At 43.9% G+C, this 242,432-nt stretch overlaps 5 protein-coding genes and 1 pseudogene across 16 annotated transcripts; 4 read left to right on the forward strand and 2 right to left on the reverse strand.

Annotated features, from left to right (window-relative positions):
• The first annotated feature begins 729 nt into the window (after positions 1–729).
• On the forward strand, positions 730–28,224 carry LOC142557120 (uncharacterized). 12 transcript variants are annotated; one of them, XM_075668743.1, is made up of 5 exons: positions 730–1,975; positions 5,536–5,665; positions 5,748–5,925; positions 17,093–22,235; positions 27,138–28,224. In XM_075668743.1, exons 3-4 carry the CDS (start codon positions 5,754–5,756, stop codon positions 17,575–17,577), a joined length of 657 nt encoding a protein of 218 aa, XP_075524858.1. In that variant the 5' UTR covers positions 730–1,975; positions 5,536–5,665; positions 5,748–5,753; the 3' UTR covers positions 17,578–22,235; positions 27,138–28,224. The 12 variants fall into 12 exon arrangements, with proteins under 12 accessions (XP_075524858.1, XP_075524862.1, XP_075524866.1 ...); XM_075668747.1 differs by lacking the exon at positions 5,536–5,665 and adding an exon at positions 9,142–12,616 and having other exon boundaries at positions 730–1,504; positions 5,847–5,925; XM_075668751.1 differs by lacking the exon at positions 5,536–5,665 and adding an exon at positions 14,652–15,803 and having other exon boundaries at positions 730–1,455; positions 5,847–5,925.
• Positions 28,225–42,438: 14,214 nt separating this feature from the next.
• On the forward strand, positions 42,439–115,868 carry LOC142558439 (uncharacterized). The gene is made up of 11 exons (XM_075670574.1): positions 42,439–43,040; positions 53,417–53,570; positions 55,295–55,697; positions 57,322–57,493; positions 67,981–68,039; positions 82,103–82,237; positions 83,518–83,652; positions 83,768–83,836; positions 103,486–103,884; positions 110,782–111,271; positions 113,499–115,868. The coding sequence occupies exons 7-10, from the start codon at positions 83,625–83,627 to the stop codon at positions 111,267–111,269; spliced, it is 984 nt and encodes a 327-aa protein (XP_075526689.1). The 5' UTR covers positions 42,439–43,040; positions 53,417–53,570; positions 55,295–55,697; positions 57,322–57,493; positions 67,981–68,039; positions 82,103–82,237; positions 83,518–83,624; the 3' UTR covers positions 111,270–111,271; positions 113,499–115,868.
• Positions 115,869–117,437: 1,569 nt separating this feature from the next.
• On the reverse strand, positions 117,438–124,867 carry LOC142558440 (uncharacterized). The gene is made up of 4 exons (XM_075670575.1): positions 124,762–124,867; positions 122,449–122,639; positions 120,833–122,298; positions 117,438–117,522 (listed from the first exon to the last, which is right to left on the reverse strand). Exons 1-4 carry the CDS (start codon positions 124,865–124,867, stop codon positions 117,438–117,440), a joined length of 1,848 nt encoding a protein of 615 aa, XP_075526690.1.
• An 8,768-nt stretch (positions 124,868–133,635) lies between these two features.
• LOC142558441 (uncharacterized) lies at positions 133,636–199,603 on the forward strand (annotated as a pseudogene).
• LOC142558442 (uncharacterized) lies at positions 181,944–207,858 on the forward strand. Its single transcript, XM_075670576.1, has 6 exons — positions 181,944–182,137; positions 185,896–185,984; positions 186,850–186,853; positions 190,598–191,090; positions 199,500–199,916; positions 206,749–207,858. Exons 1-6 carry the CDS (start codon positions 181,944–181,946, stop codon positions 207,100–207,102), a joined length of 1,551 nt encoding a protein of 516 aa, XP_075526691.1. The 3' UTR covers positions 207,103–207,858.
• A 19,560-nt stretch (positions 207,859–227,418) lies between these two features.
• LOC142557123 (uncharacterized) lies at positions 227,419–235,123 on the reverse strand. Its single transcript, XM_075668757.1, has 2 exons — positions 233,974–235,123; positions 227,419–230,211 (listed from the first exon to the last, which is right to left on the reverse strand). Exons 1-2 carry the CDS (start codon positions 234,183–234,185, stop codon positions 229,908–229,910), a joined length of 516 nt encoding a protein of 171 aa, XP_075524872.1. The 5' UTR covers positions 234,186–235,123; the 3' UTR covers positions 227,419–229,907.
• Positions 235,124–242,432: the final 7,309 nt, after the last annotated feature.

A 242,432-nucleotide genomic window follows, 5' to 3' on the forward strand; every position in this document is an offset into this window, starting at 1 on the left:
TTCTGTAAAGGGCTTCACCCTACAGCTCAAAGCAACGGGACTGATTTTTTCAAAGCATTGGGGTTTAGAGACAGTGGAGGCAAAATAGACTTTAAGCAAGTAGAAACAACCAAACTATATATTAGGCACTATAACCAAACGGAGGTTATCTGATTGGTGGCTAAAATTAAGGCAATAGTGAAATTTCAACCTCCACTAAGTGCAAAATGTAGCGTTGCCACCGCCCGATTGAGAATGTTACGCGGAAAGTCAGAGAGGCTGAAATAATCTCACAGGTGGCGGCAGCATAACGGTGGTGCTTATAAGATACGTACGCAGTGGAGATATGTGCGTAATTCACTTTTTAAACTCGCGACGCATTCACGGACAACTTTTAAGAGTTAAGTGGTAATCGTTGTGTCGTCGAGCATTACGGTGGCTTCAGCTTTCTAAAGAGCGCAGAAACGAATTTTACAACGTAGACAATGAAACTGTTGTGTACTTTGCGAACTCTATAAGCAATGTGATTTATAATAATCTGCTTGAAAAAGGCAATAGGAGCGGCTATTTAATGCTATCTTAGAGAGCAGCGGACTACACACTCCGGCATTTTTTAGGTTTGGGCAGTCAATTTTCGGAGCCAAGTGACCGATCAAAGCCTTGTAACATCACTGTCACTGTGTTAGCAAAAATAATCAACTAGACAAACAGTTCGTCGCAACACAACAGCCGTCGTACTAATTACAACGCCGCACCAGTCAACCGTAGAGTAGCAGACGAACAGGTTATAAAAGCGACACCAACGTCCAATGGTTTAACGACAGTGGGCGCAAGTGGCTCCCATAGAGACCGGATATCTGTGCAGGTCTGGAGTTCTAGTAGGTCGTGGTCTGCGGCGGCGGCTGCTGTGAATCGCGCGCGTCCCCCACGCGCTGGCTCTCGCGATCTCCAGCAGATTAGCGAGTCGCGCCATACAACATACTTCGCTCCATTTGCAACGTGCCGCACAAGACAGATTGTCCACACCAGCAAAAATTAGGGTATCGTAATCGTCGGTGAATTTTTTGTACGCCGAGGACATGATCTCCAAAGTTAGCTACGAAGTAGAAGTAAGGAAAGAAAAGAAAGAGAAAGACGGAGTTCAACTTCAAGAAGCGCTCAGCACCGCTACTTTTCGACAACATCGAGAACGTTGAGCGACGACGAAGCCCCCAACTGCGGATTAAGCCTAGCCCCGTAAGCGCTCCCAACAGCGGCTGCGTTTCATCGGCGGTTCGGCATGACACTGCTATGCTGCAGCTAGAATATTTGCAGCGCGTTCACAAAGAACCCGAATAAGAACTTCAAGCCCCAGCTTGAACTCCTGCAATTGGGTGAAAGTCGGACCTTTTGATTCGCATAACTACGCTGCTGCCTGAACAAACGAGCTTGCCACGAACTTCATCATTGCGAGTTTGGACTCCGAATACATTGCTGGTATGTGTGAAGTGTACGATGTGTGGTGCTAGCGTCACAGTGCGAAAAGGTGAGCGGGATTATGGACTAGCTGTGAAGTAGTTTGTCGAGTGCGGAAATTGCCGTGATGCTGTGAAGTGGTGGAGTTCACTGCGTGTAAGCGGCGAACCGAAAGCATCGCCGTTCGTCGCCAACATTCTCGCTGTGCGGGCAATGCAGAGAACTGGCAATCGCCAAACCGCCCTGAACGATATTTTCGTGGTGATGAACGTCTCGCACCGAGGCATGCACAGCAAAACATAGTAGAGGCATCTAAAAAGAATTCACCGACGACTACGATACTCCCTAATTATCGCTACGGTCCGCCATAGAATAACGAACCAACTTGGTCCGCTCTGCTGCCAGTAGAGCGGCCGAGAGCGCTAACTTTGTACGGTTACTACAGCCGCCTCGCGGAGGACGCTTGCAACATAGCCGAGGCTTTGCCGCCGTGCCGCTGGTAAAACTCGAGCAGACGACGACCGCACGTTGTGATCTATGCGTAAGCACGCAAAATTAAATTAATGCCATTTCCCCGTTCCCTAAGCTTGCCACAGTACGTTTCGCTCAGTAATGTCACGAATGTATCATTGCTGCATGCCACAGTGCTTGTCTAGTCAGAAAAAAAAAGACCCAGGCGTGCCTGTCTACGAAATACCTTCTACTTTGTCGCCAACTGTCTGGTATTCGTCTATCTTTCAAAGCTTCTTCCACCGTTTTCACAAGAGCTTCCTTACGTTTTGGTCCTAGTTCCTTAATCAGTTTAACGGGAACCTTGTCTAGCGCTGTGGCAGTACGCTTAGGAATTTTCTCTTCAGCTTTCTTCCAGTTGAAATTTGTCAGCACCAGCTCCTTTTCCATCTGGTTCTTTCATTCTCTTTTTTTCAAGTGCAACCTCATCATTGCCTTGGAAAGATTTGGCTGTAATTTAATGCTGCGTCCTTTTCCAGTTTGTTTCCGTCTTCGTCCAGGATATGTTGTTGTATTCAAGACTTTTTGCCTAATAAGTTTGTGGTTCCAAAATATTCTAGGTGCGGCTTCCTTTTTCTCGTATTTCTGACAACTAACGTTCACTTTCACCTTTTATCTTTGCTTGAACCAGCACTTGAACCATAGATTTTTTCTCCTAGTATATGTCCCATTATCTGGCTACTTCATCCCGAGGCAACTGCACCTTTTTTTGCCTGCCTGTGCTCTCAGGATGCTTTCTATTGTTCGGGGATCGCTTCTCGTATCTCCCTGTTCCACCAGCTTTCCGTTTTTTTTTTCCTTTCCAACAAGCATGTTGCTTCTCTTTTTGTATTTCTGTCATTATTACACTTTAAAGCTCACTATATTCTCACTCTTTGCTTGCCCATTTGCCAAGTTTTTCCTCGACTCTTGTGACTACATTTGTTATTTGCTCAGCGTTCAAATTTGGATTGGTCATTTTGTGCTCCTTGTTCTTTCCTAACTAATATCCCATTTTCAGAATGGTGTGTTTATGGTCACTCCCTATATACCCTTCCTCGTCAATGACCATTTCTCTCAACTTATCATGAATTCCTTCTGTCATCAGACAGTAATCAGTGGTCGATTGCTGGTTTCCCACGTGGTCTGCCCGTCATAGTCAGGCCTTCTATTCATCATAACGAGGTTATATTACTCACAAAGATCTAGCATTGACTTCCCATTGTCGATATGGCCATCCAGATCCTGTATGTGGGCATTCATGTCACCTAATGGGATAATTTCGGCACCATTTCCGACACCCTTAATATTGGCACTTGGACATTCCACTAACTCGTGATTTGTCTCTCTGCAATTATTTCCGGTTCACAAATATGTTATGCCGAGCCAAATTTTTTTCCACTCATTGTACATGATAACCAAAGATGCTTTTGACATTTTGAATTTATTCTTTTCCATTTAGCTCCCTGATGGATGAGCATTCTGACTCCCGCTCCCTTTCTTTCTGATTTAGTTCTGTTGCACCCTTCCCAAACATAATTCTACATCACTGGCGGCTCTTCCGAGTTTCTTGTGATGTTCCGGCAAGGAAGAAGAAGACTGAAGAGACAAGAACAGGAAGGGGAAGAAGAGAAGAAAGTGGTCAAAATGGATCCCTGTACTCTGACGTGGACTGCAGAGTTCTTGCAGGGCAGGGAGTTTTACTGTGCACAAAGCGGAATTTCATCGGGAAAATTCAGACAAACACGCGGGGTTCCTCAAGGCGCATTTTTGTCCCCGCTGTTGTTTAACATCCTACTCAGCTCCATTCCTTATCATCAGAATGTATGCACGTACGTTTACGCTGATATAGCGTTTTTTGCATCAGCAAGTGATATTCAGTTACTGTACGAACACTTACAGGAATACTTATGCGAGCTAGAAGCATGGCTGGACAGTATTCGCTTGTCCCTTAATGTAAATAAGAGTGCCGTTCTTGTCTTTCCCCTACAAGACCCAGTTACTATATCCCTTTCATACCGTCATTCCACTATCCCACAAGTGGAAAAGGTCAAGTACCTTGGAATTATTTATGATGGAAATCTTGATTGGCGTCAGCATATTGAACATATAACTTCAAAAGCTTCTCGTGCAATGGGGATATTACGAAGGATAAGCAATTATCGATGGGGCATGCGCAGAGACACACTCATAATGATTTACCGCATGTATATTCGACCCATACTAGAGTTCGGCTGTGCGTTATTTTCCGGCGCCGCGACTTACAAGCTACGCCCACTAGTTTTGCTGGAACGGGAGGCGCTTCGCTCATGTCTGGGGCTACCAAAATTTGTAGCCAACACTGTGCTCTACAAGGAATCACGACTACCTTCCCTTGAAATGAGATTTAAAATACTTACCGTTCAAACATTTATAAGGCTCTATGAATCCCCACTTAGAAGATCCCAGTCCATCTTCATCAAACGAGTCCAATTTTTTTTTAGTCAGATGGCCACGGTTTCACACGCCACAAGTCATTGTATCGCAATCGTTATTGAATCCGTTAGACGTAAATATAAATGATATAATCACGGAAAACAGCATCTCAAATTCACTAGTTATTACTTATGATGACCTATACCCAAATAATGCAAAGCAGCTTCCCTCGCATATTCTTAACGGCTTACTCCAGGATCACTTGAATCAACTCCACACTAACATAATTATAGCAACGGATGCTTCGCAGAGTGAAGAAAAGGCATGAGTTGGAATTTTTTCATCATCATTGGACTGGTCTTTTTCTATTCGGCTTCCCGACTTCACTCCAATATACCTAGCGGAATTCCTAGCTGTTGTCCTAGCTTTACGAAAGCTACAATCTTCCAGGACAGACGCGGTAATAATCACTGATTCTTTGTTGTTGTGCACCTCACTTACTGCTCCCGGCGAGTCACACATATTGAAAACTTTGTACTCACTGGCTCCAAGTCATTTGAGAAGTTTACGATTAATGTGGGTACCTGGGCACAAAGGCATATTTATGAATGAGGTGGCAGACAGCTTGGCCAAGGCTTCTATCAGTGGCCCAGTGCTTCCCCTTCTTCCAACGATGGGTTTTATCACGTCCGCCAGGTTCAGAAGATACATCCTTTTAACATCATAATCAAACCTTAAATCATCCTTGGAACTACACCACTTACAATTCCCTTGGAACAGGAAGTTTTGTAAAACAAGACAAACGGAAGTTGCATTAACGAGACTGCGTTGTCGAGTCCCACCTCTAAATTTTTACATGCACCGATCTGGTCTGGCAATATCTCCATTGTGCCATTTTTGCAATGCATTAGAGACGATTGAGCACTACTTACTGGAATGCCGGCGTTTCTCCTCCATGAGGAAAATGACATTAGAAATTACAGTGCGACAGCTTGGCCTGCCATTGAACACTCCGGTACTACTGTCTTTCGGAGCGTCTGTGCTTGGGCACTCACACAGGAATGTGTGCTTCGTCTTAGAAAAATGTATTATTGAATCAAACCGATTTCAGTGATGATCGTATTATTCGGTTCATTCCTCCTCTATTGCCTCATTTATATATTATAGATAATTTTCTTTTTTTTTTCCTCTTCATAGCATGACAGCCTACTGAACCCTTTCGATTTTTCCTCGTCTAAATTCATGTAACAAAATTATAGATTTTTACCTCCATTTTCTGAACACATAAGCAAAGTCTGCCCGACTTTTGGCCAATCCCCGCGAGTGGGTAAGCGCCAAACTCATCAAGGACATCATCATCATCATCATCAAATGAGTGTATTCTAACTCGTACTTTATATTTGGCACAGCTGGCCATGTGGCTTGAAGTAACATTGGTAAAAAGAGCTTATGGGCAGGCGACCGTGAAGACCTACCAGCTTGATGGTAAAGACTCAATGCTTCTTCAGGAATCAGCGACTTCATCGGAACTGCTTCACATCATTACTGAGAAGAGTCAACTGAGTGAAGCGGCCCTCGTAGAGAAAGGTGCAGTACACATTGATGCTTCTGTGTCTGAATTTGAGATTATGTTTCCGTGACATTCAGGGATTCAAGAACGAGACTGCACACACAAATAACGCTTTGTTGCAAGCACTGTTGCAGCAGCAGACCATGCAGTATGAGCGATGGCGACTGATTCTCGAAGCAGTTTGCGACTCACTAAAAGCACAGAAACCACGTTGAGAAGAGATTAAGCTTGATAGTTTCGATGGGGCATCCAATGCAGCCAAGTTTTGGCTCAGATTTTATGTATACGTATGTGAGCAAAAATACTAGACGTCATTCGACAACAAAGTGTGTAACATGCATTGGTTTTTATCTTGCATTGGCAGAAAATGGTGTGGCATGTGAATCGCAAGCCAATGCTGTGATCCATGGCACAAATGGAAATATAGTTTTCTTTCTGCTTTTGAGCGAAATCCGGTTGACGGATTGGAAGAGGCAATCTTTTTTAGACACAGAGAAGGGACAGCCATGGTTTACTTTATTTTTAGAAGAGACGATTACTCTACATTGCCGACCCTCGTCCACCAGACTTTGCAATCCTTCCATTGATAATTCAAGGCATGACTAACAAATCGCAAAGAGAGGTTCGTGTACACCGTCTAACCTCCATGAATGACTTGCTTGCCTTACGTGTCCAGCCATAGTATGATTGACGGTCCCATCAAAAGGCATAGTACTTTATCGCTTAGCATTGGTGCACGTGGCGAAACGGTATATTTGAGTACCGAGTGCGACCATTGTGAAAACATGAAAAATATACCTTTTGAAATCATACCTTTTATTGGTAAAATGATGCTAAATGGAAAAAGTGTGGACTTCATGGTAGATACTAGAGCATCCGTAAGCCTTGTAAATCAGGAACTTGTCCAACAGAGCAAGGTACACGAAGGAAGGATAGTCAGTGTTCAAAGCTATGATGGAAAAACTAGAAGGTTGCAGCACTTTACAGAAGTAGAAGTTGGATTTGGTGGACGTCACCTGAAAGTAGATGCCCTTGTCATGCAGAGTGTTGACTTCGTGTTTATCTAGACCTGATGTGAAGCGATTGAAGATGAATATTTCTTGGAAAGACGAAGTGACCATTGACGGATCATTTAGCCTAATTTGTGTGGAATTGAAAATTCACATCGTAGAGTTAGAAATGCTGATGAGGTGCTAACAAATTTTCCTGAACATATTTGTGTTGAGACACCTGCAAAAGTTGTGGGATCGTTCCCCACCTGTGGCAAGTTGTTTTTTCATCCACTTTCATTTCCATTAACTTATTGTTTCATTATTTCATTTATTAAGCACAAGTAATTTCCCCTATGTTGTCCTTGGTGTCAGTGTTTGTTGGCTTCTTATGATATGACTAATAAAATTTGGGTCCCTCGGTTAACCCCTTTCTTCACGTTGACTTCAACAAGCCTTTCGAACTGTGCGTGGACGCTTTGCAATATGGTACAGGGCCGTTCTATATCCATGGGACACAAAGGAACACCAAGGACGGCAACTCAAAGTGATTGGCTATTATTCTACGTTCTCAAAAGCTCAAGAACCTTATACTACCACAGAAAGAGAGGCTCTGACTGTTGTGATGGCACTCTGGTATTTCAGAAGCTACATAGAGGTCTCCAATTCCGGCTTTTCACTGACAACCGAGCGTTAATCTACCTTTTGGGGTTAACACAGCCTAAAGGCAGGGTAGCGCATTGGTTCAGTGAAATACAACAGTTCACTTTCGATTTAAGCTACCGACCTAGTGATAAGCTCCCTGATGCAGATGCTCTTTCCAGGCTCCACATCACAGAAGTGAACACATCTGCTCATGGACACATTTACAGTTTTTGGAAGGCACCGAAGACTTGAGATATTGGCAAATTCTGTGTGCCAGGAAGTTTGGTGAAAAAGGTTTTGAAGCTGTACCATGACAGCCCAGAATCAGGAGAGCATGATGGGTGCTAGAAAACTTAGTGGAAGATAAAAAGTTGATTCCCTTGGAAAAATGTGAAGGAAGATATCAAGAAATACATGCAAACCTGTCACCAGTGCCAGATTAACAAGGCCACATATCTTCTAAGATGGAATCAAATGGCTATCGCTAATGATTCCCAAGTACCATTTGAAGTGATTCGTCTTGATTTTGCCGAAATAAAAAGGGAGGCGAGGGAGCCAGTAAGACTCAAGCGTTCCTTATTGCAATAGATGAATGCACATGCATGGCTGCTGCAAAGTCAGGAAAGGAAGACACCTATTCTCTTTTTACTTTACTGGAACAAAGTATGTCCAAGAACACCAAGGTGGTGGTGTCTGACAACGGGCCAGCTTTCCGCAGTAAGAAGCTTCAAGAATGGGCCCAGGAAAGAATAATTGCCCTTAGATTTGCTGCACCCTACTGTCCTGAAGGAAACAGCCTAGCTGAGAGGCTCCTTCGGGACTTGAAAACATTCATTGAAATTTACCATGATTTCCATGCTGGATGTAAGTGTGCCTTGGAAGGGCCAATCAGGCACCATAACCATTCTCATACCATGGGATTAAAATGCATGCTTAACTTTGCTGCATCAGGCGAAACAACTTGGCTGCCAGCAGACTACAACCTTGGAATCGAAAAAGTAGATCTACAGGAAAAGCGCAAGATGGAAAAGGAGCTTATATGCTACAGACCAACTATGGAGACACTATGATCTGCTACATAGCTCCAAGATGCCTGTCATAGAGCCTCGAGATACAGTTTTAGTCTGAAACAGTTTAGATGGACCGAAGTCAAGATTTTCTGGTGCCTATGCAGTGATAAAGACCATCAAGCAACTAGGAATTCTGAAATTGCTACACTATTCGGGACCAGAAGGAAAAACTGAAATAGCAACAATGGGAAATGTACCCTATCATCCCAGAAGGGATGAAAACTGAAGTCCAGGAGGATGTGATATTCTGGCAAAGAGGATGAGAACTGAAGAGACAAGAACAGAAAGGTAAGAAGAGAAGAAAGCGGTCAAGGTGGATCCCTGTAAATAAATGAGTGTATTTTAACTTGTACTTTATATCTCTAAGGTGTGTCTCTTTAACCGTGTACGCCCCTATTTGTTCTCTATTTAACTGCTCCTCAATGTCTACCCACTTTTACTTTCTTGTGCTGCTCTGCATTTATGTTGCCTATTGCATGGTGAGCTCACTCTCTTGCTTTCCTCCTTTCTCGCCTCTGCCATGATGCAGCGGAGTCAAGCACCATCTGGAGGTGTTGCAAGGAACCGTGTGCGCCGCTTTATGGCCTTTGAGATTTGCTGCAAATCTAGGAGGCCATGGCCACTCTATGAATGGTAGAAATGCTAGAAAAGGTGTCTGTGGTTTTTCTTTTTTGTTCTTACGTAACAAAGTTATGTTTTCTCATATATTAAAAAAAAACTGACCAACCTTCCACTTCTTTGAAGAGGGGTGCAAGCGAAGCTTAGGATCTGCAGCTTTTCGTTGTAGCACGCCTTGGCTTCACGCTCCCTTACAGCGAGGTCAGCACGTCGACGACAAGCCCTTTCTTGAGTGAGTTCCCGGCGGCGTTCATGAAACGCCGCCTGTTCTTCGGCCAAATGCACAGTACACGACCCGCTCCCACTGCCGTTCCTACAATGCGGCCTGCTCTTCGGCAGAACAAACCGAATGCGGCCTCCCCATCTGACTGTCCAGCCTAAACTGGCAGGAAACAGCAGACGCGTGGTGACCGAGCATGCGATCACGCCCTTTCCCTTTTTTTAGAGGAAGGGCACGCCTGTGATTGGCTCGTGCCTTGCGCTGCGTCTACTTCTTGCATATAAAACCACGTCTTAAGGGTCCCGTATGATGAACCGACAATGGCTGAATTGGTTAGCGTGGTGGTCTAGTACCTCGGAGGTTGATGGTTCAAATCCGCAGCCCGACAAGCAATCTTTATTTTTGTGCGGCTTGAGTTTTTTCATGCTGCAACGCCAATGCCAACAAGAGCGAGGCAATACAAGCTTCACTTGAATTAGAATCTGACGCTAGCATGTCTGTAGGTTGTGTGCAAGTCATACTTTTTGACTTTTCTACATATTTTACCTTGAGAAATTCAATTAGTTCAGCAATTTCCTTGCGCCACGTGGAGGGCCTGTGTGGTTGGGTGTGCATGGTTTGGTATTCTTTTTGCCAAAGTGACGTCCAATGCGGGACAAATTTGGCAGCATGTTACACTCCTGTAACATGTGAAGGCGAAAGCCTGCTGCACACTTGGTAAGGCGGCCTCTCACATCATCGCATTGCTGCTTTTGCAGTTCAGCTTCGGCTCAATTTCAAGGCTTAGCTGCGGCTTTGTGCACTTGTATAGCAAGGCCTTTATATACATTATTTGTCCATGAAGTAGCTAGACGTGCGCTTGTAATGCGTTACTGGTCCACTTTGTTGAGTGGAAAACAAAGCATTGACTTGGGGAACGCCATGTGATAGCCAGTAAGTTTGCACTCTGCATCCAATGCAATCCTCTGTGATGCCAATACGCTGCACAGCGCACACCAAATTTCGCAGCACGTCCTCTGACCTGTGGAGTTATCAAATCGGTCAGCACTTGCATCTTTCAGCAAATTTAAACCTTCGCCTATGCGAAATCGCTTTCATGGCTTGCACTGCGCAGACGAACATAAAGGCATGGTTGAAATGAATGGCATGGTCAAGAACATCTCACCTGGAGGCAGCCATCTTGGAAAGTATGAGGCAAGTGAGGTGCCTCAATGCACAAGCGAGAGCGAGCGCGCATCAACCACCCTTGCTAGTGAGAGATGGCAGTGACACTTCGCTTAGGCAGCTCGTAAGCAAACAGTATTACTCGCTTCGCTAGCCTGCTTGCAGCTAAGTGGACAGAGCATGCACATTTGCACGTCTGCTCTGCTCAGCTGCTAAGCAAAGAGTCAGAATGATGCGAAATTTGAGCGCAGCTCTGTATGTGTTTTCATTTTGGTATATATTGGCTGGCACAGACAATCTGACTCACACGGCACATTGCAAATGGAGTGAAGTATGGCGGACTGCCTCACTAATGGTGAGAGGCAGCGCATGGGTGACGTGTGGGCGCAATTCACATCAGCCGCCACAGACAGACCTCCAGTCATGCAGCAATTTTTTTCCATATATATTACCGGTGACGCACTCACTGTATGCCTTATCATTAGCGTCATCGGTGAACAGACAATGAATGGATTGATAAGGCTCTTTAAATAAAACTCTTTAAATCGGACGGCCGCTCATGCCGCCTAGCTGTTGCTAGTAATATATATTGTACTTGGTGAGGGATGAACTTTCACTCTTTCTTTGATTTTAGCCACCATTCAGATAACCTCCGTTCAGTTTTTTCTACCCACTTAAAGTCTATTTTGCCTCCACTGTCCCTAAACCCCAATGCTTTGAAAAAATCATCCCCATTGCTTTGAACTTAAGGCAAAGACTTTCACAGAACATTGTAAGGTGTTCAGCCGTTTCGTCCTCCTCTCCACATGCACTGCATAACAAGTCTATCCCTTGGTATTTGACTCAGTACGTCTTAGTCGGCAAAACTCCCGTTCTGGCTTCAAACAACAAAAAGCTTCCTCTGGAATTATTGTAGATGTTATCTTTCGCTATCTTCTGCTTGAAAGTTCTGTATGTCCCAGTGCCGATTTCATCTGCATCCCTATTTTGTCTGCACTCCTCTGTTTCTTTAACCTCTTTTTTTTAACCGATGATTCTTGGTTTGCCCCCCTCTCCACTGCTGTCCATATATTTGTTTGACAATTTTCTGCTTCGCTTCCTCCAATTTCCTCCACCTCCAACACACTTCCTCCTGTCAGGGGCGTATGTTATGTTATGGCAGTGTTGCAATTGATGCAAACTGCAGTGTATTGCCAGGAACTTCCTGTCATTTAAACACGTATACCTCATCACTTGCTAGTCTACAGGTATGTCCAACTGACTGGTCCAACTAGTGCGTGCTAGTCTGCCACCATCTCGTGCTAGTCTGCCACCATCATTGACGCAGAGCCTGTTTTGCGCGGGATTACACTTCTCTTGGTTTTGCCATACTCTCCTCCTCCACTTTCCTCCTTATGCTCCCTCGACTATCACCGTCTTTCATCCCCTGCAGTGCTCCTCGTACGCTCTTTCATTCTTCACTGTGCTGCTTGTTTGCTAAGTTACGCCGAGGACACCAACGCAGGAACAGGCTCCTAAGAGCCTGCACTCTAAAATGAAGCCCACACCCATGGCGACCAAAGCTGCCGAAAAGTTGATCGGGACATGTGCTTGATCAGTATGTGATTTATACGGTCAATGAAAGGTAAAAAATGCAGATAACATTGCCGCGTCATGCAACGACTCATGGATGACACGCGACCACTCATCCCGTATCGGTGGCTACATGGTGATGGAGCTGTTGACAGGTATCATCCTCGATATTGTGACGCTCAAAACATCTTGTGCTGGCTGCGAACAGCTACCAAAAGATGATGACCTGACCTACCAGGCTTGGAAGAAGGATTGTGTGGCAGAAGAACACTATTAAGAAAGCCACTGAGATGGAACTTGAAGCTTCAGTGATCCTTTTTCGAAGGGCACTGCAAAGGCGTAAGATGTGGTACAGGAATTAACTTTCGGATGGTGACAGCCGCACCTTCAAAGCAGAAGTGCTCTGGAACTGGCAGCCTTGGAGGCAACGGTAAGCTGACTGGTAACCTAATTACTGAGCTCGGTAACTACTACCATTGGGCCTTTAAATCGCACAAGGGTGATGCATAGGGTGGCCATGGCCACGTACCACCACACTAGTTCGAATGATGTGATGTCAAATCACTGTATCTGTCCAGAAGGCCCAGAATAATGGTGTCAACAAAATACCACAAAGCTCAAAGGGAAGCCTGCTCTGAAGCACCACCATAATCTGCCACCCCACGTATATGAGGCACTTCAGGTGTATAAGCGCTTGTTTGATGAAGCACTTCTTGAGCGATGCCAACGAGGAAAGACTCAAAACAACAATGAGAGTCTCCACTCTATGACAGGGGCGCTTGCACTGAAGGAGCAGCATGCATTACTGTTCACTGTGCAAGCAGCTGTGGCTGAAGATATAATGAAGTTTAATGCTGGGAATGAGAAAGCCTCAGCAGGCATACTCAAACAACTGTGCCCGAATCCTGGCCACACCAAGCGCATGGTGGAGAAAGACCGGCAAAAACAGGTGGCAGTTGAAAACATTTTAATATTGCGTAGTATGTATATTTTAAGGTTATTTTGTTATGCTTTTTTCATGTCCTCTCAAAATCCTTTTTTTTTTGTGCGTGTGTGTGAGTTCTTATAAATTTGCAGAAGTGATATTTTGGCCTTCAGGGCACATGAAGCCATTATTTTTGGAGTGGCATGTACCTACATGTGTGCAACTTGAAAGACTAGGAGCAGATTTTTTATATTTCGGCTCTGGAAATTTTCAATTTGGCCACTAATTGCACCATCTGATATTCAGTTCTACACATTGAACTTTAATGTGCTGTAATATTGCTAACACCTGCCACATAATAAAAGTACTCCAACATTTGTTTCCTTACAGTTTATGGTATCCAGCCATATGTCAAAATTAACTTTTTGGCTGGTAGTGGCCTTGCTGTTGTTCAGATAAACAATACATAAATAATTTTAGTTATCTCTGAAGCTATTTGCAATATGCAAAATCTAATCAAATTTTTGAAATCAGCATGAGAAGCTCAAGGTGAGAATTTTCATTAAACGTCATTTAAAAATAAAAAAAATTCGAAAATTCACTTTCCCCCTTAGGGGTCCCGTGTGCCAACTTCCAGGTAAAGTTTAGTGCGCATGGTAGAAAAATTCAGCACAGGCGTAAGAGTGATAGACTACTACAGTCTGGTCGACTGGAGACGGACAGCAGATGTGGCAGATACATTCATGTCGGGAGTGTGGCAATAAAGCATGCTATGGTAGTGCTGTAATTGATGCAAACTGCCGTGCGATGCCAGAAACTTCGTGCCGTTAAAATGTGTACCTCGTCACTTTCTAGCCTACAGGCATGTCCAATAGACTGGTGTTTTCGGCCAAGTGACAGCGACAGCCGTATACATTTGGATGTATTGTGGATCGCATTGCGTTATTCAGTAACCAAAAAAAAGTTCATGCATTACAACTTGCCAAGGTGTCTTTGTTGCTGTGAAGTTTTGTACAATCTAGAATGTCAAAGGAAATTGTAATTGAAATAAATGTGGGGAACAGTGATATTGATGAGCATTTATGACCTGGCTGCAAGCTAGGTAACTGTTGATTCTTGTTCATGAGCCATTTTTCTCCGAAGGTGTGAGAGATGGATTTAGTAGATGTCATATTCAGTTACAGCAAAACTGGCTCCACCAGTACTCGCCAGTCGCACTTTCGATGCACTGAGTGCTGGCAGAAGCACTGAGACATTGGTTGTTTAAAATAGGAGTCAGTGAGATTAAGACTGAGTGCTTAGTCAACTTGATGTCCAAAACATTGATTCTTTCGTACTGAAAAAAGTTATTTGTTTTATTCAGTAGGTTTGGCATAGTGAATAATTGTTTGTAATAGATATATGAGATTCTAATATATTGTGAAGGAAAGCATCGTGCCCCAACCTAAATACGTCTGTCAATACAAAGAAAAAATTCTTTATGTGGATGTAACTGTTAGTGTTTATGCTGGCTCTGACAGTAATCCTCGTGTTTTTACAGATGTTTCCATGCCGCCTGAAAAAAACATCGAACGAGTTGTATTGCTCGGGCTTCGACTGTAAACCAGCTCGTCAGATTCTTGAACGGCATCCATTTTTTTTTCTTTGCTACGTGACAAAGCAGTTTGATCTACAAGTTATTACCCTTGTGATGGTGATATGACTGTTTACTGATTGCCATCTATGCTTCTCTTGTCTTGAACGAGTCTAATGGCAAATTCACTTGCTGCCCCATCATTTTACTGAAATCATAAAAAAAAAAGGGCTTTGTTGCACTGACTGCTGTGTAATCATCTGGGTAAAATAAAGATACACTGCAATGTACAAACAGAGAATGTAATATAGTGTGGAATATTGGCTGTTTTCATACATTCATATGTTCATTACCATGTGTGTGTGTGTGTGTGTGAGTGAGGGGGAGGGGGCAGGCAGGCTAGGGAGGATTTGTCTCATATTGCTGTTGCTTAAGCAATGAAACAGGATAATGGAAAGTGTTTACGATGCACTATTAGAGCAAAAGAATCCCTCGTTTAGTGCTCAAAGATGTGACTGTTCTACCACCTGCAAATGTGGTGTCAGTGTAATCACAGTGCTGTGTTTATTCTTTCTTTTTTTTTAGTTTCGGATGTTTATCATTTGATTTCATATTTATTTCGTATATAGTAGTATTTCATTTCATATGATTTATGTTCGGAACCGTACACGGCTGATCTCGTGAAACAGCTTGAAAGAGTGCAGAATAGGGCAGCCAGGTTTATTCTTAATAATTATAGTAGAAAATTAAGTATGACAAAGTAAAATTAATTTATCTTGGCAAGCACTAAAAGAGCGGCCAAGAAAATATCAGATAGAAATTTTTTTTCGCTCTGTTTATTATTCTAAAACAGGAATTGAGAAATAAAGATATATTAAGTAGCCTACTAATTTGCGTTGCGACGATACCCTGTACTGAAAGTCAGTGAGTTTCCTTTCAGGGGTGACTTCTTTCAGTATTCTTTTTTTGTTCGATCTATAAGAGAATGGTATGCTCTTTTACCTGACATTGTTAACATTGAAAACAATGATGTGTTTTATCGTGCTTTATGTACGTGATCGCTTGTTCCTTCCTTTACAATGTAGCCTGCCTGCGGTAATGCCTGCATGAGTGATGCAGGTGAATAAATAAATAAATAAATACAAAATAAATAAATATATGTGTTCTAACATCAGCCGATGCTTTTGTTGTGCTGCATTGTACAAATCCTTCTGTAATACAGTGCTACATATAAAAGCAGTTTGACTATTTAACCCTTCTTTGAGCATTGCCTACAAGCAACATACCATAAAACTATTTTTCTTGCCGAGTTTTGGTATTAAGCACAAGCTTTCTAGCTAAATGGCCCTGGCCAATACTGAATAACATGCAGCAAGTATCATTTGTTAGTTTAGAGCTGGAGCACAGGTCAAGAAAGAAGTTTCAGACATGAGTAACTTTCTCTTAAAAGTATGCTGAGAGAGACATGCTGATGCAAGATTTCCAGCTGCAGTGATGTTGCACAAATGGTGTGTAGCAAATAAAACGTACACCTATAGTTCACACATGAATAGAACTGTCCGTGCAAATTCCAAATGTAGCCATAGGCTTGGGGTGATGCCCACTTCCAGTTTTCTGCCCTATATATAGTTTCCCATTTGCTGCTGAAAAAACTTCTGCAAATTATTTTTCTTATAATTAATTATGCTTATTCCTAATGTGCTTAGCACATTTAGATAGAAAATTAAAAAAAATTCTGGTATTTATATGTGCCGTCAATAAAGGGTTAACCGTAATATCAAAAGTGTAGGCCAAATACAGCCTCTATATTGGGAGTAGATGTTTGCATCTACCAAGACTAGTTATTTATTTTTGTAGTGGTAATGATGCTTTTTTTAATGCTCAGAAGTGGAGCTGTATTCTCCTCTACCAGCAATTGTGGTGTTAGTTTAACCTCTATAAATGCTGTGTTTATTCTTTTCTTCTTTTTTAGTAATATTACTTTAATTCATGTAGATATTTCATCTCATAGGCTTCGCTTGTTCAAATATATGTTATTTCTCTTGTAGCGCTGTATTGTGATGCGAAAAAAACGTGTAATATCTTGCTTTATAAGTGAGTGCATAAGTGATTGTTGAGGCATCATATCAAAAGTGGTTGCCAAACCCCACCTTTATGTTGCAAGCTATAATCTATGTATTAAAAATAATTGTGTACAGAGATGTATACAGAGATAGAAAATGGTGTGAGACGTATACTGTACCAGTGCACTGTTGCCATGAGAGTAATGTATGGGTTGTGAGGCCAAAGTTATTAAGTCTTTTGCCTTCAAGTGTGGCAACACATCTTAACGGCCAGATGTACTTTAGTTCCACGAAATATATGACACATTGCTACATTGACTTCCTGTGCTTCGTGTGACGTTGCAGGTTCCTTGCTATTGGAATCCCGTGAGCAGTACCTTTCACGCGTGTCTGTTTGTGGCCAGCTGCATTCCTGCCTGCAGTGCACTTACAAGACTAAGCACAGGAAGCACATGACCCAGCACCTGCGCATACACACAGGCGAGCGGCCCTTCAAGTGCCACCTGTGCCCAGAGGCGTTCACTCAGAAGTGGCACCTGAAAGAGCATGTGCGCACCCACGCAGGCGAGCGTCCCTACCAGTGCCACCTGTGCTCGGAAACGTTCACTCATTGTAACAGCTTCAAACGCCATGTGCGTGCCCACACGGGAGAGCGCCCCTACCAGTGCCACCTGTGCCCAGAAGCATTCACTCAGAATAGCAGCCTGACACGCCATATGCGTACCCACACTGGAGAGCGTGCTTTTCCCTGCATCCACTGTGGTGCATCCTTTTCACGGAAAGACAACCTCTTGCGCCACATGTCCTGTCACTCAGAGGAGAAGCCCTAAAGGCCAGGGACTTGAAGTTTTGTTGTTGATCAACCGACTGATCAAATTTTTTTTTTGCAAGAAATTATTTATAAATTACATTGAGAGTAACGTGGCTGTTTGGGCTTGTTCGTAAAACTCCTTGATTTATTGCAGCACCGATATAGACGATGGGAAACGAGGTGCTAGACGTGTTTTAACTTCCAACAAAAAGATTTATTTTCGGTGACCCGTGTTTATAGCCATCACTCATCACATTGCATATGCACAGTTCACACACTTAGGAAAGTTAACTCTTTGACAAATGTACAGATGGTGTGCTGACACACTCAGAGCCAAGTCGTGAGATCATTCCAGCCTCAATTATTTTACATGTTAGTTGATCACCGCTTACGCTGACAACAGTACATTGAGCAGAAAATGGTTCACAGCCACACAAACTGCAATGACATGCAAGCGAATCATTACCCATGCTTTTCTTGACATTGTATGAGATATTGTACGAGTGTTCTCTCAGCTGGTCATTGATAAGCATCCCGTTTACCCTATGTACTGTGTACCACAAGAGAGCAGGATACAATAAACCATGTTGCTAACCCAGGTGACAAACATATTCTTGTGCTTTTTGTCACAGATGGGGGGCACGCTGTAACATTTCCTTTGATTACACAACTTAATAAGCCTCTGAGCGGCAGAGATGATAACTTTAACTTTGGAATGATATGCAGTTTTCTTGATATTGTGAGACAGCTTATGAATGTAGGATGTAGCAGCCACTTTTTGTGTCTCTCAGATGCAGCGACCACATGACAACCACTCGGTACGCGCAATTTTCTGAGCAGAGATTCCGCGACTGAACACTGTACATGCAAAGAATACCCCGCTAGTGTCAACTACTTGGATTGGTAAAGAAAATAGCTTACAACTGATGAGGATATGATTTATTGAGTGCAATTAGAAAACTAAGATTAACGATCCCTCTCTTGACAAGTTTTCAACGTGTGGAAGTGTGCAAAAGAACTGGCTTACTGCTACGAAGTTTGTAACACCAACACGTATGCTCTGGGTGAAAGCTTAGCTCAATGTCAACAAACTTAAGCGTGCTATTAGTGGGTATTTCATACGTCATTTCAAGGGGCTTGAAGCAGTCCCTAAATGACCCAAGAATATTAAGAGCCTGCATCTGCACCGTACCTGAAACCTTGTCAAGAAAAATAACATAGTCATCGACGTACCTAAAGATTTCTTGACAAGGTTTCAGATGCGATGCAGATGGGGGGCTTAATGTTCTTGGTTCACTTAAGGACTGCTTCAAGCCTTAAAACTACTCATAATATAAGAACTCAGCAAAGGAAATGGAAACATACAATTGAGACGGGGCACAGTAGTATGTGCCAAATTTCTTGTCTTTCGCACATGTTTAACAACACATGATTGGTGGCATTCTCATGTGACATAATTGTGCTTCCTAGTTCAAATGCTTATGTTTTAGTAACAACCACTTATGTATTAGTACTACCTGGCTGCCATGGTACACACTGTTCTAATACAGACTAAACTACTGTGCCAGCTGAAATGCTCTCACGCTGTTCACAAGCTGAAGCGCATGCCTCGGCAGAGTTGGTTCTCAAGCTTTAAACGTCCAGTTTCATACTTATGGTTCAGCATTAGCAAACCCTGTCACTCTGGTTGGCATTCGCACAGCAAGGCAACGACAGGAGAAACTGAACGCTGCAATTTTTGAGAAGCCATCGTTGATGTTTAGTGGTGTCATGTCTGGAAACCGAGTAAAGCTTGTATGCTGTATTGAAATAGTGTAGTGGTTGTTGCATCTGGCCGGAATCAGCTGCTGAGATATCCAGACATGCAAACTGGTAAATTGTGCATGTTCACTCGTGCTAATAACTGGCATGGATTGATGACGGTATGATATTTCTCACAGGCCGACTGAAGATTACCCATAGGTTCTCGTGACGTAACATATCACAGCTGTCAGGCTGTAACTGTGAATTGCACAGTACTGTGAGATTAGCACTACACTGTGGCAGTTCTGTTATTGTTATGCAAGTAAATTACATAAATATTATTTTGCTATGCCGTATACCACAGAACCTCGTCAAGGAAAGAAATTTAACAAAAGCACCTAGAGCCAATTTCATTCATTTACTGTGAAATTCAGCTAAAATGATGTGCTAGCTAGCTCCTGTATGACTGTCACATACCATACTTATCACACAGACCTGCTCCGAAAACAGAAAATTCCTGCATTACCCATCTCTCAATAAATGTCAACACCAATGTGAATAGCATTAAAGTAGTGTAGCGACAAACTGTATTGCCACTGACAATATGCGGCATGTTTGAGGCATGAATGCAGCCAGGCTCTCTTCTCGCACATACCTCTATGCAAAAATTCACAATCTAGTGGCGCCGCAGTGAAGTTTGTGCATGACGCATGTCTGAATATATATAATGCGGGTTTGATTCTGCCCAGCATCAGAAAATTTCTAAAGAGAGAGAGAGAGTGAACATTAATGAGAACCAGCAGTTTAGTAGGCTGGGCCTAGGCCTCCCACGATGGGACGTCAAGCTCTTGCCTCTTCGCCGCTTCGTAGGCCTTTTGGTTAGCCCAGAGTTGGTCGTCGAGATGGGAGCTGCGCAGGGTGGCGCGCCATCTGGACGAGAGGGTCACAGGATTAAGGTCTGAGTATTGGTGTTTGCACTCCCATAGCATGTGGGGGAGTGTTGTTGATTGAGTTTTACAGATCTTGCACGTCTGGCTCGGATAGATGTCGGGGTATATGATGTGCTAACATGTGAGGGAGGGGTATGTATTGGTCTGTAACAGGCGAAGGGTGGTTGCCTGCGGTGAGGGGTGGGGAAGGTTCTTCTTTCGAGGTAAAATTACTTCACAAGGTTGTCGTATCTTGTAAGGCGGTCGCATCCTGCGGGTGCACCTGCACCGTCTTCGGCACGTTTGACTAGTCCTCGTGCTATGGAGTGTGTAACCTCATTGAGGTTAATGGGGTGCAGGTGGACATCGCCAGCGTGTGCTGGGATACAGACGAGGGTGATTTGATTTTCAGACGATAGCGGGGCTTGTTGTAAAGTTCTTTTGTTTTTTTTTTACATTGATGAGCACCACACATGCGCACTCGCACATACCCAATTACCAAAGTTGGCATAAAAGAGGTTCTTGAGAGAGCAGCAGATACCCAGTGTCACATAATCAAAGACCCAAGTTGCTCTAATGGTTGGTTTTGAGCTCAGATACAGCAGCACGGTGCTCAGCCCATTAGCCTAATGACTCAAGTTGGCTAGAAAATGGTTAGAGACAATGATAGCTACTGAAAAGAAAGTAACGTATCCTGAGATACTAATCGAATTCAAAGGTCGAGCAGTAGCTAGAAAAAGTTGGTGCTTTGTGGGGCACCTAAAGTTTCCGCTGGTGTTAAGGTTTTGGAATGTGTCAAGCATGTGCCAGCTGGACTCTTTACACAGATGCAGCCTGCACTATTGCAGCTTCAGAGTTGTCTGAGCAATCGAGCAATTTCAATGACTGCAAGTGCCTGCCTACCAAACCTGTAGAGCTGCATGCAGAAATTTAGTGAAGGAGACAGCCAAGACCATAGCCAGAACAGAAACAGCTAGCAGGGCGTGTCCTGCCTGACAACATGCGACTATAGGCATTCTCGTCATAGCCTGCCGAGCAGGAGTCTCCGCAGTTGCAGCCATTGTCACCACCACAGTCCTTTATTTCCATGTTGCCAGCATTGTTGGATTGTGTTTTGTTAGGAGCTAATGTCAGCGAGTCTAGGCAGCATGCACTATTGACTCATTACACCACATTCTCAAATCTGTTTCATGCAGTGATCTTCGTATTTGGAGATTTTTAAAGAGAAGTATGTTGGCTCAAATGCAAGTAAGTGTAGCAAGGGTGAGAACTTGGACGAGTTAGTCATTTGTACCAGAAGTAAGCACAATGCACATGACAGAGGTGTAAAGTTCTGCATTCTATATTGTCTTCCTTTATTTTACTTTTTATTCATTCATATTGATTTATGCACGCATTCATTCACATGCACGCACACACACACACTCTCTCTCTCTCTCCAGCCTGCCGGGGATATGGTAGAAGTGAAGAAAACGTTCACATATCAAATTTTTGTGAACTGTGCTTATTCTTGCCACATGCCCTCATTCTCAACTATACACCAAGTGTTTCTGTGAAAAATATTAGCAATTTTTTAAAATTGCTTGTTGCAGATAGTAGCAAAATTCTAGCAATGTACCAACTGGCCCAGATTTCAACCCTTCTGCTATGGTGTTGGGCTGCCAAGCACGAGGTCATGGGACTTAATCCCGGCCACGGCGGCCACACTTCGATGGGGGCGATATGCAAAAACACCCGTGTACTTAAATTTATGTGCACGTTTAAAGAACCCCAGGTGGTCCAAATTTCCGGAGTCCCCCACTATAGCATGCCTCATAGTCAGAAAGTGGTTTAGCACGTAGAACCCCATAACTTTTTTTTTTTGGCCTCCCGCACTATGTCACCAGAATCTGCGAACACCACAGGCTGGAGGTAGGACCACGTCCTGACCGCCACTGAGGTCTTGAAGCTCGGGCCCGCTGCCTGCCAGCTTCGCTTCTCTGCACAGCGCTCCTGATGTCTTGAGGTTTGGACTCACAGCTCGACAGCCTCGCTTCTTCCATGCCGCACACCGGGCTCCTTCTCGACAGAAAAAAAAATCTTCCATTTTCTTTCATCTCTGCTTCTCATCCCTCTTTTGGAACTCGTGTGCCTTCGTGTTTGACTGTTGACAGAGGTGCCGCGTCCTGCGAGCTCGCGCCGAATCCCACTGTTCTTTCTGTTCTTTTAGAGTCACTGGCCCTCCGCCGCACCAGACATGCGCACACTAGTCTTTACACATGACATGGTTATGTAGATAGAAAACAACTATGATGATACATCAACATATAACTGAATAATTATGCATAGAGAATATTACAGATCAAGGGCTTGTCCTACAGCGACACCCACTTTGAGTACAACTACAGTAGAATCTCGTTTATAGGTTCCTGTTACATATGTTTTCTCGGCGCCAACGCTTGCAATTAACAACACAAAAAAAGACCCAATGGAGCTGCGCTCATTTTTTACCGGCTCATACGTTCCTGGAACACATGATTTTTTGGCACCAACGTTCAGTACGTCGGGTCGGCAAACTGCGATTATATAATATGTTTTCTAGCCAATAGATCCCATGCAAACAAGAAAATGCGTGAGGTGCACGCGATCGAGTACTACCATGGCAGCTTCACCGCAATTCTTACCCGCCCGTCTCGCTTGAAAACGCTAGCACGCACCAGCAAATCTCCAGATTCACCGCACGTGGCATTATAATTAGATTAAAAGTGTCAATGAGAAGTAGAGTGACATGAAAAACTCCCGATACAGCTTTCCGTTGCTCAGTACATGCTACATAAAAGTGTTTTTCCGAGAATGAAAAAAGCCCACAAACGCACGGAAAACTGCATGCGACTGGCGACTCGAGGCACTTTGCGTGTATTTGATGGCTTAACCTTAACATTTTTGGAGCCTCAGTTGTCGTAAACAAGCGTTCCAAAAATGTGAGATAAGTCATTGCAGGGTTGCTGGTAGTAGTGAAACAAGAAAAATATAGAGATCCAACGTACATGTTGGAATTTATGTGAAGCGAAGCTTAACTGTTAATTAAATGCTTTACAATTAATGGTGATAGATACAATTTTGTTACTTTCATCCTTTGCAACATGTAATCGCATCAAGTGTTTGCTTGAAATGTAGGCTTCCACTACAAAACAGAAAACAAAGCTCGCACTGCCCATTTTTTTCAGCATTCTTTCAAAAACTTGTTTCAATTCTTATAATTTGTGATCCTTTGTTTACTAGGCAGAGAAGAGCAACCAAACTCTAACTGGCACTTGTTTCGAAATAATTAATTAGTTTGGAATAGTCAAATATACCGAATAGTTCCTTTTTGAATATGAATGGTTAGTGTGTACTGTTTGATTTGTATTCAGAACTTTAAATATTCACCCACCCTTAGTTTCCATAAAATTTAGTGTAAACTCTACACATAGCAGTTGAAAAAAAAATCATATAAGCAGGTGAGGGGCATTAATACATATGCCTCTGCTGTCTTTTCAACATACCTTTTTGTTTCATGAACTGCCCCATCTTGTAGGGTATGTTTACACCAGTGAGGTCATGCTGAAAGTTCCCAACTGCCTTCGAAGTTTCCAGGTAGCCTGTTCAAGTACTTCAGTGCTTTTCAAAGCCACCCCAAAGTGTTTTTTTAGCTCATTTTCAGTCACCACTGCTCCATTGCAGTTTGTAGCGAGAACTGGAATTTTTCATCTTTCGATTGAGGTTATAAACACGGGCCCCCTTATTGCTTTCACATGGCTTGGCCACTGTAAGAGCTCAGCATACTAATATGCATTGCAACTGCTTTCATAAACCTCTTCTGCAAGCTCATTTAATGGCTTTGAGACACATATTTGACTGCCCCAAATGCTACTCCAAAATGTGCCAGTCATTAATATCACTTGATATCGAATTTTAAGGTGTCAGAGAAAGTGAGGCAATCCTGATCATGTGTAATCTGACTTCAGGTATGGTAGCTTTTTGTATTGCATGTTATGTCACAATAGGTGAATTTTGTTCTTTGAACCACATTTGCTTTCATTTTGTGGATATTTATTAATTGTCATTAATGTAATACCACATGGTATACCTAGAATCACCTTTTTTTTCTAATTATTGTTTATATTTGAGAGATCGGTAATGTTTACATTATTTTAGCAAACATGTTTCATACACTATTGTTCTGTGAAGGAACCATCAGTGCATCATTCTCTTGCTGTGTTTGTAGCAACCATCATCGGCTTCATTCTAGCCTCTCTTGTACATCTTTGAAGCAGTACCAGAAAGGGGCCTTTCTTGTTTTTTTATTCTGCATACCTGGACTGCACTGTCCTTTAGTGCAGTTTAGGAAGCCTGTAGCTCTAAGTTACGAGTGTCTGTGCTGTGGGATTCAAATGCTCCAGTCGAAGCCACATGAATTATTGAATTGATTAAATTCTGGGATTTTACATGCCAAAGGCACAATTTCATTATGAGGCACGCAACATTAATTACTGCCTAAGGATACGACCTTCAAGTGCACAATTATGTATCCAATTTCTTGATTCAGACATCTTGAAGGCCAACAAGCTAAAAAAACTAAAGCAAAAGGAGGAGCTGCTGGTCAGAAGTGACACACCTGAATCAACTTATATCAAAAAGGACTGTCCAGTCTGGTTTAAAGCTTCCTTTACGCCCCATGTGATGTTTTAGACAGTGTTTCCAAATCTACTGATCACTTGTGGCATTTTAACATATGATGATATTGCTGATATTTTAAGATATTTGTCTTCGAAAAAATCTTTTTGTTTCTGGTCACCTTACAATCCCCCCACCAACGTTGAGCAGCTTGCACAGGCACAACAGCAAGTACAGTCACATTTAATATGAGCTGCAACACGGTTCCTCTGGTCAAACCTGCTCCAGGACTGCACACTGGTGGCAAAATGCAAAAGATTGGTTTAATAAATACCTGTAGTTGGCAGGGCGTTCAGTTTTCTCATTTTTCCTTGTGACAGTGCCACAGTGCCCTCTTCAAGCCCCTGCAAACACAAGCACTGTGTTGCAGCTAATATAGAATGCAACAGTGCTGCTGGGCTGTTGGGCCAGCTTCGCAATTATAGTTAATGTGTGCTTGAAATGTGGTGAACGCATGATGTCAGGCTGGCTATGAGAGGAGCATCCAAACCGGTTCATCTACTCATACCCTTCCATTGCAGCATATTTGCAGCTTCTATACTCCTGTGAGAAATTAGTACTTACAGGTGAGTTTGTTTTTGGGCTTCTTTGTGAAACCACACAAACAGTTTGGAAACTTATGTGTCCCATATGAAGAGGTGGAGTTGGGTTGAAAAGTGTTCTCATCCAGGAACCATCTTGGCTGCAAAGCATAGCCTGTTCTCTCTAGAAAAAAAAAAAAGATATTGCAGTTAGCAAAGTGCATTCAGCGAGAAGACATTTGTGTTACCTCCTAGCAAGGTTTGCCAAAGTTCTCATCCTAAGAGTGGAGCTTGATTTGCTGAAGAATATGCTCACATCTGTTGGTGGATGTGTTTTGCCCACACACGCAGAGAAAGCATTATGGAAAAGACTTGTGCAGGATAAAAAAAATTAGTAGTAGTAGTAGCAGCAGCAGTAAACTTTTCAAAAAAGTGTGTTCTGCCTTCCGCCATGTCAGTCAGCCCATTGATCGCCAACACAGCCAGGTACTTCATCCGTAGAAACTGGGAATGTTGAAATAGTGACATTTTCTAATGGAATCGAGTATGAACATTGAGAAAAACTACAGCTGAATATTAAATTGAGTATAATATGTTTCCTCGTTTCTAAAGCAACATGAAATAAGTTTGTGCCAGGTCTGCTCGGTAAAACAGTTAGGTACACTCTATTGGGGATGCACATGTGATGGGATACATGGTGCTTCTTGTGCATGCTGCTGAGAGTGTATAGGCTACTAGGGTACAAAAACGACATTAAAAATACAGAATTCATATTTATTCGCGTGTTACAAAGCTAACATGCTTAACATCATATGCAACTATGTAGTGGAGGTCCTTTAATTTGATTTTGCAATCATGCTTGCTCCCTATTCATAGTGGGCTCATCCTAGTCAAAGGTTTTAGGTGCAGATTGGCATCCCTGTCTTGCTGCCCGCATCTCTACATTCTATTTCTGGACATGTCCTACATGGAGACGCTAGCTGAGCAACCCTCAGATTTCTGCAATAAATTGCATACTTGTAAGCGTTATTGTTCCTAATGTGCGTCGGCTTGAGTTCAATGTATTATACGTACTAACGCAGAGTGAGCTCTCTCAAATGCAGCCACTCCTGCACGTATTGACACCTTTCGCACTATGGAATGAGAGGCTAAATTTATCTCCAATTGCATCATGCTGGGCTTGATTATCTGTGCACATGTGACTATCCATGACTATCTGTGTGACTATCTGTGACTATCTGTGTATAAATGAACGTCACATACACTTTTAGCAATGGGGATTTGAAAATGGGGACCATTTTTCTCTTAAGTGTGAAAGCTGGATTTAACAGATGTCATGCTCAGTGACTGTAAAAGAGCCTTCACCAATACTCTCCAATCACACTTTCAATGCACTGAGGAACATGGGGACATTTGTTTGAAAGAAGGGCCAATTTGATCGAGACGTAGGGTGTAGAAACATTAGTGCTCAAAACAATGCTGCTTTCTTATTGCAAAAATTGTATTTTAGTCTTATGAAGTTTCTTTGGAAGGAGCCAGTGGATAAATGTTTGTAATAGATATATGAGGTCATAATATCAGTGTAGTGCCCTGCTCCCAACCTAAATTTGTTTGTCGACTCAGAGGAAAAAGTTTGTGTGGGTGTGTTAGTGTTTGTGCTGGCTTTGACAGTGACCTCCTTTTCGTTACAGATGTATCCATGCCTCCTACAAAACACACAGGAAGTTCTATTGTTCGGACTTTAGAAGGAATCCATCTAACCAGCTTCTTCTCAGAAAGCAACCATTTGTTGGTTCTGTTACATGAAGTGGCAGTTTCATCTCGGATGGAATTGCCATTGTGGTGTTGATGTGACTGTTTACTGATTGTCACGTATGCTTCTCTAGTCTGGAACAAGTCTAATGGCAAGTTCGCCTGCTGCTTCATAACTGAATTGTAATCATGAAGAAAATGAAGTTTTATTGCACTGAGTGATAAGTTATCATAATGATAAAAGAAGACTGCAATATACTATTAGAGAACGTAACTTATAGTACATCGAATGTTGCCTATCTTCAGAGATCTGTTCAAAAATTTGTACATGTATGGTTGTGTCAGTGACAGAAGCACTAATTGGTGAATAATTTCATTACTCAGTAGTTTCATTTTGCTTTTCCTGAAGCAATGGAAAAATTATCTTGAAAAATTATTACAATGCACAAATAAAGAGTCAATCTCTTGTTTAATGCACGGAAATGTGGCTGTATATTCCTCTGCCAGCAAATGCGGTGCCATCCTGACCTCTGTAAATGCTGTGTTTATTCTTTTTCTCTTTCTCACTATCATGCATTTTTAAGTTTCTTGCTTATTACATTTTTTCATATTCGTGTTTCATTTCACATATGCTACATGTGTTCTTATATCAGTTCATGCATTTGTGCTAATGTTTCTTATTTAAAAAAAAAATACTTTGATGGGTGAGTACACAAAGAAGTGTTATGCATACAAAGTAATTTAACTATCAGTGCCTAATATCAAAATTGCATGGCGATTCCAACCGACGTGTACTGGCAGTAGGAGTTTGCACATATGAAGGATAGTTAAGTATATAGGAATAGAAACTTGTGTGAGACATGTAACGTGTTAGTGGATTTTTGCCATAACAGTAATATTTGTTTTTGGTAGTCCAAAGATACTGTAGCCTCTAAGGGCAGCACTTTTTTTCTCCAATTTTGGCAAGGTGTGGCCCTTGCATGGGATCGAACCTCTTGGTCAAAATTGTGCGGGCACTGCCTCGACTTGTGCGCACCCAGGATCCACGAATGTACTAATACATCAGAGGTCAATGCACAGCTCTCACCATCTAGACGCCGCACGCGGAAGTATGCTTTGCACGACAATGCACTTATACACATGCATGGCATCGGGACTCCAAACAATTGCTTCTGGGTTGGATTTTCCTTTATTTTTTTCAAATTTCGGGTTGCCAAGTTGCGGGTGCGGCCCTTACACAGGTGTGGCCTTTACGTGGGTCTAGACAGTAGATCACATACTTCATGTACAAATGTGGCAACCCTTTTTGATTGTCGGGTATAGCACTCCGGTTTCATAGAGTGTGACGCCATTGTTTGCATCACTTTTCTGTAACCGCTGTGGCTTTGCAGGTTCCTTCACATTGCGGTCTCTGGAGCAATACCAGTCACTTGTGTCTATACAAGGCCAACTGCATTCTTGTCGGCTGTGCGCCTACGCGACTGAGCACAAGAAGCACATGAAGTCACACCTACGCACGCACACAGGCGAGCGCCCCTACCAGTGCCATCTGTGCCCAGACGCGTTCACTGACAGTTCAACATTGAAGCGGCATGTGCGTTGCCACACAGGAGAGCGCCCCTTTTCCTGTGTACACTGTGGCACATCCTTTTCGCGGAAGGACCACCTTACAAGCCACATGTCCCGCCACAGAGGCAAGAAGCGCTAAAGGTTAGGGGTGTGCGGTTCTCTTGTGGATGAACGGATTGATGGATTTTTTCATGGCATTATGTGATTTCTAAACTGCATCAAGAGGTTTCCGGGTCCCTGAACCTTAGAGTTTCTTGTAATGTTATGTAGAAGGCCGTATATTGTCTGTGAAAATTTCTTTGAGCAAACAAGTAGTTTCTTCGCATGCACACGACTATTCAGAGAGTGTGAATGATCCCTGTACAACCTGTAAAGTATGGCTTCCTAAGTGATGTAGCCTGCTCCACTACACAAGTTATGTTTTATGTCTATACTATCCCTGCGTGGGTGAAAATTTACCATACTTTTGCTCCAATCTTATGATTAATTTGGCACCGTTGATGTTTTGAAAGTATTTTTAAAAAGATGCGCATTTACTAATAGTGATTGTTTGATTCGAAGAATGAATCGAATGAGCCACTATTCGATTTGCTATTTGAAAGTTTCGAGTATTCGGCGCCCCTACAAATTTGCAGTCCTTTCTGCGCATCTATCAATACATTTGTGGCATATTTTGCATTTGCCATAATTGTGCTTCCTAGTTAAAGTGTTTATGTTTTAATAAGTTTTTCTTTATTGATACAACAAGACTACAATGTTACACTCTGTGGAGGCGGCGAAAAATAAAGCCACCACAGCTGCAGTTTATTAATCGAAGCTGGCCTGCCATGGTGCTAGCTGATGGTTCCCGGGAGCGGTAGTTGGACGCCAACGCTTCAGACGGGCGCGCTTAGCATGTTCCTAATCTGACGCAACATATTCAGGAGCCATCGCCTTCATCACCAGTGCTAGCTGAAGGCTACAGTCATGCAGCAACAGTTCTTAACGTCCATTAGGGAGATTCTAACACGCCCCCAAATCAAACGCGCGCCTGCTTTCTGTCCGACCAGCATAGACAACTAAAGCAGAAATGGCATTAAGGCTCCGAAACGAAGTAGAACTATAGCGCGCACCCGAGTGATTGGTAAGAAAAGTCAAGTGCCTTTCAACTCTGTCAAGAAGGATGACCAGCGAAGAGTATGTGTATGTGGGCCCCTTAATGGCAAACTGCACCTCCGCCGCGGATTGGCCCGGCATGAGTGAGTGAGTGAAATAACTTTATTAGGTCAAGAGAAGACGTAGGGGAGACCCCGCGCCACCCGGCTAGTCCCACGTAAGGACCGCCAAGCCGAGCTTGACGGCCCTGTCGCGGGCACTCTGGACGGCCAGGGTTTGGTCACTGAGTTCGGGGCTGCCCAAGAGCGCAGCCCACCTATCCTCGATGAAGGAGGAGCCGATGGCTTCGCACTCCCACAACACATGGTCCAATGTTGCCCATAGTCCACAGGCAGGGCAGTCCGCACTGGGATATCTTTCAGGGTATATGGCATGAAGAACCGCGACGTTAGGGTACGCACGGGCTTGTAAAAGTCGAAGGGTAACCGCCTGCGCCCTGCATAAGGCGGGGTGCGGGAGGGGGAATACCTGTCTTGACAGATAGTAGTGTGTGGTGATTTCATTATACGTAAGCAAGGGTTCCCCACAGGGCAGGGGGACTGCTGAGGCGGCGCGGTCAGTGAGTCCTCGCGCGGCCTCGTGTGCGCCCTCGTTAGGGTTAGAGGGAGAACCCTCAATCGACCCCAAGTGAGCGGGAAACCAAATCAGAGAATGCGGAGAGATACTTTTGGCGCTTTGGAGAATGCGGAGGGCCTGTGGGGAGATCATACCGATTTGGTAGGCCTTAATGGCTGCCTTGGAATCACTATATATTGCCTCTCTGCGACCATCGAGCACAGCCAGCGCGATTGCAACCTGTTCGGCTACCACGGGCCTCGAAGTGCGTACCGTAGCGCAGCAAATGAGCCTTGAATTGGAGTCTATGATGGAGACGGCGAATGCCTTTTGTTGGACATATGCCGCGGCATCCACGAAGCTTGCCTCAATGTGGTTATTGCGGACACGCTCGAGTAGAGCTGTACCACTGGCTCGACGTCTGCCGACGTTGTTTGCGGGGTGGATATTGCGGGGAAGGGGCGTGATGTGCAGTTGAGACCTGATGTCGCTGGGAATCCGCATGGCGTCAGGGCACTGGTCGACAGGATTGAGGCCCATCTCGTCGATCGAGTATCTTTCGGCCCGTCGGGTTGCCGGATAGCCTAAGCAGCTGTGAGTGCTCTTGTGCCTCGATAATCTCTTCGAGCGTGTTGTGGACTCCGAGCTTCAACAGGTTTTCGGTGTGGGTGCTTGCAGGTAAGCCGAGAGCAAGCTTAAAGACTTTTCTGATGAGTGAATTGAGCTTGTTCCTCTCTGCAACACACCAATTATGCATGGCCGCCGAGTATGAAAGGTGGCAGAGAACAAAAGCATGTATAATGCGGATGAGATTGTCTTCCTTGATTCCCCGGTGCCTGTTGGCAATCCTCCGAATTCGGAGGATCGAGAGCACCCTCCGTCTTGGCGGCGATCTTTCTGAGTGCGGTTCCATTGGAACCGTTAGACTCGATATACGTCCCCAATATTCTGAGCGAGTCCACTCTGGGCACCGGAGACCCGTCACCAGTGAATAGCCGTATTTCGCTTTCGGACGCCGGTTTCCAATCACGATGGCCGCCGCCTCTGGGTCTTTTCTTGTAGAGAAGTAGCTCAGATTTTGATGGAGAACATCTGAGCCCAGTGGGGAGGAGGAAGCGCTCGGTCGCATCGATGGCGCTCTGCATGGCAGTTTCAACTTGGCCATCGCTCCCACCGACGCACCAGATGGTGATGTCATCTGCGTAGATGGTATGGTTGATTCCTTGAATCTTCGCGAGCTCCTTAGAAAGCCCGATCATTGCGATGTTAAATAATGTTGGCGAGATGACTGAGCCCTGAGGCGTGCCGCGTGAACCGAGGGTGATTTCTTGCGAAAGGTATCCTTCGATCTTGAGCTTGGCAGTTCTCTGGCTAAGGAAGGATCGGAAGAAGTCGTAGGCCCTCTTCCCGAGCCCGAGGCCGACAATAGACTGGAGAATGAACTCGTGTGAGATATTGTCGAACGCCTTCTGCAGGTCTAATCCAAGGATGGCTCTGGTATCTCCTGTGCTCCGGTCGATGATCTGATGCTTTATCAGCTTCATGGCGTCCTGTGTCGAGAGGCCGGCTCTGAAACCAATCATATTGTGGGTGTACATGCCATTGGCGTCGATGTGCACCTTGAGTCGGTTGAGCAGGGCATGCTCTGCCACCTTACCGACACAGGACGTCAGGGAAATTGGTCTTAGATTCTCTATTCCTGGTGCTTTACCGGGTTTGGGGATGAGAACCGTGCAGGCCGCCTTCCACCGTGTGGGGACCTGTCCACTGCGCCAGACTTCATTAATCCTTTAAGTGAGAAAGTTGATCGACTCATCATCGAGATTCCTCAGCATCCTGTTAGTGACGCCATCTGGGCCAGGGGCAGATTTGACATTGAGTGAGAAGAGGACATCTCGGATCTCGGCCGTGGTAAAGTCCTGGTCCAACACCCCGCGTAGTCCGGGAAGTGGGTAGGGGCAGGGCTATCCGCGACCGGCAGGTACCTGTCTATGAGCCTGTCGACAATCAACTCGTCCGGGGTAGAGTCCATAGCGAGGTGGATGGCTCGCGCGAGGGATCGTCTCTGGCTGGATGTGGTGCTGCCCTCATCGAGAAGGTGTTTGAGCAGACCCCAGCTCTTGCCTGATCTGAGCTGACCCTCGACGGATTCGCAGAGCTCATCCCATTGTTGCTTACACAGGTTCTTGCAGTGCTGCTCAATCTCCCTGTTAACCTCCGAAACCTTCTTGCGGAGCCTCCTGTTATGCTTCTGCCCCTCCAACTCGTGAGGAGGGCTTGCTTGGCTTCCAGCAAGTGCGCCAACCTGCTATCCATCTTGTCAACGTCGAGCTCAGTGACGACCTCCTTAGTTGCCGCCGCGGCATCATCCCTGATCCCTTTGCACCAACCTTCCAAATCTGTCTCGGCCATCGGTGTGCGCTCGGCTCTGATCTTGCGGAACACGTCCCAGTCGATCAGCTTGAATTTCCTCGTCTTATAGCGGGCAATCGGGAGGGAGACTTCGATCACGTAGTGGTCACTTCCGAGGTCTAGAGACTTGTTGACCCACTTGACCTCCCCTACGTTCTTGACAAAAGAGAGGTCTGGGGTAGTGTCCCGGCATGCGGAGTTGCCTCTCCTAGTGGGGAAGTCCTTATCGGTAATAAGGGTCAAATCCAGCTCCATCGCAGTCTGCCACAGTTCGCGTCCCTTGGGCGTGTCATGGGTGTACCCCCACACCCTATGTGGTGCGTTGAAATCCCCGACAACGACAAGGGGGTGCCCACCAGCCTGGCTGACGGCCCTCTTGAGGAGAGAGTTCGCCCTCGCCCTGCGGAAGCTGGGGCTGCAGTATACGTCGAGAATAAAGAGGCTGTTTCTTCTGAGGCCCTTTCTGGGTGGGTTCATGAGGATTTCAGTCATGACGTACTCGATGCCATCATCAAAAGCGCCGAGGTCGCGAGAGAGGCAATTGTACCTTTTGTTGACAAGGATAGCAACTCCCCTACCTCCTGAATGGGAGGATACTACCAGATAACCTGCGAGTTTGATAGGAGTACTAGTTGCAACTTCCTGAATAGCGATGATTTGGGGCTTAACCGTGAGAGTTCTTAAATATTGCTGCAGAAGCGGCTTCTTATTGGGAAACCCAGGTACTCCGCAGTACCATTGCCAGATACTAAAGTTCTCATCCGCACTATCCATGGCTAGGCTGAGAGGAAGCTTGAACGGCCCTGAGAATCGCGCCCTCCGTCGGTGGTGCTAGTACATGACGTCGTGCTGCGACCTGCGAAGGAGCGGGGCTGGGTTCTCTCCTGGCATCGACCTCCTCTAATTTGCTTCACTGAGTGCACCTACGCCCATTTTTGGGTGCGCTATAGCTTCCTCGACCTTTGCTAAACTAGCCTGCATGCTGGCGAAGGCATTCTTGAGTTCTGAGAGCAATTTTATTTTCTCGTCTTCCTCTCTGTTCTCTACCGCTCGACGCTTGGGCGCGCGAGCCGCGTGGGATGTCTCGGACGTATCCATGGCGACTGGGGCCAAAGCGTGTTGCGGCGAGGAGGGTGAAAGCTCGAGCTTCCTAATCTCCGCCATCTCCGCAGCTAGCCTGCGTATTTCTTGTTTAACCTGCGCGTTTTCTTTTCTCAACTGCTCGTTAACCCGTCGCAACTCCTCGAGCTCGTGTGCGTGGCGCGAATCGCGAGGCGGGTCGTCACCTCTTGGACCCTCACGTCCCCCTCGAACCTTGTCGGCCCAGGAGAGCGTGAACTTGCTTCTAAGGGCAGTGGGCGTGCGGGAGCGGGACCTGGTCCGCCTCGACGTGTCGCGCCCCGGCCTGGAGCTGGAGCGAGGCCGAGAACCGGAGCGGCCCCGGGAACAGGCCCGTCCTTTGGACCCACGGCGAGAGCCGGAACGTGCCCTGGAGGCGGAGTGGCCCCTGGATACGGAACGGACTCTCGAGCGGCCCCTGGAACGGGAGCGACGTCCTCTGCGCTGAGCACCCGGAGTGGACGAAGCCTGGACGAGTTCCGCAGTGTCCGAGCGCCGCTGAGGGGACGGTGACGCGGCACCGGCCATCTTGGCGCGCTCACTGCGACGACGACGCACGATGTATGGGATCTTGAACCTTTGAGCACAGTCCTTATTAGCCGTGAGATGCTGGCCACGACAGAGTTTACACTTGGGGGTACACTGATGCTGCTCATCGGGACTTGGGGCACCACAGCCACGGCAAATAGCGTCATCTGGATTGGGACACACGTCGGCGCGATGACGGAGGCGGCCGCACGTATAGCACACGTCGATTTGCTTGCGGTAGAGTGAGCACTGCATGAGTATAGCGGTCCATACCTGACAAAGTTCGGTACACGATGCCCGTCGAACGCGACGATGACCGTGCCGGTTTGAGCTATTCTCTTCGCTGCTAAGGCGAGTGGATTATTGGCGTTGACAATCTTGGCATCGATGACGTCAGGGCCGTCTTGAAGAGGGATGTTGCGGATCACCCCCTTGCACGCGGAGTGCGGGGCCGTCTCGTAGGCACTGAGCTCATATACCTTGCCCGAGATGAGCATCTGCCTCATCCGGACTTAGCGGTTCGAATTCTCGCGCTTGGCAGTACTGGCAACCATAATATTTTGCTGTAGATTCGGGCATAAGGTATCTTGGCATAGATCTTCCTGACTGATGCCAGTGGTGGCGAGTATTGCGTCAGCCACCGTAACAACGCCAATCTTAAAGATATTGAGTCCACATCGCGGCCTGATCACAATCTTGATGTCATCTCGAGGAAGTGAGGGCATTCGTCCCGCTCGTATAACTTTGGATTTTAGCGCAGCACCGCCTGATTTGCCACGGCGCGCTCCCGGCTGGGGCGATGGCGCATTAGTGTCAGCCGTGCGCGTTTTGGCGCTAACTCTTCTGGCCCCCGCAGACTGCCAGCCTTGATCTTGGGTAACCTCTTCCGGGGAGATATCCTCCCCCGCCACTTGATACTCCATCTTGGGTATGAAGCGTACCCCGCCTTCGAAGGGCCAGTACGCGGCGGGCAGATGCTTCACGAGGTGAAAAGCTCGGTCTCAAAGCTCGGGCTCGGGCACGGGCAGGAGGCTCGTGGCCGTGGCGCGAGGCGCGTGGCCTCGGGGAGCAAAGCTTGGCAATCCTCCGTAGGCTCAGCTTGGCGGGAGAGAGAGAGAGAATAAACATTTTTATTAGGTAAATGCAGCTTTGGAGAGGCGTCCTCATTCCAGAATGCCTTGAGCTCGGGCCGCGTCCTGGGCCCTCGCAATCAGCCGTTGCTGATCCTCGAGGTCGGAGCTGGCCAAGGCTCTCTCCCAAAGCTCGTTAGTGGCCGCCGCCTTGCTGCTGTCAAAGCGTGTAAATCTGTGAAAAATGAACTCACAGCGCTGCGGATGGTCTCTCTGAATGCCGCTTTTCGAGCTGCGTCGAATGATGCAGATGTTCTGGCGCTTCCAGGTTGCAGTCCGCAACCTACGTATAGGGAGTGCTTAACGCCTGCTTCAGCTCCGCCGTAAGTCGTCCCGGTATTGCATGCACTATCTTCGGGATCGGCCCACGTATGGGTTGTTTTGTGCCTACACACGCTCACGATCGTGGCGGAACATGCCCTTAACGGCTTCGCTGTAATGCGCTGTAAAATTCGTTACGTCTTTGTGTTTCTTAATTAATGACTAGGACGAACGCGGGAGCAGTGGCACTAACGCGTGCGCGCGGCAGCGCCGAGAGGCGCCAACGAGCCAGCTGTGGAAGACGATGACACTGAAGCCAACCTTGATGATGATAGTCTTGTGTTAACACACGGACACGATTCTGGGGTAAGTAGCCCTTAACAGCTTCGACGTCAAAGATGAGCCAGCGTGTAATTTGTTACACAATGGCGGCCGGTTTGCTAAAGCCATCTTCACCCCAATGCAGTCATGTCGTGTGTTAAAGCGTACAAATGCGCTTTTAGTTTTGAATTTGAGTTCACCATGCAGGGCAATTTTCGACCCAATTTTCTTGGGTAGGGGGTGGGGGGAGGCACGCGACAGAATCAGGTAAATACCATAACTGGAATCTAATGCAATTGTATCCTGCATACTATCTTGACAGAACTACATTTTCTGCTGCTGCATTGCGGTGTACATTTTATCCGTTTATCCCTATAATTACAACTCAGTCACTGCACTAAAACCATCTTTCTTGTTCTTTTGATTGGATTGCCTAACAGGGCAGCTAGAAAACACGCCATTTCACTTATTTCAGACAAGCATTGAAGCAGAGGTAACACTCCATAAACAGTCGCATCACTGTCAAAATGGTAAATCAATGGTAAATCAGTGGTAAACAGGACAAATAAAACAATTGCGTGCTTTCAGAGAACAGGCTTGTGAGCTCGGTTCCGATTATTGCAAACCCCGAGGCCCACAACTTTATGGCTGCTCTGTCTCAGATAACCATTTATGTTCCATAGATGTGCATAGAACATAATATGCTTTAGACATTGCAAATATCCTATAATTATATCCCAGTGAACCACCAATATCCTGTCAACATCCAGGTATGATTCGTCCACATCTCGTCATAACATCAAGGCCGTCCTGTTAACGTCTATTTTGTAAATATAAGTAGCCGATACCTTATTGACGTTTATAGACTCTTTATGAACATCACATATGCTGACGTCATAGAGATGTACGTGCTACGTCATATCTGTTGGCTGGATTTTAAGTTTTCTTGACGATTTATTTAAGATGCCCTAATTGGTTTGTGGATGCAATTAAAGTATTGTAGTTAATAGTTTGTGGCGATTAGATCTTCGAAAACGCTAAATTCCCCAGGCTTTATTGCACATCAAATGTCATTCACATTGAAAGTGATCCTTGAATTTTGGAGAAGTAAAATGTGGAAGCATAGGCTCGGGTTAGACATCTGTGAAGGCTTGTAGAAAATCTTCAGATAATTATTGTTGCTAAACGTGATAGTCCATGGCTATGACGTTGTGCTGCTGATCACGTGAGGTCTAATGTATGTTGTAATAACACGACAAAATACTTTATTCAGCCCACACATAGCTATCTAATAACCACGTAATTACCAATGTCACGCATGAAAAAAGAAACGTGAACAGATATCTCACTCGATGACTGCCGACACTCGATGTCACAAAAACGGTGGCGCGATGAAGAGCGGGAACTGATGGTAGCAAACTGTTTCTTCTGTCTCCGCCTTCAACGAGTCTCCGAGACGTGAGATTACGTGCGTGACCTCCAACACTAGGTAGGCGCGTGCGGAAGACACCATCCATCCTGGCTCGCACAATGTTTGAATCTGCCAGAGCTTAGATTACATCCAATGAGGGCGGTTCACGGCCGTGCTTGGATTACATCGACTTTGTCTTCTTTAGCATTCACACTTTGTTGACTCGATCCCCCTCCTCCCACAAGCGGCTTGTGGGGACATAGCGCAGTCTATCGTGCCATGATATTGGCGCTAATTAACCCCACATTGTTAATTTGACCTGTGGCTTCTTGTGGGCACAGCCGAAGCCACTTTCTAGGCATCATTGCCTCGCGCTATCTCTGCGTAATCCAAGCTGATTCTCTCCAGTTCCCAAAAGTGGGCCATACGGTGGCTTCGCCTCAACGTGTCTATATGTACGGCGGTGCACGCTTTACAGGGAGTATAGTGCAATGTATATTTCCGACAGCCGTATAATCTCGAGTAAGGGCCGCACATGTGTACGGGCAGCACTCTCATACTGGTAGCCCAAAAATTGGAAAAAAAAAACTAATTCCAGCCGAGAAACATCGCGTTCGGTGCGCTGACGCCGCGCGCGCGCATCAGCGAATTTTCGCGCGCCGCTACTCGATGGCGAGGGCGGTGCTTTAACCTGACGTCCGGGCTTAAGGTTGCCGCGGACGCCGAGGAGCGCGAGAAGCGAGCAGCCGGCCGCAGCTTATGTGGTCAATAGAAGACAAACAATGCACATTTAACTGCCGTGTCGTACGGAGGCTCGTGGATGACGTGCGGCCACTCGTCCCATATCGGCGTTGGCACGGTGACCGAGTTGTTGACACGCTTAGTCCTCGATCTTGTGGTGCTCTGCAATTTTTTCTGCCGGGTGCGAATGGGCGCCTAAAGGTGACGACCCGAACTACCAGGATGACGTGTGCCAGTCGCAATTAAGCTGGATGGAAGTTGAAGCAGCACTGATCCTTTTTCGAAGGGCACTGCAAAAGCATAAGACGAGGTACACAACTCCACTTTCGGAAGGCTACAGCTGGACCTTCCTTGCCTTACGAGAAGCCAGTGTGCATGGATATGTAACTGTAGGAAAAGAAGATTGCGTTAATCATGTTCACGAGAGAATGGGCACTGTGCAGCACACTCCCACTGAATCAAAGCGGAAGTGCTCTGGAACTGGCAGCCTTGGAGGCAAGGGTAAGCTGACTGGTGAGTTAATTACAAAGCTGAGTAATTATTACTGTTAATTGGTAATAATTAAAGGCCTTGAAAACGCGTGAGGGGAATGCAAAGGCCACGCCTAGGGCAATGATGGCCATGTACCACCATATTACTTTGAATGACGTTATATGCCAAATCACTCTCTGTCGAGAAGGCCTAGAATTATGGGGTCGACGAAATGCCACAAAAGCTTAAGGGGAGCCTGCTCCAAAGCACCACCACAATCTGCCACCCCGTGAATGTGAGGCGCTTGTTCCCGTGTATAAGCACTTATCTGATGAAGCACTTGAGCAATGTCAACGAGGAAAGACTCAAAACAACAACGAAAGTCTCCGATCTATGGTATGAGCGCTTGTGACAAAGGAGTTCAACATGCGTTACTGTTCACTGTGCAAGCAGCTAGCTGTGGCTGAAGCTATAATGAAGTTTAATGCCATGAATGAGAAAGCCTCAGCAGCCATACTCGGAGAACTATGGCTATATTTTGGCCACACCAAGCGCATATGGGGATCCTAGTAGCATTAATCTTATTACTTCTCTCCACTCGTTTCATTCTTTCTTATTATAACCGTACCACAAGTACCTCAATGAAAACTAACTTAGCACTTATTCCACTAGCTTACTGCCACAATGTTGCCAGTACTTCACTATTTGATAAATGTTTCTATCTCACCACACTTCACGACGACTTCATACTGCGACCTCAGTACATTTCAAACCATGTTAATCATTTCAGTAAGGTAGGAATTTAATCATGTTGCACGAAGTCTTTCAATCTTTCATCTTCCGTACATCTCAGGAATAGAACAACCTTCCCTCAAGTATGGCAGCCATCACCAACAGCAAACTTTTTTGCAAAACACTAACTAACATTAAGTGTATGCTCAGGAGAATCATTACGTTACCAGAGCTCACTGTACTTGTGTGTGTGTTTGCTCTACTCTACTACTTTGTAACTACTCCCCGTTTTAATGCCATCCCTGAGGGACTACTTTAAATAAAAGATAGAATAATAAACTGAAGAGTGACTGCCAGGGTTTCAGTCAACATGAAGTATAATTTCTTCAAAATTGCATTGAGCGTTTCTGAAGGTTTTAAAGCTATTTGCATTTTCATGTAACAAATTAATGTTGAGAGGGAGCATGCGATACTTGGAAGTAATGCCCGTCAAACTGATTTGCAAAGAGCAGATGACATAGTTTGTGAATTAGCAAGTAGCTAGAGCTTGCTAAATTGTTTCTCTTCTGGTCGTCATGGCTATGACTTGAAAAGAAACAAGTTGGCAGTCAACATCTTACTTCTCCCATTGTCATAAATTGCCCTTATATGCAAATAAGCTTGTATGTAAAATTTCGGCATTGCCGCTCAGTACGATGCAAAACTGTAGACTGCTGCTTTCCTGATGCTCACACCCCTCTATCTGGTAAACTTGCAAACATTTCATGGTGAGGCACATAGTTCAAGAGGACCTGTTGTCATTATGGTGACCGATGAGCTTCCTATGGCTTGGCGTGGGCAGCTTGCAGACCAATAATCTCTCTTTTGTCCATCTTCCTGAAAAGAAAAATGATGAAACCATGACAAACATGCAAGCAAAAATGGTGAAACAAAATTTAATCAAATAAATGAACAAATCATGGTTATAGGTGAAGTGTTCAGAAACATGCCCTGTGAGGATTCTGGCGCAGTGGTGACACATTCACTGTTGCCTTGTACGTCCAGAGACAAGAGACTCCAAAGGGGTGATCAAATATTAGCAGCATCTTGGAAACTGGAGTCAACATAAGAAAGAGCCTCAATTACTATAGTGGAAGCGTGGGTGAGTTTGTGATTCATGTATGACTAAGAACAGTCCACAAAACGCTCCATGACAGAAAAGCACACAAACGTACGTACACACAACGCTGTTTTGAGTGTGCATTTCTTTCACTGGTGTCCTTGCATGTGTCTACTAAATGCAAGTAGTCCAACTATCACCGGAATCACACTTGCACTAATGTGCAGTGAATTTATCGCAGCGTATCATTTATGTAGAAACATATCCAAAACTATTTATTTATGCTGTACTCCGTCTTGGGAATTTTAGCAACGTGGCAAAATAACAAGACCTTTGTTTAAATTTTCTTTGAAGAGCAACAACCTTATAATTATTATTTTCCATTTTTAAGAAATGACTACCGGAATCTGTTTTATCCGCCTCGCACACAAAGAAATTCAAAGTTTAAAATGCGAAGCAGTGCTTTTTTACTCGGCGGTGAACACACCTTTTATTGAGGCTGCAAGGTTAATCTATTTTCGTGGGTAGTTTCCAGACAGACTGTGCTAGGTTCCAGTGGAAAATTTTCACGCTAGCTAGCAAATTTTTAAAAGCAACACGTCATTACACGGCGCTAACGACGAAAGCCGTGCATGCAGCCGTTATAGCACTGAAACGCCGCAGCTGATAAAATTCACCGTCTTTAAACACGTTCGCTTGGTGGCCGCTATCGAATGTTGGACGCATAAACTGACTGAGATATTATTGTTATCTAATTAAACGAATCTGCGTGATGCTGCTTTAAAAAAAAACAAAAAAAAAAACGACCACCCCGTTCGCAAACATTACCGCCCACATGGACCGCCCATGTTACCGCCGTACGGCCGTACGATTTGAATCGATGAACGTCACGCACGGTTTCCTTCCTCCGTGAGGTCACGTATTGCAATCAATATCAGTGGGCTGCTGCATATCAAACGTAGGTGAGGTCTCAAAAACTTTATTCAAGTAATAAACACAAACTTTATTAACAAAAGTCCACTAGAAACAGCCGCCTACCTTTTTTAAACAATATGACATGTTAACTATGTTTGTTGGTTATTATATGTACATTTATAGATGGAATATGGATAAGTGGATGGATGTTATGAGCGCCTCCTTTGGAACGGGGTGGTGGGTTGCGCCACCACGCGCTTGCTACTATGCTATCTAATATCCTATACCTAGGTTAACCAATGAAAAAAAAAAGAGCCCTATGAACTGCCACGTCCCAATTTTCTGATCCCCTATTGCGAACTGTGCTTTTGTACGTCTTCGTCTTTTGTCGTTTCCCTACTTCCACCAATCCTCCAATCGCCTCTCTAATGTCTATTGCGGACCTGTTTGCTTTACCACTGCTCCCGCTGAACCCAAGGGCTTCAAGGAGACCAGTGGTGCTAAATCGACCGCTGGGTAGACGTCTTCACATTCTAATAAAATAGGGCTCCGTCGTTTCCCTAGCTTTACCGCAGCAAGCACATGCTTCTTCTTCCTTCTTATATCTCGCTTTATAGGTGCGTGTTCTAAGGCATCCCGATCTCGCTTAGAAAAGTAATGAGCTTCCCTTTGAGTTATCATAAATGGTTTCTTTCTTCATTTCGTTTTTTTCCTCTTAAGTAGTTACTCATATTTAGCCGCGTTGAGCGCCCCTAGCATAAAAAACACAAACTAAAGTGTCATATTACAGTAACTCCACTTACGCGCTTCATGCTGGAACGCTGAAATGCGCCGCGTGGCGCCGCGGTAGATTTTTCGCGCTCTGTGGCGATAACTTGAACTCAGCACCAGCGTGTGTGGTAACGTCGCCAACGCAGTTTGTATAGGTGTTCTGTGGCCAACGTTCGTTCTTTATTCTCGCACTGGCTCTCGCGTTCTCCAGCCGCACGTGCCGCGCGAGACAGGCATGAGACGTGAAATGAAAACACGTGTGGAGCTACGCTCAAAATTCGCTTTATCGTAATCGTCGGTGATATTTGTGTGCGCCGACGACATGACCTCATGACGACATGGAAGAAAAGGAAGAGAAAGACGGGGAGTTTTACTTGAAGAAGCACTCAGCACTGCTAATTTCCAACGACATCGAGAACGTCTCGCTCCCAGAGTCGACATGGTCGAGCGACGACGAAGCCTCCAACTACGGATTACGCCTAGCTCCCGTTAGCGCTCTCAACGAATTCACGAAGAACAAACTTCAAGCGCCAGCTTCAACTTCTGTAACTGAGTGGAAATCGTACCTTTTGGATGCGTTTACGTCGCTGCTGCTCGGAACAAACGAGCTTGCTACGAGCTTCATCATTGCGAATTTGAGAATGCGTTGCCGGTATGTGTGAAGTGTACGATGTGTGGTGCTAGCGTCACAGTGCGAAAATATGAGCGGGATTATAGACTTGCTGTGAAGTAGGCTGTCGAGTGCGGAAACTACGGTAATGTTGCGGAGGTGAAGTTCACCGCGTGTAAACAGCGAAACAAAAGTCAAGCCGCCCGTCGTGAACATTCTCGCTGTGCGGACAATGCAGAGCACTGGCAATCACCAAACCACCCTAAACGATATTTTCGCGGCAATGAACGTTTCTCACCAAGGCATGCACAGCAAAACCTGCAGTGTGTGTGTGTGTGTGTGTGTGTGTGTGTGTGTGTGTGTGTGTGTGTGTGTGTGTGTGTGTGTGTGTGTGTGTTTGAAAACTTTTATTGTAATGAGGTCCGGAGGCTCGACTTCTTAAGCCAAGGCGGGCCGCTCCCACGTTGGCACTGTCAGGCCAAGCCTTTCAGTGACATCACAGGCCCTCTGGACTGCCCTTCAATGGGCTTTGAATCCTTTTCTCCCAATGTGTCCATTCTTCAACCAGGTTGGGGAGAGTCGCGGGACACCCCGTCAGCATATGTCTGATTCCAATGATGCCATTACATTCGTTGCAGTCCATCTTAATCTCCCTCTCTGTATATATTGTATTAATGGTGTACGGTGTGGGATATGTAACCGTTTGCAATAAGCGCAGTGAGACTGCCTGAGCCCTGTTCAGTTTTGAATGTGGCAATGGGAATTGTCTGCGTCCAAAATAGTAATCTTTGGTGACGTCATTGTATGTTGTTAAATGATCTCTAGATTTCCTGGCTTGATGGTGAACAGCTCGGTTGTGACTGTCACGGCTAGCAAGTCCTCATGCCAAGTCATGAGAAACCTCATTGAGATTTACCAGAGTCTCGTCCACTTTCCCCAGATGCCCAGGAAACCATCGGATTTCAGTTCTCATAATCCCAATGTTTTCAAAAAGTTTAGCTGCAACTCCAGCTACGTAGCCTTTATCAAAACACTTTACAGCGGATTTCGAATCGCTGTAAATGCAGGCCCACTTATTACTCCTGATGGCTAGAGCAATTGCCACTTGTTCTGCCACCATGGGGTCCTTGATAAAAATAGTGAGAGCGTCTTGCACCTTCCCTTGATAATTTGATACAATGGCCGTATATGCTTCTTTACCTTTCACCCAGGCAGCATCAACTATAGCTGCCAGTTGGTTCTGCTGCCCTATTTCCTGCAAGAGTGTTTTAACTCTTGCCTTTCTCCTTTCTACATTATATTCTGGATGCATGTTTCTGGGGGTAGGGTTGGTTCTGATCTGTTCCTAACTTCAGTCCTTAATTCTACTTGAGCCTCTATTGGGCTACTTGATGTATTCAGTTCTGCACCTATTGACTGTAATATGTTCCTGCCAGCTCATGACTTTGTCAATCTTAAGTGTTGCGCTAGCTGTTGGATCTCCGCGATTTCTTCCATTGTGTTGTGCACCCCTAGACTCGTGAGTTTGTCGGTTGCAGCGTTACTGGTTATCCCTAGGGCTACTTTAGCGAGCTTCCTGAGCATCACATTAATGTTGAATTCCAATGGCGGAGTCGGAGCAGCCGACGGACTCCGCGAGCGAGCACTCGACTCTGGCGCAGAGCAACGCCTCCAGATCCGCAAGTGGAACACCACCTGCGACGCCGGAGCAAAGCGGAAGCGGGAGTTCTATCACAGAGTTGCCCAGGATACCTTGCGTGTTGTCATTTCCTTCCGCTGTTTGCTCCCAGCACCGCCGCACCGGTCACTTGTCTCTTCAGCGCCGTTCACCTGTTGTTTTTTTAAAAGTGCGGAATGGATATCTCGTCAAGCGTGCAGCAGCTTTTGCTTCCTCGCGAGTCGTGACCGGTCGCGCCTCCCAGCAGACAAACGTGGTAAAGGCAATACGTCACGCAGAGTTCTGGTCCACTCCGCCGATTTTGGCGGAGCATCTTTTTCTGCTCCACAGAGTGACTCCCGCTCTGAATCCCCTCCGACTCTCTCATTGGAACACCTTACTCCCGCCCTCACTCCGCCATTGGAATTCAACATAAGTTTGTTAAGTTCTGCCTGCTTCCAGTTGAATAATCCAGCCACATAGGTGAAGTGACAGAGAGCAAAGGCGGGTATTAGCCTCAAAGCGCTGTCTTCTCCTAAGCCTCTGTGTCTATTGGTAATTCTCCTTAGTAACCTAATGACTTCATCTCTTTTATTCGAGATATGTTGTATTGTTCTATAGTTAGCATTGTTTCCAGCTATGTGATACCATAGAACCTTGATTTTTTTCAACTAGCCTGATTGCGGATCCTTCATGAGTGTATAAGCACACTCTTGGCTCATCTTCCGGTATGTAACATCTTGGTTTACGCCCTTTTCTGCGATGTTTAATGACTAAGAGTTCTGATTTGGCTGCCGAGCATTTCAACCCCATGTCTTTCAGTGTGTTCTCTACAACATATAAACTTTCCTGTAATCTGGTCTCTGTCTGTCTTACATTCATGTCTGTCTGTCAACCTTGGCACTCCATATAGTTATGTCGTTGGCATATATCACATAATGTATACCCTAAATTTTCTCCAGATTTCTTGCAACCTTGGACATTGCTAAATTGAATAGCATGGGTGAGAGCACAGCCCCTTGTGGAGTGCCCCTATTTCTCAAATTCTTAGCTTCTGATTTAAGCTCACCCAGCATGAGTTGTGTACTTCTATTTCTAAGAAAGTCCTTAATCATGTTAAAAAGTCTCTTACCTAAACCCATCTCCGAGAGAACGTCAAGTATTGCCTTATGCTTTATACAATCAAAAGCTTTTTCCACATCCAATTCCAAAAGAGCTTTCGTATGCTCTGGGCTGACCTGTATAAGTTGGTGTTTGATCAGCAACATAGCATCCTGAGTTGACAGCCCGGGACGAAAGCCGATCAAGTTGTATGGGAGGATGTCGTTCTGCTTAACGTATTTCGTGAGTCGATTTAGGATGACATGTTCCATAACTTTGCCTAGACACGACATTAAGGAAATAGGATGGAGGTTGCCCAGAGTGCGTTGTTTGCCTGGCTTTGGTATGAGAATAGTATTGGCCACCCTCCATTCCTCTAAGTATACCCTTTTTCTCCAACATTCATTGAAGTGTTCAGTAAGATAAATTGATTCATCATCTAGATTTCTTAATATCTTGTTAGTTATTCCGTCAGCTCCAGCCACTGATCTACCATCAAGACTGTGAAGAGCCGCCCTCACTTCACTCTCGGTGAAGTCCCGGTCAAGTTCTTCACATATGCCTCCCGTATATTCTAGGCTCTCGTCTCATTCGTTTGGTTGTTTAAGTGGGAGATATTTGACTGCGAGACTATCCATGATATCCCTCTCTGTTTTATCTTGGCTTTCCTGATGAACCAACTTAGCTATAGCTCTTCTCTTGCTTGTCCTTGTTTCATTCTCGTTGAGAAAGTGCTTGAGGAGGTTCCAGCTACCTCCATGTTTGAGTCTACCATCAGCCGAATTACAGATCTCATCCCACTGTTGCTTCACGAGGATCTTCGAATGATCATCAATTTCTCTGTTTAATTGCGCAATTTTTTTCCTTAGCCTTCTGTTAAGTCTCTGAGTTTTCCATCTCTGTAATATAGCCTCTTTGGCCTCAATCAGATGCGCCAGCCTGCTGTCCATAGCTTCAATATTTTCCTCTGTCCTGATTTCTTTAGTGGCCTCTTTGATGTCCTCTCTCAGCTGGATGACCCATGTCTGAAAGGGCTCCTGCTCGGCATCTAGAGGCCCCACTTTCCTTCTGTTCGCCCTGATTTTTCTGAACTGATCCCAATCAGTGAATTTGAAGATTCTAGTTTCCTGTCTCGGTATGCGTATGGTTATGTGTATGATGTAATGATCACTGCCGAGATCCAAGTTTGAATTTTCCCAATGGGCTCCTCTTGAATTGTTTACAAAAATAAGATCTGGTGTGGAGTCCCTGCTTGTGGACGTGCCACAACGGGTGGGATACGTCGGATCAGTAAGCATAACCCCAGATCCATGGAAAAACTCCATAGCTCCTCTCCTTTCTTTGTGTTCCAAGTGTATCCCCATTAGTGATAGGGAGCATTAAAGTCCCCTCCAATAATGAGCGGGGAGTTTTTGGCAACCGAAAGCACCTTGTTGAAGAGTGCTCTAAACCTCTGTCTCATGTCGTTAGAACTGCTGTAAATATTCAAGCAGAAAATGCTTTGTGTCTTACCTCTGTTCCTTTTAAGTATTATCTCAACTAGAATAAATTCAAACCTGGAATGTCTAAGGTGAATATCATGCTCAATGTATGGCAACTTTTTGTCAATGAGGGTCGCCAACCCCCTCCCCATTTCTTTGTCTCTACATATAACTTTGTACCCAGTAAGCATAATTTCGTCTGCTAAGGTTTCCTGCACCATAATTACCTTTGGCCTGGCCTCAGATGACCTGATCACCTGTTGCAGTGCTGATTTTTTGTGTTGGAACCCACGACAATTGCATTGCCACACGTTTCATCCATGGTTACTGTCCATTGTTATTAGGTGAGGCTGCCTTTCTATTACCCCCTATTTTCCTTTCTGTGATGGCCTCCAACAATCCAGGAATGGACTTTATACTATCCGCCTCTGATGGCAGATACTCATCGTCATCCCCTCGCGCCTCCTCTTTCCTAAGTCTTTTCTCCGTCGTTAGCCTCCATTTCCACAATTTGTTCACTTTAAAGTTGGTCGTTTTCACTGTCTCTCTTATCGCTTTAATTGCCTCTTTTATTTCACTGAGGGCTGAGAAGACAATCATCCTCGGAACTCACCGCTCTCTTTTTAGGGGCAGGGGAGCTGGATTCCCCTGGATCGTAGGCTTTTGCTTACAGGTCTATCTATCTCTACTCTAGCAGGGCTTGACTGCTCTTTTTTACGAAGCTCTACTACCTGCCTGGTCAATTCTTCACTAGCTTTTCTTAAAGAAGTTACTTCTTTAATTAATTGCTCTATTCTGGCATCATTGTCATCACCCACAGCCACCGAGGCGCCCCCAGCAACCCTCGCCATACCTTTGACTTTGTCAGCCCAGGTGGTTCCTGGCGTCGTCTTCTCACCAGGTATTGAGTCCCTTTGCACGAAGCGCACCTGCGCTTCCCTTGACTTGGAGCGCCTTCTCTCCCTGGATAGTGAACGATGCCTGGATCTGGTGTGACTCCTGGAGCGTGAGTGCTCCCTGTCTTCGGGGCGATGGTTGGGCGCCAATTGTTGCGCCTCCGACTGCGCTCTTGTTGACGACCGAGTCCTGTTGCGCTCTCTTCGACCGAGTCGTACGACGTAAGGGACTTGAAATCTTTTCTTGCAAAACTTGTCGCCGGTAGGGTGATCGCCTTCACAAAATTTACACTTAGGTATACACACGTTAATCTCCTGGGTTGCGAGCCCCACATCCCCTGCACTGAACAAAGTCAGGTGTTGGACACACATCAGAGCGGTGCCCGACCCTTCCGCAGGTGAAGCAGACGTCGAATTGCTTCCTGTAAAGGTAGCATCTCACTAGTGTGGATCCATACCTGACAAAATTGGGCACTTTGAGTCCATCGAAAAAGTACAATGACCGGTCCCGACGTCTTGATGCACTTAGCAGCTAGTGCAAGCGGGTTCAAGTCATGCACAATATTTCTTGTTATCATAGCTTGGGAGTCTCTGATGTCCACTCTTTGGATGACGCCTTTGCATGTGGCATGTGGTGCCGCTTCGTATGCATTTACCTCGTATTCCGCTTCCATAATCTTGAAAGACTTGATTCTAACGTACTTCGCAGGATGTTTGGGCTTAGGTGTGCTGACTACGATGATATTTTGAGTGAAGTTTGGGCAGACATCTTCACGGGCCTCCTCTTCCGTTAGGCCGGACGCCTCAATGACTGCGGAACCAATCGGGGTGGTGCTCACCTTGTTCAAATTGAGCCCTCCTCGAGGCCGTATAATGATCTTTCTGTGCTCTTCAGGCAGTTGAGGCATCCCTGAAGCTTTGATAATCCAATTCTTCACAATTCCACCGACGGGGGTTTTCTTGACGCCATGCTCTCGCTGATTACGTGGCAATGTGCTCCCCTCATCCACAGCCTTTGTGCTAGCTCGTGATCTTCGGCCAGCCACTACTTGCCAGCCGAAGTCGTCCTGCACTGGCATAAAAAAAATTTCACCGACGATTACGATACTTCCTAAAGCGAAATTGGGGCGCAGTTTTCATTTCGCTAAATATTTGGCTAGCGCGGACAATGTCTCGTGTGGCACGTTGCAAATGGAGCGAAGTGTGGCGCGACTGCCTCGCTCATCGGGAGATCGCAAGAGGCAGCGGATGGGTGATGCTTGGGCACGATTAACAGCAGCTGCCGCCGCAGACAGACCTGCGCTCATGCAGCGCTTTCTTTCCATATATGGTATTGGTGACGCCCTCGCCGCATGCCTTATCGTTGGCGTCATCAGTAAACTGGTGATGGATGGATAAAGCTAAACTCCTTATATTGGGTGGCAGCTCACGCCACCTAGCCGTTACTAGTGATAACATTATACTTCGTGGGGAGTAAAATTTCACTCTTGCGCCACCAATCGGATGACCTCCGTTTGCTTATTTCTCCCTGCTTAAGGTCAATTTTGCCTAGACTGTCCCTAAACCCCAATGCTTTGAAAAAAATCAGCCCCATTCCTCTGTTGGGCAAAGCACTTTACAGAAAAGTATTCCTCTCCTCACGCACCGCATAATGTGTAATCCTTGGTATTTGACTCGATACATTTTAGTCCACGAAACACTTGTCCTAACTTCAAACAACAAAAAGCTTCCCCTAGAATTACCGTAGATGTTTTCTTTGGCAATCTCCTGCTTGGAAGTTCTGAATGTTCACAGTGCTGATTTCGTCTGCACTCCTGTCCATTTCTTTAACCTTTTTCTTAACCGATGGTTCTTGGTTTGCCCCCACCCCTCCACTGCTGTCCAAATATTTGCTTGACAATTTTATGGTGCGCTTTCTTCATTTTCCTCCACCCCTGACACGCTTCCTCGTATTGGGAGTGCAGCAGTGAAACATGCTGTAATTGCAATTGATACGAACTGCAGTGCAATGCCAGGAACTCCATGCCATTTAAACGCATGCCTTGTCACCTGATAGCCTACAGTTGTGTCCAACTGACTGATCCAACTGACGTGGGCCGCTCTGTCGCCATCTCATAGCCGTCGTCGCCACAGAGCCTGTCTTGCGCTGCATTATGTTTTTCTCATGCTTTCGCCATGCCCTCCTCCTCCATTTTCTGCCTCATGCTTCTGCTGTATGCTCCTTGCACTCTCTTAGCTGTTACCGTCTTTCATCCTCCGCTGCCTTTCGTGTTTGCTCTTGCATCCTTAGCTGTGCTCGTTCGCTCAGTTACCCTGAGCATGCTGACACTCATTGCAGGAACAGGCACCTAAGAGCTTCCCTCCAAAATGAAACCCGTTTATTGTCTTGAGGGTTGGTCAACGCGACGAAAGCACACACACTAATTTATTGTCTTGATCGGTGGCCATTATTTCACTTGCAACTGCAATCACATTCTTTGATAATGTCAACTCGATGCACGTACACTGCTGGGTGGTCAGTTGGGCTGGAATCGGTGTCGTATCGCAAGGGACACGTCTGCAACACAGAACGTGTAAGTAAACTGCTCCCTTTTTGGTACCGACACATCCACATTGAAATCACCGAAAACAAGAATAGCGTCATCGCAACTAATTCATGCAAAGTGAGTAGCCATGAACCTTACAGGATGAGTCATTGCATTTTTTGCTGGTGTACGGGGGTACGAGCCATTGATCACGGAGGTATGAGCCATTGATGATAACACTTCGACATGCTGTTCCGTATGTTGTATGCATTATTAGAAAGAATTTAAGCACTGTTCGCGTCATTTTGCTGAGTGCCTATAGCATCTGCCTTATGGGCACAGCGAAATGTATGAATGGGAGTATGAATGCTTACGGGGGCTGATAGTTTTTGTTCACGGAGAGCAAAAATGCACAGAACTCTAGCCATGCTTTGCTGTAAAAGCCGGTCAGATGGAAGTTGAAGGTGCACTCATACTTTTTTAAAGGGTACTGTAAAAGCATAAGATGCAGTACACAGCTACTTTTGAATGGTGACAACTGCACTTTTCTTAAGCCAGAATGTATGGATACATAGCGGTAGGAAAAGAAGACTGTGTTAATCATGTTGACAAGAGAATGAGCACTGTGCTGCGCACCCTCATTTAATCAAAGCAGAATTGCTCTGGAACTGGCAGCCTTGGAGGCAAGAGTAAGTTAACTGGTAGCCTAATTACTAAGCTGAGTAATTATTACTGTTGGGCCTTGAAATCGCACGTGGGTGATGCAAAGATGCCATGCAGTCACAGCCATGCACCACCACATTATTTCAAATGACGTGGCGTCAAATCGCTCTCTCTGTCCAGAAGGCCCATAATCATGGTGTCGACAAAATGCTGCAAAGGCCAAAGGGGAGCCTGCTCCAAAGCGCTGCCATAATCTTCCACCCCATGCATATGAGGCACTTCTTCCGATGTATAAGCGCTTGTCTGATGAAGCACATCTTGAGTGATACCAACGTGGAAAGGTTCAAAACAAAATGAAATTCTCCGAATGCTGGGAACGAGAAATCCTCAGCAGCTGTTCTGAAAAAACTGCGGCTGAATCCTGGCAACACCAAGCGCATGGTGGAGAAAGACCGGCAGGTAACAGGAGGACGTGCAAACAAGCACGCCTCTGCTGAAAACTTGCAGTGGGTGCTCGGAAGGCATCACCAGAATGACTGCAACCAGGCGGACTATATTTCCAGAGGCGATTGATGCAATGGCAGTTGTAAATATTTTGGTATTTTGTAGTGTTTTTTTTTTTGTGTGTGTTCTCTTAAAGGCTTGTTCTTGGTGTTTTTTAAACTTGTAGAAGCAATATACTGACCTTCAGGGCACATACAGCCATTATTTTTGCAGTGGCATGCAGCTACATTCGTTTAGCTTGAGATACTAGGAGCAGATTTTTAAATTCTGGCATAGGAAATTTGTATGTTGGCCACTCATTGCACCACATGAGAGCGATTTCTAAACGTTAAACTTTAATTTGCTATAAAATTGTTAATACCTGCCCTATAAAATGTAATCCTGGATTTGTTTTTCTTACAGTTTCTACTATCCAGCCACATGTCAAAACTAACTTTCCGGCTGGTAGTGTCCTTGCTATTGTACAGATAAACAATACCTAATTAAATTTATTTCTCTCTGGAACTATTGGCTATATACAAAATCTCATTACATTTTTGAAACCAGCGTGAGAAATCTGGTCCAAAAGAATTTGCATTAAATTTTCATCAAAAAATAAGCTGTTTTTAAAAAAACCACGTCCCCACATAAGGGAATATGTGAAACAAGCACTGACTCCAAGTAAAATTTATTGCGCAAGGGCAAAATATCTAGCACAGCTGTAAGAGTGCTAGGCTACTACAATATGGTCGACTGGAGACCAACGGCAGATGTGGCACATGCATTCATTTTGGGGTTGCAGCAACGAAGCTTGCTGCGGCAGTGTTTCAATTGACGCAAACTGCAGTGCGTTGCCAGGAAATTCATGCCATTTAAACATGTGTACCTCATCACTTGATAGCCTACAAACATGTCCAAAAGACAGGTACATGTCCTAAAGAAAGGTTTTCAAACAAGTGTCAAAGATAGCTGTAGACATTTGGACGTATTGTGGATTTTATTACGTTATTTTAATAACCAGAAAAGGCTCCATGCATTATAACATGCCAAGGTGTCTTTGTTGTTCTGAAGTTTTGTGCAATTTAGAAAGCGAACGAAATTGTAATTGAAATAGAGTTGGACAATTGTGACATTGATGAGCATTCATGTCCTGGCTGCAAGCTAGGCAACAGTTTATACTTGTTCAAAGGCCATTTTTCTCACAAGGTGGGAAAGATGAATTTCATAGATGTCATGTTCAGTTACAGCAAAAGAAGTGTCACCAGTATTTGCCAATCACACTTTTGATGCACTAACTGAGTGCTGGCAGGTGCATTGGGACATCATTTGTATGAAGTAGGAGCCATCATGATCAAGACTTAGTGCTTAGTGAACTTGATGTTCAAAACATTGATTATTTCCTACTGAAAAAAGTTTTATCGAGTAGCTTCGACATGAGTCAGTCAATCATTGTTTGTAATAGATATACGAGCAAAGTATTGGGCCTCTACCTCAATACGTCTGTCTCAATTTCCCTTTATTAACATCTGTCAGTACAAAGAAAAGAAACTTTATGTGAGCGCTACTGTTAGTGTTTATGTTGGCTCTGAAAGTAATCTTCATGCTTTTACAGATGTTTCCATTCTGCCTGGAAAAACGTCGAACAAGTTGTGTTCCTTGGGCTTCGACTGTAAACCAGCTTGCCAGATTCTCAAACAGCTTCTTTTTTTTTTCTCTTTGCTGTGCGACACGGCAGTTTGATCTACAATTGATTTACCATTGTGATGGTAATATGACTGTTTACTGATTGCCAACTATGCTTCTCTTGTCTGGAGCTAGTCTAATGGCAAATTCGCTTGCTGCCTTGTCATTTTGCTAAAGTCATGGAAAGAAATAAGTTTTATTGCACTGACTGACATGTAATCATCAGGCTAAAAAAAAAAGGAAAAACGTAACGTACAAGTAGAGAGTGTAATATATAGTGTGGCATATTGACTGTTTTCATATATATGTGCAATGCGTGTGTGTGTGGGTGGGGGTGTTGTTTCATATTGCAGTTGCTGAGACTGAAAAGGGATCATGTAAATTGCTTGCAATTCGCTACTACAGCGACAGAATCTCTTGTTTAATGCTCGAAGATGCAGCTGTTCCACCACCTGCAAATATGGTGTCAATGTGATCAACACTGTGTTTATTCTTTATTTAGCTACAAATATTTTATATTTCTTTCTTTCATTTATAATACTATTTCACTTTATATGCTGCATGTGTTATAACATCAGTCGACTCTTGTGATGCATTGTATAAATCCTTCTGTTGCACAGTGTTTGGTAAAAAAGTAATTTAACTATTTAACCCTCTTTTTTCGTATTGACTAGACACATAGTGCCAGAAAAACATTGTTTTTCTTGCAGAGTTTTGGTATTAAGTACAAAGTTTCTAGCTAAGTGTCTTAGGCAAACAGTGAATAATGGGCAGCAAGCGTCACTTGTTGGTTTAAAGCAAGAGCGCAGGCAGAAGAAGAAGTTTCGCTCGTAACCCACTTTCTCTTGAAAGTATGCTTAGAGAAGACACACTGATGCAAGATCTCTGGCTGCGGTGGTGTTGCACACATGGTATAAAGCAAATAAAATGTACTCATATAGTTCATACGTAAAGAGAACTGTCTAGAAATTCCAAATGCAGTCATATGTTTAGGGTGAAGCCCACTTCCAGTTTTCTGCCTTATGTTTCCCCCCTTACTGCTGAAAAAGTTTCTGCAAATTATTTTTCTTATAATTGGTTATGCTTATTCCTAATGTGTTTAGCACATTTAGGTAGAAAATGTAAAAAAAATTTCTGGTATTTATATATGTCGCCAATAAAGGGTTAACCGTAATATCAAAATTGCAGGCCAAATACAGCCTCTATATTGGGAGTAGAAGTTTGCATCTACCAAGGCTAGATATTTACTTTTGTAGTGGTAACAATGCTTTTTTTCATGCTCAGAAGTGGAGCTGTATTCTCCTCTACCAGCAGTTGTGGTGTCAATTTAACCTCTTATAAATGCTGTGTTGAGTCTTTCCTCCTTTTTTTAGTTTCACATACTTTTCATTTTATATTTATTTCATTCGTGTTAATAATTATATCATATGCTTCACGTGTTCAAATATGTATTGATGTTCTTATCGTTCTGTTTTGTGATGCGAAATAACATGTAATACTTAGTTTTATAGGTGGGTGCATTAGTGACTATTTAGGCATCGTATCGAAATTGGTAGCCAAATACCACCTCTGTGTTTGGAGCTGTAATGTATGTATTAAGAATAATTGTGTACAGAGATGTACAGAGATGTTCTGCGTCAGTGCACTGTTGCCTTGAGAGTAATCTTTGAGTTGCTAGGCCAACGTTATGAAGTGTTTTGCCTTCAAGTGTTGCAACACTCTTTGACAACTGGATGTAGCACTTTAGTTCCATGAAGTACATGACACATTGCTACATTGGCTTCCTTTGCTCCCTGTGACTTCGCAGTTTCCTTGCCATCGCCATCCCCAGAGCAGTACCTTACACTCGTGTCCGTATGTGACCAGCTGCATTCCTGCCGGCAGTGCACTTACAAGACTGAGCAGAAGAAGCACATGATCCAACACCTGCGCACCCACATGCCAGAGCGCCCCTACCAGTGCCATCTGTGCTCGGAAACGTTCACTCAGCGTAACAGTCTCACATGCCATGTGCGTGCCCACACGGGAGAGCGTCCCTACCATTGCCACCTGTGCCCAGAAACATTCACTCAGAATCACAGCCTGACACGTCATCTGCGCACCCATAGTGGAGAGCGTGCCTTTGCCTGCATCCACTGCGGTGCATCCTTCTCACGGAGAGACAACCTCTATCGCCACCTATTCTGTCACTCGGAGGTGAAGCCCTAAAGGTCAGGGGCTTGAAGTTTTGTTGTAGGTCAACTGATTGATTGAATATAACCAACCCTAATATATAGCTTTCATTGACTACGAGAAAGCGTTTCATTCTGTCGAAACCTCAGCAGTCATGGAGGCATTAGGGAATCGGGGTGTAGACGAGCCATATGTAAAAATACTGAAAGATATCTACAGCGGCTCCACAGCAACCGTAGTCCTCCATAAAGAAAGCAACAAAATCCCAATAAAGAAAAGCGTCAGGCAGGGAGATATGATCTCTCCAATGCTATTCACAGCGTGTTTACAGGAGGTATTCAGAGACCTGGATTGGGAAGAATTTGGGATAAGAGTTAATGGAGAATACCTTAGTAACTTGCGATTCGCTGATGATATGCCTTGCTTAGCAACTCAAGGGACCAATTGCAATGCATGCTCACTGACCTGGAGAGGCAAAGCAGAAGAGTGGGTCTAAACATTAATCTGCAGAAAACTAAAGTAAAGTTTAACAGTCTCAGAAGAGAACAGCGCTTTACAATAGGTAGCAGGGCACTGGAAGTGGTAAGGGAATACATCTACTTGGGGCAGGTAGTGACCGCGGATCTGGATCATGAGATGGAAATAATCAGAAGAATAAGAATGGGCTGGGGTGCATTTGGCAGACATTCTGAGATCATGAACAGCAGGTTGCCATTATCCCTCAAGAGAAAAGTGTATAATAGCTGTGTCTTACCAGTACTCACCTATGGGGCAGAAACCTGGAGGCTTACGAAAAGGGTTCTACTTAAATTGAGGACGACGCAACAAACTATGGAAAGAAGAATGATGGGTGTAATGTTAAGGGATAAGAAAAAAGTAGATTGGGTGAGGGAACAAACGCGAGTTAATGAGATCTTAGTTAAAATCAAGAAAAAGAAATGGGGGCATGGGCAGGACATGAAATGAGGAAGGAAGATAACCGGTGGTCATTAAGGGTTACGGACTGGATTCCAAGGGAAGGGAAGCGTAGCAGAGGGTGGCAGAAAGTTAGGTGGGCAGATGAGATTAAGAAGTTTGCAGGGACAACATGGCCACAATTAGTACATGACTGGGGTAGTTGGAGAAGTATGGGAGAGGCCTTTGCCCTGCAGTGGGCGTGACCAGGCTGCTGCTGATGATGATGATGATGAACTGATTGATCTACTATATATATTTTTTACACCAGGAAATGATTTATAAACTGTATTGAAAAATTTCTGGCTGTCTCAACCATAGGGTTTTTCTTGTAATATTGCCTAAAGTAAAGTTCACCATGACTTATGTGAGAATTTCTTGTAATTTCTTTAATGTTACTTCACCTGTTCCAACATATCGAAACTTTATTTTCAGTGTGGATTGGCTAAAATGTGTTTGTGACTGTGTAAATACATTTGTTGGAGTTAATCATAAGGTAAGAATTGAGTAATGAAAGCAAACATAACAATTGATACAGGGCACAGTAGTATGTGTCAAATTTCTCGTCTTTCAGACAAATTTAACAATGCATCAATGGTGAAGTTCACATTTGACATAATTGTGCTTCCTAGTTCAAATTTTTATGCTTTAGTAACAACTATTTATTATTACAATCTCACTAACATAGTACACACTGTTTTATTACAGACTAAACTATTGTGCCAGCTGGAGTGTTCCCAAGCTGGTCACAAGCTGAAATGCATGCCTCGGCAGAGTTGGTTCTCAAGCTTTAAACGTCCAGTGTCATACTTGTGGCTGAGCATTAGCAAACCCTGTCACTCTGGTCAGCATTCGCACAGCAAGGCAACGTCATGAGAAAGTGAGCGCTGCAATTTTTTAGAAGCCATCGCTGATGTTTAGTGATGTCATGTCTGGAAACTGAGTAAAGCTTGTATGCTGTATTGAAATGGTGTGGTGGGTGTTGCCTCTGGCCGGAATCAGCCACTGAGATATCTAGACATGCGGACTGGAAAAACGTTGTGCTCATACACTCGTCTCACATGTCTTGCATGAATTGATGACAGTATGATATTTCTCGTAGGTTTACTGAAGATTATCCATAGGTTCTCATGATATAACATATAACAGCTATTGTGCCTGAACTACTAATTTACCCGCCGTGGTTGCTCAGTGGCTATGGTGTTGGGCTGCTGAGCACGAGGTCGCGGGATCGAATCCCGGCCACGGCGGCCGCATTTCGATGGGGGCGAAATGCGAAAACACCCGTGTGCTTAGATTTAGGTGCACGTTAAAGAACCCCAGGTGGTCAAAATTTTCGGAGTCCTCCACTACGGCGTGCCTCATAATCAGAAAGTGGTTTTGGCACGTAAAACCCCAAATATTATTATTATTATTAACTACTAATTACACAGTACTGTGAGATTAACACTGCACTGTGGCTCCTCTATTATTGTTTTGAAAGTAAATAACATATATTTTTTTTCTGTGCCATATACCACAGAAACTTGTGAAAGAAAAATTTCACGAAAGCACCTAGAGCCAGATCCGTTCATTTAGTATGAAATTCAGCTAAAATGATATGCTGGCTAGCTCCTATATGCCTAGGTAACATGCTATGCTTATCACGCAGACCTACTCAGAAAATAGAAAATTCCAGCATCATCCATCGTGCAGTGAATGTCGGCACTAATGCGATTAGCATTAAAGTAGTGTAGCGAGAAACTGTATTGCCACTGCCATAATGCGTCATGTTTGGGACGTGAATGCTGCCAGGCCCTCTTCTCGCGCATCCCTCTGTACACTCTGCACAACCTAGCAATGCCACTGCGCACTTTATGCATGACGTTTGTATGAATATATGTGGTGCACGTTTGATTCTGCCCAACACCAGATAATTTGTAGAGGAGTTTAACACGATAGCGTTAAGGAGCTTGTGTCGCAGAAAATCTGGTGTCGGCGTCAGGCGTCATTCCGGCAAAAAGATAAAGATATGTACCACCCATACCTAGGTTTTTCATGTGACACAAGGAACTTACTAAACTAATTGAATTTCTCAAGCTAAAATATGTGGAAAAATCGTAAACTGTAACTTACACACAACCCACAGACATGATAGCTCTTGGATTGTAATTTGACTTTACGAGAAGACATAATTCTGTTGCACAAAAAGCTAAAAAAAAAACCTTTTGCAGCATTTCTACCATTCAAAAACCAGCTGAGGTGTCTGCCATTTGCGAGCGCCAGTGCACGGGTGTCTTGGGGGCCACGGAGCGGCGCATCCAGTTCCTTGCAATACCTTCAGCTGGCGCTCGTCCTTGCATAGCATTGACAGCCAGCGTTTCCCGGTAAACATTATGGTTACATACATTCCAGCTGCGAGGACGCGTGAGAAGCTGTCAGGAATCTTTGAATGCTGTGACATTCCACTTTTAAAGGCGAAGCTTAAGCATCCTCCAAATTTTTTTTTTTTTACGTTGGTGAGTGCTACTTGTACCCTCTTGCTTATATCCATTGACCCAAGTTGGCCTCAAAGAGGTTCATGGAAGAGCAGCAGACACCCAGTGTCACATAATCAATGACCCAAGTTGCTTGAACGGCTGGTTTCGAATCCAGACCCTTCAGCACAGTAGCACGGTGCTCAGCTCATTGAGCCAATGACTTAAGTTGACTAGAGAATGGTTAGAGACAGGGATAGCTGCCAAAAAGGGCGTAGAGTATCCTAAGAATGTTAATCAAGTTAAAAGGTCAGAGCAGCAACTTGAAAAACTTGTTTGTGCATTGTCTGGCGCCTAAAGTTTTTGATGGTGTTGAGGTTTTGAAATGTGTAAAGCACATGCCAACTGGGCTCTTTAACACAGGTGCAGCCAGTGGTTTTGCAGCTTCAGAGCCCCTATCTGAGCAATCTGGTAACTTCAAAGAGTACAAGTGCATGCCCACCAAGCCTCCAGAGCTGCATGCAAATATTTAGTGAAGGAGACAGCTGGAGACTATAGCCAGAAGAGCAACAGCTAGCAGGGTGTGTCCCGCCCGATAGAATGCGACCATAGGCATTCTTGCCATAGCCTGCTGAGCAGGAGTCTCCACAGTTGCAATCATGGTCACCGCCACACTCTTTTCTTTCTGTGTTGCCAGCATTGTGGCAGTTGGATAGTGTTTTTTTAAAGCTAATGTCAGCGAGTCTGGGCAGCATGCACTATTTGCTCTTTACACCACATTCCCAAATCTGTTTCATGCAGTGAGTTTTGCATTCAGAGATATTTAGAGAAGTATGCTGGCCCAAATGCAAATAGATATAGTAAGTGTGGGAACTTGGGCAAGTTTGTCATTTGCAGCAGAAATAAGCACGATGCAGATGACAGAGGTGTAATGTTCTACATTCTATATTGTCTTCCTTTGTTGTGTATTTTATTTATTTTTAAACGAGAAGAAAGGGGGTTAACCGAGGGACCCGATTTTTATTAGTCATATCCTGAGAAGCCAACAAACACTGACACCAAGGACAACATTGGGGGAGTTACTTGTGCTTAATAAATGGAATGAAGAAACGATAAATTAATGGAAATTAAAGTGGATGAAAAAACAACTTGCCGCAGGTGGGAACGAAGGTTGTGGGTTTGGTTCCCACCTGCAGCAAGTTGTTTTTTCATGCACTTTTAATTTCCATTAATTTATCGTTTCTTCATTCCATTTATTAAGCACAAGTAATTTCCCCTATGTTGTCCTTGGTGTCAGTGTTTGTTGGCTCCTCATGATATTATTTATTTTTAGTTATACATGCATGCATGCATGCATGCATGCAGTCATTCAGTTGCACCCACACACACACTCTCTCTCTCTCTCCAGCCCACTGAGGATACGGCAGAAGTGTAGAAAATGTTTACATATCAAATGTCTTGTTCACTATGCTTATCCTTGCTGCATACCCTTATTCTCACCCATATGCCAGGTTTTCTGTGACGAATATTAGCAATTTTTTAAAAATCTTCTGTCGCAAATAGCAAAATTCAAGTCCTTGAACTCATCTACTTGAAGAGGTGGACATTACTTGCACAAGAAATTAAGGGCGTGATCGACTAAAGAACAAAAATTTGCTCATAAGTTTTTAACCAATTACTTTATGGCAAATCTTGCAGTTTGCAAATTGTAGCCAGTGAAACTGCAAAGCATATCAACTTCAAAAAGAATTCTGTGGATGACACAATATTTGAGATATGCGTCAAACTTGCGGTAGAAATGCATTGGTGTTCTGCTAGCTCTTTTAACAAAACGCCATTTTATGCCTTGAAGCACAAAAGTATCTTGACTGTCAATGTATTTCTTCGTAATGTTCAGGAGATATCTCGAAATCGGTGTCATCGTGAGAAGTCGTTTCAAGTGAATCCGCCTTGTAAACTACCCGATTGCAATTTGTAAATTGCAATATGTGCTGCAAAATTTCCATTCTTTTATTGTTTATTGTTTATTTCAGTGCCAGCCAGCAGCTTTAAAGCCTTGGTGACAAGTCACTATTACATGCAGGAGGATGAACATAATAAATATTGGAGGATGCTTAAGCTTCGCCTTCAAGAGGGGAATGCGATAGCGTTATCGCACCCCCTTCGCACCACCCACTCATTCGCTCGGCATGCTCTTGAGTCACACAAAGGCGAAACATGCGCCTGAGCAAGCGGAATGAACGAAAGAACTCGGTGTCTCGGAGGGAGAAACGATCTACGCGAGCCAAACGTCGTGATTGGCACGGACAGCCGGGCCGCAACGCGCCATGAAGGCGGACGCGATCATGGGGCTGACGCCTCGATGGGATCGTCCTCTATCTCGCTTGAGAGCACCACGCAGGCCCATGACTCCTTGCCAGCAGCATGGCACACATCGCAGGGGATGTTTTCCCACCAGACGCGCTACGGTGCAGTGATCATGTCAGAGGCATCCCGCATCGGACGCTGCACCTAGGAATCGCACTGTGAGCGGAAAGAGGAGCCGCGTTGTGCGGGCGAGTGGTGCACCACCTGTTGGGGCAGCGCCGTACATTGTGAGGAGTGGGTCTTCTGCGTTTGCCGCAAGATGGCTCTGCGTGCGCACCAAGCGCAGAAGAAATGTAGCAGAAACGCACTTCGCTACGCGTTGAACTGCGACTTCTGTAATTTACATGCTCATAATTACCGATATACACCGCAGTATAACTTTCTATGGCACGTTTCTAAGGCCACACCGCATTCACTAGAGGCGCTTTTGTACCACTTTGAAGCATCGAACTCATGGCTGAGTGATAGCGTCTCCGTCTCACACTCCGAAGACCCTGGTTCGATTCTCGCCCAGCCCATCTTGCAAGTTGTTTTTATTTATGAATTGCCTTCTGGCATTTTTCGCTCACGGTTTTCTGCAACACGAGCTCCTTAACGCTGTCGTGTTAAAATATCAACACAGAACAGTATTTCCACCAATATCACATGCCACAGCACATATACGAGGCATCAGTTTGTACAAGAAAGCTAAGAAATAAATGTACTTGAGAGATAATTAGTTCAAAACTTGGAGAATTTTTGTTAATCAGCCGGATATGCATTTTGGTTTCTTGCACAAATAATGTCTGTCTGTTTAAGCTATGCAGCTAAAGGATTAGAATTGTGCTATCTGCCACCATCAATTTCTGAAAATTGATAAGCCTTTGGAGACACGCGGTATATTGGCCAGCTATTGTGTTGGGTGTCGTGGTGTCATTGCAGCATGTGCTCAAAGCTTACATTTAGAATCAATCCCTAAATGGCTATACTTTTTCAATGCGCATTTGTATAATGTGTCTTGTAAACCTTGTTTTCAGTGCTCTACAATAAATGTCATAGTTGTATAGACCTTAATGCTATGTTTCTCCTAAGCGAAACTGTAGATTCACTCTGTCGTTCTAGACCTATATTTGGCTATGGTCTCAGGTATATGTGTGCCCTCTATGTTTTGTCAACGTGTAATGGATGTAGCCATGCTTGAAATGTGAACATAGACTCTGATTGCGCCTTGTATACCGCTGGGCAGAGTTCTGACTGGTGTGGTAGAAGTCTGTTGCCAGCTTTGTGGGTCAATGTTGCCAGACTGCCTGCCAAATTTGACGAGGAAAAACACGTCAAATATAGCGAATGCAATGACGCCGTTTCTGAAGTGCACAGAGTTACCAGATCACATGCGTGCAGGCTCCCAGCTCCCGACAGTACTGGAAGGTTGCTGCATAACCTGTGCGCTTTCGTATCACTTGCTTGTTGCGAGCCCTGTTCTACGATGGTACGACGCGCTTTCTTTCGCTGCGCACGCTGTGGCTGGTCCGCGCGGGACGAGGCTTTCGCTGGATCTGAAACTTAGACGCGTCGCATAACACTCGGGGCACCATATACTGCTGCGCGCTCTCGCTATAATGGTAGAAAAGGGTTGCATCACCTTGCTTTGCACAGGCACTCTCCTGAGGCTTACGCTGCTAGCAATACACTTTTCGGAAACTGAGACGCGTCGCATAACACTCGGGGCGCTATATATCGCTGCGCGCTCTCGCTACAACGGTAGAAAAGGGTTGCATCGCCTTGCTTTGCACAGGCAGTCTCCTGAGGCTTACGCTGCTTGCAATACACTTTTCTGAAACTGCTGTGCATAACACTCGCGGTGCTTCATATCGCTGCGTGCTCTCGCTGAAACGGTATAAAAGGGTTGCATCGCCTTGATTCGCACAGGCAGTCTCCTGGGGCTTGCACTGATCACAATAAAGACTTTTCTGAAACTGAGACGCGTCGCATAGTATTCGGGGCGCTTTATATCGCTGCGCATGATCGCTGCAATGGGGCAAAGTGTTTGCTGTGCCTTTATCTGCGTAAAGAATTTTGCTGAAACGCAACGCAAAACTCTCGGGGCTTTTTTTTTCTGGCTACGCGCGCGGTTTCCGCTGCAAGTGCGTTGCGCGCCGGCGCGGATCTATCGCTACGTACCTGCAAGTTATGTTTACCTGCATGCTTCTGCTTCTTCCATGCAAGGGCTGCAGCCTTGGCGCTTTCAGAACTTTCAGTCATCACAGCTGCGTAATGTTTTTAAATATTCTGTGAATCCAGTGGAATGCTGCAGTGAATGCAAGTATTGCAGCTCGAAGTATTTCTCGGTTGGAGAGGGTCACGGCCGGAGCAGCGTGAGGTTTCTCAGCCCTGCCGATGCACCATTGGAGTGGCTCTGAAAAGAGCTGTTTGCGAAAAGAAAAACATTCAGACAAAGGAGGATTTGCGACAGCAAGGGCATCCAAGCAGCTACGCACGAGGTTGTCTTAGAAGGGGTAGCGGCAGGCGATTGCCTCCATCAGCTGAAGGAAGCATTCTGTGATCCCGGTCGCACATTCACCGACATCCACCAGGCCCAGGCAAGGTGCGAGCGCAGCCGAGCCGGCGAGGCTTTGTTACTGTTTCGAACGAGTCGGCGCTTCAACTTCTGCCACTAGCTCTCTATGCATTGCATGTTTGCCCCTGTTACAGGGTCCACAAACTTGACGCTGTGATTGACGGTGTGCCAGTCCAGGTTCAATGGCACTCCATTGGCGTCCGCAAGAGTGGGTATGCATTGATATGTGGTGGCCCATTCGTCGCTGTGAACTGTGGTGCCTGGGAGGACATTTTTGGCGATTAGGGGGCCGAGGGTAGCGGTGTCCCTCTTGTCAACTTCGAAAAGCCTCAGCTCCTTTGTCTGAATGCACAGCATTCCAAAAATCCATGGACCCCGGTCCGCTACACCACCGTAGTTGTTACGGCGCCTGGGAGGAACGTTGTCTCCAGCGATGAGGCGACCTCGGTTCGATTTACGTTTGCCTCTCATTAGGCACTCGTCGATCTGAACAACCTGGCCTACACCTCCCATCGGTGACTGTTCTAGAAGCTCAGCCAGCGCCACCTCCCTAACATAATTTCTCCAGTCTGTGCGGGTGCTATTGCTAATTTTAAACACATTCTGCACGAGCTTTTTAGTGCACCTGGAGGAGAGACCATTAGCCAAGGTGTACTTCAACCAGATTATTTCTCTTCATGAGTGTTTCACGTTGGGGCGTCCCAGTACATCAGTGCAATAAAAAAATTAGCCCTGCCCGTGCAATGCATCGGAACCACGGAGCTGTGAAACCTGCTTCCTGCAGCGGTTGCATTTGAAGCTAGGCTTGGTACCTTTTCTGCAGCAGCAATGGTATGCGACGACTTCTCCCTCGCTTCCCGGCTCACTGGGATTGAACCCTAGATCCTTGCAGATGCTCCAGTAGTCAGACATTGGTGGACGGCCTTGACGGGTTCCGGTCCTGTGAGGTCGAACTGTTGGTGTCGGCACCAGCCCGACTCCACGCAGAAAGGCCTCTTCCATGGCAGGGTCCCTGAGACGTCCGAAATCTCCAACACACTTGGGTCTATCCGTGGCATCTTCATGGCGAAATCAAATGAGGAAACGAAATCGTTGCGGTATTTATAATCCCCTACGTGGATGCGGGGATGAAATGACACCAAATAAGGAGATATCGAAGGCACCTGCTATGTTAACGAGAGTTAAAGTGGACGCGGGGGAGGGAGACTCCGATGAAACAACACCAAATAAGGAGATATCGAAAGCGGCCACTGCATTAACTAGAGCGAGGAGGGCTCGAGTTCAGTGGTCATGGTTCACATGGTCATGATCACGAGGTAGGCAGCTCAAAACAATACCATAAAACTCTGTGGTATATATAACTCTTTAATATACATAACTCTGTGCGCTTCAGAAGCGGTGTCGTTGCATTCGCTATATTTGATGGTGTTCTTCCCCGTCAAATTTGGCAGGTAGTCTGGCAATGTTGACCCGCAAAGCTGGCAACAGACTTCTACCACACCAGTCAGAACTCTGCCTACCGCTGTACCTTTAGTCCTCATGCTATCACATTTATGCATAACACACTTTAATAATGTCCTGCATAGTCTTATTGTTGCCCATCTGACATAATGTGCTTATGTCGATCCACAAGAATCAAATTGGATTTAAAATATGCTCATGCAAGTTTGCTAGCATAAACATACCATGAGTTGTGAAATTTAAGTTAGCAGCATTTTTATTAGAGGTGCACAAATTTCCACTCTTATGACTACGAATCGCATACACGTAACAAGTATCAAATATAAAAGCAAATATGAAATATTCAAATGTGAACACACATGTTTACAGCAAGAATACTTGTTTCACTGTATTCTGGTATGCATTTATTGTGAAGAGCAGGTAACACAGCTATCAGGTGCAAAAGATAGGTTTGAACGCAAAATCTATGATTGTCGCTGGAAAAGCTACATGAATGACCTTTCAACGTCTTTGTAACTGCTGTATGATTAGCTTTCCAAAAATGCAAAATAAATGGGTGCTGACTTTCTGTTAGTTGTGAAAAAAAGATGTGGAGATCCAACACACGTGTTGGAATTCATGTGAAGCAAAGCTTAACTAAAGTGGTTAAATAAATGCTTTACAAATAATGGCGATGCATACAATTTTGTTGCTTTCATCCTATGTAGCATGTAATCTCATGGAATGTTTGTTTGTCATGTAGCTTCTGCTGCGAAACAGATAACTAGGATTGCAGCGCCCATTTTGTTTCTGCATTGTTTAAAAAACTTGTTTCACTTCTTTTAATTTGCACTCCTTTGTTTGTTTAGCAGACAGAGAACAGTAGCCTGACTGTAACAGTCATATACTGTTGAAGAATCGACATTTTGGCAAGTTGGTACTGGTTGAGCATCTTGAAGGGGCAGGAACACACAGGACAGTGCTGAACTCACAATTAACTTTATTCGAAGGCCATACAAAAACTTGTGTACTACAACCCATAGCCACATGCTCTCCCATTAGATTTCCCCACATGCTCTCCCAGTGGCATTAGATTACAGGATTTTGCATTTTTGCCTGCGCACTGATAATGCAATCAATGGGAGACCACGTGGCTATGGGTTGTATTACATAAGTTCGTGTATGCCTTCGAATAAAGTTAGTTGTGAGTTCAGCGCTGTCCTGTGTGTTCTTGCCTTCTGTCTTCGTCATCTTGCACTGCCCCTTCAAGATGTTCTAACAGTCAGTTGTCTCAAAATAATTAATTAGTTTGGTATAGTCAAACGTACCAAATAGATCCTTTTTAAATATGAATAGTTACCGTATTTACTCGAATGTAATGCAACCACCATCATAACGCAAGGGTCAACTTTCCAGTCAAGCAAAATAAACAAAAAATAAAACTGGGAATGTAATGCGAGATGAAAGTAACAAGAAATCGTGCCCTTATTCAAGAAATCACAATTCAGAAACGAGTTCTTTTCACTTATCGTCATCGTCTGAGGTGGAGACAACTTCACTTGAGCGGTATTGATGGGCGATCGCTTTCAGAGGTAGTTTCACTTTCGCAAAATTTTGCGTGACTTGGCCCCAAAAGCATCCCTGACAGGTGTCTTAGGGTTGTGCCAAGCTTGCTACCAGTGGCATGAGCACTGTCAGCCGTATACTTCGAAGCGTTCGATACCAACACGAGCCAAGTCTCGCAAAAGCGAAACTATCTCCGAAAGTGATTGCCCGAGAATCGCATCATCTTCGAGCTTGTTCAAGATTAAGTGCTTCTTAAGAGGCTGCAAAACCATTTCATTCGGAGACGCTATGAGGCCAATACAAAGTCCACAGAGCCCTTCGGACTGGCCTCAGATTTAAAGAGGGCCTCATGTTGATCTTGCCATCCACGAACCATCGATGCGTTGACTTCGAGCCGCTGAGCTATGGTGGAGTTTCCCATCCTCTCGGCCATCAAAATTGCTTGTCTCTCAAAGTGGGCGTCATATCGAATGCGCTATGTTGCCATAACGTCATAAATAAATGGAGTCAAAGTGCGAAAGTCCTCGGGGTACTGCGGCACCCTAACCGCAACACCAGTGACAGGCGCAGTGAAAATGGGGTCAATTACAACAAAAACTTTGACTTTAATCGACTTGTTTATGGATTGGATCGAAGCGCACAGGTTGCCAGCATAATGCTAATAACTGTGAGATTTAGGATATTTGTTTTAAGATGATCAGTTTTCCTGTGTTCGAATGTAATGCGAGATTCGAATTCAAGCAACGAAAATCATGAAAAAAAAATCGTGTTACAATCGAGTAAATATGGTAGTGTGTACTGTCTGATTTGTATTCAAAACTTCAAATATTCACCACCACTAGTTTTTATGAAACTTAGTGTAAACTTTACACAAAAAAATCAAAAAAAGAAATCATAGAAAGAGGTGAGGGGCATTAGCACACATGACTCTGCTGTCTTTTCAACATACCTTTTTGTGTCATGGACTGCCCCATATTGCAGGATACGTTTATACCGGTGAGGTCATGCTGAAATTTCTTGACTGCCATCGAAGTTTCCAGGTAACCTGTCCAAGTGCTTCAGTGCTTTTCAATGCAACCTGAGTCTTTTTTCAGCTTATCTTCAGACACCACTGTTTCATTGCAATTCATAGAGAAAACTCGTATGAAGCGGTGCTCTGATTTTTAATGTTTCGATTAAGGTTATAAACAAAAAAAGAACACTTATTGCTTTCGCATGGCTTGGCCACTGTGAGAGCTCCGTATACTAATATGTATTGCGATTGCTTTCATAAACCTCCTCTGCAAACACATATTATGACTCTGAGACACATTTTTAGCTGTTGGCTGCTTTAAACGCTACTCCAAAAGGACATGGGCAAGTGATTGATGTCACTTGATATCGAATTTTAAGGTGTTCAGGGAAAATGATGCAATCCCAATTATGTGTAATATCTCTTCACATACAGTAGCTGTTTGCATTGTATATTATGTCAGTATAGGTGAGTTTCGATCTTTGAACCGTATTTGCTTTCAATTTGTGTACAAGCGATCTTCATTAATTGTCAATAATGTAGTACCACATATTGTACCTAGAATCACTCTCTTAATTTTTTTAATGTTTGAGAGGTCAGTAATGTTCGCATTATTTTAGCAGACATGTTTCATGCACTATTGTTATGTGAAGGTGCCATGAATGTATTCTCTTGCTGTGTTTGTAGCAGCCATCGTATGCTTCATTCTAGCCTCTTTTTCACACCTTTGAAGCAGTACCAAAAAGGGGCCTTTCTGGTTGGGTCTGATACCATACGCCCGGACTGTAATGTCCTTTAATGCGTTTTAGTGTGCTTACAGCTGTAATTTACAACTGTATTCAAATTACAAGCGTCCATGTGCAGTAATGGCACCACATTTAATACGTACCATCCTAGTAGCAGCAGATGAAGGACCTAGGTGGGAGATATGTGTATTCTCTACCAGTCCCTGTGCAACCAGAGTAAAGGTTATGGTGCTCCATAAACTGGGGTCAACTTTAAGAAAGTCTTGTTGATATTTCATTAAGCCCCCTATAGCTGTTGCACAATTTCTTGACAACATTTTACTGCAAATGAACTGTTTCTTGACTGTTGTTTCATATCACTTATCGACAATAAATTATTTAAAAAAACACATAACATACTTATTTTGAGTGCAATTATTTGTGGATTTTATTTTATCTGTGCATTGCTCCCTTGAACACAACTTTCCTGGTGATCATATCCTAGACACTAGGTAAAAGAAGAAAAGCTTTTGCCTTCATGCAATAAAATGTCACTGTTGCTGTCGGTCACTTAAGGAGAGAGAAAAGAAAGCTGTAACAGCTATAGTAGGAGCATGACTGGCAAAAGCAGTGTATCAATATGATTTTGGTTTATCAGACAACTAGAAAGCAACTGCAAATAAATGGCATGGCATCATCAAAAATATACCAATGCACGGAGGACATATTATCCGAAAAAAGTGTTAAATATCTAGTTTTGGTGGAGTAAAAAACAATTTTTATATTATTTGATAACTTTCATACACCTCTACTAAGCAGGCTTAAGTTGGTTGAAATATTGAAACGAGCCAGAATCCAGTCGTCAGTATTGACTTCATTTTGGTGATCTATCTCGACAGTGAAATCTGAGCTGCACTTCTGACTTCTGAAAAGTGTTAGGATCCTAATGGATCCTAATGCTCCAGTCCAAGCCACATTAATTAGTGCCTAATGATGCGACCTTCAACAGCACAATTATGTCTCCAATTTGTGGATTCAGACATCTTGAAAGCCAACAAGCTAAAAAAACGAAACCTGCAGCAGAACTTGGCAAGCTATTGATCAGAAGGGACACATCCGAATTAATTGATATCAAACAGAACTGTTCAGTCTGGTTTAAATGTTCCTTTATGTCCCAAATGCTGTTGTAAACTGTTTTCAAATCTACTAATCACTTACTGTGGCACCTTAACAACTTCTGCTAATTCTGAAATTTTAAGGTATTTTTGCTTCTGGTCACTTCCTAATCCGCCCCACTAACGTTGAGCAGCTTGCACATGCGCAGCAGGAAGTACAGTCGTATTCGATATAAGCTGCAACACGGTGGCCGTGGTCGAAACTGCTCCAGGACTGCACACTGGTGGCAAAATGCGAAAAGTTGGTTTAATAAATACCTGTAGTTAAAAGGGTGCTTAGTTTTCTATTTTTCCTGTGTCGGTGCGGCATTGCACTCTTCGAGCCATTGCAAACGCAAGCACACTGTTGCAGCTCATATTGAATGCAACTGTACTGCTGGGCTGTTAGGTCAGCTTTGCAATTATAGTTGATACGCGCTTGAAATATGGTGAAGAATTCATGATGTTGGGCTGGACATGAGAGGAGCATCAGAACATATTCGATTACTCATGCCCTCCCATTGCAGTGTATTTGCAGCTTCCATACACCTGTGAGAGAAGCAGCGCCTAATATGTGCGGGTGTGCCTATTTTTAGGCTTCTTTGTGAAACCACATGAACTGTTTTGAAAATTTATGTGTCCGATATGAAGAGGTGGAGTTGGATTGAAAGTTGTCATCCACGATCCTTCTATTGTGCAAAGCATAGCCTATTCTCTCTAGAAAAATATATTGCAGTTAGGAAAGCACATTCAGCTAAAAGATATTTGTGTTACCTCCTAGCAAGGTTGCCAAAGTTCTCATCCTAAGAGTGGAGCTTGATTTGCTGGAGAATATGCTTACATCTGTTGATGGATGTGTTTTGCCCACACACACAGAGAAAGCATTATGGAAAAGACTTGTGTGGGATAACAAAAATTATTATTAGTAGTAGTAGTAACAGTAGTAAACTTTAAAAAAGTGTGTTGTGCCTTCGGCCACATCAGTCAGCCCATTGATTGCCAAAACAACCAGATGCTTCAACCGTAGAAACTGGGAATGTTGAAATAGTGAAATTTTCTACTGGAATTGAGTGTGAACATTGAGAAAAAACAACAACTGAATATTAAATTGGGTATAAAATGTTTTCTCATTTCGAAAGCAACATAATATTAGAAACATGGTTCAGAACAACATTCATTTGGGCTAGATAGTGCATACCTGAACTAGGAAAAAACAGCGCCAACTAAGACAATCACGTGCGGTCTTGTGTCGTTCTTCCGCATCTGATTGTCTTAGTTGGTGCTGTTCTTTCCTAGTTCATGAAATTAGAAATTTGTACCCGGTCCGCTTGGTAAAAAATGAAATATACTGTATTGGGGGATGCAGCTGTGGTGGGATACGTGATGCATTGTGTGCACACTGCTGACGGTGTACGGGCCAATAGAGTACAAAAATGACATCATAAATACAGAATTGACGTCTATTTATGCATTACAAAACTTACATGCCTTACATGATATCCAGCTATATATATAAGTGGACATCCTATGATCTAATTTCGCAATCACGCGCACCCCCGATTTGTAGTAGGCCCACCGTGGTCAAAGGTAGCAGGCGGGGATTGCCACCCCTGTGTTCCTGGTCGTATCTCTTCATTCCATTTCTGTACATGCCCTACATGTCGAACACCATAGCCGAGCAATCATCAAATTTCTGCAACTAGATGTAAGTTTTAAGCCTTATTATTCCTAACTAGCACAGGGTTGAGTTAGATAGCTTATACCTACTATGGCAGAGTGTGCTGTCTCAAACTCAGCCACTCCCCCACATGTTGACAAATGTGGTGTCGAGCTCTGCCTCCCTCACCATTGAGGGAGAGGATAAATTTACCTTCGATTGCATCAAACGGATATAACCATAATGATAGCATGCTTAGTGTAGTATGGCTGCAAAAATATACCTAGCATTACATGTTTTATTTACATTTCCTTACATACGTAAACGTGACATACGCTTTTCACAAAGGGAATCCTCTATGCTCACCAAAATTAAAGGCATGTAACGTCAGTGTGTGTGTGTGTGTGTGTAACAAGAAGAAATGGGGTTAACAGAGGGGCCCAATTTTTATTAATCATATCATAAGAAGGCAACAAACAAGGACAACATAGGGGATATTACTTTTGCTTACTAATGGAATTAAGGAAATTATAAATTAATGGCAATTAAAGTGGATGAAAAAACAACTTGCCACAGGTGGGAAAACATCCCATCTCTTCGCATTACGCGAAGAGCATTGCACGCATAATGAATGTGATACTACACAGCTACACATTGTTTTAAAGGGATGCAAACATTGTGAGACTGGCTTAACTCTTTTAGGGTCGATTTGTTTCGACATATGCGACCGCCCAGGGTCGACTTTCTTTATTGCAGATTTCAACTCTTCTTAGAGACTTATTTTGAAACAAATTCACCGTAATTTTCCTAGGGTGACCGTAAAGTGAGAAAAAATATTTTGCGTTGGTATATATGTACTCTTCATTCATGAATAACAACAATAAAAAAGGAAATAGACTTATAAGAATAAAAAATTTCATGCATTTTTATACACATAGTTCAAGGCCTTGAAAATGCGCACACGAGAATATTTCGCAACACTCAAATGTTCCTGCTCTTAACTAATATCTAATATGCACATCCATAGCGTAATCGAACTGCGTAGGTGCACGCACTCAAGAAAAGTGTGTGGTTGTGTGCCCGTCAAAAAAGCAAAACGTGTGACAAACTTACGCTAATCTTCATCTTATCGCCAACCAGATGCAATTAGTTTTCGCAAGTGTAAAAAAAAGCACAGGAAACGCGTGCACGGTGGCATCCTTCCTATGCGCACCCCTGTGAGCACTGAACGAGCGAGAAAGAGGCGGTCGCCCTTTGAGCGATTAGTAACGAGATAGCCATCAGTTTTGCAAGCGCAAGAAGCCGAAACCACCCGCGAAATCAAAACCCGAACAACCACCCGGCCGCACGCGTGCCAATGCGCGGGCGGTACTATATAGACGCGCGGGCGCGAACTAGCGCTAAAACAAACCATGCAACGAAAACTGAAATAGGGAGGTGCGCAAAAAAAATTCCCTTTATTCCCACATAGTGGCAGCACATGACAGAGAAGGAAAAGTTAGGAAATCGGCGCCGTGAATATACGGCTTCGACCATTTACGGACTTGTTCATGGCGCCGTATATTTACGTCATTGACCCTCAAAGGGTCAAAGTTTGTTTACCAAATGTTTGTGTACCAGCCCCATAGCAAATTTTTTTTATATGCTGGAAGTTGCTATGTGTTCTCTAGGGAGCATTCTGTCGCAAAATATTTTCGTATCGGCTCATTGATATCCAAGATAAAATAATTTCAGTGTTGCGAACCCATGATTTCAGAAGGCGAGCTTCACCGCAGACATAGACTCTCTCTCCACTTCCCCGTAGCCTCCGCAAGCGAAATTCCTCCCCTGCGTTCTCCCATACCAGACCTCAAGGATTGCGTCACACATACGTCACGGGCCCCGTCTTCATGTTGTTGTTTTTTTTTTCTCTTTTTTTCTGCAGCTTTGTACACTTCCGCTGATGACGTCACGCACGAGCTGTTGTGATTGACTCGTTTCGCGTAGTGCACGATTATTGCTCGCTGCACACAAGGACACATGACTAGTGGTATAATTCAGTGGTACACGAATACTGAGGCTGACACAAGCAGATTACAGAGCATGATCACACGCTGGAACACAGTAGAAAATGGCATAGTTTCGGTACCTGCGCAAGTGACTGCACGAGCACAGGAACTAGCAGACGAAGCGGAAGTACATCTCTCTTGCTTCGGTGTGAAGTAAAACAGAAAACACGCAGACATTCGGTTTGTATGCTTTATTATTTCTTTAACCTCAGTTCGTTAATACAAGCAACAAACCACACAAATAACAGATGTTGCCTTGAATTATTCACGAAGTCATGTGTCTCGATGATTGACGTCACACTACGTACACGAGTACGTCGGCGCAGGCATACGAGTACGTCACCGTCTGGCTAGGAGTGCGGTCGCCGCAAGGGAAAGAGAAAAGGGCGTTCGGATTGAAATTTTAGACCTTTCCGCGGCGCGTAGCGATGTAATACTTTGCAGACACGATCGTTAGCACGCATACTATGTTCTGCGTTTGTCAACTCAAGGTGGCCAAACCTGGTGAGGGTCCCTTTAATAATAACTTGAAACAAATTCATATATGGGCTACTTAAAAATGAGCCATATTTACTGAATGACTGGAAATACGAGGCAGTATCAAAAAGTTTCAAGACTGGCTCTGTTCTGAAGCACATAATTTATTTACATGTATTCATATACTTCTCGGCTTTGAAATAGTTCCCTTGCACATCAATACATTGCTCCCAGCATTCCTGCCACTATGCGAACTTGTCCTGGAAGTCTTTTTTTCTGGAACAAGTCGAGCACCCTTCGGCGATTTGAGCTTCATTTAAGAAATTGTGTCGTAATGGCAACCTCTTAAACGTGTTTCTACGTTTGGGAAGAGATCGAAATAAGTAGCAGCGAAACCAGACGAGTAATCCTCCTTTCACATCCATGCTTCCTACGAAACACACAAGAAATTGTGTTGTTCGAACTTTGCAAGGAATTCATCCAACCAGTTTCTTCTTGGAAAGCATTTGTTTGCTGGATTTATAGATGACATGGCACTTTTATTTATGATTTATTTACCATTGTGATAATTATGTGACTGTTTACTGATCGTCACCTTTGCCTTTCATGCCTGGAACAAGTCTAATGGCAAATTTGCCTGCTGCTCTATTATTGTATTGAAATCAGGAAGAAAGAAAAATGTTTTATTGCATTGACTGTTAAGTAATTATCCGGTAAAAAAAAGGCGTTGTAATGTACTAGTAGAGAATGTAAATATAGTGTGTGGAATGTTGCCTGTCTTCAGAGATTTGTTCAAAAGTTTGTGTATCTGTGGTTGTGTCAGTAACAGAAACACTAATTCGCGAATAAGTTACCTTCGCTGCTCTGTAGTTTCATGTTACTTTTGCCGGAGTAAATGGAAGATCATCATGGAAAATTATTACAGTGCATAAATAGAGAGACAATCCCATGTTTAATCCACAGGAATGTGACTGCATTTTTATGCACGAGCAAAGGTGCTGCAATTCTGACCTCTGTAAATGCTATTGTAATGGAGCAGACGCATCTCGTGTCTTTGGTAGCAGCTTGAAGACAACGATGACTACCCATGCGGTGATAGCTAGAGAGCTGAATTCATGGCACTGGTGCTGGCTCTACGCAAATTAGGCCCATCAGTTGCTTCAGCCATGATAGTCACTGATTCATTATCATTGTGCTGATTCCTGACTGCTTCTTGTTTCTCTCATGTATGAGGACGTATCATTCATTGGTACCTGGGTACTTGAGAGGTGTGCGTTTACCTTGGGTGCCTGGCCATAAAGGACTAATTATAAATGAAATTGCAGTTTCTCTAGCTAAGGCATCGATAAGCGGCCCAATTCTCCTGTATTGCCCTTTGACTGATCATACCACTGCTGCTAGATTGTGCAGGAGTGTCATTATGCAGGCAGTGTCAGGCTCCACAATAGCTAACTCCATGGATTACCACCTTCTTCTATATTCTGGGCACAGAGATTTCTGCCAGACACGAAAAATTGAAATTTCCATCACGAGGCTGCGCTGCCGTGTACTTGCGTTAAACTTCTATCTGCACAGTTCTGGTTCCTTTCTCATTATATTCATTCTGTGGCGGAGTCAAGACAATAGACCACTTCTTTTTATCTTGTAGGCGTTTTTTTAAAGAAATAAAAAAAAGACTGCTGGAAATCCCACTTTGCAATATTGGCCTAGATTTAACTGTGCCTTTTGGAGCCTCCATTATTGGGTTCAACCATAGAAATGTTTCTTGTAAATCCAAAATTACCTGACTGAACCTAATCAATTACCATGTTAGACTAACTGTTCCCCCTCCCCACCATAGTTTTCTTTTATTAATTTATTTTTTTTATCTAGCTATCTATTATTAGTTCATTTTTATTCATGGTTTTGTTCTGCTTGCTTTTTTTCTTTGTCACAAAAATTTTCATTCCATGCTCCAATGTTCAAATTGTTAATTCCCTTGTACTTATACACCTAATTTAACCACCTGATTCACTGCAAATCCCCACACTGTGGGTGTGCGCCACAACCACTCAGGAGAAGAACAATAGCTTGGGCTGTTCGCTGCTGCTAGGATGCTGCTAGACTAATTTTCACCTTTAATTAAATCTCATTACATTTGATGGAGGTTGTTATAATCCCTCTAGTCAGGCTAGAGCTCCACGCTCCTAGGTTGCCCATCAACACTATGACTGATGCGACCACTGCGCCGTCTGAACCCATGGCTGCTCGTGTCAATTGTGCCGGCGTTCTCCATTAGGGCAACCCGGCCAGCGGGACCAGAGAACATGACGTTGAAGGCTCGCTGTCCTCCTATGAACAAGTGCTCACAATAAGTGGGAAGACCAGACAAAACTGAGTAACATCATATTTTACCTTGCTGATGTCTCAAACCTGTGGTTTAAGATTCGTGAATCTTAAACCACAGGTTGTGCTATCTCGAGTTGGCACACATTGAAGATGCATTTCACCAAAGTATTTAGCTGCCCCGCTGTCCACAAGCTAAGTGCCAAATAGTGTCTACGCCAGCAAGCACAGCAGCCGGGCAAGACATTTCCCAGCTATATTGATGATGTACTGCATCTCTAAAGCCATGTTAATCCAACGATGATAGAGAATGAGAAGATCAAACATATTCTGAAAAGTATTGAGGATGATGCGTTCAAATGCTGCTTGCCAAGAGTCCAACCAGTGTCACCATTCCCTTCAACCTTGGTCAGAGTTTCGACGAATTGTGCCACCAGCGTAACATCAACCCCCAAAATGTTCCACAGGCTGACTCCGTCTCGGCCACTGCAGTTACTGCTTGCTTGCCATGTCGGACTTCAGCTGAAGTATTTCATTCGAGAGAAAGTGGCCCACCAACTATCGCTGCTCCCTCTTAGCCAGGAGCCTACCCAAACACTAACTCCAGCAGTGCAGCAAGCCTTCCATGCCCAGATGTCTGACACACCTCCCTCTGTTCACCTGCTGGCTTCTGTGGTGGCACCGCTCTCGTATGCTGACTCGTATGCCATACCAGGTCACACCTCCGCTGCTCAACTATGCTTCTGGGATCACAAGCCAACCCCCATCATGATATTCCACTCCACCACCAATGCACCAGTTTCCTCTTACTCCACATTCCACGGCAGTCACCTCAGTTTCTTTGTTGAGCCGACACATGACACACGCCAGACAACAGGCCTATTTACTTTGCCTGTGGAATTGCTCACATTGTGCACTTCTGTTGTCGTACCATGTCTGTTAGCCATGGGGCCTATGACCAGTTTTGCTAAGCACAGCAATATGCTGCCGAGATATCGCCGCAACATGCCCTTGAGATTCGTTGCCGAGACGCAGCTGACTCGCCGCCAATACCCTTTGATCTCGACCTACTGACCTACTGATCTCTCTCCAGAGACGTTGGTGCTTGTTATCCTGTCGTGTGCTGCCGTGTCAGACTCAACTGTGGCATTTACACTATCTGATGTGCTTGCTCACCGCAAGGACTTATTTCTCCCATTCGCCTTCCTCACTGTTAGGTTTGAATTTGCTTCGACACCCATATGCAATCTGCACTGGTATCCTGTGACCATACTGCATGGTTAGACCTTAGGATTTGTGCAAGCTGTCATGTGTACTGAAGACGTTCACAATGGCGCCACCCATTTACATCTGGATGCCATAACTTCTGTCTCATCATTCGACTGCACCATTGCCGCAGACCTTTCACCATCTCTTCGCACCCAACGTCTTACTCTCCTTTTAACAAGTTTGTTTCTTCGTTCGACTCCAACCAACCATCCTTGGGTCGCAGGACAAGCGTACCATACCATCGAGATTGGTTATCATGCCCCCTTGCGGCAGTGTGCGTACCACGTTTCCCCGCAGAAGAGCACAGAGTTATCACAAAACAAGTAGACAACAGGCTGTGGCGCGGCATCATTCTGTAAGCCCTTGGTCGGCACCTGTTCTAGTGCAAAAAAGATAGCTCCATTAAATTTTGCTTCGATTATCGCCGCCTAAACAGGATTACAAAAAAAGAAGAAATGTTTACCCGCTGTCTCGGATTGACAATGCTGTTGATTGACTGCAAGGTGCCGAACACAGTAGAACCTCGATGATACGGTCCTGTCACGTATATCTTCTTGGCCCCAGCACGTGCAATCGAGAATATAAAAAATGACCTAATAGAGTTGTGCTCATTTTTTACTGGTTCATACGTGCCCGAAAAACCAGAAACGTTCAGTACATCGCCAAACTGCAATCTCATGATAAATTTTCCGGCCACTAGATCCCATGTAAACAAGAAAATGCATGGGGTGCACAAAATCAACAACAGTATATAGCTGCCCCCTGCGACAGCTTCACCATAATACTCGCCTGCCCGTCTCGCATGAAAATGCAGTGGTACTCAGTTTCTCACTTCAGTACCAACAAATCTTCTCCGGGGTAATCGCACATAGCATTCACAGCTATCACCACCAGTCCTATTATGATAAGCGCTGTCCACAGTGCATAATGCCTTCAGAAGCATAGCATACGCTTTTAATTGGCGATAACCGAAATGTGCTGCCATTCTCTGCTGCAGACTACTATCGTATACATTTTCCGACCGCTAGATCCCATTTGAACAAGAACACTGCGTGAGGCACGTGATTGAGAACAGTATTGGTGGCAAGGACTTACGGATTCGCTATCTGTCACAAGCGCCTTGCTTGCGTAGTATGAGAGATAACGCGGCGTGCTCCTCATAGGTTTGGATGTCGGTGCTCAATAAGAACGCCATATGGGAGCCCTCCTGGACATTTCTGTAAGTACTCTTGAAGTGACAGAAGTTCTTGACTGTCAAAATAGTAATATTGGGCAAACAGAGCATAGAATGGTTTACAGATGCTATCTCTTTACTGAATACGTACAGTGAATGCCTACTGCACGTGGTTGCCGTCGTTGAGTCCCCAGAACTGGTTTCTTGCGTTAAAGGTAGGCAATTGCTGAGAGCAAACTATGTGAAATATACTCTTATAGTGGGCTGTCTGTACGACCAAATGGAGCATAGCAGAATGAAGGCTCAATGCAGTGGTTGCATGGGTTTGCAGCGACCATCTGCACACTTGCATGCATGTCTGCACACAATGTTTTGCTTCTACACCATGCCTTGGGCTTTAGGCTGCAGCATATGAGCATTTGACAGTACAGTAGCAACCATTGTTGCGTAAACGCTATCAGAGCTGTTCAAAAATAATTTTGTTATAACTAGGGACTTCGACGCCTACGGCGACTTGTGATGTTCTGTAGCGACGATTCAGTGTTGTTGTTTTTCGTTTCTTCTGAAATCTTGGACATTTTACTATCATTATTTTTTAAGTTGCATCGCACTGTATGCTTATCGGTGTTCTCAGCGAGCAATTTCTCGCTGCATATTTTTCTTAATTCAGTATACCTTGATTCTTTGGTGCTAAAGCAAACATGAGCATATGCCATCCCTTTTTTTAATGGGCTATTTGTAGTTCCCTTTCCATACCAGTGAACTTGCCAGTATCTAGCATCAACAAGTTCATAAATCAAAGCTTAGCTTTATGACATTAGCCGGACAGTGAACACAGGTGAGCGTATCAGTGCGCGCCCTCTGCTACTCACTGAACATCACAGCCCCGACACCATAGCAGAAATCTTATGCACAGAAGTGCTTGCTGCACACCTGAGTTATAGCCAATGGCTGCTTGCCGGTTCTAAGTTTCGTGACCCAATGCAGCTTCCTGTTCTGCGGGTATATGTGAAGGCCAATACCGGGCTCCATAGCGTACGTCCGGCACATCGGTACTGAGCAGTAGCGTACCATGTTAGATCGTTTCAAAGGCAGCCACTACACGTTATAGTGCTTTCAAGTGCTGTCAAGTAGACACCTGAAGACACCCCACTTAATAAGAAACGCAGCACAGGTGGGACTTTAAGCTTTCAATTTCAGCTTGCTTCATTGCTTTCGAAGCAGCCGACATGGTTGCTGTGTCCACATGATCCTTCATGCCACGTCACACCGACTGCAGCACCAGCTTTTCCAGTGGTGGAGCTCCCTCATTATAGCCGCCCGTCTCATGTGAAAATGACAGCATGTACAGTTTCTTAATTTGGTACTGTATTAGCAAATCTCTGGCCGTATCGCTGCATGCTGCGTTCACAGCTATCGCCGCCAAACCTGTTGCAGCAAGCATCTTCACTTGTTTTACAGTGCGGGGTGCGTAGTGGGCCATTGGTAGCGTACTGTACACTTTTACTAGGCAATAATCCAAATGTGCCACCGTGCTTGGAAGAAGTATTCAAGCTATTAAACTGAGAAGGCTTAGAAGTAAGAATCGACGGCAAATATCTCAGCAACCTTCAGTTTGCAGATGACATTGTTCTATTCAGCAACACTGCAGACGGGTTACAACAAATGATTGAGGACCTTAACAGAGAGGGTGTAATTGTAGGGTTGAAGATTATTATGCAGAAGACAAACATAATCATGAATAGCCGGGCAAGGGAACAAGAGTTCAGGATCGCCAGCCAGCCTCTAGAGTCTGTGAAGGAGTATGCTTACCTAGGTCGATTACTTACGGGGAACCTTTATCATGAGAAGGGTAATTCACAGAAGAATAAAAATGGGTTGGAGTGCATACGGCAGACATTGTCAGCTCCTGACTGGAAGCTTACCATTATCATTGAAAAGGAAGGTGTACAATCAGTGCATTTTACCAGTGCTGACATACGGGCAGAAACTTGAAGACTGGCAAAAAAGCTTGAGAACAAGTTAAGGACCGCGCAAAGAGCTATGGAACGATGAGTGCTAGGCATAAGAGACAGAAAGAGAACGGTTTGGATTAGAGAACAAACGGATATAGCGGATATTCTAATTGACATTAAGAGAAAAAAATAAAGCTGGGCAGGTCATGTAATGCACAGGTTAGATAACCAGTGGACCATTAGGGTTACAGAATGGGTGCCAAGAGAAGTGTACTCGAGAATGGCAGAAGACTAGCTGGGGCAATGAAATTAGGAAATTTGGGGGTGCTAGTTGGAATCAGTTGGCACAGGACAGGGGTAATTGGAGATCGCAGAGGAAGGCCTTCGTCCTGCAGTGGTCATAAAAGTAGGATGATGATGATAATTGTGATGATGATGATAATAATATGTGCGATAGACTACTGCGATGTGGTTGACTAGGACAAACGGCAAATGTGACACATGCGTTCATGTCGAGGTTGCAGTAATGAAACGTACTGTTGCAATGAATGCGAACTGCACTGCAATGCCAGGAACCTCGTGCCATTTAAACATATGTACCTCATCACCTGTTAGCCTGCAGGCATGGCCAATCGACTGGTGTTTTCATCCAAGTGATAGCGACAGCAGCAGGCATTTAGACATTGTAGATCACATTACATTATTCAATAACCAAAAAGAGCTTCATGCATTACAACATGCCAAGGTGCCTTTGTTTACTCTGAAGTTTTGTACAGTCTGAAATTCTGGGGGGGGGGGGGAGGGAATCGTAATTGAAATAAATTAGGACGGTAATGACATACACGAGTATTTTTGCTCTGGCTTCAAGCTAGGTAACAGCTTATTCTTGTTAAAGAGCCATTTTTCTGTGAAGATGAGAAAGGCGTATTTAATAGATGTCTCAGTTATAGTAAAGGAGGCTTAACCAGTACTTGCCAATCACACTTTTGATGCAGTGAGTGCTGGCAGGAGCATAGGGACATTGATTGTTTAAATTAGGAGCCAATGTGATCAAGACTGATTGTGTAGTCAAGTTACTTTTCAGAACACTGATTCTTTCATACTTAAAAAATTTGTTTTATTGAGTAGGTTCGGCATGATTCAGTGAATAATTGTTTGCAATAGATGTATGAGATATTAATATATTTAAAAGCAAAGCATTGTGCCTCAGCCTAAGTATGTCTGTCAATAAAAAAAAAACATGCTTCGTGTGGGTGCAACTGTTAGTGTTTATGCCAATTCTGACAGTGATCCTTGTGCTGTTACAGATGGTGTCCAAGCCGCCTAGAAAAACATCGAACAAGTTGTACTGCTTGGGCTTCGACTGAAAGACTGCTTGCCTGATTCTCGAACAGCATCAATTTTTTGTTGTTTGTTCCATAACAAAGCAGTTACAATCTACGGTTGGTTTATCATTGTAACGGTGATATGACTGTTTACTGATTGTTACCTGTGCTTTTCTTGTCTAATGCCAGGTTCACTTGCTGCCCCATCATTTTACTGAAGTCATGAAAAAAAAGAAGGTTTTGTTGCACTGACTGCTGTCTAATTATCCTGGTAAAATAAAAATACACTGCAATGTATGAACATATTATGTAATATACAGTGTAAAATATTGACTGTTTTCATATATACATATGTGCAATAGCATGTGTGGGGGGGAGGGGAGGGAGGGTTCGTTTCATATTGCTGTTGCTTAAGCAATGAAACAGGATCATGGAAAGTATTTACGATGCACTATTAGAGTGAAAGAATCCCTTGTTTAATGCTGAAAGAGGGGACTTTTCCATCACCTGCAAATTTGACTATTTAACCAGCAGGACACAGGGCTAGGGAAAAGTTTCGTGTGTGACTCACTTTCTTTTGAAAGTATGATGCCCCCTACTGCTGAAAAAGATTCTGCAAAATATTTTTCTTATAATTCATTAGGCTTATTCTCAATGCGGTTAACACATTTAGATAAAAATAAACATCTTTTTCTGGTATTTATATGTGCCGTGAATAAACAGTTTTAGCACAATATAAATATTACAGGGCAAATCCGATGTCCATGTGTTGGAAGCCGAAGTTTGTATTTACCAAGGCTTGTTATTTATTTTCTTTAATGATAGCAATGCCCTTATTTTAATGGTTGGAAGTGTAGCTGTATTCTCCTCTACCAGCAAGTGTGGTGTCATTGTGACCTCTTATAAACGCTGTGTTGAGTCTTTCCTTCTTTTGTTTTGATTTCACGTAGTTTTTATTTTATATTACTTTCATTCATGTTAATATTCATGTCATATGCTTCACGTGTTCAAATATGTATTGATGCACCTATCGTGCTGTATTGTGATGTAAAATAACATGTAATACTTAGTTTTATAGGTGAGTGCAGAAGTGACTATTTAGGCATCATATCGAAATTGGTTGCCAAATACCACCTCTGTGTTTGGAGCTGTAATGTGTGTATTAAGAATAATTGTAAACAGAGATGTATACAGAGATAGGAAATGGTGCAAGACATATACTGCGCCAGCACACTGTAGATGTCAGAGTAATATTCAGGTTGCCAGGCCAAGCTTATCAAGTTTTTTTGCTTTCGAGTGAGGCAACTCTTTTTAATTGCCAGATGTAGTACTTTGGTTCCATCAAATAGATGACACATTGGCTACATTGGCTTCCTGTGCTCCCTCCGACATTGCAGGTTCCTTGCGATTGGCATCGCGTAAGCAGTACCTTTCACTGGTCTCCATATGTGACCAGCTGCATTGCTGCCGGCAGTGCACTTACAAGACTGGGCACAAAAAGCTCATGAACCAACACCTGCGCATACACACAGGTGAGCGCCCCTTCAAATGCCACCTGTGCCCGGAAGCATTCACTCAGAGGAACAGCCTGACACGTCATCTGCGCACCCACACTGGAGAGCGTTCCTTTCCTTGCATCCACTGCAGTGCATCCTTTTCACGGAAAGAACACCTCAAGCGACACATGTCCTGTCACTCAGTGGAGAAGGCCTAAAGGTCAGCAGCTTGCAAGTTTTGTTGTAGATCAACAATTTTATAATTTTTTTTTTATGGCTAAAAATGACTTATAAACTGCATTGAGAGATTTCCATCTCTCTGTATCGTAGAGCTTTTCTTTTAATATTACCTAAAGGAAAGGTGATCCTGCCATAGATGAGAATGTTTTATAGAATGCCTTCAAGTCACTTGACCTATCCCAGCATATTGAAATTATATTTTGATTGTCGATTGGCCTAAAATGCATTCGTGACTGTGTAAATATGTTTCTTGAAATTACTCGAAAGATAAGAATTGAGCAATGAAAACAGAAACATGCAATTGATTCAGGGCACAGTAGTATGTGCCGTATTTCTTGTCTTATGCACAAATTTAATAATGCATCTATGGTGAAGTTCACTAGGGTTGAGGTTTGGGCGAGTTGGTATCGCGTTCTAGAACTGGTACAGTGCAACATATTGTTCCTTTATCTGGCCGGCTTGGCTTGTTTCTTCCTTTGTATGTTGTGCTGTACCAGTTCTAGTATGGTGAAGTTCACATATACATAATTGTGCTTCCTAGTCCAAATACTTATGTTTTAGTAACAACTACTTATTTATTGTGACCTCACTAACATAGTACACACTTTTTTATGACAGACTAAACTATTGTGCCAGCTGAAATGTTCCCAAGCTGGTCACAAGCTGAAATGCATGCCTCGGCAGAGTTGGTTCTCAAGCTTTAAACATCCAGTCTGATACTTGTGGTTGAGCATTAGCAAACCCTATCACACCGGTCAGCACTCGCACACCAAGGCAACAACATGAGAAAGTGAGCACCACAACTTTTGAGAAGCCATTGGTGATGTTCGGTGATGTCATGTCTGCAAACCGAGTAAAGCTTGTGCGCTGTATTGAAATGGTGTAGTGGGTGTTGCCTTTGGCTGGAATCAGCTGCCGAGATATCCAAACATGCGGACTGGAAAAAAGTTATTGTGCACATACACTCTTCTCACATGCCTTGCATGAATTTATGACAGTGATTTTTCTCGCTGGTTTACTGAAGATTATGCAAGGGTTCTCATGATGTAACCTATCACAACTATTGGGTCAGAACTGTAAATTACACATTACTGTGAGATTAACACTGCAGTGCGGTTCCTCTGCTATTGCTTTGAAAGTGCGTTATGCATGTATATATTTTGCTATGCTATAAATGACATAACCTTGTCAAAGAAATAAATTTAACAAAATCACCTAGAGCCAATTTAATTCTCTTACTATGAAATTCAGCTAAAATTATGTGCTGGCTAGCTCGTATATGACTCTGTAACATACCACGCTTATCTGTGTGTCACTCAGACCCGCTCAGAAAATAGAAAATTCCTGCAGAACCCATCTCGCAGTGAATGTCGTCATTAATGCGAGTACCTTTAAAGTAGTGTACTGATAAACTGTATTGTCTATGCCAAAATGCATAATGTTTCAAGTGTAAAAATGCATCCACGCTCCCATCTCGCACCATCCCCTTAGGCACACCGCACAATCTAGCATTGCCACTGCGATATTTGTGCATGACGTGTGTCTGAATATATATGATGTGGGTTTGATTATGCCCAGCACCAGAGAACTTCTAAATGATTTTTGTTTACATTGACGAGTGCATGCATACCTATTGGCACATACCCAATTACCAAAGTTGGCATCAAAGTGTTTCATGGAAGAGCAGAATACACCCAGTGCCACATAATCAAAGACCCAATTGCTCTAACAGTTGATTTTGAACTCGGATCCTTCGGGACAGCAGCACTGTGCTAATCCCATTAACCCGATCACTCAAGTTGGCTAGCAAATGGTTAGAGACAATGATACCTACTGAAAAGGGCATAAAGTATCCTAAGAATGCTAAGTAAATTAGAAATTCAGAGAAGTGGCTGGGAATGTTGTTTGTACTCTGTATTGCATATAAAGTTCTTGCTGGTGTTATGGTTTTGGAAAGTGTAAAGCACATGCCAACTGGGCTCCTTACACAGGTGCAGCCAGCAGTATTGCAGCTTCAGAGTGTTTCTGAGCAATTGAGCTATTTCAAAGACTTCAAGTACCTGCCCACGAACCCTGTAGAGCTCCATGCAGAAATTTAGTGAAGGAGATAGCCAAGATCACAGCCAGAATAGTAAACACTAGCAGGGCTTGTCCTGCTCGACAGCATGCTGCCACAGACATTCTCTCCATAGCCGGCTTGGCAGGCACAGCGCACATGTCAGAGGTGTAATGTTCTACATTCTGTATTGTATTCATTTGTGGTACTTTCTGTGGCAGAAGTGAAGCATGCATGCACTCACTCACTCACTCACTCACTCACTCACTCACTCACTCACTCACTCACTCACTCACTCACTCTCTCTCTCTCTCTCTCTCTCTCTCTCTCTCTCTCTCTCTCTCTCTCTCTCTCTCTCCAGCCTGCTGGGGATGTGGCAGAAGTGAAGAAAAAGTTTGCATATTAAATGTCTTGTTCACTGTGTTTATCCTTGCCATGTTCCCTCAGCCTCACCCATATATACCACCAGGTGTTTCCGTGAAGAATATTAGCAATTCCTAAAGATTGCCTGTTGCAGATAGTAGCACGATTCTAGCCTTTGAGCCAGTCTACTCGGAAGATGCAGAGATTACTTGCATGAGAAATTAAAATGCATAATCGACTAATTAAAAAAATAACTGATCAAGATTTTTAACCAATAACTTTATGGCACATATTGCAATTTGCAAATTTTAGCCAGTGAGACTGCAAAGCATATCTACTTAAAGAGAATTGCATGGGTGACACCATATTTAAGATATGCGCCATCGAACTTGCAGTAAAAATGCACTGTCATCCCACTTACTTTTTTAACAATATTCCCTTTTATGCGTAGGAGCACAACAATAACTTCGTCAATCTGTTCTTTTGCAATCTTCAAGGAATGATACCTCCTAATCGATGTCATTTGAGAAGTCGTTTCAAGTGAATCCTCTTTGTAAACTACCTTGTTACAATTTGTAAATTTCGATATCTGCTGTAAGATTTCGTACATTTATTGTTTGTTTCTGTTTCTACCAACAGGTGTAACCATTGATGACCGGTCACTAGCACGTACAAGAGAATGAACATAATAAAATATGAACAAAGAAGAGCATTTCCACCAATATTCCATGCTAAAGTAAATTTACAAGGCATGAGTTTGTTTGAGAAAACTATGAAATAGGTGTACCTATGAGATAATTAGCTCAAAACTAAGAGAACCTTTGGTAATTAACCATTTATAAGTTTTGATTTCTTGCACAAATAATGTCCGCCTGTTTGAGCTATCCAGCTCAAAGATTAGAATTGTGGTATCTGCCACAGATGATTTCTAAAAACTGATAAATGTCTTTGCAAGAACACCCAATATATGGGCCAGCCATTGTTGGGGGTGACACATGATATCATTGCAGTACCTGGTCGGAGCTTACATTTCAAATCCATCCCTCAATAGCTATACTTTTTGAATGAGTATTTGTATAACGTGTTTTGTAAACCTCTTTTTATCGGTGGTGTACAATAAATGTCATTGTTATATAGGCTTCAATCCTGTGGTGGTGTTTTTCTTAAGTGACCCTGTAGATTAGCTCTGTCATTAGCTGTAGAGCATTCAGATATGGTCTGAGGCATATGTGTGCCCTTTATGTTTTGTCAACGTGTAATGGTTGTAGCCATGCTTGCAATGTGAACATAGACTCTGATTGCACGTTGTATACCGCTGTATGATCGATCCTCGTGCAATTACACGTAGCACATAACGAACTTTAATAATATACGGCATGGTCTTATAGCGGGCCATTTGACAAGGTGTGCTTCAGTTTATCCAGAAAAATAAAGTTGAAATTCAAGTATGCTTACACACATTCATAAGCATAAACATACCATGAATTGTTAAATTTAAGAAGTTAACAGCATGTTTCTTAGAGGTTGGCTATTATCAGCTGTTTAGAATACTTATCAAATACAAAGAGTAAGTATTGGATATCGAAGCAAATATGAAATATTGAAATGTGGATGCATATATTTACAGCAAGAATAATTATTTCACTGTAATTAGGTACGGTGCCTTTACTGACAAGTGCAAATAAGGCAGCTATGGGACAAAGGATCGGTTTAAACATAGAATCGATGATTATCACTAAAAGAGCTGCATGAATAGTATTTCAACATCTTTCGCATGTTGTGGCAAACAAGCTTTCCAAGAATGCATCGCTGCTGTATCACTAGCTTTTCAAAAATGCAAGATAAATGGTTGGTGAGTTGCTGGTAGTTGCGAAAAATGAAAAATATGGAGAACCAATGCGCATGTTAGAATTTATGTGAAACGAAGATTAGGTAAACTGGTTAAGTAAATGCTTTACACGTAATGGCGATGTATTCAGTTTTGTTACTTTCATCCTTTCAACGGACGGTTCGAAAACAAATGACCATGTTGGAAGTGCAGTTGTCCAAGGGAACTGGGAAAAAACAGTAAGACTTCCACAGTGCACATCCATTTTCACTTCTGAATGTTGCGCCATTCTTCTAGCAGTAGAGAAAATAGTAAAGGAGAACCTCGCAAATAGTATCATATACACAGACTCCCTAAGTGCACTCACAGCTCTTCATGCCAGAAATGCAGTCACACCATTATTAGGAGACATTATACACAATTTAATAAAAGCCACCACACAAGGACTGAACATTAAGTTATGCTGGGTTCCGAGCCACGTCGGAATTAGTGGCAATGAGAGAGCAGATGCATGCGCGGCACAAGCCCGGCACAAAGAAATCACAAAAATAAAGATACCTCCTAATGACTGCATAAAGTTAATACATTATAAACTAAGAAAAAAATGGCAGTCTGCTTGGAACAATGAAGTAAACAACAAATTACACCTGTTAAAGCCCATGTTAGGCGAATGGAAATCTTGCACACACCAGGAACGTTTCAAAAAAATGATTCTGTGCCGTCTTCGCATAGGACACAGACACCTAACACACAACTTCATTCTAACAAAGCAAGACAAACCCCAATGTGAACTATGTGGAGATGAACTAAGAGTAAACCGTATCCTATTTTCGTGCAGAAAACTTGAACCACTGAGGAAGAAGTTTTTTACCATATTTTACAAAGAACACATCCTTTTTCACCGAGCTTTGATTTTAGGAGAAGATACACTTGTTGATGTATCATGTGTTTTTAGCTTTTTAAAAGAAGCAGGAGTTCTCATAAAACTTTAAAACCTCGCAGTGTGCTTAACTACATATTACAGAACACCTCATCCACCTTCTCATCCCTGTGAAGAAGGCCGAGGTTTTTAGTTAATTTGTTGGGACTCTATGGGCTCTTGCCCAGACAAGGACTCGCTGAGGTGTCCCAACTTTTTTAAAGAATCTATACCTAGTGTTTGGCGCATGATAGCCTAAGCTGCTTATGTGCCATTAAACTCAACTCAACTCAACTTTCAACCTATGCTACATGTAATCACATGGAATGTTTGTTTGTCATGTGGGCTTCCACTGCAAAACAGAGAACAAAGCCTGCATTGCACATTTTGTTTGTGCATCGTTTCAAAAACTTGTTGTTTGTTTACTTCTTATAATTTGGGATCCTTTGTTTCGCCGACAGCGAACAGAAACCAAACTCCAACAGTCAGTTGTTTTGAAATATTTAATTAGTTTGGAATAGCCAAAAATACCGAATAGTTCCTCTTTCAATAGGAATACTTTCTGTGTACTGTGTGATTCATGCTACTTCAAATATTCACCTACCCTTAGTTTTGATCAAACTTAAGGTTGACTTTACACATAAAAATTGTTTGAAAAATCATACATATAAGGAAGTGAGGAGTATTACACATGTCTCTGCTGTCTTATGAAGGTACCTGTTTGTTTTATGGACTGCCCCATCTTGCAAAATATGCTCATACCGGTGAGATCATGCTGAAAGCTCTCAACTATCTTCAACATTTTCAGGTAGCCTGTTCAAGTGCTTCAGTGCTTTTCAAAGCCACCTAACTGTTTATTCAGCTTATCTTAAGACACCATTGTTTCATTGCAGTTCATAGAGCAAACTCGAATAAAGTGGCAGTCTGTTTTTTCATGTTTCAATTGAAGTTATGAAGAAGCGGTCATTTATTGCTTTCACATGGCTTGGCCACTGTAAAAGCTTGGTATACCAATATGTATTGCGATTCCTTTCATAAACCTCCTATGCAAGCCCATTTAATTTCTGTGAGTCACATTTTGGCTACTTCAAACGCTACTAAAAAAAAAACAGCATGAGCCAGTCATTGATATCACTTAATCTCTTGAATGTTATGTTGTTCAGAGAAAGTGATGCAATTCCAATTATGTGCAATCTGGCTTCATCTATAGTAGCTCTCCATGTTGTATATTATGTCACAGTAGGTGAATTTCGTTCTTTGGACCGCATTTACATTTATTTCGTGCATAAGTGATATTCAATAATTGTCATTAATGTAGTGCCGCGTTGTGCACCTAGAATCACTCTCCTTTCTCATTTTTTTTTCACATTTGAGAGGTTGGTAATGTTTATGTTATTTTAGCATATGTTTCATACACTATTGTTTTGTTAAGGTTCCTTGAATGTTTCCTCTTGCTGTGTTTGCAGCAACCATGATATGCTTCATTCCAGCCTCTATTGTACACCTTTGAAGCAGTACCAAAAAAAGGACTTTCTGATTGGTTTTTATACCATATGTCCGAAATATTATGTCTAGTGCATTTTAGGGAGCCTATAGCTGTATAAATTACGAGTGGCTGTGCTATGGGATTAAAATTACAAGTGTCCATGTGCACTAATGGTGGCACATTTATTACGTACCATCCAGGTAGCAGCAGATGACGCACCTAGGTGGGAGGTATGTGTATTCTCAGCCAGCATGCCAAAGGACAAGTCCCTGTGCATCCTGAATAAAGGATACGTTGTGGTACTCCATAATCTGGGGTCATTATTAAGAAAGTCTTGTTAACATTTGTTTAAGCCCTTTATATCTGTTATGCAATCTCTTCGCAACATTTTACTGCAAACAACTATTTCTTGACTTCACTATCATTTTTTTTACAATGAAGTTATAAAGAAACACATGAAGTGCTTATTTTGAGTGCACTTATTCTTGAAATTTTTTATACGTGCATTGCATATTTGACGACAACTTTTCTGATGATCATATTCTAGACACTAGCTTAAAAAATAGAATTGTTTGTCTTGGTGGCAGCAAAATGTCACTGTGTTGCTATAACTCATTTAAGGAGAGAGAAAAAAACATCTGAAGTAGGAGCACGACTGGCAAAAGCAGTGTAACAATATTATTTTGGTTTATCAGACAAATTGAAGACAAACTGCCAATAAAGGCATGGCTCTTAAAAAATATAGCAATGCACCAAGGATAACTTATCTGAAGAAAGTGTTAAATATTTAGGTTTGGTTGAGTAAAAAGCACAAATTCTACTTGATATATATGCTACCTTTTATATACCTCTACTGATTGAGCTTAAGTTAAATGAAGTATCAAGAGAAATGAGCCAGAATCCAGTGTTCAGCATTGTCTTCTTTTTGATAATCTATCTGGACAGTGACATTTGATTTGCACTTTTAGTTTCCGAAATGTGTTAGGGATCCTAATGGATCCTAATGCTCCAGTCCAAGTCAAATGAGTTATTGCCTAATGAGACAACCTTCAACTCCACAAATATGTGTCCAATTTCAGGATTCAGACATCTTCAAGGCCAACGAGCTAAAAACTAAAGCAAGTGGAGAACTTGGCGAGCTACGCTTGAATGAACTGATATGAAACTGGACTGTTCAGTCGGCTCCTAACCTTCCTTTCGTAGACTGCTTCCAAATCGGCTGGTCACTTGCCGTGGCATTTTAACATCTGATGATGATTCTGAAATGTTCAGGTGTTTGAGAAAAATCTTTTTGTTTCTGCTCACTTCTTAATCCGCACCACCAACTTTGAGCAGCTTGCACAGGTGCAACAGGAAATGCAGTTGCACTTACTATGAGCTGTAACACAGTTCCCTTGGTCGAAACTGCCCTAGGACTGCACAATGGTGGCAAAATTGAAAAAGTTAATTAGTTAAAAAGTAATTAATCACTCCCAGTACTTGGACGGGTGTTTAGTTTTCTATTTTTCCTGATGGTGCCACAGTGCACTCTCCAAGCCCTTGCAAACACAAGCACCATGTTGCATCTTGTACAGAATGCAACTGTACTGCTGGGCTGTTAGGCCAGCTCTGCAATTATAGTTAATGCGCACTTGAAATATGGAAATGAAATATGGAAAGCCACGTGATGGAGCGCTTGCGCAGGGCTATTCGTTCGGTGAACAATGTCGGCTGCATCGTGACTGGTGACGAAGAAGCTGCAGGGCGTTTTTTATCTCATTGGCAGCACTCAGCCAGCAGCATGCATTTTCGCCGTCGCCCGATGGGAGCCGACCTTATTCACCAAGCGCACACTTCAAAGCAGCTCGATACCACTCACTGTTCAAGTGCTTCGTCACGTGGCTTTTTTCATATTTTGGGGGTTTTCTTTGCAACCCGGAAACGAGGACTACGTGAGACATACCGTAAGGGAAACAACTCGATCAGTGGTTTTTGCAGGTGCTCTACAAATCTATGTATCATACTTGGGGTCCTCAGCCAATAATTAACAAGTTGGGTAATTAAACTTAATGAGTTATGGGGAAAACAAAGAAAATCGTCCAAGTTGCTATAGGCTTTTGCAAGTAGCATGCGTTCGGTTCAGTTCGCTTCATTTTTCAATTCTTGGCTCAAGTTATGTGGGACACCCTGTATTCATATGCAGATACAACACACACCTTCTGATCAATGTGAAGCAAAGCTTTTATGAAGCAGTTATTCAAATGCTGTAAGTTCGCCCATTTCATTTCTACATTTTCGGCATAAAGGAAACTCCGTGGTTCTTGCATAAGTGCATTTGCGCACCATTATATGCCATTATGTGCACCATGGAGGAAAATGTGACACACCACTACCAAGAACACCTGCGCTATGCCACACGTGGTGATCATCTCAAAGAGCTAGTCGGCATTAGCACGAAAAAAGTGTGCGTGCAAATAGAAGTGTTACGCGACAGCAGCTTTATTTCGAATTAATTTCTGCAGGTGGAGCCATCTGTAGCATTATCTTCATTACCGCGAGTCCTCATTCGCCATAATCACCAGTGCCGCACATGTGCATGTGACTCAAGCCATGGCACAACGTGCTTTGAATCTTGACTACAATGGTCGCTACAGCTGCTGCTTCACCATTGCTTTTTCTTTAATAAATGTGAGGTATGATGGCAAGCCACATTGGCTGCTGTTGTATTGTCCCTACTTGCACTTTGTCAAGCATGTCCGCAGCTTGACAAAGTGCATGGTCATTGTGTTTCTCGGCATTCACATCATTGTGAATCGGGAATAGGCAAGCTATGAACAGTGAGTTTTACTGCCAAGTTTTAGGGCTTATGAGGGAGGCTTTTTGGAGAAAACTGCCCTATCTAGGACACACGAGGAGCTGGATTCTGCACTGTGAGAATGCATCCTCTCGTAGTTCACTCCACAAACACGAGTTCCTCACTCGAAACAACACGCTTTCTACTCTACTCCTCAGATTCGTCTGCGGCTTATCTCGTTCTCTTTTCAGAATTGAAAACCCAGCTCGGAAGTCACCAAATTTGCATGATTGCATTAATCAAGCTCGAATCGCAGAAGGGTGCTTGGTTCATTCCTGAAGGAAGCTGTCCAAGACATATTTGCAAAATGGTTCAGTTACGCTGCGAGCATTGTATTGCTATGCAAGGGGACTATTTCAAAGGCGACAGTGCTTGAATGCACCATAAATGAATTACTTTTTTCAAAACAAAGCCTGTATCAAAATATTTTGATACTGATTTTGAGTCATCTACTCTGTTTTCGATCAGAAACCAGTGTCTCTGTGCTACAGCAGCAGCTCTCCTGCAGCAGAAACATTCTGAACAATTGTTGCACTCCTCGTTGCGTCTTTCTTGAGATTGCAATGAGTGTTTCTGTTTCTTATATATATATATTAAAAAGAAATTAATATTCTACAACATTGAATAACTAATTCTCAAATCAGATATGAATTTAATGGGAGGGTGGGGCTGTTCAATTGGTATTCGAAGTTTTATATATCTACACAACCTTAATGTAAACACTTTCATGTACAGCAAGGGTATTCTTGCCAACCTAGGACCACAGCACGCATCATGTGCACTAGCCTGTGCTTGAATATAGAAAATTGGAGATGAGTGACAGATCTGCATGCATTTGGGTCATCCATGTGGTCTAGAGCGTCTTGCCAGGAACTTTGTGCCATTTAAACATGCTTACTTCAACACTTGCTAGGGCACAGGTATGTCCAATTGACTAGCGTATTCATTCTAGTGACAGCAACAGACGTATATCTCAGATGTATGTATGATGTATATGATGATGTATGTATGTAGATGTATGTATGACGATGTATATAACAGATGTAGTGGTTCTGTGGATCGCATTATGTTATTCTTGAACTGCGAAGAAACGCTCTTGTGATCTTTTAAAGTATGCCAAGCACTTTTCGACATGCATTGCATGGAAGTTTATGCAAATGCATGACTTCTTTGTACAGTGTCTGACTGGTGCAGTATGCTCAGCAAGAATTTTTTTGCAGGAAGGGTGAAGTAGGGGGTACATGCACTTCACCTGGAATGGGAAGAGGGGGCTGAAATTTTAACATAAAAGTTTAAAAGGGGGGTTGGGGGGTAGGTACATGCCCAGTGTGCTACCCCCTGGCCACGGCCCTGAATGGAGTGGTGACGTAGCCTCCTACGTTCCTACGTACCAACATTGCAAGCTGAATTTGTTCTTTTTCAGTTTTTGACTAACGACAAAATCGGGGAAGTCAAAACATAAATAAATTTACGTGACAATCACATTGATGGGCATCCATGTCCTGGCTGCAAGTTAGATGAAAACCCTTTACTCTTGTGCAAGAGCCATTTTTTTCTTAAGTGTGAAAGATGTATTTAACAGATATCATGTTCAGTGACTAAAAAAACCTTCACCAATACTCACCGATACTCTTTCAATGCACTTAGTGAATGCTAGGGGGAACATTGGGACATTTGATGTTGTTTGAAAGAAGAGCCAATTCGATCAAGACACAGAGTCTAGAAACGTTAGTGCTAAAAGAAATGCTGCTTTCTTATTGCACGAAAGGTATTCCAGTCTTATGAAGTTGGTTTGCCATGAGCCAGTGGATAATTCATTGTAATAAATTTATGTAATGTACCTTGAACTGTAGCATCAAGCTCCCAACCCAAATATATTTTATGACTTGGAGGAAGAAATTTGTGTAGGCGTGTTAGTGTTTGCGTTGCCTTTGACAGTGACCTCCGTTTCGTTACAGATGTATCCATGCCTCCTACAAAACACACAAGAAGTTGTGTTGTTCGGGCTTTGCAAGGAATTCATCTAACCAGTTTCTTCTCGGAAAGCATCCGTTTGCTGCCTTTATGGCATGACATGGCTCTGTGATCTATGATAGATTTACCATTGTGATGTGACTGTTTACTAATTGCCGCCTATGCTTTTTTTTGCCTGGAACAAGTCTAATGGTGAATTCGCCTGCAGCCTCATTTTGTATTGAAATCATGAAGAAAGAATTTTGCCAGTCTTCAGAGATTTGTTCAAAAGTTTGTGTATGTGTGGTTGTGTCAGTAACAGAAATACTAACTGGCGAATAAGTTACCTTCACTGCTCTGTAGTTTGATTTTGCTTTTGCTGAAGCAAATGGAAGATCATCGTGGAAAATGATTACAGTGCACAAATAGAGAGACAATCCCATGTTGAATGCACAGAAATGTGGCTGCATTTTTATGCACTAGCAATGGTGCTGCGATTCTAATCTCTGAATGCTGTTGTAATGAAGCAGACGCATCTCATGTCTTTGGTAGCAGCTCGAAGACAACGATGACTACTCATGCTGTGATAGCAAGGGAGCCGAATTCATGGCAGTTGTGCTGGCTCTACGCAAATTAGGCCCATCAGTTACGTCATCCGTTATAGTCACTGATTCATTATCATTGTGCTCATTCCTTACTGCTTTTTGTTTCTCGCGCATAATGTGAACGTTTCATTCATCGGTACCTTTGTCCTTAAGAGGTGTGCATTTAACTTGGGTGCCTGGTCATATAGGATTAATTATAAATGAAATTGCAGATTCTTTGGCCAAGGCATCTATAAATGGCCCAATTCTCCTGTATTGCCCTCTTGACTGATCATACCACTGCTGCTAGATTTTGCAGCAGTGTCATTATGCAGGCAGTGTCAGGCTCCGCAATAACTCCATAGACTACGGACTTCTTCTATACTCTTGGCACAAAACACAAAAATTGAAGTTTCCATCATGAGGCTGTGCTGCCGTGTACTTATGTTAAACTTCTATCTACACAGGTTTGATCCCTTCACCAACTTGAAGGCATTTTTTCTGTAATAAGAAAAAGACTACTAGAAATCCAACTTTGCAATATTGGCCTAGATTTAACTGTGCCATTGAACCTATCTTTTGGAGCCGCCATTGTTGGGTTCATCCCCAGAAATGTTTGCTTGTAAATCCAAAATTACCTGATTGAATCTAATTGATTACCATGTTAGACTGACTGTTCCCCCTCCCCACCATGGTTTTTATTAATTTATTTCTTTTTTGTCTATCTATTATTAGTTCTTTTTTTATTCATGGTTTTGTTCTGATTGCTTTCTTTTAATTTTTGACAAAAATTTTACGTTCCATGCTCCAACGTTCAAATTGTTAATTCCCTTGTATTTGTACACCTAATTTAACCACCAGATTCATTGCCAATCCTCTACTGTGGGTGTGTGCCACAACTACTCAGGAAAACATCAACAATAGCTCAGGCTGTTCGCTGCTGCTAGACTGATATTCACTTTTAATTAAATCTTGTTACATTTGGTGGAGGTTGTTGGAATCCCTCAAGTCACCCTGGAGCTCGACACGCGTAGGTTACTCACCAACACCATGACTGAAGCAACCAATGCACCATCTGAACCTATGGCTGCTCCTGTCACTTGTGCCAGCGTTCTCCATCAAGGCAGCCTGGCCATCTTCAGTGGGACCGGAGAACATGATGTCGAAGGCTGGCTGTCTTCCTATGAACATGTAAGCTCTCACAATAGGTTGGATGACCAGACAAAACTGATTAACGTCATATCTTACCTTGCTGACCTCACAAACCTGTGGTTTAAGATTCGTGAATCTGACATCTCGAGTTGCTCCACGTTGAAGACACATTTCACCAAAGTATTTAGCTGCCCCACTGTCCACAAGCTATGTGCCAAACAGCATCTACGCCAGCAAGCACAGCAGATGGGCAAGACTTTTCCCAGCTATATTGAAGATGTATTGCATCTCTGCAGCCATGTTAATCCAACGATGACGAAGAATGGGAAGAGCAAACATATTCTAAAAGGTATTGAGGATGATGCGTTTCAAATACTGCTAGCCAAAAGTCCAACCAGTGTCACCATTCTCTTCAACCTTTGCCAGAGTTTCGACGAATTGTGCCACCAACGTAACATCTACCATCGAAATGTTCCACAGGCTGACTCCATCGCGGCCATTGCAGTTACTACTTGCTTGCCATGTCGGACTTCAGCGGAAGGATTTCATTCGACAGGAAGTGACCTACCAGCTATCGCTGCTCCCTCTTAGCCAGGAGCCTACCCAAACACTAACTCCAGCAGTGCAGCAAGCCATCCGTGCCCAGATATCTGACACCCCCCCCCCCCCAATCTGTTCACCTGCTAGCTTCTGTGACGGCACTTCTCTCTTATGCCGAATTACCCACCTATATTGAAATTTCCTATGGCACCACTCTCGTATGCCGACTACCCATCTCGGGTCAAAGCTCCGCTACTCAACAATGCTGTCACGATCGCAAGGCAACCCCTACCATCGCATTCCGCCGCGCCACCGAAGCACTGGGTTCCTCTTTCTCCCCTTTCCACAACAGTTACCCCAGCTTCAGCCGAAACGAGACACACGCCAGACAACAGGCCTATTTGCTTTGCCTGTGGAATTTGCTCACATTGTGCAGGTCCGTCGTCATACCATGTCCGTTAACCATGGTGCCTATGACCAGTTTTGCTGTGTGCCGCAACATGCCACCGAGATTTATTGCCGAGATGCCACTAACTTGCCGCCAAAACCCTTCCATTATGACCACCGTTCAGAGAGCTGTCGTTCTCCTTCTCCACATCGACGGTTGCTGCCGTCTGTGCGTCATCGGCCGCCTACTTTTGAGGGAAACTGATTAGCGCAGTTCTGGAGGCAAAAAAATATAGCTCATCGAACTTTTTAAGACCTCAGTTTTCACCGCAGTATGTCATTGACGTCCATGTTGAGCGAGCATGTGCACAAGTGCTTGTCGGTACTGGGCCCCCCATTTCCCTCATCCATGAAAATCTTTGTCACAAGATAAAAAAAAATCACGACTTCTCTATCTGGCATGGTACTCTGCACTGCTAGTTCGCAATGCATTCATCCTACAACTATGCACCCCCGTGTAGTCATCCAAGACGTTTTGTACATCATCGAGTTTTTCATTTTACTATCTTGTTCTCATGATCTCTTCCTCAGATTGGACTTACTGTCGTGTCATAGTGCCATCAACAATTGTTCTAACGTGCAAGTGGCCCTTTCAGCGATATGTGACTCGCCATCAGTGGGTGCCGACTTCAGTGTTCGCGAAGTCTTCGTTGATGCTGATACCGATCATTCTACGGAGACGTTGGTACTTGTGACCTTGTCGTGTACTGCCGTGCTAGAGTCAACTGTGGCATTTACACTATCTGACATGCTTGCTCACCGCAAGGACTTATTTCTCCCGTTTGCCGTCCTCACTGTTAGGTCTGAGTTCACTTCAGTACCTATATGCAATAGACCTCTCCTGGGGTATGTCCCACGGCACTGGTGACATCACAGCATGATGCCACTGGCAAACGTGCAGTGATTACCGGTTGGCGAAAGACCGCCTCCGCCAGCTCTCAGCAAGGTTCAGTCATGCAGTACTTGTTGCGGGTGTGCGTCACGTGGACGCTTTCTTTTTGCTCATTTTTTTTTAACTCCACTGTTGTCAGTCAGATCAGTAGTATTGCATGCTGGAGAGCATCGCTGTGTAGTAAAAGGTGTGATGTAAAGCTGTTAACGCTGGCTTTTTTACTAGCAGAGATTAACAACATGGTGGTTTAGGGTGTACAGCGACATTGGCTTTTTGGATATTTGTTTTGTTGTGAGAAAGTGTGCGGCAAAAAATAGTGACAGCATGGGCTCACCTTTGCGTAGGAAAATGGAGCACACTGTTGTGTGGATGTGCGTGTGGTGTAATACGCGATTAGCAGTGCGTCACGTTTGCAAAAATGTGGACGTGCTGACATGTAATAAGGGCAGTCTTAGTGACCGGGCATCGGTCGAACTTCAGGACCTGCCATATTGGTACAAGTGGGAATAAATGAGACACAATGATCAGTGAGCATGTTTATCTCAGTGTCATCCACGCTGTGTGGAGAAAAAAAATTGTTTCAGCATAATCTATTGGCCTAAACATATTACTGTAAATGAGCTCCTCACATATCTAGTTCTTGCGGAAGAGCGTATGCCTCACCACCAGAAATGTGCATGCGCTATATAATCATGTTTTTACCATTGCTGATGCTACGTGTGTACATTTCGCCACAGGGATTGCATAAAAGACGACCCACTAACCTTATAGCGCTTTTAGCAGATATCATGTGCTTTAGCTTACACAGTGAACATACTTGTTTTATTTGTTGTTCTTATACTTCTCTTTACGACACAAAAGTTATGCTGTGATCATCCATATAAACATGTAAAACTGGGTCTTCCAAAATTAAAACCGTCAAAGAGAGGCCGAAGGCACAGTGAAGTTAATGCGCAACGAATTCAGTATGATTTATACACGCTTCGTGCATTTGCATTCCGATGAATAAGAGGAAAAATTAATTAAAATATGGTGTTTAAAATTCCTATTCGGCTGAGTGTCTTATGAAGAATGCTGTAAAGGAGAGCCCCTAATTTTGAACACGTGGGGTTTTTCGCCGTCCACCTAAAGCACAGTAACTACAGCTTTTGCCTTCCACCCCCATCGGAATTTAGGTGCCACCACCGGGTATGGCTGATGGTTGTAGACAAATTAATCTTGTATATCGTTTAAGATTGCAGCGTAAATGGACGCAAATTAAGTACATTCACGTCAATGCAATGCCATTTTTTTTCCAATGACCACGCATTTAAGTGAAGTGTAGTTATGGCACGAGGAAAATGTTCATCTTCTGTAGTAATATATTTGCATTCGAAGAGTAATGTAATTTTTGTGGTTGTTTGATCTACGGAAAAGGCATTCTTACGAAATAACCATATGCTGACTTAAAGGTGCCGTGCACTTCGCTACGACGCGTTGTAGGATGGTTACTTTCTGAGCACAGTTCCTTGATGCTGCCACTTCAGAAAATAGCAATATGCAAAATTTTCAATCTTAGCCATTTAGATACAGGCAGCGCTCCTATGCATAAAATGAGTCGATTGACGTTTTTTGCCAACCAATGCCCACGTCGGGGGTGCGGCAAATGAGAGGGGCGCTCCCATTGACGTCATGCTGTTTGCAAATAGGGAGAGGTCTATCCGCATCATTATGCCGTGACCATACTGTGTGGTGAGGCTTTAGTATTTGTGTAAGTTGTCATATGCATTGAAAAGTTTGATATTCCCAATGGCGCCACCCGTTTACATCTGGATGTCATACCTGTCTCATCATTCGGCTACACCATTGCCGTAGCCCTTTCACCATCTCATTGCACCCAACTTTTTACTCTCCTTAACGGGTTCATTTCTTTCTTTCGACTGCCACCAACCATCCTTGGGTCGCACAACAAGTGTCTCATATCATCAACACTGGTTCCCATGCCCCCTTGTAACAGCATGCATATCGCGTTTCCGCAGAAGAGCACGGAGTTATCACAGAACAAGTAGACGTCATGCTGCGGCGCAGCATCCTTCATCCTTCTCAAAGCCCTTGGTCGTCACCTGTCGTTGTAGTGTGCAAAATAGATGGCTCCATTCGAATTTGCTTCAATTATCGCCGCCTAAACACGATTACAAGAAAAGACGTTTACCCACTGCCTCGGATTGATGACGCTCTTAATTTTCTGCAAGGTGCTGAATACAGTAGAACCTCATTTATACGTTCCCGTCACATACAATTTCCCAGCGCCAACATTCACAATCGAGAACACAAAAAATGACCTAATAGAGTTATGCTAATTTTTTACTGGTTCATAAGTTCCCAGAAAACAAGATTTTTCGGCGCCAATGTTCAGCACGTCGCCGAACTGCAATCGCATGATAAGTTACCCGGCTGCTAGATCCCATGTAAACAAGAAAATGCATGGGGCGTCCGCAGTCGACAACAGTATACAGCTGCCTGCCACGGCAGCTTCACCGCAATACTTGCCTGCCCCTCTCTCATGAAAATGCCAGCGCGCATTCTGTTTCTCACTTAGGTACCAGCAAATCTTCTCCGGGGCTGTCACACGCGGCAATCACAGTTGATAACCGCCAATCCTGTTGCAATAAGCATCTTCACCTATCTGTTTCACAGCGCATGGTGCTGTCGGAAGTGTAGGGCACGCCTTTAATCGGTGATAATCAAAATGCACCGCTGTTCTCTGCTACAGTCTGCGATTGTATACGTTTTCTGGCCACTAGATGCTGTGTGAACAAGATGCGCGAAATCGAGAACAATATGTAGCCACCCATCTTGCGTGAAAACGATGGCGCGCATGGTTTCTTATTTCGGTATGAGCAAATCCTCGGCCGAGTCGTTGCATGCCGCATTCACAGCTATCGCCGCCAAACCTATTGCGATAAGCATCTTCACCTATCTGTTTTACAGAATGTGATGCGTAGTGCCATTGATAGTGTACTTCATGCTTTTAGTTGGCGATAATCCAAACGCGCCGCTGTTTCCTGCCGCAGGCATGTAGGCGTCACGTTTCGCTTTGGCACCATCCACCATCGCCTACAAGCTCGATTTCATTTCGGTTTCCCGTCGCTCTCTTAAAACACCACATAATAGGAAAATAACAAAACGCATGTAAGGCCACCGGAGCACCACCAGCTCAACGCACATCGGCGCCTTGTGCTGCGATGATCCGCCCGACGGTTTGCATCACATAGATGTCAACGATAGTTGAGTCTGTCAAATTTCTTTAATTTGGATTGTATGTTTTCCAGGTTAGTATGTTTTTCTCGCGGTTTCTTCCAAAACATATGCACGGCATACTTCGGTATTTGTCTTTAGATTTGGCTGAGGCTGACTGCCCAAAGACAGCGTTGATCACCTGTACGAGTCTAACGTTATGCAATAAATTATATTCCCCCTTTATATTTACATCTCAACCCTTCATTGAGTGTTGCCTACAGGCAACTTACCAAAAGTCTGCTTTTTTTCTGAGTTTTTGGCCAACACTAAAACAGGCAGCAGGCGTCATTTGTTGTTTTAGAGCAGGGGCACAGGATGAGGGAGAGTTTTTGCACATGACCCACTTTCTTTTGGAAGTACGATGCAAGATCTTTGGCCGCAGTGCTGTCACACACATGGTGTAAAGCAAATGAAATGTGCAGCTATGGTTCACATATGAAGGGAACTGTCTGTACAAATCCCACCTGGAGGCTTCAGGTGAAGCCACTTCCAATTCTCTACCTTGTTAACCCCCTACTGCTGAAGAAGACTGCAAAATATTTCTCTTACAATTATGCTTATTCTCAATGTGGTTAGTACGTTTATATAGTAAATAAACATCTTTTTCTGGTATTTATATGTGCCGCCAATAAAGAGCTAGCTGTAATATCAAACTTGCAGACCAAATTCAGCTTTATATTCGAGAGTAGAGATTTGTATCTGCTGAGGCTAGTTATGTATGTAGTCAAAACAGCACTTCTTATTTTTTAAAGTGCTCGGAAGTTGATCTCTTCTCTACCAGCAATTGTGGTGTCAATTTAACCTCCATAATGCTGTGTTGATTTTTTTTTATCATTTGCATATTTTTCATTTTTATTTTATATATCTTCCATTTGTGGTAATATTTTATTTCGTATGTTTCATGTGTTCAAATATCTATTGATGATCTTGTCGTGCTGTTTTGCGATGCAAAAGAAAACATGTAATACTTTGTTTTATAGGTGAGTGCAATAATGTTTATTGAGGCATGGTATTGAAATTGGTTGCCAAGTCCGACCTCTGTGTTGTGAACTATAATGTATGTATTAAGAATAATTGTATATAGATATGTATACGGGAATAGGAAATTGTGCGAGACATGTACTGCACCAGCACACTGTGGATATCAGAGTAATATTTGGGTTCCCAGGCCAAGGTCACCAAGTGTTTAGCCTTCATCTGTGGCAACACTTTTTGATTGCCAGATGTAGCACTTTAATTCCATGAAATATACGACATATTGCCGCATTCACATCCTTTGCTCCTTGGGACTTTGCAGATTTTTTGCTATCGGAATCCCCGGAGCAGTACCTTTCACTCGTGTCCGTATGTGGCCAGGCCTGGCATTCCTGCCGGCAGTGCACTTACAAGACTAAGCGCAAGAAGGACATGACCCAACACCTGCGCATACATACAGGCGAGCGGCCCTTCAAGTGCCATCTCTGCATGGAAGCATTCGCTCAGAAGAACAGCCTGACACGTCATGTGCGCACCCACACAGGCGAGCGACCTTATCAGTGCCACCTGTGCCCAGAAGCATTCACTCATAATCACAGTCTGACACGTCATGTGCGCACCCACACTGGAGAGCGTTCCTTTCCCTGCGTCCACTGTGGTGCATCCTTTTCGCGGAGAGACCACCTCATACGCCACATGTCCTCTCACTCGGCGGAGAAGCCCTAAAGGTCAGCAGCTCGCAAGTTTCGTTGTAGATTAATCGACTGATCAACTTTCTTTGTGGCGAAAAATAATTTATAAGCTGCATTGAGGGATTTACAGCTCTTTATATCGTAGAGCTTTTCTTTTAATAGTACCTGAAGGAAAGTTGACCCTGCCATAAATGAGAATTTTTCATAGGATGCCTTCAAGTCACTTCACCTATGCCAGCATATCGAAATTATATTTTGATTGTGGAATGGCCTAAAATATGTTTGTAACTGTGTAAGTAAGTTTGTTGAAATTACTCAAAAGATACGAATTGAGCAATGCAAACAGAAACCTACTCTTGAGTTAGGGTACAGTAGTATGTGCCAAATTTCTTGTTTTTTGCAAAAATTTAACAACGCATCAATGGTGAAGTCTGCACTTTACATAATTGTAATTCCTAGTTCAATTACTTATGTTTTAGTAACAACTATTTATTTATTATTACGATCTCACTAACGTAGTACACAGTTTTATTACAGAATAAACTATTGTGCCAGCTGAAATGATCTGAAGCTGGTCACAAGCTGAAATGCATGCCTCAGCTGAGTTGGTTCTCAAGCATTAAACGTCCAGTGTCACACTTGTGGTTGGGCATTAGCAAACCCCATAACACCGGTCGGCATTCACACACCAAGATAACAACATGAGAAAGTGAGCACAACTTTTGAGAAGCCATCGGGGATGTTTGGTGATGTCATGTCTGCAAACCGAGTAAAGCTTGTGCACTGTATTGAAATGGTGTAGTGGGTGTATGCAACCAAAACATTGCAAATGCTTCAAAAGGCCTTCAAGGACGACTGCATTTCAAGGTTACAGTCCGGGCAGTGGCACAAGGCATTCAAGGAGAGCTGGGAGGAGGTTGCCTGCGAACCCCATTCTGGAGGCCCAACAATGACTAGAACCGGCGAAAGAACCGACGATGGATCGTGTGCAGATAACACAGTGTGATGGAGCTTGAGCAGTGTGGGCAGATAACACGGCGCGATGGAGCCTTCGCTTGAACAGCGGTACGCTATCAAGTTTTGCGTGTAGCTTGTAAAGAATGCAACCAAAACATTCCAGATGTTTCAAAAGGCCTTCAAGGATGACTGCATTTCAAGATTACAGTCCGGGAGGTGGCACAAGGCGTTCAAGGAGGGCCGGGAAGAGGTCGCCTGCGAACCTCGTTTTGGACGCCCAACAACGACCAGAGCCGACGAAAACATGGATCATGTCCGCGAAGTTTGGCATTCAGACCGTCGACTGAGCATCCAGCAAATTGCTGACACCCTGCACATGTCCACATTTGTGGTACATGGCATAGTGACCGAGGATCTGCAAATGCACAAAGTCTGCACGAAGCTTGTGCCGAGAGTGCTGGCACAAGATCAGAAAAAACTTCGAGTTTTGCACTGTCATGAATTTGATTAAAAATGAGCCAGACTCTTAACTGTGTCGTAACTGGAGATGAATCCTGGATGTTCGAGAACGGCCCAGAATCGAAAAGGCAGAGCAGCGAGTGGCATTCAAAATCATCCCCCTCCCCCCAAAGAAAGCGCAAACGAGCAAGTCTCGCGTCAAAACGATGCTCATTGTCTTCTTTGATGCCCGAGGAATCGTCCATTTTGAGTTTGCACCGCAGGGACAAAGTGTCAACTCAGCCTTTTACCTGGAGCTGCTCAAGAGATTGAAACGCCGGGTCGCGCGCGTGAGGGCTGACATTAAAGTCACGGTCAAGCTCCACCATGACAATGCCCTCAGCCACATGCCCCTTCATCATCCACGGGGAAGCAAAGAAACTTGCCATTTTACTTCTTTCAGAGAAGAAAAGCAAAGGCGACACTCAGCAAACAGTCACATCACCATCAGAATGTCAAATCAATAGTAAATCGATTCTAAACAGAACAAAAGTGCCTTTTCGTGTAACAAATAAAACAATTGGATGATCTCAGTGAATAGGCTTGTGAACTCGCTTCCTTATTCCAAAGCTTGAGGCCCACAATTTCTTGGCTGCTCTTTCCCAGATGAGGCATTTATGTTCCATAGATGTGCATAGATCATAATGCTTTAGACATTGCAAACATCCTATAATTATATCCCAGTGAACGACCGATATCCTATCAACATCCAGGTATGATCGATACGTCCGTGTCCCGTCGTAACATCTGAATGACGTCTTACTAAGATTTATTTCGTATATATTAAGTAGCCGATATATTGAAGTTAATTCTACGTTAAAATTGGACTCTTAATTTATAGACATTACATACTAAGAACGTAGATGTGTACGCTCCACGTCATATCGATTTTGCTGCATTTTAAGTTGAAGATTTACTTACGATGCCATATTGGTTGGGGGATGTAATAAAAGTTTTGTGGTTAAGTTTTTATGGCGACTAGATCTATGAAAGCGCTTATACCCCCGAGCATTATTGAACATGAAATGCAGTTTACATTGAATATGATACTGAAATTTTGGAGAAGTAAAAGGTGGGGAAGCATAGGTTCAGGTTAGACAGCTGTAAGGCTTGTCGGAAATCTTTATAGGATTGTTCTGAAACGGGATAGCCCATAGCCATGGCATTGTGCTTCTGATCACATGGCGTCTAATGTACGTTGTAACAACATGACAAAATACTTTTTCGGACCACTTATAAATATGTAATAACTATGCAAATACCTATGTCCCTCGTGAAAACAAACAAACATGAGCATATATCTCACTCGACTGCCAACACTCGCTGTCACAAAACGCTGGTGTGATAAAGAGCGAGAACTGAGGGTAGCAAACTCTTGCCTGCTGTCTCTCCCTTCAACGCATCTCTGAAACGTGAGATTACGTGCGTGACCTCTAGCGCTAGGCGCGCGCGTAGACACCGTCGATCTGGGCTCGCGCACGCTTTGACTCGTCCGGCGCTAGGGTTACCTCCAAGATAGGAGCGGCCGGCGCACGGCCGTGCTATAATTATGTACGTAGACGTCTTTTTTTAGCATCGACACTTCGTTGACTCCCCCCTCCCTGCACAAGACGCCCGGCGGGCCTATATCGGAGGTAGTGTAATATATGATGCAGTCATATTGGTGCTAATTACGCCCAGACCGTTAATTTTATCTAGTCTGCGACTAATCATCACATCTTGGAAGCACAGCCGAAGCCACCTTCCAGGCATCATCGCCTCGCGCGAGCTCTGCTTCGTCCATGCGAACTCTCGCCATGTCCCTAAAGTGTGCCGTACGGTGCCTTCACCTCAACATGTCTCTATATACGGCGGTGCACGCTTTACAGGGGCTGGTAAATTTTCGACAACCATATAATCTTGTACGAGCCGCACACGTGTATGGGCAGCGTCCACAACTTGGCAGCCCGAACATTGGGGAAAAAGTTCCAATTGAGAAGCGATGCGTATGGTGCGCTGATGCCGCATGCGCATTTTCGCAAGCCGGTATTAGATGGGGAGAGCGGTGCTTTAACTTCATGTCCGTGCTGAAGGTTGTCGCGGACGCCGAGGAGCACGAGACGCGAGCAGGTGGCCGCAATTTATGCATTCAATTGAATATAAACAACGCAGATAAAAGTCCCATGTCGTATTTCTCATGTGGATGACACGCGGCCACTCACCCCATATCGGCGTAACCACGGTGATAGAGCTGTTCATTGGCTTCGTCCTCGATTTTGTGGTGCTCGCCAATTTTGGTGCTGGGTGTGAACGGGCGCCAAAAGATGACGACCCGAGCTAACAGGCTTGGAATAAGGATCATGTTTTCCAGAAGAACACTATTAAGAAAGCCGGTGAGATGGAAGTTGAAGGTGCACTGATCCTTTTTCAAAGGGCACTGCAAAAAACAAAAGATGCGGTACACAGCTCTACTTTCAGATGGCGACAAATCGCACCTTCCTTGCCTTACAAGAAGCCAGTGTATGGATACATAGCTGTGGGAAAAGAAGATTGTGTGAATCATCTTGACAAGAGAATGCGCTCTTCACTGTGCACCCTCATTAAATCAAAGCAGAAGTGCTCTGGAGCTGGCAGCCTTACTTGCAGGGATAAGCTAACTGGTTACCTAATTACTAAGCTGAATAATTATTGTCATTGGGCCTTGAAAGTGCACATGGGTGATGCAAAGGGCATGCATAAGGCAGTCACGGCCACGTACCACCAGACTACTTCGAATGATGTGACGACAAATCAATTTCTTTTTCCAGAAGGTCCATAATCATGGTGTTGACAAAATGTTGCGAAGGCCAAAGGAGAGCCTACTCCGAAGCACCGCCACAATCTGTCACCCTATGTGTTTGAGGCACTTCTTCCTGTGTATAAGCGCTTGTGTGATGAAGCACTTCTTAGTGACATGAACAAGGAAAGTCTCAAACAACAAAAATCTCCACTCTATGACATGGGCACGTACCTGCACCAAAGGAACAGCATGCGTCACTGTTCACTGTGCAAGCAGCTGTGGTTGAGGCTGCATGCAATGAAGTGTAATGCTGGGAATGAGAGAGCTTCAGCAGTCGTACTCAATGAACTGTGGCTGTATCCTGGCCACACCAAGCGCATGGCGGGGAAAGATCGGCACGCAGCAGCATGTGCACACAAGCGTGCCTCTGCTGAAAACTTGCAGCGTGCACTCAGAAGGCGTCACCGGAATGACTGCAACCAGGCAGACTATATTCCTGGATGCTAGTGATGTAATGGAAGTTGTATACGTTTTAATAATTCGTAGTCTTCTGTATTAAAAATAAGCTTCCTTTATTTTCTGTTTTTCATGTTCTCTCAAAATGTCGCTTTTGGTGTTTTCATAAATTTGCAGAAGGGATATCTCGACCTTCAGGGCACATAGAGCCATTACTTTTGCATTGGCATGTTAGCTACATGCGTGTAGCTCGAAAGGCCAGGAGCAGATTTTTAAATTTTGGCTTTTGAAATTTGTAAGTTGGCCACTGATTGCATCACATGTTGGCCATTTCTAAACATTAAATTTTAATTTGCTATAATATTGTTAACACCTGCTATATAAAAAAGTGCTCCAGCATCTCTTTTCTTTACATTTTGTAGTATCCAGCCATATGTCAATATTAACATTCTGGCTGGTAGTGAGCGTTCTTTCTATTGTACAGATAAACAATACACAATTAATTTCAGTTATTCTGAAATATTGGCCATATGCAAAATTTACTTCCATTTTTGAAACCAACATGACAAAGTCAGGGTGAGGATCTAAAAAAAATGTATATTTGAAAGTCCATGTCCCCCCTTAAGGCATCACATGCGCTGACTTCCAAGTAAATGTTATTATGCAAAGGCAAAAGATCTAGCAGAGCTGTATGTGTGCACAGGCATTCGTGTCAGGGGTGTAGCAGTGAAACGTGCTGTGGCAGTGTTGCAATTGATGCGAACGGCAGTGCAATGCCAGGAACTTCGTGTCATTTAAACGTGTACCTCATCACTTGATTGCCTACACACATGGCCAATAGGCTGGTGTTTTCATCCAAGTCATAGCGACAGCAGTATGCATTTGGACATATTGTCGATCACATTGCGTTATTCAGTAACAAAAAAATGGTTCATGTATTACAACATGCCAGGGTGTCTTTGTTGCTCTGAAGTTTTTACAATCTAGCAAGTCATGGAAATCGTAATTGAAGTACATTTGGACAATAGTGACGTTGATGATCAAGACTAATTGTGTTGTGAACTTAACGTCCAAACACTGATTCTTTCGTACTTAAAAAAGGTTTTTGTCTCATTGAGTAAGTTCAGCAGGAGTCAGTGAATAAGTCGTAATAGATATATCAGATTATAACATATTGTGAAGCAAAGCACTGTGCCCCTGCCTTAGTATGTCTGTCTACACAAAAAAGAAGTGCTTTGTGTGGGTGGAACTGTTAGTGTTTATGCTGGCTCTGACAGTGATCCTCATGCTGTTTCAGATGTGTCCGTGCCACCTGGAAAAACGTCGAACAAGTTGTATTGCTTAGGCTTCGACTGGAAGCCAGCTCGCCTGATTCTCAAACAGCATCCTTTTTTTTTCTTTGTTACTTAACACAGCAGCTTGATCTATGGTTGATTTATCATCGTGTTGGTGGTACAACCCTTTATTGATTGCTACCCATGCTATTCTTGTCTGGAGCAAGTCTAATGGCAAATTCGCTTGGTGTCCCATCATTTTACTGAAGTTATGAAAAAAATAAAGGGTTTTATTGCACTGACTGCTATGTAATGATCCGGGTAAAATAGATATACCCTGCAATGTATGAACAGAGAATGTAATACACAATGTGGAATATTGACTGTTTTCATGTATACATAGGTGCAATTGCATGTGTGAGGTAAGGGGTGAAGGCGGGGAGGGAGGGTTCGTTTCATGTCGCTGTTGCTTAAGAAATGCAACAGGATCATGGAAAGTGTTTACAATGCGCTATTGGAGTGAAAGAATCCCTTGTTTAATGCTCAAAGATGGGACTGTCCCACCACCTTCAAATTAAAAGTAATTTGACTATTTAGCCCTTCATTGAGTGTTGCCTGCAGGCAACTTACCAAAAATATTTTTGTTATTGCTATTTCTGTTATTATTTCTGCTATGTTATGTTATTATGTTATTATTTCTGTTATGTTTCTGTTGTTTTTGTTATTAGTATTTCTTTTACGTATTTCATGTACTTTTCATTTTTTTGTGTATGTATCCACTTTGTGTACCATGCTTGCCCTGTGTGCTTGAGTGTTTTGTGCACTGGGAACGGGTCGGGGAAGGGGACTGACACTTAGTCAGGCATTCGTGCCATTTTGACAGCCTCTTTGACAGAGATTCTCTGTATTTTTTTCTGCCAAATAAACATTCGTTCATTCATTCATTCATACACTGACTTCCTGTGCTCCTTCTGACTTTGCAGATTCCTTGCGATTGGCATCCCGTGAGCAGTACCTTTCACTCGTGTCTGTATGTAGCCGGCTGCATTGCTGTCGTCAGTGCACTTACAAGACTAAGCACAAGAAGCACATGACCCAACACCTGCGCATGCACACAGGCGAGCGTCCCTTCAAATGCCACCTGTGCCCGGAAGCGTTCACTCAGAAGAACAGCCTGACACGCCATCGTGTGCGCACCCACCTGGCAGAGCACCCGTACAAGTGCCACGTGTGCTCGGATGCATTCATTCAGCGCAGCTGCCTGACACGCCATCTGCGCACCCATACAGGCGAGCACCCCTACCAGTGTCACCTGTGCCCGGAAACGTTCACTCAGACTAGCAACCTGACACGCCATTTGCGTACCCACACTGGAGAGCGTTCCTTTTCCTGCGAACACTGCAGTGCATCCTTTTCGCGGAAAGACCACCTCACCAACCACATGTTCTGTCATGCAGGGAAGAAGACTTAGCGGTCAGGAGCTTGCAGTTTCTTTTTTTCTAGATTGACTGATTTGATTTTGACACATTGATTGACATATGTCCTGTCACTTGGAGGAGAAGCCCTAAAGGCCAGGGTGTCACAAGTTTTGTTGTGGACGAACTAATTGATTTTTTTTCGGCATAAAATTTTTTATAAACTGAATTGAGAGATATCCAGCTCTCTATATTGTAGAGCTTTTCTTTTAATATTACTTTAAATATTACCGTTAAAAAAGATATAATGTGCCAAAATCAAGATTGTGGGATAAAATTGAACAAAGTTTTTAAAAACACGCTTGTATCTACTAAAAAATAACAAAAATGATGATATGTACAAAATATATTGCTATCACTCTCTCTGAAAAAAATTAAAAAATTTCATTGAGCAGTTGTTTCACTACAAAATTTAAGTGCCAGCTCTTTTTTCATTCATTTAATCATCCTTATTCATTCGCATTCCATACCCCTGTATGCCCTGAGGTATTTAACCTCGCATTAAAAAAAAGTGCAAGCACTACACTTTGGTGTTCCGGGCTGCGGCCGTCGATGTTCCGGGCTGGCTTGCATCGTCGTCGGTCTCAGATTCAAAGTCTGACGAACAGTTAGCATCCTCAGACTCGCTGCTGCTCAGTCCATCAATAAAATCAGCCACAGACACAGAGAAATCAAGAGATCTGTGATTTTTCGAAGCGCGTGTGCCGCTTCCGGAATGTGTTCAAAAATTAACACCTGGTGGGGAAAAAGCAAACTGCTTAGAAAACAAAGATATAGTTCTCCTCCTTCACATCCTACCGCACAGTGTCTGTGAGCAGTGCAGAAGGTCTCGAAAGCGGTGTTTCAAATCATTAATGGCGGGCGGCCATTTTTGCGTTCTTCTTTGACGAGGGCAAAAACTTCGCAACGCATTCAAAAATTACCGCCTTGGAGAAAAAAGCTAACTACTTAGGAAACGAAAGAACAGTTCTCTTCCTTCATGTCTGATAGTGCAGTGTGCGTTAGTGGCGCGGAAAGTCTAGAAACCGGTGTTTCAAACCGTAGTTAGCAGGCTAACAACGCCGAATGGGCGCGGTATGGGAATAGTTAAAGGTCCTGTGTCGGACTTGCAGTTGAGCACTTGCAAACCCCATAACACTGGTCTCCATTCACACACCAACGCAACGACTTGAGAAGTGAGCACTGCAACTTTAAAGACGCCATCGGTGATCTTTATTGATGTCTTGTCTGGAAACCAAGTGAAGCTTGTATGCTGTATTGAAATAATGTTGTGGGTGTTGCCTCTGGCTGGAATCTGCCGCTGAGATATTCAAATATGCAGACTGGGAAATTGTGCATGTGCACTCATGTCACATGTATTGCATCATCCAGGGTTCAGTGGAACAGCGTCTGGCGAGTGCTGTACATTTTCTTCTTGAAAGCAAACAAACACTCACAAAAGTTTGAACAAGAAGCAATTTTTGTCACGTTTCGAGTGTCGTACGGGTTTTTCGTTCACATATTTTGTGATATGTGAATGAGAGACCCATAGGGAACTCAAAATTTCATAAAAACTCCTTTTGTTGAAATTTTGGCATGTGTTTGTCTTGCAAGAATTGATGACAGTATGATATTTCTCACAATTAGCATTAAAGTAGTTTAGTGACAAACTGCATTACCACTGCCAACATGCGTCATGTTTGAGGCGTGAAAATGCATCCAGGTTCTCATCTCGCGCGTCCCTCTAAGACTGCACAATCTAGCACTGCCACAGCGAAGTTTGTACATGTCACATGTCTGAATATATATAATGCAAGTTTGATTCTGCCCAGCATCAGAGAATTTCTAAAGGTTTCTTTTTTTACATTGATGAGTACCACACATACCCACTATGGCACATACCCAATTACCAAAGTTGCCATCAAAGAGGTTCGTTGAATAGCAGCAGGTACTCAATGTCACATAAAGACCAAAATTGGTCTAACGGTTGGTTTTGAGCCCAGATCCTTCATCACAGCATCATTGTGCTCAGCCCATTAACCGAATGACTCAAGTTGGCAAGAAAATGGTTAGAGACAAAGATGGCTATTGAAAAGGGCCTAAAGAATCCTGTGAATGCTAAGCGAATTAGAAATTAAGAGCAGTGGCTGGAAATGTTGTTTTTACTTTGTACGGCATATAAAGTTCCCGCTGGTGTCATGGTTTTGGAATATGTAAAACACATGCCAATTGGGCTCTTTACACAGGTGCATCCAGCAGTATTGCAGCTTCTGACTCGTCTGAGCAATCTGGCAACTTCAAAGAGTGCAAGTGCCTGCCCACCAAGCCTGCAGAGCTTCATACAGAAATTTAGTGAAGGAGATAGCCCGGACCATAGCCAGCATAGCAACAGCTAGTAGGGCTTGTCCTACTCGACAGCATGCTGCCACTGCTATTCTCTCCTTAGCCGGCTGAGCAGGCACAGTGCACATGTCAGAGGTGCAGTGTTCTACTTCCTATATTGTATTCCTTTGTGGTACTTTCTATTTATTATTATTTCTGCACGTAGGCATACACACACGCACACTCACTCACTCTCTTTCTTTCCTTACCATAGGGGATGCGGCAGAAGTTAAGATAACATTCACATATTACATGTCCTGTGCAGTGTGCTTATCCTTGCCACATGCCCTCAACCTTACCCATATACAGTAGAGCCTTGTTGATACGTTCCCGTTGTGGAGATGGGTTTGCACAAGACTCACCCTAGGAGCGACGGTCAGGAATGGGCACAACGCCCCTCTACAGGACACGGCGCTTCTGCAGTAGCGCATAAAGGCGCTACGGCAGGGTTCGTCAACTCTCCGACACGGCGCAGAGAAGGCTCCAGAGTCAGATTGCCAACAAACGCGGGTTTATTCACCCAAGATACAGCATAGTGTGACAGTCTTGGTGCTTACGGGCAAAGGCTTACCGCAAGAGCAATCAAGTATGCGAGCCCACTGCGCTAGGGCTAACCGGTAAGCAGCCCGCCAAGCGTGAGGACGATGAGTCGCAGCAGCAAATGCCTAATGTAGCAGACCGTCTTCTTCCCGGGACTGGCCGCTGGGTCCTCTTCGCTTCGGCTCCGCACTGTGACAGCGAAAATTGCCAATCGCTGATATCTTGAGTGCCCACAACTACACGAACGCCTTCATATAGGTGAGCACTCTCTACTGACCCCTCTTAAGGTTTGGGCGAGCCCCAGGAGGGACACCAGGCCCGAAAACCCGGCGCCTTTGTGCCACTGCCGTGCTAAGCCTCGCGACGCAACCTCCCCTACTGTGGCCAGCATGGAGGTTCAAGTGCAAGGTACGGACATGGACCCGAGCCAGTATGACCCTCGGGACTGGACCCAATTAAGTCCTGAGAGCCCAAGCGAACCACCGGGAAACCAGAAAAGCGACCCAAGGTACAAATGCCGATCCTGTCGGTCGGGAGACGCGGAAGACCGCCACAACTCCCGCACCACACAGCTCCTCGACGCCGCTATGTGTGCTCCATACAGCTGCACAAAAGATCAAGCCAACGGCCGGCTCTTCCCCCAGACGAATATAAAGTCGTCTTCCGCTCTTGGGGAGGCCTTGACCTGACGACGCACTAGCCACGCTACTTCCTCAACGCTCTCATGCAGGCCGCTGCACTGACCAACCCATCTACGCTGACACTTCAGATTCACCCCGTCAATAACACTTGCATAGTGTCTGCGGCGAATCAAGATGATGCTCTCAAGCTCGTACATCATCTACGACCGATTTGAGTATGCCATGGCGGCATATGTTGCACCTCCTGATGGCTCTGTTCGGGGAGTTATTACGAACGCCTACTGGAAAGAATCAGCACAAGGACTTGTAGCAGACTTGATCGTCCGCAATCCCCACATTACTATACTAGATGCTCAACGGATGGGACTCACACGTTCAATAGTCATCGCCTTTGGTCAAGCCATCGTCCCCCGAAAAATTGTTTATGGTGGAGAGCTGCATCTGTGCACGCCCTATACACCAAGGGTCGAAACCTGCAGTAACTGCTGGACCATAGGACACCTCACAGATGTCTGTATCCAAGCTAGGACACACAAGTGCCCCAGATGCGGCGAGTTACACCCGAAGGAGCCAACTCCAACATGCAATCCAGTCTGCATCATTTGCCAAGGCCCGCATTTGTCCGGGACCCGGGAATGCAAGCACCATTACCTCCATAGGACAACCAAGCCCACCTCCGAATGCGAAGCACGATCCCAGCGACGAGTAGACAACCACTTAGTGTGTAGTGCAGGATCCGTACGCCCAGAACCATCTGCCAGCCAACAAACAGGGCGCTCCAAGAGCTCGGACCAACCGACATGGGCCGACAAGCTGAAGACGCCCAACGTGACCATAAATAAGCAACACCCCGCTTACCTCAGACCTCTGTGACCAGGAGCTTCGGGCTCTTCACGTGGAGGTAAGCCACCTCACAACACTTTTAACGCACAACCCTGTTCCCCCCTCCTCCCCACCCCTACATCTCTCCCCAGAACGAATCCTCCCACCCACTGTATAGAGTAACCCGACACACCTGCCATACCCCCCCTCTCACCCCCCCCCCCTAGAAAGAAACGCACGTTGGACTCGCATGACGATTATCAGGCTGATCTCGAAGACTTGGAATCCAAATATGATGCTTAATTGGTAGCTCTGGAGGCGCGCCTTGAAATTAAATTCACAACACTCGTCGAGCAGCTATCTTGTCGCCTTGAGCAATAGGTGGACAAACGTTTCACACGCTTAAGCCTAACTCTCAACATACTTGTGCACAATTTGAGACGTGCCTTTAGAGGCTAGAGACAAATACCAGCTCTTCACGTGAGGGGTCCCCTACATCCATCCTACACCCACCTACTCCTCCTATCCCGCTTCCGTTACTACCAAGAAAACCTATTCTCACCCCACCCATGCTCCAAAATGGCGGGCCGGGATAATTCTACCCACCTATCACTAACCCAATGGAACTGCCGCTGCTTTCGAGGCAAGCGTGCGCCGCTGCAACTCTTAATACCTACCCTCCCTGCCATATACCTAAAGCTCCTTTTGTTACAGGACACACAGCACCAAGCCAAACTTCACAGTTATCACACAGTGCACTCAGACACCGCCGACAACACTCGGGTGTCCACACTGACACATCGCACTATTACCTACCAAGAACACACAATCACCTCCACGACCCCATGCGTCCTCATCGAAATCATCCCCATGAAACGTAGTACAGCTCCAATCTTTTTTGCCAACATATACCACACCCCATGCCAAGCCATGACCACTCTCGATGCTCTACTCCAGAAAATCCATCGCATCATGGGCCGAAATCCCCTACTCATAGGAGACGACCTTAACTCTTAGCATACAGACCGGGGTTATCGGTACACCACAACACCGGGTCGCAGGCTTTGGACTACCATCCAAGACCTAGCTGCGCCTTACTACACATAACTTTCACACACCAACCCGAATCGACAATAGGGTAACCATGGACACTAGTCCGGACCTTACACTCAGCCGTTGCCTCGAAGGCCTCTCGTGGTCACGTTCGCAACACACACTCGGAAGCGACCATTACAATATCGCAATACAAATACCTCACACACAACACCGCCCTCGACTCCTAACCCACAATCTTATTAAATGGGACGCAATCCGGTTCGCACGCCGATAACTCCCAAACACCCCAACACAAGACATTGATCATAGGGTCGCATCTCTCCTAAACAACATAACTGCACACATACAACGCATTACCACGCCACCCGACACCCCAACACTGGACACGCGCCTAGCCCACCCTGGGAGGCACACCATGGACAGCATCTTGGAGAGATGGAAACGACAGAAAGATAATAGAAAGTTAAAACAATGACTGGCCATGCTACAGACACAAATTGCTGCGCACGCCTAGGAGCTGTGCTGTTCCAACTGGGGTCAGGTGTGCAACAGTATATCTGGCAACCTCTCTACCAAGAACCCATGGCAATTCCTACGGCACCTTGTTGACCCCATACACTCGCGCACAGCGTCACAACACCACATTACATGCCTCATTCACAACTCCACGCTTTCCCCCGACACCCTTCTGGACCAGCTCCGGACAGAACACATGGCACCCGGCACCTCCATCCCTCTATCACCCTACACAGGAGTCCCGAATGAGGCCCTGACACCAATATTTCGAAACAAATGGTCCGCATGGCCCTCCAAAACATCCGCACAAACTCTGCACCAGGATAGGACAGAATAACAAACTCTATGCTCCGTAATCTGGATGATCAATTTATCACATCGATTACAGAATATTTTAATCAATGCTGGAGAGAGGGCACCCTGCCACAGTCCTGGCGCCACGCCAAAATTATCATCATCACAAAACAGAACAAACCCCACACCGTATCAAACCTCCACCCCATATCACTCACATCATGTCTTGGGAAACTGCTCGAGCATGTTGCTTTAAACAGACTCAATCAGCATATGCATGACAACAACGCACATCCACACAGCATGGTGGGCTTCCGCCTAGATCTCTCCAACCAAGATGTCATGCTTCAGTTGACGCACATCTTTGACCCTCTCATCCCTGCTCATACTAAAGCCGTCTTCGCCCTGGACTTGTCCAAGGCCTTTGATCACATAGAACACCAAGCGATCATGGCGGCTCTCTCCCCCTTCAATGTAGGCGCCCGCATGTACGAGCATTCCTCTCGGCACGCACGGCCGAGGTTCATATGAGTTCCCATGCATACCCTCCATACACCCTCAGCGGAGTGGGCACTCTGCAAGGTTTTGTCCTTTCTCCTTTTCTCTTCAATTCCACACTCATTCCCTTAGCCTGCACTCTTCACAATATCCCTCACCTTCACCACACCCTCTATACAGACGACATCACTCTGTGGACCACCCACGGCAGTGATGGTGACATAGAGGAAACCTTACAAACCACCACAAACATCACACAACAGCATGGACAAAGCATTGGTCTCTCCTGTTCCCCGGAAAGCTCTCAGATACTTCTTATGCGTCCCTCACCACATACTCTTCCCACGGCCCCCATCACCGTTACTCTTGCCGGACACCCTATCCTGGAGGTCGACACACTCCGTATTTTGGGCCTTCACATTCAGAGCAACGGCCGGAACACTCACTATCCGGAAACTCAAGCAGGTGAAGACCCGCCGTGGTTGCTCAGTGGCTATGGTGTTGGGCTGCTGAGCACGAGGTCGCAGGATCGAATCCCGGCCACGGCGGCCGCATTTCGATGGGGGCGAAATGCGAAAACACCCGTGTGCTTAGATTTAGGTGCACGTTAAAGAACCCCAGGTGGTCAAAATTTCCGGAGTCCTCCACTACGGCGTGCCTCATAATCAGAAAGTGGTTTTGGCACGTAAAACCCCAAATATTATATTATATTATTATCAAGCAGGTGAAGGATGTATTGTCGCACCTCATCTGCAGAGTTTCCGGCAAACACTATGGCATGAAGGAGCAAGATTTGTGTCGTCTCATTCATGTCTTCGTACTCCGCCCAGCAGCTAGTTTCCTGTACACAATTCCATACCTTCGACTTCAAGAAGAAATCGCCACCCTGATGCTATGCTTCGTAAAGCCTACAAGGTGGCCCTACAGTTCCCCCCTAACATGCAAACCACCAAACTTCTCGAGCTTGGGCTCCACAACACGACACACGAACTATAGAGGCCCACAGACAAGCACAATACACTCGCTTAGCTCAAGTCTTTCACAAGACGTTACATACTAGACGCTCTCCAAAGTCGCATACCAGCAGCCGACCCTACACTCCTACCCGCTTCCCTCCCCATACACACTCAGCTCATAGTAAAACCCCTCCCTCGGAATACCCCTGCCACCTATTATTCGGCCCGCCGCAAAGCCCATTTAAAAGCTCTCGACAAATTTTGCGGTTTTGAAGCCGACGGCGTATTGGTGGACGCATCCTGCACGGGCGAAGATGCGGCAGCTGTAGTTGTTGGCAAAACACTCGAACCCATCGCAACTCTCCACCTTCCTGGTGCATCCACCTCGGAATCCTCTGAAGGAGCGGCGATCGCGCTTGCCCTCACACACACTGGTGCCTGGTACGTCCTGAACCGACTCAAAAACCGCACTCCTAAATTTTGCATGACAACGAGTCCACGAGGCCACTTTCCGCATTCTCGGCTCGCCCTCCGCAAACCCGCCCGCCATGTGGAACTGATCTGGGTGCCTGTGGAATCTGGGAACCCCAGCAACGAAGCCGCCAATGACCACGCCCGAGGTCTCATCAACCGGGCGATGGCGGAATCGTAGTCGAGCTCTTCCCGGGAGCGCATGCACTCGTTCAGCGAGTCGACCCAAGCATATATCGCGCCGAACGCCAGCTATAACCCAGCCCCCACCCCACCAACCCCTTGAGAATTATCACCAAATATTATGGCGCCGCCTCCAGACACGCACCCTTCCCTCCCCCTATTTCCTATCCCGCATCACCCGGGAGCATACACCCCGTCGTGTGCTCAATGCACTCACCCTCATGCTACGTTTACCCACATTCTCTTTGAATGCCCGGCGGACCCACCCCCGTGGGGCCCGGAGCTCCTCACTACCTGGGAGGAATGGGAGACCCTGCTGCGCTCAACTGACCCGGCCAGGCAGAAGATCGCCATTGACCAGGCTGCCAAGTCATGGAACTCCATGAACTCACAAACATGTAGTGCAGTGGGGTCGTGCGTGGACCCTGGGACCTACGTGCCCAAACCCCTTGGTCAAATAAAGTTGTTTCTCTCTCTCTCCCATGTAGCAAATTCGTTGCGGGCCTGTGAGCATCTGCCACGGCGATGAAGCGCTCAGCGATAGAGAGCTCGGGTGGAGAGGGCACCCGGGGGCCGCCACTCGGGAGGCCAATCAGGGTGGATCCCGGTGACACTTGCTCGCGCGGTGATTCGAGCCGTGGTGATAGAAGCACGGTTCGCACTAAAACCCCGTAAACTTCATAAAGATGACACTCTCCTTCTCCGCCTTCACTCCTCGTTTCTCCTCTGTCATGCTCCTTCCTCGACCGTGGCGCCGCCTACACTGCTCGAGCGTAGCAACGGCGCCAACATGCGCTCCTTCTTCTTCTACTTCTTCGTGATTTGGGAGAGGGAAAATACGCTCAGTTCTGCAGCCCATATGGGAGCACGGCGCAGCGTAATGGAGAATGGGGGCGGGGAAAGTAAGATGAGAGGATAGAGGGGGAAAGGGAGAGTAGGTTTCAGGCAGCAGACGTCAGCATCATCCAGGGGTGATGGCCGGCGCTCGGGCAGAGGCCGTGCGAGGCCGAAGTCTATTGGCGATCTAGGAGCCCGTTTGTGTACACATATTCAAGCAGGCTTGCCAGTGCTGGGAGGTGGTAGCGGGCCGGGAAGAGCAGGTGTGTCTCTGAGGTAGCCGGGAGTCCATACCGTCGGTAGGTGGCAGTGCCTGGAGCGCGCTCCTGGGCTAATGCAGGACAGGTGCAGAGTAGGTGCTCGAGGGTCTCGGCGTCACCGCACCTTCTGCAGGCCGACGAGGCGATGCGTCCCTTGGCATGGAGCCTAGCTGCCGTCCACACGGAGCCCGTGTGCAGACGAAGGAGTGTGGAACGGTCCCGTCGCGAGAGGCCGTTCTCAGGGAGGAGTTTTGGGGCGCGGTTGGTAGCTACCCTGCTATCCGGATGGCTGGATGTGAGCAGCTGTTTGAGTCTCTGCCTGGAGAAGTCCGATCCTGCGACTGCTCCGGTGAGTGGAACGGTCGGGTGGTGGGCGGCCTGAGCAAGGACATCCGCCTCCTCGTTTCCAGCGATCCCTACGTGGGAAGGCAGCCAGTGGAAGGATATGGCTACGCCCACTGCAGAGAGGGCCGAGATTTTTGCTCTCAGGAGGGTCTGAGTGACTCCGTGTCGATGGTGATCGGAGAGTGCTTGGAGAGCCAGTCGCGAGTCACTTAGCACCGCCACTGGTTTTGTCGGGGGGTCCTCGGCCAGGAGATCTGCAGCCAGGTGGAGTCCCGCCAGCTCAGCTGCTGTGGAGCTCGCGCGAAAAGGAAGTCGGCACTGCCTGCTCCTGCCCTCAGATGGGATGGTACATGCCGCCGCTGCGGAGCAATTGGAGAGCACGGAGCCATCCGTGTACACGAGCAGCCTGCCGTCCAGCTCTTCCAGGAGTTTGCCAGTAGCTGCCTGTTGTAGTGCTGCTGCTGGCGTCCGGCGCTTTGATGCTCCATTCAGGGATAGGTGCACCTCTGGAGGCTTCTCGTGTGGCGGAGGTGTGACCATGGGCACTGGTCGCTGTACAATCAGCTCCTCGTAGAGCTGACAGAGGCCCCCCATGCGAGATAGTGGCTGGCTCCGCAGTCGGCAGAGCAGAACCCCGCCATCTGGAGCACGGTGCAGACGGTCAGTGTGCCCAAGGGCACGTTGGAGCATGTGCAGCGACAGTGGCCATTCGCCAGCCTCAGCCAGTGTGGCAGCAATTCGAGAGTGCTTGGGGAGACCGAGGATGCTCCTAACTGCACTCCTGTGCAGTCTCTCGAGTTGTTGCTTCCTGGCTGGAGATAGTAGAACCAGCGGCAGGGCATATAGCAGGATGGATGTGGCCGCCGCTTGGTTCATCCGCAGCGCCCACTTGACGGTGCAGCCCCGACCACGCTGCTGCATCTTGCTCACTGCCCCCTGGACTCTTCGTACTTTGGAGGTGACAGCCTTGACAGCAGGAATCCAGGAGAGCCGATGATCAATGGTTAGGCCTAAATACGTGACCTGCCGCTTCCATGGGACGGTGGTGTTTGCAATGCGCAGCTGTTTCACGTAGAGGCGTGCGGAGGCTAGCGGGTGTACAAGTAGTGCCTCTGTCTTTGCCGGGGACACGGAGAGGCCAATGCCACCGAAGGAGATGACCGCTTCTAATGCCCGCTGTAGAGAGCCCCGGATGGCAGCGATGCTTCTCCTGGGTCCTCGTATCCACAGCGCCACATCATCTGCCTAGATAGCGCAGCAGACTGGGTAGCGGCTGTTAGCCGGTAGTGCTGCTGCGAGTCCTGCCAGTGCCAGGTTGAAGAGGAAAGGGCTCAGCACTGATCCCTGCGGGACACCGGAGGTAATGTCTCTGGGATCGCTGAGCACCTTGCCTACCCGTACATGAAAACTCCGGCCCACCAGGAAGGCAGAGATGAAGCCCCGGAGACATCCGGTGACGCCTAAGCAGTCCAGTTTAGCCTCGATCACCTCGTGCGGCAGCCGGTCAAAGGCACTCTGGACGTCCAGGAGCAGCAGCATGGCGACGTCCCCACTGCCCCTGGCATCCTCCAAGGTGGCCACCACATCTGCGATGGAGTCCGCCGTTCAGCGCTTTTGCATGAAGCCAGATTGCTGTTCTGCAAAGTACTTCTGCTGGGCAGCTATCCATTCGAGCCGTGATAGGGCCATCTTCTCCATCAGCTTGCATATGCTGCAGAGGTAAGGGAGACTGGCCTGTAGGAGGAGAGCGAAGTCGCAGGCTTCCGTCGCTTCAGCATAGGCACCACCACAGCCGTCAGCCAGTTCTCAGGCAGGACCCCGGTGCTCCAGTAGGAGCTGAACTGCTCCAGGAGTCGTACCCGTTGTGGCTCTGCAAGGTTACGCAGCATCTGACAGGTTATCCCGTCGGTTCCTGGAGCACTCCGTCGTCGTGTGAGAGCTATAGCGCCGACTCGAGCTCGTGCATGCGGAGAGGCTCGCTGCATAGGGCGGAGATCTGTGCTGCCACCCACTCTGGATGGTGGCAGGGGGGGAGGCAGCGTTTTGCGGCGACCGTCGAGGGCAGGATCTGCGGGACTGGAGACCTCTCAGCAAACCGGTCGGCTAGGCGCTCGACCAGGGCCCGCTCGCTGATGCCCATGAGGACGGCCGCGGTTAAGGACTGGCGTTGCGCGCTCGGAGCATCCATCAGTGACCTTAGCAGGCGCCAAGCTCGAGCACCATCTGGATTGCGACTGATGGAGGAGGAGAGGCTCTCCCAGCTTTGCCGTCTGCGTCGTCGGCAGACAGCATCCACGCGGCGGTAGGCCGTCCATTGTTCCGGCAGCATGGTGCGCCGGGCCCTGCGTTCCACACGGCGCCGAGCAGCTCCTCTCCATAGAGTTTTCTACAAAAATTTTTGTAGGAAACTCTATGCTCCTCGCCACTCCGTAGACGTGCGTGCGTCTGTGTTTCGTACAAAAATAACGTCACCCGATCCTAGGTGCCTTGGGATAGGATCGTTTAAGGACTTTGGAGAGGGCGCGGTGGTGGTGCCAAGTAATGTCATGGCGCCATGTGCCGTGTTGAATCGGCGTTCTACGCCGACCGCTGGTTATATGAACCGTATGATGTCTCTGCATTGGGTTCAGTATTTGTTGGCGAAAAGTCGTGCAGTAGTAGTGGTGTGGCATGTCGGCTTTGGTCTCGGTGAACTCTGCTGGTGTGAGACCCGTATTTCTGAAGAATTCAGTGGTGCTGACGTTCGAAATATTCAATTAGCGTAGCGCCTCGGCAATGCAATTTGCGAACCGGCGCTGTGCAGCAGCGTCGCCGTGTTCGCTCTTTTCGGCAGTGTCATCACATCGCACATGTACCTTTACTTGACGGGCGTCGTAGGCGGAGGTATATTGCACGTGTTCTTCGCCACGACTTACGTTACGTAATATAATGCTTAAGGTGGTGTTTGCTCACAACTGTTCACGCGTCCTTGCAATGGTGCAGCGAACGCATGTTTTCAATCGTGTTCAGCGCTAGTGCGCTATCCGTGACTTCATGTGGTTTAATTTTACCGTGGGCTTTACGACAATTATCGCGTAGTGAACATAACGCAGCTTTAGGGACATCACATGGTCAGCCAGAATTGCACGAACTAAAATGCAGAGTAGATGTTTAATATTATTGGTACTAAGGGCGCGATAAACAGTGAGGTAGAGCTTAATACTGTGCCCTGTGATGTTCAGCTGCATCTTTGCCCGTTTTTCGCGCTCTTAGCTTTAGCATTTGGACGCAGGGTTCTGTGCAAAGTTGGAACAAATGAATGTGTATATGCGTCTGCACTAACTTCACCGCAACACATTTGTGTAATGCGATGAAGCAAGCAGTGTATTGCGGTGATGGGATGTATGGCAGCCCTAGTTCCAGCTTTGACGTCCTTGTTACCCTGAAGATGCTGCCCCGCCCGCTTTACTATAATCTCAGGTGCTCTCGAACTCTATATTTCCGGCATTTTTATTTTCACATGCTGAATAGTCCCACCGCAATACATATATGTAGTGAGGTGAAGCTCATCTTCAAATTCGCTTTCCTGAGCACAGAATACTCGGTCGAGGTGAGCTGAATGAACATCACCCACATTGGGGATGCAAAGACATGCTGCCAAGAGGATGCCACCTTGACGAAGCAGACACCACAGACAACAGATTAGCAAGTGACACCATCTGTCCCAACTTCCACACCCTCCATTAAAACCAGAAGGGAAGTACACTTGCCTAGCATGGCAACTGGAGCCTTCATCCAGTGTCAGTGTGACTCTGCCCCAAGAGGCAGCAACCATTATCCGATATAACACTTGATGTAGGGGTGAAAATGTTTCAGGCTGGGACCATTTCTGTGATGCACTTGAGTCTGCAGAATGTGAAGGTGTTGAAGAATCGCTAGCAACACAAATCCTTTACACTCTGCAAAGAGCGACGTGCGAACTAGAGCTTACTGGGGCAACATCCAGCCCTGACAAGCACCTGCTGCAACTTTGGGGTAAGCAGGCCAAGCTGCATACTGCATACTTAAATTTTGGCTACACGCCAAAATTTTGTGCGAGCAACTCTGATCAATGTTCTGCACAAGACTGAGCAGGCAAGAGGTCATGCTAAGAAACTTGCCAGAGACTAGTGGATGGACCACTGTGCATCGGTTGAATGTATAGGTCTCATTAAGCTGTGACACATTCTCGGCTATAACAAGATGAATGAAGTACTGTATTACTATTGAAAACACGCTGCTCGATCTTCAGTGCACATCTGAGAAATTTGAGGAACAAGCTGCGGATGCTTTCCCTGACTACCCCAGAGTGACTGATCATCACCAGAGTTGTACGCACCTTAATGACCACTTGCCAAAGAAGAAATGGAAAACTTCTTTGTGATGGCAGAACCTGTTGTTGCTCTCGAGCATGTCAACATTTAAAGCGCACGTGGCAAAGATGGGAGTCATCTTGCAGATTTTGATGAATCTCGCCGAAATGAGGAAGCGAGCGTTATTGCTTGTAATCAATGAAATCTGGAATATTGAAATTCCCCTGAGAGCGGAAACACTTGGTAATGATGCCACTATCGAAACCAGGCAAGAAACCCGACACCATAGCCAACCTTTGTTCAGTCTCACTCACATTGACAGTGTGCAAATTGACTGAAGGAATGTGCCTCGTGAGGCTGAACCAGCATCTGGGAAAGAAAAGACTATTTCCACCTGTGCCAGATTAGATTGTGGCCTAAGTTTGACATGTGCGACAATAGCCTTTTTCTGCATCAAAGCATCGCCAATACCAGCCGCTTCGGGGGAAAGATATATGGGTTCTTAGTCACAGTCGAAAAAAGAAGAATGTGGAGCACAGTCTGCAACGAGGAGGTACTGGTGGCCTTTCGTGAAGCCTGTCCAGGCATTAGGGTTGTCAGTGTTGCCAAAGCCTCTTATGCAGCCAAATGCTTGAAATATGAAGTTACAGTAAACAGCCAAAGACTTTTACCAACTGCACAGGTGGAAATGCAGGTAAAACCAAGACCAGCACACGTGGTTGCAGGAGTGATTCGCTGATGAGGTAAGAAGGTGACTTACACTTGGTGATAAGGTATACCAAATGCAGGTATGCACAGTATATATATATACTGTTAGGCCGAAACAGATGAATTTTCTGCAAAGCAATATCAAAAGCTCGTTTTTTTTTTCACAATGCCACTCGTGCTTTAGGTACGTGTGGACAGGGTTATATAAAGCTGCATAGGCAAAATTATACTAGATACAGCTGTTCAGTGTAATATTTTTTCTGGGCTAAATTCTTGCTCCTTGAACTCGTTCGAGATCATTAACTGTAGCATCAAAGTAGAGGACCGCTACCAGAACAAAGGCATGTAGTGTGCCCACCTGAATTCTTGTGCTTGTGCTAGTCTTCTTGTTACAGCTAACTCCCCTGGTTGTTCTGATCTCTACTGGTGTTTTCACTGCAATTCCCAAATTTCTTGCTAGAATATTACAGATAAAGTTCTTATTGTGCTGAGAGTATTAAAACATACAATCAAAAGATTGGCAGTCCACAATTCTACATTTCAGCCACTCTGCTGAAGGTACAGTCGTGGTGAATACTGATCCTGGAGAGCGGGATCTAGCCAAGAGGTGCCATGATTGACTAACACCTGCTCAATGTCTGTATACTGTATATAGAGCTGGCGTCCATGCCTTGAAGTTCACCTTCCCACTTCTGAAGGCAGTCCTATGTTAAATTTTCTTACATGTAATGACAGTGATTGGGTGCATCTGCTTCATTAATCTTCTTCTAGTGCTTGGCTTCTCAGATTTATGGATGGGGCTGTTGGTGTCTTGTTTTCCTCAAGCACAGCGCGAGACCTAGCAATGGGTAGCCCAAATATAGATTTGAGAAAACCAAAACGACATCAGCAGTAAGAAGCTAAAGGGTTGTTTTGGTGGAGACCAGTGGCCAAGTCCGGATATGAAAGAGGAGGAAGTAAAGTCGAGTCTTTCCACTTCAACACTGGGAGGCACAACTCCCACAAATAAATACGACTTGTACTTATTTTACTTGTTTAAAGGAGATTACTGACTTGCATTGGCAAATGCTCACTTCAACAAACACCGCATGAAGCAAGCTTCCTGCGCATATTTCACCAGCTACTGCATCATTGTTTCGCATTATAAGTAAAACTAATTTTATTTATGCCACAAATTGCCCAATTTTGTGTTTTGCAGTAGGATGTTAGCAGTGCTATTAAGGCACTTAAATGCTCGTGAATAGTAGTAGAGAAAAAAAAATAAAAGAAAGCAGTGGCTTTTTGTGCATAGACTATGCATATGCCTGGTGCTCTTATGGTCATTTTTTGCCTATCTGCTAAACCATTCTAAAAAAGAAAAGCTTCTACACAATTATTGTGCAGTCAGACCACAACTAAACCAGAGGTATCCTTGGTAAGCAAAGTATATTGATTTGGTGACATTTTCTGCAGCCCTGTGCATTGGGCTTTCTTTCCTTCCTTTTCAGCTGTGCAGGTTCATTAAGAAGTGAGAAGACAGTTTGACAATTTTAATAATTGAGATTTCGCAAAACCTTTTTTGGGTTTTTTTTTCAGACTCTGCACATTGCATTTTAAGGTGCATTTCCCGTATTTTTTTTTTATGGGTAGGGCATGTTAACATTTTTTACACCATGTCAAGTATGTGATGCCATAGTGTTCTTGGATGGAGTCTTGCCCTTTCATTCTGTACAATATGATGTCGGTTTGTTGTGTCCAAGGTCGTTTTACATTTGAGTGTGATTGTAGCATTTTGCTATGTTTTGCCTCTGTCACCCAAGCTTGAAAGATTGCTACCCGTTGCTGGTGTTGACACGAGACTTTTTTTTTTAATTAAAGGAAGTCTGTCACTCATCCTGTGCACTGGTTGTCTTTTGTCTCTTTGAATTGCAATTTGTTGCCTGTATTTGCTCTTTTGTTGCATTTCAGATTAGGAATGGTTATCATAATTGACATTTAACCATATTGCACACAATGTGCATATGTAATTGTAATATATGGCCACCAGAAATATAACAGAAGTTAATAATTCAAGAATGGTGCCTTTGCATGGTGGTGCAGCCATGAATTGTGGCTGTAAGTAGCAGAGCTGCAGGTAGCACTGCTTCTGCAGAATATAGTTCAACTCTACTACTTTCAAACATTATTGTTTTTATCTGCATTTGTATAGCTCCAGTTCCTGTGAACGACACAGATCTGGTGGAAGACCTGCAGTTGAACACCTGCAGTTGGGTCCAATGAATAGCCAAATTTCTGCCCGTTTTCATGTTATTAGCATATTAGTAAAGGCAGTCGTTTTTCTAGTAGCCTGTTTGCCCAGTGTAGAAGCCGCTGCAAGGTGTCAGGATCTCATACACATATTCAGCTTTGCAGGGGAAACAGCATCTGGCACACAGTTTGTCACTGGCCATATATTCGGGGCAAGTTGAGTTTACTCACTAGCAAAGGGAGAACCAAGCTTGTTGGATGTGAAGTAAACCGCCTGTATACTCAGTGGCCTTCTTCATTTCGTGTGACATATGTGGTTATAGCGACCCTTGTTTTAAGCACTACTTGTCCAGCAGCGGTCGTTTGCTTTTGAAACACTCAGGATAGCTTTCAGCAAGCTGGACAGGAATAAAATTGAAAAACCAGCAGATGTTAATTGTCGCACTTATCATGCGAAGCTCCATACAGTATGATAAGGGCGTAAATAGGGTGTTCTTCAAGGCCTTGTAGCACATGTCATGAGTTTGGAGCAACATGATGTATAGCACTTTTTTGATTGCATGCTAAGGTTTAGCAGGTGTGGCCATGGTTGACGTGCAGTGCAAGGTCAAGAAAACAGATATCTATGAGCAGCACCCTGGTAAAGGAGACTCTGGGAAAACTAGTGGGAAGCCTGTTGAACATCTGGTTGAACCACTTGCTGGCTCCATCAGGCAAAGTATGATAAAGAGAAGGAAGTCATCAACACATCAGGTTTTTACATATAAACATTGTGCTAAGGTCATAACATGCCAAAAAGTCTTAGTGCGCAGGCTATGCACGACCAACTACATATGCCTTCTGTTCGGACATTGCTCATTGTAACTAACCAGGATGGAGTGGACAAAAAAAGAACAGCAGCTCGATTAATTTGGTTTCACTGGTATCAACACTGTTTTGTAAGTGTACATTGCCATACTCCCCAATGCCTTGGGTGACATCAGCAAGGACCAGCTTGAGGCAAGGGGTAATAGACGTCTTTACAAGCTAAAAATGCATGCATGCATGGAGAGCACATTGTGTCCAGAAAGTAGGCACTTCACAGGGGCACTGGAGAAGGAATAGATTATTAACAGCGTGCAAAGACAAGCTACTAAACACCCAACACTGTTGCCATGTAACGACCCCTGAAACAATCCCTCTTAAGGAGGAAATCATCTTTGTGCAGCCATAAAGATGGCAGATGGGCAAAGCCCCTTCAGTAATTCTGCCAGCTTCAAAAGCCCACTTTGCACATCCTGAATGCTTCCTTATTACGACTTTGCTGGGTGCAAGCATTCTACTGTCCAACAGCTGTCATTGACAGCACTGTTGGTTCGGTGGCAATACAGTTCAGAAGCAATTGCAACAAACCTCCCTTCCTAGTTGGCCTGGATGCTCATGGTGCTTATGAAGCAGCACCATGAGGTAAGCAAGGTGAACGGATGCCTCCAAGCCCTTGTTCGTTTATCCCACTGTTCTGTTAGTAAGAACCCCGAGACTTGAAACCAACAAGCTGAAGTTCGGCACTCGTGTGGTTACTGCAGAGGATCCATAAAAAGCACAAAAACAGAAAACTCAAGGGAAAGGATAAAGCACCATTTAACACTTAGTATTGCTGCAGCCCACCCCCTTCTTTTATTTTGTCTGGTCATGCTACATCTTTTTATTATAGATAGGCATGAACTTAGGTGATGTTCCCAATCAGTGTCCAATTTTTATATACGCTATGTGCAGGTTCAATGAGGCTCGAAACACTGCAATGGAAGCTTCAAGTAGAAAAGGTGCCTGGAAGAAAAAAAAAGCTGTGCTGCAACCATCTCGGCAACATCTTGTCCTCTTAATAAAAATTGTGCTTTCATATCAACTTGAGCCCTCCAGTTTAGAGTAAAGTACCAGTGCACTTATGAACAATGAATCAATTCTCAAAGAGCATGTGCAGTCCAGCCAAAAGCAGGGGCAAGAATCAGCATCATGCTGCTGCATTGAAGGTGAATAACACGTACTATAATGGCAGATGTGCTTTAGTAAGCTTCCCTGCAATATGAATTTTTAATGTACAAAGAATTGTCAATGAAGCTTACCACGAGCACAGATGCACTTGCAAATTATGTCACAATTGAAAATAATGAGCACAGTGTAAACCTATGTGACCTTTCCACTCTTAGTATGCTTTACTGCACGATGCTTATTTACACCCCTGTATTGCGGTGTAGCAAGCTTCAAAAGAAACGTTGCATAATTAGGCTTTTTACGATTATCTTTCTCGCAATACACTAATATTTCGCGGTGAAGCCTACGCAATGTACTGCGGTGAAACATACTAAAAGTGAAAAGGGGTCACTGTCACTGGACATAGTAAGAGTTCTTTAATTATACACTGGCGTACCCGCCGCCTCTCAGGTCGCCTAAGTGGACATACTATGCTGGCTGATAGCGGCCCCCTCCCACTTTCAGTATGCTTCACCGCGTAACTAAAATGTACTGTGGCGAAGAAGCCGTACATTTTTATTGAGTGAATAAACAAATGGTTTTTACAACAGTACAGAAAGAAACGCGCACCATGCATCAGTCTACCACACGGAAGAGCGTCGCAACATACGGTAGCTGATTCACACAGGCCGTTTAGCCCACTTATCAGTCGTAAAGGGTATTATGGGTAATTCAAAATTTCAGACACACATATGTGTTTATGCTTACGTTCGCACTCCTTGCGTAATAAGACTCCCAGAACTTCCACAATAGAAAGTAATTTACAACACACAAACGCAAAGAACACACACATATGTCTCGTTTTCAACTCGGCCGTCATGCAAATGACATATAGCGCAGAAAAACAAGAACATGCTGTGTGTTAGCATCGTAAACTTCATACCAGGCAAGGAGCTAGCACAGCATGATCCCGCGACAGCCGCTATAATGAGACCAAGACGGGAGCACATGTCTGTGAACGCGCACTCTGCCACTCTGCTCCTCCGCCACCCCCGCTGCACGGCTGCACCACTCGTTTCAAGCAGAGGACACCAAACACACATTCAGCGCTGAACAGTGGGCGGTCGACGCAGTTGCATTTACATGACTTGCAGCGATCAGCACATCCCTCGATGTCCGTTCAGCAAAGTCGGACACGGCGACGCCACATCGCGGTTCGCAGAACTTCGCTGCCGAGGCGCTAGGCCACTTCGATATTTCAATTGTCACCATCGCCGGGTTCTCAAGAAAGCACGGGTCACACAACGCAGATTCTATACTGCCAGAGCTCACCGAGGCCAAAGCCGCACTGCCGCACCGCCACTACTCACGCCTTTCCGCCAAGTAACACAGAACCTACAACCAACACACAAGCAACGCACGTACAATCACATGAGCAATGTTGAACAACGCGCGGTCCAGAGAGCGATCACGCCGAGGACGAACACGCCACGGCGTTGCTCGGCGCCAGCATCGCGCCTTCTCAAAAATCCCTAAGCGATGCTGTCCCTAGGCACCTAGGATCAGGTCACGTGAGGGATTTTTGTACGACAAATAGACGCACGCGGTGAGGCTGCCGTCGGTGCCAGAGTGACCACTCCTCGGTCGCTGATTGGCCGCTTCGCCGTACGGCCCCGCACACTCTCAAGTTCAACAAATGGCCACAGAGGGCGAAAAATCAATCGAGGCGCATTTCAGCGTAAGCGTGCAAGTGGAGCTACTGTAATTTGGTCGAATACTTTAATTGGTGCTTTCTCTGCTAGGGGCGCTGAACATGCTGATTTTTTAAATTTACACAAACCATTGACATGAACAGTCGAGGTGTCTAAGGATGTTTTTTTACCTTAGGCAAATAGGCAGTTGATTTTTTTTTAAATTTGATTGTTGAAGCTGCTTTTTAGTCATAGCGTCAAGGTTTTTGTACTTGATTAACCACCGACAGCCGACAGCCTATTGGTATCGATGTGTTTCCTGGCCGTTGGCGTTCGAATACTACGGCGGTAAAACATTTTCGAAAGCATGCTGGTTTCGTCTGCGAGTCATTACACAGACTTGCTGTAAAGAGGTCTACTCTTGGCAAAAAATAGTGCCTCATTTTGTTTAGGCGTTGATTATCATAATGAATGCGGCGGAGGTTGACGGAATACGCTTGAAGGTACGTTTTTATGCCGTTGATCTCCATAACACCGTAAGTACGCAAACCGATGTCACAGAACACCCGATGCATCATTGTGCGTTCTCCGTCATCGCTTGTTTGCTGTACGCCTACTAATTCTTCACTTCTTCAAGTGTTGCATCCTCCTTTTGTCCTTGTTCTCTTGTGCTTTACTTACAGTATGTCGTTCCGTCAGCTGTAATGCGCATTTGCAAAACCAATACGTTTGATAAGACGCAGTGGTTATCATAATTTCACTACACATGTATTAAGCTGGCACATGTGGTTCAGATACAGATACCTGTATGCGGACTTGCACGACGTTGATGCGGAGATTAGGATAATTATGACACCCGTAAGGAAGAGGCAGCTGACGGCCGTAAGCTGTTGCGTTCTTTTCGCCAAATTACCCGGCCTGGTAGTGCTCTAAAGATGCTGTATAAAAGTGACACGCGGTGACAGGGAAGTTATGTTTAGCAGCCGACTGTACGTTTTGTAGCTTAGGTCTTCTTTCTTGTGCGTCTGTGCTACCCTTATTAATGAGCCATTTCTTGACTATGTTCTTGACTATGTAACCGCGTTTGTGTGGATCCGTAGACGTGTGCTTTTTGTTGTACTTGTAATATGCAAATAAAATATTTTCAAGCTTACTCAATCTTTGGTGTGTGCGTTTATTCCAGTCGAGGCCATCGTGCCACCTGGAAACCGCACTCTGTCAGTAGCCTTACACGAAATGCAACAGCTGGAGCGCGGCCGCACAACTCGGGGTAACGGCGGCGTAATAAACGAAAAACCGCTCGGGATGCCCTTAAAAGTCAGTTCAGAGTGTGCCTTAACTCGATATGACTCAGCGCTACATATATTCTGCTGCGCCTTGATCGTGCTCCCGCCAGCTTGGTTGCTGTGTGGCAAACGTAGCGCCTACATACATATGTAGGCGCTACGTTTGCCACACAGCAACCTAACTGGCGGGAGCACGATCGATGCGCATCAGCCAGAACCCAGTAGGTAAAGCGACCATACTGTGCAAAACCCCGTTTCCGTTTCCTGTTGTACAGCGCCACCCGTGGTCACATACTTTAGTTCACGATGCCACCGCTACGCTTATTTCCGTAGCACTGTGGAAGGTACAGTTTCCCTTCTCTAAGTTTGTATAGGTGTTCTGTGCCTGTACTACATCTCGTGCACTGTAACCGGGGTGTCTCGTCTCCATCTCTCCGCGGCTGCTTGGCTCATGCATGCCGGGCACGCTGACGCCTTTTCGTAGGCCGATGATCGTGTCGCCATGATCTACGAAGTTTGCTACACAGTACAAATATGGATAGAAATGGGAGTGAAAGACGGGAGTTTAAGAAGCTCTCAGCACCGATGCTTTCCGACGACATGGAGAACGTTTACGCTCGACGAGTCGAGCAGCGACAAAGCCCCCAACTGTGGATTAAGCCTAGCTCCCGTTAGCGCTTCCAACAGTTTCCGTTTCATCGGCGGTTCGGCATGACACTGCTATGCTGCAACCATAAGATTTGCAGCGCATTCACCAAGGAGCTGATAAAGAACTTCAAGCGTTAGCTTCAACTCCTGCGACGCGAAAATTTTTTGATCGCGCTGACGACGCTGCTGCTGGAACAAACGAGCTTGCTACGAGCTTCATCATTCCGAGTTCGAGAATGGGTTGCTGGTATGGTGTGAAATGTACGATGTGTGGTGCTAGCGTCACAATGCGAAAATGTGAGCGGGATTATAGACTTGCTGTGAAGTAGGCTGTCGAGTGCGGAAACTGCGGTAATGTTGCGGAGGTGGAGTTCACCGCGTCTAAGCAGCGAAAGCAAAGTCAAGCCGACGTTCGTCGTGAACATTCTAGCTGTGCGGGCAATCTGAGCACTCGCAATCGCCTCACCGCCCTAAACGATATTTTGGCGGCGACAAAAGTCTCGCACCGAGGCATGCATTGCAAAACGTGGCAGTGGCATCTAAAAACCTGCCGAAAAGTTGGTCGGGACGTGTGCGCGATCAGTGCGTGAAGATAAACGCAGATAACAATGCCGTGTCGTACGAGGTCTCGTAGATGACATGCGGCCACTCATCCCATATCGGCGTCGGCACGGTGATTAAGCTGTTGACAGGCTGCGCCTTCGATTTTGCGGTGCTCAGCAATTTTTGGCCTGGGTGCGAACTGGTACCAAAAGACGACTCGACCGACGAGGCTTGCAAGAAGGAACATGTGTGCCAGAATAACGCTATTAAGAAAGCCGGTGGAATGTAGAAGTTAAAGCTGCACTGATCCTTTTTCAAAGGTCACTGCAAAAGCATAAGATGCGGTACATGACTCTACTTTCGGATGGTGCCAACCGCACCTTCCTTGCCCAACAAGAAGCCAGAGTGTATGGATACATAAGTGTAGAAAAAGAACACTGCGCGAATCATGTGCACAAGTGAATGGGCACAGCGCTGCGCACCCTCATTGAATTAAAGCAGAATTGCTCCTGAACTGGCAGCCTTGGAGGCAAAGGTAAGGTAATTGTTGACCTAACTACTAAGCTGAGTAATTATTACATTTGGGCATTTAAATCGCACAAGGATGATGCACAAGCCATTCATAGCGCAGTCACGGCCGCAGACTCTCTATCACTCTCTATCCAGAAGGCCCAGAATCATGATGTCGGCAAAATTATGCGAAGGCCAAAGGGGAGCCTGCTCCGAAGCACCGCCACAGTCTGCCAACCTTTGTATGCAAGGCACTTCTTGAGCGATGCCAACAAGGAAAACAAAACAACAATGAAAGTCTCCACTCTGTGACATGGGTGCCTGTGCCAAAAGAACAGCATGTGTCACTGTTCAGTGTGCAAGCAGCTGCGGCTGAAGATGTAGTGAAGTTTAATGCCGGGAATGGGAAAGCCTCAGGTGCCATGCTCAATGAACCGCCGCTGAATCCTGGCCGCACCAAGCGCAGGGCGGAGAAAGACCGCCACAGAGCAGCGGCATGTGTACACAAGCGTGCATCTACTGAAAACTTGCGGTGGGTGCTCTGAAGGCATCACCGGAATGACTGCAACCAGGAAGACTATATTTCTAGAGGCTATTAATGCACAGGCAGTAGTAAATATTTTAATATTGTGTAGTGTTATGTATGAAAAATAAGTTTATCTTGTGATTTTTTTTTTCATGTTCTCGAAATCATGTTCTTGGTGTTTTTTTAAACTTGCAGAAGCGATATCTCGACCTTCAGGGCACATAGAGCCATTGTTATTGCATTGGCATGTAGCTACATGTGTGTAGCTCGAAAGGTCAGAAGCAGATTATTAAATCTCAGCTTTGGAAATGTGTAAGTTGGCCATTAATTGCACTACATGATAGCCATCTCTAAACATTGAACTTAATTTGCTATAAAATAGTTAACACCTGCCATGTAAAATAAAAGTACTCCTAAATTTGTTTTCCTTACAATTTAGTATCCAGCCATATGTCTAAATTTTCTGGCTGGTAGTGTCCTTGCTGTTGTACAGGTAAACAATACCGAATTAATTTTATTCATCTCTGGAACTATTGGACATACTTGAAATGTAATTTCATTCTTGAAACCAGTATGAGAAACTTAAAGAGAATTTTCATTAAATTTCATCTAAAAATAAAATATTTTTCAAAAACCACTTCCCCACATTATGGAACACATGAAACAGGTGCTGACTCCAAGTAAAATTTATCGCACAAAGGCGAAAAATCTAGCAGAGCTGTATGTGTGTTAGACTACTATATATCATCAACTGTAGACAGCAGATGTGGCACATGCATTCATGTCTGGGATGCAGCAATGGAACATGCTGTAGCAGTGTTGCAATCAATGTGAGCTTCATGCCGTTTAACATGTCTACCTCATAACCTACAGGCATGTCTAATAGACTGGTGTTTTCAGCCAAGTGACAGTGACAGCAGTATACAGTTCGACGTATTGTGGATCTCGTTACGTTATTCCCCAACTAAAAGAGGCTTCCTGTATTACGACATGGCAAGGTGTCTTTGTTACTCTGAAGTTTTGTGCAATTTAGAAAGTCAAGGAAGTTGTAATTGAAAATAGATGTGGATAACTGACATTGATGAGCATGAATTCATGTCCTCGCTGCAAGCTAGGTAGCAGTTTATTCTTGTTCAAGAGCCACTTTCCTCTGAAGGTGTCAAAGATGGATTTAATATATGTTGTGACCACTTACAGTAAACGAGGCTTCACCAGTGCTCACCAATCGCACTTTTGATGCACTAAATGAGTGCTGGCAGGAGCATTGGGACATCGGTTGCTTGAAATAGGAGCCAATGTGATCAAGACTGAGTGCGTATTGAACTTAGTGTTCAAAACATTGTTTTTTTTTTTGTACTGAGAAAAGCTATTTGTTTTATTAAGTAGGTTCGGCTCGAGTCAGTCAACAATAGTTTGCAATAAATATACGAGATTGTAATACATTGTGAAGCCAAGCATTGTGCCTAACCTTAGTATGTCTGTCAATACAAAGAAAAAGAACTTAGTGTGGGTGCAACTGTTAATGTTTATACTGGCTCTGACAGTAATTCTCGTGCTGTTACAGATGTGTCCATGCCTCCTGAAAGAACATCGAACAAGTTGCATTGCTTGGGCTTCTACTGTAAACAAGCGTGCCAGATATTTGAACAGCATGTGTTTTTCTTTCTTTGCTACATGACACAGCAGTTTGATCTACGATTGATTTACCATAATGATGGTGATATGCCTATTTACTGATTGCCATCTATGCTTTTTTAATGGCCAATTCGCTTGCTGCCCTATCATTTTACTGAAATCATGAAATAGGAAAATTTTTTATTGCACTGACTGATATGTAATCATCAGGCTAAAAGAAATACACCGTAATGTACAAGTAGAGAATGTAATATATAGTGTGAAATATTGACCGTTTTTATATATGTGTGCAATGTGTGTGTGTGTGTGTTTGTTGGGGAGGGGGATGCCGTTTCATATTGCGGTTGCTGAAGCAATGGAAAAGGATCATGTAAATTGTTTGCAGTTCACAACTACAACGAAAAAAATCCCTTGTTTAATGCTCGAAGATGCGGCTGTTGCACCACCTCCAAATATGATGTCGATGTGATCAACACTGGGTTTATTCTTTATTTAGTTTCAGATATTTATCATTTTATTTTATAGTTCTTTCTTTTGCTTATAATGGTGTTTCATTTTATATGCTGCATTGTAACATCAGTCGATGCTCTTGTGATGCATTGTATAAATCCTTCTGTAGTACAGTGTTAGAGATAGAAGTAACTTACTATTTAACCTTACTATACTGAGTGTTGACTACAGGGAACATACCAGAAAACATTCTTCTTTTTTTTCTGAGTTTTGGTATTAAGTACAAAGTTTCTAGCTAAATGTCTTCAGCCAACACTGAATAACAGGCAGCAAGCATCATTTGTTGGCTTGGAGCATGAGCACAGGCTGAGGAACTAAGGTCACTCGTGCCTCACTTTCTCTTGAATATATGCTCAGAGGAGACACACTGATGTAAGATCTCTGGCTGAAGTGGTGTCACACACAAGGTGTAAAGTAAAGAAAATGTACTCATATGGCCTCCTTATGCAGAAAACTGTCTGTAGAAATTCCATATGGAGCCATAGGCTCGGCGTGAAGCCTACTTCCAGTTTTCTGCTTTGTTTCCCCCCTTAATGCTGAAAAAGATTGCACAAACTGTTTTTTTTTTTAGTTGATTATGCTTATTCTCAATGTGTTTTGTGCACTTAGATAGTTGAAAATAAACATATTTTTCTAGTATATATATGTGCTGTCAATAAAAGATTAAGCATAATATAAAAACTGCAAGACAAATCCAAGGTCTATGTATTGGGAGCGTAAGTTTCTATCTACCGAGGTTAGTTATTCTTGTATTGATAACAATGCTTTTTTTTTTAATGCTTGGAAGTGGACCTGTATTCTCCTGTTCTAGTACTTGTGCTGTCAATTTAACCTCTTATAAATGCTGTGTTGATTCCTCTTTCTTTTTTATGTAGTCTCACATCTTTCTCTTTCTTTTACATTCTGTCATTTATGTTAATATTTGATTTCATATGCTTCATGTCTTCAAATATCTATTGATGCTCTTGTCATGCCGTATTGTGATGCAAAGGAACATGTAATACTTAGTATTAATGATTAATAAATAATAAACAAGTAAATAAATGGTTCTATAAGCGAATGCATAAGTGACTATTTAGGTGTCATATCGAAATTTGTTGCCAAATCCCGTCTGTGTTCGAGCTATAATGTATCTATTAGAATTTAGTTCCATCAAATAGATGACACAATACTACATTGACTTCCTCTGCTCCTTCTGGCTATGCAGATTCCTTGCGATTGGCATCCCGTGAGCAGTACCTTTCACTCGTGTCCGTATGTAGCCGGCTGCATTGCTGCCGGCAATGCACTTACAAGACTAAGCACAAGAAGCACATGACCCAACACCTGCGCGTTCACACAGGCGAGCGCCCCTTCAAGTGTAACCTCTGCCCAGAAGCATTCACTCAGTTGGGGCACCTGAAAGAGCATGTACGCACCCACGTGGGAGAGCGCCCCTACAAGTGCCACATATGTTCGGAAGCATTCATTCAGCGTAACTGCCTGACACGCCATCTGCGCACCCATACTGGCGAGCGCCCCTACCAGTGTCACCTGTGTCCCGAAACATTCACCCAGACTAGCATCCTGACACGCCATTTGCGCACCCACACTGGAGAGCGTGCCTTTCCCTGTGTCCACTGTGGTGCGTCCTTTTCGCGGAAAGACTACTTCTTGCGCCACATGTCCTGTCACTCGGAGGAAAAGTCCTAAAGGTCAGGGGCTTCAAGTTTTGTTGTAAACACACCAATTGATCACATCCTTTTTTTACAGCAGAAAATGATTTATAAGTTGCATTGAGAAATTTACGGCTCTATCAAACATAGATCTTTTCTAGCAATAGTACCCACAGGGAAGCTGACAATGCCATATATGAGAATTTCTTATAAAGTGCCTTCGTGTCACCTCACCTACCCTAGCTTATTGAAATTTTATCTTGATTGTGTATTGGCCTTAAATGCGTTCGTGACTGCGTAAATTAGCTTCTTGAAATTACTCGTAAGATAAGAATTGAGCAAGGAAAAGAAAAACATACAATTGAGAAAGGGCACAATAATATAAGCCAAATTTCTTGTCTTTATCACAAATTTAACAACACTGTTGGTGGAGTTCACATTTAACATAATTGTGTTTCCTAGTTCAAGTACTTACGTTTAATTAACGCCTATTACCTTACATACTAACGTAGTACTAATAGGTGTACTAGTATGCCTATTAGTACTACCTGACTACAATGGCGCACACTGTTTTAACACAGACTAATTTATTATGCCAACTGATATGTTCTCAAGCTGTTCACAAGCTGAAATGCATACACAAGCAGAATTTGTTCTCAAGCTTTAAACGTCCATTGTCATAATTGTGGTTGAGCATTTGCAAACCCCCATAACACTGGTTGGTGTGCATACACCAAGGCAACGACATGAGTGAGCACTGCAATTTCTGAGAACCCACCGGTGATGTTTAGTGATGTCATGTCTACAAACGGAGTAAAGCTGGTATGCTCTATTGAAGTGGTGTAGTGAGTATTACCTCTGGCCGGAAACAGCTGTTGAGATATCCAGGCATACAGATTGCTTAGTAAGTTTTTGTGCACATGTGCTCGTTTTGCATGTCTCGCATGAATTGATGACAATATGGTATTTCCTACAGGTTTACTCGATGTTACCTATAGGTCCTCGTGACACAACATATAACAGCTATTGGGCCTGAGCTGCTAATTACAGAGTACTGAGAGATTAACACTGCAATGTGCCTCTCCTTTATTGTTTTGAAAGTAAATTGCAAACGTCTTATATTTTACGTTATATACCATAGAACCGCGGGAGGGAAAGAAATTTAACAAAAGCACCTAGAGCCAATTTCATTCATTTACAGTGAAATTCAGCTAAATTTATGTGCTGGCTATCTCCTATATGTCTATGTAACATACCATGCTTACTTACCTATCACTCGACCTGCTTAGACAATAGAAAATTCCATCAGGACCCTTCTCGCAGTGAATGTCGACACTTATGTGATTAGCATTAAGGTTGTGTAGCGATAAACTGTATTGCCACTGACATAATGCGTCATATTGGAGACATAAATGTGGCCAGGCTCTCTTCTCACGCATACTTCTATGTACACTGCACATTCTAGCAGAGCCACCGCAATGTTTATGCATGACACCTGTTCTGGATATATATATTGATGCGGGCCCTGTGTAGATATGTAGATGACAATGAGGACGTATGCTTTAATGGACTCTGTGTAGTGGAACTGGGAAAATGCAGAGATGAAGCAGACACTTTTGTTCTGGTGGTTTTTCAAGAGGCTGTTCCACTGTCTTGCTCAACGTGTTGTCTCCTGTTTGCATTAAATCGCAACACTGGTGAAGGTGCTGGGTACACAACCCTGCCTGATGCTCTGAACTCCTCTTGGGAGCCGTTCATCCAGCCCGTCTCCAATTACAACTCCTGTGCATTGCTTCAGGCGGTAGTTGCTAGGTCTTGCTCCCAAGTTCCACCCCCTACGGGAACGTTTGTTTGGGTGCTGTCTACTTCTGCCAGTGGCGACTATCAACCCGCCACAGGTTCGACGAGTTCCCCAAGACAGCTGTACTCGCAGTCCATCCCAGGTAACCCTCCTCTAACCACTGTTTCCCAATCGCTCTCATGGTGGTGCACATGAAGACGGTGAACATGAAGACGCTCAGCAAAAGCTCTCTCACATGTATTTCGCCCTTGACAGTAGTGCTCGCGCGTGGCTTAAAAACCATGAGACCAACGTCTCTACATGGAATGATTTCCAACGTCAACTCATTGAAACATTTGCGAGTGTCGATCGACGGGACAGTGCCTAGCATGTAATTGGGTTGCGCATCCTTACACCGAACAAAACCATAGGAATTTTATGTTTGCAGAGGACATGACCCTCCTGTGTCATAGAGCTGACCCTCACGTGTCTGAGGAAAAGAAGTTGCGATACCTTATTCGTGGCATCAAAGAATAACTATTCGCCGGACTTGCGTGCAGTCCACCGAGTGCCGTGGCTGATTTCATACAGGAGCCCACTGGTATTGAATGTGCACTCCATCTAAGATGCAGGCAGTACAATCGCTTGCCCACCGGCACTCCTATCAACGCCGCCACAACGACCGTTAACAGTCACAACTCCCTCCGCTACCTGATTCGGGAGATTCCTCACGAAGAACTTCAGAAACTCCGGACACCGTTAGTGGGTACACCCAGGACGTCAGTCACTGAAGTCATCCGTAATGAAATTAGGCAAGCGTTCTTCACAGGCGATCCTAGTCATGAGCAGCATCCCATAAGTTACCCCGACGCTCTGCGACGTCAACCCGCTGTTACCCCCATTCGGTCGCACAATCAGCCGCCAGGAGCCTCACCTTAGTCAACACCACCAGAAGAATCTTTAAGACGTCCGCCAGTTGTGTCAATCCCGTCCTACCATCAGCCACTGTCAGCTCCATTCTGGTCACCGCCACAAGACGAGGCTTTGAGGGTTCCGCAAATTCGAAAGACGGACGTATAGCACATTGTCCGCGGAAGCATCGGACACATTGCTTGCTTTTTCTGGTACCACAATGCCTCATTCCGCTCTCGTCAATTCTGGTCTGACCGTCATGCACCTGTGATGACTACAGGCTATACCGCGATGACACTGCGTTTCAAGGTCCTCTGGTAATGCCTACTCTGAACGTTGACTCTTCCTAATCATCAGACTGATTTCTGCTGATGGTCACGCTCTTCGTCCTCTGCTCAATCATCTTCACCGAATGGACATCCTTTTGGTGACCTCCAGAGAACAAGATTACCCAGCTGACGCGGGGAAACTAGCGGCGGTGACTTCTGGGAGTAACTTTGCATGCTGACAACAAGACAATGAAAAATCCCGAATAAACCCGCTGCAGGACGTTATGAAACTGACAAACCCTGTTACCGACAAAATTGGGAGCGCAAATCTTATTGTTACCGTTGAAGGACAGCAAGTTACAGCACTACTAGACACTGGTGCCGATTATTCCATAATGCATCAAGGTCTAGCCACTCGCCTTAAGGAAGTAAAAACGCCCTGGACAGGACTCCACATAATGATTGCAGGTGGCTAATTTTTCATGCCTGCTGTAAGCTGTACTGAGAAAATCACCATTGGAGATTTTTCCTTCATGGCCACTTTCGTCGTTCTTCCAACATGTTGCAAAGAGTTAATCATGGGCATGGATTTTCCACGGGAATATGGCGCCATAATCAACATCCCAGACCGTTCAGTTATGTTTCATACGAGTCTTGATTTATTTCCCTGCTTATTGCCGCAACACAACTCCTTTTGTTTAATCAAAAATGAGGTGATTGTTCCACCTTGGTCATGTATCCTGTTTTGGTGGTATGTGACATACCGTTCCATTGTGAAGAAGTGGCAGACCAAGTAACCCCATTGTTCTTTACTCATGGTATGTCCGTTGCGTTACCGATGGGCGCATGAACTTTTGGTAACCAATTTTAGCACAGAGCGACGGCATCTATCAAGGGGCATGGCTGTGACCTATTTGGCAACACTGCTGATGTTCGTGGCTGCTTTTCAGTACTCAAGAAAGTGTCTGCATAAGACCCAGCACCTGTGCTTTAAGTAAACACTACCGGAACACAAGCGAAAACGGCTTTTGGACCAACTTGCATTTAGAACAAGCAGCGGGAATGCCACGTCCACATGATGTCGTGGGATGTGCAAACGGTCCGCGGAACTTGGCCAAGGGCAGTTGCAGCAGCGAATCCAACGTAACTTATCACTGTGCGCCAACGAGTGAACCTCTCCATTCAAAGTGGTTAAGTGCCGTACCTCTGCCACAGCGCGTTGGCAGAGAGCTGAAAAATCGCATAGTGTGCTCACTGCACTTTCGTCCAGAGGATTACGAGTTCAACGTCGACTTACTGAAGTCGTGTGGAGTGCCTTTCAAAGCAATGCTTTCCCATAGCGTTGTTCCGTGAGTCTTGCCTGCATTCTCCGAAGCACAAGAACAACTGCAGGTCAAAGACAGGGCAATGAGTGCGGCATTTGGTTTTCAGGAAGGAAAAGCTACAAATGTGCGAATATGTACAGCCATGACATACAGTTGCCGTCGTAGTAGTACGCAACGACGCCGGCAGCATGAGCCCTCAACAGCAGGTCATTTTCATCAGTGCTTAAATCGCTGAAGTCGAGCCCAGCATCGCGAGCCAATGTGTCATTGTCAGGACCGTCATTGCAACGAGCATCAAAGTTGGCATCATAAAATAAAGAACCAGCTTGTCATCGCGTGCTCTCCCTTTCGCTAGCCACCATATACTTCTGCTTTCGCGCGGCTGTCGGCTCTGTCTTGGCTCTGTTTCTGGCCGTGCGTTTGTGTTATGTGCAGAAAAGCCATAGCGCCGTCTACGGGTGCCGTTTTACTCACTGACGGCGCAATGTCACTATGAGACCATGACGTCACCACTCCTCTATTGGAGGGCGGGTGATTTGGACTGCGCTAGAAGTATGCGGACGCTTCAGAACGCATTTTCTCTTAAAATAAGTCTCTTTTTCGCATGAAACAAGCATTTCAAGGTTTCTAGGATGGTATCTGAACAGTCCAAGTTGACTTAACATTAACCTTTAGTGTCCCTTTAAAGTGCGAGAGGAAATTATCACTGAGACCAGGGAGGTAAGTTATAGGAGATATGAATTCTGGGTGTGTAGAAAAATTTAAGTCCAATGTATTCGATGATTCAGGCGTAGTCCTTGTTAGTTCTCTCACAAGTTGCATGAAATGGAATCAACGGGACATGCCTGAGAAATGATTATCGAAGGCTAAGTCAGAGGGCAAAAAGAAAGATGTGTTCCCTGCTTAGACGATTTACTTGATAGGCTTCGAAATGCACATTATTTCTCTTCCATGGACTTTTATTAAAAAGCTAGTATTGGCAAATTGAAGTAAACCCGAGAGACAGTGAGAAGACCGCTTTTATCACACCAGATGGACTATACAAATTTAAGGTCTTGCCTTTCGGCTTGTGCTCTGTGGCTGCTACTTTCCAACAGCATATGGATAGGGTGCTTTCAGAGCTGAAGTGGAAAATCTGCTTAGTCTATCTAGACAATGTCATAGTGTTTTCCGCAACGATTGAAGAGCACCTTGACTGGTTTAAAGGGCTTCTGCAGTCAATACTGTCTGCCGGCCTCTCCTTAAAGCCGGAGAAATGTCACTTTTACTTTGTGGAGCTAGTTTCTTTGCCACATCATCAGTCGCGCGGGTGTCTGCCCGCATACTAACAAAATTGCCGCTGTCACACGGTTCCGTGTACCCTCAGATAAAAAAGCTGTCAGGCGCTTTCTGGGCCTCTGCGCATGTTATCGGTGCTTTATTACAGACTTTGCTCGCATTTTATCACTGTTAACTCGCCTCACGAGGGATGACGTTGCTTTTGTATGGGTGACGAACAGCAAGCTGCATTTACCAATTTGTGGAACTGTTTATAAACGCCCCCTGTGCTTGCCCACTTTGGTGAGACAGCTCCTCCAATGCTTCACATTGATGCTAGCAATGTTGGTCTTGGAGCTGTGCTTGTGCAATGTGAGGGGGACACAGAAAAAGTGATCATGACCCTGAGCTGCTTGGCCTGATTAATTTCTTGAACAGACGAACTCAGGCCACAAGTAAGGCTTTCGCAAGAGTATTGTTATTGTTTTGCTTAAGGAACAAAGTTCAGTACAAAATGAACTTCTCTTCGAGCAGATCCAAGTATTTGATCGTCGTTCCTACTGCTCTTCGTTCTGAAGTACTGGAAGCATGTCACAACGAGATCGCTTCTGGGCATCTAGGATACATGCGAACGCTGAACGGAGTGCGACAAAGATACTATTGGCCATGGCAGCCCGTTGCCCTTAAACACCTTATTTGGACCTGCCTGGATTGTCGGTGGCGCGAGTCACCTCCGAAGAAACCATCCGGTTTGCTACAACACGGTCAAGTACCGCAAACGCCATTTGACCAGATCGGAATGGACCTCTTGGGTCCACTTCCTATCTTTATTATGGGTATCCGCTGGGTTATTGTAGCAACTAACTATCTTGCTCACCATGTTGAAACAAATTCTATCCAGAGAGGCATAGCAGCAGAGGTGGCTCGATCTTTCATAGAGAATGTTGCCCTGAGACATGGTGCACCTACCACAGTCGTAACAGACCGACGCACCGCATTCATTGCTGCACTTTTAGATTCCATTCTGAACTTGTGCACATAGTGCGCATGAAGCCTTATGTCAACGAGCGAGTGAACTATTTACTCATGGAGACACCATGAGTAAATAACAACGGGGTTACTTGGTCTGCAACTTCTTCGCAATGGAACGATACGTTAATGGACTTTCCTTTTCACCAAGCGAACTTTATTTAGCGACCGGGTGATGTTCTTTAGAGAGAGGGCAAATGATACGTGCTCTATGTAGACGACAATGAGCATATGTGCTTTAAGGGACACCATGTAGTGGGACTGGGGGAATTGGGAACGAAGAAGACATCTTTGTTCTGGTGGTTTTTCAACAAGCTGTCACGCCGTCTTTCTCAGCGTGTTCTTGTCTCTTGTTCGTGTTGAAGCGTGACAACATGATGCAAGTTCGATTCTGCACAGCACCAGAGATATTTGTAAAAGATTGATTTTTTACATTGATGAGTGCCACACATACCCACTGGCACATACCCAATGACCAACGTTGGCATCAAAGAGGTTTATGGAAGAGCAGCATATCTACTGTCATATAATCAAAGACCCAGATTCTTCAGCACAGGAACATGGTGCCGAGCCCATTAAACCAGTGCTTCAAGCTGGCTAGAAAATGGTTAAAGTCAGTGATAGCTACCGGAAAGAAAGTAACATATCCTAAGAATGCTAATCGAATTAAAACGTCAAGCAGTAGCTGGAAAAAATGTTGTTGGTGCTTTGTCTGGCACCTAAAGCTTCTGCTGGCATTCAGGTTTTGGTATGCGTAAAACATGTCCCAACTGGACTCATTACACAGGTGCACTCAGCGGTATCGCAGCTTGAGAGCCTTATCTGAGCAATCCAGCGACTTAAAAGAGTACAAGTGCCTTCCCACCAAGCCTCCAGAGCTGCATAAAGAAATTTAGTGAAGCAGATAGCCAGGATAGCAACAGCTAGCAGGGCATGTCCTGCCCGACAGCATGCTGCCGCAGGCATTCTCACTATAGCCTGTTGAGCAAGAGTCTCCACAGTTGCAGCCATGGTCACTGCCACAGTCCTCTCTTTCCCAGCTTTGTAGCAGTTAGATTGTGTTTTGTTGAGAGCTAATGTCAGCGAATCTGGCCAGCGCCCACTATTTGCCCTTTGCACTACATTCTCGTATCTGGGTCGTACTGTGAGCTTCATATTTGGAGAATTTCAATGTGAAGTGTGTTGGCCCAATTGCAAGTAAATATAGTAAGTGTGGGAACTTGGGCAAGTTTGTTATTTGCAAAACAAGTCAGCACAGGGCACATGACAGAGGTGTAATGGTCTGCATTCTATATTGTGTTCCTTTGTTGTTGGGGATAAGGCAGAAGTGAAGTAAACTTTCACATATCAAATGTCTTATGCACTGTTTTATCCTTGCCACATGCTTTCATTGTCACCCATATACCAAGTGTTTCTGAGAAGAATATTAGTAATTTTTTTAAATTGCCTGTCGCAGATAGTAGGAAAATTCTAGAACTTGAGCTGGTCTACTCGAAGAGGCAGACATCCGCGTTGCAGTTGCTTGCAGTATTTACATTGGGATCCCTTCCTCTATACAACTGTTCTTATACAAATTTACTTATCAATAAAATTGAATTGAGAAATCAGAATGGCATAATCGACTAAATAAGAAAAATTCAGTGATTATATTTTTAACCAATTGCATTATAGGAAATATTGCACTTTATGTATTAACTGTAGCTGGTCAGACTGCAAAGCATATCTACTTAAAAAGAATTCTGAGCAGGTCACCATATTGACATATGTGTCATCAAACTTTCGATAAAAATGCACTGTCATTTTAATTACTTTTTTAATAACATGCCACTTTATGCACTGAGGCACAGGAGTAACTCGACCATCAATGTATTTCTTTGCAAAGTTCAGGAAATAATATGTCGAAATTGATGTCATCCTGAGAATTAATTTCAAGTGAATCTGCCTTGTAAACTATGCGGTTTCAATTTGGAAATGGCAACATCTGCTGTAAGATTTCTGTTCCTTTATTCTTTATTGTTTATTTCAGTGCCTGCGAACAGCTTTGCAGCTTTGGTGACAGGCCATTAGTACATAAAAAAAGCATGAACATAACGAAAAATGAGCATAACAGCATTTCCACCCATATCGCACACTAAAGTAGGTATACAAGGCATGAGTTTGTTTAAGAAAATTAAGAAATGTATGTGCTTGAGAAATGATTAGTTCAAAACTCAGAAAAGCTTTGTTATTTAGCCGATTATGCATATAGATTTCTTGTGCAAATAATGTCCACCTGTATGAGCTGTCCAGCTCAAGGATTAGAATTGTGCTATCTGCCAGAGGTGATTTCTGAAGAGTGATAAAAGTCTTTGCAGGAATGCCCTGTATATGAGCCGGCCATTGTTGGGGGTGACACGTGATATCAGTGCAGCATCTGCTTGGAGCTTACATTTCGAGCCCATTCCTGAATACTAGCCATATTTTTTCAATGTGTATTTGTATAACGTGTCTTGTAACCCTCTTGTTTTTGTTGGTGTAGAATGAATTTTAAAGTTATATAGGCTTTAATGCTATGGAGATGTTTCTCCTAAGTGACCGTGAAGATTTGCTGTGTCATTCTACAGCTACATTTGGCTACGGTCTTGGGTGTATATGGACCTTCTGTGTTTTCTCAACGTGTAATGGGGGTAGCCATGCTTGCAATGTGAATGTATACTCCGACTTTGCCTTGTATACCGCTGTACCGTCAGTCCTCATGCAATCACATGTAACACTTAACACACTTTAATGATGTCCTGCATGGTCTTATAGCTGGCCATTTGACATAATGGGCTTCCGTTCATCCAAAAGTATCAATTTGAGATTAAAATATGCTCACGCACGTTCATTAGCATAAACTACCGTGAATTGAAAAATTTAAGAAGTTGACAGCATTTTTCTTAGAGAAGCAAATATCGACTGTTTCAAGTATGAATTAAATACACATAATAAGTATTGAATATCTGAGCAAATATGAAATATTCAAATGTTAGTGCATGTATTTACAGCAAGAACGTTTATTTCACTGTAATTAGGTACTATGCATTTGCTGTCACGTGCAGGTAAGACAGCTATCAGGGACAAAGGATCGGTTTAAATATGAACTCGATGATTGTCACTAGAAATGCTGCACAAATAACTTCACATCTTTTGAACCTTGCCGTAAACAACTTTTCTAAAAGCGAGTAACTGCTGTATGACTAGCTTTCCAAAAATGTGAAATAAATGGTTGGCGATTGCTGGTAGTAGTGTAAAGAGAAAAGATGGGCAGATCCAACAGACATGTTGGAATTTATGTGAAACAAAGCTTAAGTAAAGCAGTTGATGAAATACTTACAATTATTGGCAACACAAGCAGTTTTGTTGCTTTCATCCTATACTACATGTAACCTCATTGAATGTTTGTCATGTAGGTTTCCTCTGCAAAACAGAAAATAAAGCTTGCATTGCCCATTTTGTTTCTGCATTGCTTTTAAAACTTGCTTTCTCACTTCGTATAATTTACGATCCTTTGTCTTACAACTTTGCACAAAAACTGAAAAAGAAAGTGTATATATATATATATATATATATATATATATATATATATATATATATAAGGAGGTGAGGGATATTACACAGGCTTCTGCTGTCTTATCAACATAGCTTTTTGTTTCATAAACTGCCCATCTTGTAGGATATGTTTATACCAGTGAGATCATACTGAAAGTTCTCAACTGTCTCTGCACTTTCCCAGTAGTCTGCTGAAGTGCTTCCGTGCTTTTCTAATCCATCTAAGTGCTTTTCCAGCTCATTTCAGACATCACTACTTCATTGCAGTTAATAGCAACAATGGGAATGAAGCGGCAGTCTGATTTTTGATGTTTCAATTGAGGTTATAAACAAGCGACCACTTATTACTTACACACGACTTGGCCACTGTGAAATGTCCATATACTAACATGTATTGCAATTGCTTTCGTAAATGTCCTCTGCAAGCCCATTTAATGACTTTGAGACACATTTTTGGCGGCTCCAAATGCTACTCCAAAAGGACATTGGCCAGTCAATAATATCACTTGGTATCAAATTTTAAGGTGTTCAGAGGAAGTGATGCAATCCCAATTATGCTTAATGGCTTATGGCTTCATGTATAGTAGCTGTTTGCATTGTATATTATGTCACAATAGGTAAGTTTTGTTCTTTGAACTGCACTTGCCTTTAGTTTGTGCACAAGTGACATTCGTTAATTGTCAATACTGTAGTACCACATGGTGTACCTAGAACCACTCTCTTAATTTTTTGTATGTTTGAGAGGTCAGTAATGTTTACGCTGTTTTATCAAACATGTTTCATGCACAATAGTTGTATGAAGGTGCCATGTGTGTATCATTTTCTTGACGTGTTTGTAGCAACCAGCATTTGCTTTATTCCAGCCTGTATTGTACGCCTTTGCATCCAAAATAAAGGCTTTGTTATGGCCCTCCATAATCTGGGGTCAGCTTTAAGAAAGTATTGTTGATTCTTGATTAAGTCCCCTATATTCTTTGCACAGTTTCTTGACATTTTGCTGCATGAACAATTCCTTGCCTGTTGTTTAATATAAATTTTTGTCTATTAATTTATAAAAAAGAAGCACATAAAGTAATTATTCTGAGTGCATTTATTTTTGGACTTTTTTTACTTGTGCATTGCTTATTTGAAAAGAATTTTTCTGATTATCGTATTCCAGACACTACGTAAAAAATACAAAAAGCTTTATCCTTTGTGGAAGCAAAATGTCACTGTTTTGCTGTCACTCAGTTAAGGAGAGACAAAAAAATCCATAACAGCTAAAGTATGAGCACGACTGGCAAAAGCTGTGTAACAATATGATTTTAGTTTATGGGATAAATAGAAACTGCAAATAAATGGCACAGTTTCTTTAAAAATGTGCTAATGTGCAGAGGATATTGTATTTGAAGAAAGTGTTTAAAATGTTTAAGATTGTTTTAGGCTAACTGTGAAACCACACAAACGGTTTTGGAAACATAGGTCCCACATGAAGAGGTGGAGTCGGTTTGAAAGTGCCATTGAAGATCCATCTGGGCTACAAAGCATAGCATATTCTCTATAGAAAAAAATTTTGCACCCACAGCAACGCCCGCACTATGCCACACGCAGTGGTCGTCTCAAAGAGCTAGTTGACGTTGGCACGGTAGAAGTGTCTGCACGAAGCACTTTGTATTTATGCCACATCAGTTTTATTTTGAATTAATTTCTCCAGGGGGGAGCCATCTCATCATAATCCATAATTATCAGTGCCGCACATGTGCATGTAGCCCAAGCCATGGGAGAACCTGCTTTGATTCTCAGCTGGGCTCGTCACCATGGCTGCTGCTTTGTGAATTTGTCCTGGAATTTTTTTCCAGAACAAGTCGAGCACGCTTTATTTAAGAAATTTCCTCAAAATGGCAACTTTTGAAATGGGTTACTAATTTTGGGAAGATATCGAAATAAGCAAGAAAGAATCCTTATGAATGACCTTCCTTTCACATTGAAGATCATTACAAGGGACGAAACTTACGTGTATGCATGCAGTCCAATAGTATGTGCAGCTTAATTGGTCCAAAGAAAGGGGTAAAAATTTCATCTCGATTGAACAAAAAGTACTATTTCTGCATTATACACTCATTTTCACTCATGTTTACAGAGAGGGCTCAAATTAGTTGAAATATGAAGAAACATGAGCCAGCATCTGGTCGTCCAGCATTTGCTCCTTTTAAATAACCTATCCAGGTAGTGACATTTGAGTTTCACTTCTCATTTCTAAATAGAGCTAGTGATCCAAATTTGCTCCAGTCCAGGCCATACGAGATATTGTTGCGATTCGACTTCTACTCCACAATTATGTCTCCAATTTATCAATTCAGATATCTTGAGGACCAACAAGCTAAATCTAACTGAATATTGTCTGGAGAATCTAGCAAGCTATTCATTGGAAGTGACAAACTTGAATGAACCTATATTAGACAATACTATTCAGTCTGCTCAATAATTTCCATCATGCCTCGGGGGTGCTATAGATGGTATTCCCAAATCTTTTAATCTGTATAGATTATCGTTTCAGTAATAGCACACTTGTTGAGACATAGATGAAAAATAAATTGCGCACACACATGTGTGTGTAGGTGTGATTTATTGTTCAGCTATATCTCAAGTGTGCTGCTGTTGAATTGATAATGCCCAAGCAAATAACCCCTGGGCAAGCTCATATATAGATTGATTTCTATATACGATACTTTTTATATTATTGTAAACAGCACGAGAACGGGACTAAGATTAAGAAAGGACACAAGTTTTAGAGTACAAAATATCGCAAAAAAGTTGAGTTCTTGGAAATTGTGATTTCAGAATCTTCAACCATTATTAATGCGAATGCAATATATGCCTGGTTATGCTAAAATCCGTTGGCGTGACTGAAAGACGATACCAAAAATTGCCAACAGCGGAATGAGCAAAAACACTTCAAAAAATGCTTGGTTTGATGTCAGATTTCTCAGGGAGGTTCCTGTAAACACAATGGAGCCTGGTGTCAGCCTACACATGTGCCCACAGGACAAGAAGCTACTTGAAGCTTGGATCGCGAAGCTCAGAACAGGCAAGCAGACATCGGCTGCAACTCAGGTGTGCAGCAAGCACTTCCGTGAGGAGGATTTCTGATACAGCATTGGGGTTGCTATGTTGGGTGAGGAGCAGAAAGCGCACACTGAGACGCTTGCCCACGCACGCTGCCCTGCTAATGTCATAAAGGTTTGGTCTATGAAATTGTTGATGCTAGATACTGGCAAGATCACTGGAATAGAAAAGAAACTGTGAAAAGCGCATTAAAAAAAGGCATAGCATATGCTCATGCCTGTGTAGCACCAAACAGTGAAATGATCAGGGTGTTGAGGATAGCATACCGGAGGTTATGCTGGAATTACTGGATGTACAAATACCTTGGCATGTGGATAAACAATGGGGCCGAGTGCGTAATGGAACATGAAAAATATGTAACGATGAAAGGTAGCAGGAATGCAGCTGCGATGAAAAATAGGGCATTGTGGGGTTACAATACGTAGTAAGCAGTGAGGGGAATTTCAGAGAGGGGTGACGTTTCCTAGCCTGACTTTTGGCAATGTGGTCCTGTGCATGAGATCAGAGTTTTGCGCAAGGTTGAAAATTAAGCAACATGGGGTAGGTAGGCGTGCTTTGGGAGCAAACGGAAATGAACCAAATTGGGGGTACTGGGTGGCATGGGATAAACATCTCTAGAGGACTGGGAAGCTAGCAGCAAGATCAAATTTGATGAGTGATTGAGAGAAATGGCAGGAAAGCAGTCGGCTAGGAAAGTTTTCAGTTACTTGTACACCAGAAATGTTGACACAAAATGGAGGAAGCAAACCAGAATATTGTCAGGCAAATAATTGGACAGCAGCAGGGGGGCAAGCCAAGAAACATCGGTTAAGAAAAAGGTTAAAGAAACAGAGAAGGGTCTGTGCAAGATAGGGATGCAGATGATACCAGCACTGGGAACATATCAAGCTCTCAAGCAGGAAATTGCCAAAGAAAATATCTACAACAAGTCTAAAGGAAGCTCTTTGTTGTTTGAAGCCAGGACAAGAGAATTGTGAACTAAAACGTGCCGAGTCAAGTACTAAGGGATAGACACATTATACACTGCATGTAGAGAGGAAGAGGAAACAGCTGAACCCCTGACACTTTTCTGTAAAGGGCTTTGCCCTGTAGTTCAAAGCAATGGGGTTGGTTCTTTCAAAGCATTAGGGTTTCGCAACGGTGGAGGCAAAATAGCCGTTAAGCAGGTAGAAATAGCCAAACAGAGGTTATCTGATTGGTGGCTAAAATCAAAACAAGAGTGACATTTCACCCTCCGCTCAGTACATAGTAGATTACAAGTCATGGCTAGATGGCGCGAGCCGCCACCTGATTTAAAAGGTTCAGCCTTATCCATCCATCCATCCATTGGCATACCAAAAGTCAGACCGTTCATTGTGAACATTCTCGCTGTGCGGCAATGCAGAGCCAAACCGCCCTAAGCACTATTTTCGCAGTGATGAACGTGTCGCACTGACGCATGCACAGCAAAACATGGCAATGGCATCTAAAAACGAAGTTCGTACCGGCGGCAGCTGAAGCTCCTGAAAAGTTGGTCAGAATGTGTGCGCTATCAGTGCTTGATTTATACGATTAATTAAAGATAATGCATAGAATGTCACCGTCTCACACGATGGCTTGTGGATGACATGCGGGCACTCATCCCATATTGACGACAGCACGGTGATTGAGCTGTTCACAGGCTTTGTCCTCAATATCGTGGTGCTTGGCAATTTTTGTGCTGGGTGTGAACAGGCACCAAAAGATGGCGACTCGACCTGTTAGGTTTGGAAGTAGGATCATATGTGCCAGTTGGATGTTGGATTAAATTTGAAGCTGCACTGATGCTTCTTCAAAGGGCGCTGCAAAATTAAAAGACGAGATGCATTTTGCTTGTGTTTTTCTGTTTCGTCCGTGCCATTTTTCTCCTCAGCTCGGTTGGCTCGGCGTAGTGAATGTTGTATACTGTGTTTCCTGCTCTCTGTGCTAGCACTATGCCGTGCTGTTGCGCATATAACTGCAGCAAGAAGCCTTAAGATGGTTATGCAATAGTCATGATACCACAAGGAAAGCGTGACAGCTTGTGCAGGAAGCAGTGGCTGCATAACATTGGCTGAAAAAGGCAAAGAACAATGTTGTTTGCAAGGTGAGGCGTCTTTCTTATTGTTCATATCAAAGAATTCTCTAATGCTGCATATCTTAAAATTCTTAAATGCTTAATATTCTGGTGGGACTCCATCACCTCGCATGTCGCCAACTGTTGTTATTCAGTCGGAAATGCAGCACTATAGGTTTTCCACTGTGCCTAACCTAACAACACGACCTTGAAACAGATCTAAGGCTTTCGCTTAATAAGCCACTGGCAGAGGGATGTGCCAGAACGAATACTAGTCCAGACGCACAAAGTAGAGCATCATCATGTGGCAGAAAAATTGTCTGCAGTATCGAACTTGCCTCAAAGCTCCTTCTACATCAGTATGCCCCACTCATACGGCTTTAAGAAAAAACGAACCGCCTCGTAAACGTTGCTTTGAGCATTAACGATGCAGTTATCAGCATTTCTCAAAATTTTCCACACCACTGGGCTGTGCAACTGGCCCAAGACAGTGCGCCTCCGTAGAAAGCTGCGGCCCATCCGCGGGAACCAAGGAGAAAAGGCGAGGAGAATTGAGGAGGGAAGCGCCGCGGGGAGGAGAGTGTCGCTACTTTCAAATTATCAAGGGGCTTTAGGTGGCAGAGGTAATTGGCACCATCCATCGGGAGGGCGAGAAAGCAAATCCGCTTCCCTTGTACGACCTCCTAGATCGGCGCGCGGGCGCGCTCGCTGATCCAGAAAGCCGTGCCTTTTCGCTCCTCCTCTCAAGTCCTTTCCCGTTGCCCTCTTTTCTCCATGCGCGCCCTTGTCTCCATGCGCGCCCGCCGCAAGCTTAGTTGCTACATGACATTTTATGTCTCGTTATCTGCTGTTATCGGGAAGCAAGCGCTGGCTTTGCGTAACCGGCGTGGGCAGTTTCGTCAGTTTCGTGGTCCTCGATAGCTGTGTGCTCGAGCTCCGTGATGTTTCACCCGTTTCATGACTCGCACCGATCGTTCATCGTGCTGTGGTGCACGAATATGTGAAAAAGAAGCCATGCAAGGTTGTTCCGGGTGCCTAAAGACAACAGGTGAGCGCGCAGACCCAAGGACAGGACATAAGGAGACGCATGCACACGAACACAGTGCTCTGCATGTGTGTGCTTTGTGAGTCTCCGGACGTCATTGCACCTTGATTCTGCTACACTTCCCTCTTACTGGTAGAGAACGCTGACAAATAGATGTTCTTCTCATCCTCATTGTCACCTGGTTTATGACTTGTTTTTCTGTGCCAAGTCTCATTCTGCGACTTCAGTAACTCACCCAGCATTCCATTCCACCCTCAGTGCTTTTTCTGTGTCGCCGTTCTACAAACGTACTAACAGCTGAAAATTTACCGTTCGTGTTTATGTATTATATCTCACTAATCGCCGACGAGAAAACAGCACAAACAACCTTCTTGTGTAGGCATGGATACGCTTTCTTTTTCTTCTGGAAAGCAGGAGCATTGTAAGTGTCCTAAATGTAGATTTTTTCAGTTCGTGTTTATTACACAAACGAGTGCCCAATAGGTACGACTTAGTGCCTTAAGTGATGTAATTTTGCTGCTAAGAATTGCATTCGGGGTGAAAGAAAAGTCGTGTTGTTGGCTTTTTTTACATGGTCTTTCATTGAGGAATAGGAATTTCTGCGAATGTTTTCTATGTGCTGCTGCAAAAGCTGACTACCTTCTGTTCCCCTTTGCCACCATTACTCTAGTTGTGGCCAAGTGCAAAACAATGTGATAATGTGTATTTCAGTTTTTAGTACAATGTTATTTTTGTTCTGCCATGTCTTTTTCATTTTCATCATCATCATCAGCCTATTTTATGTCCACTGCAGGACGAAGGCCTCTCCCCATGATCTCGTATTGCCCCTGTCCTGTGCCAGCCGATTCCAAGTAGCACCTGCAAATTTCCTTATTTTGTAGCACCACCTAGTCTTCTGTCGTCCTCTACTGCGCTTCCCTTCTCTTGGTACCCATTCTATCATCCTAATGGTCCACCGGTTATCTAATCTGCGCATTACATGACTTGCCCAGCACCATTTTTCCGCTTAATGTCTATTAGAATATCGTCTATACCCGTTTGCTCTCGGATCCAATTTAAAGTTATGCCTAGCATTCTTCGTTCCATCGCTCTTTGCGCAGTCCTCATTTTGTTCCCAAGTTTCTTTGTCAGTCTTCAAGTCTCTGCCCCATATGTCAGCACCAGTAAGATGCACTGAGTGTGTACCTTCCTTTTCAATGATAATGGTAAGCTTCCAGTCAGGAGCTCACAATGTCTGCTGTATGCAATCCAACCCATTTTTATTCTGTGAATTTCCTTCTGATGGTCAGGGTTCCCTGTGATTGGTTCACCTAGGTAAACATACTGCTTCACAGACTCCCAAGCTCCTAATGGTGTCTCCACCCTTTCTTCAGCTTTGGACAGCGCTTATAATAGATCTAATGAGAAGGAGGAAATGGGGGAGGGAGGGGAGGTAACTGACCCCGTAGATTATTTGGGAATTCTGTGGCCCTAAACGGTAGAAAGTTGGGAATTGTATGCCTCCTTTAACTTGCAGTGGCGCCTTCTTCGATCAGTCAGACATGGTTTGGGCATTTCGCGCTTGTAAACAATTGGTGTCTATGTGGCCGCCGTGGTCGCAATACAGTTCTCGGGATTACTAACAAAAATAAGCAAGGAAGAATAACTGCAGATACAGACGAAAGAAATGGACGCGTATATGATCGTTCTGACGTGCTGAAATCTCTGTGTTAACTTTACAGCTAGGTGTTGTTGCTACATGCTTTTCCTTCTTTGCGTGAATATTGTAAGCAAAAACCTTCCCCTCATTTCACTCTGTTCCTTTTGTGCGGAAATTTTGCATCCTCAAGGAAAGCCCATTCTGGCAGCGCGTCTCGTAAGTTGCAGCGGATAAGTTTCCGAGCATTTGTATAGTGTTCAGGAGCGTGTAGTGTCAACATCTGTACGCGTATTACGTTGCCTGAATATGTTTTCAAGTTCTGTATAAGCTAGGTTCTATGTATTGTGGCTTATAAAGTGGGAATCGTGGCAGGTGTAGATGTCCGGAATTTGTCTGCGTTATATTTTCTAATGTTGTCACTAGAAAGTATGTGCAAGGTATATCGATAGTGTATTTGTAAAATTCTTTTCGTAAAGATTTAGTGTTGCACCACTTAGTGTCAATTCTTGGTGGCCGTTCTAACCTCTTGTTTCCCGAATCTCACGCATTCACGCGGTCTTGCGCGGCTAGGTACACGATATATTTTCGCTGAATTGTAACAGCACTTAACACTCGTGCATAAAAATAAAAAAGGGAAAAGTTTTTCAGCGCTTCCTGAGAGGCCCCGAGATGCGTATGATCTGCTCGTCGCGTCTGCTTGTCCCTTGGCGTCGTTTTATTCAGTAGTAATGAACATGCCACGCATTTCATATACTTTTATGCAGGTTTATAAGTAAGCTCTCTTTTTTTTTGTATGGTTGTCAATCCAACAATCTTAGCATTTTATTCTATCCTTCAGGTATTTTGCGTGTCATTGTTTTTGCCATTACCAGTAAATTTTCCCTTTCTTTTGTTGTCATGAGTATGTCATGCATGTCGTCCAGTTATGTGCAATATCTCAGTGAGTATATCAGAAGCTCTTTTACTTTGGTCTTTAGAGCATCATATAAAAAATCTTCACATGAAACGGCCTTTGCATTTTCTTGAGTTTTATATTTTTTTATTTCATTGTCTGTGAATCTTTGTGTTGTTTAGTTACCATGTACATGTCATGTATTTTTCAGCTTTGTTTACTTTCTGAGCGTGTATCATACCAAGTTATGCGAAAATATTCGTTTTCCGAAACGGAAGTCAATAAAACAAGGCCAACGAACTGTTGTTTTGGAAATTGAATTTATATATGTTCTGGCGTATGCTGGCATACTCAAAGTATTGACAAGACTGCGTGCATGCTTGCTAATGCATAAAGCACCCACGGTGCACCACACGCCAGTTCACAAACAATGCCTGGGGTAGTGCATGTGCGGGATTAGAAAAAAATATATGCGCCGCGGACAGGCAAAAAGAAAGCGAAATGTAAAGTCACATGGTGCATGGGGAAGGGTGGAGAGGGAGCAGAGTGGGTCGTGATAAGAAAAAAGAAAGAACAAAGAGCACTAGAGTAAGGAGGTGCCGCGCGCCTGCTGTTTCTGTTGCCATGACAACGTAAACAATCATGTGCGCCGCCATTTTGCCAAAGTATCGCCCTCATGGCTAAAGTGGTAACTCAAGGGAACCTTGGCGCTAGCGTCGAAAGAGCGTCTGCTTGAAAACAGCCAATTGCAGCCATGCGGAGATTCATACCTGGGCAATGCCTCCTTTACTAGATGCCTGCCGCGTGAGCTGAGATGTTGGTTCCGGCCTTTCTCTCTTTCCTGTTCCCCACCTCTGTCGACTGCGAGCGCTAGTTGCGGCGGCTGCTCCAAACTTTAATCACGTTCTCCTGCCTCCGAGATTATAGCAGTGTCTGTTGCAATCCTGGAGGCAGGACCTGCGATCTCTTGTCAAGCCATTGGTCGAGTAATCTAGTAATCGTCATTTCGTCCACACAGGAAGTAGGGTCGGCAGCGAGCGCCGTCTCTCCGCGACTACCCCTAACTACAGAAACCTTCGCTCCAATGGGAAAAGTAGTGATGCAGAAGGCATCTAAACGAGGCATTGCCCTGGGCCGTAGCCACCAGACAGTCTACCATTGGCTAGGCTGGGTCGTCTCGTCTCCATCTCTCCGCGGCTTCTTGGTTCATGCCGCGCACGCTGACACCTTTTCATAGGCCGACGACCGTGTCGCCATGATCTACGAGGTTTGCTACACAGTACAAATATTGCATCAACTCAGAAGGCATCACCGGAATGACTGCAACCAGGAAGACTATATTCCTGGAGGCTTATAATGCAATGGCAGTTGTAAATATTTTAATATTGTGTAGTATTATGTATGAAAAATAAGGTTATTTTGTTATTTTTTTCATGTTCTCTCAAAATCTTGTGCTTGGTGTTTTTTTTAACTTGCAGAAGTGATATCTCGACCTTCAGGGCGCATAGAGCCATTATTATTGCATTGGCATGTAGCTACATGTGTGTAGCTCGAAAGGTCAGGAGCAGATTATTAAATCTCGGCTTTGGAAATGTGCAAGTTGGCCATTAATTGCACCACATGATAGCCAATTCCAAACATAGAATTTAATTTGCTATCAAATAGTTAAAAACCTGGCATGTAAAATAAAGGTACTCCTAAATTTGTTTTCCTTACATTTTAGTATCCAGCCATATGTCGAAATCAATTTTCTGGCTGGTAGTGTCCTTGCTGTTGTACAGACAAACAATACCAAATTAATTTCATTCATCTCTGGAACTAGTGGGCATAATTGAAATCTAATTTCATTTTTAAAACCAGCATGAGAAACTTAAAGAGAATTTTCATTAAATTTCATCTAAAAATAATATATTTTTCAAAAACCACTTCCCCACATAAGGGAACACATGAAACAGGTGCTGACTCCAAGTAAAATTTATCGCACAAGGGCAAAAAATCTAGCAGAGCTGTATGTGTGCTAGACTACTATATATCATCAACTGTAGACAGCAGATGTGGCACATGCATCCATGTCTGGGGTGCAGCAATGGAACATGCTGTAGCAGTGTTGCAATCAAGGTGAACTTCATGCCGTTTAACATGTCTACCCCATCACCTACAGGCATGTCTAATAGACTGGTGTTTTCAGCCAAGTGACAGTGACAGCGGTATACAGTTCGACATATTGTGGATCTCGTTACGTTATTCCCCAACTAAAAGAGGTTTCCTGTATTACGACATGGCAAGGTGTCTTTGTTACTCTGAAGTTTTGTGCAGTTTAGAAAGCCAAGGAAGTTGTAATTGAAAACATATGTGGATAACTGTGACATTGATGAGCATGAATTCATGTCCTCGCTGCAAGCTAGGTAGCAGTTTATTCTTATTCAAGAGCCACTTTCCTCTGAAGGTGTCAAAGATATATTTAATATATGTTGTGACCACTTACAGTAAACGAGGCTTCACCAGTGCTCACCAATCGCACTTTTGATGCACTGAGTGCTGGCAGGAGCATTGGGACATCGGTTGCTTGAAATAGGAACCAATGTGATCAAGACTAAGTGCGTATTGAACTTAGTGTTCAAAACATTGATTCTTTCGTACTGAGAAAAGCTATTTGTTTTATTGAGTAGGTTCGGCTCTAGTCAATCAACAATATTTTGCAATAAATATACGAGATTGTAATACATTGTGAAGCAAAGCATTGTGCCCCAACCTTAGTATGTCTGTCAATACAAAGAAAAAATACTTATTGTCGGTGCAACTGTTAATGTTTATGCTGGCTCTGACAGTGATCCTCGTGCTGTTACAGATGTGTCCATGCCTCCTCCTGAAAGAACATCGAACAAGTTGCATTGCTTGGGCTTCTACTGTAAACAAGCGTGCCAGATATTTGAACAGCATGCGTTTTTCTTTCTTTGCTACATGACACAGCAGTTTGATCTACGATTGATTTACCATAATGATGGTGATATGCCCATTTACCGATTGCCACCTATGCTTCTTTAATGGCCAATTCGCTTGCTGCCCCATCATTTTAATGAAATCATGAAAAAGAAAAAAGTTTTATTGCACTGAATGATATGTAATCATCAGGCTAAAAAAATACACCGCATTATAGAAGTAGAGAATGTAATATGTAGTGTGAAATATTGACTGTCTTTTTATATGTGTGCAATGTGTATGTGTGTTTGTTGGGGAGGGGGATGCCGTTTCATATTGCGGTTGCTGAAGCAATGGAAAAGGATCGTGTAAATTGTTAGCAGTTCACTACTACAACGAAAAAATCGCTTGTTTAATGCTCAAAGATGCGGCTGTTCCACCACCTGCAAATATGGTTTCAATGTGATCAACACTGTGTTTGTTCTTTATTTAGTTTCAGATATTCATCATTTTATTTGATGTTCCTTTCTTTTGTTTATAATGTTATTTCATTTTATATGCTGCATATGTTGTAACATCAGTCGATGCTCTTGTGAGGCATTATATTTCCTTCTGTAGTACAGCGTTAGAGATAAAAGTAACACAAAGGGACACTAAAGTGAAAAATGATTTCTTTTGCATCAGTAAATTACCCTTCTACAACACCAAAGACACCACTGTTACAACGCTAAGACGTTTGGTAAGCCAGAAAAAGCGCAAGAACAAAATACCGGTGGGGACACCTACTTAAGTTCCGGCACCTGAGGGCTTGACGTCTTGGATTTTGATGGCATCTTCTAGGGCCTACTAATTATATATAGCAGTACAGATTGACTACATTGATTTTCTAAAGGAACCAAATATTAAACATGGCAAATTTCAGGAACCTTTATTTAGCCAATGCGGCCCAAATGCGAAAACATACTTTGGAATCTCTGACGTCACGCTCCCGTACCAGCGCTAGGGTTTCGGCGCGAAATTCAAATACTGATACTTGCACCTTCATTTTCTCATCTAATAATCAAACTATTTTTTTGAAATGACTGCCTGCAGGGTTCTCAAACAATGCTTCATTAGTCTAAACAGATTCATTGTTTCGCTTTAGTGTCCCTTTAACTATTTGAACTTACTATATTGAGTGTTGACTACAGGCAACAAAGCAGAAAACATTTTTTTGTTTTTGCTGAGTTTTGGTATTAATTGCAAAGTTTCTAGCCAAATGTCTTCAGCCAACACTGAATAACAGGCAGCAAGCATCATTTGTTGGTTTAGAGCAGGAGCACAGGCCGAGGAACTAAGGTTGCTCGTGCCTCACTTTCTCTTGAGTGTGTCTCCAACACACTCAAGAGGAGACACACATCAGTTTGTCTCCTCTGAGCATATATTTGTATGCTCACCGGAGATACACTGATGCAAGATCTCTGGCTGAAGTGGTGTCAAATGCAAGGTATAAAGTAAAGAAAATGTACTCATATGGCCTCCATATGAAGAAAACTGTCTGTCGAAATTCCATATGGAGCCATAGGCTTGGGGTGAAGCCTACTTCCAGTTTCCTGCATTGTGTTTCCCCCTTACTGCTGAAAAAGATTCCACAAACTGTTTTTCTTTTAGTTGATTATGCTTATTTTCAATGTGTTTTGTGCACTTAGATTGTAGAAAATGAACATATTTTTCTAGTATTTATATATGCCGTCATAAAGGTTAAGCATAATATAAAAACTGCCAAGACAAATCCAAGGTCTATGTATTGGGAGCGTAAGATTCTATCTACCAAGGCTAGTTATTCTTGTAGTGATAACAATGCTTCTTTTTAATGCTTCTAAGTGGACCTGTATTCTCTTCTACTAGTACTTGTGCTGTCAATTTAGCCTCTTATAAATGCTGTGTTGATTCCTCTATCTTCTTTATATAGTCTCACGTGTTTCTCTTTTTTCCTTTTACTTTCTTTCATTTGTGTTAATATTTTATTTCATATGCTTCATCTGTTCAAATATCTATTGATGCTCTTGTCATGCTGTATAGTGATGCGAAAGAACATGTAATACTTAGTATTAATAAATAATAATTAACAAATAAATAAATGCCTCTATGAGCAAATGCATAAGTGACTATTTAGGCGTTGTATCGAAATTGGTTGCCAAATACATCTGTGTTCAAGCTAAAATGTATGTATTAAAGGTAATTGTATACAGAGATGTATGCAGATATAGGAGTCGGTGCGACACATGTACTGCACCATCACACTGTAGATGCCAGAGTAATATTTAGGTTGCCAGGCCAAGCTTATCAAGTATTTTGCTTTCGAGCGAGGCAACGCTTTTTAATTGACAGATGTAGCACTTTAGTTCCATCAAATACATGACACAGTACTACATTGACTTCCTGTGCTCCTTCTGGCTTTGCAGATTCCTTGCGATTGGCATCCCGTGAGCAGTACCTTTCACTCGTGTCCGTATGTAACCAGGTGCATTCCTGCCGCCTGTGCACTTACAAATCTAAATACAAGACGCACATGAACCAACACCTGCGCATACACACAGGTGAGCGCCCCTTCAAATGCCACCTGTGCCCGGAAGCATTCACTCAGAATAACAGCCTGACACGTCATCTGCGCACCCACACTGGAGAGCGTTCCTGTGAACAGTACCTTTCACTCGTGTCCATATGTAGCCAGCTGCATTGCTGCCGGCAATGCACTTACAAGACTAAGCACAAGAAGCACATGACTCAACATCTGCGCATACACACAGGCGAGTGCCCCTTCAAGTGTACCCTCTGCCCAGCGGCATTCACTAAATTGGGGCACCTGAAAGAGCATGTGCGCAGCCACGTGGGATAGCGTCCCTACAAGTGCCACATATGTTCGGAAGCATTCATTCAGCGTAACTACCTGACACGCCATCTGCGCACCCATATTGGCGAGTGGCCCTACCAGTGTCACCTGTGTCCCGAAACATTCACCCAGACTACCATCCTGACATGCCATTTGCGCACCCACACTGGAGAGCGTGCCTTTCCCTGTGTCCACTGTGGTGCATCCTTTTCGCGGAAAGACTACTCCTTGTGCCACATGTCCTGTCACTCGGAAAAGTCCTAAAGGTCAGGGGCTTCAAGTTTTGTTGTAGATACACCAATTGATCACATCCTTTCTTTTACAGCAGAAAATGATTTATAAGTTGCATTGAGAAATTTATAGCTATATCAAACAAAGAGTTTTTCTTGCAATAGTACCCACAGGGAAGCTGACAATGCCATATATGAGAATTTCTTATAAAGTGCCCTCGTGTCACCTCACCTACCCTAGCTTATCAAAATTTTATCTTGATTGTGGATTGGCCTAAAATGCGTTCGTGACTGTGTAAATTAGTTTCTTGAAATTACTTGTATATAAGAATTGAGCAAGAAAAAGAATAACATACAATTGAGAAAGGCCCCAGTAATATATGCCAAATTTCTTGTCTTTTTCACAAATTTAACAATGTTGGTGGAGTTCACATTTGACATAATTGTGTTTCGTAGTTCAAATACCTACGTTTTAGTAACGCCTATTACGTATTAGTACTATTATGCCTATTAGTACTACCTGACTACAATGGTGCACATTGTTTTAATACAGACTAAATTATTGTGCAAGCTGATATGTTCTCAAGCTGTTCACAAGCTGAAATGCATACCCAAGCAGAGTTTGTTCTCAAGCTTTAAACGTCCGTTGTCATATTTCTGGTTGAGCATTCGGAAACCCCCATAACACGTGTCGACACGCATACACCAAGGCCACGACATAAGAAAGTGAGCATCACAATTTCTGAGAAGCCATCGCTGATGTTTAGTGATGTCATGTCTGCAAACGGAGTAAAGCTGGTATTCTGTATTGAAGTGGTGTAGTGAGTATTACCTCTGGCCGGAAACAGCTGTTGAGATATCAGGCATACAGGTTGTTTAGTAAGTTGTTGTGCACATGTGCTCGTTTTGCATGTCTCGCATGAATTGATGACAATATGGTATTTCCTACAGGTTTACTCGATGTTACCTATAGGTCCTCGTGACGCAACATATAACAGCTATTGGGCCTGAGCTGCTAATTACAGAGTACTGGGAGATTAACACTGCAACGTGCCTCTCCTTTATTGTTTTGAAAGTAAATTACAAACGTTTTATATTTTACGTTATATACCATAGAACCGCGGGAGGGAAAGAAATTTAACAAAAGCACCTAGAGCCAATTTCATTCATTTTCAATGAAATTCAGCTAAATTTAGCTGCTGGCTATCTCCTATATGTCTATGTAACATACCATGCTTATATACGTATCACTCAGACCTGCTTAATGAAAAGAAAATTCCATCAGGACCCTTCTCGCAGTGAATGTTGACACTAATGTGATTAGCATTAAGGTTGTGTAGCGATAAACTGTATTGCCACTGTCATAATTTGTTATATTGAAGACTTAAATGCGGCCAGGCTCTCTTCTCACGCACACCTCTATGTACACTGCACATTCTAGCAGAGCCACCACAATGTTTATGCATGAAGCGTGTCTGGATATATATATATGCGTGCTTTTTGTAGATATATACATGACGATGAGAGCATGTGCTTTAATGGACACTGTGTAGTGGAACTGGGAAAATGCAGAGACGAAGCAGGCATTTTTGTTCTTGTTGTTTTTCAAGAGGCTGTTCCGCTGTCTTGATCAACGTGTTGTCTCCTGCTTGCATTCAATCGCAACACTGGTGGAGGTGCTGGGTACACAACCCTGCCTGATGCTCTGAACTCCTCTTGGGAGCCGTTCATCCAGCCCGTCGCCAATTACAACTCCTGTGCATTGCTTCAGGCGGTAGTTGCTAGGCCTTGCTCCCGAGTTCTACCCCCTACGGGAACGTTTGTCTGGGTGCTGTCTACTTCTGCCAGTGGCGACAATCAGCCCGCCACAGGTTCGACGAGTTCCCCAAGACAGCTGTACTCACAGTCCATCCCAGGTAACCCTCCTCTAACCACTGGTTTCCAATCACTTTCATGGTGGTGCACATGAAGACGGTGAACATGAAGACGCTCAGCAAAAGCTCTGCCACAAGTATTTCTCCCTTGACGGTAGTGCTCGCATGTGGTTTGAAAACCATGAGACCAACGTCTCTACATGGAATGATTTCCAACGTCAACTCATTGAAACATTTGCGAGTGTCGATCGACGGGACAGTGCCTAGCATCTAATTGGGTTGCGCATCCTTACACCGAACAAAACCATAGGAATCTTATGTTTGCAGAGGACATGACCCTCCTGTGTCATAGAGCTGACCCTCACGTGTCTGAGGAAAAGAAGTTGCGATACCTTATTCGTGGCATCAAAGAATAACTATTCGCTGGACCTGCGCGCAATCCACCGAGTACCGTGGCTGATTTCATACAGGAACCCACTGGTATTGAATGTGCACTCCATCTAAGATGCAGGCAGTACAATCGCTTGCCCACCGGCACTCCTATCAACACCGCCACAACGACCGTTAACAGTCACAACTCCCTCCGCTACCTAATTCGGGAGATTCCTCACGAAGAACTTCAGAAACTCCGGACACCGTTAGTGGGCACACCCAGGACGTCAGTCACTGAAGTCATCTGTAATGAAATTAGGCAAGCGTTCTTCACAGGCGATCCTAGTCATGAGCAGCATCCCATAACTTGCCCCGACGCTCTGCGGCATCAACGCGCTGTTACCCCCATTCGGTCGCACCATCAGCCGCCAGGAGCATCACCTTAGTCATCACCACCAGAAGAATCTTTAAGACATCCGCCAGTTGTGTCAATCCCGTCCTACCATCAGCCACTGTCAGCTCCATTCTGGTCACCGCCACAAGACGAGGCTTTGAGGGTTCCGCAAATTCGAAAAACGGATGTATAGCACACTGTCCGCGGAGGCATCGGACACATTGCTTGCTTTTTCTGGTACCACAATGCCTCATTCCGCTCTCGTCAATTCTGGTCTGACCGTCATGCACCTGTGATGACTACAGGCTATACCGCGATGACACTGCATTTCAAGGTCCTCTGGTAATGCATACTCTGAACGTTGACTCTTCCTAATCATCAGACTGATTTCAGCTGATGGTCACGCTCTTCGTCCTCTGCTCAATCATCATCACCGAATGGACATCCTTTCGGTGACCTCCAGAGAAGAAGGTTACCCAGCCCACAGTGGCATGACTCATACTCATCTAAAGACAACAGCTTACCATCCACAAACAGATGGACTAACAAAGCATGTGAACAAAGCACTCAAAGACATGCTTTCAATGTACATGAATATATAGCACAAAAATTGGGACGAGATTCTGCCTTATATCATGTTTGCTTATAGCATGGCTAAACAAGAAACTGCACTAATGACTCCATACACCCTTGTTCACGGACAGGAAGTAAGGACAATGCTCGATGCCATGTTACCGCATGAACCTGACGACATTGACACGGATGCCGATCCATTTACGCAGCGCACAGAAGAAAACAGGCAGCTCGCACCTGTGTGAATACACCAGCAGCAATGGTCGCTGTAACAAAGGTCACTGTAATGACCACCATAGGGCTGTTACTTACGAATTCGGTGATGAGTATGGGTCTGGATGCCTATAGGAAGACTGGGACTATCTGAGAAGTTCCTGGGGCAATATTTCGGACCCTATAAAGTCCTGCGACCGCTAACTGGTGTCACATTCGAGGTCATTCCAGATAGCCCTTAATGCACAAGGCACCGCCAACACCATTCTGAACTTGTGTACGTAGCGCGCATGAAGCCCTATGTCAGCGAGTGAGTGTACTGTGTACTCATGGAGATACCATGAGTAAATAACAATGGGGTTACTTGGTCTGCAACTTCTTCGCAATGGAACGATACGTTAATGGACTTTCCTTTTCACCAAGCGAACTTTATTTAGCGACCGGGTGATGTTCTTTAGAGAGAGGGCAAATGATACGTGCTCTATGTAGACGACGATCAGCATATGTGGTTTAAGGGACTCCATGTAGTGGGACTGCGGGAATTGGGAACGAAGAAGACGTCTTTGTTCTGGTGGTTTTTCAACAGGCTGTTCCACCGTCTTCCTCAGCGTGTTGTCTCTTGTTCATGTTGAACTGTGACAATATGATGCAAGTTCGATTCTGCACAGCACCAGTGATATTTGTAAAGAATTTATTTTTTACATTGGTGAGTGCCACACAAACCCACTGGCACATACCCAGTGACCAACGTTGGCATCAGAGAGGTTCATGGAAGAGCAGCATATCTACTGTCATATAATCAAAGACCCAGATCCTTCAGCACAGGAATACAGGGCTGAGCCGATTAAACCAGTGACTCAAGTTGGCTAGAAAATGGTTAGAGACTGATAGCTACCGAAAAGGGAGTAACAGATCCTAAGAATGCTAATCGAATTAAAACGTCAAGCAGTAGCTGGAAAAAATGCTGTTGGTGCTTTGTCTGGCACCTAAAGCTTCTGCTGGTGTTCAGGTTTTGGTATGTGTAAAACATGTGCCAACTGGACTCATTACACAGGTGCACTCAGCGGTATTGCAGCTTGAGAGCCTTATCTGAGCAATTCAGCGACTTCAAAGAGTACAAGTGCCTTCCCACCAAGCCTCCGGAGCTGCATAAAGAAATTTAGTGAAGCAGATAGCCAGGATAGCAACAGCTGTCAGGGCATGCCCTGCCCGACAGCGTGCTGCCACAGGCATTCTCAGTATAGCCTCCCGAGCAAGAGTCTCCACAGTTGCAGCTGTGGTCACCGCCACAGTCCTCTCTTTCCCAGCTTTGTAGCAGTTAGATTGTGTTTTGTTGAGAGCTAATGTCTGTGAATCTGGCCAGTGCCCTCTATTTGCCCTTTGCACTACATTCTCGTATCTGGGCCGTACTGTGAGCTTCATATTTCGAGAATTTCAATGCGAAGTGTGTGGGCCCAATTGCAAGTAAATATAGTAAGTGTGGGAACTTGGGCAAGTTTGTTACTTGCAAGAAAAGTAAGCATGGGGTACACGACAGAGGTGTAATGGTCTACATTCTATATTGTGGTCCTTTGTTGTACTTTTATTTATTTAGCTTTATTTATGCATGCGTGCATTCAGTCACACGCATGCAGGCACGCAGATGAATTCTCTCCCTTTTGAGCCTTCTGGGGATAAGGCAGAAGTGAAGAAAACTTTCACCTATCAAATGTCTTGTGCACTGTTTTATCCTTGCCACATGCTTTCATTCCCACCCATATACCAGGTGTTTCTGAGAAGAATATTAGTAATTTTTTTAATTTGCCTGTCGCATATAGTAGGAAAATTCTAGAACTTGAGCTGGTCTACTCGAAGAGGTAGACATGCATGTAGCACTATTTACATTGGGATCCCTTCCTCTATACAACTGTTCTTATACAAATTTACTTATCAATAAAATTGAATTGAGAAATCAGAATGGCATAATCGACTAAATAAGAAAAATTCAGTGATTATATTTTTAACCAATTATATTATGGCAAATATTGCACTTTATGTATAAACTGTAGCCGGTCTTACTGCAAAGCATATCTACTTAAAAACAATGCTGTGGGTGTAACTATATTTGATATAATTGTCATCAAACTTGCAGTAAAAATGCACTGTAATTTTAATTACTTTTTTAATAAAATGCCTCTTTATGCATTGAGGCACAAGAGTAACTCGACTGTCAATGTATTTCTTTGCAAAGTTCAAGAAATATGTCAAAATTGGCGTCATCCTGAGAATTCATTTCAATTGAATCTGCGTTGTAAGCTACCCGGTTTCAATTTAGAAATGGCAATATCTGCTGTGAGATTTCTGTTCCTTCATTCTGTATTGTTTATCTCAGTGCTTGCGAACAGTTGTACAGCTTTGGTGACAGGACACTAGTACATAAAAAAGCATGAACATAACAAAAAACGAACACAACAGCATTTCCTCCAATATCGCACACTAAAGTAGATATACAAGGGATGAGTTTGAGAAATAGATTTGCTTGAGAAATAATTAGTTCAAAACTCTGAAAAGCTTTGTTATTTAGCCGATTATGCATATAGATTTCTTGTGCAAATAACGTCCACCTGTATGAGCTGTCCAGCTCAAGGATTAGAATTGTGCTATCTGGCACAGATGACTTCTGAAGAGTGATAAAAGTCTTTGCAGGAACGCCCAGTATATGAGCCGGCCATTGTTGGGGGTGACACGTGATATCATTGCAGTATCTGCTTGGAACTTACATTTCGAGCCCATTCCTGAATACTAGCCATATTTTTTCAATGGGTATTTGTATAACATGTCTTGTAAACCTCTTGTTTTCATTGGTGTAGAATGAGTTTTAAAGTTATATAGGCTTTAATGCTATGGAGATGTTTCTCCTAAGCGACCGTGAAGATTTGCTGTGTCATTCTACAGCTACATTTGGCTACGGTTTCAGGTATATGTGTACCTTCTGTGTTTTGTCAACATGTAATGGTGGTGGCCATGCTTGCAATGTGAATGTATACTCTGACTTTGCCTTGTATACCGCTGTACCGTCAGTCCTCATGCAATCACATGTAACACTTAACACGCTTTAATGATGTCCTGCATGGTCTTACAGCTGGCCATTTTACATAATAGGCTTCCGTTCATCCAAAAGTATCAATTTGAGATTAAAATATGCTCATGCACGTTCATTAGCATAAACTACCGTGAATTGGCAAATTTAAGAAGTTGACAGCATTTTTCTTAGAGGAGCAAATATCGACTGTTTCAAATATGAATTAAATACACATATTAAGCATTGAATATCTGAGCAAATATGAAATATTCATGTGTGAACGCATATATTTACAGCAAGAACGTTTATTTCACTTTAATTAGGTACTATGCTTTTGCTGTCACGTGCAGGTAAGACAGCTCAGGGACAAAGGATCGGTTTAAAGGGACACTAAAGTGAAAAATTATTTCTTCTGCATCACTAAATTACCATTCTACAACACCAAAACACCACTCTTACAACGATAAGACGTTTGGTAAGCCAGAAAAAGCGCAAGAACGAAATACGGGTGGCGGCGCCTACTTTTGTTCCTGCACCTGGGGGCTGTGAAATCTCGGATTTTGATGGCATCTTCTAGGGCCTACTAAATATATATAGTGGTACAGATTGACTACTTTGTGTTTTAAAGGAACCAAATATTAAACATGGCAAGTTTCGGGAACCTTTATTCAGCCAATGCGGCCCAAATGCAAAAAAATTGGAGGACGCTTAAGCTTCACCTTCAAGAGTGGAACGCGACAGCGTTCCCGTCGACCCGCCAAGGGGTGTAAGACAATGGGCTACGGCGCAGCGACTACGCGCCCCGCATCAGACGCGGTGAGCGTTCGGCGCGACAACGAAATGTGCGCCTGAGCAAGCGACGCACGCCTGAGCCTTAGAAACAGCTCGTTTCTAAGGCAACAGCGCATTCACTAGAGGCGCTTTTGTACCGCTTTGAAGCATCGAACTCGTGGCTCAGTGGTAACGTCTCCGTCTCACACTCCAGAGACCCTGGTTCGATTCCCATCCAGCCCATCTTGGAAGTTGCTTTTTATTTATGAAGTGCCTGCCGTGATTTATCGCTCACGGCCAACGCCGCGGACGGCGACACCGACGCCGACGACACCGGTTTTTCTGCGACACGAGCTCCTTAACGCTATCGCGTTAAAACATACTTTAGAATCCTTGACGTCATGCTGACGTACTGGCGCTGGGGTTTCGGCGCGAAATTCAAATACTGATACTTGGACCTTCTTTTTCTCATCTAATAATGAAACTATATTTTTAAACGACTGCCTGCAGCGTTCTCAAACAACGCTTCATTAGTCTAAACTAATTTATCGTTTCACTTTAGTGTCCCTTTAAATATGAAATCGATGATTGTCACTAGAAATGCCACACAAATAACTTTACATCTTTAGAGCCTTGCCATAAACAACATTTCTAAAATTGAGTAACTGCCTTATGACTAGCTTTCCAAAAATGTGAAATAAATGGTTGGCAATTGCTGGTAGTAGTGGAAAGAGGAAAGATGGGCAGATCCAACAGACATGTTGGAATTTATCTGAAACAAAGCTTAAGTAAAACAGTTGATGAAATACTTTACAATTGTTGGCGACACAAGCAGTTTTGTTGCTTTCATACTATGGTACATGTAATCTCATGGAATGTTTGTCATGTAGGTTTCCACTGCAAAACAGAAAACAAAGCTTGCATTGCCCATTTATATTCTGCTTTGTTTGAAAAACTTGCTGTCTCACTTCGTATAATTTACGATCCTTTGTCTAGCAAACAGAGAACAGAAACCAGACTGTAACAGTCAGTCGTTTGTAAAAAATGAATTACATGTATTTTGTAATACTCAAAAATACTGAATAGTTTCTTTTGGGATATAAATAATTAATGTGTACTCTTCGATTTGTATTCAAAACTTTGAATATTCATGCACCCTTAGTTACACAAAAATTGAAGAAAAAGTATATATATATATATATATATATATATATATATATATATATATATATATATATATATATATATATATATATATATATATATATATATATATATATAAGGAGGTGAGGGATATTACACAGGCTTCTGCTGTCTTATCAACATAGCTTTTTGTTTCATAAACTGCCCCATCTTGTAGGATATGTTTATACCAGTGAGATCATACTGAAAGTTCTCAACTGTCTCTGTACTTTCCCAGTAGTCTGCTGAAGTGCTTCCGTGCTTTTCTAATCCATCTAAGTGCTTTTCCAGCTCATTTCAGACATCGGTACTTCATTGCAGTTAATAGCAACAATGGGAATGAAGCGGCAGTCTGATTTTTGATGTTTCAATTGAGGTTATAAACAAGCCACCACTTATTACTTACACACGGCTTGTCCACTGTGAAATGTCCATATACTAACATGTATTGTAATTGCTTTCGTAAATGTCCTCTGCAAGCCCATTTAATGACTCTGAGACACATTTTTGGCTGCTCCAAATGCTACTCCAAAAGGACATTGGCCAGCCAATAATATCACTTGGTATCGAATTTTAAGGTGTTCAGAGGAAGTGATGCAATCCCAATTTTGATTAATGGCTTATGGCTTCATGTATAGTAGCTGTTTGCATTGTGTATCATGTCATAATAGGTAAGTTTTATTCTTTGAACCGCACTTGCTTTCAGTTTGTGCACAAGTGACATTCATGAATTGTCAATACTGTAGTACCACATGGTGTACCCAGAACCACTCTCTAAATTTTTTTAATGTTTGAGAGGTCATTAATGTTTACGTTGTTTTAGCAAACATGTTTAATGCGAAATAGTTGTGTGAAGGTGCCATGTGTGTATAATTTTCTTCATGTGTTTGTAGCAACCATCATTTGGTTTATTCCAGCCTGTATTGTACGCCTTTGCATCAAAATAAAGGCTTTGTTATGGCCCTCCATAATCTGGGGTCAGCTTTAAGAAAGTATTGTTGATTCTTGATTAAGTCCCCTATATTCTTTGCACAGTTTCTTGACATTTTGCTGCATGAACAATTCCTTGCCTGTTGTTTAATATAAATTTTTGTCTATTAATTTATAAAAAAGAAGCACATAAAGTAATTATTCTGAGTGAATTTATTTTTTGACTTTTTTTTTACTTGTGCATTGCTTATTTGAAAAGAACTCTTCTGATGATCGTATTCCAGACACTAGGTAAAAAAAAGAATAGCTTTTACCTTTGTGGAAGCAAAATGTCTCTGTTTTTCTGTCACTCAGGTAAGGAGAGACAAAAAAAATCCATAACAGCTAAAATATGAGCACGACTGGCAAAATACATGTTTTTTGCCGCAATTGAACACACACAAAAGGAAGACGCATTAAGGCAACACGGGCGGCACTTCCAACTGATTTAATTTTGGGCTGTGACCATGAATATATATATATATATATACATACATGCATGCGGTGGCTGTTCACAGATCTACGTTACCCAGCGGTCAAACAATCTAGTTTCCTATTTATAGAGCACGATAGATGTATCGCTTATGCAATTTGCACCTTTCTTTTTTATATAGTGCGCTTTGGCGCGCATGCGCTGGCATGCGCGTACACGCATCCGTGTAAACGCATGTGCTGGCGTGCCTTGGTGCCTTGCCTCCCACTTCAAAAGCCGCCTCTGAAGCCAGCCTAGTTATGGTTTCATTCATTACCTCTATGTCATCATCATCATCTCTCTGTTCTATGGCTGCATATTTGTTTCTAAGTATCAGCCTGAATTTGTGTGCTTTTACCCTTACTGCCTCTAGGTTGACCTGTTTCTTCTTGACCAATTTTGCTCTTTCTTCAAATTGAGGTGAATCATAGCCCTCACTAACCTATGATCACTGCACTTTACCCTACCTATCACTTCTACATCCTGCACTATGCTGAACTCGGCACTAAGTATGAAATCAATTTCATTCCTTGTTTCACCATTAGGGCTTTTCCAGGTCCACTTTCTGTTGCTACGCTTCCTGAAAAAGGTGTTCATTATTCTCAGCTTATTCCTTTCTGCGAATTCTACCAGCACCTCTCCTCTAGCGTTTCTAGAATCGACGCCGTAGTTGCCAATTGCCTGTTCACCCACCTGCTTTTTCCCCACTTTTTCATTGAAGTCGCCCATTACTACTGTATATCGAGTTTGCACTTTTCTCATCACTAATTCAACATCTTCATAAAACTGATATACTTCCTCATTGTCGTGGCTGGATGTTGGAGCGTAGGCTTGCACTACCTTTAATCTATACTTCTTATTAAGTTTGATTACGACTACAGCTACCCTCTCATTAATGCTGTAGAATTCATCAATGTTGCCCGCTATTTTTTTATGGATTAAGAATCCTACTCCGTATTGTTTCTTATCTGGCAGACCTCTACAGCAGAGGACATGGCTGTTATTCAGCAATGTATAAGCCTTACCAGTTCTTCTAACCTCACTAAGGCTGATGATATCCCAAACAGTGTCTGATAGTTCCTCGAACAGTACTGCTAAGCTAGCCTCACTCAACACACTCTCTGCTGCGTTACAGGTCTGACCGCTGCTTTGGACAGGTGCTCCGCAGCTGCTGGGGACTGAGGGCCATGAGTTAATTGTGGATATCATTGGGGAGGTTGGGGCCGAATACTGCACAAGGGAGGCCAATTCCTGTTCTGATGAGGGAGTGTCTTTGTTCAAGCTTAGTGGGCCTTTCTAATGTGGTTGTACCTGGATTACTATAGCCCCACTCGCTCTTGGCATATTTCGCCGTTGTCAGGCGCCCCTCCAAGCCTGCAGACGTGGTGCACACATCTGCAGATGTCATTTGCTGATACACTATCGTAACATAAAGGGGGGGGGGGGGATTTGAACTTTCGACTTCCACAACCGTGCATTAGACATAGCTCATTAAGATAATTCCGCAGGCGACTAGGCTGTCTTGTCGCCTAGAAGTGTGGCCCAGAGAGTCCTACGTGCCTAAGATATCCGCTGATTTGTCTGCCCTTTGCGGGTTTTGCTGATCATCATAGGTTGCACAACATAGTGTCAGCTCTTGGTGGCCCTAAGCTCTTGCTTCCCGAGCGACCTTGAAAGCTCCCAATGGTGTCTCCACCCTTTCTTCAGCTTTGGACAGCGTTTATGATAGAGCTAATGAGAAGGAGGGAGTTCGGGGGGGGGGGGGGGGGGTAACTGACTCAGTAGATTTTCTGGGAACGCTGCAGCCCCAAACGGTAGAAAGTTGGGAATTGTATGCCTCCTTTAACTTGCAGTGGCGCCTTCTTCGATCAGTCAGACATGCTTTGGGCATTTCGCGCTTGTAAACAATTGGCATCTGTGTTGCCACCGTGGTCGCGATACTGTTCTCGGGATTACTAACAAAAATAAGCAAGAAAGACTAAAGATACAGACGAAAGAAATGGACGCGTATATGATCGTTCTGACGTGCTGAAATCTGTGTGTTAACATTACAGCTAGGTGTTGTTGCTACATGCTTTTCCTTCTTTGTGTGAATATTGTAAGCAAAAACCTTCCCGTCATTTCACTCTGTTCCTTTTGTGCGGAAAATTTGCATCCTCAAGGAAAGCCCATTCTGGCAGCGCGTCTTGTAAGTTGCAGCGGATAAGTTTCCGAGCATTTGTATAGTGTTCAGGAGCGTGTAGTGTCAACATCTGTTTGCGTATTACGTTGCCTGAATATGTTTTCAAGTTCGGTATAAGCTAGGTTCTATGTATTGTGGCTTATAAAGTGGGAATCGCGGCAGGTGTAGATGTCCGGAATTTTTCTGCATTATATTTTCTTGTGTTGTCACTAGAATGTATGTGCAGGGTATGTCGGAAGTGTATTTGTAAAGCCCTTTTCGTAAAGATTTAGTGTTGCACCACTTAGTGTCAATTCTTGGTGGCCGTTCTAACCTCTTGTTTCCCGAATCTCACGCATTCACGCGGTCTTGCGCGGCTAGGTACACGATATATTTTCGCTGAATTGTAACAGCACTTAACACTCGTGCATAAAAATAAAAAAGGGAAAAGTTTTTCAGCGCTTCCTGAGAGGCCCCGAGATGCGTATGATCTGCTCGTCGCGTCTGCTTGTCCCTTGGCGTCGTTTTATTCAGTAGTAATGAACATGCCACGCATTTCATATACTTTTATGCAGGTTTATAAGTAAGCTCTCTTTTTTTTTGTATGGTTGTCAATCCAACAATCTTAGCATTTTATTCTATCCTTCAGGTATTTTGCGTGTCATTGTTTTTGCCATTACCAGTAAATTTTCCCTTTCTTTTGTTGTCATGAGTATGTCATGCACGTCGTCCAGTTATGTGCAATATCTCAGTGAGTATATCAGAAGCTCTTCTACTTTGGTCTTTAGAGCATCATATAAAAAATCTTCACATGAAACGGCCTTTGCATTTTCTTGAGTTTTATATTTTTTTATTTCATTTTCTGTGAACCTTTGTGTTGTTTAGTTATCATCTACGTATCATTTATTTTTCAGCTTTGTTTACTTTCTGAGCGTGTATCATACCAAGTTATGCGAAAATATTTGTTTTCTGAAATGGAAGTCAATAAAACGAGGCCAACGAACTGTTGTTTTGGAAGTGGAATTTATATATGTTCTGGCATATGCTGGCATACTCAAGGTATGAACAAGACTGTGTGCATGCTTGCTAACGCATAAAGAACCCACGGCGTACCATGTGCCAGTTTTTTTTATCACGTGCATGATAAAAAAAAATGCACTGCGGACAGGCAAAAAGAATGCCAAATGTAAAGTCGCGTGGGGCATGGGGAAGGGTAGAGAGAAAGCAGAGCAGGTCATTATACTAAAAAAAAATAGAACAAAGAGCGCTCGAGTGAGGAGGTGCTGCGCGCCTGCTGTTTCTGTTGCCATGACAACGTAAACAATCGTGTGCGCCGCCATTTTGCCAAAGTATTGCCCTTGTTGCTAAGGTGGTAACTCAAGGGAACCTTGGCGCTAGCGTTGAAAGAGCGTCTGCACGAAAACTGCCAATGGCAGCCATGCGGAGATTCATCCCTGGGCAATGCCTCCTTTACTAGATGCCTCCCGCGTGAGCTGGGAAGTGGGTTCCGGCCTTTCTCTCTTTCCTGTTCTCCACCTCTGTCAGCTGCGAGCGCTAGTTGCGGCGGCTGCTCCAAACTTCAATCGCGTTCTCCTGCCTCCGAGATTATAGCGGTGCCTGTTGCGATCCCAGAGGCAGGACCCGCGGTCTGTTGTCAAGCCATTGGTCGAGCACGCACCAGCCTAGTAATTGTCACTTCCTCCGCAACAGGAACTAGGATTGGCAGCGAGCACCATCTCTTCGCGACTACCCCTAACTCCAAAAACCTCCGGTCCAATGGGAAAACTAGCGATGCGGCAGGCATCTAGTGAAGGAGGCATTGCCCTTGGCCGTGGCCACCAGACAGTCTACCAGTGGCTAGGCTGGGTCGTCTCGTCTGCATCTCTCCGCGGCTGCTTGGTTCATGCCGCGCACGCTGACACCTTTTTGTAGGCCGACGACCGTGTCGCCATGATCTACGAGGTTTGCTACACAGTACAAATATGGCATCAACTCAGAAGGATTCACCGGAATGACTGCAACCAGGAAGACTATATTTCTGGAGGCTATTAATGCAATGGCATTTGTAAAAGTTTTAATATTGTGTAGTATTATGTATGAAAAATAAGGTTATTTTGTTAGTCTTTTCATGTTCTTTCAAAATCTTGTGCTTGGTGTTTTTTTAAACCTGCAGAAGCGATATCTCGACCTTCAGGGCACATAGAGCCATTGTTATTGCATTGGCATGTAGCTACACGTGTGTAGCTCGAAAGGTCAGAAGCAGATTATTAAATCTCGGCTTTGGAAATGTGGAAGTGGGCCATTAATTGCACCACATGATAGCCATTTCTAAACATAGAAAATTATTTTCTATCAAAGAGTTAAAAACCTGCCATGTGAAATAAAGGTGCTCCCAAATTTGTTTTCCTTACAGTTTAGTATCCAGCCATATGTTGAAATTAATTTTCTGGTTGGTAGTGTCCTTTTTGTTGTACAGATAAACAATACCGAATTAATTTCATTTATCTCTTGTTGAACTATTGGGCATAATTTAAATCTAATTTCATTTTTAAAACCAGCCTGAGAAACTTAGAGAGAATTTTCATTAAATTTCATCTAAAAATAAGGTATTATTCAAAAACCACTTCCCCACATAAGGGAACACATGAAAGAGGTGCTGACTCCAAGTAAAATTTATCGCACAAGGGCAAAAAAATCTAGCACAGCTGTATGTGCGCTAGACTAATATAATATAGTCAACTGTAGACAGCAGATGTGGCACATGCATCCGTGTCTGGGGTGCAGCAATGAAACATGCTGTAGCCGTGTTGCAATCGATGGGAGCTGCAGTGCAATGCCAGGAACTTCATGCCATTTCTACCTCATCATGGCTACCTCATCACTTGCTACCTCGTCACCTACAGGTATGTCTAATAGACTGGTGTTTTCAGCCAAGTGACAGTGACAGCAGTATACAGTTGGACGTATTGTGGATCTCATTACATTATTCCCCAACTAAAAGAGGTTTCCTGCATTACAGCATGGCAGGGCATCTTTGTTACTCTGAAGTTTTGTGCAATTTAGAAAGTCAGGGAAGTTGTAATTGAAGATAGATTTGGATAACTGTGACATTGATGAGCATTCATGTCCTGGCTGCAAGCTAGGTAACAGTTTATTCTTGTTCAAGAGCCATTTTTCTCTGAAGGTGTGAAAGGTGGATTTAATATATTTCTTGTTCACTTACAGTAAACGAACCTTCACCAGTGCTCACCAATCGCACTTTTGATGCACTAACTGAGTGCTGGCAGGAGCATCGGGACATCGGTTGCTTGAAACAGGAGCCAATGTGATCAAGACTGAGTGTGTATTGAACTTAGTGTTCAAAGCATTGATTATTTCGTACTGTGAAAAGCTATTTGTTTTATTGAGTAGGTTCGGCTCTAGTCAATCGACAATAGTTTGCAATAAATATACGAGATTGTAATACATTGTGAAGCCAAGCATTGTGCCCCAACCTTAGTATGTCTGTCAATACAAAGAAAAAATACTTATTGTTGGTGCAACTGTTGATGTTTATGCTGGCTCTGACAGTAATTCTCATGCTGTTACAGATGTGTTCATGCCTCCTGAAAAAACATCGAACAAGTTTCATTGCTTGGGCTTCTACTGTAAACAAGCGCGCCAGATATTTGAACAGCATGCATTTTTCTTTCTTTGCTACTATGACACAGCAGTTTGATCTACGATTGATTTACCATTGTGACGGTGATATGCCTATTTGCCGATTGCCACCTATGCTTCTTTAATGGCCCATTCGCTTGTTGCCCCATCATTTTACTGAAATCATGAAATAGAAAAAAGTCTTGTTGCACTGACTGATATGTAATCATCAGGCTAAAAGAAATACACTACAATGTACCACTAGAGAATGTAATATATAGTGTGAAATATTGACTGTTTTTATATATGTGTGCAACGTGTGTGTGTGTTTGTTGGGGAGGGGGATGCCGTTTCACATTGTGGTTGCTGAAGCAATGGAAAAGGATCATGTAAATTGTTTGCAGTTCACTACTACAACGAAAAAAATCCCTTGTTTAATGCTCAAAGATGCGGCTGTTCCACCAGCTGCAAATATGGTGTCAATGTGATCAACACTCTGTTTATTCTTTATTTAGTTTCAGATATTTATAATTTTATTTATATTTCTTTCTTTTGTTTATAATGCTATTTCATTTTATATGCTGCATTGTTGTAACATCAGTCGATGCTCTTGTGATGCATTGTATAAATCGTTCTGTAGAACAGTGCTTGCTCTTGTGATGCATAGTATAAATCCTTCTGTAGTTCAGTGTTAGAGATAGAAGTAACTTACTATTTAAGCTTACTATACTGAGTGTTGACTACAGGGAACATACCAGAAAACATTCTTTTTTTTTCCTGAGTTTTGGTATTAAGTACAAAGTTTCTAGCTAAATGTCTTCAGCCAACACTGAATAACAGGCAGCAAGCATCATTTGTTGGCTTGGAGCATGAGCACAGGCTGAGGAACTAAGGTCACTCGTGCCTCACTTTCTCTTGAATATATGCTCAGAGGAGACACTGATGCAAGATCTCTGGCTGAAGTGGTGTCACACACAAGGTATAAAGTAAAGAAAATGTACTCGTATAGCCTCCTTATGAAGAAAACTGTCTGTTCAAATTACAAATGGAGCCATAGGCTTGGGGTGAAGCCTACTTCCAGTTTCCTGCGTTGTTTCCCCCTTACTGCTGAAAATGATTTCACAAACTGTATTTCTTTTAGTTGATTATGCTTATTCTCAATGTGTTTTGTGCAGTTAGATAGTAGAAAATAAACATATTTTTCTAGTATTTATATGTGCTGTCGCTGAAAGGTTAAGCATAATATAAAAACTGCAATACAAATCCAGTGTCTATGTATTGGGAGCGTAAGGTTCTATCTACCAAGGCTAGTTATTCTTGTAGTGATAACAATGCTTTTTTTTTTAATGCTTGTAAGTGGACCTGTATTCTCCTCTACTAGTACTTGTGCTGTCAGTCTAGCCTCTTGTAAATGCTGTGTTGATTCCTCTTTCTTTTTTATATACTGCCACGTGTTTCTCTTTTTTTTTCTTTTACTTTCTTTCATTTGTGTTAATATTTGATTTCATATGCTTCATGTGTTCAGATATCTATTGATGCTCTTGTCATGCTGTATCGTGATTTAAAAAAACATGTAATACTTAGTATTAATAATTAATAAATAATAATTAACAAATAAATAAATGGTTCTATAAGCAATCCATAAGTGACTATTTAGGTGTCATATCGAAATTGGTTGCCAAATCCCGTCTGTGTTCGAGCTATAATGTATGTTTTAGAATTTAGTTCCATCAAATAGATGACAGAGTACTACATTGACTTCCTGTGCTTCTTCTGGGTTTGCAGATTCCTTGCGATTGGCATCCCGTGAGCGGTACCTTTCACTTGTCTCCGTATGTGACCAGCTGCATTGCTGCCGGCAGTGCACTTACAAGACTGGGCACAAGAAGCACATGGCCCAACACCTGCGCATACACACAGGCGAGCGCCCCTTCAAGTGCCACCTGTGCCCGGAAGCATTCACCCAGGATGGCAACCTGAGACGCCATTTGTGCACTCACACAGGAGAGCGCCCCTACCAGTGCCCCCTGTGCCCTGAAGCATTCACTCAGAGTACCACCCTGTGACGCCATATGAGCACCCACCCAGGTGAGCGCCCCTACCAGTGCTACCAGTGCCCGGAAGCATTTGCTCAGCGCCGTGTGCGCAGCCACACTGGAGAGCGTGCCTTTGCCTGCGCCCACTGCAGTGCATCCTTTTCGCAGAAGGACCACCTCACCAACCATATGTCCCATCACTCAGAGAAGCCCCAAAGGTCAAGAGCTTGAAAGTTTTTTGTAGGTCAACCAATTCATAATTTTTTTACAGCAAAAAAAATGATTTATACACTGCATTTATCACCGGCTCTCTATACCGTAGAACGTTTCTTGTAATATTACCTAACAAAAAGTTGGCCATTTCATAAAGGAGATAGAGAGAGATAATATTTAATGGCAGAAAGGTGGAGAGGTTGGCCTGAGTTAATGCCTCTAGCCTGCTACTCCACGCTGGGGAAGGGGTTTGGGGAATGAGAGGAGAAATTATTATGGAATGCCTTCATGTCACTTCACCTATTGCAGCATAACGAAATATTACCTTGATTGTGCATTGGCCTCAAATCTGCCCTTGACTGTGTAAGTAAGCTTGTTGAATTTACCCATAAGAATTGAGATAAGAATCACTAACATAGTACACACTGTTTTATTGCAGGCTATTGTGCCAGCTGAAATGTACTTAAGCTGGTCACAAGCTGAAATGCATGCCTCAGCAGAGTTGGTTCTCAAGCTTTAAGCGTCCAGTGTCATACTTGTGGTTGGGCATTAACAAACCCCATAACACTGGTCGGAACTCGCACACCAAGGCAACGACATGAGAAAGTGAGCACCGCAACTTTTGAGAAGCCATCGGTGATGTTTACTGATGTCATGTCTGGAAACCGAGTAAAGCTGGCATGCTGTATTCAAGGTGTCTACCAACCAGGAAAGCTGGGAAAACCGCGAATTCTCAGGGATTTTGAGTAGTCTGGAAAAACTCGGGGAAAACTCAGGGAATTTCTGCCTCTGTCAGGGAAAATTAGTTGTAATTTCATTGAAAGGGTCGAAATCCGCAGTAATGCTGGCTTGAGTAACAGACAAGAATCGTAATGAATCGTCTTTGACGTCCTGTCGTCGGCTGGAGGAGTTGCCAGTGTACAGTCAACGACCGAGTTTCCGGATTCCCGCTAATTTGGACTGCTTCGCGGCACCACGACATACCCCATAGAGTCAATCTATCAGAACGTCTAAAATTTTGGACGCAAGAACTCTTCGCCGTCCGATTTTCCGGACGTTTTGCCGTGACCACAGGTGCGAAATGGCATTAATCAAAGCCACCACCGCTGCCATTTTGATTACCTTGCCGCCTCGACCCGGCGCTCTCGCAAGCATATCCGCTGGCAGCCGTAGCCACCACTGCGGCAACGCTAGCCCTAGCTGCTTCAATGTTCATTATAAAGCTTCTTGCCCTTCGGCGCCGTGTTTTTCAATTCGCCGCTGTACGCAGTGGCACAGACTCCGTCTTTGTGGTCCTCGCGATTGGCTTCAAAGCTCGGAAAGTACAACGCGTTGCATAATGCCGGTTCCCAAAAGTCAGCTTTGCCTCAACACAAAAGTGTTGCGCGGTGAAGCATAACCAGCGTGAGAAGGGGCAAATATCACGGGACACACTATCTATTCCTTAATTATACACTCGTCCATCCACCATCTCCTGTCACAGTACGGGCACCGATATCCCTAATAAGCGTGCTGGTAGTAGGCCTTTTCGGATGTGCCTGTGGCGATTTGAGTCTTTAATGGCAGTAAAAGACATGCGTTCATTTTTACGGACTGCCGGATTTTGCGGACGTTTTCGCGGCCCTTAGGGAGTCTGAAAAATTGGACGTTGACTGTACAACTGACGAGGAGGATGCTTCGAATGGTCCGTGGGGTGAATGCGCGGGAGGAGGACGAGAACAGAAAGGACCTATGCATTGAGGAATGAAAGGGAAAGGAAGCCTGCCGCCGCTTTTTTCAAGGAGCTTGAGCTCAAGAAACAAAGTGTTGGCTGACGTTGGAATGCAGGTGTTTCTCATCCAAATCGAAATAGACTCGCTAAAGCAGTGAAATGCAACACTGAGGTGTTGTGCGTGGGCTGAGAGTATGTCAGGAGAGTTGAGGGTGACACACCAGCTGTGGAGAATCTCATTTGCGACAAAGTTCGGCCCTTACACCAATGAGCTTGCTATAAATTGATAAAAGCAGCTCATATCGCCTTCAGTCACGGCGTGCACATTTGTAGACGCGACCTATTTTTGCCATTTCTGTGCAGTGGTAGCAAGGAATAGAGCATGAACATTAAGCTTACGGCGGGTTGAACGTTCTGTTAACCTAAATTACTTACATTTTGCTTCTGAGTGATATGCATCGTTACAGAGTATCGCTTTGGTGAATGCACTACCATGTTTTACGGCATGCTTGATGTGGGGCATGTCAGTAGCAACCTTGAAATATATATATATATATATAACCCGCCGTGGTTACTCAGTGGCTATGGTGTTGGGCTGCTGAGCACGAGGTCGCGGGATCGAATCCCAGCCACGGCGGCTGCATTTCGATGGGGGCGAAATGCAAAAACACCCGTGTGCTTAGATTTAGGTGCACGTTAAAGAACCCCAGGTGGTCAAAATTTCCGGAGTCCTCCACTACGCCGTGCCTCATAATCAGAAAGTGGTTTTGGCACGTAAAACCCCAAATATTATATATATATATATATATATATATATATATATATATATATATATATATATATATATATATATAGTATTTACTTCTTTCTTGAAATGCTTGAGGTTAATGAATAACTTGTGCATGCAATTCGAGTGGGGGATTTAATCCTCTTTGTGAAGGAGCGCAGCATGACTGACTTTACAATATTCAAATATTTATTTACTCATTAATTATAATGACTCATCATAAAATGCTCCAGAGTCATTGTAGCACCTTGATTTGCTTTCAGTGGAGTCTCAAGCACCACCTATGTTTCACACATATGTATTGACAGTCGATCATAATTGGTGACTGAAGTGGATATTCGAAAACGTTTGTTTATGTATGCATCTCGTTTTTATTCATATTTGAGAATGTTGCACTTGATTTGAAATGAGCTTTACCATTTTTTTTTTTCAAAGTTATTTTATTTGCTGTGTATTTTACTAACCCCTTGCTACAGATTTTTTTATATAAAATAAATGATAATCCTTACTATTCAGACTGGATTAAGTCATTTCTTAGCATGCTTACTAGAGAGTGACAGCATCAGGTGTCATAGTGTAAGCCTGTTTTGACGTAAAACAAAGTTCTGTGTCACTTGGGGAATTTCGCAAAGGCACTCAGGGAAAACCTGGAAAAATCAGGGAATATGGAAATGTCAACTTGGTAGACACCCTGGTATTGAAATGGTGCATTGGGTGTTGCCTCTGGCTGGAATCACCTGCCGAGATATCCAGATGTGCGGACTGGTACGTAAGTTGTGTACGTGCACTCCTCTAACATGTCTCTCATGAATTGATGACCGTGTGATATTTCTCGCAGGTTTACTGAAGATTACCCATAGATTGTCTTGACGTTCTATATCACAGCTGTTGAGCCAGAACTGCAGATTTCTCAGTACTGTAGGATTAGCACTGCACTGTGGCTCCTCTATTATTGTTTTGGAATTACAAAAGTATATTTTTTGGTATGCTATGTACCACGGAACCTAACCAAGGAAAGAAATTTCACAAAAGCACCTAGAGCCAATTTAATTAGCTTATCGTGAAATTCAGCTAGAATTACGTGCTCGCTAGCTCCTAAGTGTCTGGGTAACATACCACACTTACTTATGTATCACTCAGACTTGCTATGAAAATAGAAAATTCCAGCAGAACCCATCTCGCAGTGAATGTCGACACTAATGCAATTAGCAATAAAGTAGCGTAGCAATACAATATTGACACTGCTACAACACGTCATGTTTGAGGTGTGTATGTAGCTGGGTTATTGACCAGCTACCTCCACCCAAAAAGTTTGTGTACATTGCGAGGCCTGCATCAGAAAAGATGTTCCACATCTGTTGGCAAGGTGAGTGGTGGCACTGGCTGACAGTCCCAGGGTTAGTTCTAGTAGTAAAAACATAAATACCGCAGAAAGTAGACGGGAAAACAGTGTCGCAGTAGCTCAAGTGGTAAGAGCATTGCACATGTAATGCACAGATGTGGGTTCATATCCCACCTGTGGCCATTTGTTCTTTCATCCACTTTCATTTCCATTAATTTATCATTTTTTAAATTCAATTAGTCAGTACAAGTAATTCCACCTATGCTGTCCTTGGTGTCTGGTTGTTGACTTCTTTAAAGACGTACAAAAGATAACTTTACTAATGTTTCTGCACAGGTGTTGCTGCCTCCTAATCACTCTGGTGAATTCAGCACCATATACTGGTCGAAGAGTAGCAGCACATTAGAAAAATACTAGGATGTTACTGATCTTTCGGCCGGGCATCAGCCTCCTTTGGAGCGAGGGTTGGTCCCCAGCCTAAACATCAGTAATATCCTGATGCTTTTCCATTCTCTTCTTTGACCTGTTTTTCGCTGTAGGATCCTGTGATTAAATGTTTCACTGATACATACATACATACATACATACATACATACATACATACATACATACATACATACATACATACATACATACATACATACATACACACACACACACACACACACACACACACACACACACACACATACATATACGCGTGTGTCACTCACACACTAGACTAGTCACTGCCCTGTGCCCTTCCTCTGAAGGGAGACTGAGCCCTGCATAAAGGTGCACGTCCAATTTCACTGCATACACAGATGCCAGCGTCATGTCAAAACGATGCGAACAGTTGAGATGCTCCACATTGACTGTGCACATTTCACGTGATGCTCGCATTATTCAGGCAGGTATGTCCTGCACATTACGTTCAGTCGTCGTGGTTCTAACAATAAATTATGAAGCTGCCGAAGCTCAACACGGTAGCCGATCTGGCACACGGAGGTATACACGCCACTGAACATACATTAGTCTATTTGTCATCTACAAGACATCTTGGCAAGGTCAGCAAGATGTAGTAGAAATCATTTTAAGCGTTTACAAGATGTCTTCAAGAGGTCTTGGCAAGATATTGAAGACATCTTAAGAAAACGTCAGATGTCTTAAAACGTCTTGTAGCCATCAAGAAGATTGTCTGATTCACTGCCAAATAGTGTATTTAAGTCATCTTGCAAGACATCTTGTAGGTGTTTTAAAAACGGCTGTAAGAAATTTTGCAACACATTTTGTAGCCGTCTTAAATACATTTTTCCAACAGATTAAACAGTTTCGAAGAGCAATTGGTACAACACCTACTAGTCAATACTTCCATAATGTCGCCCTATGATTTGTTGAGTGACAGCTCCTTTAGGGTGCCAAGGTGACGTACGTAAAAGCCATTCAAGTCTTTTTAAAAAGTTGCAGCACATCTAGTCAGGACTGTTTAACATTCATTGCAAGTGTCAGCACCTTAAAACAATTGAAAAGCACCACTTGTTCATTGGGAGAGGGAGTAGTTGCAAAACTGATGGCAAGATCTGCAAAACATGCCAATTTACAGTGGGCACGCTATTGTCAGGTGAAACACCAGCACAAAGATGACATTTTAAATAGTCTGTTGATGCTAAAATTGAGTCATACCATGGCAATGCAGATGGTATGTCTCCTTCCATATCAACCATCCATTGAAACATTGCTTAGCTTCAGTGATCTAGCTAGAAGTGACATACACTGCACATATGCAATGGTCTGGGAAGGCCCAAGGTCATTTTACTTACCTTGTCAATACTGATCGAGATTTGTAGATGCAATAATATCGCGACCCCAGCAACACTATCACAGGAGTTTTTCTTGCAAAGGTGTTTGGCACACACATGAATTTAGAAACACAAAACAGCCTTCCATTACAGCATTAATTATAAAGGAATTGAGTGTTTCTTGTTACCTGCTAAATGGACGAATCAATGAAAATGTTCCTAGTGACCCAGAAGGTTTTGGGCATGAGCTAGTTGATACGCAACATTCATTTTAAACAGCACTAAAAAACATCAACAAGGAAGAGCAGGGGACCAGTGTTGATCCTGTGCTCTTCTTTGTGTTTTTTGGTGCCGTTTAACATGAATGTTCCTAATCCTCGCAATATTGAAAAAAGCTCGGCTGTACCGACAGCACCACCTATGACCGGTTTCTTACAACCCACCATAGCATCACTGAAATATTGGCAAGGTCACAAAAGTTATGACGTGTTAAAGCCACACTTAACAAAAAGACTAATCACACAAATGACGTGTCAAAGTGGCCAAAGGTTTCAAAGAATTTTTAATAAATCAAATCAATAACCACTACATAAAAATGTTTCTAATGCACCTTCTAGAGTTTTGCGTTGCGACTGTCTATTACCACACATTAGTCACGTAACGATTCAGTTCCACAGGCTGATGCACCTGCAGACAATTCAGCTTGTTCCTAATGAAGCTGACCTCATGTTTGGCACCTGTAATTAGAAGGCAAGACAAGAGGTACAAAATTCATGTTACAGTGAAACTTCCTATAAGTAAGCAGGATATAATGAATTATTGGATGTAACAAAGTGAAATTCCCCTTGGAATTTCCGTAGATATCCAGGTTTTCAAAACCTTGTTTCAACAAAGTAAAATTAACCTGCCAATAGATTTGCCAAACTTAATTTGTCTCCAAAATACAAAGTTGATTTGTCTCTGAAACAAATGCCCGACCCTTGCTGGCTCAATACATTGCTTTCCGTGGGGTTGAGCACACGTACAATGTTGATGTTCCAAACTGTTGGGCATCTTTGCTGAATGCGCCGTCAAACGCTGGTCCTTCTGACCACTGCGCATAGCTGCAAACAAGCAGAGGCTCATTATTGTTGCCATAATTTGTCCCAATGAGGCACCATGCAGGCGAGTGCAACTAGGTGTGACACGTGCTGATTGACCATGACAAATATTGTTGGTGTCGCAGCGTGCAACCTACTCAGCTGCATCGTCATTTTGCCAGTTTCACGATGCTAGAGACGAGCCAACTGAAAGCGGAAATAAAAGATCATGCATCGAAACAGAAGGCAGCTATTGTAAACGCAATCGTGTCAGGTGGCAAGAAGTAGTGTGTTGAGAATGCCTTTTTTTTTTTCATTGTGCACATGGCTATTGAGCGGTTCTGCTGGATGCAAGGCCGTCTTCTTCAATTGATTGATTGATTGATTGAGTAACTTTTATTTTACAGTCCTGCAGAACGCGTATTAGCACGTCGCGGGCCGCTCCCACGTCGGGACCGACAGGCCTAGCCTGCCAGCCGCATCGTGGGCCTGCTGGACAGCCCAACGTTGCTCAGCCAGGAGTGGGTTGCGGAGGGCCGCCTCCCACCTAGTTGAGCTGAGGTCAGGGCTTGCTATAGAGATACATCCCCAGAGCATGTGCGAAAGTGTTGATCTATCCCCGCAAGCGGGGCACGCGTCGTCAGTGTAAATCTCCGGATATATCGCATGTAACGTGAACAGGTTGGGATAGGTTTCTGTCTGCAACAGTCTGAATGTCAGTGCCTGAGGCCTATTGAGCTTGGGGTGAGGAGGAGGGTATTGTCGCCGCGAGAGATAGAAGTGTTTAAGAAGTTCATTATAAGTGGCAGGCGCGTCCCTACCATGCGTAACTCTCTCTTCGGCCGTTACAGCGCCAGCGCGGTCAGTCAGTGCGCGCGCGGCAGCGTGGGCCGTCTCATTGAGGTTCGTGGGGACACCCGCCATGTGCCAAACGTGGGCTGGGAACCAAGTAAGCAAGTGATACTTGATTCTATCCGGACCTGCCTTACGAAGCAGCCCAAAAGCCTGTTCTGAGATCACTCCACACTGAAATGCCCTAATGGCCGACCGTGAGTCACTGTAGATGACGTCGCTGCTGTCATCAAGCATCGCCAAGGCAATGGCCACCTGCTTGGCTATCGCCGGATCTCCGGTTCGTACAGATGCACAGTTCGTGAGTCGCTGTTTGGAATCTACCACTACTGCAGAAAAGGAGCACCCCTTCCGATATGCGGCCGCGTCAACAAAGCAGGCTCTACGCTCCTCTGTCTGGATCTGTTTGAGTATGGCTGAAGCTCTTGCTTTCCTTCTACCCTTGTTATATTCAGGGTGTACATTTCTTGGTATCGGCGATACGGAGATCAAATCTCGTATGTCCCGTGGTAACTGGCATTTTCTTCGTGCTTCTGCAGATGGTGGGTAGCCGAGCTCTTGTAATATCCTCCTACCGGCGGCGGTCGTGGAGAGTCTGGCAAGTTGCGCTCTTTCCTGAGCCTCTGCAATCTCCTCCAGAGTGTTATGCACACCTAGCTGGAGGAGGCGATTGGTGTTGGTGAAGATCGGTATACCCAGGGCTCGCTTAGTTATTTTCCTGAGCAACGTGTTGAGTTTGTTCCTCTCTGCTCTTTGCCATCTGTGCATCTGTGCATCTGCCATCTGTGCATCTGTGCACGGACCTTCCCGTGGAAAAGATGGATAGTCGCCTAGCCCATCTACTAGAGGCTAAGCAGTCCCTCCTCAATCGATGGAAGGGCCAACGGCTAAATCGCAGACTACGCAAAAAGATTGCTGAACTCAATAGAACCACAGAGGAGTACTGCCACATCCTCTCAAAGCAACAATGGGACGAGGTGTGCAACTCAGTTGATGGTCAAATGCGGAATGGTCGAAACTGGAATCTTTTGAAGCATCTTCTGGACGACACCAACACAAGGTCCAACCAGCAGCATGTGATGGCAAAGCTTCTGCATACAGCCGCACGAATCAAGTCCACGGAGGAAGTCCTGCAGAGCCTGGTGGAGAAGTACCTCCCTGTTGGTCCCCGGCAAGGGACATCGGTCGCCTACGCAGACTACCTTGGGCCACCCAACTCCGAGCTGGATGCAGACATCAGCACGGAAGAGGTTAGGAGGGCGCTGCATGAGCTTAATAGCAAGTCTGCTCCTGGTCCCGACGGCATCATAAATAGGACCCTCCGTAACCTGGACGATCACTCGATAGAATACCTGACAGAAGTCATCAACGAGACATGGAAGGAAGGCAAGGTCCCGGAAGCATGGAAGCGGGCACTTACAGTACTGATCCCCAAACCTGGCAAATCATCAAGCCTGGACAACTTACGACCAATATCGCTCACGTCCTGCGTTGGCAAGGTCGCGGAACATGTCATACTCAACAGGCTCACGAGGTTCATCGAACACAAGGAACTCTACCCCCACACGATGATTGGCTTCAGGGCAGGTCTGTCCACACAGGACGCCATGAAGCTCATCAAGAGTCAGATAATCGACAATGACACGCGGGACACTCGGGCCATCCTTGGATTAGATTTGGAGAAGGCTTTCGATAAGATAGCCCATCAATTTATACTGCAATCGATATCCGAGCTTGGTCTGGGCGTAAGATTCCATGATTACGTTAGGTCATTTTTGCACCGAAGAAGAGCGACTCTCCGCGCAGGAGACATGATCGCGGAAGAGGTGGAGCTTGGAACAAGGGGCACTCCACAGGGCTCGGTGATCTCGCCCACTTTGTTTAACCTGACCATGATCGGCCTTTCCAGAACACTCTCACGAGTCGAGGGCATCAGGCATACCATCTATGCGGATGACATTACCATTTGGTGTGTTGGAGGAAGTGATGGACAGGTTGAGAGTGCGTTACAGGAGGCCATCGAGGTCACGGAGGGCTATCTTCGACCCACGGGATTAAACTGTTCAGCTAAGAAGTCTTCTTCAATGCAAGTTCAAATTTATGCGCTACATTACGCATACACTGCAGTGAAGGGCAGTAAAGAATATAATGAAGTAATTTCAGCTCCCCCCTTCAGCTTCGTTATCAAAAGATTTTATTGCACAAGACCGATAAGATCTCCCACTGCAAACAGTAACTGTTAGAAATCCGACCTAGTCATCGTACATATGCAGATGGAATAATGCCATGGCTGCGATTAAGCCTTTTCTGTAGTCTGGATAGCAAGCACATTGGATATTGCCATGAAATCCAGATCCTTTCTTGGTCATAATGAAAGCCTTGTCCAAGAAGGCCAGTGTCATGATTGGAGCCTTCCACATCCTCTGCAAGTATGTCAAAAGCGACATTTTTTGTTTTCACATCATACGCATGCTGCTTCAAGGACTTTTTGAAATTTCATCTTTTGTTAATAAACATAGTCGCAGTTTGCGCAGGATATACCTACACCACACCAAAAAGCTATTCTACATCATGTCCTTCACATGTACCAGTTCATGCTGCAACATGCAGGTAGCAACATATATGCGCCGCGTTGACTTCATCTAGGTTTTCATAACGTGCCACAGCCTTATTTTCGGGACATATCGAATGGCAGCGTTGACGCAAGGACGCACGGCCAAGCAAAGTCACTGGCCTGCCTGAACTATATTTTACGCAATGAGCGAAACTTCCGGAATAACAGCACTTGGAATGTTTGCGACATACTGCGAGCATCCTGTTTAGGGCAAATTTTCTGGACTTGCTGTAAGACCTTTGCTTTATTCCGGACAACCGGCCCGCCAGATTCTCGAACAGCATCCTTTTTTTTTTCTTTGCTACATGACACAGCAGTTTAATATGCAATTCATTTATAATTGTGACAGTGGTATGACTGTTTACTGATTGCCGCCTATTCTTCTCTTATCTTGAATGAGTCTTATGGCGAATTTGCTTGCTGCCCCATCAGTTTACTGAAATCATAAAAAAATGTTTTATAAGTCTTACTGATATGTAATCAACCAGTTAAAAAAATTTACTCTGCAATCTACAAGCAGAGAATGTAATGTAGAGTGTGTAATATTGACTGTCTTCATAGTAAAACCTTATTGATACGATCCATTACATATGTATCCCCGGTTCCAACATTTTTAATTGAGAGCATAAAAATGACCCAATAGAGTTAGGCTTGTTTTTTACAGGTTCATACATTCCAGGAAAGCTCAATTTTTTGGCACCAACGTTCTGTACATTGCCAAACTGTAATCATATGATAATTTTCTGGCTGTTAGATCCCATGTGAACAAAAAAAGGCGTGAGGCTTGCATGATGGAGAACAGTAATTAGCTGCCCGTTTCACATGAAAACGACGGTGCATACTGTTTCGGTACCAGCAAATCTCCGCCCAGGTCGTCATAAGCTGCATTCACAGCTATCGCCACCAAACCTAATGCAATAACCATCTTCACCTGTTTTACAGCGCATTGTGCGCAGTGCCATTGGTAGCATACTGCACACATTTTAGTCGGCGATCTACCGTTCCTTGCTGCAGGATGTGGGCATCCCGTTTTGCTTCGACGGCATCCGGCGTTGCCCATCAGCCTGATTCCGTTTCGGTGTCTCATTGCCAGCCTAAAACACCACGCCATAGGAAAACAACAAAATGCATCTCAGGCCGCCGTAGCACCACCAGCTCGACACACGTTGGCGTATCGTGCTGCAACAATCTGCACGGTGCTTCGCATTACATAGATATGAACAATAATCGAGTCTGTCAATATTGTTTTAGTTACATTTTTTCTCGTGGTATTTTCCAAAACGTATGAAAGAGGTTCTACTGTATATTTGCAATAGCATGTGTGTGTGGGGGGGAGGTGTCCTTTCATATTTCTGTTGCTTAAGCAATGAAAAATGATAAGGGAAAGTGTTTACAATGCACTGTTAGAGAAGAAGAATCCCTTGCTCAATGCTCAAAGGTAGGGCTTTTTCACCACCTGCAAATACCTAATCATATTGCTGTGTTTATTCTTTCTTTGTTTAAGTTTCAAATATTTATGATTTTTTTTCATATTTATTTATTTCACTTAAAATAATACTTAAAGGGCCCCTGAAACGGTTCGTACAAATATTGTAGACGCATATGGCACAGCTATAGTCAATAATTCATGCCACAATTTGTGTGAAGGATCTCATATTGAGAGAGCCACGGACGATTACAAGTTACCCTCCTCCATAGCCACGCATTTTCTCCTCAATTCGTTTGCTGAGTGATCGGGGCTAAACTCCGCATTCACTGGCTCTGCGTCATGATGGCACGTCATGTCGTCTACTTCTGGTTGTCCAGGAGAGAGAGCACGAAGCCTCTCCTCCCTCTCCGCCATCTGCGTGGCTGTTGATCCCTAGCAAGAGCTATCGAAGCAGTGTGCGGTGCGAGCATTCTGTCACAGCACCGAATGTGTTGGGTATTCCGGTAACCACAGGCAAGCTGGGCGTTTCAACGGATGGGTGGAGGCATAAATTCAAGCTGATGAAGAAACTTTAGTATAGACGTACGTGAGCTGCCTGATCAATCTGCATGATCCAGCCACCTGGTGGCACATAGCTTGACCAGCCAAAAAAAAAAGAGATAATATTGCTCTAACCAAGTGTAAAACATTTTAAGCATTCACAAGACAATGTGTTAACGATTATGCTCCTACAAAAAATTTACACCAGCAGTGTAAGGTCCCTCTGATTGTTTGTTTTCCTAAGTGTCACGAATCGGCCACGTGCTTTGTGTATAGAGAGGGGGTTCACTTCCCCCCATGTCAGTGGGGCAACAGTTGCTGTGTTATGTGGGGTCACAGGCACCGCGCGGTGTTGGGTGACGCGTCGCGGCAGGCGCCAGGAGGGCGAGTGCCGATTCCGGGAAGTCGGTATTGTGTGCACGGTGTTGGCAGTCCGCCGACGGTCACACGAGTCCACACAGACCAGCCTTGAAAGGGACTGCTGTACACGGTATTGTGGGTCTGGCTCCCGAGTACCTGACTAATTGGAGGCGCCGCCGAGGTTAAGAAGGGCTTAGCAACTTTGACCCCGTGCCGCATGTACTGAGCAGGGACCCATTCTTCTAACCCTGTGCCGCATGTACTGAGCAGGGACCTATTCTTCTACGCGTCCGGAATGCAATCGCCAGCCTTGTTGTTGGGTGCGACTGCCTGTGTGGTGTCGAAGGCCAGCTTACAGTGCACGCTGTAGGGATGCGGTGCACATGTGAAGAGTGCTTTCGGACGGCGGCGTCTTGGAAATACGCACTCGGAGAACTTTGTCTTGTAGACAATAAGTTTGAAGGACACGGAGGGCCATCAGTCTCCCACGCAGACAAACTTTGAGTACGGCCGCACTATGTGGTATCGATGCCCCTGCTTCCGAGACATTTGCGGCCTAGAGACGCTCTTGGGATTTGAGGCGGCCTAGCGATAACTTGTTCGGGCCAGGCGTGTTTTGCTGAGCCCGTCACTAACTACGGAGAAATGAGAGGGCAACGGAGTTTTAGGGAAGAAGGAAAAGAGCTTTGTTTTCCAATATGTTTATTTTTAAGAGTATCCCTGGTGGGTTGTGGCTTAACAAACGGTTGACTCTGATTGGCAACTGAACCTGTGGGACGGGCCAACGGCCCTACCGCCTTTTTTCTTTGTATATTTGGGCTATAAAATCGGGACGACATACTGTCCCTTAGACTTGGCTGAAATCAGGATTACTGATACTAGATCAGTGAGGCTCCGTACCATGTACGTTAGACTTGGCTGAAATCAGGATTGCTGATAAATCAGTGAGCCTCCGTGCTATGTACGTTAAAACGAGTCTGGGCTCTAACAGCCATTGAGACAGTCGAAGAGTGAGACTTTGTTTCTCAATTGTTCAAGTTTGTAATGTATTTGTTTTACCTGCCATGTATATAGAAAAGTTTACCTATAAATATTTCTTGTACATCTGATCTCATCGCTTCCTGCCTGCGTTTGATCAACAACTGCCGATCATCGTCCAAGAAGCTTCAAGTTCCAACGGTGAAGCGAGCACAGAGAACGAACGAAACTTTACTAGCAGCAAAGAAGAATACACTTCATTACTGCTACTGTGTTTGCTTGAGCTCTGTGCCACCAGGTGGCTGCACCATGCAGAACATTCACGTTTGCATTTCTGCTGATCCCACGAAATGGCATGTTCAAAAGGCCAGACCCAGTCACCTTGCACTTGTGTTTACCTGAGTACCAAACTCACTAAGCACTATTGTGGTAGTAATCCTCTGGTGTAAAGTAATGGCCGCAAACGCACAAGTCCTGGCACTAATTGGATAGTGACAGTTCGATGCACTGCAGCCACTCTCTTCGTCTGCTGCCTTGCAGAGGGACACAATGTCGAAGCTTGACATATTGCCAGTCGCTACGTTTGCAGCCCAGAATGCAACAAAGGTGAATCTTGCTCGTAAAAAGACTGAGACTGACATTGACCATGGTGCTCTCGTCAAAATGGAGCGCATTGTAACACAAGCAGACGACACTTGCTGTGTGCCAGAAATGCTTAAGTGTAGTGAGAAATCGTTCTTGTGCATTCTTTTTTTGCTGCTTTCTTTTTATAGAAACAAATTAACAAACATTCCAACTATTACAAACAACGTTTGTTCACTATAAAGTTGGTAAAATTATTGACGACACGCCCTGGGCAGCCAATTGGATAGCTCGCCCTACTAGCGTCATTAGGGCAATTTACGTCAAATAATTACAGGTGGCTGAAAATTCAGCCAAGCGGTGCACTGCAATTGTCAGCAATGTACATTTTTTGAAGAAGAAGCGTCTCACTGTACAGCTGCATCGAAAACACACAGCTCGGCTCTGCTCACGCTGCTGGTTGCTGGCGTCTTTTTGGACTGTGCTTCTGGCTGCCTCACCACTCCCTGTCGCTGTGCCCTTTCCATAAGGAGCCACTAATAAACCTCTTTTCAATTTTGAAAACTTTATAATAAATTACACACTTTAAGCGGAGCACTTAGATGTGTCAATTAATGATAAGAAGGACCTCTCTTACAACTCAGTACGTTTGTACAAAATCATCAAAATCATTTCCGGGTCCCTTCATATGCTTCATGTGTTCTAACATGAGTCGATGCTTTTTTGTGTGGCATTGTATAAATCCTGTAATACAGTGTTATGTATAAATGTAATTTGACTAACCCTTCACTGAGTGTTGCCCACAGGCAACATACCAGAAAATGTTTTTTTTTCTTGCCGAGTTTTAGTATTAAGTACAAAGTTTCTAGATAAATGTTTTAGGCCAACACTGAATAACAGGCAGCAATTGTCATTTGTTTGTTTAGAGCCGGAGCATAGGGCGAGGGAGAAGTTTTGCACGTGACTCACTTTCTCTTGAAAGTATGCTCAGCGAATACATACCGATGCAAGATTTCTGGCTCCAGTGGTGTCACATACATGGTGTAAAGCAAATAAAATATGTACCTATGCTCACACATGAAGAGAACTGTCTACAAATTTCAAATGGAGACATAGGCTTGGGGTGAAGCCCACTTCCAATTTTCTTCCTTGTGTTTCCCCCCCTACCTCTGAAAATGTTTCTGCCTAATATTTTTGCAGCGAAACTGTTGAGGGCTACCCTCCGCACTATCGTGTCCACATGTAGAAAGAAATCCCGAAGATAGTGCAATGTTGGGCTGACCCACGGCGGAGGTGACGCAGGCCTTAAGCACTCCCCATACGTGGGCTGATCCTGAAGATAGTGTAATGCCAGGCCGGAGGTGCAGTTTGCCTTTAAGGGGCCCACACGCACAGCTTCGCCGGTCATCCTTCTTCACAAAATAGACGGGGACTGAGTATTTTTTTAAATAATCGATTATGTTTATCATCGTAATATCCAACACTACAGGTCAAATCCGGCCTCTATATTGGGAGTAGAAGTTTGTATGTACCAAGGCTAGGTACTTATTTTTGTAGTGAAAACTGCTTTTTTTTAATGCTTGGAAGTGGGGCTGTATTCTCTACTAGCAATTGTGGTGTCAACTTAAGCTCTGAAGATGCCATGTTGATTCCTTATTTATTTTTTAGTTTCACATATTTTTCATTTTATGTTATATTACTGTCTTTCATTCATGTGAATATTTGGTCTCATATGCTTTGTGTGTTCAAATATGTATTGATGCACTTGTGCTGTTTTGTGATGTGAAAAAACGTGTAATACTTAGTTTTATAGGTGAGTGCATAAGTGACTATTTAGGCATCGTATCAATATTGATTGCCAAATTCCATCTCTGTGTTTGAGCTGTAATATATCTATTAAGAATAATTTGCTGTATATTGACCCTTTTCGTGGTGATACCACGGGCACTGCCATGTTTGATCACGTGGTGATCCATCCTTTGCTTGCCTCAATTGCCTTTGTTGTGTCTGCAACAGTGAGCATATATGACGCCAGTACGGCTTAGCAAACCTCTGTTTCAGGAGATGTTGTACATGGTGACTGGGTGGACGACACAAAGCTTTGGCCACTGCTTCACAGAACATGCAAAAGTACTTTGGAAGCTGATTAAGCTATATCCAAATGGCACAAACAGTGTATATAGTGCTTGTCTTAAAGGCGAAGCTAAATATGTATGCCAAGCTATCCAAACTTCCGTTCATGAACTGAATCAGGATTTGTGTGTTTTGCTCTTCGTTCTTTATTTGGCAAATATTTTGAAGCAGTGGCTTGTCTCCTTTCTTACTCCCTCGGTGCAGTCACTATCTGATAATTTCTGCCTAATCACTCGCGGGTGTGCTCACTTCTGATAGATTTGTTCTTGCTGTGCACAAGACTTCAAATGTAGCCATTTAGTACATTGTAATACCTTGTATCAAACATGTATTATCACTAGCAATTCGCTCACTCTTCTGGGCCATCATGAAACATTTAGCTTCGACCATCCATGCGCTATCGGTGTGCTCCGTCAGTTATGTCGTGCACATTTATTCAATTGTCCACCCATTCACTTATTGACGTGTTGGCGATAGAGTGGGTGTAAGGTTTCATGCCAGTTGAGGAAAGATGTGTGAAGATACCGTGCACGAAACACGCTATAACAGGAAGCGGCACTACTCCATTTGTCGTTTAACGAGTGGTACTCACTCTTGCCGACGTTCCATGACTAAAGCACTTTGTTTGAATGTTAGCGATACAATGCTGGCGGATGAGCAAAATTCTGTATTCTTGAAGAAAGCCGTACATCTCGAAGTGCCGGTAACATGTACGGACAGTTGCAGCAATGGTCCGCGAACTTGGATGCACACATTCATTCGATTCCTTAATATGCCAGTCACTATTTTTGCAGGAAACTACTGCACACATCTTCAATCCACATGATTCAGTCCTGCATGATTGGAGCACAGTACGTTAGCGAAAACTCACTTGCATTTCTGACAGCTGAATGCGCAGAAGCAAGATGGAAGCGATAATGGTTTCATATTTGTGCGCTGTTGCCGAGGTGACGTGCAGTGCAGCACCGAAAGCGCCACTATCGTTTCACTAGAACAAACTGCTCCACGAAAAGGGTCAATACAGAGATACGAAATTGTGTGAATCATGTACTGCATCAGTGTACGGTTGCCGTGAGAGTAATATTTGGGTTGCCAGGCCAAGGTTGTCAAGTGTTTTGCCTTCAAGTGTGGCAACACTTTTTCATTTCCAGGTGCAGTACTTTTGTTCCATCAAATAGATGGCTTCATTGACTTTCTGTGCTCCCTCTGGTTTTTGCAGATTCCTCGCTATCAGTATCTCCTGAGCAGTACCTTTCACTCGTGTCCGTATGTGGCCAGCTGCATTCCTGCCGGCAGTGCCCTTACCAGACTAAGCGCAAGGAGCACATGACCCAACACGTGCGCGTACACACAGGCGAGCGCCCCTTCAAGTGCCAGCTATGCTCAGAAGCATTCGCTCAGCCTTACGACCTGGCATGCCATCTGCGCACCCACACAAAAGAGCGCCCCTACCAGTGCCACCTGTGCCCAGAAACATTCACTCAGAATAGGAGCCTGAAACGCCATATGCGTACCCACACTGGAGAGCGCGCTTTTCCCTGCGTCCACTGTGGTGCATCCTTTTCACGGAGAGATGGCCTCTTGCGCCACATGACCTGTCATTTGGAGGGGAAGACCTGAAGCTCAGGGGCTCGAAATTTTGTCGAAGATCGACCGATTGACCCTTTTTTTTTTTTTTCTGGCTCTCTATACCAAAGAGCTTTTGTTGTAATATTACCCAGAGGAAAGTTGACCATGCCATACATGAGAATTTTTTATAGAGTGCCTTCGTGTCACGTCACCTATCCCAGCATAACGAAATTTTGTCTTGATTGTGGATTGGTCTAAAATATGTTCATCACTGTATAAATAAGTTTCTTGGAATTACTCGTAAGATAAAAATTCAGCAAAAAAAAAAAGAAACAGAAACATACAATTGGGTCTGGCGCAGTAGTATGTGCCAAATTTCTTGTCGTTCGAACACATTTAACACATTGCTGGTGGAGTTCACATTTGACATAATTGTGCTTCCTAGTTCAAATGCTTATGTTTTAGTAACAGCTATTTATTTATTATTACAACCTGACTACCTTTGTACAAACTGTTATAATACAGGCTAAACAGTTGTACCAGCTGAAATTTTCTCAAGCTGTTCAGAAGCTGAAATGCATACCTAAACAGAGTTTGTTCCCAAGCTTTAAATGTTAAGTGTCATACTTGTTGTTGAGCATCAGCAAACCCTGTCACTCTGGTCAGCATTCGCACAACAAGGCAACGACAGGAGAAAGTGAGCGCTGCAGTTTTTGAGAAGCCATCGGTGATGTTTAGTGATGTCATGTCTGGAAACCGTGTAAAGCTTGCGTGCTGTATTGAAGTGGTGTGGTGGGTATTGCCTCTGGTCGGAATCAGCATCAGGGATATCTAGACATGCGGACTGGTAAATAAGTTGCCTACATGCACTCGTGTCACATGTCTTTCATGAATTGATGATAGCATGATATTTCTTGCAGGCTTACTGAATATTACCCATGGGCCCTCATGACGTAACAAATAACAGCTATTGGGCCTGAACTGCTAATTACACAGTACTGCAAGCTTAACGCTGTACTGTGGCTCCTCTATTATTGTTTTGAAAGTAAATAACATATATATTTTTTTCTCTATGCCATTTACCACAGAACCTTGTGAAAGAAAGAAATTTCACGAATGCGCCTGGAGCCAAATTCATTCATATAGTGTGAAATTCAGCTAAAATTATGTGCTGGCTAGCTCCTATATGCCGAGGTAACATGCTGTGCTTATCATGCAGACCTGCTCAGAAAATATAAAATTCCAGCATTGCCCATTGTGCAGTGAATGTTGACACTAATGCGGTTAGCATTAAAGTGGTGTAGCGACAAACTGTATTGCCACTGCCATAATGCATCATGTTTGAGATGTGAATGCAGGCAGGCTCTCTTCTCACACATCCCTCCATACACACTGTACGATCTATTGGTACCACAGTAAAATTTGTGCATGATACATGCCTGAATCTACGTGATGAGGGTTTGATTCTACCCAACAAGAGAATTTCTAAAGGATTTTTTTTTACTTTGGTGAGTGCCACACATGGGCCCCTGGCACACACCCAGTGACCAAAATTGGCATCAAAGAGGTTCATGGAAGAGCAGCAGACACCCAGTGTCACATAATCAAAGACTCAAGTTGCTCTAAAGGTTGGTTTCAAATGCAGATCCTTCAACACAGCAGCACAGTGCTCAGCCCATTAACCCAATGACTCAAATTGGCTAGAAAATGGTTGGAAACAATGATAACTACCGAGAAGGGCATAAAGTATCCTAAGAATGCTAAGTGAATCGAAAAGTGAGATCAGCAGCTTGAAAAACTTGTTTGTGCTTTGTCTGGCACCTAGAATTTCCGCTGGTGTTAAGATTTTGGAGTGTGTAAAGCACATGCCAACTGGACTTTACACAGGTGAAGCCAGCAGTATTGCAGCTTCAAAGCCCTGTCTGAGCAATCTGGAAACTTCAAAGAGTACAAGTTCCTGCCCGCCAAGCCTCTAGAGCTGCATGCAGAAATTTAGTGAAGATGGCAGCCGAGACCATAGCCAGAATAGCAACAGCTAGCAGGGCGTGTCCTGCCCGACAGCATACGACTACAAGCATTCTCGCCATAGCCTGCCAAGCAGGAGTCTCCACAGTTGCAGCCATCGTCGCCACCACAGTCCTTTATTTCCATGTTTCCAGCATTGTGACAGTTGGATTGTGTTTTGTTAAGAGCTAATGTCAGCGAGACTGGGCAGCGTGCACTATTTGCTCATTACACCACATTCTCAAATCTATTTCATGCAGTGAGCTTTGTATTTGGAAATTTTTAAAGAGAAGTATGTTGGCTCAAATGCAAGTAAATGTAGTAAGGGTGAGAACTTGGGCACGTTTGTCATTTGCAGTAGAAGTAAGCACAATGCACCTGACTGAGATGTAATGTTCTGCATTCTATATTGTCTTCCTTTGTTTCACATTTTATTTATTTTAATTTATGCATGTATTCATTCACATGCACGCGCACTCTCTCCAGCCAGCTGGGGACGTGGCAGAAGTGAAGAAAATGTTCGTGTATTAAATTTTTGTTGCACTGTGCATATCCGTGCCACATGCACTCTTTCTCAAACTATATACCAGGTGTTTCTGTGAAGAATGTGAGCAATTCTTTAAAATCGCTTTTTGCAGATGGCAGCAAAATTCTAGTCCTTGAGCTCGTCTACTTAAAGAGGTGGAAATGCATGAGCGATCGAAATGGATGATGACTAATTAGCAAAATTTCACTGATTAAGTTTTTAACCACTTACTTTATGGCACATGTTGCACTTTACAAACTGTACTCGGTCAGACTGCAAAGCATATCTACTTAAAAAGAATTGTGTCGGTGTCACCATATTTGAGATACATGTCATCAAACTTGCGGTAAAAAATGCTCTGTCGTTCCACTTACTTTTCTAATAAAACACCATTTTATGCATTGAAGCATAAGACTAGCTTGACTGCCATTGTATTTCTTTGCAAAGTTCAGAAAATAATACCTCAAAATCAGTGTCATCCTGAGAATTTATTTCGAGTGAATCCTACTTGCAAACTGCCCGGTTTCAATTTGGAAATTGCAATATCTGCTGTTAAACTACTGTTTCTTTATTGTTTATTTCAGTGCCTGGTAAACAGCTGTGAAGCCTTAATGACGGGTCACTAGTACACACAAGAGCATGAACATAACAAAAAATGAACACCATAACAGCATTTCCACCAATATCGCACGCTAAAGTAGACATACAAGGCATGAGTTCATTTAAGAAAATTGAGAAATAGATATGCTTGAGAAATAATTAGTTCAAAACTTAGAAAAGCTTTGTTATTTAGCTGATTATGCATATAGATTTCTTGTGCAAATAATGTCCATCTGTATGAGCTGTCCAGCTCAAGGATTAGAATTGTGCTATCTGCCACAGGTGATTTCTGAAGAGTGATAAAAGTCTTTGCAGGAACGCCCAGTATATGAGCCGGCCATTGTTTGGGGTGACACGTGATATCATTGCAGTATCTGCTTGGAGCTTACATTTTGAACCCATTTCTGAATACTAGCCATATTTTTTCAATGGGTATTTGTATAAAATGGCTTGTAAAGCTCCTGTTTTCGTTGGTGTAGAATAAATGTTAAAGTTATATAGACTTTAATGCTATGAAGACGTTTCTCCTAAGCGACCCTGTAGATTCACTCTGTCATTCTACAGCTATGTTTGGCTACGGTCTCAGGTATATATGTACCTTCTGTGTTTTGTCAACATGTAATGAGGGTAGCCATCTTTGCAATGTGAACATAGACTCTGACTATGCCTTGTATGCCACTGTGCCTTGTATGCCACTGTGCCGTCAGTCCTCGTGCAATCACATGTAACACTTAACACACTTTAATGATGTCCTACATGGTCTTATAGCTGGCTATTTGACAGAATGTGCTTCCGTTCATCCAGAAGAATCAATTCGAAAATAAAATATGCTCACACAAGTTCATCAGCATAACCATACCATAAATTCTGAAATTTGAGAAGTTAACAGCATTTTTATTAGAGGTGTGCAAATATCAGCTGTTTCGTATACAAATCAAATACAAGTAATAAGTATGTAACGTCAAAGCGAATATGAAATATTCAAATGTGAATGTATTCGTTTACAGCAAGAATACTAATTTCACTGTAATTAGGTACTATGCATATGCTGACACGTGCAGGTAAGACAGCTATCAGTGACAAAGGATTGGTTTAATCGCTAAACCTATGATTGTCACTAAAGAAAGCTGCATGAATAATCTTTCAACATCTTTGGAGCCTTGACATAACCAATATTTCTAAAAATGGATAACTGCTGTATGACTTGCTTTCCAAAAATGTGAAATAAATGGTTGCTGTTTTGCTGGTTGTAGTGGAAAAAGAAAAAAGCTATTGAGATCCATTGCACTTGTTGGAAGTTACATAAAGCGATGCTTAAGTTAATCGGTTAATTAAATGCTTTGCAACTAATGGTGATGCATGCAATTTTACCACTTTCATCCTATGCAACTTGTAATCCCGTGGAATGTTTGTTTGTCATGAAGACTTCCACTGCAAAACAGAAAACTAAACTTGCATTACCCATTTTGTTTCCGCATTGTTTCAAAAACATATTTCACTTATAATTTGTGATCCTTTGTTTAGCAGACAGAGAACAGCAACCAGTCTGTAACAGTCAGATGTTGCACGCACTGCACCTGGAACAGAGAAGGGGGCTGGCATACTAGCACAAAAATTTAAAAGGGGGAGGAGAGGTGGGAATAAGAAAATCTGGGAAGTTGTAAATAGAAATAAATCTACATGACAGTCACATTGACGAGCATTGATGTTCTGGCTGCTAGTTAGGTGAAAACAGCTTGTTCATGTGCAAGAGCCATTTTTCTCCTAACGTTTTAAAGATGGATCTAACAGATGGCACATTCGGTCAGCTTAAAAAAGCATTCACCAGTACTCGCCACTCACACTTTCGAGGCACTGAGTGAGTGGTAGCAGGACCATCGGGACATTAGTTTGAAAGAATGTGATGAAGATGTAGGGTGTAGAGAAGTTATTTTAGTACCAGAAAAGCTATTCTAGTCTTATGAAGTTGGTTTGGCATGAGCCAGTGGATAATCATTTGTAATAGATATATTAGGTCATAAAATAGAAGTGCAGCATCGTGCTGCTAACATAAATATGTTTGTGTGGGTGTGTTAGTGTTTATGCTGGCTTTGACAGTGACCTCCGTTTTGTTATAGATGCATCCACGCCTCCTACAAAACACAAGAAGTTATATTGTTTGGACTTCGCAAGGAATCCATCTAACCAGCTTTTCCTCGGAAAGCATCCATTTGTTGGCTCTCTTTGATCTATGATTGATTTACCATTGTGATTGTGATGTTACTGTTTATGGACTGCCACATATGCTGCTCTGGTCTGGAACAAGTCTAATGGCAAATTCGCCTGCTGCCCCATCATTGTACTGAAATCATAAAGAAAAGAAAGTTTTCATTGCAATAATTGATAAGTAATCATCAGATTTAAAAATTCACCGACAATTATGATAACTCCTAATGCGAAATTTGAGCACAGCTGTATGCGTGTTTTCATTTCACAATATATTGAGGCAAAGAAATTAAGAGAGGCATGTAACAGAGTCGGTGATCGTCACAAGTCTGATCTGCGGGTCAAGTGGGTCAGCTTTTATACTACATGACTTGTCGAAGGTTCTGGTGTAATCATTGGTGTCGCGTGGCTCCCAGAAAGTACTACACAATTCACGTCGTGCATGCAATCAGATTACAAAACACTTGCAAACCATGACCATAGAAACAAGTGCAAACACGACCAAGCCCAGCAAACCAAACAGGCTCAAGCAGGTGCTGGCACGAGCAGACAATAATACGAAACGAGCGGTCCGACTGAGACTTGGTTACAAGTATGCATCAAGCAGTTGGGCAGACCCGCATGACACCAGTTTCCCGCACGCATGTCACTGAAGGGGCCACTCTCATTTGTTCATATCCCACTCCACGTTTGCTCTTTAATCTTTCGTTGTGCTCGTTCGCTCGTTTATGCCGCCATTGCCGACGTTTGCCGCAGGAGCGGGCACCTAAAAGCTGCGCTCTAGAAATAAAAAAGGAGCACTGCAGTATACTAGCAAATAATGTTATATAGTATGTGGAATGATGCCTGTCTTAAGAGATGTTCAAAATTTTGTGAATCTGTTAATAAGTCACCTTCAGTACTCTCTAGTTTCATTTTGCTTTTTCTGAACTGGTGGAAAGATCAGCATGAAAAATGGTTACAATGCATGAATAGAAATGCTTTGTTTAATGCACAGAAATATGGTTTTATTTTTCACCACCAGCAAATGTGCCATTTTGACCTCTGTAAATTCTGTTTATTCTTTTTTCTTTCTTACGTTGATATGTATTTCATTTTTTTTCTGATTAATTTTCATTCATATTCATATTTCATTTCACATATGTGACATGTGTTCTAACATCAATTCATGCGTTTGTTGCGTTAATCCTTCTATTTGAAGAAAAAAAGCATCTAATGGTTTGGTAGGTGAGTACATAAATAAGTGATATGTATAAAAAGTAATTTGACTATCAAGGCCTAATATCAAAATTGCATTGTTATTCCATGCTCTATGTATTGGCAGTAGGAGTTTGTATGTATTAAGGATAGTTATTTAAGTGTATGGAGAGATAGAGGTATATAGAACTTGTGTGAGACATGTAATACGTCAATGCACAATTGCCACAACAGTAATATGGTTCAGGTAGTCCGGAGGTGTATCACATATTTTGTGTACAAGTGTGGCAACCCTTTTTGACTGCCAGCTACAGCACTCTGGTTTCGTAGAATTTGTGAAACATTGCACCACTTTCCCGTAATTGGTGTGGCTTTGCAGGTTCTTTCATGTTGGGGTCCCCGGAGCAATACCAGTCACTCGTGTCCACACAACGCAAACTGCATTCTTGCCGGCTGTGCACCTACGTGACTGAGTACAAGAAGCAAATGAAGTCACATCTGCGCACACACGCAGGTGTGCGCCCCTACCGGTGCCATCTGTGCCCAGACGCGTTCACCGACAGTTCCACACTGAAGCGGCATGTGCGCTCTCACACAGGAGAACGTCCCTTTTCCTGCATACACTGTGGCACGTCCTATTCACGAAGGGACCACCTTACAAATCACATGTACCGTCACACAGCAAAGAAGCCATAAATGTTAGGGGTGTGCAGTTCCTTTGTGGATAAACAGATTTGTACAATTTTTCGTGGCAGTAGGTGATTTCTGAAGTGCATCAATAGGTTTTGGGGTACCTTAGCCTTAGAGTTTCTTGCAATGGTATTACCTAGAGGAAGTCTGTCACTACTGTCTATGAAAATTTCTTAAAATGTGCCTTCAAGTGATTCCATAGCTATGCCAGCTTATTTAAGTTTTGTCTTATCTTGAATGTGATTAAGCCTAAATTGTGCTCATGACTAAAAGTAAGTTTCTTGAAATTAGACTTAATATACGAACTTAGCAAGGAAAATAGAAACATACAATTGAGACCAGAGCACAATCATAATGTGCCTAATTTGCAGTCCTTTCTACGTATTTATCAATAAATACATTTGAGGCATATTTGACATTTGCTGTAATTGTGCTTCCTAGTTGAAGTGCTTATGTTTTAATAAATTCTCATTTATTGATACAGCAAGACTACCATGTTACATGCTGAAAGAAAGCTGCCACACCTGCAATTTATTAAAGCTGGCTTGCCATAGTGCTGATGGTGCCCAGAAGCGGTACTTGGATGCTACCACTTGGGATGGGCACACTAGTATGTTCCTAAACTTGCGCAACATACTCGGGAGTCGTTGCCTTGACCACTAGTGCTGGTTGGAGGCTACAGTCACGTAACCACGGGGCAGCCCCCCCTTGCATGTAGCGCGGTTTAAATGGATACAAAAGCTGTTCGAATAGAGGAAAGAGAGACTTCGAGACTGTATACGTGGGTAGCAGTTTTTAGTGTCCATTATGGAGTATAGGTGGAGTCTGTTGGGTCAAAGGGTACAAACAGTCGTCTTGTGGTCGAGGCTGCAAATCGCACATTAGACTGGCAGTGTGTTGTATTGATGCCCAAAGTGTGGGCAGTAAGTAGAGACAGACGCCTCTTTCACAAGTTATACACACGACTCTAGAGGATAGAGGGCAGTATCGTAATGTCAGCAGTGCAAGTGGTGGAAGGGACTTGATGCTTCTGTGAAGTACATGCTTGCAAAAGAAAGGGCTGAAGAGGAGCCGAGTCTGGTACCTTGAATGAGGAGCATTGTCTTCTGCATTGAGGATGTCATCTTACATAGTCGATGTCTGCGTACCAAGTATAGCGAAACTCTGCAAGCAGATCCGAAATGTACTGGCCCTAGCCTGGTGCGTGCCAAGGGCAAAAGGCTAGCTGCGCTGATGACAATGAGGACGCTGCCGTCGAATGGTATGTCACGGTCACAGTGGCATAGAACTGTGAGTGACGCTATGCATTGGTGCGCTTGCATATTCATGTTGCATCACGGTTTCAGACGCTGGTGCGGTTTTGTGGGCTGGTCTGTTGTGGCAATCAGCAAGTCTGTTTCCATGATAGCGTAGACAATTCACCTACTGTACACTTGTTGCTTAATACATCAGGGCTTTCGTCTGAGGGGATATGAAATGCAGAGGCAGTGTTAGCCACTCATGCAGTGCTTACCAGTGGCCAATAATGAAGAGGACAACGTAGGGTTAAGGGGCTCCTTCAAAAGCATGAGCCATTGAAGGAGAGAGGGCTGTGTTCCATGCTCTGATCGTTCAGTGGTACCCCAAAGAACTTGAAGAAGGAGCTCCTGAGGCCGTGCACATTGACGGAAGTCAACTGCATACAGCCGACTTCCGTTACTCTGACACTGACGAGACCGACGAAATCGATCGAATTATCTGACAAGGCACATTAAACACGATGCAGAGAAAAACGCCATAACACGATTCATTTGGCAGTACTTGCCAGATTCTAATGCGCCCCTGAATCAAACGTGCGCCCGCTACAAATGTAAAGCATACAAATGCAGCTTTAGTTTTGTATTCAAGTGCACAGAGCAGGGCAATTTTCGGCCCAATTTTCTCGCGGAATAAAAGGCATGTGACAGAATGAGGTAACTACCGTAAATTAAATCTGACAAATGCGTCTTGTATATTAACGTGAAAAAACGACACACTCTACTGATACATTGCGGTGTATATATCCGTTTACCCCTAAGATTACAACTGCAATGAAACCAGTTAGCTTTTGTTTGCTTTTCTTCTGATTGGAATGACTAACAGGGCAGCAAGCAAACCTGCCATTCCAACTGTTTCAGACAAGCAAAGCAAGGGCAACAAAGACTCGGTAAACAGTCGTATATCATCGTCAGAATGATAAATCAATGGCGAATCGATGCTAAACATACAGAACAAATACCTTGTGTGCAAAGCAGAGGCTGTACTCAATAAACAGAATGACATCACTGCCAAATGGTAAATCAACGTTAAACAGAACAACAGTACCTTGTCGTATAACAAATAAAAACCATTGGATGCTTTCAGAGAGCAGGCGTGCGAGTTCTGTTCCTTAATGCGAATCCCAAGGCCCACAAATTCTTTGCTCTGTCCCAGATAAGCGTTTATGTTCCATAGATTTGCATAGAACATGATGCTTTAAACATTGTAAATATCCAATTATTATATCCTAGTGAACCACCGACACCCTGTCAACATACAGGTATGAATTATTCGTTCACGTCTAGTTATAGCATCTAAAGGACGTCCTACAAACATGTATTTTGTAAATGTTAAGTAACCTATTTTCTATTGACGTTCATTCTGCTTTAGAACTGGGTTCCTTATGAACATTACATTCTGACGTAGTAGAGACATACACACTACGTCATATCGGTTGGCTGCATTTTAGGTTTTCTTGATTTATTTAAGATGCCGAATTGGTTGGGGGGTGCCATTGAAGTTTTGTAGTTAAATTGTTATGGTGATTAGATCTTTGAAAACGCTAAATTCCCCAAGCTTTATTTCGCATGAAATGCCATTCACATTGAATGTGATACTTAAATTTTGGAGAAGTAGAAGATGCAAGCATAGGCTCAGGTTAGACAGCTGGGAAGGCTTGTCAAAAGTCTTCATATTATTATTGTTCCTAAATGTGATAGCCTATGGCTGTGGTGTTGTGCTGCTGGTCACATTACGTCTAATGTATGTTGTAACAACGTGACAAAATACTTTTTTCGGACCACACATAGATATCCAATAACCATGTAATTACCACTGTCACGTGTGAAGGCAAACAAAAGAGCAGATATTTCACTCGATGACCGCCAACACTCGCCGTAACAAAAATTCGGCAGTGACACTTAAAACTGCTAATGTGTGTGAATGCGAAAGCATTATAGTCCCTTTGGTGAAATGTTTTTGGAGTGCAGCTCTTAGGCGTTCGTTACTGCGGCGAGCGTCGGCGTGGTACCTTATAGCCGAGCGAACGAGCAAAGCGAAAGATGAGAGCCAATGCGGAACGCAGCGGGCGGGGGGGAATGGGGGATTAAATATAGCGAGGAGAAAGTGGAGGAGTGTATGGCGAAAGCCTCAGAAGAAAAGCGTAGTGCTGCGCAAGACGATGGCGCCAAGGGTAGCGCGCGTCGTTAGGGTGCCTTGACGCGCTCGTTCGCCTCCGCTTTGTACGCGGGGGCGCGCGCGTCGAGGCACTCTTTTAGGCACTCATAAAGCCCCTGGGCTTTAGGCACTCTACGCGACGTCTGTTCACCAAAGCACTGCATGAGGGAGGTCTGTCTGCGGCGGCTGCATTGAATCGCGCCCACGTGTCAGCCACGCGCTGCTTCTCGCGATCTCCCGATTAGCGAGGCGGTCGCGCCACACTTCGCTTTGTTTGGAACGTGCCGCACGCGACATTGTCCGCGCCAGCCAATATACCGCGAAATACCGTATTCAGCTGCCCTCAAATTGCAAATTAGGTAGTATCGTAATCGTCGGTGAATCATTTTTCCGCGCGTTGCTGTCCGCGCAACCCCTCGCCTGCGTTCTAACTACGCCTCGGTAAAGTCAAATCAAAACGCGTGCCAAGCGTCTCGATGCCTTCGCTTGCCCGCGAGATCAATACTCGAAGGACGGCTCAGCGGCGTTTAATTGCACATTCATGCTTTTTATTTTATACTCGTTTTATACACTCGTGACATGGCGCCACAACTCTTCACCATTGGCTGCGCCGTCGCGTGCCAAATAAGGTACGCAATAGGCCACACGTTCAGTCAGCCAAGCGGCTGAGACGTTACATGTGCAATGATACACGCACAGGACCGTGGAGCTGCCGTGGCATCGAGGAATCGTGCTCGTCTTGCACCCCGAAAGCCCGGGTTCGATTTCCACCCAGACCGAAATGTACCAAATTTTGTTTTCGAAGACATCAATACAGAAATCTCCCTGAGAAATTTGACGCCAGTGCGAGCATTTTCTACTTCTTTTTTACTCTTTGCGCCGTCGGCCATTTTTGGTACCATCATTCGGTCAGGCCGCTGACTACGACAAATTCTGCCGTAGTGGGGCAGTTAATGCGTTCCCATTAGCTCTGAAAAGTGCGAACTGAGGGTAGCAAACTCTTCTGCTGTCTCTTCCTTCAAAGCGTTTCTGAAACTTGAGAATAGTTTACGTGACTTCCAACAATAGGCGCCTGCGGAGACACTGTCCATCTTGCTCACCAAACATTTGACTCCTCCCAAGCTTAGATATCAGAGATAAAGCGCAGGCGGCGCACGGCCGTACTAGAATTACGTCGACCTCATCTTCTTCAGCATCGACACCGGATTGACCCCTTCCCCCCTCTCTATCCCTCTCTTCATATATATATAAACCAAGAGGCCAGGCGGGCCTGTCTCCGAGATAGTGCAGTCTATGGGGCAGTGATATTGGCGCTTCATACCGTTAATTTTGCCCATTCTGCGACTAATTATTACATCTTGTGGGCACAGCCGAATCCACCTTCCAGGCTTCATTCGCTCGCGCGAGCTCTGCTTAGTCCAAGCGAACTCGCTCCATTTCCCGAAAGTATGCCGTACGGCTGCTTCGCCTCACCATCTCTATATCTACGGCGGTGCACGCTTTACAGGGGGTACAGCGCGAGGTGGTAAATTTTCGAATCCTGTATAATCTCAAGTAAGGACCGCACACGTATGTGGGCAGCACCCCCAACTTGGCAGCCCAAAAATTGGAAAACTAATTTCAGCTGAGAAGAAATGCGTTCGGTGCGCTGATGATGCACGCGCGCATCAGCGAATGTTCGCGCGCCGCTACTACATGGCGAGAGCAGCGCTTTTACCTGACGTCGGGGCTGAATGTTGTCGCGGACGCCGAGGAGCACGAGAAGTGAGCAGCCGGCCGCAGCTTCGGCGTCGGTGACAAGTGCGTACGTCGGTGGCCTAAGAGGAAGCTTTAGCTCGGGCCCGACTCCGACGCGGCCTATTCAAACACATGTAAAACTCAAAAACGTTTTCTCCGAGATAACCCCTGGACCGATTTTAATGAAATTTGTTGCATTTGAGAGAGAAAGTTAAATTCTAGTGACTGTTGGAAGCGGAATTTCGATTTAGGCCCTGAATTCTTTTAGAAAAAATTTCAAAATTTTGAAAGTTTGAAAAAAAAAATAGAAGCACGAAGTTTACAAATAGATAGCTCTGCATCAAGAACAGATATCGCGGTTCTGTAAACGGCATCCATTAGATCATTCAAAGCGGACAAATTCTATGCGTCAATTTATAGCTTACGCGAATTTGTTACGTTGTTTACCAGGGCTCTGCAGAAGCTGTACTTCCATGTTACTAAATTTTTCTAGATTCATGTGTGACATATCAATTTCGTCCGCTTTAGATGTGCTATTAGATGCAGTTTGCAGAATTGTAATATCATTTTTCACTGCTGAGCTACAAAGTTGTAAATTTGGTAGTTCCGTTTTCTGAAAATTTGCAATTTGCCCATTTTTAATAAAGAAACTGACGACCTAAATCAAAAATTTAAAACATACAGTCACTAGATTATAAGTTTTTCTTTTAAATGCAAGAAACTTCGTCAAATTTGGTGCATTGGTAGCCGAGAAAAACGAATTCTCCTTTTACATAAATTTAGATAGGAGAACCCGAGCTCAAGCTTCCTCTCAAATACAAAGAGAAGCTCGCCGCAACGAACAAATCGGGGTAGGCGTTCCGTGAGGAAGCGTGCGAGTTCCCAGAACTCTTAGTTGGGGGGAAATTGGACCAAATGGTCCGGTTCTGTGTCAGAGCCGTGCCTTGTCACAATCTAAAAAGAAAGTACGGTCCTTACACGAGTACTTGACATATTGGCGCTAATTACGCCCCTACCCTGGATATTACCTACTCCGCGACTAATTCTCGCTTCTTGTCTCGAGCGTTTTACATTTTAATAACTTTAACGATTTGTTGTTTGCGACTAGAGTCAGTTGTTATTCCTCTGGACGTGGTAGCTAGGTACCCAGATACGTCAGACCTTTGTGAAGTCAGCTAAGACGACCCTGTCTTCAATAACCGCCTGCGGTTTATTATCATTGTGCCAGCAATACCGATTCGTATTCGTCCGTATCTTTCGTTCTACCTGCCATTTCTTGATGTGTCCTTGAAAGCTGCGCATTTACATTACGCTCCTTTAATTAAAGAGCTGGGGTGGAATTACCCGAAGCCATTTTGGAGCAAGCAAATCAGCGTTTTGGAGAAGTTTAAGAACATACAAAATTTTACTTTGTAGCAATTTGGAGCAGAAAAAAATCCATTTTGAACCAGTTTGGAGGAGGCCAATCTTAATTTTTGGATTATGGAATATCGCAGCGCACTTCAAAAGCATGACGAAACACAGAATAAACCAACACGAAGCATGTAGTAGAAACGTGCTTTGTAGCTATGTCGTACTAGAATATGGAAGCGTGAGTCCAGCGGCGGCATGGCTCAGGCTTTCCTGTAAAGCCCAAAACATCGGTGGCACTACGCTCGAACGATATATTCCTGCGCCAATGCTCATGATGACAGCGGAAAATGTTATCAAATTATGCGGTCCAATCAACGCGGTAACATAATTTGTGGGTCACGATATGTCGCTGCAGACCCAGAGAGCCGCAGTCAACCCTGGGCTGCTATAACGTAAAACTAATCCAATCTGTTTTTATTGCGATAGTGAATATATGGGCACTCCAGGCGCATTTTCGCCGTCGGCGTCGCCGTGATGTCCGTATAAAGCCCAGGTTGATAACATCGTCGCCGTATGATATATGTCCGAGTGAAAGCGTGTGAGGGTGAGCCGACGATGGCGGCTCAATGTCGCGCGTGCAAGGGAGGAAGCGCGCCGTCTTCCGTCGCGTGCTGGGCACAGGGGGGAGGGAGGGGACGACGTTCTACTCCGGCGGCTGCTGTGTATGGCGCGTGCGCCCTATCTTGAAAGCGATCTGCGATGGGGACAAATTGTGAGCACTGGTAGCTTCCTGTGCGCTGTGTTTTCGCCGCTTAGTTCGCGTTGGAGCGAGAGGCAGCACGAAGGTCAGTTCGCTCGCCGCTGCTTCTGCGCTTCCTCACTCGCTCCAGCGTTTTGACAGCGAATTTCCGCAGTCATCAAGCGAGATGTGTTCATGTTTGCATGTGCGCATGTGGCACCACGCTTGTTAATTTCGTAAGCGAATGTTTACAAGCCGGCCGATAGAACTAGCTGCTGTCCTTAGTTCGTATAGCTGTCTACCAAGTTGTTATCGCATTCGATGCTTCGCGCTTCGGGCGAAACTGCGACTTATTCCAGATCCGCCATCCATGATAGGTCGAAATGGCTGAGGCCTCGCCCTTATGGGCATAAAAACAGATTGGAATAGTTTTACGTTATACCGGCCCTGGGGACAGAGACGCCCGCCCGCTGAACCCGCTGATGCGCGCGCCTCCGTAATTCGCTCGCAGCGTCCTCAGCCTACTTTTCGTTGCTTTGAGCCTCTGCCGCTCGGGCCACCTCTAAATGCAGCCGCCCTGCCCGTTCCGACAGCAGCGACAACAGCCCGGAGCGCGCGCTGGTCACTTGCTGGAAGCGCCGGAAGGTTTAGGAGCTCGAAAATAACGAGAAACTGTGCGGGAGCTGTCGCGTGGAGTTACGAACGGCTCCACTCTTTTTTTCGGAAAACGAATCCGCTCCGTTCGCGGCCACTCCCGGAGCACGCACGCCGAAGCCGTCCTGGCGCAGCGCGGCGAAATTCCGGTCAATTTTCTGCGCTTGGCGCAGTTTGGCGCAGGAGTCCCACCCCTGTACTATAAAGGAAAAAAAAAATAAGTTGAGGTGTATTAGTATACGAGTAATTCACCCTTCTACAATACACAAAATAAAAGAGCCTACCTTAAACTGCGAGAGGACGCCTGGTAAACGAGAAGACTCAAAAATCGCCGTGGTGGCGTAGTGGCTTTGGCGTTGCGCTGCAAAACTTGAGGGCGCGGGATCATATCTCGGCTGCGGCGGCCGCATTTCGATGGGGGCCAAATGCGAAAACGACCACGTACCGTGCATTGGGTGCATGTTAATGAACCTTACGTGGTCAAAATTAATCCTGAGTCCACCCCTCCCCTCTAAGGCGTGCCTCATTATATAGTCGTTTCTGGCACGTAAAACCCCAGATTTTTTTTAAAACGAAAGACAGGTGGTGACGTTGGTTCCCGTAACAGCTCGCTATGACGTAGCAGATTTTGACGGCACCTACTCCAGCCCAGTTAAATATCTTTTGCCGGTAAAGGTAGACAATGTGTACTAAAGGAGTCAAATACTAAACTTACCAAGTCCCAGGACTGTTGCTGAGCCACGACAGCCCAAACACGAAGAAAAAAGAAAAAAAAAACAACTAAAATCTGTGATGTACCGATGCTGGAGTTTTGGCGCGAAATTTGAAAAATAACGATAATAAACATTGCTCATTATTTTCTGTAGTAATAGCCCTATTACCGCGAAATTAATTAATATAGTGTTTTGAAAGAATGTTTTATTAATCTAAACTGATTTAGTGTTTCTCCTTATTGTCCCTTTAAGTGCAACCGCCATAGCAACTTCCTTAAAGCTGGCTTCTCCATTATATGCTACATTGTCGGGTGAAGCCCACTTTTGCCACTGCCTTTGGGAATCCTTGTGCCATTCCAAAATAGCTGCGATGTGGTGCACTGTCGTTTCGAGGGCATGTATAGCTGTCGGAGGCTAATTTCTAAGCGAATATTCCAGCGCACCGTGCACAACCTTTCCAACTGCATGTGTTGCAGAACACATATAATTGATCGGGAGTTTGACCGCAGGAAGGGGTAGAGAGGAGAGGGAGTTTTGGATAAGTGGCCTGCTGCTGACCGGAAATTCCAAGTCAATGAAAATCCCCTCCCCCCTCCCTGGTATTTCTAATTCGTCATTAGCCCTCTGTGATAGGTCAGAATGGCTCTGGCCGGCCCACATGTGAGGCTAGGCTTGAGCCACTCGGAGCTATCGCAGAGGGCTAATGTTAAACTTAGAATAAAACCAGATTGGAACAGTTTTACGTTATTCCCGCCATGTATTCAAAAATTTATCCCGAGTATATGCTGCATGTTCTCAGCTATTCTTGAACGAGCCATACCCCTAATCTGCGTGTTTTCAAAATGCTATCTGTTTGTTTGTTTGACCGAATGCATCCTGCCACACTGCTTTTGCCAGTCATGCCTTAGAAGTTCTGGCCCTTCTTTTTATCTTTTGTGTAAGGTGAGCAACAATGGCAGGGCAATGTTATGTTTCCTCTAAGGGTAAAAACAATTTTTACGTATGTGTAGTGCACAACCACTGTAAATATTTTAATTATGCACTAAGATATCACCCTTTCACATGCTTCTTTCTAAATTAAAAGCCAAATAATGATATTTGTTCAGATGTAAAAAAAAGGTTTCTATGACATTATCCATTATACGGAGAGGCTAAAGATATGGTATTGACGTTAACCCAGACTTTGAAGCATTGTAATATAAACTTTATTTAGAATGTACAGGCACTTGCCTTCTTTTGGCCACATACCAAAGGATGCATAGATATCCCGCACCTAGGTCCTTTATCAGCTGCTACCTGGATACTACTAATCAAATGCAGTGCATTATTACACATTCACACTTGTAGTTTGATAGCAAGGGCACACCAACTAGTAACCTACAACTACAGATTCAGCAAAATGCATTAATTGACTGTACAATGCATGGTATCAAAACAATCACTGGAAAAGCTTGTTTCTAGTGCCACTACAATGCTGTACAATAGAGGCTGGAATGAAGAATATGATGCTTGCTGCAAACACAGTAAAAGAAGCACAGCATTCATTCATATCTCTTACCTAACAACAAAGAACAAAACAGTATAAAATAATGCACATGAAAATGTCTTCTCAAACAGTAAAATAAAGAGAGTGAATCTAGGTACACCATGCAGGACCATAGTAATGACAAATAACGAGTACCAGTGATGCACAAAATGGAAACAAATTCAGTTCAAAGAATCAAGTCCTCAATTTACATGATATGCAATAGGAAAATGTACTAGACATGCTCAGATAACACATAACTTTTAAGGTCCTTACATCCAAAAATGCTCACTCTCTGTGCGGATTGCATCACTTCCTCTAATGCCACAATATTCAAGAAAACAAATGCAAAAGCATGCATTGTTAACATGCCAGCACAATCATGTAACCATAACCATAATGTGAGTAATATACAAGGCTAGACTACCACATTCCTCTATGACAATTCTCACTGTTCTGAAAAAAAAAAGAAAAGCAGTGGCTCTTTAGTGAACAAACAACTACAAATTTGTTCAGTTTTAGGTGATGGCAGCGATAACAGGAACTGACTTATGATCCCACCCCTAGAGAATGTAAAACAGTGCTGTGCATAGCAGTTGATCACATACTAAGCCCATGGTCACTGGATGAAAACAAGCAGTGGATGTGCCAAGATACTCTTGGTAAAAGTCGTAGATTTAATCTTCCAAAATTATAGTCCAGCAATATGGCTTAAATCGGTGCTTTCTTTTAGTGTCCCTGTATGCACAACAAATTTACTGTTGGTGTCAAAGGCTTGAAAAGGCCCCGCAACACTTTTTGAATCCAAGAAGCGCACTCGCTTAGTTGATAAACAGTGCTGTCATTGATATCCAAGCTGCTTGATGCAGGTTGGCTTCAACATTCACTCTGCTTCCCTTTCCTTTAACATGTGAAAGACCGCGGCACCTTATTTTACAGCGAAGTTGTTGAGAGAAGTTCTGCAACGATTTTAGTATGACAGTGGTGGCGGCGTCAAATGTCAATAATAGAACCACCAGCAATGCAACCTGCATCAGAGCACTGAATTTGCCTTGAAATTCATATTTTCAAGTTTGCATATAAGCGTCACAGTTTAGAAAACAGTCCAACAGTACACACAGCTTATTTTGTCCAAGGAAAGTGGTAAAAATTCACCAACATCCAAGCTGCTTGATGCAGGTCAGCTCCAACATTCACTTAAAGGGCTGCTTCCCTTTCTTTAACATTTCAAAGACCACGGCACATTATTTTACAGCAAAGTTGTGAAGAGGAGTTCTGCAATTATTTTAGTACGCCAGTGGTGGCAGCGTCAAATGTCAATCATACAACCGCCAGCAGGACAACCTGCATCAGAGCCATGATTTTGCCTTGAAATGAAATTAACAAGAGCTACAGAATAAAATTCACCTTGCACATACCTCACTCGAACAGACAATTTCTCTGGGCATTTTATCTTAGCCAGTAATTTTCAATTTTCATTGCACCGTACCTACATTGCAGGTCATTTAGGAAGGGTACGAACCGGCAAACATTTTGCGGGTATTGTGTCTGTCGCCTTTTGGCTAAGGTTAATCTGAATAAACTTTTCTAATCAGCATCTTTTTCCTATAATTACCATACTGTTTTTTTTATATCGAAGCTGTGGAGGGGACTCCACAACGGATCTTGTGCGGCGGTGGTTACAGCCGACGGCAGCATGCAGTGTTGTGGTCATTGTCAAATGTCAAACAAAGAACAGCCAGCAGCACAGACCTACCGGTCCACCAAAACGCATAGCCCAATGCTAGAATTGCTACAGCCAGCATGGCATACAGGAACATGTGTTGCATATAACGGAGAATACAGAAGTACTAAGCTCAGATAAGCATTTGCAAACTCTTGGGTAGATTTTGGGCAGCGGTGGAAGAGACCTCTGTAGCTTGCAAAGAATGCGAAAACTTTCTTGTACAGCTTCGCTGTCTTTGATTTACAAGTTTCTTGGATTGGCAGATGTCTGCAAATAATTCTTTTATACTTACTCTTAGTAAAGCATGATGAGTGATTTCTCTAGACGTAACAACCCATCAGTGCCTTCAGTAAAAGCAAAAAAAATAAAAAAAGCACACATGCAGGCACACACACACATGCATATATACAGAAGGTTGCAATTCTGACTTCCAGGTCTTGTGCCAAAGTTGCAGAAACACCAAATTCTTTGCAGATTATATAATATATATATAAAATAGTGAAAAAATATACTGTGATATAAATGATGATGACAGCTTATTGGCACCTCATTGAAACAGGGCAGTGACAAATAGTCCCTAGCCTGCTTGAGTTAATTTGGCCTGCTATCCATGCGTTTCATTCTAGTATTCTTCCATGCATCTCCTTAACTTTTTCATCTTCTTCAAAACTTCTGCATGTGCCTTGTACCGCTACCTATACCTATAACGGATCCGGTCGTAACAATCTCTTGCCTGCTTTTTTCCACCAAAAAACTGGCAGATGGTGTCATCTGGTGCCAGAGAATGATACCAATGCCCTAATAGGATTGCCTCCAAAATGGGCTGAAGCCACAAAGGGCCATGCCACACAATCTGGTAGTTGTGCTAATGCGAAAACCTTGTGTTGTAATGAGCAGAGCATGGCAGGTGTTTTGTGTAGCCGCAGCTTTAAAAATAAAAGGAATATTGAAATGGAAGGGTAGGGCCCAGAGGGCATGGCAGCTGCACCATATCACTGCAAGATAACTTCACTAATGCAAGGCATATTCAAAAATATTTTGTTGGATAAGATGGCTAAGATGGCCTCAGTGCTCCTTTCAGTTGATAGTCGGCGTTCGTGTAGTCCAATTCCCTTTTCTTGTGTCCAGTCTGCACGGCTCACTTTTTTGCATAATGAACACTAGGTACATTCCAGAGCTTTCACAAAAAGTGTTGCTGGGCCCCCACAAGTGGCTTGTGGTCTGCAAAGAATTAGGTGTTTCTGCAACCTTGGCACAAAACCTGGGAGTCAGAATTGCAAACTCCTGTAGTGTGTGCAAACCATATACAGGGAATGTTTTTTAGAGTTAACAGAATGTTTGTAAGATTACTAGTATCAAGTAATACAATTTTGCTGTATTACACGAGGTGGACAGTATTTGTATGAGAAATTGAAATGCATAACGAACTATCAATAGTTTGCTAATAAGGTTTTAAACTAATTGCCTCATGGCACGTACTGCAATTTGCGAATTGTAGCATGGCTTCTGAGAAAAAAATAGTGGCTGGTGGGTTCACAAGGCATATCCACTTAGAATGAGTTGTCAGTATAACACTACTTCTGAATATTTATTCTCAATATGGGCAACATATTGTCACCCAGCTATTACAACTAAAACAGTTTGGCAAAATACAGATTGGCAAAAAACGTCTGCCTTTTGCGATGGCTGGTCCTCTGAGAGCCCGCGCGCAACCACGAACTTCATTGTTCTCGCCTTAAGTTCGCGAAATAAGTTTGCACGTGTTGACACGGGACCCTTAAGGCGAGAACGACGAAGTTCGTGGTTGCACGCGGGCTCTCCGAGGACCAGCCATTGCAAAAGGCAGATGTTTCTTGCCAATCTGTATTTTGCCAAACTGTTTTAGTTGTAATAGCTGGGTGACAATATAGTGGCTTTGACAGGCAGTAGAGAAGCCGCGTTGGAACTACAGAGCCTGATACGTTATAGACCAGAATTTTTCACCGTCGTGCACCTACTTAAAGCAAGCGCACTTAACCTCGACCACGTCACCGGTGTTTCCGTACCCTGCACAGCGACTGTGGACTTGATGAAGTGGCAGCTGACGACAAAGCCAAGACCAATGAACAGTTGTGGCGAGGATGCAATAGCAATAGCTGGGGCGTTGTCGTGGTCGTTCTATGGTTTTTTTTTTTCTCCCCTTCCCATAGACCTTGGCAAAGAATTGCTGCCCCCAGGAGCACTTCAAATTCTGATCTACAGAACAAGTTCTGGCTAGTCATTTTGCTTCAGGTTCATGTAAACGCAGTGTGCCACCAAACAAGCGCCTGGTAGAAGACAACAAGAAGAGTTCAAAAGTAAAAAAAAAAAAGTCTGCCTTTAGCGATGGCTGGTCCTCGGAGAGCCCGCACGCAACCACGAACTTTGTCGTTCTCGCCTTAAGGGTCCCGTGTCAACACGTGCAAACTTATTTAGCGTCAATATTACACTGGCATTCCAGTTATTTTTGTACCTTTACACATGAGATGGTGTAATGTAAAAAAAGCTCGAACTGTGCATTTCAGTGCATTTTTACCGCCAGTTTGACTTATATTAAAACTGGTGCTAGTTTAAAAATCTGTTCTAACTGGATGCACGTTGAGGACGCACTGGCTTCAATCTGTAAATTTTAATATGTGCCCTGAAGTAATTAGGTTAAAAGTTAAATAGTGACACTTTGTTAGTTAGTCACATATATACTTTGATTTCTGGTGCTAGTAATGTCTGCCTCTTTGAGTAATTCTGCTGAAGGAGTACATTGGTACATGCCATATATGTCACAGGTGATTTCTAAAAGTTGTTTTCAAAAAACTCTAAAATAAAATACCTGGTATAGCATTTGACGTAGTAGTTCTGCGGAAACCCGCAAGGTGGAGAGAAGTAATGAATAAAGGGAAAATCAGACGCGGGTGGATGTCTGATTTTCCCCTGGTATAGCATTGCAGTGCTTGACTGGCTTCAGGCACATGCTGCACGACAATCGTGCATTTAGTGGTACCCTGTAACTATTTTATGATGGTAGTAAATAGTGATAACATGTTCTCCATCAGCTGCCGTGATGTCTGCTGTTCTTATCGATCTTGAATATCCGCTGCCTTAGCTAATGCCATGCACACACTCGTGCTAGCCAATGAAAATAAATTTTAAGATCATGATTATTAATAGTGTATATTTAAACACACACGCTTCAGCATTTTTCATATATATGCTACTTTGGGTAGGCTGGTAATGAGTTGAGTAGTGACATGACTGGCTAAACATTCCCACTTGTTCCACTACCAATGTATAAGATCAGCAAGATGGTCAAAGTGTAGGTGAGTAAAGCATGTGTAAATCACTGGCTATATTTAGCTTGACAGTCACAGACACAAAAAAGTACTATTATGTTCCAAGACACAGCTATGAAATTTTCTCCTGTCGACAACTATGGCAAAAGATCTTTCAACACGAGAAAAAAGAAACCATTCATCAGAAGGTCACAGTGTCAAACAGCCAACCATGTGGCTGCGAGGAAAGCTATACAAGTCTGGTTTGCGTGCCTGCATGAGGCCTGAAGGCACGGCGGTATACAAGGCGCAACTTGTGCCTATGTTCACACTGCAAGCACGGCTAAACCCATTATGCATGGGCAAAACATTTGCACTACACCCATAATTCATGCTATAGCCCAATAGGGCGGTAATAGTGTTAAAACTTGCACCAGTCCAACATTCATTCTACTTACCAGGAAAAAGGGGTTTACATAATACACATCATGCAGACTTTAGTAGCTTGACATTAAATTTAACCAGTGATTACACGCATACCAGTCATGTGACACATTGGCCTTTGTACAAGTGAGACAGATGGCTTGTGGCAAGACAAAGCACCGTGCACAAGACAAGAACAAAAGAAGAGAAAAGGAAATGCAAAAACGGCATCATGTCCCTGTCCTGTGCACTATGCTTACTGCCACTGCGAATGGGACACTCGTCCGAATTCCCACACTTACTGCGTTTGCTCGAATCTGGGCCAATGTAGTTCTTCGGAAATGCCCCAACACAAAGCTGGTGGGGTGACCTTTATTTAAGAATGCAATTCAGAGAGTGAGCTGGAAGGGTTCGATATGGCTAATTGGAGAGTGAGTCACAAGTGCTGTTAGTCACAAATTAACAGTCCACTTAAAGGGCCCCTCACCAGATCAGAACATTTTGAGCTGACAAGCACAGTGCATACAATGCGCATCAACGCTTGTGTCTGCTAAGTATTACATCACTATGCACCGCAGAAAGAGCTGAAATTTGAAACCAAATGGCTTTTGCCCTTCTTGCAGGCACCATGCTCCTAGGTGGAGGGGCGACATATATGCACAGGTGCTCATACGTACGTTTATGTGCTGTGACGTCGCTCACAGTGACACGCGACTTCAAGAAATATTGAAGGCAACATCTGTTATTTGTGTAATCTGTTGCTTCAGTAGACAAATTATAACTTAGAGAAACAATAAACACAAACCGAATGTCTGCATGTTTTTGTTTTACTTCATACCGTAGCAAGAGAGATGTACTTCTGTTTCGTCTCCTTGTTTCCACATTGTTCACTGGCACGTGCAGACAACAAAACTGTCACTTTCTATCGTGCTCCAGCGTGCGATCATGCTCTGTGGTCTGTTTGTCTGCCTCAGTGTTTGTGTAGCACTGACTTATACCGCTAGTCAAGTGTTCTCATGCGCAATGTGCATAATCGTGCGCTATGTGTAACGAAACAAAGACAACAGCTTGTGTACGACCCCGTCAGCGGAAGTGTGCCACACAGCAAGGAAGGGAAAAAAAGAAGAGGAGGCAGGGCCTGTGACATATGTGTCACGGGATCCTTGAGCTCCGACACAGGAGAATGCAGGGAAGGAATTTCACTTGAGGAGACTAGACAGGGCAAGTGGAGAGACTTGTTTGTTGGCGGTGATGCTCTCCTCCGAAATCATGGGTTACCGGCTCTGAAATATTTTCATCTCGGCTATTAATGAACCAGTTTGAAAAATTATTGTGGTAGAATGCTCTCTAGAGGGCACGTAATAACTTCCAGCATATAACCGAAATTTTCCATGTGGCCTGGTGAGGGGCCCTTTAGGGAAGGCCAACAGAGATGCTATGCCGAGTGGACACCCAAGGAAGATAATTTCCTAACAAGTGGTTGCATTAGATGCATGTGTTGAAGACAGGCGGCAAACTAGATATCTACATGGAAGCAAATCCTCAAAACATTGTGTGACCATCTGGAAGCTTAGAATCAAAATTCAGATGCGCAGAAATAACAATATGAAAACATTGTCAGTGCAGCCATCCATTATAGATGACTGGCAACTTTAATGCTATTAGCAATCTATCTTATGATTGGTATATAATTGATGATATGTTTTATACAATGATAATTATTATCCACAACAGGTTTACTATCACTGAATCATCGCCACCCTTCCCTTTGCTGACCTTTGAATTTTTGGTTTCAGTTTAGAACTAAGCAGCCTAACCTAGATTCGATTAAATATTCAAATCTAGGTTGTGACCAGTTTTTCTTTTTTTGCTTCTCCCTTGTCCATCCAAGCCACAGAAAAAGGCCTGCTAAAGTGTTCACACAGTGGCAACATGGCAAACAAAACAATCTTAGTTTGTTCATGGCAGTTTCAGGTACATGTGGCCGGGCACATTCGGTTTCACCACTCAACGTTAGCACACTTTGCAGACAGCGTGGATATACAACACTTTACCCAGTGTTCCGGCTGGCACAGTTCAGCATGGTCGATATGCCCAGACATGAACATAGTATTGTTCAGATGTTAAGCATTTTGACATTACAAGCTTTCACACACTGAAAGACAGAAGTGTACATCTGTCATGGCTACAAAATAATGCACAATCAAAATGACAAAATTTAAGAACAGAACACAAAATTTCTGCATATTGACACAAGTGTATTCAGGGCATTTATGCCACGCAGTATGTCCAGATTACTACAGCTACTTAGCAGTGAATTTTGTTGCGCCCATTTTTCCTGACCCTCGGGTAGTATTGAAGACAGGGCATGTCTTAAATGGAACGTCACACAGCTGTTTATGCAAGTGCATGACAGGTGGCATGCATGTTCATAGACGATTGCCGCAAGCAATAATAATTCTGACAAAGTGTCAGCCACAGTTATAGAGAATGGGGACATTAAAAAGCCAAGATTAAATGGGTGCTCAGTGTTCCTAATATCATGCAGCATGCTGTGCCAGTTCTGCGTGTACAGTTGAACCCACTTGAAAAAGCTGCTGCCCCGTCAACTTTTGTACGTGTTCCATGGTGAAATAATCCACTTAGTACAATGTCCCATTATCGGTTATAACGATGAAGTCTGGCTGCTGGGTGTCCGAGCCGAAAGGTAGTGAAATGCGAAATACTTGAAAAGAAAAAAAGAAAACGAGAAACTCGGCCCGCTGCAAGATTGCCCACTGCCTCAACAGCCGCCGCGCTCTCATTTTCCAGCCTTCTCCATGCGCCTCTCTCCTGTCCCCCTTTTACTGCCTGCTCCGAACATGAATGGGCTGTGCCCATAGTTCTATGCCATGCCACCCTCCGAAATACGAAAGGGCCGCGCCAATTGCGCCGCTCCCAAATTGCTCGCATGTTGCTCACTGGCTCCTCATTCAGCGCAGTTCTGCAAACAGCTTAATCGCTCGCGTTCGTCTTTGTTGGTTGCGTCGAAATCATTCTTGGTCACGTGGTTTCTCAGCCTCGTTTGACTCGCCACCGAAACAGAAGATAGCTGATCCATCTGCTGATCACCGGCAAAAAGAAAACGCACAACTATCAATTTGGAAACTAAGTGCTTCTAACCGACGAGGCTATCGTCGCGAACGTGCTTGCATAGAATAGCGACGGTACACAACAGTAGCGATGATGTAGTAGGGCAGGCCACCTCAACATTGTCCTCACAGGAGGCCCTGCAGGTGATTCAGTCACTCCGGGGCTTCTTTTTCGTGAGGAACCTCCCGCTGCACTACGTGGAGCACCTGGATGCCTTGGAGAAGGATGTCGGCGAGCTTCGCGTAATGCATGCAAGGCTGACAGACATTGGGTTTTCTCGTGCAAGCCAGTGAGAACTATGTGGTGAAGTGCTTGTGGCTATCTCGTCTCAGCATTTCTTCTGGATTCCTCAAGCTGACAGGCTGCCGCGGCAACCTTCTCACATTTTTAGAGAAGGCCCCTTTTGGGCACACCGAAGCGATGCGTCGGTGGTGCTCACATATCGCTCGCCACCCTTGACCGCTCTTTGCAGTTGTTATAGCAGTACCATTCTTTAACGCCGACAACCACAGCTTGTTACATGCGATCGGAGAGCCGAGGAAGCAATTAACCTAGTGAACACAATTAGCAGCTGGATGGAGAAAGGTGGTTGGGATGGGCACTGGCCTCCCCACCATTATAGTTTTCTCACATCAGCTCTGCCATCCCCCTATTTGGATTTTTTAATGCAACCCAGGTATAACAATTATCGGTTATAACAATAGAATTTTCCTGGCCCTTGAATATTGTTATAAGTGGGGTCGACTGTAATGTGAAATTTGTAACAACAACACAACCCATAATTTGAATTCACAATGAATTTTATGTATTAATCCCAAGTGACCCCACCAATACCAACAAGGTAAACCACATCCTCTCAGATTGTGTACCTTTCGTTCACCTTATCACCTGCCCAGTCGTCACCCAGCCAAAGTGATGCTACGAGGTGTTTTACAACCACTACCTAAATGACAAGTCTCTCACAGGGCCTTATTGCAGGACTCCTGTAGTGCAGCTGCTACTCCAAGGCATTGTTTTATTCAACAGAGAGTTGTGCGATCAGTTGTGAAAGTAGACGTCTTGTAATGCAAATGGTTGTGACCATGCCAGAGTGCATAAGGCACCTGCTTGAAGCATAAGCTTGCTTACTTCTCCCATATAAATACAGCTCTTATAGATACAGTAATACAGCAGGGCCAAATGAATGTCAGAGTGTGCTGTAGTGAAGTTACAAATACAGTGCAACAAGTGACCTGTGGACGCTATCTTCAATAATCATAAGCAGCAGCAATTCTCTCCTTTTCCCCAAAGCACACATACATGGAAGACTTGTATAAAAGGTGTCATTTTTCTCTACATCATGCACCATCTCGACATGTTAACACACTAGCACAACAAAGACCATCACACAACTACAAAAGCTAGAGGTAGATTTTAACATGTGATAACTTAAGCGGAGATGCTACTCGGGAAAAACAATATATGTATTATTATTATTATTTGTACTAGAGATTTGAAAATACTGCCATTCATAGATATCTTTATGAAGATTTCGAATGTCATTAGTTTTTCTGTAGCTGCCGTATTTTTTTAGTTATGTACTACACAAGTGCAAAATATAGTGATCTTTGGAGCCACTTCCTTGCATAATACTTTTTCACAAGAAGCATGATGTTGTAGCTTATTTAGCTCTTTATAGACTGCAAAGTGCCGATATCTATCCAAACTATCGATCCAAAGTTTAAACATGCAAAAGAACGTTAGTATACTTCAACTAATTGTTTTCACAAACCCATAAAAATAACCTTCTGCACTTATAATTGTCCTGTACTAAAGAAATTTGGCGTAAATTCTCCTTAACATATGTATAATGCTGATAGCTACTTGAAATTTCAATATCTCTCAGCAGTAGTTACAAAAGTACAAGGCTATATTTCATGAGATTGTGAAAAAAAAAAATTTTATTTATCCTAAATTTTTTGTGCATAGTTTCAGTAATTGTACATGCTGTTTGCGGTTTACAATGAGCTAAGTAAGCTACAGCATAATGCGTTTGTGAAAATTTTATGCACAAGAAAGTGCCTCCAAAGATTAATATTTTGCAGTTGTGTAGGACATAACTAAAGAAATATAGCAGCTAAACAAAACTAATGAAAAATTTGAAATCTACATAAAAAGAACTGTATGAATGGCAGTATTTTCTAATCTCTTCAACAAATAAAATTTGACAGTCACATTAGCATACACCAAAGAGGATGAAGGTGAAAGCCTGCATGCTCTAGTGACATTAATTAAATTGCATGACATTCTAATTGTTACTTCTTATTACATACTTGTTTTTTTCCCATCAAAGGTTGTGGGTTTGAGTACCTTAACTGACACTGCCCTGATTAACTTCACCCTAATTAACACCAAAGGTCCCGGGTTGAAGTGCGTGAATTAACTCTATCTTAATGAACTTTGCCTGTTTTGGCATAGTTAGTGGCATCACAGTCAGCTGCAGAAGAAGACGACGATGAACGCGAGAGCAGTAGCACAAGCACGCGTCTGTGTGAGGCGAGCTCACATGACTTTCTGTACTGCACACTGCATTTTCCAGACCATCGAGGCTATGAGCCACTTAAGAATTTCGCCTTAAACCATGATAGCCCTAGTACTCGTCGCGGTGTCAAACGCTGCGATCATGATCAGCGACTCACAGACGGCGATCTGCGGATTCGCGTGTGGCCACGTTTTGCGGGAAGTGGCCTGCATACTCCAAGCTTGTGACGACGGCAACTCGACATCACCCTCGCAATCCCAAAATTCTTCGGTCTTCCTCCTCTGGACCCCGGCACACGCCAATGTACCGCTTGTGGACAATGATGCGGCCCATGCCGCGGCTCGAGGTCTCGCATGTCGCGCCACTGCAGATTATGTAGCCGCCACTTCCGCCCTCGAGAGCGGGGCATCGAATCTGCCAGATCGGGACACTATGACAGAAATGCAGCAACAAATATCACAATGGGCATGAGGCGAACGCCTGACCACGCTCAGAGACCTAACACAATACTACAGACTCGAAAGACGTACATTCCCGCCACCGCATGATAAATTAAACAGGAACGAGGCTGTAACCTTACACTTGCTCCAAACACACACCTACTCTAGCTCCGCCGTCTTACATCACTGCTACCCGGGTTTATACCCAACTGATGCATGTAAGGCTTGCGGACAGAGAGCAACACATGCTCTAGGAATGCGGCGGCAACAACGGTAATGAAACATCACCTACGTTCACGACGCGTCCATAACCGCGGCCGTTACCACGGTACAGGAAGCCTCCAGCTCACTTCTTCCCAACACCACCCCAGCTGTGGGGGCCACCGGGTACCTTCTCCATCGGCGTCGCCGTCGCTGGGAGGTGGCTCTCAAAAGTTTGGAGTTGGAAGACCAGCTCTGGGCCGTCCGGCAAGCCGATGATGCCACCCTAGTCCAAGGACTTCGAGCCATCACCTGATGCCACCACAACAAAAACTGGTGGACCATTCTTTAATAAAGATTCTCCTTCTCCAAGTAGCATCTCCCCTTAAACATCTAAATAGTACGATGATGGTACTGAATCCCAAGCGATTTCCATGGCAAATACGTAGTGACTTAACAAAGTGTTAAACTAGATCACTTTCCACATTTTCTTCCTACAGCATCCTTCACATCTATTTCCTCAAAGCGGACTAACACATCCTAAGAAGAAACGTCTTGCAAACAGCATTTTGTCACTGTTGACACGACTGCCTGCACCATACGCTAAGGCAGCGCCATAAACAACGTAAAGTTAAAAAATGCCATTTGTCAGCTATTTGGCATAAAACAATATATAAGCGCAATTTGAAGAACTTTCTTTCTGTACCTCAGCTCTGTTCCATTTGGGCACTCAGTGCTAATGCTTTGCACATGCCGACTCACCGGAATGGTAGCGTGAAAAAGGAAAAATTGAAAAAAGCAACAGAAATGCTAGTTGTCCGTGTATACTACATCACCGAAAACAATGCAGGGGTGATGCGCCCTGCCTAGACCTGCTGATATAAGCGCTCCATAATGGACAACGCAGCTGCTACAATGTTGGCAACAGTGAAAGGAGGGATTGTGGTGGCGACTCTGGCTCTAACTGTGGAGAGTCCTGGTCCGCAGATTGTGGTGAGCACGCCTGCGGTAGCAGGTCGTCAGGAAGGGCTTGCCCCGCTAGCTGTTGTAGCTGTGGTTGTAGCTGTGGCTGTGGCTTCGGCTGTGGCCCTGGCTGTCGACTTCGCTGAGGCTGTGCATGTAGTTGTGGAGCCCTGGTGGGCACACCCTTGCACTCTTTGAAGTGGCTGGCACGTTGGGACTGGGTTCGGAACAGTCGAAAGCACCGACTACACCTGCATGAATAGTTAAGTCGACAGCATTGGACTAATACCAAAATGTTGACATCAAGCACTGACGTCTACACAAAGCACTAATAACTTTCCTTCTTAAAGATGATGCGACCTTTTCTTTTTGCTGTTGTGAAAGCTAAATTTTTTTAATAGACCTGAACCTTGATATAATGAATACTGATATAACAAATATATTTAAAATGTTTCTCGCTGATAAGAGCATGTAAAGAATATATGCTGATAGTGAATATTGGATGTAATGAAGGTATTCTCAGGTCAGAGGCTACCTTGTGATAACCATTCACTTCTAAAAACACACACAAACATTCATTATGCGTGTTCAAATGTTAGGTTATCAATACTCATTTATGCAATCAATCTATGGTACGCAGATCTCAGCCCACGCTCACAAAACTTAAATGCTTTCTATGATTGGCCATTACCGATGTAATCATCTAGTTACCATGACAAGTCCTATCATAATACCCCCTCGTTTCATGTATTGCATAAAGGGTATCACTTGAACAAGGGTAGTACCATGATACTGCCCTCGTTTTTGTACATGCTGCTTACATGAGTGTTACCTGTATCCATTCTGAATCAGCCATGTGCTTTTAGCCCATCCCAATTAGCAAACTCTCCCAATGCTAGAGGGAAGTAAATGCAATTAAGTCAAAGTGAGGTAAAAATACACCTATGAAGGCAACGATGCAGCAGCTGCTTCTGCAAGTATACAGAAAACCTTATCATTAAAACAAAGTCATCTTATTCAAATTATCCCATGCCCAAACGCATGCATTTTAGACTGGAATACCTGAAGCTGGTGAAGCAGCGGGTTCTGCTTACCACGAAGAGAGAACTGGCAAAAGTTAAAATCTCGGGGTGCCTGAGCAGCAGCCTGGACTTTCATGTTTCTTCTGCCTAGCCAAAGACGCAGAGAGATTGAGCAGTGGGCGCCAGCCAGTCGGAGCCTTCTTTGCGCCTTTTCTTCAAACGTGACACGGAGGAAAAAAGAACTGGTGTTCGGATGGTGCTAGAGCTTTGGCTTAAGGCTTTGGCTTGAGCCTTTGGCTAAAGGCATGAGGTGCCTGCACAAACTCGGCTAACTAAAGAAACAGGTTTTTTGTTCATCTAGATAACATAAGGTACTCACACAACTTGAGAACTGTATGTAGGCTCCCTAGCCACCTACGTAAGTCATAGCATTTGAGATTGCCAGATTGTGCGCACCCCAAATCACATAGGTCATGGAGAGGCGAGATGGGAGCACTGCAATAGTCTCATGCCCTGCTGTCACAGTAGCACTGCGCTGGTTATTGTGCCAGTGCGGGTGTGTGGCACACAACCCTGAGACTTTACCTTTAGGCCTGTTCAGTTTTGGAAGTTTTGGCGAGTATGTCACTTTTGTTGTTGCTCTGTGGGCATGCATCATGGTAGTGTCATTGCACAAGTGTGGGCAATTTTATGGTGCGAGTTTATGGTGCACGATATCGAGACTTTAGACTTTATGCCTGTTCAGTTTCAGCAGCTTTGGCGAGTGTCTGCCATGCCATGTGCGCAAGCTGTTTGGGAGGGCCCAAAAAATGACTTTGGCTCATTTGTGATCGCTGACACAGCTGTTCCCATTGACACCGATATCCTAGATGCAGTGTTGGGTCATGCTGATGAATAAACAGCAACACATTAAGAACCTCGGGAGATCAACAATGGTTCAGACGTGCGAGTGCCTATGTCTGCTTCGCAACATAATTAAACGCAGCGACGGTGACTGTGAACCTACACAATGCTTGAATAAGCTGGATGTGGTGTGTTACTTGTGCTTTGCAGAAACTTGCATCAGACTAAGCCTGACCTCCTTTTTCTCGGCAAAATAAAGAACCAAGGATGACCGTCACTGAGGTGGAATTGCTGGGGATCGCTTTGTTTAATTGGCAGCGGTGTTGCCAAACAGCTGCAACACTACTGTCACAGCTTCTACGGCACATTCTCTTTTATGGAATTACAGCTTATAATGAAGTATATTCCCATGCCACTCACTTTATTATAACAAGGTCTTACTTTACTTCAGATTGCTCAGGACTTGGTAGAGTCTTTCTTTTCTATTTTCTTTCTTTCTTTTCTTTTTGTTCTGATCATGAAAGTGAAGTGTGAGTGATATTAGGGTAAATGTGGTATATATTACATAGCTGTCTAACAGCTAGCCAATGCCTAATTTCAGCTGAATATGGCTTGTACTTGCATGAAATGGGTTTACATGCTTTTAATGAATTTCTTGATGATGTAACTGATGTTAAAAAAAAAGAAATGATGATTTGCAAAACTATGATACAGGCTGGCACAGTGCTGCGTGGCTCTCGCATCACTGTGGGGATGCACAGTGCAGCCTAAACAGCGGTGGCATGTTGCCTTATGGAAACCTCACTGATTCTTGTGTACTTTGCAGTAAACCTTTGAGAAACGTAACTCGTCCTCAATCCATATGCACCTTATGACACCAGTACACTGACACACCTCAGGTCGTGTCCACCACTCTGCATTTCCAAGTATCTTGGCAGCTGATTTTGACCAGGGACAACACCATTACACCATCTTAAGTCAGAGAGAGGGAGAAAACTCTTTAATGAAACACCGAGAATGTTGCGTCTCAAGTCAGAAGGGCCCTTAGCAGCTTAAACGTTATGCACGTAGGACACCACTGATCCCAATGCCCACTTGCATGTATTGTTGCCTTGGTGTACAAGTGCCCACCAGTGCTTTGGTTTCACTAATGCCCTGTCAAAACTGCGGTACTCAAACTTTTTGCCACAGAATGAAATCTGCTCAATTCTTTAAGAATGAAGCATGAAAATACTTCAAGGAAGTGTTTATTTTTCAGTGAAATGTGCAAAACACTCTGATAATAAGGGTACTCAATGAAAATAACAAATATTTTGAAGACACTTTTTCAGAAATAGGTTGGTTGCCTGTGGGTAAACACCAGGGGGAACATTCTGTAAATGTCCACTAAGCGGACTGTCCATTTCAGCGCAGGGTGAATGAATGAAGCTTGAGAGCTGGCAGTGACTATTGGCACGTGCCCTGCAAGCTTCAAGTCCTACTTAATCAGTGTGCACTGAAATGAACAGTCTACTTAGTGGACATTATAGAATACCCCACCTCCACTGTGCCCCTGGTAGAACAATATAAGTGCGCTTTGCCCCAAGTCACTTTTTGCTTTGTGTGGAACTTCCACAGACAGTTCTTGTCCAACGTCCAACAGAGGTGTACATTGCCTTTCTTCTACATTACCTGTGTGATACCACAGCAGCCATAGATTTTGCATTGGCCTTTCTCCTCTGACCATGCCTTCAAAAGAAGGCAAGTCATGCACAAAAGTTCTTCCTCGTCCTCTGTGTCAGCTCTAATCCAACAAATGATGTTTGCTGCTTATCATTCAATGCTGGCCAAATACATTTAGCCAGAAACTGTGTACTCAAAAACGAAACTCGACAAAAAAGAATATTTTTCTGGCGACACTCATCCAAAAGGGTTAAACGATGCACCAGCATGTGGAGAGACCACTGTGCTTAACTGGCAGCAGGTGATTGCGACTGCAGTATGCCAGAGCTGCAGCCCCTGAAATTCCACCCCAGGGAATACAAAAAGACACTTTGGCTGAGAGAGCCACAATGCACTGCTGCAGTTTATAAACCCACCTACCACCATCTAAAGATTTATTGATCGACCAACCTACAAAAAAGAAAAAGAAATAAGTGTGCCCCTCACCTGTATGGCTTCTCTCCTGTGTGCAGGCGCATGTGACTGAAGAGGTCCGACTTCTGGGAAAAGGATGCATCGCAGTGCACGCAGGGGAAGGGGCGCTCGCCCGTGTGGGTACGCACATGCCGCTTGAGGTTGGCACTCTGGGCAAATGCGCTCGGGCACAGGTGGCACCGAAAGGGGCGCTCGCCCGTGTGGGTACGCAGGTGCGTAGTCATACTCGAGCTGGCTGTGGTCACGTAGGCGCACAGCCGGCAGGATCGCACACGGCCACGCACAGACACGAGCGACCGGGACAACTGTTGAGACCATGATGGAAAGGAGCCTGCGAAGTCACGGAAAGCACAGAAAGGGCAATGCTAACGAGATATTGAACAATAGATGGAACAAGAATGCTGCATCTTGCAATCAAGCTGAACTGCTACATATCTAGGTTTGGTTGGTGGAGCGCACTCTCTTGCAATATTGCCGGCTGCCAGTTCAAACTTTATGAACAACCCAATTTTCAAAACAGAATGTGTTTGCCATTTTCCTAGCCATTGTTGAAGGAACAAATGAAAAATTATGTGACGGCAACATGCACCAGGTTGACAGAGTGAATTAGAAGGCAAACTGAACTTATTGCACCAATCACTGAGCTTTCAAAGTTTCATAAATATGAGACACTAATCATTCCTTCTGTAGTCCAATATTGGTGCATGTTGCATGCAGCCTTTTACATAACATTATTTTATTAGTTCTCTTAAGTAAAATAATCATCAATTTGGCACAAATGAAATGTGGGCATGTAACTGTTTGGCCAGCAATGTACTAATGTGAAATGCACATGTTATAGGTTATTGTATGAGAATGTTCCTAAAGGTAACAGCAACTACAAGGCATTAATATACATTTCTAGTACATATGCAATAGCCTCTATGTTCACTTCTCATACCAGAGCAGCAGCTTGCACATTTCATTGTAGAAATTTATAGCACACAATGTTCTTTCTGACTCTGCAATTTAACCAAATCTTTTTTGCTCTCTCCAAGTTGAATGAATCTAAAACACACCAGTCCACTTTTCTTTTTTTAATGCAGGAACCTCCACACTATATACTGTCCTGTGAACTTCACAAGGTTTTCTACCTTTATGACAACAAATATCTGGTGACTGCCTGGAGCCCTTTATGAAAAAAAAAAAAAAAGACGCCAACCAAAACAATGTTCATAAGAAGATCTAAAAGATGTACTGGCTCCCACATGCATACCTTGCTCACAAACACAATTGGATACATATACACCCATTCATTGATGTTTCTGAGTAGTGTATGCATCTCACATTGACACATTGTAAATCTGCAGATTTGACAAAGTTTTGTATCATTCTCATCAGCCTATTAGGTCCAAATCAGCTTGAGAGCCTCTCCCAGCAATCTCCAGTTTCACCATCAATCCAGGTTCAGTCTACATCATCTTATGCTTGCAGTTTCAAATTTAATCACTCCATATAATTCTTTATTGCTTCTGAAATAGCTTGGGCACAGTGAAGAAAGTGAAGCTGCACTGCATACAGTCAAGCATTTCCTAAACAATGTGTAGATTTTGGGTGGTTCTTTAGGGGTGCACAAAATGTCAAGTTTAATGTGAAAGCTTAGGCTAGTTGGTCATTCATATTCAGGCGGAACCAGTGCCAAGGACATGGACAAAGTTAAATGCACATTTACTTATTTTTTTCGTTTTTCCACGTGCCTTCTATTTTTTCGTATCCTTAGCACTGTTTCTATATGAATTAAATTAAACAGAATAAGCATAGAACGGAGCAGAGCCTGCGCAACATTCAAGAGCACGTGTCGGATGTGTAAGGGAAAGTATAGAAGCATTAAGCTGAGATATAGCAATGCCTATCAAAATACTTCTGCTGTTCTTGTATCAGACATAATGAGGTGCCTGCAAAAACTTAAGTAGATTTTGGGCTGTTAGTTCCAAAGACAAAGGGTGTGAAAACTATTCTGTAGTCTTTGACGTACAAGTTGCTTGGATTTGCACACATCTCTAAGGCTTCTTTTGTCCCTGCCATAAAACCACTTTTCTTTCATTTTCGTAATTTCTTTAGAAGGGAAAGGGCAACAATTTGCAATTTCACTTGTTGCAAACTAGCCAAGCAGAGGTGGCAGCCAGTAAGCACACTTGCGTCACCATTAGAATGATACAACACTAAAAAATGAAACTGCTGTGTCGAGTAATGGAACAAACAAGTCGATGCTTTCTAAGAAGCTGGTGAGCTGCAATCCTGGCAATGCACCGAAGTACACAACTTCTTGTACGTTTTCTAGAAGTGATGGACACATCTGTAACAGTACAGAGACCACTGTCAAAAGCCTGGCATGAACACTAACCATACATTCACACAAACCCTTCCCCCTTTGTGTCAACAAATATACACAGGTTTTGAACATTGTGCTACACTTAACAGTCTAACAGAATCTTAAATATTCATTACAAACAATTGTTCATTAATTCATGCGAAACCTACTTCGTAAGACTGTAATACAAGAAAATAGACTGTAGGGTCTAATTGGTTTGTGATCAGTGTCATAAGATGCTGTCACCAGTACTGCTGCTCATGACTGTATAAAAGGACTAAGGACTAAGCCACTACATTACTTCAACAGATGCAATTGCACACAAACTATTGAAGAAATGTAAATTCATTCTGAGAGATACTGCATTTACGCTTACATCTATGTTTTTATCTGATAAAGCAGTTTTGTACCTCACACAAGTGCCTTGACAACATACAGGGTACTGAGTATTGCGCTGCGCATGTTCAAAAAAGTTTTTGCACTCACCGCTGCACTGTTCTTGCTCAAATTTCGCAGAACAATTGCATTTTGGTGTCGACTTTGTTTGGTATAACACTTGGCACAGTTATTAATTGCCTGGTGTTTAAGGAAAAAGTGAAAATTTGCCTGCGTTTATGGGGATGCGAGCTAAGGCCACGACGGTGCAATCATAAACTTGTGTCGCCGCCTGTCGTCAAATGCAGAAAGCAGCGTTTCAGAGAGGGCTGCCCCGTGGTCCAAGAGTGGGCAACACCAGGCAGCCGTCCCCGAAATGCTGTTTTCTGCAGATGACAGCAGGCGGTGAGACAAGTTTATGCTTGGGATCGTTGCGGCAGCAGCTTGCATCCCCATAAACGCAGGTAAATTTGCCCTTTTTCCTTAAAAATCAGGCAATTAACTGTGCCAAGTGTTACAGTAAACGAAGTCAATGCCAAAATGTGATTGTTCTGCAAAATTTGAGCAAGAACAGTGCAGCGGTGAGTGCAAAAACTTTTTTGAACACGCGCAGCGAAATATTCAGGACCCTGTACATATGACAAGATTACCTAGGTCTGTTTTGATTTGTATGTTTCGTTAAACATCACTTGGAATTCAGCACTTCATCATATGTGTCTCTTTCATGATGCGTCCCATGGCATAGTGGTGGATGAATTATTATTATCAATGCTTGCAGTCACCCAAATGTGCCAGAGACCATTTGCAGAGCTGTATGCAAAAACAAGAACCCAATACCAACCTCAGAACAGATCACCATCACGGAGACAAATATCTGTAACACCATGAGGGCAAATGTGTCATCCTTGGTGGTGGGTTCATGTTCACTTTACATCTATGGCTACCAATATATATATATAAGCTACTTAACTTTCAAATTGTGCTGGCCAACTTGGACACTAACACATTTTCTTAGTGCTCACACAAAAGAGGACAAAGCACACATTGAGCATAAATTGAATTGCATTTCCTTGTAACTCTCACTCACATCATCATAAATTTAACTTGGTGTCAAATACGAAAAAAAAAAAACACGCACACAAAATGGTAAAACTGAAACAAGCAATTCTTGGCAATTATGATTAGCAATGTGTAACACATGATGCAAGAAGTAGAAAAAGAAAAGTCATCAACTTGAACAACATTTAGTGTTTACAAAACGGTTTCACTTAAGGAGTGGAATGTGCTGAAAGACCGTGCAACTTTTGACATTACAAAACATTAAACAATTCCAAAAGACATTTTTAATTGCATAAGAGCAGCAACAAACATAATTTATTTCACATTTAAATGCCCTGACTGAGCTAATAGGGAGAGGGAGCAATAAAAAAAAAATGAATGCAGACGATTTATATTTCATTCCATGTAGAAATGTAGCGCAATAAACACACAAGGACATTCACACCAATTTCTCGTGCCCTCTCCCCCCCTTTTTTGTTGCACTGAAAGGTGCCTAATAATTGAGTAATAGACTAATTAATGTGTGTAGTGGTAAAGCATAAAAGATTGCTCATTTTCATAGCATGTTCCTTCCACCTTCTTGTACCTTTTCTATACATTTTTGTGCATTTTTGTACAACTTGCTGAAAAAATTGGGTTCACAAACAGCAATAATATGACCTCACACACATCCGAAAGCACATTCACGCACATGCTGGCAGGCGTAAACCTACAGATTGATGCCGAACAACAAGGAGATATTGGCATTAAAATTTTAAATTCAATTTAACTTGGCTTCACTAGTGATAACATGACAGAACTTTATGTCAACAGCTCACAGCTTTCAAAACTGAGGTGCCTATCAATCAAACAAAAATTATTTCTAGCACTAGCAAAGAGCTCTATACCGTAAGTCGAGGTCCACCCAACAACACAGAAAAGCAAAGATAAAAAGTGAGAAAACAAGGTACCATCAAGGCACCACCATGGCACCAAAACTAAGACAGAAAGTGCTAATCACAAATGATTCTATGCCAGTCTATAACTGCTGGGAGAAGTTCATTACTCTCAGAGTTTTTGTGCCCCTGATCAAACATTTTAAGTCAGTTATTCAAGAAATATGAAAACAATATGCTTGCCACAAATGCTTATTTTAACAGACACAACTTTTATTCAATAGGAATGTCAATGTAATGTACACGTGATTCACACCCCTGAGTGCATGGCAGATGCACCAGAATGCAAAGATTGCTAAGAAATCACAATCAGTTACAGTCAGCATGACAGACACTGGTACTGCAATAAGAGGTGTCTTGGGTTTACCTATCTGCCTGTATGTCTATGTCTACATAATTATCTAATGAAAGATGCCACATTGGATGGCTCAATGTTAATTATGTGCAATGCTTGAGATTCTTTACCAAGCAGAAGAATTTCAGCATATGGCCATTCCTGAATCTCTGCCCTTATGAAATTGGACTATTGTCACCAGGAGCCTGTAGTATGACCTAGCACTGAGCCAAAGAATATAATAGCTTCTAAGCCAAGCCATTTGCTTACAAGACATCAGTAGTACTTGAGTTCAACAAAACACAGCAATGAAAAAAAATAGTGCAAGAAATTTTGAACTGCAATCAACTTCAATGGCAGCTTTTTTCCTTCTAGCTGCATCCCACTACACCACATGGAACACCAAAAGCAAGATGTAGGCATATTTTTTTTTACTAATGACGCTTGACAGATACACATGCTATCAGCAAAACACTAAAGAATAGAAGGATGGATCTACTAAAAACTGGAATATCGAGCCTCTGTTATAGTATCGTGTGTTCTAAAACAATTCTTCCATTTAATAACACACATCAGCACAAATACACCTGCGGAGACCGAATATCTCAGAGAAAAACGACAAAAATCTGGCATGCAACTACTGCCAAGAGAACAACATACACTGAATCTTAATTTATTTACACTTCATGCTGTGATCTGTGCTAATGACACAAGAACATTACGAAAAGCAGGAAGAAGGAGAAAAGGACACTGGACATAACAATATGTCTGATCCTGCACCCTTTAGCATCAGTTATAGTGCCTGAAAGCTGGAGTAAGGAACCACTAGTCCAACACTCTTCTCGAGCATTAGTCGAGTTCAGTAGTGTCCAGTAAGGCACAAACCCTCTGGATGTTTAGGTAAAACAGTACGACAAGCAAAAGTGAGAACCGGCCTATGGACAGTGCAAGGTCATTGTCACTCAAAAGAACGCTTTGGTCAGTATCCACTTTAGGCTAAAGTGTCAGATGTCAGAGCACGTATCAAATAACCTGTATTTCACCAGACATACCTGAGGCCAGGTTTGAAAGATGGAAGTCCTTCAAGAATAAGGTGTTGACTGACCAACGCATTTTATATCATGTACATTTCAAAACTGACATAAAAAATATAATATATATACTTCCAGCATTCATAATGTACTTCTACAAAATTTGTTGTGCACGAGTGTGAAGTGTAATTTTCAATATAGCATCTTCATGAGGGCTGTTTGGTTAGTCTTCAATATAAGCTAAAATAACAGAGCTGAAATAGGACTGCGAAAAGCAATAAAACAAATACATATACCACAGGATAGCGCTTATCCCATGCTATGTGTTTTTCTTTGTGTCCTAGTTTCAATTGCACTGTTTCAGCTTATATTGCAGTTTGCACGCTATCCAATTTTCACGTGAAGCACAAAGCTGAAAACAGATAACAAGGCAGTTGTCTATGACTAGAAAATCACACCAAAGGGGTAAATTTTACCCGCAGATCTTTTGAACGTGTCACAAACACGTCCGAAGAAATAAGTGCAAGTTTTTCATATTATAAGGTGAATACATTCGAAGCATTGACATGAGGGCCACCATAATGATAATAGATTATGCACAACTGAAGGCTATGGTTTGTGCCAATAAAAGTTCACTTGTGAGCCAGCGCCACCATATTTATTGTGTTATATGCAAATGAGGGTAGACGACCTTACAGGGGTACAGAACACAGGGCTAAATCTCACATTAGCCTGAGATCAGATTTGATGATTTCACTCAACCTTAATCTCATCCTATAAGGGTGAGATGATTTCAGGAGACTTCGCCTCTCCTTTTTTTATGCCATCTGCAACCTCACCTTCATATCATCTCAACCTCATTATCGAAGGTGAGGTCAGTTTCTTTGTCCTTATTCTCATTTTGTGAGTATAACGTCAAATTTTCAGTTAAATGCATTTGTATTCCCATGCATAAACCTATGCAGACATGTATTGATGCCTCTGATACAAGTGGCTCAGAGCCAAGACAAAGCAAATAAAAAATTCATGAATACACTTGCTCAATAAGAGGTTTTGGTTGCAAAGCATGCTATGACAAGGTATCTCATGGCTTACGTAAGGTATACATAAATTTGGGCATATTTTTATAAATGTCATAGTTCACATAAGAAAAACATTGACAGAGTACTGCCAACTCATCAATTTTGGACGGGCAAATGCATACCCAAGCGACTGCAGAAAATTTTGATCGCACAATTCAGCCACAATGGACATTCAGTTTCATACATCCTCAAATGCAGGCTTAAAGTTGAGGTCAAAATTGTGGGCCTCCCACACGGAAATTTAAGATGCCAGCCTCACCTCAACCTCATAGTGTGTTGCAACCTCATCTAAGTCTGTGAAGTTGAGACTTCATTTTCATCGAGGTCAAGCGGCTGCAAAAGACTTCCTCTTTAAAGCTAGTCATGCAGTGCTAATCTTTAGAGCAGATAATATTCACCAGACTGCCTGACACATGTCACATCCATGTGACATGCGTCACATGGATGTCACTGACTGTCAACCAAGCCTGGTGCCGTCAGCAGCGCAAGTAACATGCTTCCATCTCAGTGAGCATGGTTCACATAGCACATAAAAGGTTGCTCAGTTTGAAGGGCACACATTAAAGCTGCATGTGTTCAAGCCAGAGAGCTCAGTACACAGACTGGTGTATCAGAAAAAGTTGTGAAGAGATCAAGACAGTCATAGCTGCAAAAGAAAGTGAAGTCCTTGCACACACAAAAACACCTGACACATACCAATGGACCTTTATGTGGTCCAGCCCTCCACAGTGCATTCTTTTTAAAATAACTTTTCAATTTTTTTTCGCTCCCGACTGTGAAAGACCGTCTAGTTGTGTATGCACGTATGTTGCAGCAGTTCATTCTGTGTTTTAAATGTAGAGCTACAAGTGAGGCATTTGAACAACTCTTGGTACCGATGAGTGAATACGTGGCTGCGAAGGTTGCTTGGGTGTGCAAAGGCACGTGGGCAGTGTGGACACTGGTATGGTTTCTCGCCTGTGTGCGTCCGCAGGTGTGCCCCCATGTTGTAGGAGCTCTTGGTGGCATAGCTGCACATCTTGCACAAGCGCACCTTGTCCACGATGGTAAACAACGATGAGGCACCAGTTTTGCTTGTCCCTGGGAGAACAGTTCACGGGGTGTAAGCAGTACAGAATGTTTCCCACAGCTTGGTGCACTGTGACATTTAGTATGCAGGGAAAGGTGCAAGTGTGCAGCTAACTTTGGATACAAATACTCTAATTCTCAACCCTAACGAATCCTCAATTGTAACGTCCACTCCGATCGCGATATTTTAGTAAATGAAAAATGTGACACCCTTACTTGTTCCCTATCCTATTTTCA

This window comes from Dermacentor variabilis, chromosome 9, assembly GCF_050947875.1.
Source record: "Dermacentor variabilis isolate Ectoservices chromosome 9, ASM5094787v1, whole genome shotgun sequence".
NCBI classification, from domain to species: domain Eukaryota; kingdom Metazoa; phylum Arthropoda; class Arachnida; order Ixodida; family Ixodidae; genus Dermacentor; species Dermacentor variabilis.

Coding starts and splice junctions, on each gene's coding strand:
- LOC142557120 (XM_075668742.1), top strand. CDS start 5,754: ATGTGGCTTGAAGTAACATTGGTAAAAAGAGCTTATGGGCAGGCGACC. Junction 5,926..17,092: donor AGCGGCCCTCGTAGAGAAAG/GTGCAGTACACA, acceptor GTGACGTTGCAG/GTTCCTTGCTATTGGAATCC.
- LOC142558439 (XM_075670574.1), top strand. CDS start 83,625: ATGAACCAACACCTGCGCATACACACAG. Junction 83,653..83,767: donor ACACCTGCGCATACACACAG/GTGAGCGCCCCT, acceptor CATCCACTGCAG/TGCATCCTTTTCACGGAAAG. Junction 103,885..110,781: donor CTCTCACTCGGCGGAGAAGC/CCTAAAGGTCAG, acceptor CTGACTTTGCAG/ATTCCTTGCGATTGGCATCC.
- LOC142558440 (XM_075670575.1), bottom strand. CDS start 124,867: ATGGTTGCTGCCTCTTGGGGCAGAGTCACACTGACACTGGATGAAGGC. Junction 122,640..124,761: donor TTTTAATGGAGGGTGTGGAA/GTTGGGACAGAT, acceptor ACTCCATCGCAG/ATGTGGTGGCCACCTTGGAG. Junction 117,523..120,832: donor GCCTCGTCGGCCTGCAGAAG/GTGCGGTGACGC, acceptor ATCCTGGTGCAG/AGTTTGTGCGGATGTTTTGG.
- LOC142558442 (XM_075670576.1), top strand. CDS start 181,944: ATGAGCACCCACCCAGGTGAGCGCCCCTACCAGTGCTACCAGTGCCCG. Junction 182,138..185,895: donor CCCCAAAGGTCAAGAGCTTG/AAAGTTTTTTGT, acceptor GTGTGTATGTAG/CTGGGTTATTGACCAGCTAC. Junction 199,917..206,748: donor TGACCTGTCATTTGGAGGGG/AAGACCTGAAGC, acceptor AATTTGTGAAAC/ATTGCACCACTTTCCCGTAA.
- LOC142557123 (XM_075668757.1), bottom strand. CDS start 234,185: ATGACTACGCACCTGCGTACCCACACGGGCGAGCGCCCCTTTCGGTGC. Junction 230,212..233,973: donor ACAGGAGAGAAGCCATACAG/GTGAGGGGCACA, acceptor CTATTCATGCAG/GTGTAGTCGGTGCTTTCGAC.